The sequence below is a fragment of the Podarcis muralis genome, chromosome 6 (assembly GCF_964188315.1).
Source record: "Podarcis muralis chromosome 6, rPodMur119.hap1.1, whole genome shotgun sequence".
Classification (NCBI taxonomy): domain Eukaryota; kingdom Metazoa; phylum Chordata; class Lepidosauria; order Squamata; family Lacertidae; genus Podarcis; species Podarcis muralis.
In genome coordinates this window covers 33,947,655-34,236,012 of record NC_135660.1, presented here as the reverse complement: position 1 = coordinate 34,236,012, position 288,358 = coordinate 33,947,655, and the positions used below count along the sequence as shown (strand labels likewise).

Here is a 288,358-nt window from a genome sequence, read left to right as displayed (position 1 = left end):
CAAGTAAACATGGTGCTGAAGTAAGCAGAAAGGCTTGAACCTCTCCACCCAACCCAGCACCCAGATGAGGATTCACATTGCCCTCTCCATAGGCATCAGATCCATCATTTTGTAAGTAGGGAGGGGTAATCACTTCTCTTCAGCTAATGTGCACAGATCAGCTAAGGAGCATGAGTGTACTGTGGAGTGTGTACAAGTGTCTTGTATATGAGGTGGAGTGGGTGGGCTGACCTCACTAGCACTAGTCTGCAGCCCTCAGTAGGTTGGCCAAGAGTGAATGATGCCCTTGGTAGTGGATGCTGGTTTTTAGGGCAAATGGGGCACTGCCCCGCCAACCTCAGCCTGCCCTCAGCCTGTTCCACCTACCTGCCCACCTTGTTGATTACAATCAGTCATGGGGGGGGGGGTATGGGCTCTGGCTCCACCTACTGTTGGTCCTCCTGCCTTCTGCCCTACCATTCTCAAACATCAGCAGCCACCACTGGCCTTTGGGCCAAAAGCAAGATTAGCCACCCCTGATGTGGAGGCAAATCTTGTATACCAAGATATAATAGTGAGACATAACAGTGAACAAAAGACTGTGATCTTGTACCATCTGCTATTCCCTGTCATGTCAATTTCCTGCCAACGGGGGGGGGGGGGACCAGACTTTGAGGAGCAAAGACCTTTCAAATACATTACAATTCACCCAGTTGGCATTATCACAGCTAAACAGTCCCTAGTAAATATTGGCCTGGATGTTTGAACTCCAGCTGCTCTGAAATGGTGTTTGTTATCTGATCATTTTTTTAAAAAAATTATCCCAGCATACTCTTTCCATCACAATTGGCCCAAGAGAGACATTTGAACCGCAGATTAATTTAATAACTCTCATAATTTAAAGAAAAGCTTTATTTTCTGTTTTTTGTTTTTGGTTATAGAGCACAGAGGCCTTGCTACAACAGTTTTAAAGCTGTGAGCAATTATTAACTCAATTAGGCTGGCTTTCTCTGTCTGGCAGGCCAGAGTATAATTTGCAGCTGCCATTATTTGGAAGTAAGAGTAATTTGTGCCAAATTTTGTCTGAATGTATTTTTCAGCGCTTAGTCAAAGAGTCACAGAGAGCAATTATTGACTCTGCAGGACCAGAAGCACACTGGGGACTCCCCCACCCCACCCCCCACCTAAATACTTTTTCTTAAAAATGCTCCTCTGTTACAACACATAAATGCATACATCAGCATATATACTAATAGCAAACTCAGTCTCCAAAGGCATTTCCTCACATAGCCACAGCAACACGATTCACAAACAAGAGAGGCACATTGGCATGCTTGGGATTTGCTGAAGGACAACAAAATATTATGGGGGAAAAGATTTTAATGGATGGGGATGCCCCCCCCAAAGCCCAACAAAGACAATGTGTTGTCAGTGGATTTGGGAGAAAAACAGAAAATCACGGATTGGGGTGTTTGGGGAATGGGCACTGCTGGATGGCTAGAATCCTGAACAGGAACACTATGCACTGCAGCATTTCACAAACAAAGTATACATATGATTGTTAGAATTCCTGCTCCGTGATTGCAGTCATGGGATTGTTGTTTTTCACATGATGGTATATGTTTTGACTCCACAAAGTGGGAAGTGATGAAGACAGGATGTTTGTGTTACTGTGTTCCATGGAGTGGGACTATTGTCCTTTGTTTTTTTCTCTTTGCTGTCTGATGCTAGAGAAAGAGGGAGCCATGTTGCAGTGCTCCGTGTGTGTTTATATGTAAATAAAGTAGATTAGCCAAAATGCTGAGTTGATGGGGTTCTGTTACGCAAACTGTGAACACTCTGTGGATCCAAAAGTGTGCTGATGTCTGTTGGCATCGGTCGCTGTGATGTTCGGGCAGAAGAAAGATTTGAAGCTCCCGAACAATCAACCAGGAGGGAGGGAACATGCCAGTCAGGCATGTGTCTCTGCCAGGGTCCTACTCGAGTGTAGGATGAGCTTCTGACAACGATACTGTACATCAGAGAAAACCAGAAGGAAGGAGAGGAAACTGGAGGTCATGTGAGATAAGACAGCACATGAATCTTTCATCTCATGCCATCTTATCTGGCCCTGAAGAGAAGGGGAAAGCAAAACAGTTCCACAAATACCATACAAAACATGTCAGTAATGCTTGAGTCAGTGTGATGCAATGGGTTAGAGTGTTGTATTATGCCTTGGAAGACCAGAGTTCAAGTTTCCACTCAGCCAGGATGATCACTGAGTAACCTTGGGCCCATCACTGTCTCTCAGCCTACCCCACCTCACAGGGTTATTTCGAGGATAAAATGGGGAGGAGAGAACCATGCCCACCACTTTGAACTCCTTGGAGGAAAAGGTGGCATATAAATGTAATAAATAAATATACGGACATGAACACAACTTTTTTATCTCACCCTGACCAGTTTTAAACAGTTGAAGGCAAGTGCTTTCAAAAATATTGTTGTGCTCCGTTGTGGTTTTGTTGCTGAGTTCCCATGGAACAGCTTTGCCATCCACATTCCAAACTAGTCTGACATGCCTACAAACCGCACAGGTGAAAAACAAGCCCCATAGAACGTTCATATGAATCAGCCTTTACTCATGGTTACAATTTATTTATTTTTATTACGTTCATATCCCACTTTTCTTCCAAAAGAACTGCAGTTGGCACACGTGGTTCTTTCCGCACTTCTTCCCTATCTTATCCTCACAACAATCCTGTGAGGCAGGCCCAAAGTCAACTAATGACTGTGTGGGGACCTGAACCCGAGTCTATCAGGTCCTAATCTGACTCTCTTAACCACTACAACATATTGAAACTAGTGGGGCAGCTGTCTTAATCTCATTTTTAACAGAGGTGTATGAACTGGACGTTATACTGTCTACGTTGTAGACAGTAGGAAAACACGCTAGACACACAATCTTGCTTTTAATCTAAAGGTTGTTGGTAATCTGAAGGAGCAAATTCATTACTGAAACAAAAAAGCAATTTGACTTCACTTTTACCATTTTCGGAACAAAATTAAGGGAACGGTAAAATGTGAAAATCACTTTCTTCCTGAAGAATCAGTTAAAATGTTGTTGCCTTCAGGAAGGAAGTTATGGGAACATTCAAGCAAGTTTATAGGGTTTGTTTATTTTATCGCACCCATGTTCCTTGCAGAAGATTCCCTCAAAGCCCACTGGTGCTGGAATTCCCTGCTCCTCCCTCCTTCACAGGGCCATTTTGTGACCAGCTGCCCTGTGGGAAGGATCTTGACGACACTTTAAATGTAGATATTGATATTGTTTGCTGTGATGCCTTTTTTAAATGTAATTCTTTTTTACTTGTAAACAACCTTGTAAGGATTTATATCTGGCTATAAATAATTGTAATGAATAATTACTCCAACTATGCTTCCAAAGTAGTAAAAAAACCTGTTGTTTTCAGCTTTTTGAATAATTGAAGACTGCTAACAAATTCATTACATTTTCTAATGAAGCCATTACTTTCTAATGAAGCCAAAACTGGTTTGCTGCTGCAATGGCCCAAATGATTAGAGAAGTTTCTTGAAAAATTTGGCCCGTTGGCCACAAATTTAGGTAATATAATCAGTTTTAACAATGCTAAGAAGGTAGTGATTGTACTGCTTTCACATTAGTGCCAGGCAAACCAAATTTTTCCTTGCTTTTCAGCAAAGGGTAATTTGCAACTTCTTGTCCCCAAAAGGCACAGCCCTTAATTTCCTCCATTGGGGTTGCTGTCCATATACTGCTTCTTTCAAGGTGGTAACATATGCAATGGGAAGATACTGGTCGTCATACTCAAAGTGTATGACATTTAGATGCTAGAAAGCCACTGCAAAGTGGTTGGAGGGAGAAGAGGAGGGAATTATCAAGTAATACAACTGAAAGGAAATAAGGAATAAAAATAATATGGTGTTAATTATGTGATTCCTTCTGCTGAGGGGTGGGGTGGAGAATCTGTTGCATCACTTAAATGTTGCAGATAGAGCCCAGAGAAAAGAGAAACCTGATAATATTTTACTAAATAAAATAAAATAAGCAGTGTATAATTTGAGGAGAAAGGAATGAGAGACTTCGTCTTTCCTAATTCAGGACTTGTACATAGCATGGAGACATCCAGCCAACCATACAAAGGAAAATTTCCTCATAACTACACAACCAATCAGCGCAGGTGCTACCTCAGTAAAAATCATACCACTTTGCCTGGTTACTAAGCAACACCACCACCCAACACCGCCCCCCCCTTTGTTAGTTGACTTTAGCACTAACAGAATGAACCCCTAAAAAGGCTAAGTAAATAATCTCTGCTGTTGCACTTCCAACAACAATTTAGTACCACAAGGGGGCAAACCACAGTTTATCAGAAGTAATGTAGAAACAGGGATCCCTCTCCACTTTCCTTCCTAAGCTGCTCACTGCTTTGTTTAATTTAAGTCAAGGTTATATATAAACTATAGTGCAGTACAGGTGATGATCAGTTTATAGCTTGCAGGTGGTACACTGCACACCTGAAGAATCCACACACTGGATGCTTGAACTGCTAACTGTGCTTCAGAGAAGGAATGCCTAAACCACACTAAGAAGTATTAACTTGCCAGGGCACAAAAGATAGTATGTTATTTATTCTTCAGTTCAGTGCTATGTTCAGTACTGGGTGATAGTAAGCCACACAAACACTTCAGCCTTGATGACACATTAGTCAGATCTAATACAGCAAGCGGTCTTACTGCAGTAATAGCAGAGTAAATTACTATTGCCCATTGGGTCAGCTGTCTTGTTCTGGAGTTTTATCTGCTGTATGGTTAAAGGTCAGCCATACGCCCCGGGCAGCTTGACATTTAGGCAGACTTTATGTAGCTTTCCGATATGTGCTTCGGTAAAGCTTGTTTGTGACACGGAACTCTCAGTCACAACAGATTTCGAACCACTACCAACATGGTTTAAGGCAAAACCATTAATCCATAGCGGGTCCGCTGAGTGCATTTTCCCCCTCCCTGCCGCTCAGGTCTTACATAAGGTGCAACTTGTGAGAGAGGCAAAGAGAAAGAGATGATTCAGCCTTAGCATTTCGATAGCGCAGGTGTCAGTCAAAACCCCATATCCCTGCTTGCAGAAGGCAAAGCTAATTGGCATCAGTGGGAACAAGGACCAGAAATTGTATGAGGAACCAGCATTCCATGAAATTGCCATTTGCAAAGCATCACCAGTTTGATACACCCCAACGTGCAATTCTTAAGTACAGCTGCTATGCCCACCTTTACCACTAGAGAGACGGCACCACAAAGTAGGTAGGAAAAACGATTCATGATGTGAAGTTCCTTCAAGCAGTGTTGGATCTTTTAGGGTTGCCATATGTCCTCTTTTTCCAGGACACGTCCTCTTTTTCATGGGTATGTAAAATGAGAGTCATCATAGTGATCCAAAGTTAAAAGGAGAAGTTGGAAAATGTGTCCTCCTTTTTGCACTTCAAAATATGGCAACCCTAGATATTTTTCTGAGAACTCTGCCCCTACAAATTAGATCAGCTCCAAGGCTTTTACCTTTTACTTTACTTAATTTAGCCTGGTTATTGTATGTTTTACTGATGCATACATCCAATTTGTGTCCAGTTGCACACAGAACTGGTTCCTAATAGGAGTTGCCTAAGACCTGCCTCTTCTTCAAAATATACTTATCTAGCCTTCATTCTTTCTTCATACAACGTGACTGACTTTTGCTGCCAATGAGCAGAACTGTGCTACATGCCTATCAACTAAAAATGCTAACATATTTCTAAAGGACGGTGCTATATAACATGTTCTGCCTCATTTGATTAATCTGTTAAACCAAACCCCTATGACACCCATATCATACAACGGAGGTTCACATATAAAATAGGCCCTACTGTCTAGATGAACCTTAGGCTGCTGCCTACTTGCTTTCACGTAGGTTTGTTCTTGTCCTCCACTCCTCAGACACAGAACCGATGTCCCTTCTCACTTAATGCTGCTGTTGTACGCACTACAGGATTTTTCTCACATTACCTGGTGTTTGGTGCATTGAGCACAAGTTCAGTTTATCCATAGGTAGCTTTGCAGAACTCAAGTCACAAATTACTTTCCAAATTAAGTTCCCAAGTGGTCTTATCCAACACCTTGCTGTAATTTCCAGTGGAAACGTTTGAGCACTCCAGTGTGCTTTAATTTATTTTTTTTATATACTCAGCAAACACTTAACAGCACTATTAACCATGTTCTGAGAAGAGAGAAACAAGACAACAGGGAACACAAATTTAAGGTTGTGCGTAATTGTTTCTAATCCAGGGAGAGCCTAGATTCATTTGAAATGTTCTTTGTTGCCAGTCTATTCTTCTCTCTTCGCTGTTCATGTTAAAGAACCCACACACATAATGCCCCTTCCTGTTTTGTACTCAGCACAGTGTTTGCATTTGTTAAAATAACCTTCCCACAAAATTCTTAAAGCAAGGTTGCCGAAACCTTCCGGAACCCTCCTGTGTCACACTAGGCACAGAAAGTTGAATACAGGACCTTTTTCAACTAGTGGCTCACAAGAAAATCCTATTGAGTAAACTACATAAAACTTTCAAGAGATTTGGAGTGGTTTCTTTGAGCTCTTCAAGTATCTTCAAAAGCCACAAAAGTGGGAAACACATTGCAGAAAGGGAAACCAGGAATGATGCAGGGTTTTCTGTATGCAAGACAGATGCTCTGTCACTCATGTTAAGTTGTGGGTGAACATAGCAGACGACACAGTGATTCTTCAAACAGCTCTTGTTTATTCACAGGCCAGAACAGAACTGAACTGAATGTTATCATTTACCATTACCCTTTCACCTTTTAGTGCAAAGTCATGCTGAATGCCTCAGGCATCTATCAGAGCAAGGTTTTGAAATGTGCCCAAATGATTTGAAGTTACAGTTGCGTCTTGTAATTATGAGTGGGTTGGGTTCACTATTGCATTTAGTTTGGAGAAAGCAACTCTAGTCACAGCCACTCTTTCGTTTGACCCATATTTTGATCATATTGTGTACCGTTCAATTCCCCTGGGTCTGAGGGCTTGTCTCCTTGTCCCATCTTACCTGCTGAATTCAAACTTATCAGATGCATGAAAAATCTGAAGAGAGATTTTGCTTAACCGAGCTTCAGTTGAGCAGCTAAGATTGGATTTTTGCAAGCCACAGCCGGGGGACAACGAAGAAAGCTCTCAGTCTTGGGGGAATTAATTGGTACACAATACTATCAAAATGCAGGTCAAGTAAATGTGTGGGTGAACCCCCTGTGATTCAGACTCTGGCCATCAAATGCCTCATTATTTATAAGCAAGGTAGACTAGGGAAATATCACTTTCCAGCACTTTCAGCATAGTAAATTGCTGTTCCATTGGACAAATCCTCAAAAATAATCATTCTGCTTCTTTGCAGCTTTAACTTCAGAAATACCTTGCAGCTTCCCCCTAGGCTTAAGTCACCCAGGAAGGTGCTGAAGGTATAATATCCATTCTGTACTTTGTCAAAGGTAGAGTGTTTAGTCAGTTCTCTTGTTTTTTCCCCTCCTGAATCTGTTATGGCTCAGGTTTTATTTTTCTGTTTGTTAAGTTTCTGTCCTACCCTTCCTCCCAAAGGAGTCAAGAAGGGCAAACAACAAAGTACTAAAACAATACAATTAAAATAAAATAAAAAGATATTTAAAACATTGAGAACATATAAAAACTAATCACATTTAAAAGTCACATATGTGCACAGCTGAAGGTTGGTGCAGAAGTATCTTGCATCTATCAAATGACTGGATGCGCAAGTATGTTTTTAAGTCCCAAAGCATCACCTGACTGGGAAGAAAGGGAGTGTTAAGAAATGCCAGGAAGTAGCTTGTAAAGATTGCCTTTGTGAGATAGACAAAAACACTGGTGCCATCTCCAGGGGTCCCTGGCTGCCCGGGCACCCACAAACGTTTTGCTGTGGGTATCCGGCCTCAGCTCCCTGCAGCCTGCAGCTGCCTTACCTCTGGCGCTGCTGTGATGACTGGGCCAGGGCCCATGCCTCTGCCACAGGGTCTTTGTTGGAGTTCTGTGGCACAGGTGCAGGTCCCAGCCCAGTCGCCATGGTAGCGCAGTGAACGTGTTCTGGGCACCCACAGTCTGTGGCCCAAGTCATCACCACTGGACAGGAAAATGGCGGGTGTGTTCGAGCAGAGAGCACTGTCATTGCAAACATGTTGCTGAACTGCTGGCCTGGATTCATAATGTAATTTCAATTCTGAACATTAACTGTGAACAGATTAGGATTTGGTTTTGTTAATGGTGCTCATTAGAGAAGCTCCTAATTTTGGTGTTATCATCATCATATGTGTTTTCTTCTTCCAGCGAGCTAGATGCTTTTCAACCTCTCTGCTAACACTCGGTTCACACTCATTTTTAACCTGCTTTAAGGTAATGCAACCAAAGCCAGCAATTGTCAAATTTCTTCTCATTGTGCATCCTCATAATTGCACAATGTGATCATAATATAACTGGATGTCTGGCTGTGCAGCTCGGCTGGAAAGCAAAATGAGTCCTCAAACTCAAGGTAATGTTCTCCAGAAGATCTTTAATATACCTTTATTGGCTTAATTGCATTGACTGCATTCTTCAAGCTGTGATTACTATGGGTAAATTCAAAGTGAAGACTCTCTTCTTACTGCTGCAAGATACCTTTGAGTGAGGGGGCAACATGCAGCATGCAGTGGTGAGTGGGCAGTCAGGGGGCCCATGTTTAGTAAGTGTGGCTAGAACTGGAAGTGTGTGGGGCCTGGGATAGTGGTGGATGGGGCTATTCACACATACATTCACTCATTTATGCACCCACATGTACACACTCATGGGGAGATTAACCTACCAGTACAATACAAATTTTGTATTGTATGGAGAAATTGGATAGAGAGATGTTCTGCTTGCAATACTAAAACATGGGATCATCCAATAAAGCTGCATGTTGGGAGATTCAGGGCAGAGAAAAGGAAGTGCTCCTTCACAAAGCCCATATTCAAACTATAGAATTCACTACCACACAGTTTTAAAAGCTACTTAGGCAGATTCATGGAGGATAAGGCTATCAGTGATAGCAAGCCATGTTAGTCTGTTTACTACCTCCACTGTTGGAGGTGGGATGTTTCCAAATACCACAAATGGGGAGGGTGCTGCTGTGCTCAGGTGCTGCTGAAGGACTTCCCATAGCTATCTGAATTAGCAGAATGCTGAACTAGACAAGCCTTTGTTCTGATTCAGCAGGTTTCTTCTTATGTCCTCATATTGCCTAATTTGCTAAACTGTTCTAAAAGGGAAAAACAGCTGAGCTACTTCCTAATAAGCGCCTCCAACATTTTATGATACTGAAACATAAATGATGAATGTAAATTAATTCCAATGGGGTTTTAAAGCACTTGATTATTTTATGGCTTCATTATGACTGACCTTATTTACCTTAAAAATTTCAAGAGCCTTTCATGAATCTACAGACCCTGGGAAGAAAACAGAAGAAAGAGAATTCTAGCAACTCAGACTAACACAAAGTTTGACAAAGCATCCGCACAAAGTCTGGAAAGTAAGATTCACCCCTGGTAAATAGAGATAGCTGAATTATAAAAAGTAAAGGACCCCTGACAATTAAGTCCAGTTGCAGACGACTCTGGGGTTGCGGCGTTCATCTCGCTTTACAGGCCAAGGGAGTCGGTGTTTGTCCGCAGAAAGTTTTTCTGGGTCATGTGGCCAGCATGACTAAGCAGCTTCTGGCACAACGGAACACTGAAACCAGAGCAGCGCACGGAAACACCATTTACCTTCCCGCCAAAGCGGTACCTATTCATCTATTTGCACTTTGACGTGCTTTCGAACTGCTAGGTTGGAAGGAGCTGGGACCGAGCAACGGGAGCTCACCCCATCGCAGGGATTCGAACCGCCGACCTTCTGATCGGCAAGCCCAAGAGGCTCAGTGGTTTAGACCACAGCACCACCCACATCCTCCAGCTGAATTATAGACAACCCGAAAAGAAAGAAAGAAACCTCAGGAAGAAATGCCAACAAGCCTGCCATGTTTTGCAGGCTGTGCTACCAGGCTGGCTCGGGGCTGCTGAGGCTGCCGCTGCCGCGTTTCCCGGGGATTTGCAAATCTGGGGACATTCCGGGGGTAGAATTTGTCTGGGGACAGATTTGCAAATCCGGGGACTGTCCCTGGGAACCGGGGACATCTGGTAACCCTAAGCTATCAGCCAGTAAGTTAAAGGTAAAGGTACCCCTGCCCGTACGGGCCAGTCTTGACAGACTCTAGGGTTGTGCGCCCATCTCACTCAAGAGGCCGGGGGCCAGCACTGTCCAGAGACACATCCAGGTCACGTGGCCAGCGTGACAAGCTGCATCTGGCGAGCCAGCGCAGCACACGGAACGCCGTTTACCTTCCCGCTGGTAAGCGGTCCCTATTTATCTACTTGCACCCGGGGGTGCTTTCGAACTGCTAGTTTGGCAGGCGCTGGGACCGAACAACAGGAGCGCACCCCGCCGCGGGGATTCGAACCGCCGACCTTTCGATCGGCAAGCCCTAGGCGCTGAGGCTTTTACCCACAGCACCACCCGCACCCCTGCCATCAGCCAGGAGGACTACTTAAAGTTGGTCAACACTGCAGGCCAGGAGGGGGGGGGCTCTGATAGTGATCCATAGCATGGCAACTGCAGGTTGCCACAAGCAGGCCCCTTTTGCTATCTGTGAACCCTGGAGGATATGGGATTGTGTTTCCCATTTTCCTGTAAAGCAGCAGAACAATTTCGATTCTAACTAGTGCATGCAAGCTTAGTGTAGATTTTCTCCTGGAGACCTGGCATGTGCTACAGATTTATTGGCCAGCGTTCCAAAGAATCAATCTACTGAGCATTCCTGCGGTTATGCGCCTGCTGTTCCAAAGGCATTCTGGGCCAACATCAAGCAGTGCAGATGTTGGGGGTCTTCTCTAAAGCTCTTCTGAAACTGACTCTCTGCACCATAAACCTTCACATTGGCTACAAACAGTACCAAGAAACCTAGGGATTTTTAAAATGTGTTTCATGCAAACCTAAGCATAGGAAAACTGTAAATTAGTTTATTGTTTCGGTTTAAGAAAGATTGGGGGGACGAATTGGGGGGGTGTATGCACTGAATTGCTTGATATTAGTTAACTTTATACTTTTATTTGCATGAATTTATTGTAGGGTTTACACATGAAGATACTGTAGTTTTAAACTTTTTTTTTACTGGTTTCAAGCTGCTTTGAGCTTTCAAAATGATCAGCAATAAAGATAAAGAGGGGAGGGAGGTGAAGGGATTAACTGAAATTGTTAAAGATTGGTATAGGATTTAAGAGATTAAAATTTGTATAAAGATTCTATAAGGAAAGCGGAAAGCATCAAGAAATATCAAGTAAAAGTATCGGAGAGGAGATCAGTGTAAATGAAAACATGAGACTTATGGTTTTGTTACATATGATTTTATTTTAGAGTTGTTTGCTTATTTTGGAGTTGTTTGCTGTAAAGAATGTATATTGTGTGAATAAAATAATAAAGGATTTGAGAGACAAAAAAGAAAAAAGAAAAAAAGATCAGCAATATAATGTGATAAGACTTGTTCAGTGCCGAGGAAATAACAGCACATAGGTTGCTGTTTATGGAGCATTAATCTTGATTTGGTTGGAGTGAGATTAGATGACATTGGCTATTTAATTCTGATGATGTTGCATCAAAGCAAGTGTTATCCTACTCTTTCCACTGCACTTTCATATCACTTTCCTTACCACAAAAACTTAGATCTCTAGAGGAAGTGGCTTTGCTTTGCAAGAGCTCTGAATCATATTTCATAGCGCAACCCGAAATTGCCAGTACATGACTGGCTTCTATCTGAAAACAGTGACAGTTTAGAAGCACCTATAGATGGGTTTTATTAAATGTAGAAGCTGTTGAAATGGACAGTATTTTCAGTTACAGATAAAAGAGTGTCCATTATTGATTGGTATAAAATAATGACAAATGCTCCTTCTGGGTCTTTTCACTCTAAATTGTGCTGGGGTGTTTTTTTTTCTTTATCATTTTCTTTGATTTAAAATTGCCCAGTAGCCAATCTGGAACTTGTGGCAAAAAATACAGCCAGTTTCCCCACACACAATACAGAAGATGCACTTAATGCTCACTGTGGGAGCAAGAGAAGTAAGATGAAAATAATCCTTTGTCCTAAAACATTTATTACATTTCAGGCTTCCATAGATTCTGCCTGGCTATGCTGGTACACTCCCTGAGCAGTCCAGGCAATGTCTTAGATCCCCTGGAGAATTGGCAGCTTATTTGCGTGAAGCCCCACATCCACAATGTCACATCTGTCCTCACAATGTTCGTTGTGCCCAGGCAGACAACAACCTCCTGAATTAAATCCAGTCCAGTTGAGCTGATCTTCATGTCTATGCGCAGCGCCAGTGCTTCCCATTTTGCTCCACCCTGTTGCCACCACCACCATGCTGCCAACCCCGCTTCTTCTGCCACGTGTGAAGAAGCAGCACCAGCATCAGCGATTTTCAGCAAGATCCATGGAGGCGCTGACTTGGGAACTTCCACCACCAGAGGCGGCTGCTTCACTCTGCCTCTTGAGTGGGCCGGGCCTGTGTGTGTGTGTACATAAAGGTAAAGGTCCCTGACCATTAGGTCCAGTCGCGGACGACTCTGGGGTTGCCGCGCTCATCTCGCTTTACTGGCTGAGGGAGCCAGCGTACAGCTTCTGGGTCATGTGGCCAACATGACTAAGCTGCTTCTAGCGAACCAGAGCAGCGCTCAGAAACGTTGTTTACCTTCCCGCCGGAGCGGTACTTATATATACATACCACACTTTTAATTCAAGAAGGCAGCTTCAAAATGAAGCAGCATAAGAAAACATTTAAGATACTGTAAAATTGCTAAAATATACACTCAGTGGCCTCATTTACACATGCTGAACCATTATTTAGCATGATGCGTATGAGCAGAAATGCACTTTAGCGAGCCTCGGGCTCACCTGTTCCCCTCTCTCCTTTCACTGTCCCACAAGGCTGAGAGGAGTTCAAAAGTTCCTGCTTCCACCCTTAGTCAACCCCAGCTCCCCTTGTTATTTAAACAGGGAACTGCGGTTAAGAAACTTGTTTCAAACTTGCTGCACGTAATGGTTCCATTTGCACTACACGTTTAAGCCAGTATCATTCTATTTTAAACACCTTTGTTTCCCCCCAAAGAATCAAGTGAAATGTAGTTTGTTAAAGGTGTTGAGAGTTGTTAGGAGGCTCCTATTTCCCCCATACATTTCCCAGAGAACAGTAGTCTCTGTGAGGGGAACAGGGGTCTCCTAGCAACTCTTAGCATCCTTAACAGACTACCATACCAGGATTCCTTGAGGGAAGCTACGATTGTTTGAAGTGGCATGATACCTCTTTAAAAGAATAGTGCAGATGGGGCCAATGTTGACCACAGTTTGTTGCTCCTGGTGACATGGAGGGAAATGTTGGGTTGAGGGAGCAAAAAAGCTTTCAAATCCATCCCAGCCACACAGGAGCATGTGACTCTAAGACTTGCTGTGGATGTTCCATCATATGGAATGTAGGGATTCACTACTGAGGGGAACAGAAGCAGTGATCTGTGGGCCTGACAAGATGTCTCGGGAAGTGTGCTGTCTCCCCGGGGCTAAGATCCAAGATGTAACTGAACGACTGCAAGGAATCATAAAACCCACTGACAAATACCCCTTCCTCTTGGTTCATGTGGGAACCAATGACACTGCAAGCAATAGCCTCCAGAAGATCAAAAGAGATTACGAGGCTCTGGGCAGGAAATTGAAGCAATTAAATGCACAAATTGTCATCTCATCTGTCCTCCCAGTTGAACGACGTGGCCCAGGGAGAGAGGGAAAAATAGTGGAAGTGAACAACTGGCTTCGCAAATGGTGCAAACAGGAACGGTTTGGATTCTTAGATCACGGAATGCAGTTTCTTGAAGATGGACTTCTGGCAAGCGATGGGCTGCACCTCACAACGGTTGGGAGGAATGTTTTTGCAAAAAATCTCAGAAACCTCATCAGGAGGGCTTTAAACTGACTAATGTGGGGGAGGGAGACAGTGCTCCTGAAGGTAGGAGTCTATCAATTGATGAAGATGATCATCCAAATGTCATAGACCGAATGGAGCAAAGAGCATGCAGACCTAGTGGTGGGAGGAGAAAATCCTTAAATAAGAGACACGGGGGAATGATTAATGGACTTCAATGTCTGTACACTAATGCGCAAAGCATGGGAAATAAACAAGATGAGCTTGAGCTCCTGGTACAGCAAACTAAATATGACATAATAGGAATCACTGAAACCTGGTGGGATAAATCCCACGATTGGAATGTAATAATGGAGGGATACAATCTATTTCAAAGAAACAGACCAGACAAGAAAGGAGGAGGAGTGGCGTTATATGTCAGGGATGTGTATACCTGTGAAGAGATCCAAGATTTAGAACCTCAAAGCCAAAGTGAGAGCATTTGGGTCAAAATTAAGGGAGAGAAGAATAACAGTGACCTCATTGTGGGAGTTTACTATAGATCCCCAAGCCAAACGGAGGACATAGATGATGCCTTCCTGGAACAGATGGCCAAGCATGCAAAAGGAAGGGAGATAGTAGTAATGGGGGACTTCAATTACCCGGATATTTGTTGGATGTCAAACTCAGCCAAGAGCATAAGGTCAAACAGATTCCTCACTGCCCTTGCAGACAACTTCATTGTCCAGAAAGTGGGAGAAGCAACAAGAGGAACAGCCATTTTAGATCTGGTCCTAACCAATGTTGATGACCTGGTTAGTGGGGTAGAAGTGGAAGGATCATTAGGCGCGAGTGATCATGCTCTTCTGAAGTTTACTATACAGCGGAAAGGAGCAGCCAAGCATACTAGGACTCAATTTCTCGACTTTAAGAAAGCCGACTTCATAAAGCTTAGGGAAGTGCTGGGTGAGATCCCATGGACAGTAATACTAAAAGGAAAGGGAGTTCAAGATGGCTGGGAGTTTGTTAAGAGGGAGATAGTAAAAGCACAACTTCAGGCAATACCAATGAGACGGAAACATGGAAGGTGCCTAAAGAAGCCAGGGTGGCTATCTAAAGAACTTTTAACTGAGTTAAGATTAAAAAAGGATGTGTACAAAAAATGGAAAAGGGGGGAAACCACCAAAGAGGAATTCAAACAAATAGCCAGCACGTGTAGACACAAAGTCAGAAAAGCTAAAGCACAAAATGAACTCAGGCTTGCTAGAGAGGTTAAAAGCAACAAAAAAGGCTTTTATGGGTATGTTCGTAGCAAAAGGAAGAACAAAGAAACCGTGGGGTCACTCAGAGGAGAAGATGGTGAAATGCAAACAGGGGACACAGAAAGGGCTGAACTCCTCAATGCCTTCTTTGCCTCAGTCTTCTCCGATAAAGAAAACAATGCCCGACCTGAAGAATTTGGAGCAAATGATTCAGCAGAGGAAACACAGCCCAGAATAACTAAGGAGATAGTACAAGAATACTTGGCTAGTCTAGATGTATTCAAGTCTCCAGGGCCAGATGAACTGCATCCAAGAGTATTAAAAGAACTGGCAGATGTGATTTCAGAACCACTGGCAGTCATCTTTGAGAATTCCTGGAGAACAGGCGAAGTCCCGGCAGACTGGAGGAGGGCAAATGTTGTCCCTATTTTCAAAAAGGGGAAAAGAGAGGACCCAAATAATTACCGCCCAGTCAGTCTGACATCAATACCAGGGAAGATTCTGGAGCAGATCATTAAGCAAACAGTCTGTGAGCACCTAGAAAGGAATGCTGTGATCACCAATAGTCAGCATGGATTTCTGAAAAATAAGTCATGTCAGACTAACCTGATCTCGTTTTTTGACAGAATTACAAGCCTGGTAGATGAAGGGAACGCAGTGGATGTATTCTACCTTGATTTCAGCAAGGCATTTGACAAGGTGCCCCATGATATTCTTGTAAAGAAGCTGGTAAAATGCGGTCTTGACTATGCTACCACTCAGTGGATTTGTAACTGGCTGACTGACCGAACCCAAAGGGTGCTCATCAATGGTTCCTCTTCATCCTGGAGAAGAGTGACTAGTGGGGTGCCACAGGGTTCTGTCTTGGGCCCGGTCTTATTCAACATCTTTATCAACGACTTGGATGATGGACTCAAGGGCATCCTGATCAAATTTGCAGATGACACCAAACTGGGAGGGGTGGCTAACACCCCAGAGGACAGGATCACACTTCAAAATGACCTTGACAGATTAGAGAACTGGGCCAAAACAAACAAGATGAATTTTAACAGGGAGAAATGTAAAGTATTGCACTTGGGCAAAAAAAATGAGAGGCACAAATACAAGATGGGTGACACCTGGCTTGAGAGCAGTACATGTGAAAAGGATCTAGGAGTCTTGGTTGACCACAAACTTGACATGAGCCAACAGTGTGACGCGGCAGCTAAAAAAGCCAATGCAATTCTGGGCCTCATCAATAGGAGTATAGCATCTAGATCAAGGGAAGTAATAGTGCCACTGTATTCTGCTCTGGTCAGACCTCACCTGGAGTACTGTGTCCAGTTCTGGGCACCACAGTTCAAGAAGGACACTGACAAACTGGAATGTGTCCAGAGGAGGGCAACCAAAATGGTCAAAGGCCTGGAAATGATGCCTTATGAGGAACGGCTAAGGGAGCTGGGCATGTTTAGCCTGGAGAAGAGGAGGTTAAGGGGTGATATGATAGCCATGTTCAAATATATAAAAGGATGTCACATAGAGGAGGGAGAAAGGCTGTTTTCTGCTGCTCCAGAGAAGCGGACACGGAGCAATGGATCCAAACTACAAGAAAGAAGATTCCACCTAAACATTAGGAAGAACTTCCTGACAGTAAGAGCTGTTCGACAGTGGAATTTGCTGCCAAGGAGTGTGGTGGAGTCTCCTTCTTTGGAGGTCTTTAAGCAGAGGCTTGACAACCATATGTCAGGAGTGCTCTGATGGTGTTTCCTGCTTGGCAGGGGGTTGGACTCGATGGCCCTTGTGGTCTCTTCCAACTCTATGATTCTATGATTCTATGATATGCCCATTGTGCAGACACAGACAAAATGGCGTAGAATGCACTAAAAAACCCCACTCAGAAACAGCATGTCTATCAACAAAAAGCAGCAGTAAAATCAACCTTTCTGTTCTCTGAAAGCCTGGAATAAAATGGTTTTAGCCCAGTGTCCTTACAGAGCAACATCTCTCGCAGGAGTGTCCCAAATTAGGCCTCTGACACAGAGAAAGCTCATCCTCTAGCTGACACCTGCCTAGGGGAATAGCTAGAAAATGGCCCTTAAGGATATTAAGGACCGACCAAGCACTTTCATACAGGAGTAAGTGCTCTTTTAGATACTTGGTTCCCAAGCTGTAATCTTCCAAGTAAATTTTTCCATTACGATCATGGTGAATACTCGAGAGAGAGAGAAAACCCACTGCCATGCTGTTGCAATTCAATCACTTTTCCTCCCATTAGTAATCTGCAGCCACAAGTGCCTTTATAATGTAACATCAGTACAATTCCTCTTCTTCGTCCATATAATTAAGCAGCAGTAGCATTGAATATGTAGGAGAGAATACAGCCTATTATCTCTTCAGGGTTTCCATGCTAAAATCATCTTCCAATAATCCCAAAACCTTTAGATGTTCTCATCTATTATTTTAATAGATACCTTTCATTCTCCAACCTTTCCAACCCACTCTCCTTTGCTTATTTTGAGGCTTATTACTGTGGGTTTTGTCAATATCTATAAAATCAGAGGGATAATGTGTACATTTGTCGGGTTATAAAATGCAACCAGAGTGAGGTATTGTGATGGATGTTTTGAAACGGAAAAACGGAAAACTTAAATGGTATCATGTTTCAGGATCCTAGAACAGCAAACAGTCACACCAGCCTGCCGTAACCATGGGCCATTGTGTCTCTGGTGAGGGCTTGGCAACAGAGAATGTACTGATGATTAGTGAAAAAGCTAAAGTGCTACTGTCACACTTCAGAAGGGTTGTCTAGGTCCTGGAATGCCCTTGTTAGAGGTTGGTGAATGATTGCTTAGTACATTGAGACTACAGTGGACGCTCGGGCTGCGAACATGATCTGTACAGGAGGCACGTTCGCAACCCGCAGTGTCCGCAACCCACAGCGGCGCGCCTGTGCACACACGGGTTGCAATTTGGCGCATCTGCACATGCACAAACCACGATTTAGCGTCAAGTGATTCCAGGGACAAAGCAACAAACTCTACCAGAAGTGATCTGTAGAAAGTTGGTTCGTGCGGTTTTTGTTTTTAATGACAAAACAACTGGAAGGGTCCAGGTATATTTTGGCAGCATAATGCAGCACTTTGGACCACATTGCAAGGCACACTAGCACACCTAGAGATGGGAAGGCCTGGGGGGGCAGAGAAATTGGGGGGGCAGGGTTTTTTCCAAGTTTTTTCAAAGCTAGGTGGGTTTTTTTAATGAAAAAAAAGGTGTGTGGAATATTCAAACTATATCAAATTGGGTTTTTTATTGTTGTTGTTTTTATAAAAAAAACAACCTAAAAATGGCTTTGGGGGGAAATGGAAAAAAACCTGGGTTTTTCCCAAAATTTTCCGGGTTTTTTCTAGGCCTTCCCATCTCTATGTCTCCCTCTTTCTTTTTCTTCCTTGACACTAAAGTTTCTGCATCTTGTTCAAGCCAAGGTATTTGTAACCATCATTAAAGCTTATTATACTGCAAGGAAGCAGCACAGAAGTGTCAGGTAATAGTAAAGAATGATAAGCATGATTATAGGTTTTCATCTGTCTCACCTTCAGTCTGTTGTCAGAAAAAGATAAGCTTTCACCAGAAATTTCAGCTGCCTCTGACCTGTTTAATGGGGAATCAGGAAATGGGACCCACACTCCCAAAAGCATGCATTTGGGAACTCAATCCATGTCACTCTCACTCTTGCTTCTTGAAAGCATAGTGTTATATGAAAACATTCTCACAGCTTCTACTGAATCCCATCTACAGGTTCTGATGTTATCACTCCTCAGACTGGGATGGGACAGACAAGAGTTTAAGGGGCACCAAGCTGCAGCTACTATATTGGTCTGAATATAAGCCACAGGTTTTTTTCCAAATTCTGACTGTGAAAAGTAAAAGTGCAGCTTAAATTTAGGTAAAGGTAAAGGTACCCCTGCCCGTACGGGCCAGTCTTGACAGATTCTAGGGTTGTGCGCTCATCTCACTCTATAGGCCGGGAGCCAGCGCTGTCCGCAGACACTTCCGGGTCACGTGGCCAGCGTGACGAAGCTACTCTGGTGAGCCAGAGCCGCACACGGAAACGCCGTTTACCTTCCCGCTAGTAAGCGGTCCCTATTTATGTACTTGCACCCGGGGGTGCTTTCAAACTGCTAGGTTGGCAGGCGCTGGGACCGAGCAGCGGGAGCGCACCCCGCAGCAGGGATTCGAACCGCCGACCATGCGATCGGCAAGTCCGCTTAAATTTACAACCTTAAATTTACAACCTTTTAAAGGTGCGGCTTATATTCGGGTGCGGCTTATATTTAGGCCAAGACAGTAATAGCCCACTAACTAATTAGCTGTTCCTTAATTTTTATAATTTTTTATTGGAAATTTTATTTACAACATTCCATAACCCCCCCCATACAGAAATCTACCCTCATTAAACATGAACATAACATACAATGAGCATAACATACAACAATACAAACAACCAAATTAAAGACCAAGGAAGTCTTTATTTGGTCTAATTAGCTGTTCCTATCAAGTATCTTAATTTTGCATTGCGTTGCCGCAATGATATTTTTCAAGAGGGGTGAAAAAACAAAACCCTACATGTTGACTACAAGTCTGTCATAAACATAATTAGCTGTAACTCTTGCCCCCATTTCAAGATACTATGAGAAATTTATAATATGGGGTGAATAGTTCTGATTTGACAAGGGCACAAGGTCCCCTGTCCCAGTAGAAAGGCAGCATTTCTAATTAGTCTAGTGTACATTTGACTTTTTCAACTTTCAGTAAGTATAAGTTTGACGAAGCCTGAAAAAGGTTCGTTAGCCTGTAATTTAGGGTGTACTTCCCCTTCCAATAACTAACTTTGAATAACAAAACATTTCAAAGCAGCTGAGGAACAAACTAAACATGACAACGACAATTCTGCTTTTTTAAAAACAAAACAAAACTGGGCCAGCTGCAATCACTTCTAAAGCAGGAGGGTGAAAACAGTCTGCTTTTTAAAAAACCAAAAGTAGCACACAGGTAAAGTAAACTCAACTTTGGCTTTGCCCACCACCTCATGAGAAGAAAAGACTCCCTGGAAAAGACCCTGATGTTGGGAAAGATGGAGGGCACAAGGAGAAGGGGACAACAGAGGACGAGATCGTTGGACAGTGTTCTCGAAGCTACCAGCATGAGTTTGACCAAACTGCAAGAGGCAGTGGAAGACAGGAGTGCCTGGCATGCTCTGGTCCATGGGGTCACGAAGAGTCGGACACGACTAAACGACTAAACAACAACAACAACCATTTGGTAGCATGAGATACCTGCCACGGGCAGTGAATTTTGAGCGTTAGCAATTTGCTGCCCTTTCTGTTGTTTATTTATTATTACAGTATGTTAGTGCCAGGGAGGAGCATGTCTGGAATTTTCTGCCTCTGGGCCTATAATTATTTGGCTAGCTTTGAATACTAGCCAGGGAAACCCAGCCAGATGGATGGGGTATAAACAATAAAATTATTATTATTATTGCTGCTGCTGCTGCTGCTATCAGTGGTGGCTGGTGCCCATTGAGTGGAAGGCCAAGAGTAGGTTCAGCTAGAGCCATTGATAGGTGGAGCCAGGGCTAATAATGTGGCATCTGAATATAGACTGCATTTTTAATCAAGGTTTATATTGACTTATATTTTGATCAGGTTCAAAAAGTCTAAAAAGGGCTTGAATTCATAAAAGTTTCATGCCAGGCAGACCAGCTGCTTAAGAAAACACTGGCAATGTTTTCCTCCTAGACAAGGGGCCCCCTTGATTTATAGCAGAAAACAATTCTCAAAGTCGTAAAAGCTGAAATTACAGGCTGAAGACCAAGGTTACACAGACCCTACATAATTAAAAGTGGTAGGTAAACAGTAAAATAAAACCATGTGCCTTAAACTTGAGCCACAGGACAAAAGGTCAAGAGCACATGGAAGAGAAAACAACTAGCTGGAGTATGAACAGGGGAAGAGGCTTTTTATTTCCTATTTTATTTTGAGGCTGTAAACTGTTCCTTCCTTTTACTTTGAGGAGATTTATCCTTCTAAAAAGCTATATATGTTATGTATGAAATATGCTGGCTTAAATGTAATTATGCAAAGGATTTAAGAAATGCTAAATTCTTATTTCATATAGTTGTAAGAGTTGTATTTAAGTCAGCCCCCCTGCCAGAAATGAGACGCCATCCGAGCAGTTCTGATATATATGGTTGTCAGACATTTGTTTAGAAACCTTCATATGAAGTAGATCTTTCAATGTTGATGTGAAACTCAAGATCCTTGACATATGTTTAAGATAAAAATTTAAGATTAACCATTTGTTTTAGAAGGCAGTAGGGCAAGGAGGGCAGGAGGTGAGCTGGTAATTAAGATTCCTTGTTGAGACACATGTAAAGATATATTAATACTTGTTTGTCAATTATAAATGGAAGGAAATATAGCTCTTTGTCTCCCATAAAAGGCAATAGGAAATGGGTGTATCTTTTTGTGATTAGTTATAGCAATCAGCCAATAGGAAATCCAACCAGGCTGGTTGGACAGATGCAGCCACAGGAGGAGCATAGGGGGCTGGATTAAGGAAATATAAGTGCTGGCCATAATGGCAGGAGGCAGGCCAGAGCTTGGTAATCATATACCACTGTGCCTCACATTTATTTGTCTGACAAATAAATTATTATTTTAATTTCTCTATTGCTGCGTTGAATATTTCATTCCAGCTAAGCGTTAACCACAAGCAGGGTGCTACATTTTATGGTGCCTGCGACTCGGATAAGTGGTCTGCTGGAACGCAGCCCCTTCGCCCTATTGAGCAGGGTACAAGAGAGAGGATCTCTAAACTGCTTTTCCAGCGCGCACTGGATAAATTTTTCCAGGGGAACGCAGAAGTCTCGTCTGTCTGATACCCTGCTCACTGGCGGCGACGGACCGGGGGGAAACGGAACCAGCTAAGGGTAAGTGCACTAAAGGGTTTTGGCCCTCCAATTAATTGGGAGGAAGAGAAGTCCTGATCAAACTTCTGCGTCTCAGTAAAGGGGAACTGAGTACGCTAGGTGGCTGGGTACATCAGATGGTGATCTGGTGTAGGGCAAAAGGGAAGATTGGGAGGTAGAGTGTGGGTGAAGTATCTAGCGCATTGCATGTGTGAGAAAGTACAATGTGTAACTGACCTAAGTGTGGAGTGAGTACTACTTCGTTTCCCAGTAAGGTGTGTGTGTGAGTGACTGAGTGGATACTTCACAGGGCCATACAATGGGAGTTGGGGGTTCAAAGGGGGGAAATACACCTCTTGAATGTATGTTAAATAATTTTAAGAAAGCCTTCTCAGGGGCATATGGAGTCAAAATGACGCCAGAACGCTTGAGAACGTTATGTGAACTAGAATGGCCAAAACAAAATACTGAATGGCCATCTCAGGGAACCTTTGATATAAATTTAGTAAGCAAACTTTGGTCTAACATCACCAAAGAAACTGGAGGGTGCCCAGAACAATTTTCATATATAGATTCCTGGCTGAGCACATTAAATAAAAATCCTCCATGGATAAGGGAATGCAAAGTCCAACGATGCAAATTATTGGCTGTAAAAGCCGAAGCTAGGAAAGGAATCTTGCCAAATAAACTCAAACCCATTTTTGAGGGACCAGAGGAAGAGGTGTTTCCACCTCCACTCTATGCTCCACATCGAAGGGAGCCTAATTCAAACCCTCCACCAGTTGTAACCCCAAGGCAAGAAAGTGGAACGAATAATGGGGGTAGAGACACAGAACTTGACTCCTTGATAGATTATGATAAATATCTTCAGGAGGCATTGGAGTCCTATAATGAAGCCCAAGCAGAAGTGGTTATTCCATCTGTGAGTCCCAGTAGAACTCCATCTACAGTCTCTTTTAGTGGAACAACTGATTGCCTACCCCAAACCCCTGTACATCCAAGTCCTAGAGAATTATTACAGAAGTTACAGGGAGACCTTAATCGGTCAGCAAGCAATACAGCCAGGCGTATTAAGCTGCTAAAAGAACGCCTTGGGACAAATACCATCCCCTATGATTTGAGGCCCCTAGAGCAAAGTGAAGAAAAAGGTCACATAGTAGCCCCTCTCAGAAGAGTATTTGATGCACTTGAGGAGCCTGTGCTGGTTAATGGGCAACCTGGACCACGGCCACCTCGAACTTCGACCCTGCAATGTATTCCATTCACAACTACAGTCTGATGAATTGGAAAACGCCCCATCTTTCGCAGAAAAACCTCAGACTATGATGGACTTCGTGACCTCAATAGTAAATACTCATAGTCCTACTTGGACAGATTGTCGCCAGCTCCTGAATACTCTCTTCACCACTGAGGAAAGGAGAGACATAATTGAAAAGGCACAGATATATTTGCGTGAGCAGGCCAGAGTGGGAAATATTTATAATATTGACCGTCATCTCCAGGACAACTTTCCCTTGGAAGATCCTAATTGGGATCCAAACAATGCGATTCACCTGGCCAGGCTTACCACCTACCGCCAGACGCTTGTGCAAGGTATCTGCAGGGCATGCCAGAAGCCCACTAATATGTCTAAAGTCTCAGGAGGGTAGATGTGTTACCCACAAAAAGACTTAAGTTGTCACCTTTTGAGCTCCTGTATGGGAGGCCGCCCTCCTTTGTTCAGGATATTCCAACTGACCTCAAACAAATAGGAGACCATGTGACACAGGGACAAGTGCAATCTCTCTCCCGTGTTTTTGTCTCTCTCCCGTGTTTGTTTGTTTTTTTATCTTAACAGGTGGGCCCTCAAGCACACGCCGTGCAGCATTGCTGAGCAGATTCATCAGCTCCAGGCTGGCATAGCATATGGGTGAAAGAGTGGAAACGTGATCCACTTGCACCTAAGTGGCGTGGACCTTACACCGTCTTGCTTTCTACTCCAACAGCGGTGAAGGTAGCTGAGGTGACCCCCTGGATTCATCACTCCCGTTTGAAGAAGTCCGAAGGCAGTTGGACGTGCAAAGGTGACCCCTCTAATCCTTTAAAACTGACTCTCTCCAAAAACCCCTGTATCTAGCCCTACGGGGAACGGGCTAGGTCACGGGCAACATTAGACGACCGGCCTGCTGCAGCCACAATCTGGAAGCTGGCTGACCTGCGCACGCCTGAAGCTTGAGGAGCATCTGAACCAGCGATTGTGAAAGGGAAGATTCTCTTATACAATTGATTGACTGCCCCCTTGTGGAACAATTATCAGAGATATTACACATTGGGGATCCTTGGGATATATGTTTTGGTTTTGGTGGTTCCCCATTTCTGTCACTGGGGGAATTATATTGGGACTAATAGTTTTATGCTATCACAATAAGGTAATCTTTTGTGGAAGGAATGCATATGCTAGACATCAACATGATTTTATTATTAATCCTGATCCCTTGGGAAGGGGAAGGGTCCTTGAATCTGACCAAATTTGCTAAATATGGATTCAGCCATGACCACAATATGTGGGTAGGTTTAGCTGAAATGGTAGCCAATGTTGCAAATAGGACCAATTGCCTTGTTTGCTCTCTTGGGCCAGATGATTCAGAGGGAGGTATGCCCTTATTACTGATACCATTAAATGCCATTGGTATGGTAAGCGAAATGCCACACCAAAGAGAAATACAGAATTTCCCCGGATGGAACTCAACTAAACCATTACGAGTTATACCTGTACAAGGGGAATTCTGTGTACATAAATCATCAGATGCAGCTGATTCTACTATGATAGGCTCTTCTCATTGTCACTATACTTGGGATTATATTAAGAATAGTCATACCTGGGCACACGGTACTACCTATCGAACTCGGAATACCTTGCCCTGTGCACCTCCTTTTATTCATGCATGGAAAGTGGTATGGAACACAACTGTGACAGAAAAGGGCAATCTAACATACTGCACTGTGAACTCTCTGCCTCTTTTGATATTTTCGCCTTCTGTACTCCACGTACCAAAAACCTCAGACCCGATGGTTGTGGTGGATATGTGGAGAATGGGCATACAAGAAACTCCCTTCCAAATGGAGTGGGACTTGTTTCCTGGGATGGGTATTACCACCAATGTGGATATGCCCACTAGTTCAGCTAAGCGAACACGAAGGAATGCTGATATTTCTCGTATAGCAGGAGGAAGTACCCAAAGTTGGAGCGGTACTGATGATTGGCCGCCAGAGCGCATTATAGCCTATTATGATCCTGCCTCCTGGAATCCTGGTGAGCTCATACAAGGGGCACGGGATCCTATTTATAATCTAAACAGAATAATTCAATTACAAGCAGTAGTGGAACTTGTAACCAATGCAACGGCCCAGAGTTTGAGACTTATTGCACAACAGTTGGATGAAAGTAGAGCCCCATTTTGCAGCTGAAAATGGGAATGGATTATGTACTTGCCAAGCAGGGAGGTCTATGTGGAGTCTTGAACTTGACAGGGAATGCCTGTTGCTTTAACATTTCTGATAATGGTGAGGCAATCCGTGTGTTGGCCACAAGGAAGGATGGGATATGGGATGGCTCACCAATTGGTTACCTAATGTCACAGGACTCAAAGGGATACTATTGTCTTGCTTGTTTTTCTTGACGGTAGTAATAATGGTTTTATGTATGGTGCCATGTATCATCTCATGTTTTAAGATCAAGCTATCAAGGACCTTGGTGTGAAGCAAGGTCCTTGAGCTTGAAAGGGGGGAATGTGGCATCTGAATATAGACTGCATTTTTAATCAAGGTTTATATTGACTTATATTTTGATCAGGTTCAAAAAGTCTAAAAAGGGCTTGAATTCATAAAAGTTTCATGCCAGGCAGACCAGCTGCTTAAGAAAACACTGGCAATGTTTTCCTCCTAGACAAGGGGCCCCCTTGATTTATAGCAGAAAACAATTCTCAAAGTCGTAAAAGCTGAAATTACAGGCTGAAGACCAAGGTTACACAGACCCTACATAATTAAAAGTGGTAGGTAAACAGTAAAATAAAACCATGTGCCTTAAACTTGAGCCACAGGACAAAAGGTCAAGAGCACATGGAAGAGAAAACAACTAGCTGGAGTATGAACAGGGGAAGAGGCTTTTTATTTCCTATTTTATTTTGAGGCTGTAAACTGTTCCTTCCTTTTACTTTGAGGAGATTTATCCTTCTAAAAAGCTATATATGTTATGTATGAAATATGCTGGCTTAAATGTAATTATGCAAAGGATTTAAGAAATGCTAAATTCTTATTTCATATAGTTGTAAGAGTTGTATTTAAGTCAGCCCCCCTGCCAGAAATGAGACGCCATCCGAGCAGTTCTGATATATATGGTTGTCAGACATTTGTTTAGAAACCTTCATATGAAGTAGATCTTTCAATGTTGATGTGAAACTCAAGATCCTTGACATATGTTTAAGATAAAAATTTAAGATTAACCATTTGTTTTAGAAGGCAGTAGGGCAAGGAGGGCAGGAGGTGAGCTGGTAATTAAGATTCCTTGTTGAGACACATGTAAAGATATATTAATACTTGTTTGTCAATTATAAATGGAAGGAAATATAGCTCTTTGTCTCCCATAAAAGGCAATAGGAAATGGGTGTATCTTTTTGTGATTAGTTATAGCAATCAGCCAATAGGAAATCCAACCAGGCTGGTTGGACAGATGCAGCCACAGGAGGAGCATAGGGGGCTGGATTAAGGAAATATAAGTGCTGGCCATAATGGCAGGAGGCAGGCCAGAGCTTGGTAATCATATACCACTGTGCCTCACATTTATTTGTCTGACAAATAAATTATTATTTTAATTTCTCTATTGCTGCGTTGAATATTTCATTCCAGCTAAGCGTTAACCACAAGCAGGGTGCTACAATAGGATTAGCATGGGTGTTATAATAAAAGGAGAACTTTTGGTCTGTGTATAAATAATGTGCCCCAGCTAACGTATATAGGATAGGAATGGGAGAATGCGTTTTTGCTTCAGTGCTCAGCTTCTGATTAAGAATGTCTTGGTTAGGAGAACAGATCGAGAATTTCCCTGAGGGCTCCGAAGCATATGAAAGGAAGCAATTTCATAACATATGCAAAGAGTAAACAAATTCTGGTTCTGTTTTTTATTGCCTGAGTGGTATCATTTTTTTCATTTTTTTTAGTCCTTTAGCACGACAGATGTTAAAATTTGGGACTTGTTTCCAAATGATTAATTGTGGTAAATGTGTGTTTAACTGTGAACCCACATGCCAGATTGGTTATCTGAATTGGCCTCATGCCAGCTGGGTAGCTGTCATGAAATGACCACTGGGAGGAGTGCAGAGAGAAGAAATGGCATGGGGCATATGCACCTTCGAAACCAGATGCCTTCATTTGCCCCAGCTGCAATAAAACATGTCTCTACATTCTCGGTAGTGGCGCCCGCCCTGTGGAACGCCCTCCCATTAGATGTCAAAGTGATAAACAACTACCTGACATTCAGAAGACATCTGAAGGCAGCCCTGTTCAGGGAAGTTTTGAATATGTGACATTTTAGTTTATTTTTCATCTTTGTTGGAAGCCGCCCAGAGTGGCTGGGGAAACCCAGCCAGATGGGCGGGGTACAAATAATAAATAATAATTATTATTATTATTATTATTATTATTATTATTATTATTATTATTATTATTACTCTCCCATATTGGTCTATACAGCCACAGGAGACGCTGTAACTCGGCTGTAGTTTGACTTTACCCCTGATAGCACACTCTTCCATCGTCTCTCAAGACAGACAAATGCCAACAGCTGGGTAGACTTCAAGATGTCTGGAGAACAGGAGTCTTCTTCCAAAGATTTACTTAATGCAAAACCTTGTTTTATTAATAAAACACACAGACACACTATCAACTACTGTATCTTTAATCAAAAACCCATATTGAGTATCTAACTACTCTCCAAAGCCAAAAAGAAAAAGCAGTCAATGTTTTATAGCAAGTTGGATTTTGAAGTATGAAGATATTCTCCCAAGGCAACCCCATTAAGAAAAGAAGACAATATTTTCAGAGAAACTCTGGGACCTTCAATGGTTCATTTCTGCTCAAATATTCATTAGCTATCAAAGAGGCATTTCCAGTTACTGAACGTTTTAACACCCTGGTAGAATGTTTTCCTTATAAACTCCAGAATGTCAGTTCACATGTATCACTGTTATTAAATCTCAATCCTATTAGGTTCCTGACAAAGGGAGGTGTTATTAATGTCATAAAATAAAGCATATACCTCTTAGCTTTTTGTTGTTAGTACAAATGGGGGTTTAAATGGTTTAAAATAATAGGTATTGGATATAGACGGCAATAAAAACAGCTCTTTTTTAAAAAAAAACCAAAACCTTCACTACAAAGATGCTAAAGAGAATAAAGACTGGATCATACAGCAAGAAATTATTACACATTTAGTATACCATTCAAAACCACTAAAAAGATGTTTGCAAGGAAAATTCATTAAAACTGCTAATATAAGTGCGTTTGCATAGATATGCACTTCTTTCCAGATAGGATCCTATATTAGATATCCCTTCTCTTCGGTGTATTAACAAATAAAGCCATATGAATTCAAACATTTATCCTCCTATGATGGTTGAAATGAGCTTCCACTAAAATGGGCAGTTTAGGTGATAAGTGCTTTGATGGGCAATTATTTTTAGTGTCTGGTATGCTGGCATCCGGTAGTGACAGACTGTCAAAATAATATTGCCCATTTCAGCATACTGCCTTCTCACCAAGTGGAGCCATGAAGATTTTTCCAGGGGCCACCATGTGCTACATGTTTGCATGAATCTGGGTCTTTGTTTAAACAGGGAGCCTCCCACTTGAACAGTTAGTGTGCAGCTGTCTATAGAACAAGGATGAGGAAGCTGTGACCCTCCAGATGTTGTTAGACTCCAACAACCATCAGCCGCCGTCAGCATGGCTAGTGGTCGGTTTTAGTTCAACAACATCGGGCTGTAAGACATCAGTGAACTTAACATCCCTCTGCTGCTATGTGTTATGGGAGGGTGCTTGGTTCTCAGTTGAGAAGCCAATGTCATTACAAGCATACAATGCAGAATTTCACTCATTCTGAACCATTCATCCAAAATCCCATCTTAATGACCACCTTGGCTGTGAATCCTGGAAGACCTGCTCCTTGCCTTACATGCCTTTTTCCACCTGGCCTGGCAGGGCGGGGCGCTGACTGACTGACACCAGCTACAAAAGCTGAGGCTGCTGAATAGACTCTTGGGCTGGGGTATATTTTTATAGATGGTTGGACAGTGTTCTTGAAGCTACCAGCCTGAGTTTGACCAAACTGTGGGAGGCAGTGGAAGACAGAAGTGCCTGGTGTGCTCTGGTCCATGGGGTCACGAAGAGTCAGACACGACTAAACGACTAAACAACAACAACATATTTTTTATAGAAGTTTGTGGGGGGTGGGTGCTGCTGTTAATGATATTATTTTTGTATCTTTATTTTATAAATTACTATGATTTATGTGGAAATGATTGAATTACATTGTTTAAACCACTGCGCCGCTTGGACTTGCCAATCGGAAAGTCAATGGTTCAAGGCCCCGCGACGGGGTGAGCTCCCATTGTTCAGTCCCAGCTCCTGCCAACCTAGCAATTTGAAAGCACACAGTGCAAGTAAATAAACAGGTACCGCTCCGGCGGGAAGATAAACGGTGTTTCTGTGCACTGTTCTGGCTTTGCCAGAAGTGGCTTAGTCATGCTGGCCACATGACCCAGAAAAACTGTCTGCGGAAGCAGACAAACGCTGGCTCCCTCAGCCTGTAAAGCAAGATGAGCACCACAACCCCAGAGTCATTCATGACTGGACTTAACTGTCAGGGGTACCTTTACCTTTTTATGTATGTATGTATGTATGCATGTAACGTGTAGATTGTAAACCAGCCAGCCTTGTCATGTGAAGCTCTAGCTCCCAAGCTACCTAATTGAAAATACAATGGGGTGATATCGTGTGAGCAGAATCCCCTTTCCTCTCTTCCCCCTTCACAGCTCTAGAGGATCCCACAACCATCTGAAGCAAATTTGATGGGTGGGTGGCAGGCTGTAGGGAGGAATAGAGAAGGCCGAAGTCTGGCCATGCTGGCTGAGACTGATGAGAGTCTCAGAGCCACAGGTTCCCCATATCTGACTGAATTTGGCCATATGCATCTATTTCTTTAAAAAAATACCCCCTGTAGATTCTGAGGACAATGAGACTTGTTGAAAGTGTTTTCTGTCCAAGGATCTCATTTAGCCATATTGACTTTCCATCAGGGGGAAATGGCAATGCTAATGATTCAGCACTTCCCCTTCTTAACAAATCACCTTTTCTGTGTTTGTACTTATGCCCTACTTAACTCAAACATCAGATAGATGAGAGTTTCCCAAAATTGCCTCCGCCCTCAGAGCTGCTGTAAAAGCAGCACGAGGGCAAATAGTCATGCTTCAGAACTCTGAAACACAGAGCAGTAAAGGGACAATTTCACCACCAGGCGAACAGATGACAGTAAAATGATGAACTATTTTAATTACATTAATTGGGGGGAAAGATGCAATTTACTTTCAGGTGAAGAAATTTCACCTGTGGTGGTTGGAAACTCTATGACACCATGATCATGTTAACTAGTAGTGACATCTGGGAGGAATCAAGAAGTCCATGTTGTTCTGCAGCAATTTAATCAACCCCAAATCCACATTATTTCTCCCAGGCAGCCAACAGATGCACTAAGTAGCAACATGGAAAAAAGAAGCAGATGGTAATTAATCCAGAGCCCACCTGCTTGTGCGTGGAATTTCCATTTGCAGAGAGCTTGAGATACACAAAACAGATCCCCTGTAAGAGCATGTGTGCATGAAAGGGGGGGGGGCAACTCTGCAGTACTTTTCTCTAGTAAACTGTAATAAAGTTCATTTGGAAGGAGATGGTCCCATGGAGCATCTATCAATGAATTATAGTTGGAAGCAGGGGTGTGTTGTCCTTTCCACCCCATATTCCATTCTGTTGCTGTATGTCATGGCCTGGTTGGATGCTGGGGAACCCCCAAGGGCACCCCCAGGGGAAGAAGGCTTAGAGCCAGGGGACTGGTGGTGGAACGATGCTGAGTGGTCAGAGGGAGAAGAAGGAGCAGACTAGGGGGTGAGGTGTCAGAAGAGGAAGAGGCAACAGGGTTTAGTGAGCAGGAAGTGGCTGGGGCAGAGAGCAGTCGAGACTCAGAGACAGAAGAGGACAAGGCCAGGAGACAGAGATGAGACAGGCTGCTGAAGAATCCGGGGAGTCTCCCCCTCCTGCTGCGATCATCTTCCCTCCCTGCTGATCTCCCAGAATACACAGAGAAATGAAAAAGGCAGAGCAAAGAGACACGGCAAAGGAGTCTCTAGTTGCTGGGGAAGGAACTAGGGGAGGAGTCTTAGAGAGTGGTGGGAAGGCAGGGACCTTCAGTCCCCACAACTGCTTCACTGGGGCAAGACCTACTGAGAAGGGTTGTTGTGATCACTAGGCCTGCGCAAAAGAGTTAACTTCACTGACATCGGGTGCTTTATTGCAGACCTATCTTTGACTCAGCTCCTAAAAAGTACATCTTCCACCAAAATCTACATTATTCACCTTGCTGTCTGCAGTGGCAAAATTACATAAATGATTTCATAAGTTACATTGCCACCATGTTATTTAGCTCATGGTGCAGTGAAGATTTTTTATTTATTTTATTGCATTAATATGCTACCATTCATCTAAGGAGCTCATGGTGGCAAATGTGGTTTTCCCATTCCTCTTGTTATCCTCACAACTAGTCTGTGAGGTAGATGAGGCCCAAGGCTGCTCAGTGGGCTTTGAACCCTGGTCTCCCAGGTCCTAGTCCAACACTCTAACCACTACACTACGCCATACTGACTCCTTAAATGTCAATTGTTAATTGTTCCCACGCCTCTTTCTGCTGCCCCCAACACACACTCACTTGCTAAAGCAAATTGTTTTGTCAGAACACAATCAAAAGTAATCTCCCCAAAGAAGAAAATAATGTTTTCATTTAGAAATGACTGAATAAATGGGGGGGGGGGGAATAGGGTACTGATTTTTCTTCCAGGTGTTGTGTGTTGCAGCCAGTTGCTTATTGCGGTGCTGTTTGTAAAAGTTAACGCAGAAGAATCCTGCCGTTCTCAAATAATTAGGTATCTTAGACTGCCTTAAATTGCTTTTGTGTTCCACAATGCTAGCTCAAAATGTCAATAAATATCAAATTTGAAGAGCAGCGAAATGTTCTCAAGCACATCTCTTTAAAGAAAGATTTTAATGAACCTGTTGAATTTTAGATTTGAAATGAATCTATTATTAACCTGTGGTTTGAGACATCGCTGGCTCATGCACACAGTGTGACAGTGCACCTTTTATAGCATTAGTTAATAAGTTTAGACAACACTGATAACAGCAGCATTCCTCAGTGTGCTATGTGAATAAGATCAAGGCTACAAAGCACAGCTCTTTGTGTATGCAACCAATTATTATTAATAGCCATGTACTGAATGTGTTTTAAAAAAATGATCGGCTGGAAAAGCTAAAGCATCCAGTTACAAATGCAGTCTTGAATCATCTGTGCTGTCCTGTTCTGCCTGAATGATTGTCCGGTTATACCTTTTTGGAAATATGAATTTACATGATGAATAGTCTTTGGATTGTCATGGAATATTTGACCTTCAACAAGTGGGAACTGCAACAAAATGTGCTCCTGGTCAGGATGCCAACCAGTCAGCCATACCCTTTACCAAGATATTCCATTCCATCTCTACCCATCCCTCCATATTCTGTCCCCCACCCCAACAATTTGTCCACATCCATATTCACTGAGGATGCGAGATCCTTGTTGGTTTGTTTTGGTGTGACATTTCAAAAATAAAAATGCTATTTCTTCAAACGTGGTTTCCCCAAGCCTGCTGCTAAATCTCACGCAGCATGCAAACACCCTAGCCTATGTCTCCAAATTCCAACATGGTACAGGGGTTAGTAGGCTACTGCCACTATCTCAAGTCCACTCTGGCAGTTAAGACTTGTTGAAAAGACAGGGCCGTTCGTTGAAAAGACCACTTGAAGTTCCTTCCTGTACAGAATGCCTCTGTCAAATTGCTGCTGACAGCCTTTATCACCCACACAGCGCCACATTTGATCTAGAAACTTTTATTCTCTGACACCTTCTCCTTCCCTCCTCAGATCTGCGAAAGCAGGAAGACAATTCCATTATCTCCAAAAGGCCACATATGAAAGCTCCCCCCCCCCCCACCCTAAAACAGTGTAGCTGTACAGTGTGGCAACACTGCAGTTTTGCGAGTGGAAGTGGTGCTACAGTGGTATCTTCGTTCTTTAACTTAATTCATTCCAGGAGTCTGTTTGACTCCCAAAACCGTTTGAAAACCAAGGCACAACTTCCAATTGGCTGCAGGAGCTTCCTGCACTCAAGCAGAAGCCGTGTCAGACGTTCGGCTTCCAAAAAAAATTGAAAACCGGAATACTTACTTCCAGGTTTTCAGCATTCGGGACCCGATTTGTTCGGCAACTAAGCTGGCGCAAACCAAGGTATGACTGTATTCATTTTCAGAGATGGGGGGGGTGGGGTGGGGAGAAGCTTTGAGAGCTTTTGAGCCTGTATACCTTGATTACCTGAAGAATGGGATCAACCAGGCCTGGCCCTACCATTAGGCAGAATGTCACAACAGCCTCAGATGGCAAATGCTGGAGATGGTGCTACAGTGGCTTCCCCACCCCAGGGCAGTTATTCCTGAGCCCCTGGACCATTCCCTCCCCCCTCTGTTGGAGGATAGAGCTGTCTGTGCCACATGGTTTTAGGCCCCTAAACTAGCCTGATGCCTCAGGTGGAGAAGAAGATACTACCTTTCACCAGTGTTGGAATCAGATTCAGCTCCTGGTCCTATTGGCTTCTGTCTGTGAAATGGGGAAGAGATGTCACCTGGTGCTTTGCCTTAGGCATCAAGATGTCTTGGGATCAACTTTTAAATGAGTTGATTGGTTTCATGAAATATGAGGCTTTCAATGGAAAGGGCACCTAAACACATCATCCTGGAAGATGACCTCGCAATCCTAAAATCATTTCCTCCTTACTACTTTCTGCAACAATATTATATTTATTTGTGTGTGCTTAATAAGCGGCATCCCAGGAGCCATTTCCGTGTTAAAGGTTTATTAGCAATCAAGTTCCTAGGAGAAAGAGTGGCAATATTACTAGAATTCCCCTGGTTAATCTTTAGCAAGGATGCACTGACTATTTAAAAATGGAAATAAAATTAGATGAGCTAAAATGAGCTAAAATTGGGTGATTAATCTAGCTATTTCTGCTTGTTGGATTGAATTTATTCTATTCAGAGTATCGGAGAACAAATAGGCTTAATTTGTCATTTCATAAGCATCGTGTTAGAAAAAGATTCCCATTAAGTAAAATTTCCATTTATCTGCACATAGCATCCCTATTTACTTTTGAAATAATTCTCTAGATAGTCTATCACACCAGACAAAGGCTAAATTGCTTAGTTAAGAAAAATAGCACCTTGAACAGAACATTAATAAATGTTGGTATTTACAATGAAGCTGAGGAACATGCTGAGATTGGTCTTGTCGAAATATCACCCAACAAATTAAATCAAAAGGGGGAGGGCACCTTCTCAAGGAGATCTTCTTGGAGGAGCGCATTCTATTTTCTCAGACCTTGCCAGTCAGAAGCAACTTCTTCTTGAAGCATTTTTAGGGCCAAGCAATCAGCGATCCCACATAATATATATATATATATATATATATTCCCCCCCCCGAGGCAATTCATACCTATAAAAACATGTTTTTTATGACTCAATACCCTCTTCAGACATTAGCCACATTCCCACCATACATTTAAAGTGCTATGATACATTTTAAACAGTAGTGGCTTCTCCCAAAGAATTCTGGGAGCTGCAGTTAAAGGCGTTGAGAGTTGTTAGGAGGTCTGCTACTCCCCCCCCCCCCCAAGCTATAATTCTTAGAGTTCTGAACAAACGACAGCTCCCAAAATTATTTGGGGAAAGCCATGACTGTTCAAAGGCGTACCCTAGTGCTTTAAATGTATGGTGGGAATGTGACCATTACTTTCACAAAATATGTGAGGGGCCAGTGTGGGGAAGTGTGCTAGATTTGTGTGCATTGCACACACACACACACACCCCAGCTGTTGTTTCCATCACTCTCAGTTCATAGAGGATGACTGTGGACAGGGCTGTCTTTAGCATATGCACCGCCGGGGTGCAAATATCCACCCAGCAACCCCAAATTTAGTTGATTTCGCGTGCATGGCACCGTTGAGAATGACAAGCGCTGTTGTTGAGTCTGACAAGCACCGCCATTGTGAATGGCAAGCGTCGCCGCTGGCATGGCGCGTCTTTGGTAAATGAGTGTACAAAGTCAAAAGTCCTTTAGTGAAACAGTAGGCATACATTTTGGTAATACCTAGGTATATATGTATTTTGTTTTGCTAGCTTGATCAAAATTATTTATTATTTCATAACAGTTAGATAGTTAAGAGCTTAGGTGGCTTCAGTGGCGGGTGCCTGGCACCCCCAAGAATTTGACGCCCAGGTGCCCTGCACCCCATGCACCCCCGGGTAAAGACAACCCTGACTGTGGAGCAGATTCCAAAATGTGTAGGAAACCTCTGCAGATACAGGAAGATCTGCACTTCGCACATCATTTCCCATAAGCTGAGGGTGACAGAAACAATGACAGTAGAGGGCAGAGCTGAGGCACTGATCGCACACCACTCCCCCCCCCCCCCCAAAAAAATCCACATATTCTGTGAACAGTGTATTGTAATGCCTGAAGAGGAGTAAGGTTGCATAGACACATCCTCAAATTATTCCTGGGTCTGGTGTCCTGGATCAATGGTGAATTGTTCTCATCACCAACTGCCAGGTGCAGACGTGCCCAGGATGTGTGAATATTTGTGTGTAAACATTATATATGTTGAACGGTTTGCTTTTTCTTAGTATCCATTAGGCTACAATTTAGTAAGGCTCTGTTCTTGTAGGTGTAGTTTGAGGGCTCCTGTTTCCTTCCTGACAGCTGCACCATAGTGCGATAAATCAGTGGCGTAGCGTGGGTTGTCAGCACCCGGGGCAAGGCAAGTAATTTGCGCCCCCTAGAGTGAGTGAGCCAGGTAGGGGCAGAGAGCTGCGCGTACGAGCGCCCCCCCCCCAGATGTTGCGCCCGGTGCGGCCGGCCCCCCCTGCACCCCCACGCTATGCCACTGCTATAAATTGCCAGGTAGAAGTCATGTTGCTGCCTGTTCTTTGGGCTCCTAGGAATGATGCCACCAGATTAATGCCGAGCATCCTCTCATCCCACCTGGACCCATCCAGGTTGACCCAGGGTCCTTCATCACTGAATGCATTGTGTATGTCTGTCACTTCCCATCTATTAGCTGTAGTTTCATCCTTCCCTAGGTAGCAGATTAGTGAAATATTATAAGGTAAAAATAGAAAGGGATTTGAAGGCGTCGAACAGTATGCAGAAAGCAAAGAATGCAGGCGCTGGGTGCACCCTGCCAGTTTCACCTTTTCCTTCGCCACATCGGACACAATATACCAAGTCCTGCCTCCATTGACATAATGTGCTCCCTGCAGACTAAGTGTAATTACAGTCAGATGTCGTCTGCAATGGGGATTAAGGGAAACTGATTTTGTGGCTTTTTATAGAATGTGAGGTTATTCAACTTTAAAAGTATTTGAGTTAATATGATTGTTGAAAGGGGGGAAAACTGCCCAGTTTTAAAGTATGCATTTAAAGTCTACCAGCTCTATCTGGTACATCGGCTGAGACCCTACCAGCCCACACACTGTGGACTCAGCTACATTGGGAAAGAAAAGGCGCATTTAGTGTTGTTTATGCATTCTGTGTTGTTTATGCATTTATGCACACTGTGACACCAGATGGAGCTGTGGAGTTCCATTTTCGCTAACCCGATTTCTCATACAAATTTTGCAACGTGTTTAACTGAAACACTTCTTTGATGTGTCTAGATCCAGCCTGTCTCGCCAGAGTGGTGCATGCTCTGGTTATCTCCCGCTTGGATTACTGCAATGCGCCCTACATGGGGCTACCTTTAAAGGTGACTCAGAAACTACAACTAATCCAGAATGCAGCAGCTAGACTGGTGACTGGGAGTGACCACCAGAACCATATAACACTGGTCCTGAAAGACCTACATTGTCTCCCAGTATGTTTCCAAAGACAGTTCAAAGTGTTGGTTCTGACCTTTAAAGCCCTATATGGACTCGGCCCAGTATACCTCAAAGATTTTCTCCTCTCCACCCCACCCACTCCCATTGTTCAGCCTGAACACTGAGTTCCTCCTCTGAGGGCCTTCTGGCAGTTCCCTCACTGTGAGAAGTAAAGTTACAGGAAACCAGGCTGGGCGCCTTCTCAGTAGTGGCAGTCTCCCTGTGGAACGCCCTCCCAGAAGATGTCAAGGAGATGAGTAATTACATAACCTTTAAAAGATGTCTGAAGGCAGCCCTGTATAGGGAAGCTATTCAATGTTTAATGTTTTGTTATGTTTTTATATATGTTTGGAAGCTGCCCAAAGTGGATGGGGCAAGCCAGTAAGATTGATTGATTGATTGATTGATTGATTGATTTACATTCCAGCCTTTTCCTCAATGCAAAGCAAAAATCCAATGGACAGTTTAAAATATGAGCTTTTTATCTGAAAGTATATGAAACCAATTTACTTCTCTCTGAACATTTTAGAGAGTATATATTATAGCATGAATGTAATCTAGTCTGATCTAGTATTCCCAGGGAGTCGCTTGCAGGAAATTATTCTGCATCAGACCACTGGATGACAGAGTCCTAAAGTTTGCAACTAAAGTGAAATAAAGATAAAATGAGCTGTTTGCTTCTGAAAAAATAGACACAAGCTCTGTATTTATAAGCACCCAACAATCTTGTCAAGCAAGACAAATTGCTGCTTATAGATAAATCGTTCCAGTCTAGTATTGTGTCTTTTAAATCAGTCAATTAATGTTTCAGATGAGATTGGATGCAGAAAAGATATTGGAGTTTCAGATGGAGAGGAAGATTTGTTTCCTCTGAGTTTATGCTTTGAAAAGTGTGCAGCATAGTGGAGTCCTTGGTTTGGATCCCAACTTCCCATCAGTGGCAGAACAAAGTTCCATTCATGGAAAAGACATTTCCTGCTCCCCTTTTCCTCTGAGGGATGGGGGACACTTGGTAATGATTTGGGATAGGGTGCAGGAGGCAATGTTAATGGAGGGGACAGTTAGCAGAAAATGACCAGCTTTAAATTCAAGCCTCTATGTCAAAACCTTTGATAATGAAAAGTTAAATTCAGCTGAGGGAAAGCAAGAAAATTATGACCAAAACTCTGTGTCTTCAGTAGCAAACAAACTGAAAGTATTTGAGGCAGAGAAGGGACTTAAAAATATTAATGAAATTGAGAATAGCATGTTGCAGCTATTTACATTTAAAATTTTGAAAATGAACCATAAGCTGAACTCTATTTGGCTTTTGTGGGTGGGTGTTTCAATGCACACACCCAAAATTAATTAATTAATTAATTAATTAATTGTTTGTTTTTGTTTGTTTGTTTTAAAAAGCAATACTGAATGCAAGGGCCAACCCAAGACATTTCGGCACCTGAGACGAACCACAAAATGGCCGCCCTCTCCCCACCAAGGAAGAAGCAGGAAGTGAAATCAGGAACAAAGCAAGAATAAAGATCTACATTGGGATCTGCTGCCCTTATGGATCTTGCTACCTTAGGTGGTCGCCTCACCTTGCCTCATGGGCTGGCCCTGGCTGAATGTACATGCCATTGCAGCTGTCACTATAGAGGCCATGCCCATTGCTGCTTAGGGGCAGAGGTGTGAAAGCAGTCCCACTTTTTATGCCAAACCATATTTGTAAAGTGGTTACCACATGACTCCATTCATGTCAGCCATGTCACTTCAAGCTGCAAAAAGGCATTGCTGTTTGGGTGTAGCTGAAGTTATTCCAACTGCACAGAGAGCCATTTCTTGCCATTGGAGTACCAGGAAAAACTCCCCCCCCCCATATTGTTGTCTTTGGGGGAGCAACAACCCCTTTAAATATCCCAGAAGTATCTGAAGTGTCCAGTTTAAGAATGAAATTTAAATTCAATTCAAACTGGATGCTTGACAATACTTCTGGATTCAAGGAGTAAATCTCTGATAGTAAGAAAAACTCCACAGTTCCACGGGAGAGTATATGCCTGTGTGTTTATGCACAACATTCACCACATGCTATGCACATGCTCAATATAAGCGCCATAATACACTTCAAATATATCTCTAAAGATTCCGTGGCAACAATGGTCACTTCCAGACTGTCATTGTTTTGGAGGAAATGGATTCCGTTCGACTTCCAAAATACGACAGTACTTCTATTGAGGGGGGGGGGTGACAGCAGGCCCCACTGTTATGAGAGAGGAGGGAAAATGTATCCTTACCTGCTTTCTTCACGCCATGTGCGTCTCCATCTACTCACCTTTCTGCTGAACTAAAAAGCATCAGACTTTCCCCAAAGGGAGGGCGTTTCAGTCTCCTGACCATTTTGGTTGTCTTTTTCTGCACCCTTTCCAGTAACTATCTCTTCTATCTATCTCTCTCTTCCTCCCGCTCCCATATTATTATTATTATTATTATTATTACTATTATTATTATTTCAAATGTTTTGTTTTGATACTCAAGAACCAGGGAAGAAGAGGAAAAGGCAGCTGTGTGCACAGATGTCAGCACCTGATCCTGGGCAGCAAATAGCAAATGAGAGGTAAGTAGCTGGAGCACAATAGTTGCTGTCAGCTGCATAGGAAATTGCTGAAATTGCCCAGTGTAGCTCTTTCCTCTGTTCCCTTAATAGTAACTAGACTCTAATCCTTCCCACACATTTGGCAAGAGAAAAGCACTCTGACTCCAGGTTACAGGTGACTAATGTGTGATTCCCATAGGACTGTGGCCTTTGCCTCTAAGTAATAGGTCTTGCTCAGTGTAGCGGCACATGCAGAGGGAGAATGGCACTCAGAAATCCATAATTTCACAAACCAATGCTCTGTTAGTTGTCAGTAAAGTATTGTATTTTTTGCTCTATAAGACTCACTTTTTACCTCCTAAAAAGTAAGGGGAAATGTGTGTGTGTCTTATGGAGCGAATGCAGGCTGTGCAGCTATCCCAGAAGCCAGAACAGCAAGAGGGATCACTGCTTTCGCTGTGCAGCGATCCCTCTTGTTGTTCTGGCTTCTGAGATTCAGAATATTTTTTTTCTTGTTTTCCTCCTCCAAAAACTAGGTGTGTCTTATGGTCTGGTGTGTCTTATAGAGCAAAAAATACGGTAAATCTTTGAGTGCATCCTTAAGAAACTAGAAGCAGCCCTTAAAAAACAAAAAACAAAAATAATGGCTCTTCAGTTGCAGGGTATGAAGTTGGTGGGGCATTCTGGAGATTTGTGGTGTGGGTGTTGGAGGTGCAACAGCAGAGATCATTCAGTGTGTAACTTAAGGGATAATTCTGTTGTCAGTAAGTCAACGAGCCAAGAGGGTGGCGGTGTTGCATAGCAAGCAGGGACGGAAGATGGCTTGCTAGCGCATGCTCTGATAGGCTGTCTAGATGTGCGGGAGTTTTCTCACAGATGTTTAGTTGAATGTCTTCCTGCTCTGAGCAATGCCTGTCAAAAAAGCTTTAAAAACCCTCTATTTCTTTCTGCTTAAGTGACATACAGTTTTGTTCAGTTTGTCCAGTAAACACCAGGATTTTCTCTGTGTGTTACTGAAGTAACTCTGCTAACAATGGAGACATGGAAACTGAGGTGAAGTATCCATCCCCTTTACTGCTAGTGCTGCTCACGCTCCCAACTGCTATTTGGTCATGTTACTTCAATCATCATCTTATACACAAATAGCAAACTCAGTTCTTTGAGCATGGCACCATACACTCAAGAGAGAAGTACTGGCAAAATGGAATGAATCCCAAAGCTCGCAGAAGCTTAAACAACAACAACCTCAAACCCCTGGGCCTTGCAGAGACAATGTTGCCCTGCTGAAGGGAATAGAAAAAGCATGAATCTAGGCCCACCTAACGTATCATACCTTGTAGGTCTGCATTGTGCGAAGCAGCATCAGGAAGCCTCCATCCTCTGCCTGTATCCCTCCTTTTCTTTCCTTTCTTCACCTCAGAAAAGCAGCTGTGTCTTTTCAGGGCCTGGGGGATGGGCCCTGGCCCATTTAGGGTACAGCTCCCATCTACTGTTTCTCATATGTCACCATGTGAAATGAGCCACATAGCGACTTTTCAGCTTCATTTATCAAGGACAATCCCCTGAGCAGCTGAACCACTAAAACTCTCCATAAGGCAGAAATGTGTTTATTTTTAGGGCCTCAATTATAAAAAGAAAACTAGAACAAGAGCTTGTCAGCATGCTGATCACTTAACAAACAATTGATCTATTTTTATTTTTCATTTTCAAAACCGTGGTTCCCAAAGAGGGATTTTGTTAATTTGGAAGGCAATGAGGTAAACCTCTTTGCAATTTATGCATGAGAGGTTAATTGATTGATACAAGTATTTTCATTCCTGTAATTGCACAACTGTGTGAACAGGATTAACAATTAAGCAGCTTCTTTATTCTATCTGTTTTAATATTTTGTTAGCATTTGTCTTTTCCTTTGTTTTGTTTTTTGTTTCTTGCTAACAATCTGCAGAAACTCCTTTGGCCTACAGTCCTACATTCCTGGTATGTTTCATATCTGGACAGACTTTTCCAGAGGGTGATGCTTGGGGGTGTTTTTCGGCCCCCTAGAACCTTCAATGGTATGAACTCTACAATTCTATTTAGTTGCTAGTCTTTGGATTCCCCCCCCCTCCATAGTAAGCCATTGGGTGTTCCTTTAAAATGAACGTAACTCAAAAAATCTATAGCTGATGCACTTTAGTGCAGTCACACACACACACACACACAGTTTCCAACCCATGAAACTGAATCTTCTGCTTTCCATTATGTGTCTTGCAGCTTGCCTCCTCCACACTGCAAAAACCTATTTTTCATTCAGCAAATATGCAGAAAATTTTTCTGCTTTGCATTTGACTTTGCTCATGTGCCATTGCCAGACAGTCCCTGGGAGCACAGCATGCTTGCAGCTTCTTTTGTTGTAGTGTGGGTGGAGAGTAAAAGATGGTGTGTTTGTACGTGTGTTCCTTTTCGGCTCACATGCATACACTGATGTTTTTATACAAAATTAATAAACATCACCAAACCAATAATCAGACGGATGGATCACTGCTTTTCAGCTGCTTCCCCTGACAGAATGCTTGTGGGCTCCCTTTGACTGGAACCTCACATATACCAGGTAGGACAATCCTAAATATAAGAAGCTGTTGGAATGTCAGCTCGTTGACGTAAAAGTGCTGTAAGTTATACCTGTTCCAAGCTCTGTTCAACAGTGGGGCGACTGTTGTCTGAGCAGGTCCCAGCTGTTGAGATGCGACCTAGGAACGGGAGGCAATTGGCAGGCCCCCAACCCACCGGCTGGGAGCCGGGCGAACTCCGGTCTCCCTTGGAACAGCATCAAACAGTGGCACACAGCTTCAGAAGCCTTCAGAAACTTGAGCACGCTCTAATCAGCAGAGTGAATAACTCTTCACAACGGAAGTGGCGGACAGAGGCACATGTAAGCATATTTACAAACATTTATTCAGCAGCAGGACAAAGGAAAAACATGTCTGCTTCCCTTCGTGTCCAAGCAAAAAGCATAGGCAAAAGCTATATACAACGGAAGTTCCCAGCAGACTGTGCTGGAAGTAAACAGACATGTGACATACAACAACTCCACATGCCTGTTCTAAAGGTGGAATGGAACTATATTCTAACATCCTCCCCCTTTCTGTGTAACCTGTAGTACCTGTGGTTCAACCCAATTGCAAACGCTGTACATAAACCTTAAGTTGTTCTCTGTTAACAACCTTAGACAACAGATCTGCAGGAATTTCATTTCCTGGCATGTAGGACACTTGAATGAGTCCTTTCTGAATACACTCTCTTGCACGATGGTAACTTAATCTGCAAGTATTTGGTTCTTTGCTTGCAACTCTCTGAGTTTGGCAAAGCCAAACAGGATCTATTGTCTTGATACACCTGTATAGGACATATCACAGAAACCTTGATGTCCTGAAACAGTTGCATCAACCATTCACAATCCATGAGTGAAAATGACAGGGACCCAGTCTTTAAAATAGAGTTAGACTACACTTTTTACGTGGTTGGATAGTGTCTTCAAAGCTACCAGCATGAGTTTGACCAAACTGCGGGAGGCAGTGGAAGACAGAAGTGCCTGGCGTGCTCTGGTCCATGGGGTCACGGAGAGTCGGACACGACTAAACAACAACACACTTTTTACGAGCATAAATTCCACCATGTTCCTAAGTCTCTCCTTGCCCTGTCCCATGCCTGATGGTGTAAATTCCACGGGCTTCAGTTCCACAGGCTAAGCCATCACAGCTCCAACTCAGCCAGCTTGAGAGACTTATGCTAGCATATCTCTGGCTGAGCTGGGATGAGGAAGTTACAACCTATTCTAAACTTGCCCAACCTGTAGGCTCTTGGGTTTGGATTGTGCTGTCAAAGCTTATATTCTCCTGTACCCTATTCTACAGTCTTTAACCAAATCAAGCCAAATGGCCTTGTTATTGTGATTCTGCAGTACTACCAGCTCTTTTTGTTAAAAAGTATATGGGCCACACATCACATAAGTATTAAGAGCACCTCCATTTCTGTTGCCTTTTTCTGTGCGCTGAGCATTTTACCATTCTCTCTTTGACATTATAAAGTGGTTGTCATGAACAAATGCTGGATCCAAGCTACGAAAGAAGCTAAGTTCAGCACATAGAGGGATGGAGAATGCTAGTAGGCCAGAGCAGGTAGGATGAAATCAGGAGGTGATTTCGCCCGGCCCTCCCACCCCACTCCACAAGAATGTGGGAAAGGAAATTGGAATGGGAGGGCAGTATCCAATTAACATGTCCCTTCAGTGCAAGGGGGGGTATGGCAGAGCAAAGGTGGGGGAGCTCCATTGTGCAAACAGGAGCCGTTACTTGAAGAGTGCCCAGAATCTCTTCAGCAAAGTAGGATTTACACATGGATCTCAAAACAAATGAAGATGTGCTGTTGTTTATCTTTCCATGATGAGATTCCCCCACCTGCACTCATCCTTCCACCTCTGCAATAAGAATCTTGAATTCATTTCCACCACTTTCATAAGCAGCATCAAGAGCCATTGTAAGGGGTTAAGTTTTGTCAAACCACTTGTAACACCAGCAACCGTTACAAATGATTCAATATCTATGTGAGTGGGTGGCAACCTTGTGTAAACAATCCAGATCCATTGTATTTATATTTTATGGGGGAAATTACTCAGATATGAAATGGTAAAGTTAAAAGGAAGCAAAGATGCACATATACAAGTGGCAAATCGCGTCAGGAGATATGAAGGCTATTTATAAACTCATGTTGAAGGCTTCAGTGAAGTGTGTCATTTCACCAATTGAAAACAAACAAAATACCAAACTGGATCAAGTCAATTTCACTATGGTTACAACAGCAAAGTTAAGGTGGCTTGCTATGAAATAAGAGAAGGCATTTGCAAAAAGAAGTACTAAATGAAGGTAATTGAAAAGGCCATGAATTCTGATGAATTCAATGTCAATTTGCAATAAAATGGGGGTGGGGAATCGAAGTGGAAGTTGGTCAAACAGTCGAGGGCTGTTTAATGTAGAAAAAAATATGACTAGGGGTGAGGGAAGATTGTGGCTTCATTAGGACGGCTCTTCAGTCCATCTTCCCAGTGTTTCCTTTCCGGCTGATTTTCACATTTTGTGTGATCTTCCACACAATTTAAATGTTTCCACAGCATTACACCTATTCTTCTTGATGTTGCTCTATCCTTTATTCTAAATCATGACTTTTCCATGAAATTGGCAATAGGTTGCCTTTAAAATTTACTGACCTGTCCACAGTGGCTATTGTTTGTGGAATTATTGTTCGGGGGAGTGGGTTGGGGAGAGAATTGCTTTTTAATCAGGTTTACTTTATAGACTCTTAGTCTCAATACTGGTAAATGGACTAATAATAATAATAATTTATTATTTATACCCCGCCCATCTGGCTGGGTTTCCCCAGCCACTCTGGGCGGCTTCCAACAGAATATTAAAATACAATAACCTATTAAACATTAAAAGCTTCCCTAAACAAGGCTGCCTTCAGATGTCTTCTAAAAGTCTGGTAGTTGTTGTTCTCTTTGACATCTGGTGGGAGGGCGTTCCACAGGGCAGGCGCCACTACCGAGAAGGCCCTCTGCCTGGTTCCCTGTAACTTGGCTTCTCGCAGTGAGGGAAGCGCCAGAAGGCCCTCGGCGCTGGACCTCAGTGTCCGGGCAGAACGATGGGGGTGGAGATGCTCCTTCAGGTATTATTATTATGTTAACATATTTACTTGCTCCAACACTGACTCAATCTTATCTTTACATCTGCCCTTTTAGTGTTAAATTTTAGTTTGCTCACCGTATAAAGACTCTTATTTCAAATAAATCATTTGCTTTTGTGGTGCATCTTCAGCAAAAGGAAAATGTTCATATGACTTGGACTACTGGAAATGCCATTTCCTTTAAAGGGCAAAGAACTGCCACCACCTTTGACTCAGAGGATGAGTCCCCCGCAGTACCTCTTTCTCCCCAGCCTTACAGAAGTCAAATACTGTACTGTAAAATAAGATTAGGGTCCTTTAACCACCCAGCCATTACCTCCAGGGAGGTAGTCTACTGCACTCCAGCCTATTTTGATCTGACTTTGACTTGCATTTGCCAAATTTCACTAGGATCTAGTTCTCCACTTAGATAAGCATCTTTGGAGGGAAATGTTTCAGCCAGAGGAGCCCCTTTGGAGCTGTCCAAGGTCCTGGTTGTTTCTGCCATGTACACACAGGTCCGGCTAATTGCCTGCTCGTTTACAAAAATCCACAAATCAGTTTTTCCTTTGTCTCTCTTTTGCTGGTTGGCTGCAGTCATTTCAGGAAGAAACCATGGAGAGAGGGGATAGGGAGATAGGACAATTCCTATATGAGAAATGATCCTATAGAAATCAATGGAAACCGTGGACTCATGCAAATGCTCATCTAACGAATGAATTCCAGGGAAAGCATTGTGTTCAGTAAGTGGGACCTGCATGTACCTTGATCTGACTTTGACTTGCCATTGGATGCAACACAACACACTGACACTCTGTCAAAAAGATTGAAAAATCCACTCACCTGCTTTATGGCACACAGCAGCTTCCCATAGCAGTAAACAATAATGATAAAAGGAAGGACAAGGCAAAAGACGAAGAGGCAAATTATGTAAGATACATTGTTAGCATCCCGTGAATGCCAGTTAACTGAACATGTCGTGCCTGGTCCTTCTGGTCCATAGCTACTCCATCCAAAAAGTGGTGGCAAGGTCCAGAATAAAGAATACATCCAGGACACGAAGATTCCCAGCCATACTTTCTTGTAGTTTGTGGCATCAGCTTCAGTTGTACCCATCATGGTGCAATAGCGTTCATACGAAAGCACAGCCAGGGATATAAGTGACACCGTACCTGTAAGGTAACAGCAGATTACTTTGTTTTATTTCGGACAACTGTTTTCTAAGTGAACAAGTGCATCTTATAAACAAGGCTTTGAGGGCTATGAAGAAACACCTTGAGCCATGAGACCCATCCATTAGCAAATTATTTCCTAAATGACCTTGGCCTCATATCTACTGTTCCTTCTCTACTTGTGCGATCATATTACAGTGATACCTCGGGTTACATACGCTTCAGGTTACACACTCTGCTAACCCAGAAATAGTGCTTCAGGTTAAGAACTTTGCTTCAGGATGAGAACAGAAATCGTGCTCCAGCAGCGCAGCAACAGCAGGAGGCCCCATTAGCTAAAGTGGTGCTTCAGGTTAATAACAGTTTCAGGTTAAGAACGGACCTCCGGAACGAATTAAGTACTTAACCCGAGGTATCAATGTATTGTGAGCAGGGAGTTGAACTAGGTGACCTCCAAAGTTCTTTCCAAGTATGGTTTTATGTTTGAAATCTAGAGAAGAATAGGACTGCTGAAGTAGTCAAGCCAGTTGTCCAGGTCGAGCCTGGCATGATCTCTTGCTAGACAAATTGCAGGTACGTAATATGTTGTCATGGAAACTAAATAGCTGACTGTGAATCTCAATATCTGGCCTTCTGAAGGGCTAGCAAATATCCCCTTCCCAACCAAATGTAATCAAGGTGTCTGTGTGTGACATGAGGAATAGGCTTGCAATGTGAGGCAGACAGGAAACAGCCTGTTTAAGTTGAGTGTTTCCATCTGTGTTCATCCTGCATGTGTGTAAATAAATGCAAATAGTGGTAAAGCAATGGTTCAGAGATCATTTGCATTCAGAATTGGTCTTGTAGCTAGCTTGACCTTTTAAAAACTACATAGTAAATTCTTGTAAATTATTATTCATCTGTTGCATTAATATCTTGCCTTTCTTCCATGATGAAACTGAAGGTGCTATATATTACAACAGCATTTTTTGTCCAGGCACTTACCAGACCCAGGGCTGCAAGTTCCTGTATTACAGGGGTAAAGATTCTGTGCTGCTCCAAATGCTATTGGACTCCAACTCTCACAATCCCTGACCACTGGACATGCCAGCGGGGGCTGATAGAAGTTGTAGTCCATCACACTGTGGCCACCGGGTTCCCCATCTGTTTTAGATTATACATAAAATGGAGGCAAGAGAGTCTCTTTCTATCTCCTTATTCTTCCAAATAGTCTGCAGAAGAACAACTCTTCTCACGCACCAGCAGAGGTGTGCTTCCACATTTTCATGTCTAAAGATTGCAATGTAGTACAGTGGTACCTCAGGTTAAGTACTTAATTCATTCCGGAGGTCCGTACTTAACCTGAAACTGTTCTTAACCTGAAGCACCACTTTAGCTAATGGGGCCTCCTGCTGCTGCTGCGCCGCCAGAGCACGATTTCTGTTCTCATCCTGAAGCAAAGTTCTTAATCAGAAGCACTATTTCTGACTTACCGGAGTCAGTAACCTGAAGCGTATTGTCAGGGAACTGCCATCGGAAGGACAGGAGGTGGAAGGGCTCACAGAGGTTGGGAGAGACTTAGCAGCTGAAGAGGGAACCAGCAGGGGGAGAGAAGGAGCTCCGAGGGAAAGTGAGTCGGAGGGATGGCTCAGAGACACTTCCAGCGAAAACAGTGGGGAGGTGTCAGGACCTCCTATAGGGACACCCACTCCTCGCCGGAAACTGTCGCGCCGAGAGTCCAGAAGACGCGTTTCCGTTAAGGAGCTTTTATGCTGGAAGAGATTCCGTAAGCGCCCACTGTCGGATTCTGCTAGCGACTGACGGAGCCATGCTTAAGGGGCTCCGTTATGGACAGAGGTTTGTGGACTTAACCAAACTCTGAGGGACTAGGATTTTAAGCACAAGCAGCTCATCATCCCATCACACGTATGTAACCTGAAGCATATGTAACCTACAGTACCACTGTACTTAATTCGTCCCGGAGGTCCGTTCTTAACCTGAAACTGTTCTTAACCTGAAACACCACTTTAGCTAATGGGGCCTCCTGCTGCCACTGCGCCGCCACTGCACGATTTCTGTTCTCATCCTGTAGCAAAGTTCTTAACCCGAGGTACTATTTCTGGGTTAGCAGAGTCTGTAACCTGAAGAGTATGTAACCCGAGGTACCACTGTATCTATGCGCACTCAATATGCAAAACTATGCATTCAGAATACTAGCATATTGCAAGTTTTATGTATTTGGAAGTCTGCAGATCACCCAGGAGGCATTTTCTCACACCATTGAGACAGCAGGAAAAACTTGCTGAAGTCAGTGCACAATTACATATTTATGTTTCTTAAAAACCAAAAAATCAGACTCGAGAGGCTCATTATTTAACATCACATCATTCCTGCACATGCTAAATGGATGCCATACCTACTGCAATTATCACAGGCATCAGTTATCACAGGCATCATACATGGTATCATGGGCATCCCCTTCAAATGTGTATGTAAGTTGGCCAGCTTTATTCATAGGAAGTATCAGGATAAAGGTAAGAAGTTGTTTCCCATAATGCTGGTAAAATTGATGTGGATGTTTCCAAATCCTACTGAGGTAGGAGATGCAAAGAAAAATGAGTGTGCATGCCAATAACTTTCATTCAAATACAGATGAAAAACAATTCTTGCACTCACACCATCTATCAGTCTAGGGTTGCAAACAGTGATTGGTTCACCCATATTTTCCCTAGAAAATTTCCCTTCTCGGTAGTGGCGCCCGCCCTGTGGAAAGCCCTCCCATCAGATGTCAAGGAAATAAACAACTATCTGACATTTGGAAGACATCTGAAGGCAGCCCTGTTTAGGGAAGTTTTTAATGTTTGATGTTTTATTGAGTTTTTAATATTTTGTTGAAAGCCACCCAGAGTGGCTGGGGAAACCCAGCCAGATCGGCGGGTAGAAATAAATTGTTATTATTATTATTAGAGCCCAGAATAATGAGATTAAAACTGAGCCAACTCCAGACTGGGTCAGAGGCAGATTTGGCCCTGTTGGCCATTGAAGACATTCTATTCCTGGGACTAGCAGCCTCCATCCCTGTTTCAGCTTTCCTAGAAACCCTTCTCACCTTCATGTTGCTGGAACTGAGGTGCTGCTTGGAGCAAAATTTAAAAGTGCTGGGAACAAGGCTATTGATTAAATTTCCCATGGTTCTTAGCAATATATTCCTCTTATCCAAGACCACAGCTGTAGCCATGGCATTTGTCTGAGTCGTCCACACTGCTTCCCATGTACTAGTAAGCTGCAAAAAGAAAGTCATGAGGGCAATGGCTCCAGAGAACATTGGGACAATTTCAAAATTGGCCAGACTCCAGAGTGTGTAGTTCAATCCAAAATGGATCTGAGCAGGACTGGATACCTGAAATCTACTGACTAACCCCTTTCCCTTCCCCTAGATTTATTGGAGATTTACCATCAATATTTTTTAAATAGCCAGTTCAATATCAATAAAGTAAGTTGGAGGCAGAGACTGTTTACTAACTTAATTGAATTTTGTAGAAAGGCTTTGGCACACAAAGCAAGCTTATCACGGGAACTTCTTCGTCTTTTGTTTTTCAGGATGCCCAGAAGAAAGGCAGAAAAGGAGGAAGAAGGTTGTATACAGATAATGTCTCTAGATAAGAAATCTATGGATTTTTTTACAAGCTTTCCCAACATTACTTTATCAGCTAGGATGTTCTGTGTCAACAAAAAAGGAAACATCAAATGTCCCAGGGTCTAGGGAATGTCCCTTGACTGCACTTGCAGGCACAATAGCTCAAGGACCCCCTCTCCCCAGGTGAACCAACCCAAATCCTGCAATCATCAGCTGAGGCCCTTCTTCATGAACCTCCTCCATGAGAGGTCCGGGGGGGGCAACATTTGTACCTCAGGTATTTTTGCCTAGCTGGAATGTGTCCCTTGGACTTTGATAATGCATCTTGCTTATCTGCGTGGACAGAGGTGCCAATTTGAATAAAATGGGGGGGGGGGGCAGATAAGCCCTGCATAAGCGATCACATGACAAGGTGCGCACACAACATTTGAATTGCAAAGCATATCATTTTGGGGGGGGAGCGTAAATATTTGGGGGGGCAAGACCCCTCAGCCCCTAGGAGTTGGCTCCTATGTGCATGGAAAAGGGGGTCTGGAAATATGTATAGAAGCCAGGCTACTATGGAAAGGTAAAATTTAACAGCAGTTGCTCCACTTACTTTTGCCTCTCCCCCCCCCCCCAGCCCTTGGCTCTTGTAACATTTCCCAGAAAGGAAGGTGCCACTCATGCTGAAAAAGATTCCCCACTCCTTGATTACAGGGAATTTTGGAGTACTAGGTAAAGGTAAAGGGACCCCTGACCATTAGGTTCAGTCGCAGACGACTCTGGGGTTGCAGCACTCATCTCGCTTTATTGGCCGAGGGAGCAGCATACAGCTTCCAGGTCATGTGGCCAGCATGACTAAGCCGCTTCTGGCGAACCAGAGCAGTGCACAGAAATGCTGTTTACCTTCCCACCAGAGTGGTACCTATTTATCTACTTGCACTTTGATGTGCTTTCGAACTGCTAGGTGGGCAGGAGCAGGGACCAAGCAATGGGAGCTCACCCCGTCATGGGGATTTGAACCGCCGACCTTCTGATCAGCAAGCCCTAGGCTCAGTGGTTTAACCCACATAAATATGTATAACTATATATATCACTTTTGGAAAGGGTCATTTTGCTTTCACTTATGAAAAAGTGCAACATGTATGAAAACATGCACAGCTACTACAACAGAAAACTCACTCTAAAGACATTATTCTGCTAAATATGTTGCTAAATCTAACTAGGCAAGCTGTCAGTCTCTAAGAGTACACCATGCAACTAGACTGTCAATAATAATGGCTTATTTGATTGTCTGATTCAAATGCCACTTTTTTGAAGGGGGAGAAATAACTGTTTCACCTCCGTACTGAAATTCTGTGAGAGCTGCTGGCATTCACTAAACAAAATTGCTTTGTCTATATACTGTTTAGGCTGTAAAAAGACCTTTAAAGAAATTTTCTTTTTCTTTAAAAAAAAGGTTCTGTCTGTAAATGGCAGGTCATATGTTGCAAAGGGTGTAGATAAATGGTAATTAATAATTTTTAGAAATGGCAAACATAATTATTAATTTATTGTGGTCAGCAGACCCAAAAGAAAAAGAGGAAACACAATTTTCATAAACACTGTTCTATGCTGGCCTTGTCATCTATAACATGTTCATCTTGATTCTGAGAGGTTGTCTGGTATGACGCAGACATTACTGACAGGTCAAGATTCAAAGGCTTTGCTCTTTCAAGTTGCAATTTTGATAATGCAGTTCATTTAGGAGTATGTGTGCAAGAGACAGCTGCGATTCAAGGTTAAGGTGCAATGACTAACGCTCTTGTTCACTGGTGCAAAATAAGCCACAAAATATATAACAAAAGCTGCAATCCTTGCACTTTTTTGGGAGCAAGTCCCACTGAAATAAGATCAACAAAGTCCCACATCTTCTTTGAAGGACTCCAAGAGGAGCAAAAGGTCAGGAGGGGATGGATGCTAGAGCATTGTTCCACAGCTCCTAAGCATCATCATCCACCCAACAAATGGAGAAGCAAAAGTTTTGGCACACTGGGAGGACCAAGAGGACCAAGGGTATGTGATGATCACTGGATTTGTTGGATCATGGGAAGAGCTTGTCTCTAGCTGTCATGGCAGTTACCCTCAGGTCCTCACAGTGACTGGTCATAAGATCTAAGAACTGTAAGACATACATTTGTGCATCAGTTCCCTGTTTTGGAGCACCTCTGGATTCCTCCAATGTGACATTGCAAACAGTTTGTTTCTTTTTAATATCTATATATTGCTACTATGCTATATAAGTGCTAGAGGCAATGTGCAATGAAATGCACAAAATACATGACATGTTAGTCAAAATCTCCCTCCAAGTTGTCACCTGCTCTATTATTATTGTTTCCATGCTTGCAATGTGCTGTTAAAAAAAAAAGTTTCCCTCAATTATCCACATGTCTACAAAACACTTGCCATGCAACTTTTCCACATTAGGCAAGAGTTTGCCTCCCAGTTGCTTCTCATCGGTGTCTCTGTCAGGTGCAGAGGTTAACTTTCAGAACAGAAATGTTTCTGAGCAGCTTTGAGAAAACTGTTGTCTGCCAGGAGCTCAGATATCATGGTGAACATTCAGCTACATCTGTGTGCAAATGAAGCCGTACAGTGAGAGCCTATTCATGGCTGCTCAGAAGTAAGTCCCACTGAGTCCAAAAGTTGTTTCATAGGGCAGGGGTTCCCAAACTGTGCTCTGTGGACTATGAGCTTTATTCAGGTGGTCTGCAGCGTCTGCATTGAATATTCATACTGATTTTTAATTGTATTTGTATTGCTTATTTCATCCCTTGTATTTTATTGTATTACAATTTGAATTCTGTGGGATGCAAATTGTAATAATATAATATAAAATAATAATTTTATACACACACACACACCCCGCCCATCTGGCTGGGTTTCACCAACCACTCTGGGCAGCTTTCAACAAAATATTAAAAATTCAATAACACATCAAATGTTAAAAACTTCCCTAAACAGGGCTGCCTTCAGATGTCTTCTAAAAGTCAGGTAGTTATTTATTCCCTTGACATCTGATGGGAGGGCGTTCCACAGGGTGGGAGCCACTACTGAAAAGGTCTCTCTGTCTGGTTCCCTGTAATTTCACTTCTCTCAGTAAGGGAACCACCAGAAGGCCCTCAGAGCTAGACTTCAGAATGATGAGGGTTCAGCTTGATGGGTTCCAAGTCACACACAGGCATTCAAAATGGAGGGGATGATCCCTCAAACACTTCCTCAGAGTCACTGCAGTCAATGGAGCTTTGATTAGGTCATCCTTCCATAGCCTGATGCCCTCAAGATGTTTTGGTCATTGGCTGTGCCAGCTGGGACTGATGAGAATTGTAATTGAAAATATCTGAAGGGGACTGAGCTGGAGAAAGCAGCCAGATTTTGTCTCAGCTGCTGTTTCTGAGGCTGTGATCCCAAAAACATCCCTACAAGACAGCAAGTCCTACTGAATTTAGTGGGACCTGTTTAGTAGGCTTGATGATTGGAAGGTCAGCGGTTCGAATCCCCATGACAGGGTGAGCTCCCGTTGCTCGGTCCCAGCTCCTACCCACCTAGCAGTTCAAAAGCACATCAAAGTGCAAGTAGATAAAGAGGTACTGCTCTGGCGGGGAGGTAAACGGCGTTTCCATGCACTGCTCTGGTTTCGGTGTTCCGTTGCACCAGAAGCGGCTTAGTCATGCTGGCCACATGACCCAGAAAAACTGTCTGCGGTCAAACACCAGCTCCCTTGGTCAGTAAAGTGAGATGAGTGCCACAACCCTAGAGTCGTCCGTGACTGGACTTAACTGTCAGGGGTCCTTTACCTTTACCTTTTTACTCCACCTGAGTCAACATGCTTTGGATTGAACTATGAGCCACCATGATGGGCAGCCTAACTTTCTTCCACTCAACAAATTTTTATTATTTAGTCAGTTCATTTATATACCATCTTTTCATCTGAGAAGTGTATATGGTTCTCCCTCTCTTCATTTTCTCTTCACAGCAACCCTGCGAGGTAGGTAGGTTAGGCTGAGAGGCAGTAACTGGCCCAAGGCCACCTAGTGAGCTTCATGGTTGAGTGAGGATTTGAACCCTGTTCTATCAGGTCCTAGTCTGACACACTAACCACTACACCATGCTGGTGTATGCCAAGTGTTTTGCAGCTTTCCCTTACATTGAAAGTTATTTAATATGGATGGAGCATGAAAAGTTTGAAGAAGTCCACTCCAGCCACTGAAATGTGCTAGTATGAAAAACCTACACACGCTAACCATGGATAGCAGCGTTTTCTAAATTGCTTGGAAATATTCCAGCAGCAGTCAGGGACCTGCCTCTCACTTGCCTCTCATTAGCTCCTTTCTAAGGTATCAAGGTTAAATGTCAAATACTAAAATACAACCTGGATTCCTAACAAAGAAACTAATGAGAGGCAAGCAGGAAGCAGATCCTTGCCTGGTGCAGAAACTGTGCATAAAAGCCTTTTTGAAGGAGGTTGGTTTTGAAGTGTATTTTGAAAACAGAAACCAAATAAGAATGTGTACCTACTGAAAACATTTGATTAGGTCAGAAATCAGAGCACCCGGGAGGATAGGAGCATGCTCTGGTGAAGCCAGTCTGGATAGCGTCAGAAGCATGGAAAGGTGTTAGAAAGAGAACAGCAGTCTCTCTCCGCTGTGCTCTGCTGCTGATTTGATAAAAGGAAACATATTGTCACATCCTAAGGATGAGCTCCCAGAAACAGAGGGAATATTAATAAAATATATTGGTGAAGAGGAAATGATGCCTATTTTTAACATCTGAAAACAAGGTGGGTAGAAATCATGATTCACAGAAAGATCCCAATAAATAAAAGTCTGTCTGCACAGACAACAAGAAGAAAAAGAAAGAAAAAACACCACCCTGGTTGTAATTTACTTCCCAGTGCTTGGAGAGTTGGGATTGCAATGACCACCTCTACTTGTTCTCTGCTTCAAAAGAAGAAAATGGGGGAATCATCCTTGTTCATCTAGATCAGTGTTAAACTTTGACCTTATAGATGTGCAAAGATATTGCTTTTTTCTGGATAAAACTTGGAGGCACACCTCACTCTTCTTCGCAAAAGATGCTTATGCATTTTCTTAATCTGCTCCCAGGACTGCAGACAGACAACTGCCAGATAACCAGGGTGGGACCAGTGGGTGTTTAAGTTAGTACTGTGGGTGTGCTATCATCTGCCTGATCAAAATGCCTAGGGAGATATTGAGATGAAGGATGAAATGAAGGAAGCATTCAAAAGAGGGAATGTTGCAGTTACGAGTGACTTCAGCTATCCTCACAAAGATTGGCTTCTTAAGTGCTCCGGTAACAACAAAGAGATAAAATCTCTAGCTACCCAAATGACTGTGCCTTAGAAATTTCCTGATTAAGCTTAGCAGTCATGGAATAAGAGGAGGGGTACTCTCCTGGATCAGACATTGGTTAAACAGCAAGAAGCAGAAATTAGGAATAAACAGCAAATGCAATTCAATGTAAGAAAGTATAAAGTGCCTGCCTGACCAAAAAAGTATTAATTTCACATATACGCTCATTGGGACTGAACTGATAGCGACAGACCTTGGGGTCATAGTGGATAGCTCGATAAAGACATCAACCCAATTTGCAGCAGCTGTGAAAAAGGCAAAGGACATGCTAGGGATCATTAGGTAAGGCACTGAAAATAAAGCTGCTAATATCAAAATACTGTTATACGAATCTATGATGTGACTGTATTTGGAATACTGTGCAGACTTCTGGTCACCTCACCTGAAAAAGGATATTGTAAAGTAGGAAAAAGTTCAGAAAACAGCAATGCAAATGGTTAAGGGGATGTGTGAATGGATTTCCTCTATGAAGAAAGGTTGCAACGTCTGGGACTTTTAGTTTACAGGAAAAGTGAATAAGAGGCAGAATTGCAAAAGTTTATAAAAACTATGTATGGCATGGAGAAAGTGGGTTTAGTAAAAGTTTTCTCCTCTCATAAGACTAGAGCTCATGGGCATCCTGAGAAGCTGAATGTTGGAAGATTCAGCACCGACAAAAGAAAGCGTTTCAACATAATGAAACTATGGAACTCACTGCCACAGGAAGCAGTTATGCCCACCAACTTGGATAGAGTTAAAAAGAGGGAAAGAGGCATCATGGTTAGAGTGTTTCATTCAAATCCCCACATAGCCATGAAACTTATGGTATGATCTTGGGAGCAGACTCTCTCTCTTGCCTAACCTACCTCAGAAACTTGTTATGAGAACAAAGTATGTGTGAGATGGAGGAGCCATCTCTGCCATCTTGAGGTCCTTGAAGGAGGAGTGGGCTATAGACGCCATAGTGATAGAGATATTTATTGCCTCACTTGGAATAATGTTTACATTTTGGGTTGCCACATCTCAGAAAGGATATTGCAGAGTTGGAGAAAGCGGGGAAAACGACAATAACAAGGATCAAAGGATCTGAAGCAGTGCTTTTTTTTCTAGAAAAAGAGGTGCCAGAGCTCACCACGGACTTCTCCCTCGTTCTCTTCAAATGGCAATGGCACCCACCTGAGAGGTGCCAGAGCTGAGCTCTGGTGAGCTCCAGCTGGGGGGGGGGAGCCCTGATCTGAAATAACACTTAGGGTGGCCACATGCAAAAGAGGCAGAGCTCCTGTGCTTTTAATACTTGAGCAAAACAGAGAATTTTGATAGATGCTGCTTGAATAATGAGTAATGGGAGGACATTATAGAGGTGTCTGGGACCTATGGTCAACCAATGAAGCTGAATGAAAGACAAGCCAGAGGAGATATTTCTTCACACAGTGTGTAGTTAAATTATGGAATTTGCTCCACCAGCTAAAATGGCTTTGAAGGATGTTTCAACAAATGCATGGAGAATAACGCTACCAGTGGCTGCTATGATATTACATCCAGGATCAGAAATGAGGCAGCATATCTCTAAACTCCAGTTGCAGGGAACAATAGCAGGACAGGCTGTTGCCCTCATCTCCTGCTTGCTTGCAAGTTTCTGGCTGGTTACTATGGGAAACAAGATGCTGGACTAGATAGAAATTGGGGTCTGATCCATCAGGGCTCTTACACTTTCAACAGAAATCCAGCCAGAATGCATTGTTGATTGGCACAACTGAGACATAGTGCACAAAGCCACACTTAAAGGAGAACAGCAGCAAAACCTTCAGGGCCACCAACCAGACTCTTTACAAAGTACTGTAACTTGCAAAAGAAGCATAAGACCACATCTGAAATACGGGCAAGAAGGAGAGGTCGTCAAAAGCTTTCTCAATGATACCTGGGGAAAGTTTGAAATTTCTAGGCCAAGCAGTTTCTCCATGAAAACATGACATATGCAAAGGAGAAGAAGCCTCAGACGTCTTTTCAAAGTGTACATTTAGTGTTGTTGTTTCATAACCACCCTCACTCAGCAGCAGGGATCTCCTGTCTCTGACAGTGGCTTTGCTCTTGAAGCACAAACTGTATGTGTGAGAGAAAGCGTGCAATGTGGTTTTTAAGAGAGAGCAATAAGCTAAAGAACACCGCTTCAAAACCTATCTCTGTCCTGAACATACTGGCTAGTTTCATGAAGAAGAAGAAGAAGAAGAAGAAGAAGAAGAAGAAGAAGAAGAAGAAGAAGAAGAGTAGTTTGGATTTGATATCCTGCTTTATCACTACCCGAAGGAGTCTCAAAGCAGCTAACATTCTCCTTTCCCTTCCTCCCCCACAACAAACACCCTGTGAGGTGAGTGGGGCTGAGAGACTTCAGAGAAGTGTGACTAGCCCAAGGTCACCCAGCAGCTGCATGTGGAGGAGCGGAGACACAAACCTGGTTCACCAGATTACGAGTCTACCGCTCTTAACCACTACACCACACTACCTCTCATGAAATGAAAGCCATTTTCTTGCTGTCTCAACCACCACCACCACCACTATCCATTATAGGGATAATAATACTGAGCTGGGTGATACACTGTACAGAGCAATATAAATGTGACTATTAGCAGGTTTTTAATTTTTGTATTGGAGCTGGTTGGAAGCATCAAGTGATTCCATGCTGGAAGTTATGGGTATTAATTATGATGTGGAACCATGATCACTCCCTTGAGTATAACCAATGGAACTGAATTTTTGCATTGAGTTTTAGACATAAAATGAAGACAAGGAGATCAGTAGCATGACAAAATAGCAACAGAAGGGCGGGTAAAATGAACAAATATGGCAAAAGCGCAAACCAAAACACTACATTGCTCTTAAACACTTCACAGGGGACCCAAACTGAAGTTATTAAGGCTGCAATCCTACACCAAAATACATAACCATACAGTGGTACCTTGTGTTACGTACTTAATCCGTTCCGGAGGTCCGTTCATAACCGGAAACTGCTCATAACATGAGGCGCGCTTTTGCTAATGGCGCCTCCCGCTGCTGCCATGCCACCAGGGCGCGACTTCCGCTCACATCCCGGGGCAAAGTTCACAACAAGGGGCATCTACTTCTGGGTTAGCGGAGCACGTAACCCAAAGCATTTATAAGGGGGACGGTATATAACACGAGGTACCACTGTATTTGCATCCTTCAGCTCTTTAGACATATACTCGAGCCCCCAAATGCTAAACTTTGCTACAAAATAACTGAGATTCTATGCAATTCTATGCATGTCTACTCAGAAGCAAGTTAATAGGGGCAGACCATCAGAGAGTCATGCTGTCATTCCCCACCTACCATAATAGTCTAAAGCCCCCTTCATCCTCTATTTGCAATACTATAGCTAATCACAAATCCCAGGACTCCCTTACTGAAACAGAAGGACAGCTGCAGACTTGTCAATGCAGGAATACAGCTCCATTACCTTTTTACTGTTCCCTTTGTAGTCCCAGCTATTCAACCTAGTCCTGTTTTCACCTAGTTCCAAACCTAGTTCCAAAAACTTTCATTGCTTTATAGGTAGATAGATGATAGATAGATAGATAGATAGATAGAGATAGATGATAGATAGATAGATAGATAGATAGATAGATAGATAGATGATAGATAGATAGATAGATAGATAGATAGATAGATAGATAGATAGATAGATAGATAGATGATAGATAGATAGATGATAGATAGAGATAGATAGATGATAGATAGATAGATAGATAGATGATAGATAGATAGATAGATAGATGATAGATAGATGATAGATAGATGATAGATAGATAGATAGATAGATAGATAGATAGATAGATAGATGATAGATAGATGATAGATTAGATAGATAGATAGATGATAGATAGATAGATGATAGAGATAGATTAGATATAGATAGATAGATAGATAGATAGATAGATAGATGATAGATGATAGATATAGATAGATGATAGATAGATAGATAGATAGATAGATAGATTAGATAGATAGATAGATGATAGAGATAGATAGATTAGATATAGATAGATGATAGATAGATAGATAGATAGATAGATGATAGATGATAGATATAGATAGATGATAGATAGATAGATATAGATAGATATAGATAGATAGATAGATAGATAGATAGATAGATAGATAGATAGATAGATGATAGATAGATAGATATAGATAGATGATAGATAGATAGATGATAGATAGATGATAGATAGATAGATAGATAGATAGATAGATAGATAGATAGATGATAGATACATGATAGATACATGATAGATAGATAGATGATAGATAGAGGCGATCCTTGTTTTTGCTCTCAGCATATAATACTTTTGACTATGTTATTTACACTCCATCATCACCAGAGTCCTTTGCATGTTTAATCTAAAGCACTCTTGCCCATCCTAGTGCCTTCCCAAAGTTTTGGACTGCAACTCCCATCATTCCAGGCTATTGACTATGCTGGCTGGGACTGGTGGAAGTTGTAGTCCAAAACATCTGAAGGGTATCAGGTTGGGGTCTATAGGACTTCTGGTACTTCTATGCACCTGTGTGTGCACTCACTCACTCACACGTGCACACACGCACACGCACACACACATCACCTCTCATCCAAATAATGCACTTAACTTGTAAATAAAGGGAATAAGGTGTCCCTCAACTGTGTTCCTTCAAATTCAGAGTCCTCCACACTTACAGAACTTCATCTCCTCCAACCAGCCCCACCACAAGCCCTTTACCAACTCTGGTCTTTATGATCTAGTTTGTTGTTGGTACCTCAAAGAGGCTGTAAGGCAGCATCCAGAGACCTAAGCTGCACTGAACCTCCTTCTGAGATGATGCAAAGCTTTCTAAAGAAAATGCACACCGAGTTAGCAGGCAATAGATGGGATCTGCTCAGTAGGCAAGCCCCTGACTGGGTCCAAGCCACAGAGAAGAAGTGAAGGAAGCATGCTCCTAGACAGGTGCAGGACAACAAAGTGGTACTTACCAAACAAGGTGTTGGCAAAGCCATACCACACGCAGCCGGCTGGCCCTATGAGCCATCTTCCCTGAGTGCTGGCCGCAAAGCTGAAAGGGGTACCCACAATGCACACCATCAGGTCACTCACTGAAATGTTCATCAGCAGCAAGTTAATCGGAGACCGCAGCACTTTGTTTCGGCAGAAAAGTACCAGGACCAGGAGATTATTTAGGAAACCCAGAATCCCAATGATGCCAAGGCAGATGGCTGTGACTAGGTGGCCCGTGGGACTCAGATGATGCTCTTGGCCATATCTGTGGTTGTTGCTGCCGCCGCCGTTACTGCTGCACCAGACACTGTTAACACCACTGCAACTGGAGCTGATGCTCGGCACAGTCATCTCAGTAAGGCTCCTTCCAGATCTCCTTCAGCTGCCTGGCTAAGCATTGCAGGACCAGCAGAGGAAAATTCTCTTAAGCAGACACAGATATATACACACACACAAGACCCTTGAAAGAAGATAGAGAAGCCTTCACTGTGTTACATCTTTTTTCTTTCTTTTCTTTCTTTCTCGTAATGTTTTCAAATTCGGTGAACGGTAACATCAATGAGTTAAAATGTACCGGGATTTCTTTCAGCGATGCTCCACCATGTGGCCAAGCGGAGACCGCTTGTTTCTGCTTGCTTCACTCATTGTCTGAGGCACCGTACTGAATCCCCAACATTAACCGTTGCAACCTGAAAAATAAAATGTAGGTCAGGGAAACGTACATACAAGGGACTGGTTCTAATATCGGGGGATGAGCAATATATAATGACAAGGTGAAAGAATGGAGGAGGGGTCTATTTTAACCCCCCGGTGCTCAGTGGCATGTGTCTGATTGAGAGGCTGCCTTCTTTTCCCTTTCAGCACTTCTCAGGTTGTGACAGCTCCTCAGATCACTGAAGTTTCAAGCAAGGCTACAGAATTCTGTAAATGGTTCCATCTGGGGATGAGAAAGGTCTGGGTGCTTTAGGATTTATGTGTCAAATGAAATCTATAGGTCTCCCCACCCCCTCATAATTCTATAATGACACACACAAAAAGACAGGGAACTTGTGTTCTTATACTTTTGTTTTTAACTTTGGGAAATAGTTTACAATCCTATACAATCCTATACTCTAGGACACTTGATGCACTTCTAAATCAAATTATGCTCCCTGGTAGAAGCAGATAAATACAATGTCTCCAAACACACACACACACACACACACACACACACACACACACGAGCTTTTAGTTCTTGTTGGTACACTTTTAAATGAACCTCGGACACAATTCTGCTAGAATTAAACATTTCTATTACGTATACCTTGATTTTATTTGGGACTTAGCAGTGCTTTCTATGCCAGAACTGCACAACTTGCAGCTGCAAGAGTTGGCATTTTGTGGGGTTGCAAAAATAAGAAAAGATCATCCCTTCTCTTCTGAATATTTGTTGTTCCTTTTATCCCTCATTCTTCCACTCTGTTGGTGCTGCATTCTGCTTGTAAACACAACCGGGATGGTTCTGGGATGCACATCCAAACATGTGCTCCATTGATATTAATGCAGTTCAGAGGACGGACATCCACATTCACCCGTGTACCCAAATGCAGGTGTTGCTCCCCTAAGCAGGATTACTTTCTGTGGCATGCACAGTGGGATGCACAGTCTTTGCAACAAGGATGGATCCCCACCCCACCCTGCAAAATAATTGAAATACCTGTCCTTTTGCAAATTGCTTTGTACCTAATTTTTAAAATTAGTGAAATTTATTTTGTAATGAAATATATTATGATGGAATCAGTTAACTGGTATGGATAGCTTTTGAGTATGTTCCCAGCACTTTATCTGTATTTTCTTGAAGTTAATAACAGATCTACGAGGTGGACTGGCATTTTTTAATCCACCACATTCTAGATGGGAATGGAGCATTTGACACCCAAATCCATCCAGTGAATTTACAGAGGCAAGATTTAAATTGGAGGCTTCCTAATCCTGACAAAGAAGGTCTAATGGTTAACATGTTTGAAATTGGGTTGAGGAGACCTAGGTTCACATCCCCGGTCAGCAGTGACTGCAATCCAGTGCATAATTTCTGAGGAGTAAACTCCACTTAGTTCAGTGGTGCAATTCCACCATCTGCACAGCTTTTAAGAGGTGAAGGAGCCCTGTCCTCTTTTTCACCTACCCACTCTCACACTTTTGCCATTCCATTCCCACTCCTATGAGAGGCAGAAGGGAGCAGCCTCCACTTACTCACCCAGGCTATTTTAGCTGATGGGAACATGCAGAACTGTGTGTTTCCAGTTACATAAGTTGATGGTCACTTGTCAATTCTGTGCACTAGCACAAGCCTGGGGTCTTGATCAACCGAGCAATAAATCCCCATAGTTTGCCAAGACCAGGTCTGAATAAGATGAACATAAATCCCACCTTTTGCCTCTCTGGGGCCAAGCATCTTACACCACATAAATAAATCTGCAACAGCCAACGCAGCAACCAACAAACCAGAGCAAGAATCCCATGAAAGCCAGAAGACAACAGACGGTTAATCAGCGGAATAGTCTCAGCTTTTATGTAGCGAGTCAGCAAGAGCCGAGCAAGACAAGCTGTGGATCATCATTTCCAGTTAAAGAGAGGTTGCTAAGCATTCTTCTGTCTCCCAAAGAGTCCCCTTGCAGCCAGCTATCCCTTTCCCCTTCTCAAGGAAAAGGGTTGAGGGGGGCAGATCGGGAAAGGGGTGGTGAAATCTGCAGCAAAGTAGGGAAACTCTGTTTGGTATCCTCCACCATCAAGTTTTCCAAGAAAACTGTGAAAGTACCCAAAGGTGTTTCCCACACACACACAGCATTTCCCTGAAAGCTTAGTGGGTGGTGAGGGGAATGAATGAATTTCAAGTCAAGATTCAGCCCACATGACTAGAGAAGGCAGATCAGACAGAAAGCAGCTTAGGGAATTTAGTTACCCCAAAACCTGATTTTTCAGTGTTTTCGGGTGTCACCAAAAGCTATTCTGAAAAATAAACGTGCTGGATTACTCAGTGGGGTCCCTCTGCATTCTAGATTTAATAACATTCAGTGTTGTTCCTTATCTCCTTTAGATAACACATCATAGGGTAGACTTTTGAAAAACAGCACTATAAAAACAAGCCATGGGGTGCTCATTTCTATCTTGCTCATTTCCATATAGTTTGATCACTGTTCTTTAAAAAAAGATTAATCCAGACTGCCAGCCCTGGAAAATTCAGCCAATATGGGAGCAGTCTAAATAAATGCATGCATTGCTCAGTGTAACACTTTTCCCTGTGCAAAGAATACATGTGATAGCAGAGAAACAATAAGGCAAGGGGGCTGTAAAAGGGAATGAACTGTGAAGGCTACTAGCCATGATGGCTGTGCTCTGCACTCATGGTGCACAGAGCTTTTTTAAAGCCACAAAGGCCATCTATGGGCCAATAAATCATGGCATATGCCCCCTATGCTCGGCAGATGGTATCACACTTCTAAAAGATAAAGAAGCTATTGCACTGTGCTGGAAAGAGCATCTCCTTAACCACAACTCCCCCGTACCTGCTGAGGTCCGCTCACAAATTCCGCAAAAACAAGTTAGAGATGAGCTTTCAGTATCGATTGAAGTGCAGAGTGTTTGAGGACCGGGACATTCGCAAGGAAACCAAAATGCTTGTTTACAAAGCTATTGTACTACCAACCTTACTGTATGCTTGTGCAACATGGACCACTTATAAACGCCATCTCCAACTGCTTGAAAGATTCCATCAATGGTGTCTACGAAAAATTTTACACATCACTTGGGAAGACAGGTGAACTGGAAGAAGCAAAGATCACCAGTGTTGAAGCAATGATTCTTCAACATCAACTTCGTTGGACCGGTCATGTTGTGTGGATGCCTGATGATTGTCTTCCAAAGCAACTACTCTATTCCAAACTTAAAAATGGAAAGCATAATGCTGATGGTCAACAAAAGAGGTTTAAAGACTGTCTCAAGGCAAATCTTTAAAAAATGTAGTATAAACACTGACAACTGGGAAACACTGGCCTGCGAGTGCTCCAGTTGGAGAACAGCCTTTACCAAAGGTCTCATGGGCTTTGAAGACACTCAAACTCAGGATGCAAGGGAGAAATGTGCTAAGAGGAAGGCATGCATGGCAAATCCACACCGTGATCAACTCGTGTCCTGAAACCAATGTCCCCACTGTGGAAGGACGTGTGGATCCAGAATTGGCCTCCACAGTCACTTTTGGACTCATTGTTAAAACCGTGTTTATGAAAGACAATCTTACTCTGCTACGCGTGATCGCCAAAGAGAAAGAGAGCTTTGCAATGCTTGTGGATACAAGTTCCAGAAAACCACAAGGGGGAGTGCTGTTGTGCTCAAGTCATTCTTATGGGTTTCCTACAGGCATCTGGCTGGTCACAGTAAGAAAAGGATGCTGGACTAGATGGGCCATTGGTCTGATCCAGCAGGCTCTTCTGCTGTTCTTAAAACAGAAGGGGAGTCAGTATGGATTTGGCCGCATGGGTGGAGTCAAGAACATATACTAGGCCTGATAAAAAATATTAGACTTTGTTTGCTATAACCTTTTCTTTCATCCATCAAAAAGCAATTTGCATAAGCCTACCAAATGGAGTTTCTTGGAATGGTTAGCGTAGATTTATTATCTGTGTGATTATGGCAATTATCACATGATAGCCTCGTTTCATGAAGTGCTCGTCATAATTTGGTTCCTTTCATTTCATTGTATACTAGCAGCAAGGTGAACATCGTATAAAGCATGGGGTTGCTTTAATTCATGCTAAAGTGATCCTAGCTACATACCAGCCATCCAATAATGTTTTTGTCCCATGATTAGCAATTTTCCATGCCGTGAAAATAGCTTTGGAATTTGCTGTCACAATGCTAATTTAATAAAACTTAAATGGTGCATGGACTTCCTTACGTTTCTGGAAAAACAAAGTTAGACCATATCAAAATGGCAGGAATGTATAGCTGACAAACAAGGTCAAGGAGGTCCTGATAGTATGGTGTGGAACTTCAATAGCTCCCAGAGTAGATTTGGAAATAACAGCAGTGTCAAAATTGCTCTGTACCTCCACTTGAGCCATACTAGAGTTTGATTATATGCTGCCTTCACTTGCAGTTTCCACCAAACACATACAGAAAGCCAATAAGATATCTAATGATCCTTTGGGGTCTTTCAGTGAGTTCCTTGCCACATCTAGCAGAGATGCATTGTTTCGCTCTGTCTTTAGGAGAGATGGGAAACCTCAAGTATGAAAGTCAAATGCAGCTGTCCAGACATCTGGCCCTTGGGCTTCTCTCACCATATCCATCACTGGCCCTGCTCCAGCCCCTCCTTTCTGGCCACACACACCACTGATAGGTGGCCCTTAGACTGCAACCCTCACGCTGCAGAAAAGTTCACCTCTGACCTATATCTTTACACTAATCCCACAAATATATGTTAATGCTGTACCTAAGTGCCAAAAGCAGCTTAGTCATGTTGGCCACATGACCCAGAAAAACTGTCTGCGGAGCGGAAAAACACCGGCTCCCTCGGCCTGTAAAGCAAGGTGAGTGCTGCAACCCCAGAGTCGTTCACGACTGGACTTAACGGCCAGGGGTCCCTTTACCTTTAAAGGAAGAGAAGCAATCTTTTTCAACCAGTGCAAGAAGTTCATATATAGAAAAATCCATGTGGAGTAAGGAAATGAAATGTGCTGGAAATAATAGTGTAGTCCCCTACCATTGCAAAAGAAAAGCCTGTAGGCCAGGTTTTCTTTAAAAAAATCAGGACTAGGTTTAGAGTCATTGATTTGATAGCATCTCTGGGGAAAAGCCACCTCTCTTTCTTTTGGTTTATGGCGTGAGAGGGAAAGATGGGGGGGTGGACATCTATGAAAAGAGAAAGAGAGAGCATTCTTCAATGCATTCCACATAACCTGTGCATGTGTCATCAACAAATCAATAATAGAAGCAGGAAACATTTCCCACCGCTAGTAAATTTTTCACCAGTGTGAGAAGCTTCAGATCATAAACATTGTTCACAGATTTGGAAGGCTTCAAGAGTTTCCGCAGCGTACCTGAGCCTTTCCCAACCTGATGCCCTGCAGAGGTTGGTACTGATGAAAGCTGTAGTCCAAAAGCCTATGGAGAGTACCTGCTTATGGAAGGTTGTCATAGGGCAAACCAGGTGGCTAAATAATACTGTCTTAGTAGAGGAGGGAGGAAAGGCCAGGTGAGTTTGCTGCTTGTTTCTATCTTCTAATGTAACCTGCTCCCCCACACACTCACCAGCTCCTTCTCTGCTACTTATACAATGGGTTCTCAGTATACATATTCATATGGGCCACTGTGACTCTTGCCAAAGCTTGTGGGCATTAGTCTTCACTAAGCATGAGCGAATGATCAAAAAGCTGGTGTTGGATGGAAACTGAGAGGCCCAGATGTGCAATGCTGTTCAAATGCTTAAGGCAACATATTCATTCCGCATCAAGCTGTAAGTCCTTGTCAGTAGGTGAGGACAATTTTAGCCTCATTCCTATGGTACCCACCTACCTGTGTCGCACATAGGTGTAGTGCATATCCTATTTGCTCAGAAGACTAGTAAGTCTGACCCTGGAAGCTTTTATGAGGGTCAGGGAGAATAATGATGATGATGTCACTTTTCTCACAAATGTGACCCTTAAGAGACTGTAAAAATAATAATAATAGTACAAACACTAAAGCCTATTATAGCAAACTCAACAAATAAAAGCCAGGTCTTATAGATCTAGCCAGTGCAGTAGTGCCAGAATTGTTTTTCTACAGTATGTTTGGTCAACAATCAGATTGCTAAATTGCTGCCATTTTAGAACTCTTTTCAAAGGTTGCCCAGTGTATAACGCATTGGCCCTTTGGCCTATTAGCATTAGGAGCCTTCCCTGACTGGTATGGTTGCTTTTGCAGATGTTCTCTTCTTTGTCCAATGTCAAGATGGGCAAGAGGCCATAGGATGCATCTCTGCCTGACATCCTTCAGGACACCAGGTTAAGAATCCCTGTAAACTCAAGCCTTAAAGGTAAAGGTACCCCTGCCTGTACGGGCCAGTCTTGACAGACTCTAGGGTTGTGCGCCCATCTCACTCAAGAGGCCGGGGGCTAGCACTGTCCGGAGACACTTCTGGGTCACGTGGCCAGCGTGACATCGCTGCTCTGGCGAGCCAGAGCCGCACACGGAAACGCCGTTTACCTTCCTGCTAGTAAGCGGTCCCTATTTATCTACTTGCACCCAGGAGTGCTTTCGAACTGCTAGGTTGGCAGGCGCTGGGACCGAGCAACGGGAGCACACCCCGCCCCGGGGATTCGAACTGCCGACCTTTCGATCGGCAAGCCCTAGGCGCTGAGGCTTTTACCCACAGCGCCACCCACGTCCCAAAACTCAAGCCTTATTAGGCTGTAAATATTGAGCCTTGCTCTTTCGGAAGGAAATGAACAGCAAAGATTAATCCCAACAGGAAAACTAAGCAATAGTAGGTGTAGAGCTTATTCAAATAGAAAGAAACATGATGCTGGTCCTTCAGCATGATAGAACAGAGAAGCTGGGGAAGAAATATTTTACAAATCTAAATTTTGATGGCTAACAGTGTAAGACTTGTTAATCCCAGCATTCTGATTTGTGATCAGCTGTGAGGTTTCAACACACAATACAAGGCAAGAGTTTAATGCCTGGTTATATTTGCAAAAGCAGCATGTTATTCTCTAATGCTTCGCCACAAAGCAAGTGATAATATTTTAAATCTAGTTAGCAAGCTGCTGAGAACAGGTTTTGCACGGCTGGGTTCAAGTCAATGTATGAATTGTTTTGCTTTTAATGCTGCAAAAGCAATAAAACAGAGGGACAGGGCATTAGTTATTTGGATGCAATTTTTATTCTGCTGCTAATTAGGTTTATTGGAGCTAGTGTTAATAATCACATCTGAGCCAAGATGGGATCTCTGGAGTGCTTAGTTTAGAGAAAAGCACAGATATTGTGAGCATAACAGAAACCTGGTGGAATAGAGTGAACCAGGGGGTTACAGTTATCTCTATAAGAAGGACAGTTATCTCTATAAGAAGGACAGGAAAGGACATACTGGAGATAGTGTTGATCTGCACATCAAAGAGGACACCAAGTCCAGCAAGCTAGAAATCACCAATTCTCTTCCACAGAATTGTTGTGGGTGATGATACCTGGCCCCAAAAGCAATCTAGCATTGCAGACATAAGCTCATCTCCCTGACCAAAATGGCCAGGGTGATCTTATGATGGAGAATGAAATCATGGAAACATCCAAAGGAAGAAGTGCTATATAGTATTTCAATTACCCTTATATATAATGGGTACTTGTGTTGTTCAGTCACAAAAAAGAGGTACAATTTCCAGATCCCCTAAATGATTGAGTTCTAGCAGAGCTGGTCATGGAACTGAACAGAGGGGTGGAGATCTTGGACTTAATCTTAAATGACACCCAGGATTTTGTGTGAGATTAAAGTGCTCTTGAGCCAATCGGGAACAGAGACCACAGTGCTATGAAATGCAGCATATATGCAAGTTGACAGCGGCCACGAAATTGCAACATGGCTTCATTCGACTTTGGAAGAGGAAACTTCTCAAAAGTCCCCAAGTCTCAGTTCACTTGAAGTAATATAATACAATTTGTCCTGGAAGAATCTGTGACCTTAGCAGTCCCAATACAGTAATGAATGCAATTAGTGCCAGTCCTGAGCCACCTTTCAGATTTAATAATACCCATAACCATTTTGTTTTGTTTTTTGAAACATTGGCCGCTTCAGATGCAAGGCTTTTATCAGATTTATCAGGAATCGCCAAATGTACACTCTGAACTGTCTCACTCTCAGATAAAAGTCTTGAATATTATGCAGATTACAAAGGAGCTGTTTGCGGTGCTGGAACACGAATAAGGGCTTCAGAACTTTAGTTTTTCACCTCCTGCCCCACAACTGGTTGATAAACTTCTGTTTCTCCACCCTGGGCAAAATTCATCTCATTAGCACTGTTTATGATATATTAATTTAATAGCAGACTCCTGCTAGATGAGGCCAAAGGCCCCTCCAGTCCAACATTCTATTCTTATAGGGGCCAGCCGGATGCCTGTCAGAAGCCCACAAGCAGGTCCTGGGTGCAATTGCACTCTCCCCATTTGCCATTTCCAGCAAATGCCATTCAGAGACATATTGCCTCTCACTGTACTGTATAGCCTGGAACAAATTCCTGCATATAAAATATAACATCAGTTATGAAGTGCAACCTTGACAACTTTTTACCTTCACATATAATTAGCCTGGGCCAGTTCTTTGCCATGCAGCTGTGCACACCTATTTCAAGGGAAATCCAATGATTTCAGGCATATGAGTGCACTTCATGCACACATATTTTGTGTACCCTGGAGTACATTCTCAAATGCAAAACGTATCATGCAAAACACTTCTGTTATTCCGAACTACTAAAAAGGTAAAGGTAAAGGTACCCCTGCCCGTACGGGCCAGTCTTGCCAGACTCTGGGGGTTGTGCGCCCATCTCACTCAAGAGGCCGGGGGCCAGCGCTGTCCGCAGACACTTCCGGGTCACGTGGCCAGCGTGACATCGCTGCCCTGGCGAGCCAGAGCCGCACACGGAAACGCTGTTTACCTTCCCGCTAGTAAGCGGTCCCTATTTATCTACTTGCACCCGGGGGTGCTTTCGAGCTGCTAGGTTGGCAGGCGCTGGGACCGAGCAACGGGAGCGCACCCCGCCGCAGGGATTCGAACCACCGACCTTTCGATCGGCAAGCCCTAGGCGCTGAGGCTTTTACCCACAGTGCCACCCGCGTCCCGAACTACTAAATATCACTAAATAACAGGGACCAGGCAGCAGGATTATATTCAAAGCTGTTTTAAACTAACTTCACTGACCTTGTATTGAGTTCTCGGCTCAGTTCAAAGTGCTGGGACTGACCTTCAAAACCTTGCATGACTTAAGACCCAGGTCTTCTCTTGTCACCCACCATTGACAATTGTCCACCTTTGAGGCTTTTTTGAACTGCTGCTATCAGACATTCCATGGATAACAATCAAAGAGAAAGAGCCTTTATGATTATGATGCCTTACCTATGGAATGCCCACCTCAAGGAGGTTTACCTGAGGCCCACCTTGCTATCATTTCAACACAAAGTGAATGTCTATTTGCTAACCTGTACAGTTTATAATTCTTTTAAGCTGCTGTGGGTTTGTTTGTTTTTTACACTTTTATATTGCACTGTGCTTTTGATTGATTTAGATTTCTGCACTATCCATATCTATTTATTTTGCATTTTTGTAAGCTCACCTGGGCGTGCCATTTGACCTTTGAAGGTCTGGGTAAAAACTTCAGCAGTAAATGAATAAGGATATCGCCAAAAATTCTTGATTAATTGTTTCAAACTTTGAGCATGAACGTATGGTTTTAGATTTTTGAACTTTTCTTCTAAATACTCCTTTTATTTGTTTTAGCACTGGACAGATAAGCAATACAGAAATTGATTTCATCATGTTTGATACAACCCTGTTTTGAGCAATCTGGAAAGAGAATCATACGTTGTTCTGATAAATATAACAGTACTGGCAAAATTAGCTGGTTTTTCCAGTGCTAACTTTTCAGCATGAGGCCGCCATGTTCCCAAGGTGCTGACTTTCATTTTGGCATTAAACACCCTGATGGTGCAAATTCCATGCTTCACAAATTTGGAGAAGGTTAAAAAAAACTGTGCAAATCATTTTAGTGGCAAAGAACATTATTTGCTTGTACATAGTCAACGGTTCACTCCCCTGCATCTCCAGTGAAATAATATCAAATAGTAACCTCCTTCCTACAACCTTGGGGAGCCATGATTAGTAAGAGTATACAGAATTGGGCTAGATTAACCAGTGGCCTGACTCTGTTATATTAGGCTATTATTTTTGTTATGCCTGTTGAATCAAGGAGTTACTATCTGAAGAAAATGTAGTTTTTCATTCTTGCTTTCAAAAACCAAAATCCAAAAGAAATGAAACTTCTTGTCTATGTTCTTTGTGCATAAATAAGAAAAGACTACCCACCCCAAAGTAGCAAATAGTACTTCAGTAGCTCCAATAATCATAGCAATAATTTCGGCAGGTTCTTAACAATAAGGAGAGGGGATTGTATGGATGTATTTATCAATACGAACATGAAGTATTTGAGAAGGTGGGAGGAAAGTCTCCTATTCAGCAGGATAAGGGAAGCAATTTAAAACACACATATTGCATTTTTAATTAATGTTCAAGTACTCTTGAGAGCAAACACACAGAGAGAGATTTATTTCCTCACACAATTGTCAAAATATGCTGAAATGCAAAACACCAATGAGGAAACAAAAGAAGCCTGTGCAGATTTACCACACAGTGGAGCAAAACAATCTTTTCATCTTGATTGTAGTTCATTAAGCACCCCCGTTTTCCCCCTCTTGATACTGAATTGATGTTATCAAGGAGTTAACAAATGCACCAGATTTTGTTAGTGGCTTCCTCACAGTGGGAATATGCATGCTTTCTCACTTCAGCCTTCAGCTCTGGAGTTGATGGTCGAATGAGGGGATAGCTAGTAATAAGGGTTTCTTGGTGACATCAGCCCTTTCCGTGCATTAATACTCCCAATGTTACTCAACATTGGGGCAGAGACCAGAAGTGTGTTGAGTTGCTCCCCTCCCCAGGCCTTCGTGGAACAGCATGGCAGTCTGAGGGAGTCTTGATGGGGAAATCCTTCAGATGCATTCATTTGGTATAAGAATATATGGAACCTGGCAATTTCTGAGGGGAAATAACACATAATTTAAGAGCTATATAAGGCAAAGAACAGCCACAGGCTATTTATACAACTTGATAGCACTCTACTTATATTAACAGTGCACCTTGGCAACACCAGTTTTCAGCAGTATCTACAGAAAACTGGAGCTTTGATTGGGCTTTGATTTCAAATGCTAATTAGCATTTACAGATATCTTTGCTTCATTTCCTCCACCTCACATATACCGCTTCTTTTATTTTTGTATGGAATATGTCATATGAGATATAATATAATATGATCTCCCCAGGAATGCTGTTGCCATGACAATCCCATAATGAGGAGTTAAACCTTGGGTTCCTTCCAGATTTGTGACGCTGTAATGGACTGTAATCATCTCACTGGATGGCTTCGGGTCTCCCAGCTTCAGGTCTCCATCTATGAAATAGGAATGATAGTGGTTTGCCTTATGGGTAATTGTTTGGGGCAGTGAAAACAACTGCAGTGCGCCTTATAGGGCATTAATTTTGCAATTTACTTATCTTGGGCAGTCCATATGGTGTTTTTATGTCCTTTAAAATGTAATGTAATGAAGTCTATGGCACAAGACTTTTGGTCAAATTGCACCTCCTAACAAGAAGCTGGGGTCAAAGAATTTTTTAATTTTATTTTACCAAAAGCCGGCTCAAGAGCCTTCCCAGATGTTTCCAGTTCAACACCCCCCCCCCCGGGGGGGGGGGTTTGAGCATCATTTTTGGAAGGTACCTCTGGTGTGACCATTGTATCATGTTGCCTCAAGTTGATCAGTTCCTTTTTTAAAAAAGTCTATCCTGATTCCTCAAACTCCTATTTTTTTTCAATGGCTCTGGTCCCTTATAAGGTATCTTAGATTTATAGGTCTCTCAATGAAACTACTTATCATTAGAATGAGCAAATAAATAAATGAGAGTACAGAGAATGATGAGGAAAGGGGGGGAAGGTGTTCAAGTAGACTGATCTTAATGATTCATAAATTTAATTGTCCAAATCTTCTTATTAAGGTTTCATAACCATCTTATGAGGATGACACAGTCATAAACTAAGCATAGTGCTAAATGGAGGTTTCTCTGTGACTATATCACTTTTCAGTGCTAACATCATTTGCAATGGGTGTCAGAGTGGAGCTTGAGTTTGAAAAGGACAGTTGTGTCCAGTGCTTTCCCCCCCCCCAAAAAAAAAAAAATAATAATATTTAGGGGTACTCTCATTTTCCAACTCATATTGAAATACTGCCCCTCAATGAGGCCAAACTTGGATTCACAAAATGTTTAGGGGTATGCGTACCCCTGCGTACCCCCAGAAAAAAAGCTCCTGATTTTTCAGTTTTCAAGGCAGCTCTCATACTGTGTGAACTGGGTTTGGGTCTCCGCTCCTCCACATGCAACTGCTGGGTGACCTTGGGCTAGTCACGCTTCTCTGAAGTCTCTCAGCCCCACTCACCTCACAGAGTGTTTGTTGTGGGGGAGGAAGGGAAAGGAGAATGTTAGCCGCTTTGAGACTCCTTAGGGTAGTAATAAAGCGGGATATCAAATCCAAACTCTTCTTCTTTGAGGGCATCATTTGTGGCCCCTTTGAAAATGGGTGTGAGGTTGAGCTGACAGTTGTCTTTGAAACATAAACGGTTACCCCTAAACACCTCCCACCAACTTTCTTTCCCTTCTTTGTCACCAATGGAAAGAACAAGATGGACTGTATTTTGCACTGCCTCCTCACTTCTGAAGATAGGTATGGCATCGAGCTCATACTAAAATAGAAAAGCGTAGCATGTTATCCTACACATGCTTACTGAATTGAATTGTGACATTGCCGTGTTCAGCTGAGTCATGTGCATGCTTTTAGCGCTACTTTACCCACTAGTGGGATACATGGCAGACTGAAGGCATGGTGAGCAGAGACTTAGCTACCAAACTTGCTGATAACACAGGGCATTGCCACCAGGTACAGCTCAGTTGCAGACAGAATGTTAAGTCAAACTAAAGACCCCAGCTCACATTAAGGATGATGGTTTTGATAGGGCACATGCTCCCACCTGGCACAATGAAATGCTATTCACCATCCCCAGGCCACTATTTTTAAAAGAAAGCAAACTATTCTAAAGGGAAAGACAGTGTAGCTCCATAAGAGTTGTGGGTTTCAGCCTATTCTTCCTTCTAAAATCTGCATTAGAAATGCCATTAATGCTATAAAGTCCTATGCACACCCTTCTTTGCATTTGGCTCAGTAAATCCAAATGGACATATGATTGTGCCATTTGAGCCTGGAGAGGTGAGAGGCTAGTATATTAACCTTTCTACTGGTGTGAATAAAAACCAATATGGCTCCAAGCCGAATCCATTTAGTTTAACAGCTGGAGCCAGATTATCTCATCTCTCCCAGAGTACTTAACACCAGCAGGTCTATATGGGGGTGATGGGGAGCCAAATTCTTCCGCCTGCTTTCCAAAGAAACAAGATGTGAATGTGATTGAAACTGCTAATTGTTTAAATAGCTCTTTTTTAAAAAAAAGAATAGAAAAGGCCTTGCTTTCAGCTATTTCACATCATGGCCTGGTGCCTATTTTTATTGGAGAGCCACAAAATTAAAGTACATGGAGCATTTCCCTTAATGTAATACAGTGGGCGTCAAGTTGACTAGAGAGACCTTTCCTCCATAAAATGACAAATAAGAAGAGCCATTTACACCTTACAGCTGAACTCATAGCATGGCATTACTGCGACAGTCAGCAGGGGGCAGGGCCATCACAACAGTCATTTCCATTGTCTGACACACTCCCACCTACTTTTTGTGGGCATTTCAGTGTTACAACCAAGAGAAGTTAGGAGAAAGTGCTCCTAAGAGGGACACAGAGTGGTGTAAAATGTTAGACTTGAGAAAGAGCTTCATTTCCGATGCACACCTGCAAAGTTACTCTCTTCCTCAAAACCACTAGAATTAGTGGATGCTGCCCCCACATTGTCCTTAAGCTAGAGGCAGCAAAAGTTTCAATTTGGCAAAGTTGCTCGCAGCTAAAAAGAAAAATATCTGTCAGTTCATGGATTCATTAGCCGTGTAGTCACTTAATCACAATCCAGATCAGAAGATTTACTCATTCCTAATAAATCTCTTCATTCAGTTGGTTACATGGCCCCTTAATCACAGCTAGAATCCAATGAAAAATGTAGTTGTATTAATTTATTAGATCTTTAGGACCATAATTCATAACTTGAAATTCTATTTTCCATCTGTACAACCTACCCTTGAAATAATTATGAGAAAGGAAGAAGAAGAAGAGGAGGAGGAGGAGGAGGAGGAGGAGGAGGAGGAGGAGGAGGAGAAGGAGTTTGGATTTGATATCCCGCTTTATCACTACCCAAATGTGGATGTGAAGGAGCAGAGACGCGAACCCGGTTCCCCAGATTACGAGTCTACCCTTCTTAACCACTACACCACACTGGCACCAAATAGGAATGCCACCCAAATCAACCATCTGAAATAACCTGCCATTTCCTCTTGCTGGGGAGCGGGGTGGGGGACCCCCCATTTTCCTCCTGCTCTACCAAGTGTGATGCTGAGTGCATACTTTTCACTGGTAATAGTAGCAGCTTGCTTTTAAAGGGAGGCGACCTAGCCGGCATCCTCCCAGGTCTAGGGAATGATGATTGTGATCCTGCAGGTGGCCTTTAGCTGTAGGCATGTAGCTGACTGAAAATGACCTCTGACCACAATGTTTCTCCAGTCGCTTGGTTTATATATTATCACGTGTTCCCTTTTCTGCTTCAGAAAATGGGCAGGTTATAGACTGCAAAGTTGCGAAGTTTTGATTGAGTGGTCACAGCTGTGCATCTCAGAGATTTTTGTGGGCGAGTCCACTCTCCAGCTATGACAAAAAAGAGCTGCAAAGCGGGAACCAGGAAAAATGTTGGGTTCTTGATTCTTTTTTTAATGTCTGAGGTGCATTCTGCTTTGAAGGGTGGAATGGAGTAGTGTGATCTTTTATTTCTGCTTTATCTGGCTCCTGGTGTCAAAAAAAATTGTTGCTAGCTCTTCTTCACCTTCTGTTCTCGCTGAGGGTAGAATATAGTGAACTGATGTTTTGCTTGGAATGGTATCAAATCTCTGCATAGCTTTCTTGCGATTTTTGGCTCAGATGGATTTTATTGATCTTACTTATTTTATGGCTGCTACTTTTATGATGTTTCCATTGTCTTTATTTTGAGCTTTACTGTATATGCTTTATTGATTCTGAATTGTGCCCTGCTCTAGGAGTTTTATACAAAAGGTACAGCTGTACATTTACAAAAGGAATAACTGAGCTAGATGTTGCTCACAGGTGACTAATGAATTGACAAATTCATTCATTAACTTTCCCTCAGTGCGTACAATGGTGGCTGAAAGCATGTTTTTGATAGATTTAGCAAATTAACAGCATTCACTGCTTGATTTGTTGGTGAATGCAGTTAATCCACGCTAACCATGAAAATCAGGTGGAACTCTCTTTTACAATCTAAAATTGCATTCGTGTTAATGGCAACTGTGATTTGAGTAGGGTTAAGCATTTTATGTTCATCCCACTAAAGTTATGCAAAATTGATATAGTGGAAGGTTGAATGTTGGAATCCCAGCAAAGTTTTCAACTCAAGGTTGAAAAGAAATTGTAGCTGTCAGACATCCCTCAGGTAAGTGATAGAAAAGGTTGGAACAAGCTCTAGTTGGCCATGGGACCATGAGGTGAGACAAAGGGCAATCTCAAAACAGATTTATGTGACTGGACTACAGTGGTACCTCGGGTTACAGACGCTTCAGGTTACATACGCTTCAGGTTACTGACTCCGCTAACCCAGAAATAGTACCTCGGGTTAAGAACTTTGCTTCAGGATGAAAACAGAAATCGCGCGGCAGCAGCGGGAGGCCCCATTAGCTAAAGTGGTGCTTCAGGTTAAGAACAGTTTCAGGTTAAGAACAGACCTCTGGAAGTACATAACCAGAGGTACCACTGTACTTTTATAAGGGAGAATGCTCCCAGTATGCTTTCAGTCTGGAAGCCCTTTTAGAGATGACAAAAAATAGTTGCAAAAGTAGGTTTAACTGCTAAAGACTTTTTTTGGCTCACTGACTTCTATCTCCAGGGCTAAAATGTACAGATTGTATAACAGCTGAATGACTGGGATGTACCAGGGTGAGGGTGAAGAAAAGGTCATTGAATTTTGCTTTATGAGGTTGCCCACCATAATTAAATAGCTTACTTTATCAACCTTCAAAGAGGGCAGCCAAAAAGCTGAAATGCATATCACTTTCTAAAACCTCACAAAGGGGCAGCTTCTAATAATTATTTGCTTTCATGATGTTTATCAGTGACTAAATTCATGCAGGGAGAGAGAAGAATCTTACAGCTGGACCACTGTAAAATTGGCAGAGCAAAAATCTGCAATGTTCCAGTACACATTTTAATGCATGCCTCCTGATCTATATCAGGAAGGGGAAGAAAATAAGATAACCATTCTGAGTTGATTGGTTTAACCCAATGCAGAGTAGTGGGGGGGGGGTGGCAATCTTCATGCAGGCACATCGGGGGGGGGGGACGACGACACAAAATTATCAAGGAAGGGGCTGCTCCCCCTCAAAATTCCCCGGCATACTTCTTCATGCACCTTACAGTTGAGCTATGGAACTCATTCCCAGAGGAAGCAGTGATGGCCACTAAGCTGGATGGCTTTAAAAGAGGATTAGACAAATTCATGGAGGCTACTGGTCACAATGGATATGCTCTGTCTCCACAGTCAGATTCAGTAATGCTTCTAAATACCACTTTCTGGAAACTGCAGGAAGTGAGAGTGCTCTTATGCTTGGGTCCTGCGTGTGGCTTGCCAAAAAGCATCTGTTTGGCCACTGTGAGAAGAGGAGGCTGGACTAGAATGGGCCATTGGCCTGATCCCGCAGCTTCTCCTTGTGTTCATATGTTTGTACCTTGGTGAAACAAAAATCCCTGTCCTAATTTTTGTTGTTGTGGCAGTTGGTTTTGCCCATAGCGTCTTCTGACCAAAGGAGGACTCTGCTATTTACGTCTTGTGGTCTTTGTTACCAAGTTTTGCTTGCTATTGGAATTGCCATGCTACTGAATGCTTTAACCACAAAATATTCCAGTAGAACAGAAGTAGCCAATACGGTGCCAATATTGGACTACAACTCCCATCATCCCTGACCACTGACCATGCTGGATGGGGTTGATAAGAGCTATATGTAGTCCAACAACAGCCCAATGATTCTCCATCCCTGGAGCACTTTGAGGTTAGAAATCTCCCTCTCCCTTGCATTTTGTCTCAGCATTTGTTTTGGGGGTCATCTGAAAGTGTACCCTTACGTCACAGCTAACAGGTTACATAGCACAGTGCTATGTAAGATGAAACCTTTTTTCTTGGCACTCAGCAACAAAGGCATCTTTAGATGCCATAGTCATGGCTGAATTTTCATAAATGCATTCTCCATGCAACTACCTCAGACTTCTGCTCTCAATCAAATTAATCCAGAAACTTATGCTGTTTCTAAAATAAATAAAACTTTTCCAGGAATTTAATTAGTGAATATAAACTTTTTTAAAGAGATAAAAAAGAGGTTTGCCTTTGTGCAACAGATGACGCCTCTATTGACATTCCACTTACATTGTTCATTGACATAATTGAGAAAATCATTAACAATTCCCACCTAGAGCCCACAGAGAAATAATTGAGTGAATATGAAGCTGCTAAATTGCAGTTCTAGTCAATGGCACAAGAGCAAACAACTGTATGCAAAATTCAGAAGATTGATCCTTCCCAACCAAGTTCACCTTCCAGAAGACAATGTTCATAATGCAGCTAGATGGGAGAAATAAAGACTTGGTGAATTTGATTTCCGATAAATGCTTAATGAGAAAAGGTTTAATTTGGATTTAATGGCTCAGTATTTTCCCTCATTCTTTATATCGGCAGCATAGATTTCTCCAGGAGAGTATACAGTAAGGAGGAGGGCCCTTTGAGTCTCCAAGTGCTGTTGGACACCAATTCCCATCAATCCCAGCCAACATGACCAATTAATAGGGATGGTGGGAGTTGTAGTCCACAACATCTGGAGGGCCACAGGTTCCCCTCTGCACGCCTCCCCCTTCCTACCACAATGGGCAGGCTTGTCAGATGCTTCCCACTCCATACGGTATGTCATGTCATTTGCAGAGGCAAGGAGGAGAGCTCTGTCTGGATTTTTGGGAAATCCCTCCCCATGGAAGACCATGAATGTTCAGTACAGTTAAGTCTCTGAAAGAGTTCCTGGGGGAAAGGGGTTGATAGTTAAACCACTCTGAGAACGGTAGCTCTGTGGGGGAAACAGGGGTCTCCTAACAACTCTAAACTCCTGTAACAAGCTACAGTTTCCAAGATGCTTTGGGAGAAGCCCTTACTGTGTAAAGTGCTATTATGCTGCTTCAAATGTGTACTGCAGAGGGGCCTATTCTTAAACACTACTCTGGACAGCGACCAGCCACCATTAATGTACAGTCTCAAAGTGAAAAGTTGGAAGACCTCAAACACAAGCATTCCATGCCCCAAATGGGAGACTGGCTCCATCTGTCTTTGGGAAAAATGCAGTGCATTGCTTGGATCTGCTTGTTTAGACACTGGAACCACACACCCCTTCTCACAGCTCATATTACTAGCATTGATGTTGCCTCTTCCACATTTCAGCAGCAAATGTTCTTCTTAATCTTCGTGCCACTGCCATCTCTTGCGTGACAAGTCCTATATTCCTGATGCTTAAAAAAAAAAGGCAATTTGTGCTTACTTTGCAGAAGACAGTACTCACAAGTCACAAACAGATCACCCATGTGAAAATATTATCCCTGCAGTTCTGCCAAGGTCATTTAAGACCTATGGTAAAATGCTGAGTAAGTGAAGACTGCAGGAATAAGTTGAGGCCACTGTCACCCTGAAGTCTTTCTTGAGTCTCTCTGTTACTTGTCTTCTCCACCTGTTTTGACTTTGAGCATTTCTAGACAAGCAACCAAGTTATAAAATATGTATTTTTAAAAGGCTAACTTGAAAAATCTGTGTCACAGGACTTAAATGACTTTACCTTGAGTATTTTCCAATGTTCCCAAAAACCTATTTACAGTATTAAGTCCCCATCTGGAGCCACCCTTAGGATGAATGCATTTCTAACATGAGGTGCCTTTATTTTCATAGAAGTAATGTTGTATGTATATATTATGCAAACTATTCAGGCTGACCTTGCACGTTTTCCAGAGGCAGACAAGATTACAAGGGTTGGCTTTTCAGTAAAGGCCACACAACCTCTCCTATATTGCCTAATGATCAAAGTCCATCAAGACTCTTATAGACATTCTTTGGATCTTCTTTGTTGGACTCCTATGGACCTTGTTTGACCTAATGTCTTTACCAGCCAGCTCTTACCCAAAGTATAGGTAATTAGATACAGCACACAGAGTCTCTCTGCATATGGAAAAGGTTACAGGTCAGCTCCTTGGCTAGTGCTGCAAATCCTTTTATTTCAATAGAGCTATGCCAATTACACCAACTGCCAGTTCATCCCAGTGGTAATTTGAAGCCAATGCGATTGACAGTGATATTCGGCAGAGCCTGATGAACAAGAGGAACAATGTTCAGCAGTGGAGCACTGACTTGCTGATCAGTAGAAATATTTTCCTAGCTGAACATGCTCATTTTCTCACTGAACCGAGGACTTAAGTGGCTTGAATTACAACTGGGATAGAGTGACAGCTGGCAGAATTGGCAGGTCCCCATTGAAATGAAGGGATTTGTCGTAGCCAAGTTCCTGATCCCTCACCTTCCAACTGAAACGACTCTGTCTCATGCCAGGAATTGTTCTGCTGCTCTGAAAGGGCATTACTCCAGTCACGTTGCTGTCGTTCAGCTGCTGCACTTATTAAATAATGAAGTAACAAGAAACCTATTACATCTTTCTATTGCGGGCTTTGTGTCCTAGTTTGAGCAGGTCTGTGCTTTTCTGACCAGCCCCTTCAAACCTCCTAGTCACTTTGCCACTACCTTTTGCTCCCAAAGTGTCTTTCTTCGCTGTTCTGTAGGCTCCCTTCTCAATAACCTTTAGTTAAGATGGCAAGTGCTCACCCTCTTCGCCCTCAGAGGTGACTCCTAAAAAAACTAGCAAGGGGCACAACCAAGACCAACACTGGGGGACCAAGAATTTATCACACTGCTATACAGTGGTACCTCGGGTTACAGACGCTTCAGGTTACAGACGCCGCTAACCCAGAAATAGTACCTCAGGTTAAGAACTTTACCTCAGGATGAGAACAGAAATTGTGCGGTGGCAGCAGGAGGCCCCATTAGCTAAAGTGGTGCTTCAGGTTAAGAACAGTTTCAGGCAGCGGCGTAGCGTGGGTTGTCAGCACCCGGGGCAAGGCAAGTAATTTGCACCCCCTAACCCGTGGATTTGCGCCCCCTAACCTGTTGATTTGCGCCCAACCCGTGGATTTGCCCTAACCCCAGATGTTGCGCCCGGTGCGGCCAGCCCCCCCTGCACCCCCCACGCTACGCCACTGGTTTCAGGTTAAGAATGGACCTTCGGAATGAATTAAGTTCTTAACCTGAGGTACCACTGTATAGGGCTTTAATGTCCTGTTACTGCAAGTTAGAACAGTGAATGGAATGGTGAAAAATATCTGAAGGAAGCAGCCGCTCTCCCTTGAACAGAGGTTGCTACTGTGGTGCCCATTGGTACTAATGTGCCCGCCAGTATGTCCTATGATTCCTGTGAAAGTTGTCAGTAAGTATCCCACCCCCCCAAAAAAAAATCACAATGCATGAGAGACTCTTTGCACTTCCTGCTCAGTCACCCCTTGCATCGGCTCACCCTCATCTACAATGAGAGCAACTCCTTAAACATGACCACATTTCATTGGATGCCAGGATTGGACAGCTATTCTCCCATCTGTTCTGAACAGAAAAGTCAAAACACTTCTCTCTGTGAGTAACTGCAGTGGTAGCTGACATAGGTACTTTTTCCCTGACGGGAGGGAGGGAGGGGGAGAGAGAGAGGGAGGGAGGGAGAGAGAGAGAGAGAGAGAGAGAGAGAGCATGCTTGCACCATTTTGTGCCCCTGCCTCTCTCTGTGTGTGGTTTTTTGGGTTTTTTTAAGATGTAGCAGCCACTATATTATGGCAAGCCCCACTGCAGCCATTTTGTATTATAACACTCCTCCACGGCAGCCATTCTGTGACTGATATCCCATGACGCTTGCTCGAGAAATGTTCCCTAATTGCAAGTAACAATACCGGATTCTTGTACATAGACACATTCTTATATAAATTTCATACGTAAAAGCACTTCTAAGAGCTTTGCAGTAAACCTCTTAATCATATAGTCTCACAACAACTTTGTGAGGTGGTTGTTGATGCTTCTGCTTTGTGAACGGAGGAGACTGCTTTGCTCAGCCATGCAGAATGTTTATTGTATAGGAGGTATCTAAATTTGACTCTCCTTGATCCAGTTTTCAAAGTCTATATCCACTTCGCACAACAGAGCTAGTCACTGACAATACTAGATAGTCTTCATTCTCCAAAGAAGTCTGCAAAAGCAGACTCACAATTTGCATGCATAAAACATGCTGCCTAGGATAAAAACCGGGGGGGGGGGACATGGATATAAATCTGATACCCATTGTCATGGTCCAGTCTACGGGCGATCGAAGTCCCGGCTGAGGACGTCGGGACCGGGGGCAAGATGGCGGGGTGGGAGCAGGAACGAGAGTCCAGAAGCCAGGGGTTCAAGGGTCAGGAAGCACAGAGTCACAAAGCCAAGGGTCCAAGGATCAAGAAGCAGGGAGTCAGGAAGCCAAAGTCTGAGGATCAGGAAGCAAGAAGCCAAACGCAGCAAGGCAGGAAAGATGTTGCTGTGGCAAAGAGCCGAAGGGAAATGCTGACCTTATATCCCTTCCCGGCTCTTGCCACCAGGTGCAGTGAGTTACCAAGTGGCCTCACCTGTGCGGCCGCGCCTTGCCTCTCCAGAGCAAACTTATGAAGGCCCCAGTCCTGTGAAGCCCTACTGGTCACAGGCCTGGCTCCTGCACGCACTCCTGACACCCATGGCTACATGTTCAATCCACACACATCCCTTATGGATGAATAGTACGGTTGGTTTTGACAGTATCAGTCAAATTCTTGAAGGATGGAGGATCCAGTTTAGGCCTCACCTTCCACTCAGGATGGCCCCAGTCTTCACTTATGTAAATTTTCAAGTAGAGAAATTTTGAAGGTTCATGAGACAGCTGCCTTCCTATGCATCTCAACTTTTTTTGAAGGTGTTATCTGAAGTGGGTGGTGCCATGGGTCTTACGTGACCTCTCTCCAGCTGAATCCCAGGTTGGAGAAAGGGAGGGAAGCAGTGACAAGGTCAGCACAGTGCAAATGCACCAGTAGAGCCAATGGAATGCTTCTACCAGCACATTTGCACCACACTGACCTCGCTGTCGTATTGTCCCTTCCCTTCTCTATGCAGGCATACATCAGTGACTTGGGCAGAGGGAGGTCAGGTAAGCAGCGCAGAACCTACTGTGCTGTCTGCTACTGGTTGGAATGTAGCCTGTAGATGTCTATTGCTGCTTCCACGTTATTTCAGCATTCAAGTCATATGGTGAGTTGGCTCCTTACTGAAGCCAACAACCACACTGTCCACCAGTGTCAAAGGTAGAAAGACTGTGTCTCTTTCTGCTGCAAATTAATCTGCAGCAAGGAACTATTGCTTTCCTATAGGTTTAGTTATTCCCATTCTGTCCACTGACTCTATGTGGCACAGTTCTCCAATTTATCACAGGAAGCAAAAACAAAATAAAATTGACTAAAACAAAAACACGTTGTCAACAACAAACATGAAAGATTGAAGACAGTTGCAATAACTTGTTTATAGAGGATTTAGTATGTCAATAAATTTGGATTAAAAACAGACTTGAGAAAGGCAGACATTCTCGAGGGCACCGGTGTGCTTGTAACAGCAGCGTAAGATTAAAATCTTACCACTTTCTAGAGGTAACAGTTTATGTTATTTATAATTTTAAATGGATTTGATTCATTTGTCTGGTTTCCCTACACAATAACAGCAGGTCTTGTCTTATCAGGGTATATAGGCCTATAATAGTCTATTAAACTGAGACACATGGAGGTTATGTAAAATGAAGTACGTTCCCTCATATATTGTCTTGCAGAAGGTGCCGGCGTACTTTGGGTTTGAAGCTCTTGTATATTCATTTTTGCTTTGGGATTGTCAGTGTCAGAATTTTGCATAATGGAACTCCAGAGATCTGGTCGACCGTTTCTACAAAACATTGCCTCAGAATAGGCACTTTACCTGTCTCCTGTGAGAAAATTATAACCACCTATTCTTTCTTCCAGCCTTTGTTTTCTCTGAAGCCATTTACTTAAAATGCTAAGTTTATTCAATACTCGCTTTTAAAAGTCCTCAGCTACATAGATAAGACAGCATTTGGGGGAGAAAATTTACATTGAGTTGGATGCAGACCAAGTTCAGGTCCCACTGAAAACGCCAATTGTTCTGCAAGAAGATGGAGAAGGATGCTGCAAGCCTCCACAGCATCCCACTTCTAGCCTGAGTGCACTGTGGCTACATCAAAGGCAGCCACCACTATATAAGAGAGGGGCTGACACTGGAAGAGCCCAAACACAGTGACTCGGAACACTACAAGTTGATTACAAGTAAGGAGGGAGTCAGAGGACCAAAAAAAGCTAAGAGTCATACACCAGAGGGGGCAAAGGGCAAGAAGCAGAGGCAGGTAACACACAGACGAAGGAAGAGGAAGTGAGGAGGCTGCAGCAAGACAGCCTAATACAGTGGTGGTACCTTGGTTCTCAAACACTTTGGTGCTCAAACAACTTGGAACCCAAACACTGCAAACCCAGAAGTAAGTGTTCCGGATTGCAAACTTTTTTCAGAAGTTGAATGTGCTCCGTTTTGAGTGTTATGCTTCCAATTTGAGTGCCACACTTCCGTTTTGAGTGCCACACTTCTGTTTTGAGTGTTACGCTGAGGTCTGTCTGTTTTTGCTATTTATTTTGCGTTTTTGTTTTTGCAGCTCTTTTTTTGTTTTTGTGACTGTGTGGAACCTAGTTCAGCTATTGATTGATTGATTGATTGATTGATTGATTGATGGTGTGACTGCTGTACATTGTTTAAAATCGCAGCCATGTTGTTATGTACTGAAGTTCTCACCCTGGGCCAGCAGGGGGATACTGGAGATAGTCTTCACTCAGGTCCGCATATGCAAATAAGGAATTGAAAGTGACGTTCACTGATTGGATAGTTACAGAAAGTTGTTACTGTTGCTTTGTAGTTGAGCTCTATATAAGCAGGTTGGCTGAACCCTTCAGTACAGTTCTGTTCTGGCCTGTGAATAAACAAGAGCTGTCTGAAGAATCGCTGTGTCATCTGATATGTTCGCCTACAACTTAACACATGTGACCAAAGTAAGTGAGACTTCAGAGAAGGCAGTGGGGAGAGGACAGGGGACCTTACTGTTGTGCCTCAGGTAGAGAATCGGGATGGGCCAACCCTGAATCTTGGGCTCTGAGAGCTGTCCTGGAAGCAGGGCTTGACATATGACTAACTTAAGTCCCACCAAGGGGACCTCCTTTTTCTTTCCCCATCTTGCAGGTGTGATGTTTCATATTTATTGGTATGGTATATTATTTTTTAACAATCCAATTTCTCAAACATTCAGAAGGTTTGGAAACAATTCTAGTCAACGTGACTTCGGTGTCATTTTTTAATATACATATTTATGGGAAACTGGTGGCTGACAAACTGCTGGCTGACAGCCATCTGGGAGGCTGTACAATTTCATTATTCCCGCTGTATAGTTTCAGAAAGATGAATAAACCCGCAGTACTGAGGAAAAGCATTTATCATCGTTAGCCAGCATGTCAGCCCTCTTATTTGTGGGAAGTGTCCTAGTGCATTCGTATTTTTGCTACCTTCCTTCTGATACTCGCCTCGTACAACTAGCACAATCAGTAAGTCCAGTTCTGGATGAGACATTGATCTTCATTTGATTATAGACAACTGCTCACCATCTGTGTTTGCTATAATATTATGTCTCGTTAAAGACAAGTGATATATTGAAGTCATCACACCTTTGGTTTCCAGATGACAAAAGCCTTAAGCACACCCCGGTGTCTCAATAAATTACTTTTTGGCATATGTCCCATCTGATGCTCAGTGGCTTCTATAGTGCCTCTGTAAAATGCATTGTGTAAAAGTTTAGGGTCCTCATAATTTATACAGACATCTAGTAAAATATTTAAATCTGTCATGGCAAATAAGTCATCCCTAACTTAGATGTGTTCAGAAAGGCCAGGAAGGGACAATTCACACCAGACGCGGAAAGTGGAAGGGAGGGATTTTGCTGTTAAAAAACCCCCAAACAAACAGAAATACTTGTTTAACATCTTTAAAAATGCATGGCACACTGCTGTGAGAGAGGAATGCCCCTTGGATTTGCTGGTGATTTTCCTAGTTTTTATCTTTAGCGAGACTTACAAATTTTAAAATCTGTTTTCTTCTGTTCTCATTGCATGACTCAGTGACATGAACTAATACGCTTGCTCCCCCAGCTGCTGTGAACAGTTGTGGACTGCAAGCTTCAAGTGGTTTAATGCATAACCTACTGGAGTTTGGGCTGATGTGTTGGCAGAGGATAATCAAGGACTTTGGAATGCCTATCAGGGGCACAAAATCAACGGGAACAAAACTGAAGCCATCCAAGTTGGGAACTCTCAAGGCTTCAAGTACATAATCTTGTCTCACTGGAAGAGGCCGTATTACTGCAATATGCTGCATGCGGGGCTGTCCTTGGACCTCATCCAGAAGCTGCAGCCGGTGCAGAATGTGGCCACCAGCCTGCTGATGTCACCATTGTTAAAACAGCTACACTGGCTGCCCATCTGGTACATGGGAGGGGGGATGAAATTATACCCTCCAAGATTTCTCAGATAAAAACAGGGACATTCTATTCTACACCAGGAAGCTTCTCCCATATTTGATCTCCCTCACACATATATGAAATATACTCATATACATCTGTCGTCTTGAGCCAATTACAACCTCTCAGCCCAACCTACCTCACAGGATTGTTGTAAAGAAAAAATGTGTGAGGGAAGGGTTCATGCACAACACCTTCAACAGATAAATGGAATGAAATAAAAATTTAGCTGTTAGCTGCCTTACATCCCTGTCAGAAAAAAGGATGAATAATAATAATAATAATAATAATAATAATAATAATAATAATAGAAATTGTGAGAATGATCAGGAACATGCCAGAGAGTAAATTCTATTGAACTCAGTGGCTCTTACTTCTGAGTAGACATGTAAAGGCTTGCCGCGTAAGGCTCAATTTACAGTGAAGGAATAAGTACTTCACAGGTTTCTGAAAAACTGCTGGTTGCTGAAGTGCTACAATTAAAGTGGATTGGTTATATTGTTCTTCAAAATTATAGGAAGGGCTTTGTATGTCAGCTTCACCATTTCCTTCATCTGGTGCAGGTATTTTATTTTCTGTTTTATTTCCATTTTTGCACCTGCACACACACACACACACACACACACACACACACACACACACAAGCAAGGGCTCCTGTTTCCAAAAAGGACAGGAGGGAGTCCTGATCTCTCCACCACTTTTAATTGTTCTCCAAGATGTGGAGGGGAATAAAAAGGAAAACAGAGACATTCCGGGATCATACAGAAACCGAGATGGCTTCTTTAATTCCAAGACAGACCGTGGAAAATAGGGACACTTGGCGGGCATGTGAAGTGAATGGCAGGAAATGTTTTGTATATTATAGATAAATATAACCAAAAACAACCCTGTGACAAATAACTTGCAATAATAAGCAAAAGCTGTCTGACATTTCCTTCAATGATATATGAAAAAGGCACTTATCTTGGAGTTCTGCTGATATTCACGATAAAATAATCAATTTATACAGTGAGTAATCTGGGAATACTTGATGCTGTCTATGTGACAACCCTTTAGACAGATATACACCCCAGTCTTCTCTGCGTTTACTATTTTATCTTTTAGTGTAGCATTTCTACGCAAAGGTATCAAAGAATTAATTGCCAGTGTCTCCCTTTGCCCACTCCGTCCCCATATAAACATTTTCCTCCTCCCCCTTTCCTTCTAAATAGAAAATGTGTCCAATAGGTCAGAACATATAGTGAGAGAAGGCATGCATGAACAGATGGCAGACGCATCCTTGGATAACCTCTTTTATCCTTACAATCGCTCTGAGCTTCTGCACATGTAAAAAATAAAATGTGGGGGTTTTCCGCATAACTCGGTGTAATGAATGTTATTAAAATAGAAGGAATATAAGGGAGGGAATGAAAGAAATAGCAGATTTGGCAATTAAAAAGCTGATGTTGAGCAGCTGAAAATTACTAGGGGGAAATTTATAAGAGGTTTGCACTGCAAGAGGGGAAAGCAGAATTCAAGCCTTGCACATTTTCACACCATGACTAGGAAAACAGAATATTCAGAAAGAGGCCACATAGCAGCCAAAGCAGGGTGCTTTTGAGTTCCATTAATTTTAGTCAGAATGTGCACTTAAGGCTGTAATCCTATGCATATACAGTGGTACCTCAGGTTAAGTACTTAATTCGTTCCGGAGGTCCGTTCTTAACCTGAAACTGTTCCTAACCTAACCTGAAGCACCACTTTAGCTAATGGGGCCTCCCGCTGCTGCTGCGCCGCCGGTGCCTGATTTTTGTTCTTATCCTGAAGCAAAGTTCTTAACCTGAAACACTATTTCTGGGTTAGCAGAGTGTGTAACCTGAAGCGTCTGTAACCCGAGGTACCACTTTACTCACTGAGAGAGTGTGTGCTATTGAACTCAGAAGGTCTTACCTCTGAATAAATGTGCTTAGGATTGTGCTGGACATGTTTCCTACTGAAATAAAATTGAACTTTTAGCTTTGGCCGAACAATGCCCCATTGATCTCCCTCTTTAATCTGGGGGGGTTCATTATTTAAAGAGAGCTACACAGAATCTGCAGTAAGTTCGCCATCTTTCACTTGTTTCTCATGAACCACATGTTATAGCTATAAAAAAGAGAGATTTACACACACACACACATATACTATGGCTATTAATAATGTAAGCACTCCAAGCTGCCATTTAATTTTTAATGTCAGGCTTGAATTCATGCTATGAATTATTATGCTGTCAACCAGCGCGATAAAACGTAGAATGGGGAAAGTAGCTGAGCTGCACGGCGCCTAAAATAGGATTCGAATCTACAAAGTTACCAACAATGAACGTTTTAAAAGCTCAGGCCTGAATATACTGTATCTTCACCTGTTTCCAGTAGGAAAACATTTCAGTGGAGAGGATGTTTAGAGCAGGGGTCAGCAAAAAAATTTAGCAGCGGGCCAGTCCACTGTCCCTCAGACCTTGTGGTGGGCCGGAGAAGCGGCACTGGGGGGGGAGAGAGCTGGAGGAAGAGGCAAGGGGGGCAAGTAGTCCTCCTTCCCCCCGCCAGCCCCAGCCGCAGCACTTACCTCCTCTGGAGCTGCCGCCACCACTGCTGCTTCTCTGGCCCACAAGAGCACTAGGGTGGCGGCAGTGGAGGGAAGATGAGAGGCACAAAAGGGCTGGCTCCAGAGAGGGGCTGCTTAAAATGGCACTCAGCCAGCTCAGCCCAGCCCCCTTCCTCCTCTAGGCAGGGTGGGGAGAAGACAGGAGGAGGGAGGGAGGAGGTGCCGCTGCGGTGTGTGTGAGGGAGGGGGGGGATGAAATAGCATGGGGGAGAATGGTGCAGCCCGAATGAACAGAATCCCCACGCCGATCCACGGACAGTCCTGAAGGCCATTGGGCCTGATCCGGCCCGCAGACCTTAGTTTGCTGACCCCTGGTTTAGAGCCCATGACTTTCCCCAAAGAATCCTGGGAACTGGAGTTTACTCCCCCACCCCACAAGCTACAATTTGCAGCACCCTTAACAAAGTAATGTTCTCGTGAATCTTTGGGGAAAGTAATGTGTGGTGTAGTGGTTAAGAGCGGTAGTCTTGTAATCTGGTGAACCGGGTTCGCGTCTCCACTCCTCCACATGCAGCTGCTGGGTGACCTTGGGCTAGACACATTTCTGTGAAGTCTCTCAGCCTCACTCACCTCACAGAGTGTTTGCTGTGGGGGAGGAAAGGAAAGGAGAATGTTAGCCGCTTTGAGACTCCTTCGGGTAGTGATAAAGCGGGATATCAAATCCAAACTCTTCTTCTAAACGCATGGTGACTAAGTAGCAACCTGTGAGTTGGAAGCTGGACTCATGAAACAGCTGCATTCACCTAATGCCACATGGAAGGAACCAGTTGGATTGGGTCCATTTTGTTTAATAGCACCTGTTGCCGTTTCAGCAGGTAAAGCCATAATAATTTCAAGGAGTGTTTGACATGGGTCGGGGAACATAAAATGTCCTCAGTGGCTCAGTGGTACACCACATGTACTGCATGTGAATTGTCGCAGATTCAATGCCCAGAATCTCTAGATAGGGCTGGGTGAGGCCTTGTGTCTGAAACTTGCTGCCAGTTTGCGGCTACAGCACAGAGTGAGTACTCTGCGTAAGGCAGCTTCCCATGTTCCTGTCGATTCAATATTGAGAGTCTCATAATACAAGGCTCTAGGTAGCTACTAAAATTATACAGGTTGAAACCTTTTGTTTGGGAACGTCTCCTTGATTTGTTTCTGTTCCGCTCGCCCTTGTTTGAATGTCCCCTAAAGGCCAGGAATGTAACTTCTGGGTCCGCATTTCCAACTGGGCATTTATTAAAACTATTCATTTAGCTGATGAGAAGTGCTTTGGCTTGACCTTCATGCGCCTTTGTGCCATTTTTGTTTGATTACAGTGAAGGTGTGCATGCCTCGAAAGTGCAGAAAGGTCTTGGAATCATCTAAGGGCAGAGTGGAAGGAATACTTTGGAAGACGGCCAAATAACCCTGAGATGAGTCGTTTGGAGAGAAGAGGCTTGGAGGATGAAAACTCTCTGTGGTACAATGGATGAAAACAAGCTGTACCATATACAGAGTATCGCAATTCAAATCATAAACAGAGGAAGGGAGCTCTCCGAGCAATGGAGCTTTTCTCAGAAAACATCCAGACTCTTACTGTCAGGAGTTCAGCCTACACTCGACTGGAATGTTCTCTTCCTCCTGGTCGATCGTTCGGGAGCTTCATAAGCTTTCTTCTGCCCGAACATCACAGCGACCGATGCCAACTGACACCGGCACACTTAGGGATCCACAGAGTTTGCGCATCATGCGTAACAGACCTCAGCAACTCAGCATTTTGGCTAATCTACTTTATTTACATATAAACACACAAGGAGCACTGCAACATGGCTCCCTCTCTCTAGCATCAGACAGCAAAGAGAAAAAGGACAAAGGACAAATAGTCCCACTTCACAGAACACAGTAACACAAACATCCTGTCTTCGTCACTTCCCACTCTGTGGAGTCAAAACATATACCATCATGTGAAAGACAAAAACCCCATGTCTGCAATCATGGAGCAGGAATTCTAACACTTACAACACTGGAAAATGTCTTTTGAGCCCATTATTTTCAAACTTTGATGCCAACACTGCTTAGGATTAAATTCTGGAAAGCAAGAAAATGCAAAATAAAGTAACTTCCATTCTCCAGCATGGTAGTTTTAATTGTTTCCTGTGAGAAATTATTAAACTTTTAGGAACAGAGGCTATTATATAATTACAACTGCTTCTTCAGATGTAAGCAGAAGCAAAGGATGTTCAAGTCAGAAGATTCGTGTCCCAGTATGTGCAAAGTCAAACCAGTCATTTGTTTCTTGCCTGCAAAGCTTTTTAAATAATGTGAGTGTTGCCACCTAGTGGATTTATTTACTTCACAATGAATACCACACAAAATGAATGCAAATCACATATGACTCATATCTAATCATTAGATTAGAGTCTAATGTTAACATTCATTTATTTTTTTTAGAAATAGAAAAAAACAGTAAATAAATACAGTCAGTGGAAAAGTTATTTCACAATGCAAAAATAAACCAAAGAACACTGAATTCACCATTGCCAAGATAAGATGCTACAGAGAAGTACAGGGAAGCCATGCATTGAGGGAACAGCTGTTTGCTTGGACATCTTGAACACCACTTCTAGTTGTTTGTTCATTTAATAATAGAATCAAGCAATTTTAGAACTGGGGGGAATCTTAGGGCTCATCTAGGCCAGTTGTTCTCAACTTGTATGAATACAGGTGTTCTTTGTTACCTAAAAAAAAACTCCAGGGGCTGTTGGTGGCCACATGCTAATCATTGTAATGTTAGGCTTCATTAACTGAGAAAACATAATGACAAAAACTATTATGAACTTAGGAAACCCTTTTAGCTTGTGTTGATCTCAAAAACCTTCAGTGCCTTTTTTTTTAGTTGGATAGGCAATTAACAGGCTTGTTTCACAAATAAGGGAGAAGGAGCGTTGCTGGCTTGGTTTGGTTTGCCTTTGTTCTAGTTTTTAGCATGTGCTTAGTACCGTAGTTTCAGGCTGTGAGCCGCCCTGATATCCATGGGTGGAGGGCAGTAGTAGTAGTAGTAGTAATGGTGATTATATTTTTTGCAGGGCTTGGAGTGAGTGGGTGATGGTCAGCTGCTAGTATGAATGGGGTCAGTGCTAAATGGTCTGGCGTGCTTTACAACCACTAGGGACCTTGTTGGTGGGGCCGGAAAGGAGCCCACCCCCGAGGAAGAAGAAGAGCGAAGGGAGGAGGCTTCCCTTCCTGAGATAGAGTTGCCCGTAACATTAAACACAGGGCACGATTCCAGGGAGAGAGAGAAACCAGGGCAGCAGCTGCTGTTACCTACGGCTCGGGCTAGATGTAGCTGAACAGGACGGGCAAGGAGGGCTACAAACCCAGTGAGGAGGCTCCGCAGCTGACTAGAGGAGGAAGAAAGGGGGCAAGTCGGGGGGCACCTCTCTTCTTCTTCTTCTTCTTCTTCTTCTTCTTCTTCTTCTTCTTCTTCTTCTTCTTCTCCTTCCTTCCTTCCTTTCTTCCTTCCTTCTCCTCATGCTCCACTTCCTCCTTACCATCGCCCGCCTCCCTCTTCCCACAGGGCAGGCAGACGAGAGAGAGAGAGAGAGAGAGAGAGAGAGAGAGAGAGAGCGCGTTGCGCGCCAGGGCAGCCATATAGTTGGCGGGGCACAGCTTCCATCCTAAGCCTCTGCAGGGATCACTCTCCTCCTTGGGAAGGAAGCTGCAAGCCCACCAGCCATATGGTTGGCAAGGCGCAGCTGGCAGGCATGCAGGGAAAGGGCAGGCCACCAGCAAAGCCACGCAGATCCCCCACTCACTGGGGCACCCCTGAGAGGCCATCGCCCTGGAGCAATGAACCACTAAGCCCTATGGGAAAGACGCCTCTGCTTACTGTTCATCAGCTGGCTGCAGTAGAAGTCAGTACAGGTTACAGACTCCACTAACCCAGAAATAGTACCTCAGGTTAAGAACTTTGCTTCAGGATGAGAACAGAAATTGTGCAGCAGCGGCTTGGCAGCAGCAGGAGGCCCCATTAGCTAAAGTGGTGCTTCAGGTTAAGAAGAGTTTCAGGTTAAGAACAGACCTCCAGAGCAAATTAAGTTCTTAACCCGAGGTACCATTGTAAAGAAAGGAACTGGCTAGTCAATTTTTCTCTGCCACACCAGGGATTACCTTGCCCACCTGTCCAACACTGTTCACTGCTTCAACGGTTCATAGAAATCAGGCCGGTAAAGCAAAATTTCACGAGTTGAGAGTAAACCACCCAGAGTGGTGAATCAAGCCTGGTTAATGCCAGGGCAACTGGAGTGTTCCCTCTGGGTACAAGTGCTATCTGGAAAGAAATCCGCACACCCAGGATATTTAGCAATGTATCATCTTCAGCTCCTGGTTCAGGAAGCTCTTTATGACAAGGGCCTGCCAATATGTAACAGCCACTTGTTCTCTAAGCATGGCAACAGAGAGACTTAAAAGACGGCACTCTTCATTAAGTGTTTTCCACAAGATGAGCATGCACATTTTCTGTCACTGAAAACTCACTTCTATACTTGCTTCCCCTCTCATAAGCAGTGGCGGAGCATAGGCCCATGCTGCCCAGGGCGGGCGCACTCCCAAGGGGGGCGTGGTGCAGAGGGTGCCCTCCCAGGCTCAGGATAGCCGCTTGGGTGCCCCAGAGCAGCACGCACATGCGCTGCAGCCAGGGGCGGAGCGAGCCAATCACGGGGCCAGAGTGAGCCACCATGGCAGACATTTGGCACACTGCCCACCCGCAGCTCCCAAGCCTCCCCCAAGCTGTCAAAATGAAGGGGGAAGGGAGGAATGCCACCAGCAAAGCATCGCAGCTCCCTGCCCTTACCCCGCCCCCACTGCTTCCTATGCCCCTGCTCATACGTACAATTAAAATTATTGGGTTTGTGAAGGAGAGGGAGCATTCAGCAGAGCCTCTCACACCCCCTTCTTTACCCAACTTTGCACAACAGCCCTGCAGTGCTGTTATCCGGGTCTCACTGTCCAGTAGTTGCTGCCACCACCATCCTTTTTTGTCAGAGAGCCAGTGTGGTGTAGTGGTTAAGAGTGGTAGACTCGTAATCTGGTGAACCGGGTTCGCGTCTCCACTCCTCCACATGCAGCTGCTGGGTGACCTTGGGCCAGTCACACTTCTCTGAAGTCTTTCAGCCCCACTCACCTCACAGAGTGTTTGTTCTGGGGGAGGAAGGGAAAAGAGAATGTTAGCCGCTTTGAATCTCCTTCGGGTATTGATAAGGCGGGATATCAAATCCAAACTCTGCCTCTTCTTCCTCTACAGCACCAGAAACAAAGAGGGGAGCTGGGGATGCACCAAAGCCATCGGTTTTTCAAAAGGCCCTGAGCCAGTGGACCCTGCACTCTGTGGCAAGAGATGCTTGGCATACTGGCTTAGAGAAATGAGAGTGGGCAGATCAGGGTCTTTCTTCCCAGAGTTTCTTCTAAGTAGACATATTAGGATTGCACTGCACTTAAAAAGGCCAGAGAGAGAGAAAAGATCTCTGGAAAGGACAACTTACTATTGACTTTCTGTCTCCTTTTGTAGAGTCCCTTTCTCACACAGGAAAAAGTTCTGAAGAATGGAAGGCAAAAGGTGAAAAGGTGAAAATGTTCGTTAAAGCTGGAAATACCTGACAAGTGTTATAGCATCACAAAAGAGTCTTCAAGTGTTCCAGCATTCGGAGGGGGTGGGGCAGAGAAAGGGAATAAGAGCAGGCTTTTAAAAATCCAAGGACAAAAAAAAGAACAAACTCACTAATGGGAAGAAGAGAGAATGGAGTATAAAAGCAGATGCACAAAAACCTGTGCATTTAAGTGTTTTGAATTATGGAAGCCTTTTTAAAGAGAACCTAACTTGTATTATGAATTCTGACAATACAGCTTTGGGATTGTTGTTGTTTTATTTTTTTAAAAAAACTATTCTTGCAATCAAAGTTGGTGGTACACTGCAGCGGTTTGGTGAGAATTTCTACTTTTTTACAAATAAATTAAAAGCTTTAGAGATACAGCTGGAGTGAATGGTGAGGCAGAAAGATCGCTAAGCAGCAAATCCCTTTGGAAGTAGCACCTTCAGGCTAACCTGTTATTCTCAATCTCCACAAAAGTGTGTCCGAGCAGTGAAGAGGGTGAACAAGCTGCTACAGCTGCTGCTGCCAGGGCCCTGCACCTTCGCATTTTCCCAACTCCACATGCCCACAAGAAGTGTCCGGTCTGCCTGAGATGGGGCAGGGCTACATCACAGCCCCCGCAGGAACAGGGAGACTGTCTTAAGGTGCTCTTTGAAGAAGCCTCCTCCCTCCTTTAAATGAAGGGGTGGGGTAACATTTTGTGCCCCCTGCGATAACCCCGTATCATCTGTCTCCCCTCCTGGTTGGGAACCACTGATCTAGACCAATCACCTACTACTCAGTGTGGGGTTTACCACAGAGCTGAGGGACCGGTAACCGTTTGATCTGTTCATGACTAAGCCACTCCCATTTCTGTTTCACTGACACTCAAACATAGGTCTGTCCCATTTGGTGTGGATTTTTTATTTAAAAAATCAAGCTTCACGTTTAAATTGCATGTAAGCATGTAAATGAATGTTTCGATTTATATCCTACCCTTCCTCCCAAACACCCTTTTTGCCGCTTTTGCTTATGCCAGTAGACTTATATTCACAAAAATTAACAACCTTCTAAGATATTTTTCTAAAAAGGTGCTTCTGACTCCCATCTTACCAGTCCATGCATTAACCCAGTTTCCTTTTTCTGGTACTTACCCCTTTCAGTTGCTGTCTTTATCTCTATTCCTAAAGAGAAAATTCAGTGCAATTCCTTTAAAGGTTCAGTAGCTTTGCCTGGAAACAGCCATAGTCACTTTGACAGGAGTAAATATTCACACCTCTGGTTATGTGAAAGTATTTTCATGTAAACAACTAACTTGTAGTGGGAATGCTATAAATGGATATACTTCAGAAAAGACCAGCCAATGTTCCATTTGGTGCAGTCTCCTGAGTCGGAGAGTTCCCTCAGTTGTGCTCTATTAAAACAATTTAAGTTCAAGTCCTTTTAAAGGGCAAGAACAGCATCATTTTGAAAACATGAATTCACCCCAGAGATGAAGTTTACTTTTATCTCCTTGTCATATTTTTCAGCATCATCCTAATAACAACTTCAATGGTCCCATGAAAACCACATTGGTATCAAAAAGGGCCCCCAATGAACAAACCAGAAGTTTTTGCACACCCAGGGGAGCACACACCCCCCAAAAAAGTGGTGAAATCCAAATCAAAGGTGGTTCGATAGCCAAGGCAACACAGATAGCTTCCCTCTTCTCTCCTAAGAAAACACTTTTGTACCTTCTGAAGCCCCTACCCTCCAAATTAAAAAAATAGAATAAAACATGAAGACTGCAAAAACTGAGTTCCATTCAGTACTAGGTAAGTTATCTGTTATTTTTAAAGGGATTCAGTCAAAGATGAGAGTGGGCAATGCTAAATGAGGGTGCTTAAGGCATCAGGGGTAGTAAGTAGGATGAGGGAGATCTGGGTTCAAAAAGCCTCAGTTGGCCATGAAGCTCACTGCATGGCTTTGGTTCACTCATTCTGCCTCACGGGATTGTCCTGATGATAAAATGGAGGTGTGGAGCCCAGAATGCTGCTTTGAGCTACGTGAAGGAAAGGTGAGATAGACATGTAGCGCAATAAGCATGCATTACCTGGAAACAGATGACAGCATCACCATAAAGTTTTGAAGCATCCATAGAAGCAACATTTGGCTATTTGGGAAAGTTCTCTAGATGTCCTACAGCTGCATTCTGTGGCAGCGCTGTTGGCTGTGTAAGCAGGAAAAATAACCTCTTCCAGGTTCTGTATAACTTCTCCTCAAATGATCTTGACATCTGAAAGCAAATTTCCTTTAGCAAAATTCCATCTCTCTGTATGTGTGAGATCAGTATCCTAGCCATCAATTGCTCAGGAATGCCAGATCTTTCTAGAGAAATCGTTTGCTATGACTGCGCATGGCACTTATCCTGCTTAAGATCTTGCCATACTCAAATTGGCCCAAATGGCAATTACTATCTCTATCTGTGATAACGACTCCTCTTCTACTTTCTCTCCAAAATCATGTCATTTCATTGAAGCTCTTTAATACAAGGAACTTTTTCTTAATCAAGGATATTAGTATAGTAATAGTATCTATCAATCTATAACATTTAGTGCCTAAATTACCATATTTTTTGCTCCAAAAGACACACCTAGTTTTTAGAGGAGAAAAACAACAACAAAAAATATTCTGAATGGGCAGGCCGGGTCTTCCTGTTATATACCTGCTGGGATTGACAAGGTATATGGCCCTCATCTGAATCTCATTTAACTCTTTGGTGGGGGGGGATTAGCATCAGACGTCATGTGCATGGAAGTTGCCAAATCAATTAACCAACTAGGGTTACTGTTAATAGCGCCAGTTTTCCTATAACTTGATATTGCTGGATAGTTCCGATAAACTGCAAAAGCATTTTCAGTTTGCTTTCTGTTGCCACCCTGGAACTTTGCTTTATTAGTGCCACTTTGTTTTGTACGATTCCTTGCAAATGAAGGAAAACAACTTTTCTCCTTGTATATGTTGATAATATGTTTTTGTTTACTGAGAACAAGAGTAACTTGCATTCTGGGCAACCTAGGGACGCCGGGTGGATCTTTGTACCCCAGCACCACATATGCTTAAGACGGCCCTGTGAATGAGCTCAGTAGAAGGCAGTTCTCTCCTCCTATTCTGCTTAGAGTGTCTCCTTCTTTCCTCTTTACAGACTGTAGTTTCAAGGATGGGGATGGGGCAATGACAAGAAGATTGTCACTTTCACTTGGGTTGACTGTGTGCTATAAGACTGGTCTCATACTGCAGGGTCTTCCATTTTACAGCGTGTTCATTCAAGAAGGGGAGGGGAGGGAAAGTGCCCTGCTGCAGGAATTCCTTTCCTCTTCTTAGATGGCATTTTTGAGGGATGGGCAAGAACAGTGCCATCCTGTTTCGTCACCCGAAATGAAATGGGAGGGTGCTGCCCCAACTCACCACCACCCAAGCCTCAATTTTTACATATATAATAATTTTTTATTTGATTTTACAAATAAAAGTACTTAATTCATTCTGGAGGTCCGTACTTAACCTGAAACTGTTCTTAACCTGAAGCACCACTTTAGCTAATGGGGCCTCCCGCTGCCATCAGAGCATGATTTCTGTTCTCATCCTGAAGCAAAGTTCTTAACCCGAGGTAATATTTCTGGGTTAGTGGAGTCTGTAACCTGAAGCGTATGTAACCTGAAGTGTATGTAACCCAAGGTACCACTGTATAACAATCCAAATTACATAACCCTATTTAGAGATTTCTCCAAATCTCTGGACTTCCCACCTTCCCCTCCATGGATGCTATTGTCCACCTTCTCAACTGCATATTATTTCATAGTCCATATTTTATATCTTTCCATATTATCCATAATATTTGCTACATTACAAGTGTTATTAAAATCCTGCTAAGTTTTTTGGCATAGTCCAACAGCTTGGTTTACCATTCCTCTCTGGTAGGGACTTTGTCTTCTTTACATCTCTGGGCTAGTAGCATCCGCATTGCTGTTGTCACATACATGAAAAGTCTTTTCTGTTCCTTTGGAATGTTGGTACCTACAATTCCTAATAAAAGGCTTCTGGGTTTGTTTGTTTGTTTGTTTGTTTGTTTGTTTGTTTGTTTTTACAAAACTTATTTTAAACATTTTTTTCAATTTTTTTCAATTTTTCAATTCATTATACCGTAATCAGAAAGCCTATTAGCTTTACATAACTGCGTCTCCTAGGGCACTGATGACAGCCAGTTTCTTCCATTGATTCTTTCACTAAAACTGAGGGGTCAAACCACATGTGATGTGGGAATTCTGCAAGTGCAACATCCAACATTATTTTAATTTATCAACAGGGTGGGCCTAATTGGATTGGAAGCATGGCATGTGGAGGGGTCTAACTCTTTGCTTGCACAGTCTGACTCCATTCCAAATTCCCAGAAAGCTATTATTGGCCACAGAAGAAGAAAAAATACTGGTGTAACTCCATTTTGATTTCCATAGATTATAGTAGTAAGGTAAAGGTAAAGGACCCCTGGATGGTTAAGCCCAGTCAAAGGCGACTATGGGGTGTGGTGCTCATCTGGTTCCAGGCCAAGGGAGCTGGTGTTTGTCCACAGACAGCTTTCCAGGTAATGTGGCCAGCATGACTAAACCGCTTCTGGAGCAACAGAACACTGTGATGGAAACTAGAGTGCACAGAAACACCATTTACCTTCCCGCCACAGCAGCATCTATTTATCTACTTGCACTGGTGTGCTTTCGAACTGCTAGGTTGGCAGGAGCTGGAACAGAGCAATGGGAGCTCACCCCATCGCGGGGATTCGAACCACCAACCTTCCAATTGGCAAGTCCAAGAGGCTCAGTGGTTTAGAGCACAGTGCTTAAATTGTGAGTGCAGCATAAGGAGAAAATTGGAGCCCAGGTCTCTTCTTCCACACCCTGCTGCAGTTTGATCCTGATCCCAATAAAGCCCAACTTCTTGCAAAATAAACAAGCACCTGGAGTGCAAATGACATTTTTATACCATGTGCAATTTGACACTGAGAAACAGACTTGTTTTTATTCATATGCCCATGTATATAGATTAGGGCAAACTGTTTAAGTAAATTATCCAAATCCAAATCTCTTTATTTCAGTGGGTCTAACCTGAGTTTAACGAACATCTGTTATCACCCGTTATTTAAGATGTTTGTGCTCAGATTTCAGCCATAACTAAACAATCCTTCAACGATATTAAAGCAACAAATGTTTTGCCACCTTTGACAAACTTTTTCAAGCCATCTCAATCCCTTGAGTGTTTTAAATGAGATAAACATAAACTGTGGTAAAGCTTCCAAGAACCACTTGTCTGAAAATTAGTCCATAATCTGAAGATAGAAAATGTCATCTTCCTTGTATAGAAACAATAATGGAATTTGACGGAACTATTGTTTACTGTCTGACACTCCAAGCTGTCTGCTAGGGATGTATTGACATAATTGTACCAAGACTAAAATTATGTGGAGATTGCTTCCTGAATTGTTCTGTTAATAGGTGTAATTTTCTCAGCCAGTATGAAACAAAATATCTGTCTTAGCCTGTTGTTTTTGTTTTCTAAATGACAATATTAATTACTGTTAGTGTACTATAATTTTCACAATACAGGAGTGAAAATACTGCTTTTGGAAACGTTTTAGAAGCCTCACAGTGATTGGCCTTTTGCCAAACTTTCAAGGTAATAGCTCAGTTGTTAGATTGTTAGAATAGTCTATCAGTCTAATAAAGGGGGGTATGCTGTCTAGAAGATAGATAGATAGATGATAGATAGATAGATAGATAGATAGATGATAGATAGATAGATGATAGATAGATAGATAGATAGATAGATAGATAGATAGATGATAGATAGATAGATAGATAGATAGATAGGAAGGAGAGAACCTAGTTCCACCTACAGGGACTTAAATGTAGGATTATAAAGAAGTTTTGTGTCACCTAATGACATAAAGCATTAAATGGTAACACTTGGAGAAACTAAAATTCATTGAGAATTCTTGTGGTTAGTGTAAAGGCCATACCATTCCAATAAATTAGTCCAGGGATGGGAATTCTTAGTAGATGTTTCCTGGTACCTAGCTTGTTGGTTGGTTTTAATCTTGAATGCTTTTAGCTTCCCAGTTCCACTGACTCCATTTGCATCATCACTGTCTTTTCAGAGAGAGGTGATGACTTAAACAGGTGTTAGAATCAAAAGCATATATGTAACTGGGGCGAGCCCATTTACTTTAATGGCAGCATTGTTTATGACTCCAGTTTTACCATACCCATTGAGTCAATCACCCATCTCCCACTACCCTTCTGAGAAAAGCCCCACCCCACCCTCCCACTATATATAAGGGTCTGGAGACTTCTGTGTGCATGCACACAAAAGCGTATACCCAGAACAAACTTAGTTGGTCTCTAAGGTGCTACTGGACAATTTTTATTTATTTATTTCGACTGCATCAGACCAACACAGCTACCTACCTGAATCTAGAAGCATTGTTTATGTTAATCACGGATGTCCTCTTGTCACAGCTGTCACTCAACTCTTCCAGCTACTGTCCAGGACTGCTGCAGTTCTGTTTGGTCAGTCGCTATCGCAGCCCAACATTTGGATCCCTGTTTGGCAAATAGGCTTTGTAACTGCAACTGAAAACAAACTCCCTAGAAAATAAATGCAAACATTCGCAGAAGATTAGATTACATATCTTGGTGACGAAGCTGACAAGGATAAGCCTTCAGAAAGAGAAACATGAAGTAGGATTTCTAAAAGAAAGCAGCTACGATCATAGACTCATGGTTGGCATCTGCCTGTCTTGGGAAATAATGGAAGAATGCACCTTTGGTGATGAAGTCAAACCATTGGAGACTTACGGCACCTGCTGTGGCTGTAGAGACTGATACGGATGTATTAAAAAAAGGACTAGCTAGCTTTGGAGATGTCGCAAGGACAATGCTTCCCTGAAACATAGGTTTGTACAGTGTTCTATAAGTTTTGGAAGAAAGTACTGGACTGTATAACTATGACTGTGCAGGAAAAAAGTTAAATCTTTCAGCAGAGAATATTCTTTTGAACTGTATACCTATTGTATAAAAATTAACAACAGGACAACGAAAATGGATTGTATGTGCCCTAATGGTGGCCAAGAGACTGATACCGATGAACTGGATGAATAACAATATGATACCCTTTAATGTAGCAGGGTAATAATATGTACATATATATTAGGATAATAACACAATATCAATTTCTATCGGAATTATGGGATTATATTGCAGTGTGTGTGTGTGTGTGTGTGTGTGTGTGTGTGTGTGTGTGTGTTTTATACATACCTTTGTTCTTTCTTCCCTCACTTCCCTCCTTTTTCTCTGTATCACTTTTTTAAAAATAAAAAAGGTTTCAAAGAAGAATATGCAACTTTAATAGAGAAAGAAGCAAGTTTGTCAGAAACTTAGGAAGAAAGGAGGAAAGGCAGGTAGAGTGATTTATTCAGACTCAAGGACTAGAGACCACTAGATGTTGCTGGCATACAGCTCCCATCATTCCTGGCAAGTGGCCGCTATGGCTAACGGCTTATGGGACTTGGAGTCCACCAACATCTGGAAAGTCATGGCTTTCCCATCCTCCTTTGTGCTCTTATAGGAAGCTTAACTCCTGATAATACCCTGATAAAGAGGAAACATTAACAGTCATTTGGATCACTTAAACGGTGACCCTTTCAGAAGCCCTCTGCTAGTATTTTTCCCTTTAATAACCATATACTTTGAAGGAGAAAGCTAAAATGCAGCAAGAAGACAAAAGGACACTTTTTGTATAATACTTGGGGGGGAAATAAGGGGGGGGGAGTGCATTGAAAAGTGCACAAGAGAAATCATTCCCTTAAGAGCATTACTCTTCGACCCAAAATTTCCTTGAACCTCAGGAAGAAAGTGATCTACGGAAGAATGTGTTTGAGATTTATGGGGAACATAATGCCTTTTTCAAGAAGGAAAATGCAATCCATCTCCAACTGCTTTTCTGCAGCTTTAGAAGCAGAGAGTCTTTTACCCTCTCTACTCATCCAACATCTGACAAGGCCTTGAGGGAGCCTCTGCTTGGCTTCCATAATTCTGGTCCAAATGGCAGGTGAAAGAGCTGGGGAGGTGAGGAACCAACCAAGTGCTTGGAAGAGAATGGGGTGAGGGCGGGGACCATATGCAATGCATGATGGGGAATCTGCTGGGGACCCACACCTACAGGGGGAAAAATCCCCCATCTTGCTTCTTTACCTGCCTCTCACTCTGGCCCAGATTATGGTGGTGAAAGCAATATTTATTTGTTTATTCAGGAAATTTATAAGCCACTTTTTTATTTAAAAAAAGGAAATCGAGTGGTATACAGGTTTTTTTTTAAAAAAAAACACACACACAAACCGATCCATCATTTAAAAGCAAGATAAAAATCAACAAAAGATTTGAAAACAAATGTAACTAACTCATGTGGCTAGAAAGGCAAGCTGAAACATAAAAAGTTTTCAGCAGACTGTCTAAAACACTGTATGGGACTTTGGACAATGGGGAGAGTGGTTATATTTCTGTTTTGTGCTGTGGTTAGAAAGAAGCACCCTTCCCAAGAAAACAAGTTGCCACCCCAAGATTGTGCAAAAACTAACAGAGAGCTTGAGGGGGCTGGTCTTTGACTGTCATCTGCTGCCACCTATTGGCAATAAACCAGATGAAAGCAACTCACTCCTGTTTATGCCTTGTTTATATGCCACTTATTCAGAAATAATGTAATGACCCAATGCCCACTGCAACGTTGTTTACAGTGTTGTGTGCTACATTTTATCACCCCATTTATTTATCCATCTCTTAATTAGCACGACAATGTTTTTTCTAGCTGTGTTTGTTAATTAAAATATTAGCAAACCACCTTTCATTTTTTTAATGGTGAAAAATAAACCTTTCTGGGCACTGAGAATCAGGTTCTGAATTCATTTGACCATGCAAACATCTGGATAGTGACAAAAGAGGCAGAACCACGCCAAAAAGAAGGTTAAATGGAAATTCGTTTTTAAAATAACTGACAAATGGGAGGGGGGAATGCAAATATTCGTTTACAAAATAATCAGTAAATGTCATAGAAATGATAAAACAGTAAATGATATGAAAATTATTGTATGAATGGAAGAATTACAATGAGTCTACCACAAGCACTAAACATTACATGGAGCAGCCCAGACTTCCCATGGACAAATATTTTAATGCTAAAAATACACCAATGGACCTCGAAGGTTAATTAGGAGTCGTCTGTTAAGTTTTGCATCTTGTTCCCCATTGCAGTCATGAACTTAAGCTGAATGCAGACTGCTTGTATTTTTCCAGTGTTTATCGCTTTCTTCTCTTCTGCTATTTTTCTACTGCAATATATTATTCACAGGGTACTTTTTGTGACTGCTTTGCTTTCCCCCGATAACATTCCACTTACAGTGGCAGATGCGCATGTCTTCATTCTCTCTAGGGGCTCATATAAGCACTGCAAATAAGAAGCACACTTGGCCTAAGTTGAAAAACTCTGCCTCCGGGGACTGTCTCTTAAAACGTACTTAGTTTCTCAGACAAAACGAATCCTACCAAATGCCTAGTTCGGAGACGCAGGGAAAAGTAATGTAGCAGGATAAAACTCCTTCGGGTGACATTTCCCTGGAGCCTTCTCTAGAAAAAGCGGCAATATTCCTGGGATGATGAGGCTGCTGCCTTGCTCTCCTGAATCATTGGTATAGTTTTACACTTAACACTAATATGGACTGAAAGATAGGAGACAAAGTTTAAGAGTGTGCTGTTTTAGAAGATTCCCCTGCCCTCCCACCCCGAGTAAGGTACATTAAATGTGTGCACATATTTAACAGGGGTGTGCACCAACCATGTTCAAACCTCAATCTGGCACTTTGGAAAACACCAGTGAAGCCATGGTTCCGATGCCGATGTGGAGGGTGATGGATGGAACACAGTGCTCTAGCCAGAACGGTCAGCTCTGAATTGGTTCTGTTCAGTGATTTCGCTCGGTGTTTCAGCTCAGTGATTCACCTCAGCTCAGAGGGTGGCCGCATCTGGCTGTGCTCTGATGTCCATCAATCCCATCCTCGTCACCAGTGTTAAGTTGTGGGTGAACATATCAGACGACACAGTGATTCTTCAAACAGCTCTTGTTTATTCACAGGCCAGAACAGAACTGAACTGAAGGGTTCAGCCAGCCTGCTTATATAGAGCTCCACTACAACACAACTGTAACACTTTCTGTAACTATCCAATCACTGAACGTCACTTTCAATCCCTTATTTGCATATGTGGACCTGAGTGAAAACTATGTACAGTTTCCCCCTGCTGGCCCAGGGTGAGAACTTCAGTACAAAACATCAGGTACCCAATTGCAGTTTTGTGCCTGACCATCTGAGACAGAGTCCTCTGGGAAGGTGGCTATAATTCCCCCCCCCCATGTGCCATTGCTAATAAGGGCTGTAACATTTTGACAGAAGTGAGTGCAATTATGGAACATAATAGCCCCTTCAGAGTGGATTCAGCCTGCCAGGTTATAGGCAAATAGCTTCAAGTGGAGGGGGGGTTGCTGGACATTTATACATTATACAGTCGTACCTTGGAAGCCTAACGGAATCCATTCCAGAAGTCTGTTTGACTTCCAAAACGTTCGAAAACCAAAGTGCGGCTCCTGCAGCCAATCAGAAGCCGCGGAAGCCCTGTCAGATGTTCGGCTTCCAAAAATAGTTCGCAAACTGGAACACTCACTTCCGGGTCTGCAGCGTTCGGGAGCCAAAATGTTCGAGAACTAAGTTGTTCGAAAACCGAGGTACGACTGTATATGTATGTCTTGACATTGTCTGACACGAAATTGAAGTAAAGCCAAACAAACAGGCACAAATCTAAATGACTGGTACACCCTTAGCATCTGGACTTGTTGAAGTTGACTAGACCCAGCAAGGAAGCCTTCCAAAAGATTGGTGTCCTCTGGATTTTGTTGGACTCAGCACAGCCAATGGTCATAACCAATGAGAGCTGGTGTCCAACAACATATGGAAGACACCAGGCTGGAGAAGCCTGCAGCAAGGTCAGGTTCTTTGGATCTTATCTTGCATGGCAACCATCATCAGAGATCAATTTATAGTCAATGCTGTCAAGGCAATGAGAACAGGAACGAAAATTTCACCCTGCCACTGTGTTGCACAGAGCAACCCTCATCTTGCTTACATCTCATGCAAACATTCATATTCATAACAAAACCCAGTGAAGATTGGCAATAAAGCCTGGCCTCTTCCTTAATCAAGCCAGATAGCATAAACTGTTGCTGGCTTTGTGGCACAAGTTCCCAAACTGTAGGTCCATGAGCTTTCTTCAGGTGGTTTTCAGTTTGTCTGTAAAAATGCAGTTAACAATCATACAGCACCTACCTAGCAAGTGAACATTACAATTGCTACAAGATGCAGAAAAATGATTACGTGATCTTCAAAGACCCTCAGCAATTTCCAAGTGGTCTATGGGATCCATTGGTTTCATGGAGGATAAGGCTATCAGTGGCTGAGAAGTCCATTGATGGCTCTGCCTCTACGGTTGGAGATATAAATGCTTCTGAATGCCAGCTGCAGGAAACCACAGGAGAGCGCTCTTGCTTAAGGGCTCCCCATGGGCATCTGGTTGGCCACTGTGAGAATAGGATGCTGGACTAGATTAGCCATTGGCCTGATCCAATAGGCTCCTCTTATGTTCTTAAAAAGTTTTGGAACAGTGCTTCATGGACTTCCTTGGTAACTGACCAGAATGCTTAGTTCTTAACAAGCTATGGCCAACTGATTACAGGCATCACTACCATTTGCAGCATTTTGATAAATGTCAAATTATGTATCATTTCTCTACAGTCATCTAGAGACTGACTTGATTGCTGCAATTTATTTCTATTTATTTTTTGAGTTAAAAAGCATTTTGTGCATGATCAGGAAAGTCTCCAAAGGCGAGCCAGTGTACCAGATAAAAGATCAGTCAGCATCCCTGTAGACAGTATAATATTTCTCATCAAATGAGCATGTTTCTTTCTCTTTGTGCTGGTCCCGGGGGGAAGGTTACCGTTGACGTAGTCGAAGTCCGGTCCTGGGTCAATAGCCTGGAAACAGTTCGCAAGGAGCGGGGCAAGGTCCGAAACAGGAAGCCGAGCGGGGACAGGAACACTGGAGGGTCAGGTCTGGGTCCGGACAGGAGCAGGTACTCAGCAACGACGTTGCTCCCGCAACCTGGGACTGGGCTGACTGGCCTTTATCTTCTCTGAAGCCAGGGGCGGTCCCGGCCCCCAGGAGCCCCGCCTCTCCTGGCCTTAAGGCGAGCACTCCTCCTGGGAGAAACCAGTTCCCTTCGCCTCTCTGCCCTGAGCCTCTGCAGTTCAGGAGAGGCTGAAGGGTTACTGGGCCCAGGGGGAGACTCACCTGTAGGCACTGAGTCCTCAACCACCTCTGGAGCCAGAATGGATTCACCTGGTGCCTGCTCCTGAGGATCCGGCACAGGTACAGGCTCCTCAGAATCAAGGCCCTGCCCCAGTTCAGCCGGCCCTGGAGGCAGGGACTCCTGTGCAGGCTGGGATTCCTCCGGTTCACTCTCTGAATCGGATTCCCAGGCCATCACACTCTTGCAAAAATCACCGTATTTTAGACTAAGAGCACATTTCCAAGAATTGTAAGTTTAATTTCTTTGTGATGTGTTCGGCGCTTTTAGAGTCAACTTCATAGAAGTATAGAGTAGGAGTGGACACCAAGGGTTATCAAGTTCAACCCATTTCATCAAGTATTATCCAGAGCAAGCGTTATTGGGGGTCGTCATAAGCTATCTTCAGATCATGCATATCACTTTATTTGCCACATCACAATTGCACTAAGCTTGATTCAACGAACATGTATCTGACATTGCCAAACCCTTTCTTCAAAATCTTGTTATGCACATTCAGTCCTCCGGTTTTATCCATAAATAATTTTAGCCAAAAAAAACAACAACACACTTCCGTTGCTTAAAAAAAAACCCTTTGCTTGAAAGCTGCTGGAATCCATCTGAAAGCTCTACAAAAAAAAAAAGCAGAGTCGACATACACACTCTGTGGCACAACAGACACCCTGGTACTGAGATGTCAGGTTAGTGACAGGAGTGAGTGAAGCTTGGAGAAAATCTGACAGCAACCTTTCCCCCTTTCTTCTGCATTCCCTTTCAAGTCAACCCTGAGTATAAAAGGTTTCAGAGGCACTGCAAACATAGCTATGTCAATGGGGACACTCATTATCTTTCAGTCACGACATTTTGACTGTAGCACTGCATAGCTGATAAATATGTGCTACTAGGATGAGCCAGTCTGTTCAGATTCCATGAAAGGATATTGATGGATCTCGAGCAAAAACAAGCGAGCTACAAAAATACACTCTGATGCACTCAACAAGAAGGTTCTGAACAGTTTCAATGGAGGTAGAGAACTCACATCACAGTTGCACTCAGAGAGCTGCTTTTACTGATGGAGATATTTCATTCCATTTCATTTTTAATAAAAGGATTCACCTTTTCTGCTCCTACTATGGTAAATGTGATTAACTCTTTTGTCGCTTGGGAGATAGCGCCTTTATAAAATGGCGGAAAGACATTGTAGGCCTTTTTATACCACCTTTCGCATCATATTCCTAGGACTGTTTGCAAGTAATCATAAAACAAGTAACGGGGGGATACGAACACAGCACCATGAGCTAAAAGTGGACAAAAGCAGCTCAAAACAGCCAGCAAGGATAAAATAGCATCTAAAGGGTTTGGGGAAGCAGAAAGGCATCAGGCAAACCTCATTGCATTCCACAATGGGGTGCCACCTCCAAGAATAACCTCTCTCTGTCTCTGTCTCACTCTTGTCACCATCTCAGATGCTGGGGGCAGATATAAGAAGCCTTCCACTGAAGAGCACAGTGGGTGGGTAGGACGACACAGGTGGTCCTTCAAGTGCCTTGGTCAGTGCTTTTGATCTAAAAAAAATGTTTAGGGGTACTGTCATTTTCCTACTCATATTGAAATACTGCCCCTGAGTGAGGCCAAACTTAGATTCACAAAATGTTTTGGGGTATGTGTACCCCTGTGTCCCCCCCCCCCCAGAAAAGAAGCACTGGCCTTGGTACTAAACTCATGTATTGCTCCTTTTATCATGAGACACATAAGATTTTTATTGAACCCTTTTTTACAGAAAACCCCCAGAGGATCAGATTCATTTTGTGTTTTACTCCTTTCAGATCAGAACGTGTCCACCTCTGGCGGGGTAGCTCGATATGAAGCTGCTGCATGTAAAACTCATTTTTAGCGAAGTTATGATTTTATTCTCTATGCCTGGCAGTCTACAGTACAATACACTTACTAGGAATTTTATTGTCGTGGTTCTCTTATTTTGCTTTCTTTCTTAATATTTTATCTATTTCTTTAATCTTTCTTTTTTGAATACCGGTCATTGACCGTAATAAAGAGAGCAATTGAGAGCAATAAAAACTAGAAGAGAGCAATTGAGAGCAATAAAAACAAAAGAGAGCAATAAAAACTAAGGAGTTTTTATCTTTTAAAACTCTTTAGTCAATCAGTTGATCTCTTTATTATGGTCAATGACCGGCACTCAAAAAATAAACTAACTAGATAGACAGATAGATAGAAAAGAGTTATATTTATATATAGTAATATATAAAATATTAAGAACTAACAATTCTAACAAATTAACAATTCTGTCAGAAGGTAAACCAGCCAAACCACAACAACAAAAATTAAAATTTCCAATTCAACCAAATGTCTACGTAAAAACAAACACAAAACATTCAAACAGATTAAGCAACCAGATTAGCCACAGTTCCCAGCCTGTTTTTCATTTATGGTGACCTACTCTCTCCCCCTGTCTCACACCCAAAGGGAACCTGGTTCTGAGCCAACAGCCTCTCACTCTGTGGTTTCTGAGTAGCTGAACACCCTGGGTAACTTACTTTCCTCCAATCTATTAGGCTCTCGCCCTGAGTGGCATGAATCATTGCCCACAAGCACCCACAGTGAGAAACGCCCACCTCAGCAACAAAGCAAAAGAAGAAGAAAACACATGAGAGAAAGGGGATGTCAGTAAACCACATTGGGTGTTTCTCTGCCCTTCTCAGTTCTGAGTAAATGCATGGGTTGCAAGGTCAGTAGGAAGCTGCTGGGAAGAGACATGCAGATGGATTTGTTAGCCTCTCCCCTCTCTCTTCTCCTTACCCGCTGGCACAAACTGTGTTCAATGTCCTCCAGGGTCTTGGGGGAAGCATTTGCGGCTTCACCCCTTGTCTTGCATGAAACACTGCCCAATTTCAATGAAAATGCCCTTGCCCAATTTCTTCTGACGACAGAATTGGGAGCGCACTCTTTGAACACCTGCACAGGTGCAAGTCCAACAGATCAGCTTTCCTCAACCTGGGCATCCTACAAATGTGGTTGGACTCCAGCTTCCATCAGCCCCATCCCAGGGAAGATGGGCGTCGTAGTTGAAAACATCTTAAAGGCACCAAGTTTGTCAAAGATGGTGACAAAGGAATGACCACCATGAGAATTCTTATCCTCGATCTGATTTCACTGAAATGCTGGCAATCTTCCATAACAAGTGTCATTATTTCAAGGCCTGTTGCAGGCTGTTACACTCTGGAAATCAATAGCACACAACAATTTGTAGTTACGCTGAATTCCATGTTGTTTTCCTAAACTGTTCAAGGAATCTAAATTGTATTAAAAAATTGAACTTTTCATCCATGTCTAATATTACTTGCGGGCTCACCTTACCCATACATGACAACTCAACTGCTTTAATCTGTCAGACTGGCAGATGCCACCTAGTACTCATTCCACACTTGCAAGAAGCCAATCTTTTAGTGTGGCAGCTCCTAAATGTTGTAGCTCCCTGCCTAGTGACATCAGACAGCCTCACTTTTTGACACCTGCTTAAAACATTATTCTTTAGGCAGGCCTATCCAGTCATGGAGAAGTTGAGATAAAAACACATGTCTTTTAAGCCCATTTTTCATTTTAATTATCTTTTTAAATACCTGTTTTTGAGTCTTTTGTTGATAATGCTACTGTTTTATTTTTATTTTCCATAGACCACTTAGAGGTTTGACTCTTCTTTTTTTTTACAATCAATCAGTACACTGTACAATGTTTTAAAAAATCAATAAATCTCATAGCATAGGAGTAAACCCCTGCTGATTACCTTTGCTGTGGTTGAATGAATGTTCCTAGACTGATCCACTTGCAAGATTATTAAACTCATCCTAGCAGGAAACTCTGCTTCAAAAGGCAGGTTGACCTCTAAGCATTTTGTTAAAATCTGATGTTACTAATGTACAATGCAACCTTATGCATACAGTGGTACTTCTGGTTACATACTTAATTCATTCCGGAGGTCCGTTCTTAACCTGAAACTGTTCTTAACTTGAGGTACCACTTTAGCTAATGGGGCCTCCCACTGCCGCCATGCCGCTGCTGCACGATTTCTGTTCTCATCCTGAAGCAAAGTTCTTAACCCGCGGTACTATTTCTGGGTTAGCGGAGTCTGTAACCCAAAGCGTATGTAACCTGAAGTGTATGTAATCCGAGGTACCACTGTATCTACTTTAAAGTAAATCCCTTTGAGCAGAGAGGTGATGATACCCATCATGCAGACGTACACAAGTCTTTATCATGTATTCAGAATAATCCTTTGTACAGAAATTAAACTATACTTATTGGCCACAGTAGGAAATAGTTGCTCACATTTCCCCCCTATTCAGTTTTGAATGTCTGTCTCCAATTTTCTTTCAAACAGATGAAGAAAGACGGAGTGACACAAATGAGTGGCTTGCTGATATTAAGCTCCTTCTGTGATGAAGAATCTAATGATGTGATGAAGATTCATTAATGCTGTCATTCGCTTGAGAAATATGGCTAATTGAGACAGTCTTCCACTCTGCCTTTAATCCACAGTAATAAGGTATGTAAACAGGATGAAAAGCAGTGCAACATAGGACTAGAAGTCTGCAACCCCAAAAATAGGCTAGTTAACCCAAACCAGTCCAATTAGAGTTGCCATGCCGTGGTTCCAGAATTAAGGTAGCAGGAGGTGTTGGGCAGAGGGAAGATACGGTGGGCTGCCTTACCAGATAGTGAAATGAAGAAATACACATTAATATCTAAGGATGGGAGGCATTTTGGTCCAAGCTACAAAACTGCCCTAAATGTCAGGTCACAATGCTGTGTTGATGTTGGAAAACTTAAGTTTCAGAATATCACTACTACCGGGGTCCTAATTTGGCTCGCAAGTCCATTTTCTCCAAGCCATGTTGGGTACGAGCAGGTAAAGTTATGACTACAAGCCAAAAGAGGGGTTATTGTTTTGTTTGTTGTTGTGTGCTTTTATACTGCAGCCCACCTGTGATCCTCGGATGAAGGGCGGTATATAAATTTAATAAATAATAATGATAACAATAATTTGCAAGCACTACCAATCAGCTGAACCTTGGTGCCTGCAAAACCCCGTGCCTTGCCTGCAGTTTGATTGCAACACGTACAAATGAAGAAAACAGGGGTTACAGGCACCACCAATCAGCTGCCTCCATTGGTCGGATTTCAGATTTGTCTGAAGCCATCAGTGCTTTAAAAGAAGCAGCAGCCTTTGGTTGCCCTATATCTATGATGCATCCTGATAGAAGCGACAGAGGGGTATGTTGCTGTTGTTTTCTAAAGGAAATTGTGGTGAGCAAAAGGCATAAGACCAAAACAAAACAAAAGCCCTAGCAAACACCACCTCAATAAACTGAGAAATTGTTTCTGCAGCCATGACTTCAGGTAGAGAAGGGATGCATGGAACTCTGGGAAATATTGCATAAAGACATGTGAGAGTCTATGGCATTATAAATCTGATATAGCTATATTATAGCCACTACTATTTATTCTACTTAATAAAGATTGTTCTCTATATGATCTGCAGTGCAATTGTGTGCGCACTTACACGAAAGTAAGTCCCACTGAATACAACAGAAGTTGCTTCTGAGTAAACATGCATTTGATTGGGGACGTCCTTGATCCTGTAAAATCTACACTGTAGATAATCATTACCATGCTCCCACAATAATTCAAGCTGAAGAAAGAATGCCTTTATTTTTCCTGTTGATTTTGCATTGCTGAAGATACAGCATTTCCTTGTTTGCTCAACAGCCAGCAAGCTCCCAGCTGAAACAAACCAAATACAGCAATGTAAAAATGGTGATGAAATATATGTCTTATCTCAGTGCTTCTCAAACATTCTGGAGTTGGATTTACTTGTAAGTTTACAGAGGTCCCGCTCCACACATCCTTTTTACTGTGCATTCATTATGATTTGCACTCATGTTGCTATTGAGGAGGTCACACATGATCTTGATTTCAATACTGCTTGAACCTGCAAACATTTTGGGGTGGACCTACTACTTAATTTGCAGCCAATGCATTTGCCATAACTACTTGCTGAGAACCAATAGCTTTTTATACCACCAATATTCTGGTTTATTTTTGCTCCCGCTTTTGTTGCGCTATAGCCCCTCCCAACAGCAGTAACATGGTGGCATCAGGATAACATCACAGAACAAACGAGAGCAGAGAAATCCACCATGAATGCACTCAAATTGTGCCAAGAACACGTTGCAGAACACAGCTGAAATAAAGCACCAGTCAAGAGGGGTCTTCAGTCTTTCAAGATCTACTTTTCCCTCAGCAACAGAAAGCACAGGGCTGGCACACTTCCGGGTTAGCGCCATCGGCGAATGGCGGAGTTCCTCCGATCGGAGGAACGGGCTCCGTGGAAATTGGGTCTTCCCGCCGCGGCGAAGGCGGGGGCCCACTAGAAATCCCAGGCGGAGGAAGCCTGGGAACGTGGGGTTCAGCACAGCACCAAGCGCACCTCCCCTACTCACGAGGAAACCCATTTCTGGGGCTCTGGAGTGAAGTGGGGTGAGCAGCGCGGTGCATCGAACCGATTGCTATTTCCATGGAGGGAAGCCAGCCAAATTAGGACCCCGGTAGTAGTGATATTATGAAACTTAAGTTTTCCAAAATCAGCATAGCATTGTGACCTGGCATTTAGGGCAGTTTTGTAGCTTGAACCCTGATTGGATTTTCTACATTGCATTTCAGCATTGATATAAGTCTGTGTCAACAGCAAGTGTTTGAATAGGATTTAAAAATGACATGTAGGAAGGGAGAGAGGGAGTTTGTCTTGCCTAAGGGGCCTCACAACAGTAACAGTATGTTGTGGCCCAGTGTTAGAAAATAAACCCCGGAGATAAGAGCATATGAATTCTACTCAGAAACTTATGTATTGCCCCCCAAAAGAGGCTAAAGGTTTACATTAAAGTTACACTTGCTCACCTATATGAATAAACACAAACTAAGAAATAATTATCTCACAATAGTGGAGAAGACGGTGACCAATTGACTAGTGTGCTCGGTGCTGACTGCAGGTGGACTCCTCCAGCTCACTTTTCTTATGGTTCTTTGTCTTTAATTAGGAAGACTTGGATAGAAAAGCCCTTTCAGAAAACCATCCTCTGTAAAGTTAGTTAGTTAGTTAGGTTAGTTGGCCACAACGCAAAGGCATCCCAAAGCGATGTACAAGAAAAACCAAATTGCAAATTACATAATAAAATACCCATAAAACTATACAAATATTCTCAAAGCACGCATCCGGTAACAAGATGGGCACATGGGCACAATGCCTTAACATAAATTCATATTAGGGCAAACACATTTGAAAGGGCAAAGTCCTTGGCCGGTTATCAAACCTCCTCCACCTTGATTGAATGAACTTTGCATCCATATGCTGTAATGTAGAAACCAGCATGGACTCATTGATGCTTCTGTTCACAGTGCAAATACCTGAACTGGCGCTCCACTTTCCTTTTTATGTCTCTGCTTTTCATTTTATTTTGATTTCAATTCACACTAGAGAATTTCCCTAGATAACCTTCCCACCCCACCCCACACAAATCACACCTGGATTCCTCCACAGAGGGCAAATGATTAGTGACTCCATACAGCAACCCTCCTGAGCCAGCAAACCTCATTAGCTTTCATGCCGAATGCCTGTGGGCTCCAGTTTCAGAGGCCATAACTTTCCATCATGGTCCTTAAAAATTATATGTCTGTTTTTGTCACACATATACTTCTGTTCACCCTTGGGTGCAATTTTGCTTTTATTACCCTGTACTGCTATTGCCTGTGAATTTTTACCAAGTTCTGTGGGGAGGGGACTGGGTCTCAGTGGCAGAGCCTGCGTTCCACATGCTGAAGGTCCCATACTCAGTGCCTGGTGCCTCCAATTAAAACGGTCAGGTAGCAGTTGGTGCGAATGTTGTCTGCCTGAGACCCTGGGAAGCTGCTGGAGACAATAAGGGACTAGATGGAGACAAAGGAAACTGTCCACTGGAGGCAGATCCTTTAGATCAGGCACGTCCAACAGGTAGATCGCGATTTACCGGTAGATCACAGGGCATCTGTGGTAGATCACTGGTAGATCACTGGCTCCCCCCAAAAAAGCTCAACAGCTTTGGATCCCCTAAAAAAAGTTCAACATTTTTGCCCTGCACCCCCCAAAAAATGGGGCTTTCCTCCTGCCTAAGAAAATCTCAACAACTTTGACCTGAACCCCCCAAAAGGTGGTAGCTCACTGCCAGTTTTTAACTCTGTGAGTAGATCACAGTCTCTTGGGAGTTGTACACCTCTGCTTTAGATCATATTGGACATTGCCCTACACATTTTGATCTGCTTGCCTCCTTACTTACATCCAGTCCCGCGACTGGCGTGCTAAGATGAAGCTTTTTACACAGTTGTGTGATTCTTCTTTGGCTTCATTCGTCAAATCTCTTCTATGAAGAATATTCACATTGGCCAAGCTCCAGCTATTACTGACGGCTACTGTAGAGGGCAGGGGGAAGAAAGCTTCTATTCAGCCATAAGTTGGATAATATCTATTTTAGTCCATTCGTGGGAGTTGAGAAGTTGAGTCATTTTATTGTCCTATCATGGAGGACATTCATAATAGATATCTGACTCACTTTTTACCAGGAAAAGCCAACTGATCGGTATCTAAGAATCTTCTTTTCTTCTTATTTTTGGCTAAGAGCTCGGTTACTGCAAAGTGGCAACTTTTACATAAGCATTTAATGCTTGTGAAGAAACGTACCCTTCTATTACTAATAACTCGTATTAATTTCCCGTTAGAAAATGGAATCGGTTTGTCGGCGCTGCTTAAACTATTTTACCACCCAATCCTTTAAATGTCTAGTGAAACGTAATTCCCATTGAGCTCAGTGGGGCTTCCTCTCAGGTACCTGACTCTGCAAGATTGCAGCCTTCATGGATATTACCTGCATAATGAAATGTTTAATGATTTCATTCAGTCTGTAACTGGAGTCATTTTATTAAATTTATGTAAATTGTTTTATAGAGCCACTATAATAATTTCATGTTCTGACAACCTATAACCATAAAATACATTATGCTATGGGAAGGGGGAAAGCATGTGCAGCTACTCCCCAGCACACCAACATTGGCACTGCACATGCAGAGACAAAACATCTGGATGCCACCTAAAGATTCCTGCATCAAAGTGCTAAAAGCAAAGTGCCCAAAACTCATCATAGTTGAACAATAACTTTATTAGGACCATCTAAAACAGACATAGGCAAACTCGGCCCTCCAGATGTTTTGGGACTACAACTCCCATGATCCCAAGCTAACAGGACCAGTGGTCAGAGATGATGGGAATTGTAGTCCCAAAACATCTGGAGGGCCGAGTTTGCCTGTGCCTGATCTAAAAAGTAGGCTTTGAGTTCTCCAGTACTCATTGCATTGGGTGTTATGTAAATCAGGAGTTCAATGACGCAATGTTGTAATCACAAAATAGATCTTTTCCCAGTCTTCAGAAGGACTGTAGAGGGAGATTACACACTTAGGTCACAAAGGTCATCATGTCTACTCAGAAGCTGCATTGAATTTAATGCAGCCTCAATTGAAACAGGCTCTACTAAGAGCTCTGCATGCCATACCCTCCAACATTTCTCTGATGTAAATAGGGACATCCCATGCCCTCCAATGTTTCTCCAATGAAAACAGGGACGTCCTAAGGGAAACTGGGACATTCCAGGATCAAATCAGAAACCAGGATGACTTCTGTAAATCCAGGACTGTCCCTGGAAAATAGGGACACTTGGAGGGTTTGGCCTGTTGCTGGGACAAAGAAAAACACCATGGCCGAATCCCCATTTTTGACAATGTTAATCTCAGTAGTTCCCTGGCTCTGTCCCCAGCCTTCAGTGAAATGCACAGGTTCCTTGTTAGGCAGATCGGGGAAATCAAAATAGAAAATCAGCCCATGATTGCCCCCTATGTCAGCCAAGCTGTGCATACATCACAGGCCCATGTGGGGGTGCCCGAAACGATGATTCAGCCGGTGGGAAGGGAGGAGTTATGGATTCTGCTCTCTGTTACATTTTTTATTTTATTGTTTTGGTCCAATATGTCCCTAGTCAAACCTAGTAAATCACAAGGTTGATCCCAAACTCACAAGCCTATAGTCTGTCCTGCACTTATTTAGTGAGTATTGTAAAATGTACATTAAAAGACATCAGCAAACCCATCAGGATTTTTCAGTTGGTGTGGACCTGCTGATAAATCCTGCATTAGGGCTGCAAACCTACATGCATTTACCTGGGAGTAAGTCCCATCGTACTCCATGGGACTAAATGCAAGGAAACATGTTTTAGAGATTGCACTGTAAATGATAACATATACAGTACAGAAAGAAGCAAGGACTTTACTGCAGTTGCCCCATTTTGCCAGCAGGGGGGTCACACCTGCAAACTGCTGCAATCACCAAAGTTCCCCCAACCTTCCTTCCACCTCATCCGAGCGCCTCTGCCGTGGCTCCTTCGTGTGCCACTTCTAATCTATGCCATAAATTATTGTAAGAGCTCCAGGAAATTGAAGTATAGTTAGACAGAGCTGTTCCCCCTGGCCTTTGGTTTGGACTCAATCTGACCCTTATGTCTTCCCTCCCCTTACTGTTTTGATCTATGGGCTACTTTTAAAACGAGGCTGCATTTTACATTGCATTTTAACCTGTATTTTAAATTGGGGTGGTTTTTTTTTCTCTTTTCCCCCTATTATGTTTCTATTGTAATTTTACTGGTGTTAGCCGCCCTGAGCCTGGCTCTGGCCGGAGAGGGCGGGGTATAAATAAAATTATTATTATATAAAACAAAAAATTGTCCAGTAGCACCTTAAAGGTAAAGGTACCTCTGACCGTTAGGTCCAGTGGTGGACGACTCTGGGGTTGCGCGCTCATCTTGCTTTATCGGCCGGGGGAGCCAGCGTACAGCTTCCGGGTCAGCATGACTAAGCAACTTTTGGCGAACCAGAGCAGCGCACAGAAATGCCGTTTATCTTCCCGCCGGAACAGTACCTATTTATCTACTTGCACTTGACATGCTTTTGAACTACTAGGTGGGCAGCAGGGACCGAGCAACGGGAGCTCACCCCGGGCAGGGATTCGAACCGCCGACCTTCCAATCTGCAAGCCCTAGGCTCTGTGGTTTAGACCACAGTGCTTATACCCAGAACAAACTTAGTTGGTCTCTAAGGCGCTACTGGACAATTTTTTATTTCTTTGTTTATTTCAACTGCATCAGACCAACACGGCTACCTACCTGACTCAAGGAGGATGTGAGGCAGGGACAGTAGGAGGTGTGGCTGAGGAGAGGGGGCAGCCTGGCAGAGAGCCCTGAGGACCAGAGAGAGAGGTGTGAAGGGCTGCATTTGGATAGCTCAGTTGGTTAGAGTGTGGTGCTGATAATGCCAAGGTTGCAGGTTGTATGGGACAGCTGCATATTCTTGCATTTCAGGGGGCTGGACTAGATGATCCTCAGGGTCCCTTCTAGCTCTACAATTCTATGATTCTATGTGTAGAATCAATAAAGTGCTTTATTTGATAGTATTAGGGATGTCATTTCCATTCCTACCACTACGCAATACATCTTGCTTTCCACTATTTAATGTACTGTACCCAATTCTTTATCTATGTTACAAATTTGAGGTAATTAATGATGCCATTATTTCCATACCAGTCAATTTAGAGGAAATGTCAAAACAATGCACAAGAAAACTGTCGTTATTTATGCATTGCAGTCATCCCCAAACTTCCCCCATCCACCATGGACCGCTTTGAACATTATTGAGGATATTGGGAGACCGCTTAAAGATTTTTCTTCCTTTTAAAAAGGTAAAGGTACCCGTGCCCGTACGGGCCAGTCTTGCCAGACTCTAGGGTTGTGCGCCCATCTCACTCAAGAGGCCGGGGGCCAGCGCTGTCCGGAGACACTTCCGGGTCACGTGGCCAGCGTGACAAAGCTGCTCTGGCAAGCCAGAGCCGCACACGGAAACGCTGTTTACCTTCCCGCTAGTAAGCGGTCCCTATTTATCTACTTGCACCCGGGGGTGCTTTCAAACTGCTAGGTTGGCAGGCGCTGGGACCGAGCAACAGGAGCGCACTCCGCTACGGGGATTCGAACCGCCGACCTTTCGATCGGTAAGCCCTAGGCGCTGAGGCTTTTACCCACAGCGCCACCCCCGTCCCTTTTACAGCTATTTTAATGTGCTGTCCCAGTTATGTTATATTTTTATTGCTACTTTTATTCCTTATATATAGTATTCCAATTTGAATTCCACAGAATTCAAAACGTAATGCAATAAAATTGAATACAATATAACAAAGGAAGTAATAAAAATAAATTCAATATCAATATGAATATTTAATGTGATAGATGGGCCATCTTCAGCCACAAATCCAGAGACTTGCTGAAGCCCAAGATAGGGAAAGGGGTAGTACATTAAATGAATTAAAATCTTCGGAACCTGATGAGATGGACCCAAGGGTACTAAGGGAGCTGTAATCTCAGAGCCTTTGCCTATAATCTTTGAGAATTATTGGAGAACAGGTGAGGTCCCTGTGGACTGGAGACCACAAGTTTAACCTGAGAAATCAATGTCATGCAACAGCAAAAAAAGCTACTGCTATTCTAGGCTGCATCAACAGTCGTATAGTATCCAAATATAGTAATAATAGCAATAGTCCCACAATATTAATAATAGAAGTAGCAATAGTAAGTCTCACTCTATTCTGTCTTAATCAGACCACACCTGGAGTTCTGGGCACCTCAATTTAAGAAGGATGTTGACAAGCTGGAATGTGTGCAAAGGAGGGGGATCAAGATGATCAAGGAAAACCAAGCCTTATGAGGAGCGCTTGAAGGAGCCGGGCATGTTTAGCCTAGAAAAGAGGAGACTGAGAGGAGATAGGATAAAGGTAAAAGGTAAAAGGACCCTTGACCGTTAGGTCCAGTCGCAAATGACTCTGGGGCTGCGCGCTCATCTCACTTCATTGGCCAAGGGAGCCAGCGTACAGCTTCCAGGTCATGTGGCCAGCATGACTAAGCCGCTTCTGGCAAACCAGAGCAGCACACGGAAACACTGTTTACCTTCCAGCCGGAGTGGTATCTATTTATCTACTTGCACCCGGGAGTGCTTTCAAACTGCTAGGTTTGCAGGAGCTGGGACCGAGCAACGGGAGCTCACCCTGTCGCGGGGATTCAAACCGCCAACCTTCCAATCGGCAAGCCCTAGGCTCTGTGGTTTAGACCACAGCGCCACCCAGCCATCTTCAAATACCTTAAGAGCTGTCACAAGGAGGAGGCAGGAAGCTTGTTTTCTCCTGCTCTGGAGGGTAGGACCCAAACCCATGGATTCAAGTTACAAAAAAAGGAAATTCTGACTAAGTATTAGGAACAACTTTCTGACAGTAAGAGTTGTTTGAGAGTGGAACAGGCTCCTTCGGGAGGTGGTGGGCTTTCCTTCCTTGGAGGTTTTTAAGCAGAGGTTGGATGGCCATCTGTCAGGGATGCTTTAGCTGAGATTCCTGCATTTCAGCGGGTTGGACTAGATGACCCTGAGGGTCCCTTCCAACTCTATGATTCTTCCAATTCTATGATTCTACCACCGGAATGAAGCTTGTGAACCACAAGGACCACAGTATGTAATCCTCTGATTTATTGACTGTGGGCTATTTAAACAATAAAAACAAAGAGCATGATGAGCAAACACTGATCATATTTGCTGGACTGACATTGATTATATTCTCTGGCTTTACAGTATTCCCATTCTGGATCCAGGACAAAAAAGCAAGCAGCAGCAATTTCCACTTCCGACAGATTTCCGTGGCCGTTGTATAATTTCTCATTTGGCAGGCCACCTCAACAAAGGCTGAGTGTTGATAGTAGCACAAAGTTTCGGGCAGATGTAATGTTTTTGATTAGGGATTCTAAGAACTTTATGTTTTAGGAAACAAAATAAAAAAATTCCGTCCAGCAGCACCTTAGAGACCAACTAAGTTTGTTATTGGTATGAGCTTTTGTGTGCATGCACACTTTTTGAGATACACGAAGAAGTGTGCATGCACACGAAAGCTCATACCAAAAATAAACTTAGTTGGTCTCTAAGGTGCTGCTGGACGGAATTTTTTTATTTTGTTTCGACTACGGCAGACCAACATGGCTACCTACCTGTAACTAGATTTATGTTTTATGGTTATGGAAAGTTAAATTGCAAAGAGAACAGCTTGTTATCTTGTATCTACAGATAGCAGACCCATCACATCGTAAAAGTGCATTTGACTGTGGGAGCTGCTGGTGTTTCTTTGCATCTCTCTAGTTTTGAACCATCTTCGGAGCCACTTGTATGTGTGTTTCACAGACAAGAAAAGAGGCAGGTGTCCCTAGTGAAAGGGGATGAGACGTTGGCCCTCTGGCTTTGCTAAATCTGGTGGGGCTCCTCCCGTCCACTATTCTCAAGAGAAGGAAACCTCCCTTTGATGCCAAGCAAAAACAGATATCCAATTCAGCTCCAGACCACAACACAGACAAAGAGTTAAGCTCTCCTCTCTTTATAGGACTTATTCACACTTACCTTCTGCTCCGCTCTTTCCAGGCACAAGTCTGCGCTTAAAGCTTCATGTCTAAACACTCTTTTTATTTTCTTTTTTTGCCCTAGAGCTGGATTGCAACAAACAGCCATTCAGGTTTCCCACAGATTGCCGTTTGCTCTGATTCAGCTTTTTATAGTGCAGGTTTTTGCAGGGAAAGATCCAGAGCAAAAGAAAAATGAAATAATTCTTTTAGAACTTGGATATGGAGCTTTAAAATGCAGGCCGTGCCTGGAAAGCGTGGAGGAAAGGCGAGTGTGGATAAACAAATAATCCCAATCCATCTCACGTTTCCTTGCAGCAACCAATTTTTGGAGGTGGAGGGAGTTACTCAAGAGCTAATGACAGGAAACCGTCACATTTAGTTTGGCCTTGAAACTCACTTCAGTGTCAAAGGCAGTTTGCCAGCTTCATGAGGCACTGCTATTTTTTTAAAAAAAATAAGCCAATGTACCATTAGGTCCACAGCACTGGATTAATGGTTGTTTGTTTGTTAGCTAGCTCTGATATTTCATATTGGTTCCTAGATATGGGCTTTTATTTCATTTATTTAGAGCATTTGTACCCCAACCTTCAGCAAAGGCTCCCAGACTGGTTTACTTAGGATTATAAATCAATATGATTATAACTTTATTTTAAAATGTGAAGTTGCTGGGGGTTTTTTGGGGGGGGCATTCCAATTTTCTGTGGATTAACATCCTTTGAAAAATATCCCATGGATTCAAATAGACAGACTGTCTGCTTCTGCAGCAATTTGTTCCATGACTTTAGAGGCATATAGCCCATCTTTCTTTTCTACAGATTAATAACTGCTTCCCATTTTAGAGCAAAAAAAGGAAGTATCCCACAGTGACTGAAATTGCCAGACTTCTGCGTATTTCCACTTAAAAGAATCAATGGCCACATTCTTTTTACCTACATGTTTTCGGGAATTTATCACCAGTCTCCATTTGCGGCAACTAGCTGTGTGACACACACGTCCAACAAAAAGTCTCTTTTCATTATAATTAGTTAAAGCAAGGCTTCTGCTAAAAGACTTCAGACTTCTCCAGCTAAATAATCAGTCTGCTGTGTTCTGAATTCAATGAAGCCATAATAAGTTTAATATGAAAGGCACTTCTTGCAATAAAGTTCTTACTTTTTTGTGAAAAGAACCATGTACACAAAACGGTGCATTTATAGGGAGCCCATTATGCAGATGACTTCCTTTATTCTGGAATAATTCCACTACCAATGCCTGTATAATTATAAATTTGTACAAGTGCCCAACGAGGAGAAAAGCAATGAGACTGCAGAGTTAGCACAGGAATGAGCAAGGACTGGTGGCAGTTTAATCAATGGGAATCAATTCCAAACTGACAGGTTCAAAGAGACTATAAATATGAGGTTGAACGTATTAAATGGAAAGGCATCTTCCTGGGAAACAGCTGTGGAATTTTATTGCTTCAACATACTTTGATAGTAAAGTATTGACCAAAAAGGAGGAGGTAAAAGCTGCAGAATATCTAAGAGAGAACCATCAGAAAAAAGATTGTGAATGTCTGGGATAACTCAGTTGGTAGATGTTATGTACTAACCTTGGATCCTAGAACAATAGGCAAGTAGGATCCTAGAATGCAACTGATTGGCTTGCAGGAGGAAGTTACTCAGCCTATTGGGCTGGTAGGATCGTAGAATGCAACAATTGATTGGCCTGCAAGAAAAGACCAATCAGGCTCCAGGAGGGAAGCAGAATCAGCCAATCAGACGGGACTCATTGTGATGTATATAAAAGCCTGAGGTTTTGAGGCATCTGATCAAGATCTGTATTATGAGGCATCTGATCAAGATCTGTATTTTAAATTGAGCTTTAAAAATATATTTGCAGATGCTTGTTTCATGCCAGGCATAAAGTAACTGGCTAAGTACATTGGCAGATGTTTATCTTCCTAAACAGGGCCCCTCTGATTTATAGCATTAGCAGGAGACGAGTACCTCAGGGTTGTAAAAGGATATTACAGGCTGGGAGCAAAAGGTCATATTGACCATACAAATTATAGAATACAATCAAGCTGCAAAAACACAATTAAGAGTTGGTAAATAGTAAAATTTATTGTTTAACAGAAAATAATCCCATGTGCCTCCCATTAGATTTGAGCCACATCTTCCTAAGGTTAAAGGGCAAAGAGCTAATAGAAACAGCAGCTGGCTGGAATGGGGTTTGTAAACCGAAGAAGCTTCTCTCTGAAGAAAGTGTTTTTATTAAGTTCCTTCTTACTTTGAAAAGGCCTTTCCTTCTAAAAATCTATCTATGTTATGTATGAAATATATTGGCTTAAATGTAAGTATGCAAAGGATTTAGAAAGTAAGAAATGTTAGATTCTTATGTTAGATTCTTATTTCATAGATGGTGTGTGAGAAGGTGAACCCAAGATCTCTTTAAGATAAAAATTAAAAACCATGCACCATCTGTTTTGCAGTGAATAGGGCAACAGGGGCCAAAGGTTATCTGGTAATTAAGGTGCCTGGTCGAGGCAAATGTAAGATATATGGCTACTTGTTTGCCATTTATAGATAGAAGGAAATATAGCTCTTTGTCTCCCATAAAAGGTAATAGGAAATGGGTGTATCTTTTATGATTGGTTCTAGCAAACAGCCAATAAGAATTTCAACCAGGCTGATTGGAGAGGCAGCCAAAGGAGGAGCAAGGGGGCTGGGCTGAGGAAATATAAGTGCTGGCCATCAGGCCTAGAGGGGGCATAGCTTTGGTAACCATATACCACTGTGCCTATCATTTATTTGTCTGACAAATAAATTATTATTTTAATTTCTCTATTGCTGCGTTGAATATTTCATTCCAGCTAAGCGTTAACCACAAGCAGGGTGCTACATTTTAGGGGGCAATTCAGTCACTGTTTTACAAGCTGCAATAAAGAGCATGAAATCACTATGGGACTCCGAGTATACTCAGTAGAGCATAAGATTCTTAATCTTAGGGTCATGGGTTTAAGCCGCAGATTGGGCAAAAAAATATTGCATTGCAAGGGGTTGGACTAGATGATTCTTGTGGTTCCTTCCAACTAAACAGTTCTATGATTCTATTAATGCTGGCCAAGACATGTCAATTACATCCTCCATTGAAAAATTACTCGGGCTCTGTTAGTGGTGGTTAGTGGTTTGTCCATGGGAGCCAATTGTCAGGAGATATACCCAGATCAAGAAGAATGACAAGAAAAACTGGTGGACTGTGCAGAAATGGTGAAATTAACAGGGAAAAATAGAGACAAAGACAATAGAGACTTTTAAAAAGACTGGGAACCATTTATGTTGTACTTACAGAATATTGCAAAGAAGTGGACTCACTAGCAGGGTTTGACTAAACTCTTACAACTAATATAACAAGAAACTCGAAAACAATTACAATATAAAAATGACAAGATCAGAATAATATTCAAACTTAAGAAAGCTTTATTGAGAGAGAATAAAACAGGCAAGAGGAATTAATATGTAATGAATCAGAAGAGGGAGTTGAGGGAAGTTGTGGGGAGGGGGAGGGGGGATTTTGGAATTGTATTTTGCTTTTTTGTGGAGACAAAGTTATTGTGATGAACAAAAAATGTTTACAATTTAATTAAAATTATGTTTATTTATTTTTTAGAAAAAGGAGATGTACCCAGATCATTCCTGAAGGGAAGATGACATCTTCCAGCCCCTCCAAGAGTAGATCTTAAAGTTTTTATGTGAAAGAAACTGCAGTTTTTGTAAAGAGAGAGGAGGAGGGAGAGAGAAAGAGAAAGAGAACTGAGAGCTAACAGTGATCTACTCTGAAAGCTCCTTCACGTACATGCATCTCTCTGCGTAGACTTGATGTGAGGGCTCATCCACACTGGGTCCCCCGTCCCCCGTCCCCCCCGTCCCACCGCTTTCCCTAAAAAAAACCCCTGCTCTTTAACTCTAAATCCAAACAAACAGCAATTGGGGTTTTCTGTGTGTTATGTACTGAGTTGAATAGGATGCAAAATGCAGCAGTCTGATTGGTCCTAGAACAATAGGATCCAAAATGCAGCAGTCTGATTGGTCCTAGAACAATGCAGCAGTATGATTGGCCTGCAGGAGCCACCCAATCCAGCTCCAGGTGGAAGTGAATCCGCAACCTGATTGGCCTACAGGAGAATCTCAGAATTAGCCAATCATATGCAGCCCATTGTGTAAATAATGTATATAAAGTAGATATTTTGGGGAAACTTTCATTCCTCCTCACCACTATGAGCTGAATAAAGAGAATGAAATCCACTCTCGACTCCGAGTATATTTCACTGTGGATTGCAGTTTACTCCAAATTAGCAGTAAATAGTGGGTTTTCATGGGGAAAGTGCTGTGACAAAAATTAAAGCGCTCGGACCCACAGGTTTAAAGAGTACCTAGAAATGTGGCACAAAAGGAAGTCTGAATATGCCCTGAAATAACAGGCCTGCGGCTTCCTAGGAGTATTTGTGCTACTTGCTTCCACCGGTGCTATGCTCTACTTGTGTATTTTTTAATAAATCAAATATTGCAAAGACACCAAAAGTCTTCATTGTTCAGGAAGTCAGACCCAGATAGCTCTGCTTCTGAAACGTTGCCCTGCTCAGGAGACCGGGAACTGTAAATGGATAAAATATAGGCATGCCCATATACGCAAATATTCGCTAGCAATTTTGCAATTTCGTTGGCTGGTTTTGTTAAAAAGTCTTCAGCGACCGTGTACTTTTCCCTGCGTGCAATAAAAGCACTTGTGCAAAACACTGAAATGGAGCCAGGCCACCCCTGATTCACCTCCCCACACACTGGCATTTCCGAAAGTGAAGCTTTACTGGGAAAAAATATATATTTGCTAGCTGGCTGGTTGCATTTCCCACACTGAGAAAGCAGTACTATTTTTAAAAGAGGAAGAAAGAATTAAAAGAAAAGATGTGACCAGTTCTTTCATGGGGGTGTGACATTTCAGATAGATTAGGCAGAGTGAGGCAGACATCATATGCGACAATCGCTGCAGGGTGGATGGGAAAGATGTTGGAGGGCAGAACTACAATATGTGGTGTGCCCTACATCTCCTGCTGCTGTCAGGTGCAGGGGAGAACATTGTCCCATCTGCACTGTTGAAGCCTTTGGAAAGGTTCCTGCCATTCCGAAAAGCAGACAACAATAGCAGGATATTAAATATCTTCTTGGATCCCCAGTTACTTTGGCTGCTTTCTCACAGCTAGCACAGGATCAGAGTTTGCCTGGGCTAATTTTGCAATACATACATGATGTAATAATAATAATAATTTATTTATACCCCGCCCATCTGGCTGAATTTCCCCAGCCACTCTGGGTGGCTTCCAACAAAAGATTAAAAATACATTAAAACATCAGTCATTAAAAACTTCCCTAAACAGGGCTGCCTTCAGATGTCTTCTAAAACATCAGATAGTTGTTTATTTCTTTGACATCTGATGGGAGGGCGTTCCAAAGGGCGGGCGCCACTACCGAGAAGGCCCTCTGCCTGGTTCCCTGGCACTTCGCTTCTCGCAATGAGGGAACTGCCAGAGGCCCTCAGCGCTGGACCTCAGTTGAATGAAGGGGGTGGAGATGCTCCTTCAGGTATACTGGGCCGAGGCCATTTAGGGCTTTAAAGGTCAGCACCAACACTTGAACTGTTCTCGGAAATGTACTGGGAGCCAATGTAGGTCTTTCAAGACCAGTGTTATGTGGTCTCGGTGGCCCCTCCCAGTCACCAGTCTGGCTGCCGCATTCTGGATTAGTTGTAGTTTCCGGGTCACCTTCAAAGGTAGCCCCACGTAGAGCACGTTGCAGTAGTCCAAGAGGGAGATAACTAGAGCATGCACCACTCTGGCGAGACAGTCTGCGGGCAGGTAGAGTCTCAGCCTGCGTACCAGATGGAGCTGCTAAACAGCTGCCCTGGACACAGAATTGACCTGCACCTCCATGGACAGCTGTGAGTTCAAAATGACTCCCAGGCTGTGCACCTGGTCCTTTAGTGGTACAATTACCCCATTCAGAACCATGGAATTCCCCCACCCCTTCCCACTGCCTGTCCCAGAAAAACAGTACTTCTGTCTTGTCAGGATTCAACCTCAATCCGTTAGCCGCCATCCATCCTCCAACCGCCTCCAGCAAACAACAGCACCATGGAATTGAAGAAGGAGAAGCTGTTCAGTAAAGGCAAACCTTTACTGGTACCAGGTTGGGCACTGGCCAAGGACCACGGGGGTTCAGAAGGGCCCCTCATGGGCCACACCCAGCTGTGCAGCCACTCTCTCCACCCCGGGCTCTCATATGGCCATTTTAGTGGAAGGCACTGCTGCACAAAAAACCCATAATGCAAAGCCCCAGACTACACATCTTTCCTACTTCACAATTACATAGATGTAAAACATGCACCCAAAATGGCATTTTTCATGTTTACTCAACCCTGAAAATAGCTATGAGTCTCCCACCCACATTCTGAAACTTTCAAGAAATTGGCTCCAAAACTGGCTTGGAATATTTCGAAGCAATTAAATATCTAGTGAAACATGTTTTTTAAATGTATATAATGGAATGTTAGACAAAAGCTGTTAACAGAACGGACATGCCTCATGGAATTAAAATTAATTTATGCTCATTCCAATAGACTCGAGTTTACTGTCTGCAGATTAGGCTTTTCATAAGGATGTTTTAACAGGGAGGATAATTGCATCCGTTTATAACAGAGGTGTGGGATGAAAGAACGAAAAAATGTTAGACAGAAGAAGGAGTGCAGATCATGCAGAGTGTCTTAGAAAAATACAAGCCCACAATGTTATGACTTTCCAAAGCTGAAATTCATCAGCTATGCTGTAATAATAAACCGTTATAACACTTTTTTAGCGTGCACAAAACACTTGGCACGAGTTACACAGTAATTCTTTGCAAGGCCAGCCATGGTTATTATAGCCAAGGGGTCAGCAAACGTTTTCAGCAGGGGGCTGGTCCACTGTCCCTCAGACCTTGTGGGGGGCCGGACTATATTTTTGGGGGGGAAATGAACGAATTCCTATGCCCCACAAATAACCCAGAGATGCATTTTAAATAAAAAGACACATTCTACTCATGTAAAAACAAGCTGACTCCCGGACCATCCGCAGGCCGGATTTAGAAGGCGATTGGACCGGATCTGGCCCCCGGGCCTTAGCTTGCCTACCCATGTTATAGCCTGTGTTACAGAAGGGAGGAAGGAGAAGGGCAGAGATGAGAAGGTTTCCAAGGACATGCCCAAAGTAGGGAGTTCATAGCAGAGGTGAGATTCGAACAGAGAACTTTCTGATTCATGATTCTTAGGGCCAAGCTACAGGTGAGTTAGGGAATCTGTGATCCCAGATGCACTTTTCTCTTCCTAAAAGCAACTGCAAGAGGGATACATGTCAGGAGTCAGCAGGGAGGGTTAGACCTCCCCCCTCCCCGCCCAAGCATGGCAGCCCTATTCCAAATCATCCCAACCCCACACATGACTGCTTTTAGGAAAAGAGGGCATCCAATCCCATTGTCTCCATCACGTTTGGTTTGGTGCTTAGGCACACCAGCACACCTGCTTTAGAATAAAGAGCTTGAAGCCCTTGCAAGGTCAAAGTTGGTCCTTTCTGCTTCCCCATCTATCAAATGAAGGCACATTCACCAGCAAGCGATGGGCAGCCTACTGAAGGTGCATAAGTATATGAAGTGGTCCTCGCCTGACTTATTTCAAGGGAGATATATTCTTCTTTAGCACCTATCAAGGTCATGATCTGATATACAGATAGTCAACATGGTGCCCTCGATTTCACCTTTCACCAGCCCGGCTAGCATGCCCAGTGTTCAGGAATGATGGGAGTAGAAGTTCAATAGCTAGTGGACACCTAGCTCTGTTACCTCAGCTGAAGGGATACGAACTGGTCATACGACTCTAAAACTGCCTCTGTTCATGAGTTCATGGAAGCCTTCCAGAACTATGGGTATATGATCATTCTTATCTTCATATAGAATCATAACAGATCTAGCTGGTGCTTTTTTTCTTTAAAAAAATGTTCAGGGGTAATTTCATTTCCCTACACATATTGAAATACTGCCCCTCAATGAGGCCAAACGTAGATTCACAGAATGTTTAGGGGTATGCGTACCCATCCCCCCAGAAAAAAACACTGCATCTAGCACAAACAGAACAAAACACTGATCTGTACAAAATTTTATTTTGATTTGACAGTTCTCATTTGCCCAGTGTAGTGTGCTCTCTAGGTGCATTTAACGGTGTCCTCAAACAAACAGGTAAGTTAACAAATACCATCTAAGTGTGTTGCGTTACACATGTTAGCTCAGCAGTAAATGTCATTACTTTTCAAGGGGTCTTACTCTCCAGTAACGGGCAACAGGGATGCAGCAGAAAGTAAATGACAGAAAGAATGTTTTATGCCTGACGCAAGAGTGAAATGAAAAAACATTTCCGTCATGACTTAGAGAAGAGAAACTCTACTAGTGTCATACCCATTGCTTCTAAGAAAGCCACAAACCAGCCTGTTAGCACGCAAGACTCTGTACGCGTTAATACCACATATCCAACCACTCAGAGACTTTGGCGGTGAGAAAACGGTTTTACATCATAGAGACGAAGAGGCTATGCAAATAAGACAGCTAGTTTTTAAAAGGCACTGACAATGATGTTTGTCCTTTCCTGATGCAAGCTCTCCATTCAACTATCGAACAAGTTGTTTCCAACTTGTATACAAGGTTAGTGTATGTTATAATTAATTGAGTTCTATAGGACTATACAGAAATAGCAGGAATTAGTTTTATCCATATTTCTGCAGAAATATTTTCTGTGGAGTAGCTTCCTGGTATAGTAACTCGCATAATTTCATGTATTTTGAGATTATGCTTCCAGTGCCGACAAAGCTCAGCGGGGTAGCTCAGGCCTTGCATGTAAATAGTTCCAGGGTCAAGCCCTGGCATCTTCAATTTGGGTAGGAGGTGAGGAGAAAGATGTTTCTGTCTGAGTCCCTGGGAGCTGCTGCCAGTCAGAACAGACAATATTGGGATAGATGGACAAATAGTCTGACCTGGTTTAAGGCAGCTTCCCATGTGAATCCAACTTGTCATTTACACACTGTGATTAAAACAACAAGTAGTCTTGGGGCACCTGAAAGGCTAACACATTTATTATGGCATAAACTTTCGTGGACTATAAACATCAGGTGCATTTAGTGTTTTCCTGATACATAACTATCTTCTTCACCCTGTGCCAGTGATAGGCAATGTGGTGCCCTCCTGATATCATTGAACTCCAGTGCCCATCAGCATTAGCGGCCATGGCCAATGGTCAGGGATGATGGGATTTGTAGTCAAACAGCATCAGGAGGGCATCTTCTTGGTGGCTGCTCCCAGATTTTCAATAGATGTTATATATAGTATAGTTTTAATTCTATCAATGCTTCCTTGTGTTTTAATTATTGCTTTTTTCTGTATTTTTAGCAGTTCTTTTTTTTTTTATCTGTAAGCTGGTTTTAGTCCCATCAGGGGAAAAGGTGGGGTATAAATATAGTTATAATGTTGGCTACCCCTGCCCTACCTCTTGACATTTCCATGCTGAAAATCCTATATACTTTCCACGGAAAATTAGAGTGGGAAGCTAGTTAAATCTTCCACTGGAAGTACCAACGAATAAGGGCTGTGACAGAAGGAGTCTGACCTTTTTCTATCTCTATGTTGTATAGTCAAGGTTTTTCACAATGTAGCCAAGTGTTGTCTAGTTTAGTGACAGTGGCTTTTTAGAATCTCGGACAGAGACTTTCCCCATTACCTGCCACCTGATCAGAGACCCTGGTCTTTTGTGTACCTTTTCTTGGTATTTAAAATAAATCCTAAACCCTGGTCATCACAGCACTCACTATTCAAAATGAGGCACTCACTATAGTCCAACAGTCAATCCAGCAATTTGGATTAAGAACACTTAAATTGACTTTGAAACTTCCTATTGTTATTTACATGATGTGTCTGGTTGTTGTAAATGAGGGCAAGAAAGCAGAGTCATAGAAACGTAAAGCTGGAAGGGACCTCAAGGGTCATCTAGTCCAACCCCCTGCAATGCAGGAATCACAGCTAAATCATCCATGACAGTTGGCCATCCAACCTCTGCTTAAAAACCTCCAAGGAAGGAGAGATGTATCTGTGACATGAGTCAGCATTCTGACCAATGCAGGACTGCATTCACCCAGAGGCAGATTTTGGGAACGGTGACCGGTTCAGTCGCACTGGGTGCAGAGCCTTGGCGACAATTATGATTTAGAATGGAGCGTGAGAGGCAGAGCACCAAATTTCGGTGTCACAAAGAGTGCCGCTGAAATTTGAGACCCGGAGATCTGCCACTTCATTCACATCGCAGTCTGGTTGAACTGATCCATTTTAAGCTCCATGTGTGACAGTGGTTCAACTCTAGCAAAGTCCTAATGCTTGAGGCCAGAATGTTAGCACCCACAGAACCGTTTAGATTCTTCTTTCTGTGGAAAAATATGGCGAGAAATTACATTGATCAATGTGATGATTCAATATACAGTCATACCTCTTATTACGTTTGCTTCAGGTTACATCTTTTCAGGTTGCGTCCTGTGGTGACCCGCAGAAAGGGTTACTTCTGGGTTTCGCCGCTTGCGCATGCACAGACGCGCAAAATGACGTCATGCGCAGACGCTAGTTGAGTTCCTTTCAGGTTGCGAACGGGGCTCCGGAATGGATCCCGTTCGCAACCAGAGGTACCACTGTATATTAAATACTGAGGGAGAGAAATGGGGGTAGATACAACAACAAAACTATCACAAGGGAGTAATGTGACATAAAAAGGGCAAAAGGAATCAGAGGAGAATCTGGCAAGGTATGTTTAAGTTTCTGAAGCTTATCACTTTGTGATAAAGAGTGGGTTTCCCCAGAACCCCCAGGTGGTTGTCACCAATGGAAGCAAAAGAGGTGAAAAAATTGAATATGGGTTCTAATTGGCCCAAATATTGTGAAATTATAGAACAAGATGGTGAAAATGTAAAATTGCAGAGTTTTGAGAAACTGAAGTTTAAGGTGAGAGATTGGCTACATTATCGACAGATAAATGAAGTATTTAAACAGGACAGAAAGAAAGGCTTCCAAGTGGAGAAGTCAAAATTAGAAACAGAACTGTTAGAACCCAATACAAAAAACTTGTCAAGAATGTACAACTTGCTGTTGAAGTGGAATACTCAAGATGAAATGGTGAAATCTAATATGATTAAATGGGCACAGGATATTGGGCATGACATTGAACTTGCTGACTGGGAGCAGTTATGGACCACTGGTGTAAAATTTACGGCATGTAATGCCTTAAAAGAAAACATTATGAAAATGATCTACAGGTGGTACATGACTCCTGCTAAGTTAGCAAAGATCTATCATTTGCCCAACAACAAGTGTTGGAAGTGCAGTGAAACGGAGGGAACCTTCTATCACCTTTGGTGGACCTGCCCGAAGATTAAGGCTTTCTGGGAAATGATCTATAATGAAATAAAAAAAGTTCTGAAGAGAACGTTTGTTAAAAAACCAGAGGCCTTTCTCTTGGGTATGGTGGGCCAAATGGTGCCAAAGAAGGATAGGACATTTTTTATGTATGCCACTACAGCAGCAAGAATTCTTCTAGCAAAGTATTGGAAGACGCAAGATTTACCCACGTTGGAAGAATGGCAGACGAAGGTGATCGACTATATGGGACTGGCAGAGATGACTGGCAGAATTCGAGACCGGGGGAAAGAGGCGGTGGATGAAGATTGGAACAAATTTAAAGTTTATCTTAAAAACTGTTGTAATTTGGAAAATTAGGGGCTCAGAGTTATAAGAGATAAAGAACTACAGTTGTATTAATAACTAACTGAAGTTAAATACATGAAATATATTTAAGTTATGTTCAGAGGGTTGCTGAAAAATCTTGAAACAAGAATGCAGAAAAGGGGTGGTATGGGGAAGTCGTGTTTTTGTTTGTTTATGTTTATGTTTTTGTTTTGTCTCTTCTTTATTCATGGAAAACTAATAAAAATTTATTATAAAAAAAAAAAAAGAGTGGGTTTCCCCTCTCCAGGAACGATGCAAAATTTTACCTCAGATAGTACTAATGCTATGACATTTGCCTGCAGAGCTCCTGCTGAACTAGCATTCTGAAAAGTTGGAAGCATCAGATAGAACTGCCATCAGCTATCAGATTAAATGTTTCCTATGGCATCCAGATAATCAAGGTTATGTTAGACTGAACATTTCCTTGTGGGCAACTGCAATCAGATAAGGTAGGTAAACATGCGTTCTTCTTTTACATTTTGCTCCACTGAAGGCTGAGCAAAAATACAAACTACATTTCACACTTAATAATAATAATTATTTTATTAATTGCACCTGCCCATCTGACTAGGGGCTGAATCCACACACAGGAAAAACACTATAAATAAGTTACAAATTAAATCATAACGAAAGGGGAAAAAACTTTATGTAAAATTGCATAGACAATGTTTTTAGCTCTACAGCGTCATCTGGTGTCACATGTTTATGACACAGTTTTTGCATTGTAAGACGAGTAATGTAGCTGAGTCCTGGGTTGCCCCAGCCATTCATAGCAGAATGGTGCTGAAAAGCTTCCCCTTCATAAGCAGTTTAATAAAAAGGCTTCTGAATCAGATCAGACCATATATTTTTCATAACCTATTTTGCTTGGTTCTTGTTTTACTCCTACTTGCATGGTAGTGTATACATCTATGTACTGTGCAACTTTCATTAATACTAACATGTCCTGCTTTAGGAACTTCCCATACTTGAGGGTCAAACTAGACAATACCTAAGACATGCATAAACTACAATCAAACCTCAGTCGCCGAACATAATCTATTCTGGAAGTCTGTTCAGCTTCCGAAATGTTCGAAAACTGAGGTGCGGCTTCCAATTGGTTGCAGGAGCTTCCTGCACTCAAACGGAAGCCGCGTCGAACGTTCAGCTTCAGAAAAGCGTTCAAAAAGCGGAGCGTTTACTTCCGGGTTTTCGACATTCAGGAGCCGAAACATTCCAAAATGGAGGCGGTCGGGATCCGAGGTTTGATTGTATCTCTCTACTCTTATAAACACACAAAAACACACACATACCAGCACCCACGACATACATTTAAAGCACTATAATAACACTCTAATACCGTGGTTTGCTACGGGTGCTGAGAGTGGTTAGGATACTGCTATTCATCCTCACAGAGCTACAATTAGAGTTCCCGTGGAAAACTGGAAACCATCCAGGGAATTGCAGGTGTGTGAGGGGAATAAGGTTCTCCTAACACAGTGTTTCTTCACTGTTGTTGGACTACAACTCCCATCATTCCTGACCACTGGTCCTGCTAGCTAGGGATGACAGCAGCTGTAGTCCAACAACAGCTAGAGAGCTGAGCTGGAAAAATACTGTCCTAACAACTCTCAATACCCCTTACAAACTACATCTCCCATTATTATTCGGGGGAAGCCACGCCTGTAAAAAGTGGTATCATAGCACTTTAAATGTATGGTGCGGATGTGACAGAGCCGAAGTCAGGCAACATCAGAGCAAGACTGGTGGAAACTGGAGGAAGGGACTGCCCAGAGGCTGAATGTCATTGCCACATTCAAAATCACTCTCACCAGCTGCTTTTTCTCGCCCACGGGGGGGATATGCAAAGTCACTGTATTTTTTTCTCTGTTCTGTGAGAAGAAAATTTACTTGGAAAGCAGATAAATGATATGAGGGGGGAAGGAGTCAAGCAGTCAATCCTCTGCTAAAACGGGCAGCCCCTTTCAGTAAAAAGACAAATCAAAACACAAAACAGTTCACATATCCCACAAGTATTATTTAGTCTGCTACAGGTGGAATTTTGGGACCACGGCACCTCACCCCAAAACGCCTTAGTTCAATTGCCAGGCCCAGACACAGATCATGAACCGCCCTGAGATCTACAGGTATACAGTGGTATACAAATCTGACTAATAATAATAGGAATGGATCTAAATAATCCAGGTGCTGTTGTTAGAACAAATAATCAAGCTTTAATTATCTCTGCATTCCATTTTTGCTACTTATTTTTAAAATATCTCTTTACAGAAAACTGTCATAATGGCGAACTGCAGTGGCAGGATTGAGCAGGGCATACTTACTTTTGAAATTATTCTTTACAGCCTACTCACCTTTTTCGGAGTCATATTTAATACAGTTGCCTTGTGGGTTTTCTGCTTCAAACTGGGCAAATGGACAGAGACCAGAGTTTACATGATCAATTTAGCCCTGGCAGACTACACGCTGGTCCTTATCCTACCATTCATCATGTACTTTCACTACAACAACTGGCCTGTGGATGACTTTTGCTCTGTCATATTCGGAATCAGTAGCATGAACATGCCAATGAGCATAGGCATCATCATGCTAATAGCGGTTGATCGGTACCTTGCCATCAAACATCCCCTGAAAGCCAAAGTAATCAGGTCTCCGTGGAAGGCAGCTCTTTTCTGCTTATTTGTTTGGCTCTGTTGCTTGCTTTATACAATCCCATTCAGTCTCTCGTTGAAAGGAGAGTTTTGTTTTCATATACTTTCTAAGGAGAACACAGCTCTTACCCTGGTCAGATTAATCGTTTTCTTTTTCATACCACTGGTTATATTGTTGTTTTGTTCCATACAAGTCATCCGATGCCTCAGGAAGAAACATAATGCTGGTCCTCATGAAGAAAAGTTAACCCAGAAAGCCATCTGGGTGGTCTCAGTCAACTTGGCCACCTTCATTATATGCTTCCTGCCTTTCCACTTGAGTTTACTGTTTAGCTACGTAGCAAAATCATTTGGAGGAGCTGACTGCGAGGTGTGGCAAGCCATCGCCAATACCATACACGCAACTGCACTAATGACCAAGCTAAATTGCTGCGTGGATGCCGTGTGCTATTACATGGTTGCTAAGGAATTCCAGGAAGCTGCAGCACTCTTGCCTCCCTTCAACGTAATGCAATCCAGGTCCAATTTAACTCAAGATTCACAGCTGCAAAGCAAAACACCCGAAAATTCACAACTGCAAAGTTTAAACAACTGAAATCACAACGTCATTTTAAGATGCATCTAGTCTCACCTTTGGAGCACTATGTCCAATCAATTGAAACATCGCCTTTCGAACGCTATGTCGAACGAAGCCACACAAACTATTCAAGACCAGTAAACAAATTGGATATCACGTTAATTTTAGTTGATACGTTTTAAACCGATGCTGCTCCCTTGAATTATCGCCGACGGAGATCAGTGTGCTGGTTTAACATCTCTTGCTGAAACGGCAGATTATGTTCTGGATCCATACTTCTTGCGGAAAGATACATATCCCTGTATCTAAGATGGTATTTTTCATGTTGAAATCCTGTCTTTATACTCAGGCCTTCCTCAGCTGAATTAGTGCTTGTAGTTTGATACAGCTTACAATGATGGATTTGTATTATGCATTGTAAGTTTGTTTTATGATTGATATACATTTGGTTGCAGAGTGCATATACTATATTAAGAGCTTTACCTTTTTTAAAAAATAAATGCTGGTTTTTGCATGATGTGCAATATAGTATTTATATAGAAGCATTACGCAGTGGTTAGACTCTACTGTGAAGCTAACTTTCAGCCACTCACTGTCTCTCAGGCCCCCACCTGCTCTATACATTTAAAGCAGCATCATACCCCTTTAAATATATATGACTTTGCCCAAAGAATCCTTGGAAGTGTAGTTTGTTAAAGGAGACCCCTATTCCCCCCATGGAACTACAATTCCCAAAATTCCCTGGGAAGAGGTATTGTTAAACCACTCTGAGAATTGTAACTGTGTGAGGTGAATAGGGGTCTCTCAAGTGGCGCTGTGGTCTAAACCACTGAGCCTGGGGCTTGCCGATTGGAAGGTCGGTGGTTTGAATCCCCGTGACGGGGTGAGCTCCCGTTGCTCGGACCCTGCTCCTGCCAACCTAGCAGTTTGAAAGCACGTCAAAGTGCAAGTAGATAAATAGGTACCACTCAGGCGGGAAGGTAAACGGCATTTCTGTGCACTGCTCTGGTTTCACCAGAAGCGGCTTAGTCATGCTGGCCACATGACCTGGAAAAACTGTCTGCGCACAAACGTCGGCTCCCTCGGCCAGTAAAGCAAGATGAGCGCCGCAACCCCAGAGTCATTCGCGACTGGACTTAACTGTCAGGGATCCTTTACCTTTGCCTTTTAATAATTCTCAACACCCTTAACAAACTACACTGCCCAGGATACTTTGGGGGGAAACCATGGCTGTTTAAACTGGCATTATGATACTGCTTCAAATGTATAGTGCAAATGAGGCCTCAGTCTAACCTACCTCACAGGGATGTTGTGCAGATAAAATTGGGAAAGGCAAAAGTTTGATTGCAAAATTGAGCTCTTTGGGGTCAAGGTGAGATATAAATGTAACACATAAATACATTTCTTTTTTCCTTGCTGTACTATATTGTATTGTTTTAATTAGTGTTTTTGTGGAGCAGTCAAGTAATTTCATTGTCCCCGAGAGGGGGTAATGACAATAAAGATATTATTATTATTATTATTATTATTATTATTATTATTATTATTATTTTATTTATACACAAAAAGGAATTGTCTGTCAGTTAAAGGGTCAATTCATTACACACACACACACACACACACACACACACACACACACACACACATTTTGACTCAAGAAAATCACCATTTAATCAGGACAAATAAACACAGTAAATGGACAAAAGTAAAAAGATTCACAAAATGTTTAGTGGTATGTGTACTCCCAGAAAAAAGCAGTGTGTGTGTGTGTGTGTGTGTGTGTGTGTGTGTGTTAACATACAAATAATGATGTGCTTATTCTAGAAGGTTATTTAGAAATCCACATATTATTTGCATAACATACATGGTTATTTTCCTGCTAATGTTAAGTCTTGAAGCACAGTTCCTGTCGGCCAGGCTGCAGGATAACCACAAGCCTGGCAGACTGAGCTATGTGGTTTAAGGGTGCTATCATGCTGCCAAGTTGGCTTGCACCTTGATAGCTATTCTCAGAAACAGAAGTAGAACCTTCCATATGCAGTGAACACAGGAAGCTGCTCTGCACCGAGTCAGACCATTGCTCCACCCAGCTCCATATTGTCTACACTGACTAGAAGTGGCTCTCTCAGGGTTCAGACAGAGGGTTTCTCCCAGTCCTACCTGCCAGGGATTCTACCTGGGACCTTTGCATGCAAAGCAGATGTTCTACTACTGAGCTGCAGCTCAGATGCTCTTGTTCAGGGTTCTTGCTAGCCAGCCATGCCCTTTTCAGCAGACTGCATCTAGTTCCTTCCCTCTCCCCTGGTTTCCATCTCCCCTCCCACCTTCTAGCAGTCAGTCCGCATTCTGTGACCAGGAAGCATGAACACAGGCCTGATTGGGCTGTTTAGGGGGTTTCTTCCACCTGAGGAATTTTTTCCCCTAAAGTAGGGGGGGTTAGTAGGTGTACCTCTGCAACCCTTAGGGTCCCCCCAAGCCTCTTGATAGCAATACCACCCTCTTGTGTGCGGACGATGCCATTCTGGCTGCATAACTTAGAAAAGGAGTTCATCAGTAATATGTAGGACAACTGGTACCTGCTGCAACAAAATGTTGCAGTTGGCAAGTGCTCCTGTTCAGGTTTCCAGCCACTCCCCATCATTCCATTCCTCCTCCTCCTTGTCCCCCCAGCAGAGGCACCAACTTGCAAGGGGGGCTTCAATGGCTGGAGTAGGAGGGGAAGGAGACAGCCACTGGAGCTGTCCTGCAATCAGCTCCATGCTTTTTGAACATTGGGGGACCCAGCTCTTACTCCAAAAATATGGGGGGGGCAAAAGGGCTCAACCCCCAGGAACTGGCGCTCCTGCCCCCCCCCCCCCCGGCATTTCATTTTCCCCTCCAGCAGTCAATCAATGTCATCTACCCACTGAACATACTGTACCTTTCTGTGTTTAAGATGAGGTTTTTTTATTAAGAAAGTAAAATTAGGGGGTCGTCTTATACACGGATAGTGCATAGGGGGGACGTGGGATTGGTTCCTTTCGTGAGCCGGATATTATCAGCGGCTATTGTGCGTGTTATTGGTGGGACAGACAATCGGTGGCTTTTGCAATGTGTGTGAGTGTCACCATCAGTTAGGCAGGTGAGCGATTTTTGGCAATCCCTCCCCCCACACACACACAAAAATGCTCAACAACTCTGCCCCTCCCCAAAAAAGCTCAACAACTATGGGCAATCTCCCCCCATTTTCTTAATTTGGAGTCCCCAAAAATAGGGGGCGTCTTATACATGGAAAAATACGGTGCTCAGTCTTTACCGAGCTGCTTGTTTTTGTTTTTAAAAGCACCCTTTGGGGGTTCCAACCCCCCGATAAAAAAATATTTTTGTACTTCTGCAAAGAGATGGCAGGCATGACATTTCTCTGTGGAACCCATATCCAAAAAAGATGAGCACCTTATTGTGAATGAAAACAGGTCGCTCTGTTCCTATCTGTATTCCCCATTCTACACCTCTTCTCTTATAGATGTTTACTTTTCCTTGAAATATATTTCAATACTTAATTGAGGTCATGTGAACAATGAAGTATTTGCTGTGATGGATTTTTTTATTGGATTCAGCCGAGTCATAGTACTCAATGGGGGGGGGGCCTCTGAGAAATGTGCCGTTGGAAACAAAGCCTTGGTTTAAAAGATGGGAGATCTCCGACATGTCTTGTCAGCGTTGCAGAGTTTCATTGCAAGCACACTGCTTCAGCCACAGATTGCCATGGGGGAAAGTGAAGGGCACCAAGTGAAACCACATTTCCAATTGCATCCAGCTAATCAGGCCTGCTGCTGTACTGAATCACAGTTCAATTTACTAACTATATTAAGGACAACAAGCAAATAACAAAGTGATGTGTCTCCATAAATAGTTCCTTAAGAGAAGGGGTGGTTCTGGTCCCATTGAAAGAGGTTATTAGATCCCCTCCCTAGACCCAGGTGGTTGTAGAAACTGTCAGCCATTTGCCACCATCCCTTTTTATTTGTTTGTTTCAAAGGATGACAAAGGGGTGCATTTTCCTTCAAGAATCAGGCATTTCGTCCTCCTGACTGAGTTTACTGTTGGTTTTTGAGCTTCAGTTGTTTTTTATTTTACTGCGGCTGGTTTTATTGCTGTTTTGTAACATGGTGTTTTCGAAAGCTTTACATTTAAAACAAAACAAAAAAACCCACTTTGGGCGTATGTGCCTTGAAACAACTGATCATGAACATGTGTTGAAACGTATTAAATAAACAATTTATTATACACTTTGACTCTCTTCTATCCTGTTTACCACCTCTGAAGACGGAAAAGAATGATAAATGGGATGTGTATATTCAACTGCTTGCCGGTCACTTTTGCTTGCTGGTGTGACCTACCTCAGGGATAAAATGAAGGCAAGGGGAAGACCATGTAACATGACACTGAGCTCCTTGGAAGGACAGTACAAAAATGCAATACATCTGCACTGTATACACAAGTAATACAAGAGCAATTTAAATACAGTGGTGCCTCGCAAGACGAAATTAATTCATTCCGCGAGTTTTGTCGTCTTGCGATTTTTTTCGTCTTGCGAAGCACAGTGTCGGGAAAGTTTTGGAAAAGCTTCAAAAATCACCAAAGTCTTTAAAAACCTCAAAAAAGGCTACCACACGTTCTATGAGTTGCTCCTCGAAGTCAAGTCGCAACTGTATTAACAGTGTTAAGAAAAAGGAAACAAACTTGCAATTTTTTTACAATTAAGCAGTATATAATTTTTTATGAAATTAATTAAATGATTAAGTATAGAAATACATGGGGTTACATCATACACTTGAGTTTATTATGCCAAGCTTAGACTTCTTCTTTGATGCAACAGGAAATGCAGTTGAAGCTAAGCTATAACCCAACAGAGACTCAGCTCCAAGGCATGAGTCCATAGTTAGCAAGAAGTCAGCCAACCACACTTCAGAGAAGAATGCTGTTGAGCACTAGAAGCCTGCAGCTTGCTAACTCCCACTTTGGGATCCTGATTCCTGGTCAGCATTAAATTGAAGATGCCTTTTGGATGCTGGAAAAAAGATTTTCTTTCGAGGATTTATTCTTTCAAGGATTTATTGTCGCCTTTGTTTACCTCTCTACTTTTCCTCCAGCTTCGTTATTGCTAGTTCACCACAAAGAATAATAGAATTGTAGAGTTGGGAACACCAGGGTCATTTAGTCCAGCCCCCTGCAATGCAGGAAAATTTCGGCCAATGTGGGACTCGAACCCTGACCCTCAGATTAAGAATCTCATGCTCTTCTGACTGAGCTATCCGTGAGCCTGTTGGTGTTAGTGGCTACAGAAAAAGGAGTAATCACACAGGTGACTGACCTTGGACCACTAGCAGCCAAGCCTTATTTCAAGATTGGGTAAGGGAAAAAGAGAATCTGGAAGAACTTTTCTATTATTATTTATAAAATAATAATAATGCCTGGAACAGGAAGCACCCTTTACAGTTCACCATTCCTTTTGTGTGGTTGAGACATCATAGGCTGTTGTCATCCACACAAAAATGTGTGAACAAATTCTTTTTAAAATACAGTACATGGGTCTGCATTCAACTAGCAGGTCCCACTAGCCACACGAGGCCTTCTGCTAGCACAATGGGGCTTCCCACCTTGTCCTCCCCATGTGTACACACACACACACACACACACATACACCATTTCCTCTGGGAGGATTGTTCCACTATGTATGCAGTCTCAAAGCTACAGTGGTACCTCAGGTAAGAACTTAATTCGTTCTGGAGGTCCGTTCTTAACCTGAAACTGTTCTTAACCTGAGGTGCCACTTTAGCTAATGGGGCCTCCCGCTGCCGCCGCACGATTTCTGTTCTCATCCTGAAGCAAAGTTCTTAACCCGAGGTACTATTTCTGGGTTAGCGGAGTCTGTAACCTGAAGCGTCTGTAACCCGAGGTACCACTGTACATTGAATGCCTCCCATGATTAGCTAGTTCATAGCATCATAGAATTATAGAGCTGAAAGGGACCAAGAGGATCATTAGTCTAACACCTCATGCAATGCGGGAATCTTTTGCCCAGTGTGGGTCTCAAACCCACAACCGTGGGATTAAGAATCTCATGCTCCTAGTTACTATTTATATTTATTAGTCGCTTTATAAAATACATATGTTAGCTAACCTACAATAAGGTGCATTTTATCAATGCCACAAAAGATTCAGATGACCAGTTTTGTCCTAGCAAGTGATGGCTCGCTGTCGCCATTTCATCTAGTTAAGACAGAAATAATGAATCGGCTGCCTGCTCACCTGCCAATCCCATCCAAAGCTGTCGGATTACTTGTGCTGATGCTACATCAATATCAAAATGGCCGCTCAGGTGAAATTGTGCTCCTCCCTCCCATCCATCCACCAGCTGTGTCATACCCAGGGCGGCCCAAGACACTCTGCTGCCTGAGGTGAACAAAAAAAAATAGTGTGCACCACTGGGAACTGTAGTTTGATAAGGGTGCTGGGTCAGGGCATGGATAGGGAATATCAAGCCTCTCTGCTGGGGCCCAGACCTACCCTCCTTATGGTGGTAGTGGAAGAGCATTCCTCTTTCTCCCTTCCCTCTCCCCCTGCCCCCCCAAAAACATGCCTCCTCTTTCGATTCTGCAGACTGACGTATCTCTTGCATTTGCGCCATAGCTTACTGGCTGCAGACTGAAGCTGTTCTCTTGCAAAGCTGGGAACCCGCCTGTTAAGTTGTGGGTGAACATATCAGACGACACAGCGATTATTCAAACAGCTCTTGTTTATTCACAGGCCAGAACAGAACTGAACTGAAGGGTTCAGCCAGCCTGCTTATATAGAGCTCCACTAGAATGCAACAGTAACCATTTTCTGTAAATATCCAATCACTGAACGTCACTTTCGATCCCTTATTTGCATATGTGGACCTGAACTATCTACAGTATCCCCCTGCGGGCCCAGGGTAAGAACTTCAGTATATAACACTGCCCATCAGGAGAAAACTGCACACATAGGTAGAATGGAACTTGCTCAGAGCCAGGGGTGCCAGGTTCAATAAAATATTGGAGTGGCCCCCTCCCGCATAATCAATCACATGACATGGTGCGCACACACCATTTGAATGGCAGTGCCCATCAACTTTTAGAGAAACACCCCAAAAATATTTTATTGGGGGGAGGTCCAAAGTCCCCTTGGCCCCTAGGAGTTGGCTCCTTTGACTGGGACTCTGTGGGTTAGTGGAAGGGAAAGGAAGGGAAATGAATATGGCATGAAATGGGAAGGAGAAATGCCATGGTGAAGCAAGGGGCACTAAATGGAGAAGGAAAATTGGGGGGTCGGGCAGGAGGAGAGGGAAAGCAGGGAAGTCAAAAAGCAAGGAGTATGAACTGGAGGGAATGTAGGGAAACCAGGAAGCAAGGAGAATATTTTTTATTTATTTCCTTACTTACTTCTTATCTGCCCTTCACCCTAAGGTCCCAGTGCAGCTTTGCAGCATTAAAAACAATATTAAGACAGTTTGGACTAGATGGGCTATTGCTCGTGGGTAGGCAAACTTAGGGGGCTGGATCTGGCCCAATCGCCTTCTAAATCCGGCCCGCGGACGGTCCGGGAATCAGTGTGTTTTTACATGAGTAGAATGTGTCCTTTTATTTAAAATGCACCTCTGGGTTATTTGTGGGGCATAGGAATTCGTTCATTTCCCCCAAAAAAATATCGTCCGGCCCCCCACAAGGTCTGAGGGACAGTGGACCGGCCCCCTGCTGAGAAAGTTTGCTGACCCCTGGGCTATTGGCTTGATCCAGTTGACTGTTCTTATGTTCTTAGTGAGATACTGCGCTGTATTTTGCAACAGACCACACGACTTCGAATGCATTTCCTTGACTAAGCATTATTTAACAACAGAAAAACAGCAGATGACTTATTAGTCATGAAAGAAATTGTCTTTGCAGAAAAGGCTAGATAAACGTAAACAGATAAAGATCTGACAAAGATACAGTCTTAAAACTTCCCCACTGTGCCTACGAATTCTGAGAAAACTAACTTCAAAATTAAAATACTAAACTTTTCAAGACATGACTTCAAGACAACTTTTCAAGAGCGGAACAACCGGTTCACAGGAAAAGCAGGCTGTGATAACAAGATTTTCAAAAGAGGAGGCTGAGTAGCCAGACTTACCACACTGAGTTGAAAAGAAAACAAACCCACGGCAAGGATACTCCAGGCTCAACCAAAAGATCCCAGACCTGTTCATAGTGGTAAGTTCTGCTGTGTGGAGACATTGTCTTTGTGCGTATAGTCTGATAGTATCTCTCTGCTGCAGCTGATCACCACTCAGATTTGCAAAGTCTTTGCTTCCAGTGTTCACATCTGCCTATTTCTTTAACAGCTGCCAGATCAGAAGCAAAGACTGAGTTTACACAGCAGTGGATTGCAGCCTGCCCAAAAGGTTTTCCTCAGGCTTTTCAGCAGGCTAGAATCCACTACTGTCTGTAAACTCAGGCTTTTCTTTCTAATCTAGCAACTGTTAAAAATATGCAGTTGGGAAGCAAACAGTGTGAAAATTAAAAATATGGGTGGCTTGTTTATCTCCCCCTTTTTGATCTCATGATGGGACAACTTTCTTCATTTGTGAGATGGTGAAGTCCTTAAATAAGACTCTGCAAGGTCAACCTTACACATTATTTGTTATGTACATAATTTATATGCTATCTTGTTATTCTAATTTAATTGCTAGATAAGGACAATCACTTTGCGTAGTGGGAATAGAACAGAATATTCTAATAGATGCTCATTCATTGGTTTCCAAACTGGCAAGCAATGGTTGGCTGCAGTGTTATAGACTAGCTGTAGTTTCCAAACTGTCTGCAGAGTAGCCGAAGTTTGAAGTTACCAGGGCATGGATCAGTGTGACTAGTCTCCCTCTGTCTACAGTCAGCACATCAGCCTCAGCGGATAGAAAGTCCTTTGTGACACCAAATCTAGTTGAGTTTCAAGAGATTGTCATACAGGACTCCTTGACTACATTATAATGGCAACATGACTATAACTGTAAACTGTGTTGGCACTAACTCCATGCAGTTAGCTCCAAGTATGATTGCAGACACTTCTGGTTCAGGCTGGTTATCATAGGTGCCAACTCCCTGGGGCCCTTGGTGCCAGAGCACTCACAAAAATCCCTATAAAGGGGCCGGGCACTCACAAATTTCAGTGCCAGGGCCATGCACGCTGTATGGCACCCACAGTCCCGGGCACCTATGGTTGCGGAGCCAAGCTGGCACTCCTACTAGTTATAACCATGCCAGTTGAAAAAAGAGATCTCCAGTTATATTTATAATTGATCAGGACTACATGGGTATCTACTGCTATATGAGGATAAATAATACTGATATACTTTTACAGGGCTGCTGTCATAATTTATATGACAGTGCTGCTTACATATTTAAATAAGTGTACATATTTAAATAAGCAAAATATTTGGAATGCAAAACTCTGTAGAAGTATGAAAGATTATTATTAACAGGTTGAATGCTGGCATTACAGAAATATTATTGTTAATGTTATTTAGAAAATTTGTACACTTCCTTTCATCTGTAGATCCCAGGGTGGATCACAGCGTTAAAATACAAGATAAAAACACAAAACACACAATAAAAACGGTAACAACCCAATAACCCCACTCCCCATACCCGCTCCCACTAACACATCCCAAAGTGCACAGGATGTTAAACAGCCAAAGGCCCTGTGGAAGAGGAACGTTTTTGCCTGGCCAATAAAGGTATATAATAACTATAGCATGTTTCTTTTACAGCACCGGTGTGGAAATGACCGAAGAAGTGCATCAGGAATTGAACTGCAACACCACTAGCAGTCAAGAGATATTTCTCACTCAAGCACTTGTTTATATCCCCATTTTCTGCTTTGGAGTCATCCTGAATGCCTTGGCCTTGAAGATATTCTGTTGCACTCTGAGCAAGTGGACTGAAACGAGAGTATACATGACCAACTTAGCCATTGCAGATTTTTTGTTGCTTTTTACTTTGCCTTTCAAGATGGCTTATAAGACAATCAATGTGACTACACTGTGTTTGGTCTTTGAGTCTGCATACTTCATTAACAGGTATATGAGCATCTTCCTTATCACCATCACAGCAGTTGATCGATACATTGCCATCAAATATCCCCTCAAAGCAAGGCATATACGGTCCCCTCTGAAGTCAGCTGTTATCTCTGGGTTTCTCTGGGCCTTGATGATCAGCATTGGATATGTAACTAAAAAATTTGAGAAACGAGCTTCATCAGGGACTTGCTTTAGAAGGATTTCCAGAGAACCATCAATGTATGTCTTTGCATCTGTCATTTGGGGATTTTTTATACCATTAACTATTTTTAGTTTCTGTTCCATTCAAATCACAAAGAAACTCGTGAAGAAGAAGAAAACAAACCCATATGAAGAAAAGCGCATCCAGAAAGCAATCAATATCATTTTTGCAAATATGAGCGTATTTGTCATATGCTTCTTACCTATTCATCTTGCATACTTAATTCGGTCCATAGCTGACTTCGCTGAGGCCAGCTGCACTAAGATAGAAAAAATTGACAACTTTACAAACCTTGCAGGAATTATTGCCAACACCAACTGCTGTTTGGATGCCATTTGCTATTACTTTGTGAACAAGGAATTCCAGGAAGCTTCCATGAAACTAAAAACCAAATATCTAACACAACAGAAACAAGGCACTGAAGATCAAGACCTAAAGACTGCATGCCCAGATATACGTAATGGTGACAAGTGCACTATCACTCAAAATGCTGTTTTTTCTGTCCCCCAAAGTGCTCCAACAAATAATGTGCCATTATTACTGCTTCAATGCAGCTCTTCTCAATTACTTCTCAATACAGTGGTACCTCGCTCCCACCCAGGTGGGTCAGAGCAAGGAAGTTGCGCCGCAGACTTGTGCCACTGCCCTTGGCTACATGGTGCATGCAGGGCTGCCGGCTGCCACCGCCATGCCGATGAAGAGCCGGTTCCCCATCCGCAGGACGCTGCAGTACCTGAGCCAGGGCAACATCATCTTCAAGGACGCCATGAAGGTGATGACGGTGAACTACAACACGAGGGGGCCTCTCAGCAAAGGAGCCAGAAAATTTGTGTTTTTCAACATACCTCAGATTCAGTACAAAAACCCTTGGCTTCAGATTGTGATGTTTAAGAACATGACACCATCACCATTCTTAAAATTCTATTTAGATACTGGAGAGCAAGTCCTGGTTGATGTGGAAGAAAAGACTAACAAAGAGATCGCAGAACATGTTAAGAAATTTCTTGGTAAAAGCGAGGAGACACCGCAGGGAGAAGCACAAGAGAAAATGAAGCTACGGCATCCCACAACATTTGGCCCCAAAAAGTACCACTTGCGGGAATGTATGTGTGAAATTGGAGGCCAAATTCCCTGCCCTGGTAAAGTGCCATTACCAAAGGAGATGACTGGGAAATATAAAACTGCCATGAAAGAGAGTGCCGCTTCCTAAGCCAACTTTCTACAGCAGGGAGTAAAGCATTCAGACTGACAAGAAAGTTGGCATCTTCACACTGATGACAACACATTGGTCTTTTTACAAACCACCATTTAAGTAACAGAAAAATATCTGGACTTACTTAAAACAAGTAAGGATGAATCTTTTAAATAAATTCTGGAATAAAAAATAAAAAATACAGTGGTACCTCTAGTTAAGAACTTAATTTGTTCCGGTGGTCTGTTCTTAACCCGAAACTGTTCTTAACCTGAGGTACCACTTTAGCTAATGGGGCCTCCCGCTGCTGCCGTGCTGCCGCCGCGTGATTTCTGTTCTCATCCTGAAGCAAAGTTCTTAACCCGAGGTACTATTTCTGGGTTAGTGGAGTCTATAACCTGAAGCGTCTGTAACCTGAAGCATCTGTTACCTGAGGTACCACTGTACTGATAAAGTTGTGTTACCTCCACCAGCAGGGAATTTATGCGTGGGGTGCAATGTCTCTATACACAGAACACACCGTGCATCTTCCCAGAAGTCCCTCAGATATGCCATTATCCCTCCATAAAAACTCGGTCCATCTTAATGGCCAGTGTGTTTGTAAGTAGGCTAGTGGGTCACGAGCTATCTCAAGCAAACACAAGGCACTTTGTCTCCAAAGGGTGCCGGCTTGGTTGCAATGCAAGCTGACTGACTCAATCAGCAGGGTCCTGGCTTGGCACTATCAGCAAACATCCTCACTGCCAACCTGGTTCCAAAAAACCTTATAAAATTCAGGTGTCAAGACTGTGGCCTTCATTCTAAGCAACTTGTCTCATGGGAAAAGACTTTGTATCTGCCCTATATTATTTTACTAGCTCTTCTGAAAGGAACCACCACCCTCTTCTAGAACTGGACCTCTTGTCCCTTGCATTACCAGCAGCAACTGTTCTTTTACTCTATCCAAATGCCGTGACCAAAGCAATAAGTGAAGGATAAAAAAGGTAAAGGACCCCTGACAGTTAAGTCCAGTCGCAAACGACTCTGGGGTTGCGGCGCTCATCTCGCCGACCTTCCAATCGGCAAGCCCTAGGCTCAGTGGTTTAGAGCACAGTGCCACCCGCGTCCCTAAGTGAAGGATAGCAGATGTTTATTTTAGCTTGATTACGGACTCAATAAGCAATGATTTCATCCCTCAGAACAACAATTGACAGGCTCCTATAGCATTTCCAAGCCCCTTTTATATGTTGCAAACATTAACATTCCCAGAGACTAGACTGCAGTGCCGCTTTAAAAAATGGCTACCTTGAAGCCCTACCCAAATCCGCCCGTGTCTAAAAAATGAGCCACCTTTTCAACAGGTGCCCGAACACTAGCTAAGTTTTTTTTTTCTTATTCGTTGCATTTGTATACTGTCTTTATGCCAAGGCACCCAAGGTTGTTTACAGTTTAAAAGGACTGAAAAAAATATGATAGAACAGGCGAGGGAGAAGTCCAAATGGAGAATGTCTTTGCCTGTGTCCCTCAGTCTCCACTTCCTCCCACAGGGCAGAGGCTGTCCATCTAACTATGTAGAGATTAATTAGTAGAGTAAGACAGTACTTTCGCCAAAGGTTGTAGCAAATAACCCTAGCTTATGTAGTGGGATGAAGAACCAGCAGTCTGTAGGCTGAAAGTGGCCTATGGAGCCTCCTCAACCATCATACAACAGGCCCACCTTAGACTGAAAAAGGCCCTCCTGGAGTCAATAGGAAGCCATTTTCAAGTTGAATTATGGCACTAGGGAACATTTACAGGGGATTGCAACTGAGGAGGTTGACCACAGTGGTTCAGTTAGACATGAAAATAGCAGACCCTCCAAGTGTCTCAGATTTTCCAGGGTCAGGCCTGGATTTACAGAAGCCGTCCTGGTTTCTGATTTGATTCCAGAATGTCCGGCTTTTCCTTACCATGATCCTATTTTCATCAGAGAAATGTTGGAAGGTATGGAATTATGTGACTGCCGAACCAACGAGATAAGTAACTATACAATCTTTAGAAGACATCTGAAGGCAGCCGTGTATGGGGAACTTTTTAAATGTTTAATGTTTTTATATATGTTGGAAGCCGCCCAGAGTGGCTGGGGCAACCCAGTCAGATGGGTGGAGTATAAATAATAAAATTATTATTATTATTATTATTATTATTATTATTATTATTATTATGAACTAAGACGTCCCTATTTTCACTGGAGAAATGTTGGAGGGTTTGAAATAGTCGTGTTTGTGTGTGTGTGTGTGTGTGTGTGTGTGTGAACTACACTTCAGTTCCTAAATGTCCGTGCCACACTATATTTGTCAGTTTTTAAGTTGCCACATACCTCCTCGTTTAGTTGTCATTGAGTGTTTGTGGGAAATTCCACTTTTATTTTTAGCATCACTTGGTTTCAGTTGTACCCACACATTTAACTTTTTGTTCTCTTCAACACTTTGCTTTCAAGAGAAAAATATCACGTTAATAAGGGGATGGAAAACCGATGGCTCACTGAATGTTGTTGGAATACAACTCCGACCACCCCAGACTATAAGCCATGCTAGCTGGGGATGATGGAAGTTGGAGTCAAATAGCATCCAGAGGACTATAGGTCCTACAACCCATTTTAATGTTTATTTGTTAGTTACAGTGGTACCTCAGGTTACAAACTTAATTCGCTCCGGAGTTCCGTTCTTAACCCGAAACCGTTCTTAACCTGAGGCGCGCTTTCGCTAATGGGGCCTCCCGCTGCTGCCACACCACCGCCACGCAATTTCTGTTCTCATTCTGGGGCAAAGTTCTCAACCCGAGGTACTACTTCCGGGTTAGCGGAGTTTGTAACCTGAAGCGTTTGTAACCCGAGGTACCACTGTACCTGTCTATCTCCCATACTGCTATTAGCTTGCAACCAAAAAGGGCAAGTTATCTAAGCATTATCAATGCATAACTACAGCTAGGGATTTCTCGTGTACTGTAGCCTCTCTCTTTCATGTTTTAGTTTAAATGTTATTACAAACAATAAACATAAACCTAGCAATAAATATATATTTTTCTGCTGTTGTAAATCACTTATTTATTTTTTTAAAAACACAAGTTTTTCTGAGAAGTAGAGCATCACTGTCAGCAGCTAACTACTTGGTGTAAAGTTTTTTGTTTTGTTTTGCACTGGTTTTTTGTTTTGCACTTTGGGGGCACTGTTTACTGAGTAGTTGTGCGACCAGAAATTTGGAAAAGAGGAAACCAGTGGTTCTTTTTACTTTTTCATTTACCCAGGGTAAGGGAGGAAGGAGATTGGTAGCTTGCCTGTAACTAGTATAGTTTCTGAATAATTCTGACTGCAACCAGGAAAAACAACATTAAAGTTGCTCTACTGTGAAATTTCCACAGAGCATAGCTACAACACCAAAGATATGCATCTCTCTGACAGCATTTACCGTATTTTTCGCCCCATAGTGCGCACCGCCCCATAGGACGCACCTAGATTTTTGGGGGGGGAAATAAAGGAAAAAAATTATTTCCCCCCCAGGCGCGGGGCTGGCGCAGGGGAAGCCCGAGCTTCCCCCGACCCCAGCCCCCAGAACAGCCTGCTATCTGCAAGCCTAGGGAGCCCGGCGGAAAGTCGTGCCGGTCTCCCCAGGCTCGCGGAGAGCTGCGCGAAGCCCGGGCACGCTCTTCAGCGCGCCCCAGGCTTTGGAATGCAGGCAGCTCTGCACAACCCTTGGGAGACCGGCACAACTTTGCCCCGGGCTCCCAAGGGTTGCGCAGAGCTGTGTGAAGCCTGGGACTGCAGGCAGGTATGCGCAGCCCTCGGGAGCCCGGCACAACTTCGCCCCGGGCTCCCTAGGGTTGCGCAGAGCTGCACGAAGCCCGGGACTGCAGGCAGCTCTGCGCAGCCCTCGGGAGCCCGGCGCGAAGTCGCGCCGGTCTCCCGAGGGTTGCGCAGAGCTTCCTGAAGCCTGGAGAGCGAGAGGGGTCAGTGCGCACTGACCCCTCTCGCTCTCCAGGCTTCAGCGAAAGCCTGCATTTGCCCCATAGGACGTACACACATTTCCCCTTCATTTTTGGAGGGGAAAAAGTGTGTCCTATAGGGCGAAAAATACGGCACATATCTTCCCCTTCTTCCCACAACTAAGTACCTGGTAGTGATGGTGGGAAAGTGTACTTTATATTTTGCCACCACTACAACACCACTTTGAATTCACCATAACTCCAAAAGGGTGACATTTTAAAAAACACACAAACAGGAACTCTGGTCTCTTTGCTTCCCTCTAAAAAGAGGAAATAAAATATGTGGTGAAGAAGTTTACGGTTTGCATGCCAGTTGTTTTTCAACTTGGGTTTTCCTCAGCAGTGAATCATGAATATGGCACTTGGCTTGTGGGAAGGGTCAAATAATGAACCCAACGACCCTATGGGAACCCTTATCTCATTTGCATTCCATTCTATTCAGGGAATTCTAAAAGTCTGATTTTAAAAGAACATGTACTAAAAAAGATTCTATATAATTATTAGAACCTTCTTTCTATGATTTGTTCTTAGTCATCCGTTTGAGCACAAACTGCTTGATGTGCACAGGTTTGTATAACACTGTAGATCCTGGTCCAACGGTTATTCTAAAAATGCTAAGCAATGTGGTGAAAGGGTTGTTTTCCAATGATGGATATTTAAGACTGATTTGCTTGCAGATTAGATACCAGTTAAAATGCAGTTTGGCACATTTGTTTACTCACAAGGAGGGTTCTTAGACACATTTATTTCTCTAGATTTAACTGCCATAAGGCACTAGGGGCTCAAAACCCTGTGGTGCTTGACTTAAATGCAAAGCTTCAACCACAGGAACTGCCTGCCCATTCCACCCTGCTCTTCCTCCTCTGGAGTTCTCATGGAACATGCCAAGTGGGTGTGTTCTGCCCATGAGCTCCTCATTGGCCTCATCCGGGGTCATTGTTAGGAAGGGTCAAGCTCTCTGGCTCCATGTGGGCAGCATACTGATGCTCTACCACCCCACCCACTCCTTCTCTCCTTGCAGGCTCCCTGGTGCTTCATGGCCCTGCTGCAGTTTGTGCAATTTATGCAGAATTTGCCACCAGACTGGCAGTTGTGGGGACTCAGTGTGCCACGGCAGGCAGCCCCTCTCCTTCTGGAATATTAGAATTGTAGAGTTGGAAGAGACCCCGAGGTTCACACAAACACACACACACACACCGCAAGGCCAGAATCTCAGCTAAAGATGGCCATTCAACCTCTGTTTAAAAACCTCCAATGAAGGCAAATCAACCATCCTCGGAGGTAGTCTGTTCCACTGTCAAACAGATATTACCATCTGAAATGTTTAGTGGGAATTGCCTTGTAATTTGAATCCATTGGTTCGAGCCCTACCCTACAGAGCAGCAGAAACAAGCTTGCTCCATCTTCCATGTGACAACCCTTTAGATATTGGAAGATGGCTATCATATCTCCTCTCAGTCTCCTCTTTTCCAGGCTAAACATACCCAGCTCCCTCAACCATTCCTCATAAGGCTTGGCTTCCAGACCCTTTATCACCTTGGTCGCCCTCCTCTACACGTGTTCCAGCTTGTCGCTATCCCCCTTAAAATGTGGTGCCCAGAACTGGAAACAGTATTCCAGGTGAGGTCTGACCAAAGCAGAACAGAGTGATTTAGAAATACTCCTCTGTGTACATCAACAGCTGGCAGCAAGGTTGGATACACCAACATTCTGTATTTTGTGTATTTGCCTTGTAAATACCTGCTCAGCTTGGTACTTTCACCTCCTCTTGGGCCAGCCTCAATTGGGCCAGCATGCTTTGTGCCAGCTCCTTGAGCATTGGATTACCCTGCTATTATACTGTAAAGGCTGGAAGCTTTTGTATTCAGACAGTAATTGTTATCATGTTTTTGCCATCTTAGGACTTTATCTGTCGGCCTGCCAGTATTCAGAGGGCACAGCTGGTACAAAACACAGTAATATGCCCCCTGCTCAATGTGAGCTGCCAAGAAGCACATTACACCATAACACAATATTTAACCTTCCTGAGACGGTGTGATGAATTTGCCTGTAGCCAAGAGTATGCAAGAGATCTGTCTGTTAGATCCTTCATGAGGTCAGAATTCTGAATATTTTCACCAATAAAGTACTCAGAAATCTTTTTGCCAGTGATCCAGGAAAACAGAAAGCCGGTGTATTGTCCTCAGCTTTCTCAATCTTTATTCTCACTTCTTCCCCACTGGTAAAGCAGATTGTACCCACATCCTCTTTCTTTGTCTGGGCACCTGTAATGTTGCTAATCCTAGTTCCCTAATCACGAGAGACATCTTCTAAACTTTCTTTTGAGATGGTCATATATGTCACTAGCATCAATCTCCCTTTTCTTTCTTTCCCTTTCCCCTTGTCTAATATGCCCCTCTTACCTCATTATCATTTCTGCCCAGGAAATTAACTTTCTGCCTAGTTTGCGCATTAAGCTACAAGTAAGACAAATGATTGTTTAATGCGAGCAAACAATGCACTCACTGCTGCACACTGCTCATGTCTGCGCTTCACTCTACCCCCAGTCCTGCTGCTTCTGCACCAGAAAGGACACAGTGTAAAACCAGACTACTGGTTTGTTTCTCTCCAAGCAAACCACAAGTGGAACCTAAGGTTTGTTTTTGGTTTACTGATCGTGGTTTGTTTGTGGGACACAAACCATGAGCCCATACCTGCACGTAACCTATCTGGCTTGCTTCTCCCCCAGGAAGGCAACAGGCAGGTGCGGGGAAGGAGTGAAGCACAAACTTCTGAACAGTGTGTGTGAGCACACTGTTCATTCTTTAAATTAACTGTGGTTGAAGGTGGCATGCAAACTGGGCCATTGTCTAAATATGCACAATTCTGCCACATGGTGGTGTAAGTGTGCTGCTGCTGCTGCACTGTATCCAGTCATGCTTTAGCATGCAGCCACTGGGGCTAATAGCAAATGGGCTATTGATATGAATGTTGTTTCCAGTATATAATGGGAAATGATCACTGAAAGTCTGTAAGTAATGATGGCAGAAAATAAAAACACAGATGATAAACCTGGGAAGGCAAATGTGTGTGTTGTCAGCCAGGTATACAACTTCCTTATTATATACAATATTGCCACCTCTGTAGGGACGCGGGTGGCGCTGTGGGTAAAACCTCAGTGCCTAGGACTTGCCGATTGCATGGTCGGCGGTTCGAATCCCCGCGGCGGGGTGCGCTCCCGTCGTTCGGTCCCAGCGCCTGCCAACCTAGCAGTTCGAAAGCACCCCCGGGTGCAAGTAGATAAATAGGGACCGCTTACCAGCGGGAAGGTAAACGGCGTTCCGTGTGCTGCGCTGGCTCGCCAGATGCAGCTTGTCACGCTGGCCACGTGACCCGGAAGTGTCTGCGGACAGCGCTGGCTCCCGGCCTATAGAGTGAGATGAGCACACAACCCTAGAGTCTGTCAAGACTGGCCCGTACGGGCAGGGGTACCTTTACCTTTTACCTTGCCACCTCTGAAATCACAGGCAGGGCCTCATCATGATTTATGACTTAAAACTCAGTCCTCTAACAGTGCTCTAACAGCTCTAACAGCCACTTAACAAGTAACAGCAAAATTATTTGAAATAACAGCGAAATCCTACTTATTTTTATCTTTGCTATTTATAACATGGTTTCAACGATCTATTTTGACTGCTAATTTCCTTTAAAAAAAAACCCGCTTGTTCCGTTTGCTTTTCTACATTTTTAAGATAAGGCACTTTTTAAATGTTAGAATTCTGACACATCTTTTCAACGTATATCAATCATACCTCAGCACATCAGTCATTACATTGTCTTCTTTAAACAGGTCCTTGTCTAGAACTATTTTCAAAGTAAGTGCAGGAAGTTTGGCAGCTGGCCTCTTCTCTGAAGTAATGTAAATTACTGTAGTGTGCGTACATCAAAATTTCATTTCTGTCTGTCTTTCCAATGTATTTAATATTCTAAAAAAGAAGAAGAGGAGGAGGAGGAAGATGAGTTTGGATTTGATATCCCGCTTTATCACTACCCAAAGGAGTCTCAAAGCGGCTAACATTTTCCTTTCCCTTCCTACCCCACAACAAACACTCTGTGAGGTGAGTGGGGCTGAGAGACTTCAGAGAAGTGTGACTAACCCAAGGTCACCCAGCAGCTGCATGTGGAGGAGCGGAGACACGAACCCGGTTCCCCAGATTACGAATCTACCGCTCTTAACCACTACACCACACTGGCTCTCAGTGTACAGTGTCCCCCCCCCTCCCCAAATATATACCAGCAGAAAAGTTTGTGTGGTGTTGTATTATTTTGGAAAGAGTGGAAGGAAGAATGAGAAATATCCAGTCTAATTGCAATTTAGAACAGTGATTCTTCTCTGCAGCACCCGTACAGAGCTGTGTGGTTACAGAATATAGGACAGTGTGGCACAAGAACTAGGATTATAAAGAGTAAAATCAGTCATCTTCCTCACCTTTCCCCGCACATTTAATCTAAGCTTAAAGATGAATGCTAATGATAATAGGGGAAATTGTCATAAAATCAAATGTCTCCATTTAAATATGTAAGGGGAAAGATATGTTGTAAAATGCAGCAATCATTGAAATATTTTTGCTGGCAATAGCATGCTTCCAGGGGTGAAGTCAAACCGCTGCGTTAGCAGCACCAAATGACCTCCCCAGGGAACAAACCTGGGCAGTGTGTACGGAGGTCCTGTGCTGCCCAGATGATAAGACCCGACTCTCAGCCTCGCTGATGTAGTCCAAAGGAAAGCAGAGCCATATGTTTGGCACCAGCTTGGCTGCAGGAGTTCCAGAAGGAACAACACACCATCCAACCATCTTAAGGACTCCACTCCGAATTTGTGTAGGGTTTACTCTTTAGTCTTTTCTTCTCCCAAAGATATCCCACAAGGCAGTTGGAGGTTTAGGTTCAGAGTTTTCCTTCCCATGTGCTCCTCACATACAGGTACCTCTCAGCATGACACATTCCCTGAACACAAGGACATGAAGCACATGAAGGCACGTCCTGGGACAGGGGATGTAACCTTGGGAGAATCCCAGCACCAAAGTTACAATCAGAGCTCAATCTCTGCTCTGAAGGATCCCTCAACTCTCCACAGCAGATTTAGGTTGTGTACCTGCAGTTATAGAAGGGGGGGAAAGGAAGAGTAAGTCCTATTTACATAAATTTTCACCATTATTGAATATCACCCAAACAGATTAAAAAACCTGGGATAACAGAAATGTATTTGCCTATGATGCAAGGACCTATGGATATTATATAACAAATCTGCACTCAATTTGTGATATGGAAACCCTACTGCAGCCCACCATCCATGTATTGTGGGGGACTATTGGACCTTTTTTCTTCTTCTTTGCAATCCCAGACAGGCAGAAAAAACATAAGGTCTATTAATCTCTTGTTTGCCTGCCAAACATAGCGGATGAAGTGGGAGGCAAGGAGTTGGTGGATCACAGGTTTTGCAGACCTGTTTTAAACTCCTTTATTGAATGTTCATCTGCTATTTAACAAGGAATGACCCTAGTGTTTGAACTTCCAGGGATATAAAAAAGCATTAAGCCAATTATGCTACCCAATTGTTATTGAGAGGGAGCATAGCTCAGCGGTAGAGAATATGCTTTATATGCAGAAGGTGCCAGGTTCAATTCTTCACCTCTCCAGTGGATTAGGTAACAGGTGAGCAGACAATACTGGACTAAAGGAATAATCAGGCCTGATAGACAGCAGCATTGTATGCTCCTATTGGTTAACAATTAAGAAGCTTTTTTTCTGGCTTAAAATGCTCTAACCAATGAGTGCAAACACTATGGAATAAATGGCAAACAACTGGCACTTCAAGTATTAAAAGAAAACTTTATTAAAGTTATGAAATAACAGCCATAATTTAAATTATTATTTGCTGCTTGTATTTAGGGTTTAGCTCTTTTACCAAATACTCCCTTCCCTTTCCCTGGAAATCCTGCCCACTGCAAATTTTCTGGTAATAGCCTAAGCCAAGGGCTGGTTATGCAACTGATTTGCAGTATTCAACCAACATATACTTGTTGAAATTGACTGTTTGTATTAAACTTTATTGCATCTAGGCAAACTGCATAAGGCAACCAAGGCAGTTTCTGTGCCAAAACCAGACGGAAACCATGATAGAAATGGATCTAGAAAATCAGTCTTCTCCCACAGTGTCTGGATCTGGTTAGTGACCACCCACTCATAATAATATTTTACTTAGAATAAAATCCAGTTTGATTTGAAAACTGCCTCCAATTCAATTAATCTGTGTTAAGCAGAACCTAACAGCTAGCACATAAAGGCATTCTTGCAATTCAGTGATTTTTGAAGATTTTTGAAGATTTGAAGAGAATATTAAATTACAGCCCTTCTACTCTTTTTGTATCGCTCATTACAAATGCTGAAAACTTATTTACCTTTACTTTCTTAAACCATTCTTTAAATGATATGCAGCTTTTCTAAATGTGGGTTCTGCTTCCTCCTTGTGGCAAGTACAGAAACTGTTTAAGACAGCTAAGAAACACAGGATTTCAAATGACAGATACATTTCCCACACGATGGCACTGTTGGGTGGTTTTCTTTCTGAATAATGTTGCTCATTAGCTAAAACATATACATTTCATTGTGCATTTTGGAAGCTTCTGTATTAATTTTAAATGAGAATGGTGATATTTCACAACGCAATTGTACTGCGGTACATTATGTTTTTGGGATAGTGGTCGTTTTGTAGTGGGGAGTGAACTTAGCTTTCTATCCCTCCTAGAGGCGGATTGATAAATGGTGGCTCCCAGGAGACAGCTCAAGGAGAGGAGGCCTGATAGACCTAGTCTTTTGTTGGTTTTTCTGTATACTTGTTTTTTACTGTTTTCTAAGTGGTTCATTTCTGAGTTTCTCAGTTGCTTTGAGCCATATTTTTGCGAAAAGCAATATACTGTAATGTACATGTTCACTGCTTTGTTCAGTTGAATTTACTCCCTAGTAAGTGCATATAGGGGACGCAGGTGGCGCTGTGGGTTAAACCACAGAGCCTAGGACTTGCTGATCAGAAGGTCGGCTGTTCGAATCCCCGCAACAGGGTGAGTTCCCATTACTCAGTCCCTGCTACTGCCAACCTAGCAGTTTGAAAGCACGTCAAAGTGCAAGTAGATAAATAGGTACCGCTCCAGCGGGAAGGTAAATGGCGTTTCCGTGCACTGCTCTGGTTCGCCAGAAGCAGCTTAGTCATGCTGGCCTATAGAGCGAGATGACCGCTGCAACCCCAGAGTCGTCCACAACTGGACCTAACGGTCAGGGGTACCTTTACCTTTTTAAGTGCATATAAGGCTGCAGCCTTCAAAGATAAAGTTATAAAGGGCAGTTGGTTAATTCAAAGTTTGGAGAGGGTAAATGTCTGTTTTCAATGCGCTTCGCAATCCACAATCATGGGCTACTTCACACATTTCAATTATGTGTGAAAAGCATGCAGTTTTCACACTTGACAGTGAGTGACAAAAGTGCAAACCCCCCCCCCCCATATTGTAGAAGGGTGCTTTTGTTGACAAGGGGTTCCGACGATCCATTTAGCTACCCACCCCTCCTCCCAGGAGCGAAAATGTTTCCCGCCTAAAGCGTCACGCTCCCCTCCGCCCCACAACCACCCCATCATATCAGGCCACAACCACCCCGAGTTGGAGAAGGACCCGTTCAACCAATCAGCGTGCAAAAGCGGAGCAGCCTCCGCCAATAGGGCACCAGTAGGGCGTCCGAAAGGGGCGCGAGAGAGGCCGTTGCCCCCAACGGCTGAACAATCGACGTTAGTCTCAGACTGGAAAGGGCGCAGAACGCTCCACTGGTGTCCGTGAAACTCGTCATCTCCGCGAGGCGCCATGGTAGGGAGCAGGGGTTTCTGTGGTGGGGCTTTGGGAGGGAGGGAGGGACGGCATGGCGGGTGTTGAACCCCGTCGGCTGAGGGTGTTCTGACGGGCGCCGTGAGTCCGGGGTAAGTGGGTGGTAAGCAGGGCCCTATGGCGAGCGGGGAGACGGAAACCCGAGGTCTCCCGCATCGTGCGCGGCGAAGGCCGGCCGACTCGTGGCGCGCGAGCACGAGGGAACGAGCGGCGGTTCCGGCAGCCAATGGAGAGCGGCCGCGTGACCCCCGAAAGGCGCGAATCTTGCCGAGGGAGTCGGTTGGCTTCGCGCCGTTGGCGGTCTTTCCTCAGGGCCGAGAGCGCGAGGGCTGACCGTCGCTTCGCCTCAGATTCGCCATGGTGGGGAGCGGTGGAATATTGTGGTTTTGCTATTAAAGGGTGGCAAGGAGGAGGCGTGAAAGCGGTCGCTTTGCTTTGAATCAGGCCCGCAGTGGGATAAGTCGGTGTTGAAATGTAAAACAGGTTATCCCGGCATGAAATCGTGGAGAAGGGCGAAAGGAGACCGTGGTCGGGAGGGAATGCACTAATTATTAACCGTTTGGGAAGTGCGTAGTGGCCAGATTATGGCAAAATGCTGTGAAAGATGACAGGTAATGAGTGCATAAGTAAAACTTAATTGGATCATATGGGAGGTAAGAGAAATACATTCCTCTTTGAAAGTGTTAGTTAAACAGGCCTCGGATATTCCATTAAATAGATTATCTAGGCTGAGATAGTGGTGTGTTTGAAAAGAGCCACTTTTAAAAAATAGTCTTTGGTGTCTGTGATGGTACAATTATTATTTTTTAATTCTCAAGTCATTTACAAAAGAGCAAACTAATTTTCACTCTTCTATGTGTCTTTGTTCTGTGTTTTTTTTAACAGCGTGAGTGTATATCTATCCATGTTGGACAGGCTGGTGTTCAGATTGGTAATGCTTGCTGGGAGCTGTATTGTCTTGAACATGGAATCCAACCTGATGGTCAGATGCCAAGTGACAAGACCATAGGAGGTGGTGATGATTCTTTCAACACTTTTTTTAGCGAAACTGGAGCTGGCAAGCATGTGCCTAGAGCTGTCTTTGTGGACCTTGAGCCAACTGTGGTTGGTAGGTATATTGCCGCTTTCCGATGTATTAAATTGCTAGTGTTAAATAGACTATATTGCAGCCTTGAGCAGTATATTCATTATAGATTAATATTAACTTTAGCAATACAAATTTTACAGAACAGTTTTGTGGCAGGCTATCTGTTTTTACCATTTCATGCACAATGTTTTAAGGCTAAATGCATCAGGCAAAGGGGAAATAGGAATGGTTTACAAGATTCTTTATAATTTTTTATAGATGAAGTACGTACAGGCACTTATAGGCAGTTGTTTCATCCTGAGCAACTTATTACTGGAAAAGAAGATGCTGCCAACAATTATGCCCGAGGCCACTATACCATAGGAAAAGAGATTGTTGATTTAGTGCTGGATCGCATTCGCAAACTGGTAAGTTTTAGTAGGAAACTAAGAACAGACACCAACCTATTTCACTACCTTTCAAACTAGTCAGAAAAAAATATTATATTATGAAAATAGGAGAGTACATTTAAATGGAAAGTATCAGTAACAGGCCATAAATCCAAAGGGCTAATCACACCCTCCTTACCACCTCCCATCTTTATACAAACTTAACTTACAATGCTAAATAGAACTTACTAGTGCAGAATGCAGTACTTAACTACTGCTTAGCTTTATCAAACAACATATGCTTCTTAACAAAACATCAAAACAGCGTATTTCATGAAATAATCACAACATTAAATAAGTCTAGGATCATTAGATTTTAAGACGTTACGAAAAATGGAAGGAAATTTTTAATTAGCCAAATATTTTAAATGCACACAGAGAAAACAAGTGATTTCTAGGAATGATTTGTACATTAAGTACACACTATTGGAATACTGTAATATTTTTCTTGCTGTCTTTTTCTTCTAGGCTGATTTGTGCACAGGTCTTCAGGGTTTCCTTATTTTTCATAGTTTCGGAGGAGGCACTGGCTCTGGATTTGCATCTTTACTCATGGAAAGACTGTCAGTTGATTATGGCAAAAAGTCCAAATTGGAGTTTGCAATTTACCCAGCTCCACAGGTATCTACTGCTGTAGTAGAGCCTTATAATTCTATCCTTACTACACACACAACATTGGAGCATTCTGACTGTGCCTTCATGGTAGATAATGAAGCTATTTATGATATATGTCGACGCAATCTTGACATTGAACGTCCCACTTACACCAACCTGAATCGTCTCATTGGCCAAATTGTTTCATCTATCACAGCTTCACTCCGTTTTGATGGTGCTCTGAATGTAGATCTGACAGAATTTCAGACAAATCTTGTCCCATACCCACGAATCCATTTTCCTTTGGCAACATACGCACCTGTCATCTCAGCTGAAAAGGCATACCATGAGCAGTTGTCTGTCGCTGAAATTACTAATGCATGTTTTGAGCCAGCCAACCAGATGGTAAAGTGTGACCCTCGCCATGGCAAATATATGGCCTGCTGCATGTTATACAGAGGTGATGTTGTCCCAAAAGATGTCAATGCAGCTATTGCAACTATCAAGACAAAGCGTACCATTCAGTTTGTGGATTGGTGTCCAACTGGATTCAAGGTATTTTAAAGCATTTTAAGTGAATTTACAGAACCTTTCAGCCATTTCTTTATAGGTGGTTTTCATGGTGCACAAGCTGTCCATAAGTTCATTTTTAATCTGTTATACATTAACAACTAATAGGTAGTTGTTTTCACAGTTGCCATTTTAACAGTTCAATCCGTAATTTTGAAAGTGAAATTAGTCAAATTAGTTCATAGAAAATGCTGAACTAATCAAATACAGTTTTAAAAGCTTCTTGAAGATGCAGGCCTCAGTCTGAAGTGACAGGGTACATTTGTTCATTCATGAGGCTCCTTTCATTCTTTCAGAGCAGATCCTTGTCACATAGTTGTATTGAGTTCCAAAGCTTTCCATATACTTTTTAGAGGCAGGCCCATGTACCGTGCTTCCTAATCCAAATGGGAGAGTGTGCAGTATTCAGTGCACTTAAAAAACACTACGTATGATATGCAAGTGCATTTTAGATATCCAAATAATATTAAATTCATGTAAATTACATTTCTTATTTGTCACTAAGAGGCACAAGATATCCAGTAGTTTGAAAAGTACACGGCCGTACTACTTTCTTACTAATTTGTGGCAGTTAGCATTTCCTATCATCATTAAGCTCTCAAAGTAGAATATTAAAGGGTAAGATTTTTCCTTTAAAAATCTTCTAGCTAAGGACTATTATTAATGTTTCTATTTTTATTTTCCCTTTTACCCAGAGTGCTCAGAGCACTATACAGTGGTACCTTGGGTTACAGACGCTTCAGGTTACAGACTCCACTAACCCAGAAATAAGAACTTTGCTTCAGGATGAGAACAGAAATTGCATGGCGGCAGCGGGAGGCCCCATTAGCTAAAGTGGTACCTCAGGTTAAGAACGGACCTCCAGAACGAATTAAGTTCTTAACCCGAGGTACCACTGTATATAGCGGCATCACATTTTATTCTCACAGCCTTATAAAGTAGTGTAGGCAGAGAGATTGTGACTACCGTGAAATAAACTTCATAGCATAGTTTGGGATTTGAGTACAAGTCTCCTTGATAAAGAACAACTGTTTGCTACACCACATCAACTAACCTATTAAAAGTAAAATAAAAAAGTATGTAACAGAAATCACCCCTTAACCAGATAGCTCATATAGAAATGGGCTGCAGATTTTTCCTCTGCGGAACAAAGACTTTTGGGCAAGGAAGGAGGTCCAGTTTTCTCCATTCCCTCAAATAGGTGACCAGATGGAACAGTGCCTGTCATTGCTTTTATTGATTTTCAGAATTGGAATAATGTAGGTTTTAAGAAGTAGGGTTTGCCTATCATTTTTAAAAGTATTTGTTTAGCATTTTGGGGGGGAACTTAACTAGATAGAGAGACTTTTAAATAGTTTGCCCTTTCCTGGTAGATTTTGTGATCTTTGTGTATGCTAAAGAATGCGATCCTAAGATATTAATAAGTTAACCATATATTTAACAGTATTATTACTATTACTATTTGAATTTATATACCACCCTATACCTTGAGGGCTTTCTTGTCTGAAATATAACTTAAAGATGACTGCATTCTGAATGTTAATCCTGTGTAGTTTTATTGATACACACAACCCCCAGGTCAAAAGTACAGTCTGCTCACAGTGGGATCCTCATGATTGCCTACAAACCCATTTGTCCTTCCCTCCCAATGGTGTAGAAGCAGAACCTCAGGACATAGTGGAGAATAGATACATACATTTTTAATATTCTCAACTACCTGATTGTCTTGTTCAAGTTGCTTAAGGTTCAGTTCACCTCTAATTTTCTTTCTGTAATGTCCTTGCCTCCTGTAATGGGAAGAAGGGAGAAGCAAAACTTGTAAACCCTGCAATGATTCCCTTGAATGTGGGTGGTGGAGCATTGTGCTGTAGGGAAACATAATTAAACTTTCATTTTTCTTCTAGGTGGGCATTAACTACCAGCCTCCTACTGTTGTGCCAGGAGGGGATCTGGCCAAGGTGCAACGTGCTGTGTGTATGTTAAGTAATACAACTGCCATTGCAGAAGCTTGGGCTCGTCTTGACCATAAATTTGACCTGATGTATGCTAAGCGAGCCTTTGTGCATTGGTATGTTGGAGAAGGTATGGAGGAAGGAGAATTTTCTGAAGCTCGTGAAGATCTAGCTGCTCTTGAGAAAGATTATGAAGAAGTGGGTGTTGATTCTGTGGAAGCTGAGGCTGAAGAAGGAGAAGAGTATTAGGAAAAAAGTAATGTCGGATGATTATTTGAAAATATTTTCATACTTCAGTTCACTTGTTCTGTTTCAAATAAACATTTAAGCGTTCTAGCAGTTTGGTTTAATCATTTTAAATAGCTTAAAAAACTTTCTTAGAATAGTTATAAATATATTCTGAGAAAAGTATAAAATAAAGTTTCTGTCAGAAATGCTATATACTGCCTCGTAGATTTGAATATCTACTCTCCCTTCCCCCTTGCACTCCTTTTGCAACAATCTTGAAAACCTGAAAAATTGATATTGAAAAGAATCATACTAATACGTTACAGGATCCTAAATCTTAGCAGACATGTCTTTATAATGAAAATCACATGGGGATATCATTGTGCACATTGAGCTTTGTTAAATAAAGAAACATGAATGAATATTTGTATATCTTCTGTTATTATTTCTTTTTTTAAAAGTTTCTGTTTCCTATCCTATGGTTTAATAGAACCTGATAATGGTGTCATGTTCACCCTTATACAGGACTTTTCCAGAACCAACTGGAAAGAATACCTCATGAAAGTATCCTTAAAGATTAGGTAGAAAAACTATGTAATCTGTCCATGTAAATTTTAAAATAAAGACAAATTGTAAGCAATACATTGCGAAAGGGAATATAAACCCATCTTTTCAGGCAGTCCTTTACAAAGGTTTGGAGTCGTACCAAAGAATAGTATTTGTGTCTTAAGAAACTGGATCATAGCATGAAGTAGCTTGCAGTTCATGTGCAATGCCATTCTGTATTAGAAGCAAAATTCACTGTTTTACTCTGAGGTAAGTACATACTACAATGTTAAGCAGCAATAGCATACAGGCATTAACTTTTTTGTTAGTCATTAAACATGGATGCCTATTATAGCTCCTGACTGTAGATCTCGTGTCCCTGCTATGCAAAACCTGCAACCGAAACATTTTGACTGGTTGCAGGGGTAATTGTGATAAGTAACAATGGCAGCCTGTGTGTTTGTCTTTATTGTTGGGAATCCAAAGACTTTTATTAAGATTCATTATAATAGAAAATGCTGTTAAATTTGAAGAATGGGTGCTATTTTATATTTGCACGTTCATTCAAAATTGCAATGCTCTCAATGTTAAGTTTATAATTAAACGGGTTGCATTTTTTACAACATTTGAATACTTTTCTAGCCTCCAGTTAATATGAATAGGGCTTGCTTGTATTTATCCCTTGTCCTGTAAAAATGAGCTTTGCAATTTTTTGAACGTTTGCAATTATTTGAACAATGGGTAGGAATGAATGAGCCTGCGGCCATGGAATACTTCACGGCCTTGAACCATAAAACAGTTTTAGGGTTGGATGCTATGAGGTGTGGGTATATGATAAAGGATGGCCAAAGGTTTGTGGAATGCATATGCCAGCACCTTATTTCTGTATACATTAGCTATTGCTGAGATAGTGTCAGGGTTGACCTGTGAGTGGGTAATTTTCTGTTGGATTGAGAAATAGCCTCTTCCATTCTCAGGGCTAGGAAGGTCTCACCAGCCATCTGGGATCTTGGAAGACATTGAAGGAGGGCCCTTCTATTTCAGCAGCTGAATTCTAGAGATTTTGATCACTTGGGCCCTGGAATGACCCTGCGGGGGCAGGTAAAAGTAAAGGGACCCCTGACCATTAGGTCCAGTCGTGACCCGACTGGGTTGCGGCGCTCATCTCGCTTTATTGGCCAAGGGAGCCAGCGTACAGCTTCCGGGTCATGTGGCCAGCATGACTGAAGCCGCTTCTGGTGAACCAGAGCAGTGCACAGAAACTCCCTTTACCTTCCCGCCGGAGCGGTACCTATTTATCTACTTGCACTTTGACATGCTTTCGAACTGCTAGGTTGGCAGGAGCAGGGACCGAGCAACAGGAGCTCACCCCGCCACGGGGATTCGAACCGCCAACCTGATGGGCAAGTCCTAGGGTCTGGTTTAACCCACAGCACCACCCGTGTCCCAGGGGGCGGGGTACTAACCGTCAATGTTGTTAAGATCATACATCCTATTTTGCAGACAAACCTCCAGATTTGGGGCTATTCAGCCCACATAAACTTGATTAGATAACAATAATGACTTCATTCCTTGTATCAATAAGAGTGCAGCATCAGAACAACTACAAGAGCTTAACGTTTCTATGAGTACTATGTGGCAAAGGTACTGTGAAGAGCCCAGTTTGAGTTTTCAAAGGTGTGTTGTCAAATGGGAGTGGTCTAATTTCAAAGTATTAACTTGCCTCCTTTTAGCCATAAAGCAAATAAATTGGAAATGAGGGGAAATGCTAATAAAAGGATATACAGTGGTACCTCGGGATGCGAACAGAATCCGTGTACTCATTGTTCCAAAAGAGACAGCAGTTGAAAATTTAAAATCAGTATGTTAGAAGAGGAAAATGAATAAAGTAAAAGAAATGATAGTCAACCAGCATAGTGGGAATTGATTTCAGCATAATTATGGGAAAGGCCAATTGAACTTAATTGTTAAGGAAATAGTAGGTCTACAAAAGAGAGAAGCAATTCCAACACTAAAGCCAAGTTAACCTGTGCATGACCATTGCTTTCTCATTTCTTGATCATTCCGATTATGAATGAGCTGCCTCTGCAAACGAAAATTCTATCCCGTATTTGCTCTGTGAAAGCTCATTGTAATAAAATGATGAAAGTGGTTTTCTGAGGTTACCTGCAGCTAAGGATTGTTGAAATATGGCTAATAAAGCAATTGAAAACCAGGAGATAACTGAGTATGTAGAACAGCTATCGAGAATATCTTGAAAGTATCCACATGAAAACAAACAGCTGAAATAAATTTAGTATACAATGAGTTTTAATTAAAGGCTATAAACTTCAGAAGGCAGTGTCCCTAGTATTTAGTAGAAGCAACTACTGTGTTGAGCAGAAAATCCTGCCCCCTAATAAGATAGGACTAACAGGATTTTCACAAACAATTTACAAGTTGACACTAATTATACATCTTGATGGGTCTAGTAAAGTTAAATGAACTTAATTTTGAGTTCGGATTTTCAAAGGTGATCAGGAAGAAATAATATCACTGGTGCTGTTTTTGCTATAGGCATATGCGCAGCCTGTTTGTCCATCAATTCATATTTTAAAATTTATTAAGTGACATACATTAAGATGTTAAATTCTTACTATTTTCAATTCTGACATTGCCTTATGATGAATATTCAATCCACATATGTACTGGATGATTCTGTCATAGTCTGCCCTCTTGTACTATACAGCGTGGGGAAAACAGCAGATGACTCATAACGTGCAAGTTTCCTGGAACTGAAGGTCATGTTTTATAAATGACTTTAATGATTGCTCAAAGTAAATTAGAAACTTTCTTACTCGGAAGTAAAACTCACAACTATATTTTGATTTCATCTTCAACGAAACTGTTGTAGAATGAGCAGACTAGTCTGTCATTCGCACCAATTACACTGACATCTCATTCTGTAAATGTGGCAGTAAGCTGGGGAAGGTTATAAAAACATGGTCATGCATATCATTCACTTTTTCTTAATATCAAATATAGCCCTTCTTTGGGAGCTCTAAAATAGTTATCCCAGTTGTGGGCTGGTTTTCAAAAGAAGTATGCAAACAATGCACTACAGATCTAGCCCTATTCATTCCATAGGGTGCCAAGAATCAGTTTTGAGCCACCTCTGTTAACCTGCAAGGGTAAAAGAGTAGCACTCTATACTGCATGCTTTCTTCTTTTCCAGCAGTTCATTAGCTAATTATTTACAACAATAGGTTAAGTGGCAATGCCGTTGTTTCAGTTCAGTGCAATATAAAAATCAATGTCAAAGCCTGGGTTATGCTGCAGTATATGCTACAGTACAGTGTCTCTCAAGTGGTTTCAAATAAACATAATCCTATCCCCTAATCATGGCCAAATTGAGAAGCTTGTCACGCATGTTGCTAAATAAAGCGAGTTATGACTTCTAAATACCATTTCCTCTGCTACAGGTTTACCACATAGTAAAAAGTGGAGCGTCGTATGCAAATACCTTTAAAAACTACGTCAGAAGGCTGAGGAGTTCAACTAATGAGAGTTGAGAATGTTAGCTGGAGTTGACAGAATAGGGCTGCAGCTTTTCGCAAATGATGGCACCAGCTAATTAAGTAGTGTGCAGGTACATGTTTGTTTTAAGAACATCGATAAGAGGAAGCTAGTATTTGCATTTGGGATCTGGTGTTTATTCTGCTCCAGGAAAGGCTTTGTAAAGAAGGACCTACTGTTGATTCACTGAAGTAACATCCAGTGTTCTGGCTGGTTTTATGGAGAGTGAGTTTGGGGGTAAGTTCTATGAGCTTTAAGTACGGATACCATTGATCACATCTAGGATTTTAAATTTGCAATGCTTTATCTCCAGTTGGCTAATAATCTGTCTAGATCCAGCAAGCCATCTCATGTAGTCCTCAATACTGGATATGGCAGACCCTGGAAAATACTTGTACAACTAAGGGACGCGGGTGGTGCTGTGGTCTAAACCACTGAGCCTCTTGGGCTTGCCAATTGGAAGGTCGGCGGTTCAAATCTGTACGACAGGGTGAGCTCCTGTTGCTCTGTCCATGCTTCTGCCAACTTAGCAGTTCAAAAGCGTGCCAGTGCAAGCAAATAAATAGGTACCACTGTGGCGGGAAGTTAAACAGCGTTTCCGTGCACTCTGGCACTCGTCACGGTGTCCCATTGCTCCAGAAGCGGTTCAGTCATGCTGGCCACATGACCCGGAAAGCTGTCTGTGGACAAATGCTGGCTCCCTCAGCCTGAAGCAAGATGAGTGCCGCACCCCATGGTCCCCTTTGACTGGACTTAGCCGCCCAGGGGTCCTTTAACTATCATACTCGTGCAACTCATCTGTGTGTTTGTGTGCATGTGCATAGCATAGCATACTTGAAGGAGCATTTCTTCCTCGGCCTGAGTACAAAATGTGCTTCGTGTGTGTATCGGAAGCTGCATGTACAGCCGTAATCAGACGGCTGACACTATCAGCTTTGAGAGTGATGGCCATCTGTTTGTAAGGTGGGGAGTGAGGCAGTGCACACACCATTTAAAGCACATAGCTTCCCTCAAAGGATCTGGGGAACTGTAGTTTGTTTAAGCCTGATGGGAGCTGTAGCTCTGTGAGGGTTAAATACTGTTCTCAGGATTCTTTGTGGGAAGACATGTGTTTTAAATGTATGGTGTGTGAGCAGCCTGAACCTAGCCATCCCATTCCACCATCCTGAATACTGACTGACTTGAGCTGGTGGAACTAACAAAGATGATCTCAGTTGTAGTAGGCATTGGCATTTAGACCATGGTTACTGGTGGTCGCCTGTGCCTAGTTAAAAAGGTAAAGGTAAAGGGACCCCTGACCATTCGGTCCAGTCACGGACAACTCTGGGGTTGCGGTGCTCATCTCGCTTTATTGGCCGAGGGAGGTGGCATACAGCTTCTGGGTCATGTGGCCAGCATGACTAAGCTGCTTCTGGCGAACCAGAGCAGCGCACGGAAACGCCGTTTACCTTCCCGCCAGAGGAGTACCTATTTATCTACTTGCACTTTGAGGTGCTTTCGAACTGCTAGGTTGGCAGGAGCAGGGACCGAGCAACGGGAGCTCACCCCGTCACGGGGATTCGAACCGCTGACCTTCTGATCAGCAAGCCCTAGGCTCTGTGGTTTAACCCACAGCGCCACCCACATCCCTTTCCTGTGCCTAAGTTACTCCTGCATAAATCCTCTTCAAGGAAATGACACCCGCCCATTACCAGAAAGAGCAGTGTTTTGTACTTTCCTTTTTATGTCTTGACTGATAAATGTTTTCCTGTCTTGTTTTGGGGTGCATTATGGAATCACAGAGCTGTAGAATTGGAAGGAACCACAAGAATAATCTAGTCCAACCCCCTGCAATGCAGGATTCTTTTGCCCAACGTGGGAATGAAACCCACGAACCTGAGATTAAGAGTCTCATACTCTACCAAGTGAGCCATGTTAGCTGGTTGTTATGTAGTCTCGTCTCGGCAGCAAAGAATACATTCAAGTTATACCTTTTCTATTGTATAGCTTTTAGGACTTCATAGCGTGTTCACTTAATACCATGATTTTATTTACTTTTATTACATAAGACGGTTGAATGGCGCCTTGTATGCCTCCTTCCAGCAACTCCTGCAGCCAAGCTGGTGCCAAACATATGGCTCTGCTTCCCTTTGGACCACATCAGCAAGGCTGAGATGGAGGTCTTGTCATCTGGGCAGCCTAGGACCTCCATACACCCTGCCCAGGCTTGCACCCCGAGGAGGTCACTTTGGTGCTGCTAATGCAGCAGTTTGACTTCACCCCTGGAGGTGCACTCACTGAGACAGACAGATGCAAATAACACTTTACTTTTGCGCTTAATATTAAGCACCTTGAATGTTGTAGAAAGTATAAAAACATAAAAGTCTATTCAAACAACCTGTATAAGAACATGAAGAGAGCCCTGCTGGATTAGACTAAGGATCCATCAGACCCATACGAACTCTGATTCATCCCTGCTAGTAATCCATGCCTGCCCTGTCCTCCATAAATTTGTCTCATGCCTGTTTATATCCATCTAAGTTAGTTGCTGGCACCGTGTTTCGTGGAAACAAGTCCAAAATAGACCAATTTTATAAGAATTAGATAGGAATAATTATTTTATGTAATTTAATGCACATTCCACTTTCCCCTGCCTCCGAGCAGCAAATGTAAAAGCAACAGATTTTCAAACCAAGAACAACAGCAGAAAGCAAAAAATGCGAAGAGCAACGCCAATAATTAATACACTGGCACCCTTAGGGAGCAACGGCAGGCTAGAAATTTATTTAATTATTTAATTAAATAAGGAAACAGCAACAGAATCAACTGAATAATTTCAGTTGCCAGAAGAACACCATTGGAGGCAAGAGTTTTCCATAGATTTGTGGGGGGCCACAACAACAACAAAAACCCTGTTATATCTGTCACAAATCTTGCCTCAGAAGGCGATAGACACACAAGAAGGATGCAATAGCAAATCTTAAAGGATGAGCAGATTTACATATGAGGAGACAGTCCTTCAAGTAGTTTTGCATTGAACTGTATAGGGTTTTAGAGGTACTTATTATGTAAGTCAGCCTTTGCCAGCAGAATCATTGGCTCAGGCTGACCAGAGTTGGAATTCACCTGGGGGGCACCAGTTTGGTGAAGGAAGTCAAATATTAATGGAATATTATTGGAATATTAATGGCCTTTCTCCATCATGAAAGTCAAGGCAGCTTACAGGGGATTCTCAATGAGTCTCGCAACAAGGCACTAGTTAAAGAGTCTGCCACAGCTTCTTTTGAAGAAAACAACAATACTTAGCTAAAGCTAAAGTGGTTTTGAAACACAGCTCAAGGTCACATCCTTGTTCAGCAGGAAATTTAAAAAAAAAACCCCACCAAGTGCCGTATTCCACAACACACTTCAAGGTCACATTTCAGCTCCTAAACCATAACAAAAATAGAATAAAATTCTAGCAGCCAGGTTCCAAGGGAACATAACACACGCAGAGCACCCTCGTACAACGATGAGCTTAAAATGTGAAATGGCGAATGCTGAGAATACTGACAAAAATGCCACAACCTTCCCGGCACCTATAGCTGAGAGTGGAATAGTTTGCTTCTTTTTTCATGAATCAGATGCTCATGAGCTAAGATGACGTCGGGGAACATAAGCACTAACCCCTCCCCCACAGAAACAGAAATGTTTTACATGGTTATATTGCAAACAAAAAATAAGAGAAGAATAGCCCAGTTCTTGCCTGTTTTGGTTATAGATCTCATAGATCTCATTTCTTTCCTGTTTTGGTTATAGATCTCAAACTTACAGCTGGTAGTTTCAATGAGACGTCAGGCAGGAAGTCATCTCTGTGTTGCTTTTGCTGATGTTGTGTCTTCCTTTTTTTGCAGCTGTCTTTTTCCATCTTGTTTTAATTCCCTTTCTATTCATTTGCTGCCAGTTTCCTTCTTCGACTTCTGTCTTCCTCTCCACTGCCTACTTCTCTCAGTTGTTTGTCTTCATCTGGTTGCAGTTCCCGTTGAGTTAATTATTACTATTTTATTTTAGCTTCCAGTTGTATGGAGGAGGCAGCTTTAGCTACTCCTTCATAATTTATTCGGAGTTTGAATGGGTAAAACCATTGGTACCTTCTGCCTGCTTCACTGAGTGCTGTGGCATAAAATTTACGTTCACATCTGCGTCGCAGCAGCATTTCAATGGGAGAATGAAGAACATATACTAATTGACTCAGGTTGATTAGAGAAGTCCTTAACTATGTTATGATTTAGTTGATTTTGCAGTAGGACCAATATGAATGCTAAGACTCAAAGCTTTACTGTGGTGCTATCAAACACATTGGTGTCCTATTGCAGGGCCACGCCCAGCCTACATGAGTGGAAGTGGCAAAGGTGGGATTTGACCCTGCTAATGGCTCAGAGAAACCAGGTTGGCCTCCTCCACTACTCCTAAGTGTTCAATCCTTACAGCAACTCTAATATTGTAGGTGAGTATTGTTACCTCCAGGGACGCAGGTGGCGCTGTGGGTTAAACCACAGAGCCTAGGACTTGCCAATCAGAAGGTTGGCGGTTCAAATCCCCGTGACGGGGTGAGCTCCCGTTGCTCGGTCCCTGCTCCTGCCATCTTAGCGGTTCGGAGGCACATCAAAGTACAAGTAGATAAACAGGTACCGCTCCAGTGGGAAGGTAAACGGCGTTTCCGTGCGCTGCTCTGGTTTGCCGGAAGCATCTTAGTCATGCATGCCACATGACCCAGAAGCCGTACGCCGGCTCCCTCGGCCAATAAAGCAAGATGAGTGCCGCAACCCCAGAGTCGGTCACAACTGGACCTAATGGTCAGGGGTCCCTTTACCTTTACCTTATTGTTACCTCCATATTACACATGGGAGGTTGAAAGAAAATGGATTCCCTGATGCTATCTAGTGAGCTCATGGTTCAGATGGGTTTTGAATGGGGGTGGGGGGGCACTGACCAATTGACTCATTCTTTAAACTATCATCCAGTAGCCGACACCTCAATAGCTTCATTGTCTCTTTTTTGAAGGAAACTGAACTGATGGAGACAAGCAGCCTTCAAGCCAACTGTTCTAGTCAAGGGAACACAAGCCTCCCCATTCCACCTTATGTGGAACGCTTCCAACTTGCTATATACATTCCCACATTCATCCTGGGATTGCTGTTCAACGGAATGGCGATGTGGTTTGCCTGCCGCAAGATCAGGCAATGGACAGAACCCATTATCTACATGGCATCACTGATGGTTTTTGATACCTTGATGCTCTTTGCTCTTCCCTTTAAGATAATTTCCTATCACAAAAGCGAGTGGGTTCTCGGGGGTGCCTTTTGTTCCTTCCTGGAAAGCTTGTATTTTGTGAACATGTATGGAAGCATCTTAACCTCCACATGCATATGTGTGGATAGATACATTGCTATATTGCACCCATTTGCCGCCATGACCCTAAGATCTCCCAAGAAAGCAGCCACAACTTGTCTTGTCATCTCAGCTGGGGTGTGGGCAGGAACTGCATATACGTATCAACTTCACCAACATGGAGGCCCCTGCTTCTATGGCTTTTCCGGAAGTATTTGGAGAAACACCATCTTGTTTATCACCCTGGAAACAGCTTTTCTTGTTTGCATGACAGCTATGATCTTCTGTACAATCCGGATCATTGTACGCCTGCGAAGGAACCAAACGCCTGGTGAGCCCCTCACAAACAGGAGCAAATCTATCAATATAATCACAGCAAACCTGACTACGTTTCTCGTCTGCTTCACCCCTTTGCATGTGGCCCTGGTGTTATATTATCTTGTGAAGAACCAAATACTGGATGATTGCCGGCAGATTATTCGCTCATTTGTTCAGATCAGCCTGTGCTGGGCTAATCTCAACTGCTTCCTGGATGGTTTCTGCTACTATTTCGTCTTAAAGGAGTTTATGAAATTTGCCTCAATCGAGAAGAATACACAAGCAAGTACCATCGACTAAAGTATTCGGTGAGCAGCCATTTTGGATGTGCTGTTGTGAAGCGGAAATTTTCCCCCTTTGCTGAAGTGTGCTTAAATTCATGTCGTATGCTGTTAATTATAAGCTACCTTGAGAAAACTGTGTTTTGAAAAGTGGCATTTCAGTTCCTAAATAAATAAAACAAACTGCGTGAGAGGGACATCCAGACTTGTGTGTGACAGTTAAATCACATTATGTTCAGAATTTCCTGGAAATCAAACCAGGGCCCACAATGAGGACTGTGGTAAGGTAGCAGTTGTCCCCAAACCCATACAGTATTTGAGTTTACAGGCAACTGATTTCTCTATTATTGTACTGGTTTTTGTCATTTAATAGTGATATAAATCCATTGGCTGTAATGATGTTACTCCAGTGTTTTTACCAGTAAAACGAATAGCACAGCCAATTCAGGAGCAGTTTTCTGCATTTCATCAAGCTTTCTCTTACAGTGCAAAATTGTAATTCTTTGGACAGGAAGATGCATGGTGATCTTTACGCTTGCAGAACATTTACTTTACTCGGAAATATGATTCAGCAGCTTCCATTCTCTTTTGGTTTATGAGCTTTGGTTTCATAATTACAAGACGGAAAGACTGATGTTAAGGCCTCTTGGGGAACTCAAAAGTCTGCTCACTGCTTTGTGACATTTTAGTTAGTGCAGGTGGCGCTGTGGGTTAAACCACAGAGTCTAGGACTTGCCGATCAGATGGTCGGCGGTTCAAATCCCCACAACGGGGTGAGCTCCCATTGCTCGGTTCTTGCTCCTGCCAACCTAGCAGTTCGAAAGCACATCAAAGTGCAAGTAGATAAATAGGTACCGCTCTGGTGGGAAGGTAAACGGCGTTTCTGTGCACTGCTCTGGTTCACCAGAAGCAGCTTAGTCAAGCTGGCCACATGACCTGGAAGCTGTCTGCGGACAAACGGCGGCTCCCTCGGCCTATAGAGCAAGATGAGCGCCGCAACCCCAGAGTTGGTCACGACTGGACCTAATTGTCAGGGGTCCCCTTTGAGATTTCACCCCTCCTGTATCCAAGAATCTGCTGATGTTCTCTGCTGATTCTCCAGAGAGGAGGGGGCGGTTTCTGCTCTCTACTTATTTCGCTCCAGCCTCGCATCAAAGAGAGAGAGACTGAGTGTTAGAGAGAGAGAGTGTTATCTCTGTATAGATAAGGTTGCTGCTAAGAGCAGCTGCAGACACTCAGTGCAGTTCAGCATTTTTCGTTTAGACCTCATTTAGCTCTGTACATAGTTGTGTATTATAGTTGTAGATAGAATAAAGAAGATATTCTACAGAGCTGCTCTCCGAGTCGTTTATGCTCTGCTATACTCTGCTGTGCGACGACTGTCTTCTTGTTGGAGTGAATCTGGCGCTCACAACTCTAAGCTGTGAGTCCACAGCACTTTGACCAGTTCCTGTGCAGAAGGTGGTCTCTGGAAGTGCTACCCAGCTCGCCTAGCCCAGTCGGGGCTGAAGTGTGTGAGTCCAGTTGGTGGCACTGGCTCAAGGGCAATGCTGACACCCTTTACCCCCTTTTTTAATAAAGGTATTGCCCTACTGTTGCTTTACAAGCGGTAGGAACTGTACATCCAGATGGCCATGACATTCAGTGCTGTCTAACTAGGGGGTTCTCAGCTGATGGAATTGCATGAAATTAAGCACTTGTGTTGCAATGCATTCATTCATTGCAACTACCACTTTCGCCCCTCTAAGCTCAAAGCTCCAAAAAAACCCTTTCAGACCATCTCCCTCCACGGTTGGAAGGCAATGAAAATAGTGGTGGCATGGGAGCTGGTGCACTCATCCTGTCGCCTCCATGTGCTTAATTAATCCTCTTTGCAAGGCCTGAAGACATGTATAATCAGGGCTCTATTTCAGCCGCAACTCACCAGAACTCAGTTCTGGCACATCTCAAGTGGCTACCATTGTCACTGTAAGAGAAGTTCTGGCACCTCTTTTTCTAGGAAAGTAGCACTGGGAGAATCCTTTAGGAATACATACACAGAAATAAGAGACAACTGCAACCAGAAGTAAAATATTTTATTATCTCATTCATTTCTCCTAAAAGGTAAGATTTCTTTCAGACAAAATATATAAAGCATTTAATGGTCTTTCTTTTGTTCCACCCACCCTCCCCCCATGTCGTCACCTGATAACTGATGTTCTGTTCTTTGAATCATCTTTAGCTCCAGCAAAGAACTAAGGCCTTGTCCATGTGTTTCAGGTTTTGCACAAAGTTACCAAGGTTAAAGACTGGCTTAAAACATGCACAACCAAACACAAAAAGGTTGGATTTCCAACTTGAGTAGCGCAGAAGAAAATGCAAGCCTGGTTTTTATTACTGTGCCACGATGCTCACTAAAGAAACTGTTATGATGCTCCTTTCCCTTCAGGATCTGTACCATTCAGATGAAATTGCAATGAAAATCAATAGGAATTTGAACATTACTCCTAACCAAGCAGAGTGCATACCTCAAAAGGAGCTGAAAATTCTGTTTGCATGGGCAGGTAAAAGTTAAAATAAAATCCAAGGATGGTTATAAGTAATATGCCTCTATGTTGTGACTGCTTTAATTGGAATCACACTGAGTCCACCTCCACATGGCAAAATGTGTGCATTGTTTTGAGTTTTTCTCTATTTTGCAGCAGCCAGACATTAGGCATTTTGTTATTATTAACACTGGCTAAACCGCTCAATTTGCCCTACAGAGAAGGTGTCATCATGCCCTATATTTGGCTGGGCAGGTTTCTGACAGCACAGTGGCAGATCACTCCAGGCCACTACTTCATCGCAGGGAGCAAATGCCATAGGGACACTTGAAGCACATATTGTACTGCAATTTGTGCATGCATAGCTACCCTAAACCTTGTTCAGAAGCACCAAGAGTTCAATTCGAGATGCAAGCACATTCCTGAAATATAGATGTGTTGACAACTCAGACCTTCTGTAACCTGGGAGCTGTTCAATGAGACCCACAGTTCTCTCCCACTACATGCTATGGGAGACAACCTTGCTGCAGATCTTCTCTTCCTGTGTCCACCTGCTCCATCTCCCAGCTCCACACAAGCATCCTATGCCCTACACAACACCTGGACCAACGTTCTCCCAGGGACTAATCCATTAATGCCCTCAATGGTCAAGACACATGATGAAGATGCTTCAGATTGTGCAATTTGCATTTCCAGTATATTAAACGCAACCACAGCTTTTAGTTCTGTTATCTTCTGGGAGAATTTTACTGTGTAGGAAGTGTTTAGCAAAGTTCTGCTACATGAATGTTGGTCTCTTTTCTGTGCATCCCTCTCCCTCCTCATATTCCCTGAACTCTACTTGTCTAGGGGTGTTCTCAACCACATTTTTCCATCTGCCACAAAAAAGAAAACTGTAACTGCAGTCCAACTGCATTTGATTTTTCTTGTTTAACCAATCTTTTACAAGAGCAGACGTCTAGGGACCTGGATCATAATCTACTGTTCAACTTCTGATGTTTAGAAACCTAATGGGTAGTATATAGTGTGCAAGGAAATGGGGAGCCAATCTTTCCTCCAGTGTGCAATGCTACTAATCCCTTTCTTTTTATTATTATTGTGGAGGGTGAATCACAGCCCTACTACCTATTTGCATGGAGGTCCTCATCATTATTTCAACCAATCCATTCCTACAAAGCAAGAGCTCAATCTGACTGTTGTATCTACAAAACCTCCGTTATAAACATCTGGCAAAAATGAATTGCTAAGTGATATTCTGAAACATTTTTTTAAGACCCCAAAGATAAGTCAATCAAGATAAACATTTGGCCCAAGTTCAGTTGTCATCTCTCCAATGGTAAAAAGACTAGTGGGCCCTGTTTCACTTGGAGATGGTGAGACAATCTGGACACTGGGAGAGCCAGCTGTATTGACCTCTTCACCAGCAACATCTCCCAGAATGGTTTATTCTTGCTGGTCTACAAACTCAGGATTTTAAGAGTTTGCTTTTCCTTCTCCTGAAGATTCAGGAGAACACAACCAATCTTGCATGCAGATCAGTGGTACACGCATCCCTTGCATTGTGGGGTTGTGCCTCTTACAGAGAAATGAGGAAAAAATGGCAGGCAAGCTTGCACAGAAAGGCAACGAATGCTGCTATGTAAAGCCTAGAACAGAGCTTTCCAAACTGTGTTGACACGTCAGTGTGCTGACTGCAGGCAAATGTTCCCTGCGCTGCTCCTCAAGGCTGAAAAGAAGTTAGTTTCGCCTCTGGTTTGCTAGTAAAACTGAACTGCTGTGTTGCGAAATGATGCATGTCTAAAAAGTGTGTCACCAATGTGAAAAGTTTGGAAAGCTCTGACCTAGAATGACAAGTCCATGAATTTCGATGTTGAGCTGCAAGGATACTGATACAGCTTCCTTGCCCTTTTAGGGAATTAATTTCACTGCAGATTTTCTGTTAATTGATTCATACAAATGGTTCTTTGTGCTGAGAAGGAAGTGGCACTCTAGTGAAAAAGGCCAACTCTTCTTTTTTATTATTACGTTTATAATCCACCTTCCAAGGAGCTCCTAACCAACAAATCAACCCCATTCATCCTCACAACAGTATTGTGAAGTTGGTAATGCTGAGAGTGAGTGGTTGGTTCACCGTCACTCAGATAACTTTGTGGTTGGGTACAGATTTGAAGTAGGGCCCCCCTCCTTCTCAAGCTTCTCATGCTCTTTCAGAAGAGATTGTTGTGCTAGCTTTCTCAAGAGAAACCCAATACTCACATTTTGGGGTTGCTGTCTAAATTTAAGCCCAGTGATGTGTGAATGTTGAATGTAAATGCAGAACAAAGACACCCAAGGCCCAGTGTTGCCCACATGTGACCTGAGAAGTTAGTAATGCGCAAGCAATGAGAGCAAGAAGTAAATTAAGACACATTCTCTCAAGGACAGAGCAAGAACGCCTGCGCGGATGAGTAGAGGAGAAGCCCAAGAGGGTTACATTGGGAGTGCAGCTCTCACAACTTCTGGCAAATGGCTGTGTCAACCACAAAAGTGTTTTCAAAATGGCGGATGTGATGACATGTCTCAGCAGCACGTCGGTGGATATCTGGAAGAGAGTAGAAAGAAATGTCAGATTAAGGCATGGTGTGGCGAGGAAAGCAGATGAGTGTTGAAATAGAACCGGTTCAAGAATCAAGGATGTTGAAGCAAGAGCACAAAAATAACCCCATAACCATTTTTTAAATATTGGCCTCCATCAAGGCATTTATTCTATTAAAGAAATAAACTTCTTTTTAAAGCACATAGCTTCAGTAATAAAAACTATCATAATGATACCCCTTACAAAAAGCATACAGTTACTCCTACTGTAAATCAGCTAGATGAATTAACAGCCTTCCAAGGGGTTTTATGCATATTGTGTTGAGTTTAATGTTTTTACTGATTTTATTGTTCTAATATATCATTAGCGTATATTTTACTGTTTCCGACATTTACTGTAAACCAACCAGTGGCCATGGTTGATGGGCAGTTAATAAATGTCTGAATAAAATAGTTATCCTCTGTGGAATTGCAAAGATAAATGCTGTTCTGTCTTGAAAGCCCAGCTGAGCAGTGTAACTCCAGAAGCAACAGCAACAGCAACAGCACAAACTTACGTCTTCTCGCAGTCCTGCGCTTCAGCCTGTATATCTCTTTGTCCCTGCACAGGGCATAAATGTAGAAGCCAAGCTGGTCCACGTCAGTGACATGTTCTGTCACTATCATCTCCTCCTGGATCATGTAGGTTTGTGGCAGGTATGCCCCTTTCTGAAACCACAGAATTAAATTCACAAAATCTTAACTATTACTGAGATTATTTGATGAGGATTAAATTTCAGGGGGGAACTATGCCTGACAGCCATGATCTTTGCTCTTCAGAAATGATTTTATCAGGGCTTCAATATTTTGATCCAAGCAACATTCATTCATCTTCATCAGCAAAGGATTTAATTGGCATTTTGAAAACCAGCCGGGAGCAGCAGCACACTTCTGACAGGAACATCATTATTTTGTAAGCTTTCTGAAGACAATCAATACAAACAGGTATCAGGTGGAATTTTCTCGTGGCTTAATTGGTTTTTATAAATCCAAAGGCCAAAAATGAACACATAGACCCTCTAGGGGGCCTCCACCTTTGTCCCCTGTTCTCAACCAGAGCCAGGGCCTTTTCAACACTGGCTCCGGCCTGGTGAAACGCTTTGCCTCATGAGACCAGGGCCCTGCAGGATCTGATTTCTTTCTGCAGGGCCTGTAAGACAGAGTTTTTCTTGGCTTGGAATCAAGCTAGTTGGCCCTGGAGTGCATGGAGGAAAAGAACAAATACAGAGAGAGAGAGAGAGAGAGAGAGAGAGAGAGCACTGAAGACGTTTAGAGAGGTGGTGGTTGTTTTTCTGAAGCAAATCACCTAGCGGAATTGGAAAACTGCAGTTCCATTTAGAGCCAGACCACCTTCCCAGTGTCGCTTTGTTTCTCAATGGTCTAAATGTAGCCACAGGACGCTAGAATTATAATTAAGAAGCACTAAATAGGGAATCAGAAATGATATTGCAAAGTCACAGGTGTACAATATGGTTCTGAATGTGTCGGTGGAAGAAAACAGAACTAGTTTAATAAGCAGGGGTTAATCTTCTTCAACCCACAGGCTTCCAACAAACACTATTAGGACAGAATAATAAAATATAGCTGGTTTTGAGCCTGCTAAGTGCAGGACTCTGTCGTCATTCATCTTTGGGTATACAAGTATCCTCATACTCAATCTGATCTGAATGACCAAATAGGTCAGATTGTGCCAATTCAATCCTTGCTCCTTAGAAACAAAGAGACCATGATTTCTTTCTGGATTAGGTTGCCTTGTACTGAGAAATGAGGGCAGTGCTTTGCAGTAGTTCTGCTTCAACTTGCCAAATTATTTTAGAAAATAGTTTGTGATTGGAAGAGAGTTCACTTCATTTCTGGGTGCTTGTGCTCCAGGGCCCCACAAGAGTCTTGCTCTGTTGCCTACGTGCTCTGAAACGTTTACATGAAACCACGGAGTGAGGTCATCTGGAAGCTTTTCAGCGAAGTCAGTTTGTGGTTGACTCCCAATTTCTCATTTTCATCGACTCAGGCGAGGAGGAAGAGGTGTTAAATCAATACCTGGACATATTAATAGACTGCATGATGCTCAGTACATTGAAATTCAACCCAAGCAAGATAGCGAAGCGAGTTGTGTTCTGGAGAGGGTTGAACAATCAGGTTTGCAGTCTGGGGGGTGCTTCTTGAACCATATTTGACACAGGAGGTGTAGCCCTTTAGCACCTTTGCTGGGTGCTGACTGTGACCCTACCTGGACAGGAATAGCCCAACTTCAGTTATCCATGCCCTGGGCAACCTCCCAGTGTGTACCATGCACAGGACCAATGATGGTCTGTAAACTTCAGAGCTCAAAACTGAGCTGCAACACTGCTGAACTGAGATTAGGAAACAGGACGGTGTGTTGCCAGATTCACTGGTTCCCAGACCATTTATGGGCACAAATAGAAGCAATGGTTTTTGACTCTTAAAACCTTAAATGGCATGAGATTGAGGTGGTCCTTGATTATATAATGCCCTATCAAGAGAGGCTCACCTGGCAACTACCTAGATAACATTTTGGTGCCAGGTAGAGACCTTTTCATTTTGTTAAGCCCTTTCCTTCTATTTTAAGTTTCTGGTATCTGAGCTGTTTTTAGTCCTGCTTTATGTTTTATTAACCAATCCTCACTCCCACCCCAAATTTTAAATCTGTTAGCCTCCCTAAAATTACACAATTATAGGGCAACATAAAAAAATGAAATAATTTTTTTTTATAAAGCAGACACTTGCCCCAACACAAGACCATCTACTAAGTGAACAAGCTTACCACCAGCAAACTGACCTACACATTCCAAAACCGCAGAGGAGGCAAGCAGAGAGATCCCACAGTGATACCATCAGAATGGCATCAGCTGAATAGGCAGTTCCCCTGGCAAGCATCCCAAGCCACAGATGCCCTCCCACCCCACTTCCTGACCCAGTGATTGATTATCTCCTGGGAGATTAAGAAAACTCAATGGGAGCAGGGCATCTTAACACATTGCTATGCTGTTGTGCTGCCACATCAAGCTAAATCAATAGCCTGTTGTAAAATATTGCTGTCTCATTCAATTAAGGAGAGTTCTCCAATGCCAGCAGAGCTGTTCTGTAAAAGTCAAGCTATCTGTTTATCTGCATCACGGAAGGAGACTGACAAAGAAGATAGCATGTGTGCAAGGCTGACTACGCATTTCCTGGCAATAAGGTAAAGGTAAAGGTACCCCTGCCCGTACGGGCCAGTCTTGACAGACTCTAGGGTTGTGCGCCCATCTCACTTAAGAGGCCGGGGGCCAGCGCTGTCCGGAGACACTTCTGGGTCATGTGGCCAGCGTGACAAAGCTGCATCTGGCGAGCCAGCGCAGCACACGGAAACGCCGTTTACCTTCCCGCCAGTAAGCGGTCCCTATTTATCTACTTGCACCCGGGGGTGCTTTCGAACTGCTAGGTTGGCAGGCGCTGGGACTGAGCAACGGGAGCGCACCCCGCCGCAGGGATTCAAACCGCCGACCTTTCGATCGGCAAGCCCTAGGCACTGAGGCTTTTACCCACAGCGCCACCCGCGTCCCTTTCCTGGCAATACATATTTGTTAAATCCAAGGTTGGATGACCGACTATATCTATTTATTTTTATTTAAATATTGATAATCAACAGTTCTATAAAGTATATCAAGGCAGTTTACAACATACAGGCAACCCCCTCATTCAATTTGTGATGTCCCCACACAGGGCACACTATTCAGGGGGTTCTCCCATCCCTCTCCCCCTCGACTAAGGGGCTGTTCCAGGAAAGTAAGTGAGGGGGAAAGTCCCAACTGCACAAGCAAAAGCCCTGGTGTTCGTAAGGTGAATCCTGCCCTGTGTTTCAGACCGTGCTCAATTATTTTTATCTATTCTATTTCACGTGTCCGCTCCATTTTATCTTCAAAGCACCCCTGTGAGAATAAGGAACATTTCCCCCCTACCTTTACGTTAACCAACAGCTCCCAGAAACTCTGAGGTGGCATGACAGTGGTGGTGTTCAGCTCAATGACATAGCATTTATCCAAGCTGATGTCAAGGTAGGCAGTCAGACCCTGAAAGGAAAAACAGGCAGAATGAGCTCAAACAAGGGAGGCTATGTTGGTCTTGTTGAGAGAGCAGCAGAGGTTTCCTCCAACAACCCAGGATCCCTCAGCTTAAGCAACCTTAGTACCTCTCATGTAACATCAAAGATTAACCATTAGTGCATCCTCTTCTTGAAAGATCCTTCTAGTACAAGCTCTGCTTACAGGAGATACCTGTGACGTAATGTTAGGAAAAGGAACTGGTACACCTAACTGAGCAGGAACCTCTTTTGAAAGCTGTACTAAAAACATGGTCAGGAAAACTGCATCTCACGTGGGCTTCCTGTCCTGTCACTCTTGCAAGTCTCTGAAGCTGCTACAAGCATATTCAAGAGACGCCAAGGTGCAGCCCTTCCTCAGAAGCTGTCATAATATCTGTAGCATGTTGCTTGTTTCTTACCCTCTGAAAGTCATGGATAATATCTGCAGGGTCGCTTTCACCAAAGTGGGGCATTGGGATGCTGATCTGCTCATAATTCTCGCCGAGGTAAATCCTCACGTTCTCATGCAGTTCCAGCTGCTCCCTCAATTCGTCTACGTAGAAAAGCTGGCAGAGCATCTCCTGCTCCTGATCTTCCAGGCCATACTGTGGAAATAAAAAGGGTGGTCGTAAATGCAGGGGCTCTTTGACCTTTGTTGCAAGAGTCACAGAAAAAGCTTTCACACAGGAACAGCGGACGGTGCCTTATGCTGTCTTGGACCACCAAATTCTGCATTAGCTGTGAAGGCTCTACCACGAGCTTGCCATAGTTTTAGACATGTGTTTCCCACCCACCTCTGGAGAGACCAGGGGCTGAACCTTGGGCTTTCTGCATCCGACACACTGAGCTAAGGCCCTTAAGATGAGGCAAATACAACAAACAACCTCAACATGGCTGCCTTCTGAAGCCGCTTTTCTTTTAAAACAAGTGACAGTTGGAGCTTTGTTGCACACATTTGCATATGATGTGCAGCTGGCTCTCAAGTGTGACTCTAAGTAAGTGCTGCCTCTCTGCCCAAAGCTTCTATGTAACTCAAAAGCAAGCACATGATGAGTCTTCAACAACAACAACCTTTCCCATTTTTCCTATCTCCTGTTCTCTGGGACCAGCTGTACATATCACAAGTCTCAGCTTCCCACCTGCGTTGCTTAAATATCACCTCACAGAACACATTTTACACAAACCTCCACCGTAGTGTACGTACAGAGCAAACTCTCCAGTGAGTAAAAAGAGAGCCAGGAATGTACTCAAAAAAGAGAAATGCCAATGACAAAGGACTTGGAAATGAAAATTGCAGATTAATATTAAAGATGGGAAATTTATTTTGCCAAAAAAGAAAAAAGGAAAAAGGAAAAGTGTGCTTAATAAGCAAGTGCTGTGGTCCACCTCTCTCTACACCAGTGTGGTGTAGTGGTTAAGAGCGGTAGTCTCGTAATCTGGGGAACTGGGTTCGCGTCTCCGCTCCTCCACATGCAGCTGCTGGGTTACCTTGGGCCAGTCACACTTCTCTGAAGTCTCTCAGCCCCACTCACCTCACAGAGTGTTTGTTGTGGGGGAGGAAGGGAAAGGAGAATGTTAGCCGCTTTGAGACTCCTTAAAGAGAGTGAAAGGCGGGATATCAAATCCAAACTCTTCTTCTTCTTCTCTCAGACTCCACCCTGGAGTTCTCAAAAAAATTATCTGTCGGTACCATGGAAAAGGGATGGGAACATTAAGGTCAGAAGACTAAGTTGTTTAATTAATTCTTAGGTATCTAACAGTTTTATTGTTTTGCTGATCTGAATTTGCCTTTGACTTGTTTTATATTTTGACCTATGCTGCATTTTGTTATATACAGCAGAGATTCTGGCTTTTTGTTTTTGTCTGCTGTTTGGGGATCTGGGCTTCCCTAGGAAGCAAAAGTGAGGTATGAATGATAAATGAACCTGGGGCGGGGGAGAGATGAAGGAATCAAATGACTAATGGGGAAAAGGCAATAGGTTAAGTCAACATGAACTTTGAGAATCCTGGGGGGACGAGGTAGAGACCCTTCACACTGCCCCATACATACCTGATTTGGGAACGTATAGGAGAAGTATCTGTAGACATACATTGATGTCAAAATCAGGCCGAGGAGCAACAACAGCATCATCATCGTCCAGTAGAAGATGCGACTAAGAGGCTTCCTGGTCTCCACTGGAAAAGGCAAGGGCTGCTCCTCCTGTTTAAAAGGAGGAGACAAGGTAACAGAAACATTGGTATGGGCAATGCAAGACATGCTTAAACACTGGTCAGGATTTCTCAGTGCTGCATGGAATGTTTTCAGAAGATAAGAGGAGTCAAGAGGGCAATACAGAGTAAAACATTTCAGAAAGTTTGCTTCCCATGATGAACAGCAGACCTTTTTCAGTTTTGATTATTATTGTTTCCAAATTGTGCCAAGCAAACAAAGCAAAGCCTGAAAACAGGTAGTCTGCAAACAGGTATGCTACTGCTGGTGTGTGATTTGTATTCTGTACTATATTTTGTGATGACTAGTCAAGAGCAGTTAAGACAGTGCGCTCTGAACCAGGAAGGCCTCGACTCAAATACTGCCCCCTCACTAGGTAGATTTAAGCAAGTCATTCTCCTTCAGCCTCAGCATCCCTGTCAACAATATGGACACTGTACTTACTTACTATGGAATCCCTATACAGATATGATGTTTCTACAGACCCACCAAGTGTCCCTATTTTCCAGGGATGTCCCTGATTTAGAGAAGCCATCCTGGTTTCTGATTTGATCCCGGAATGTCCCGCTTTTCCTTAGGATGTCCCTATTTTCACTGGAGAAATGTTGGAAGGTATGGAGTTATACACACACACACACACACACACACACACACACACACACACCGAGCCATCTGAAGGTAATCCTGTATAGGGAAATTTTTTTAATGTTTAATGTTTTATTAGGTTTTTATATTTGTTGGAAGCTGCCCAGAGTGCTGGGGCAACCCAATAAGATGTGTGGGGTATAAATAGTAAAATTATCATTATGGAATGGGATGTCCCTTTTTTCAATGGCTAAATGTTGGAAGGTATGTTTCTGCAGACCAAGTGGCTCATATTTTATTTGAATACTGCCATTAATATTTTTGTCCCTGTTGAGTCTCTTGGACACACTACGGAAAACAATTAATAGTAATTACACAAACATCATGTTTTGTAATATTCAAAAACCATGTCACAAAAAATCAGAAAAGAATACATAACTTTTGATTTAAAAAAATATCCAGAATTTGTCCTTCTTAATTCATAGTCGTTTTGATCTTTGGCACTACTGCATAATCCTGTAACTTGTTTTATTTTCCCCAATATTTAGCATACAATAATTTTGTTGCTTCGTTTATATAATCAAGACTCAAAAGTAACAGTGAACCATTTTTGTTTAGTTTATTTAGTTACAAAGAAGGTGCAAAGAGCCTTGGGTGCTTTGCCCTCCCATCTCTTCCCCGCCTTGTTCACATGCAAAGGCTGTAGGTTGCAAACTCACATACAGTTCTGAATAAACCACAATTTCCTGTTATGTCCATAACTTGGGGAAACTGTGGTTTCTTCCGTCTGTACTTCACAAAACGGCACGAAACTGGTTTCAGGTCCTGTTTTGCTAACTAACCTTTTCTAATTTAAGCTTTGCACACTGCCTTGGACACATCTGAGGGGCAAAGATAAATGAATTTCAAACGGGCAACTGGAATCCGGCGTGTGGCATTACATCACTGTTCCAGCGCTCATGAGATCAGCTTGCACAATGATAATGCTAATTCAACACAGTAACATCAGGCACACAGTCTAGGAAAACAATGAAGGGTCACTGCTGAGAGCAAGCCTGTGGCTGCAAATCCTTAAAACAAGGTACGGCTCAGGATGCACTGCACGAAAACATTAAATGAGCTCATTTGCAGCAGCCCCTGTATGCAACAGACATATGCAATTCGGCAGAAGCGAGAAGCGAGCATTCCACCGGGGCGGCAAGGAAGAAAAATAATAAACTTATCAACAAGGCAGGTTGTGTAGCTTGGCTGAGCTCCACGAACACCACAGATACTCCACAGTTCAGTTGGGAGTGGGTGGGGTGGGCATAGTCGGAGCTGGGAGGGCCTTGAAGTAAGGGGGTGAGAAAAGTCTCCCTGACTGACTTGCAGGAAGCATGCTCTGGCATTTTAAGTCCGTCCCAGCTGGCAGGCAGGATATATAGGAGTGTATGATCCAATAAAGGAAGGACTGGATCAGCTTGGTGCACAGTCTGCTGCAGAAAACCAAGCAGAGCAACGAGCGGCAGGCACAGAATGGCAAAAAACAAACAAGCTATGAAAAGGCAGGCTTTCCCAAACTTGTTATAAAACAAAAGGACCATGAAAAACATCTGGTCCGTTTTAGGGCAGGTTAATAAATTAACACACACCAGGATTGACTGAGTTATTCTGAGACATTTTCTTCTTCTTTTTCTTCTTCCCTTGGAAACAAAGCTAGATTGGTTGAGGGAGAAAACACGGATATCAATATATTCCTTATTAATAGGAAATCCGTCTAGAGCCATGTTTTTCCAGCTGTGGGTCAGGGACTACTAGGGAGCCTCAACCCACTTTCAGGCAGGAAGGCCTCTGCGCTATAACCCACCCAGCCCTGGCTATGTGATACTTTGGGTTGGGCAGGTGCTAGCAGAAGCATCTCCAAAAGCGAGAGTAATAAACTGGGGATAAGAGAAGAAGGGGATAAAACATGGAAGCTGTTAGGAGGAAGGAGTGAATGTAAATGGCCCAGGTAGGAAGGATGAAAGAAACTGTCAGATTGGGGGTAGGCACAGAGTACAAGTGTGAAAGGAGATGGAAAGAAGAAGCTACAGGAGGCTACTCAAAATACTTGCGAGGAGCTTCTGCGTCATCACATTTTGCCTAAAACAAAAAGAATTTCAGGAGAACCCAATGTATGCACTAAGCTTGAGTAAAGCTGACCTGTGGAACTCCCTGCTGCAGGGAACTCACAGTGGCAAACAATCCATTTTTAAAAGAGGGGTTAGAAAGCAATAGAAAATGTTGCCAACAACTGCCATTTATTTTATTATGTCTGCCTCCACCTCCGTTTTGAAACTGGCTATAACCTTGACATGGCTATTTTGTGATAGCTGGAGCCTCAGTATTTGTAGCCCTTTCAATTGGGCTCTGAGGGTGGAAAGTTTGAGAGCCTCTGGCCTAGAGCAAGTATCTCCCGCTCTTCCTTTCATGCCTCCTCTTCTTGCAGTACAGCAAACCTGACCCAAAATCATGGGAGGGCAAGAGGAAAATAACTCAAAATAAACCAGAGCCGATTAAGGGGGAAATGCAGCACTCGCAGGTGAAATAAGGATGTTTGTGAAGGCAGGGTACAAAAGACACCTGGACCTCCTAAACAGGGTGGGTTGTATGCCTGTGTATTATATATAATTTACGTGTGTGTGTCAACAGGGATGTGGGTGGCGCTGTGGGTTAAACCACTGTGCCGCTTGGGTTTGCTGATCGTAAGGTCGGGAGTTTGAATCCACGTGACGGGGTGAGCTCCCGTTGCTCGGTCCCTGCTCCTGCCAACCTAGCAGTTCGAAAGCACGTCAAAGTGCAAGGAGATAAATAGGTACCGCTCCGGTGGAAAGGTAAACGGCGTTTCCGTGCGCTGCTCTGGTTTCGCCAGAAGCAGCTTAGTCATGCTGGCCACATGACGCGGGGGGGGGGGGGGACACTGTCTGCGGAAGTGGACAAATGCCAGGTCTCTCGGCCTTTAAAGCAAGATGAGTGCCGCAACCCCAGAGTCGTTTGCAACCTTTTCATCAGCAGGAAATCAGTTGCCATTGATAAAAGTTCAAGGTTAGATGTAATAAGCGACAGCCAAGCTTACAGTTGCTTGTATCTGGGCAGGTTTGATCAATGAGATTTCCGCTGATGTAAACAAGAGGAAGGAAACTAAAGCAAGTTTACCCAAGTTCAGTGCCGTCAGAAAGACGTCCCTTCATCTCCCCTGCCCACTTAGCTTTCCAAAGCTGTTTCATCTGTTTCATTTTTCAGCTGTTGCCATCCTAGACCATTTCCCCCAAATAAGGTGCAAAGGACACTCAGCCCTTCAACTCTTATCACATTTTGGTCCTCTGTTGTTGTTTTTCAGGGATGGGAACATTCAATTACACAGAGGGAACGGCATCATTATTTATGACTTGCCCTGAAATCTTCCCGTTTCTATTCTGCTGGGACCTCGATATTCTTTCCCCATTTATTTATTTCTTCCACTACAGTCTGCAGCTCCCAAAGGGCTTATATATTGTACTAAGATTGCAATATGAAAATGACCTCAGCTAAAATGTGCTCACAGAGAATGTGTGCATTTTGTGAGTTTGGCAGATTATTTCTGTTCTGCATTGAGAGCTTTGCAGGCAATGCTGGTTCAGAGCCCCCTGCCTAGAAAAAACACATGGGTTTGGAGAACAGGCACACAGTTTCCTGAGCGGCATAACAATGAATTCTTGAAGTGGTGGGCATGTCCACCAGCATCTCAGTGCCGCTATATGTCCTTAGCAAATGTTGCTAAGCGCTCTTCCAGACAACCCCATTACTCACCGTTCATCCTAATCTGTTTGCACAACATTTACAGAGGTCACACCACACTGCAGTTCATTCATTCCAATTTGCCTGCATGGAGGTTATACAATAACCTTCCAGCACCTTTTCCTGCTTTTCTTAACAAAAAAATTCCATGTTTCTATCATGGCTTTGTTGCACAAGAGCACCAGATCCACTCATTGCAGCTCAGCAGCAGAGCCTCTGCTTTGCAGTATTAGAAAGTTCCATGTGCCAGACGCATTTTGCAACTTGTGCAGATCCAACTGCAACCACATGGAGATCTCTGCATGAGAGGTTGGTTCAGACATCTCCATCTGGCTGCCCCATCCCCAGCTTTCTTAAGCAACTAAGCAGAAGAGCTTATTAATTACCTTTTTCTGCGAGGAGTACATGGTTCACCCCCTTCTCAGTTAATCCCTACAATAACCCTGTGAGGTTTAGAAGCTGTGACTGACTCCAAGGTAACCCATTGAGCTTCATGGCTGAGTGGGGATTTGAATCTTGATCTCCCAAGTCCTAGTCGAGCACTCTAACCACTACACTGCTCTGGCTTCCTACAGTACTTTTGCTATGGGGCAGCCATATAAATTCTGTAGGCAAATAAATAGGGGAAAGCAAAATGTCATTTAGAGAAGGATCTGATATATTTTCCTTGAATTTGTTTTATTCTGGATTGTTTTAATGTGTTTGTAACTGCTTTGAAATTTTTTGTTCTTTGAAATATAAAACAGTGTAGAAATGAAATAATTTCATTGGCCCCTAGACATTCCATTGTGGCGAACGTAACGTTAAGGCGCCATTTGGCAATTAGTTGCAGATCGTGTAGCTGATGCTCCAATACTTTGGCCACCTCATGAGAAGAGAAGACTCCCTGGAAAAGACCTTGATGTTGGGAAAGATGGAGGGAACAAGAGAAGGGGACGATAGAGGACAAGATGGTTGGACAGTGTTCTCGAATCTACAAACATGAGTTTGACCAAACTGTGGGAGGCAGTGGAAGACAAGAGTGCCTGGCAGGCTCTGGTCCATGGGGTCATGAAGAGTTGGACACGACTAAACAACAACAAAATATATCTGAGTTTCTATCACTGCTTGCTTTGCCCAGGTTCAAACCCCCGGACCTCCAGGTAGGGCCAGAAATGTCCCATTTTTGAAAAGCTGGAGTGTCGCTATTGGTCAGTGTATGCCATTTGTCTTCACCCAGTGGGTCGTGTGACCCACTACTGGGCACAGCCTGATTTAATATGGGTTGCAACAGCAACACTATGGCCATACTAATGTATTGGTGGAGAAAAACTAAGAAGTGGGTCTCTAAAGGCATGTGTGAATTGAGGGCAGGTTCCAGGTCGGAAAAGTTATAGATTACTGGAGTTGACATCCTGAGCTAGGTGGAGGGGGGGGACTATTCTTGCTGCACATGTAAACTGCCTATAACCTCTCACCTTGTCCTCTCTAGCACCCAAGAACTCTTGCTGGCACCTGGCTTTGAGCTAGATCCTCATGACCCCAGGAAGTCAAGAGCACAGCCTTAACACTATGGCTCTTGTTTCCTCACATCAACAGAAACCAGGACGCAATTATGCATACAGACTGTTTCAAAAGCTTTGCTTTAGAATGGAAAAGGTACTACATGCAGTCTTCACGGCAAGCAGTTTTTCAGCAGAGAGCATATGAAATGTGGTACTCGTGCAAAGCCACAGAGAGTCACAGCCACTTGGGATCTCAAATGAAGACACTTGAAGAGAACAATCACAATGATGTGTCTGATTGCATCCTTGACACCAGCCATGTGTTTTGAGAAACAATGCTCACCCACCTGCCCTAAGCAGAGGCTACAGGCAGCAAGCCATGCACAAAATCCCCAATAAGGCTGCTTTTCTAATTAATGCATAGCTTTGTCACTGCACGAATGAAAGAGGTGGCAGGGTGCTGATTCGTGTGGGTGTGCAATCAGAACAAGGGAATTCAATAAAACCCTGGCTGCTTAACCCTTTTTCCTCTATCAGAGAAGTACAGGATTATCAGCCCATAGTGGAAGACAAATGTACACCGTCATGTGGAAAGGGGAGTGGGTTGAGAGGGAGGCCAACACATGCAAATTCCCAACAGCCCCCTCAGGGTGACTCTAAAACTAGGAGGCAGAAACGGAGTCCCTTCATGTTGTTGGACTCTAACTCCCACCAACCCTTCTCAGCATGCCCAATGCCAAGAGCTTATGGTCTGACAGCAGCTGGAGCCACCCAGATTTCCTTGTCCTGGAACCACTTTCCATAGCGGGAGGGAAGAAATTGCACAGGTGTTCAAGGCTTGTACCTTAAGTGACATTCAGTGGTGCAAGCCTGCTTGTGCAACATGACTTCTCCATCCTCCTCTGCCTCATCTCCCCCCCACCTGGGTTTGCAGAGTTCCCCAACCTTCTGAAGCAGATTTTTGGGAGCAAAAAGGGGTTTCAGGTGGGAGGAGAGGAAGAGGAGCTTGTGCCTGCAGTTGTGCATGCAAAAGATTCGAGGTCCAATCCCCCAGCATCTCCAGGTAGGGCTAGGAATGTCCCCCACCTAAAATCCCAGAAAGCTGCTGTCAGTCAGTGTGGGCAACATGGAGCTAAATGGACCGATAGTGTGACTCTGCATAATGGAGCTTCCTATTCCCCTGTACAAAGCAGAAATGGGGGGAAGGTCGGATGAAATATGCTAGTAGATCTCTGAGTGACTTGAAGTAGATTAGCAAGGATTCTGACTCTGAATTCTATGGGAGGAGCCTCAGACAAAAGCTGTAGCCCAGCTTGCTCAATATCAGTCATCTAAACATCCTAGTAGTTGAGATACGACGCACTCAACTTGAAGTAAGAAAGTAAAATGATTGCATAATATTCATGTTGCTGCTCCTTTCAAATGCAAGCTGCATAGCTTGGAGAAGATACAGATTTGTGTTCGCTCAGTTTTATAATATTCATAAAATAAATTCTAGAGTAGTTTAAGTTTTTTTAAAGTTTTTTTATTGTAATAGTTTTTTAAGAAAAGGAAAAATAAAAACAACTTTTACAAGTCTCTCTTCACCTTGGATTTGGAAAAGGGCTGCAAGATGACTGCAAGGGAACACTAATCCTAGTACAGTAGTAACTCAGCTTACAAATGCTTTGGGTTACAAATGCTTCAGGCTACAGACTCCGCTAACCCGGAAGTAGTACCTCAAGTTAAGAACTTTGCTTCAGGATGAGAACAGAAATTGTGTGGCGGTGGCAGTGGGAGGCCCCATTAGCTAAAGTGGTGCTTCAGGTTAAGAACAGTTTCAGGTTAAGAATGGACCTCCAGAACGAATTAAGTTCTTAACCCGAGGTACCACTGTAATGCATTCAATGGTGTTAGAAACTGTGTTATCTTTTTCTTCATTTTAACTGGAAAAAAACATGTCAGGAATCCCTGCCAGCATCTTCCTCATGGGACAGTGATGTCACCACTGACCGTTGCCATGGAAAGTCAGTTTAGCACTATAAATTTACAAGTAGGCAAAACTGTGCCAGGAGCCTTCTCCAACATGAATATGGTGATAATTCTGGTTATTCCACACAAGTGCAAAGAGGAGGGAAACCATGGGAAATACTATTCTGAAGGCACAGCCACAAGGTCTGATTTTTAAAAGTTTCTAGCCTTTGGGATTCTAAATGAGTTCAAAGTCCTGCATAGCTCCTTGAATTTTCCCATAATAGCAAAGGCAAATGAAGCAAAAGATTTGAAATTGCGGAGTATATTACGAAAATTGTATCAATTTGCAAACTGTGTTGTGATTGCGGAATTCAGCTTTCCTAGGATCAGAATCTGGGTTAACTTGGTGCAGAATTGTTCTTTATCTGGGTAGAGAACTCCAAGCTACAAATCCAATGAGAACAAGTGCAGATCAGGTATGGGGGCTATAGCTTATTGGTAGAAGTGTGGTGCTCTGCATGCTGCACAAAGATGTTTCCAGGTTCGATCTTGGCATCTCCAGGGCTGGGAACCTCTGGCCCTCCAAACTTGCTGAACTGCAGTCCGTATCAGCAAACACAGCCAATGGCTGGGATGATGGAAGTTGTAGTTCAGCAACACTTGGTGGGCCAAATCTTTCCCACACCTGCATTAAAAGGGTCAGGTAGCACATGGTGGGGAAGACAGAGAACAGCCACTACCAGCCCGACTGGGCTATGTAGCCCAATGGTCCGTATAAAGCAGCTTCTTCTGCACACCCAGTTCTGGCAACAGTGGGAGAGACCTTAATTTGTTCACTTCCTGAACCACTCAACAAGAACACATCTACAGGAACAAAACGGTAGGCAGCTGTCATTGCAACACACGCCCCACCCCTGCCAATAATTTAAGATAAATGGCGCATATATAAATGGAGGAATGGAAAAGTACTTCCCCTGGGCTCCTTTGGGAAGGAGGATGCTATAACAGAACAAATGAACAAAAGGTGTGTGCTCTGCACAAAACTTTAAACTCAAATGTAGAAGAATCCTGGTCATCCAAACCTCCATTTTACAACGCTTCTCGTTTCTCAGTTTTCTGCGCATTCCTCGTGTCAGTGAAAGCCTATGGAAATGCTCAGCAATCTGGCTGAATGAGAACATTATCTAAGCATGCTGGATGTCCTGCAGGCTATTCATGGGGGCGGAGCGGGACAGCGAGTTAGAAAGAGAAATTGTGTGGAGTAAACAGAGGCGGTGCAATGCAATTTGCGGGAGTCAAGCGGAGATTCCTGGTGTGATGAAAACAGGGGCAGATATTATGCAGCACACACAAACGACAAAGGATGAAGTCAGGCTCCCATTATTTTAGAAGAGATCATGGAGGCAGCTCAGCACCTCCCCACCCACCCACTGGATAGGAACTGATATAGAGAGAAACACTAGCAAGAGCCCCCTGTGGTAAGGGACACAGCCACTATAGCCCAGAAACCTTTTGGCTGCTTCCCTCAGCTTTGTAACTGGATATTTTGAAATCTCGCCAAAGAATGCCAACCACTGATTCTATTCAAGGGGGCAGGAGAGGGGAAGAATCAACAGCAAACCCCAAACTCAGCAGGTCACAGTCAGCAGGGCAAACCCCAGGGGTGGAGGGAATCTAAACAGAGACCCAAAGCACCACTCACTGTGGAGATGCTGGTTTCTCAACTAGGTCCCTGAAGCATAGCTGAAACAGCCCCTTTTCTAGGCCACAGTTTGGACCCTGGGTTCAAAAAAACCAACAAGCCCCACATAATTTTTTTTTTAAAAAAAATCTTCAACATGGGAGGCAACAAAAGTCTAGCATGCCTGCTAGCTTATCTCCATAGCTGTCAACGTTTTCCCTTTTTTAAGGGAAATTCCCTTATTCCGAATAGGATTCCTCGCAAGAAAAGGGGAAAGTTGACAGCTATGCTTATCTCCCTCTTGCCTTGGCCCAGAAGCCCTTCCCTGATCAGCAGGCCCTGGTCAGGAGAGAACAGTGTGGCCTAGTGGTTTGCGTGTCTGATTAGAAACAAGGAGATCCAGATTCAAATCCCCACTTGGCAAGAGAACAATGGATCACCTCAGAGCAGTTTCTTGCTCAGCCTCAATCTACTTTTCAGGGTTGTTGTTTTGCGAAGACCAAAAACGGAGGGAGGGAATAATTGCACTTCCTCGAGACTCTTGGTGGGATATAAATGTTGAGAAACAAACGCTCTGCGGGGAAAATAGCTGCACAAGATCAGGAGTTCAAAGACGTATTTTACAGTTTCCTATAGTTGGGTTTATCAAATGATGGTGCCCGAATGGGACGGGGGTGGGGTGGGGGAAGAACTCATGGTCAAAGCGCACTTTTTTTCCGGTCATTCCTGAAAAATAAATAAATAACCCGAGACTTCAGGGATGGGCAAAAGTTGCCTCCGCCTGCGGGGAGCTACGAGCTGCCTCTACGGCTGGGGCTGCTGGACTGTTGCTGCAACTCGGCGCCAGGCCTCTTCCTGCTGTAACTTTCCGACTCCTCTCTCGCGTCCTACGGATGCAGGAGCCCAAGGCGGGCGCCTCCAAGTGCCTCCCCGGCCCCGGCGGGCACCCTCAGGAGCCCCGGACCCTGCGGCGGAAGGGGAAACGCCGCGGGACAAGGCTCGCCAGCGAACGGGAAGGGCTGCGCGCCACGACGCGCCCTCTCGCCATCATACGCCCCCCCCCCCAACCCGCGATCTTGCCCCACTTTTCTACCACCGCACAGCCTCCCTTTGCAGAAAACGCGTCCATTTTCTGCCCTCCCTCGGGGGCGAGAGGGAAGCAGGCGACTTTCTTTCTTCCGCTCCGCTCGCCCGTCTGGCCGGTCGGCGCTTGAAAGGGAAAAACCGGCAGGCAACCCCGTCCCGCCCCGGCCGGGCTCTGCAGCGGATCGCGCTGTGCATTCCAGGGGGCTCCGTCCCAAGCAACTCTCCGGGGCTGATTTTATTTCTTTTCAAGTGCCCCTAATGGAACCCATCCCTTGAGATCGAAACGCTTTTCCTTTATTTAATGTGTTGTTATTATTATTCTCCTTTGAGCTAAAAGGCGCTCCCCAGCCGCCGCCGCCACTCACCAAGTCGTGGGGCAAGAGGACCTCGGCTTTGGCTCCATAGTTGGCTCCTGTTGCCGCCGCCGCCGCCTCTTTCTCGGGCTTGAGCCCCGCCGCCGGCTGCTGGAAGCTGATTTTCACCATGGCTGAGCAGGAGCAGCAGCAGCAGCGTCCGAAGCGAAACCCGACGCCTCGTCTGCGCTCGACGCGGCTCTCTGGACCATCCACCGAGCCCACCCCGCCGCCGGGAGGAAGCGCCGGAAGTGCAGCCTTGGCTCTCCGCCCCCCCTCCCGCTTCTCCACCCCACCCCACCCCGCCTTCGCGGGAGAAGCCAAGAGTTAACGAGGCTCCGCGGACGCGCGTCTTGCGCTGGCGAGCGAGCAGGTGGCCGCGAGATTCCGCGCTCAGGATGCACTCCAAAGAGGCTCAGGGAAAGCGAGAGAGCGAAGGCTCCTAGCTTCGGAGCTCTACGGTCTCTCTCCGCGGTTGGAGGCAGGGATGCTTGTGAATGATGGTTGCTGGTGGGGCTCAAGTGGGGTGAGTCCTGCTTGTGGGCATCACTGGTTGGCCACTGTGGAAGAACAGGTCGCTGGACTAGACAGGCCTTTTGGCCTCATCTAGCAACAAGTACTGGTGCTGGAGGAGACTCTTGAGAGTCCCATGGACTGCAAGAAGATCAAACCTATCCATTCTGAAGGAAATCAGCCCTGAGTGCTCACTGGAAGGACAGATGTTGGGAAAGGTTGAGGGCACAAGGAGAAGGGGACGAAGTGCCTGGTGTGCTCTGGTCCATGGGGTCACAAAGAGTCGGACACGACTAAACAACAACAAAGCAGCAAGTACAGTATTTGTTGTTTAGTCGTTTAGTCATGTCCGACTCTTTGTGACCCCATGGACCAGAGCACGCCAGGCACTCCTGTCTTCCACTGTCTCCCGCAGTTTGGTCAAACTCATGCTGGTAGCTTTGAGAACACTGTCCAACCATCTCATCCTCTGTCGTCCCCTTCTCCTTGTGCCCTCCATCTTTCCCAACATCAGGGTCTTTTCCAGGGAGTCGTCTCTTCTCATGAGGTGGCCAAAGTATTAGAGCCTCAGCTTCAGGATCTGTCCTTCCAGTGAGCACTCAGGGGTGATTTCCTTAGGAATGGATGGGTTTGATCTTGCAGTCCCTGGGACTCTCAAGAGTCTCCTCCAGCACCATAATTCAAAAGCATCAATTCTTCGGCGATCGGCCTTCTTTATGGTCCAGCTCTCACTTCCATACATCACTACTGGGAAAACCATAGCTTTAACTATACAGACCTTTGTTGGCAAGGTGATGTCTCTGCTTTTTAAGATGCTATCTAGGTTTGTCATTGCTTTTCTCCCAAGAAGCAGGCATCTTTTAATTTCGTGACTGCATATGATCAAGTAAAACAATGGAAATAAGATCAAGTAAAACAATAGACATACTTCACTAACAGACCAATCACGTCGGTTCTGTCCCGTCCCGTTTCCACAACAAAAGTCCAGGCTTCTTCTTTATCGTACCCGAGTAAGATTGTCTTCCATAAAAACAGTTTTAAAAATGAGTCCATAAGTGACTGTGGAGGCTAATTCTGGATCCACATGTCCTTCCACAGTGGGGACATAGCTTTCCGGGTTGGAGTTGATCATGGTGAGGGTTTGCCAAGTGTGCCTTCCTCTTAGCACATTTCTCCCTTTTGTCCTGAGTTTGAGTGTCTTCAAAGCCCATGACACCGTTGGTAAAGGCTGTTCTCCAATTGGAGCGCTCACAGGCCAGTGTTTTCCAGTTGTCTGTGTTTATACTACATTTTTTAAGATTTGCCTTGAGAGAGTCTTTAGACCTCTTTTGTTGACCCACCAACATTACACTTTCCATTTTTAAGTTCGGAATAGAGTTGCTGCATGTCTAGCAGGGTTAGTCTTGTGTCCTTATGATGGTCACTTTCAGCTAGGAAAGCACATCCACTTATATTCTCTTTTCTGGAAGCACTTTTCCTAAATTTTAATCTGTGATTTAAAAAAATCATGCTGGAAATTCATCACTTTAGTGCAAATTTATTATAATAGACACATTTTTGTATGAGGTTTTGACTAATGTGCAAATTTCTGCAAGCAGCTTTCTCTTATATAATAATCCCTTTTGTGTGGTGTTTTCACTAATAACTTCATTTTAATGCACACTTCCCCCAATTTAGGCATTTTTGGAAACATTGGTTGGAATCATAGAGTTGGAAGGGACCCTGAGGATTATCTAGTCCAACCTGAATATGCAACTGTCCCATTGATAGGGCAATTTTAATTAATCTATGCATGTGAACTCCGGCAGCCACAGAGCAATTCCCATCCAGTTGTCCTCTGTAAAAGTAATGAAATCATGTACTGTGATAGACCAACTGATAAGAGAATGGACCAATTTTCTTTCAAAGTGAAGGAAGCATGCAGGACAGGAATCCAACAAAGTTGCATTCCAGGTAATGCATACATTGAGCTATTTTAAACATGTGCACTTCACTTAACTCCATTATCATGCAATCAAAACCAAAGAGCAGATCAAGAAGGTGGTGGATGTGTTCTTGCTCAAGGTCTTGATAAACCAGGGCTACTAGCAACATGGGAAGGTTCACCTTACCTGGATTTTGCTCATAACTTTTACAGATTCCTTTGCTGGGATAAACGTTTCTGCAACCTCCAACATTATAATGAAATTGGTGTTTTAGCCTCTAGGTGGGTGCTTCTAAGCAGTTGTGTTTCAGCCACCTGGGTCTCGGGATCCAATATAATTTATTTTGATGCATCTGTTCAAGTCTCTTTGTGTTAAATTTGGAGATGTGCAATGCCATTCACACTTGTAACTTCTGTATAAGGAGGGCAAATCATATAGGACATGATCTAGCCCAGTGTTTCCCAACCTTTTTTGGGCAAAGGCACACTTGTTTCATGAAAAAAATCTCGAGGCACACCACCATTACAGCCCCGTGACGTCAGCGCGCAGCGTCACGCCGGGAGGGACGCACGAAAGTGTAAGATTCAATTTTTTCCCCTCCCCCTTGCCTTCCTTCTGTGCCAACCGCCAAAAAGCCAAGAATCGCGGGACCGCCGGCGGAGGGGGGGAGGGCGAGCGGAGGCAGCGGCGAGCCCCGTTCCTCCCCATCCACCCCATTCCGTGCAAGGAGCGCGAACAGGTGTGAGAAGGGGGTCAAACCTGCGGGTCAGCGCCGGGGAACCTCCAAGCTTTGGGGGTGGGGGGGAGGAGGCAGCAAAGCGAGGCAGGAAGGAGAGTGCGGCTTGGCGAAGTACTCGGCGGTGAAGGCCAGCAGGTCCGGCGGCCGGTGCCGCAGCACCTCCACCGTGTAGCCCTGCAGCAGCTCAGTCAGACCCGGCGGGATCTCGATGCTCATCTTGTAGCCGAGGCGCGCGGGAGACTCAACGGACGGGCCCGGGAGAGAGAGAGAGAGAGACACGACGGAAAGAGAGCGGGAGTCCCTGCTCGCCGTCGCCACCGCTACAACTACTGTGGCGGTTGGTCGTGGTCGTCGCCGCCGCCCACCTCTATCTATCTCTCCCCCTCAGCTTTCTACGCGGGCCTCGAGCCGGAGGTGGGGGGTGGCCGCCGCTGCTTTCTCCGCCTCCACGTCCTGCCTCCTCCTCCTCGAGCCCTCCGTCAGCCCTGAGGGAACCGCCGTGCTTGCGCCGCCGCTCTCTGACACGCGAGAAAGAGAAAGGAACGGAGCGGCGGGGTAGTCGGGGGAAGGAGGGGCCGGAATGGAAGCGCGAGGCGAGCTGCGCATGCCCAGCAGGAAGCGGCGGAGAGCGCCACAGAGAGAGAGAGAGAAGCAAGGGAGGGCGGGGAGTGGGCGGGAACACGCTCCATGCGTCACAATAACGGACAAGAGGCGCTCGAGGGATAGATTAGGACCTAATTTGACTTTTACCAAAAAAAAAAAAAAAATCTTTCGAATTTTCCCCACGGCACACCAGGCAACATCTTGCGGCACACTAGTGTGCCGCGGAACAGTGGTTGGGAAACACTGATCTAGCCTGTTAAGTAGTTGAAGTACCATTCATTTCAGCAGCAGGTGGGTTGTCATGCTATGTCTATTTGCATGTCTGCTCAGAAGTAAGTCCCATTTAGTCCTATAGCGCTTTTTTCCAGAGAAGTAGGCACGGGATTGCAAGCCCTATGGAACTCAATGGAACTCCTGAGTAAACATTGGTTAGTTTTTTCTTCCTTGTTGCTAATACGAGTTGTTTCTCAGCGATAGGAAGGGAAAAGCCATTGTTTTGTTTTCAATACACTATGGGAGTACCATTACTTTGAAAACCTGCTATCACAAGGGTTGCCATATTTCAAAAGGTGAAAACGCAGACACAAAAGTTGTTGAGCAATTTTTGGCAAAGTAGTTGAGCTTTTTTTAAAGTAAATTCGCCAAAATCTACACGTCCGACATGGGTTGTCATACGTCCGGATTTTCCCAGATATTTACTGGTAAGCGATTTCTGCCCAGGCGCTGTTTCCGATGGCCAAATCCCAGATACGGTATATCCGGGAAATTCCAGACATATGGCAGCCCTATACTATCAGAGCTTTTTATCTTTTTCTCATCTGCGCTGAAAGTTTGGATTAAAACTAAAATCCAAATCCCATGTGTCAAATCTAATAAAAAAGAAATTTCAGTTTATACCTAAACCTAGATCTTTTGCATTTCTTTTTTCCCCAAAGATCTTTATTGAAACTTAACATATATACATAATAACCAAAATTCCCAATGATTCCCTCACACAAAATATAATATCTAAATTACAACAGCTGCATAATCTTTTGCATTTCATGGTAAAACCAGAGTTGTTTTCTTTCTAGCAATAAGGACCAGAGGTAACTGAAGAGTGTCCAGTCCAAAGCAAGAGGTGGCATATAGAATCATAGAATTGCAGAGTTGGAAGGGACCCCAGGGGTCATCTAGTCTAACCCTCTGCAATGCAGGAATATCAGCTAAAGCATCCATGACAGGTGGCCATCCAACCTCTGCTTAAAAACCTCCAAGGAAGGAGAGTCTGCAACCTCCCGAGGAAGACTTTTCCACTGTTGAACAGCCCTTATTGTCACAACATTATTTCTGATGTTGAGACGGATATCTTTTGCACTTGGATTTTTCACAATACAAGGTTCAAGGTGCCCTCAAACCTTGTCAGTGTGTGTCGCAGTTAGGTCATTATGACACCATCGTACTTAAAAACTCATCTACGCTTATTAATCCAGAAGCAAATAGTAATCTACAGGTAAAACTCTAGTTAATAAATTTGCAAACGTAAGTATATTTGAGAGTGCAGCACTGAATTCAGGGATTTTTTTGGCATAGGGGTTCATCTTTGTGCACCCGTAACTGTATCACCTATCCTGAAACCACAGGAAAGGATGGGCCACAAATCTAAATGAACAGACTTAACCCATATGAAGTTGATTTCATCCTGCCATAAGATAACAGTTATTTTAAATACCTCCTGCGAAAAGGCAGCCATCTGCTTTCTGAAAAAGCAGCTGATGAGTAATCCAGCCTTGAGGTTTCTATGGCAGCCAGTTTCATTGCCTAGGTGATGGAGCATTTGTGTCAAGACTGAACCACAAACCTTGAAACTATGAATACAGTATAGGCCAATTGAAATTTCTTAAGAAAAGGCAATGTTTGCTTGTGGACTTGACAGATCTGCTTTTGCCTTTGCACTCAACCCACGTAATCACTCAACCTCAGATGTTTTCAGCTTAATAATAATAATAATAATAATAATAATTTTATTATTTATACTCTGCCCATCTGGCTAGGTTTTCCCAGACACTCTGTGCGGCTTACACAACATATATAATAAGGCTTAAAGCCTTGGATCTCTTTGCATAACTAAGGGCATCAGTAATGTCAGCACCAGTGTCCTAAAGGAAGTGGGACAATGGGGGAAATATGGTTCCAGCACATCCGAATCCTAATTTGAACATTCCGGCAGCCGTATTAAAATCTGCCACACCAAAGGGGAATTTGCCAAATTTCTGTATGCTCAGTCCAGAGGAGTTCAGATCAGTGGCTGGCGGACCTACCTTTGGGGGCCCCTGAAGCTTGAATTACCATGGGGGCCCCTTCGCAACCAGCAGTGAGGTCTGGGTAACCACTCTTAGCTTCTTCAATGGAATTGTTCCTGGACACATCACCACACCTTCACAACATCTGTGTGCTCCTTCATGTGCTCTTAATGTGCGAGGGAAGGTCTTCTAATCTCCATCCCCTGATGTAACTAGAGAGGGATGAATTTCAGTTTCTCATTTTTTCCGTCTCAAGATCAGTTCACAGTTCTGCCTCAATCTGCAATGTTAGTTTATTTTAAAGAAATAATCCTTATGAAAATTTGCCAGCATTTAGTCCTAATTTCTCCTAATATATGCATTTTTGCAAACAATTTCCCCCAATATAATGCATTTTATATGTTGTGCTCACTAATACATGCTTTTTAAAGCACACTTTCCCGTAACATACACATTTTCCTGCAAATTACAGTATTTGGTTGAAAAACTGCATCAGAAAATTCTGAGAGGTGCAAATTTTGAAGGATAGCTGTATTTTGGATCACATATTGTTTTGGAAAGTATGGATTCGTTAAGTTCTCATTTACATTCAAACCAAACTTCTCCCCCATCTTTACATGCAACTGAACAGATATTCTTCCTTTGTTAGTCTCATTTTTTGTTGTCCAACTGCAAAGCACCAAGCATATTGATGGTGCTATAAATAGCAAAAAATAATGATGAAGAAGCCTTTTCATTATTGCCTTGCCTCTATCGACAAGCATTATGTTTCTCCTGCCCACAAGAATCAGGTTGGAGGCTGGATGCTTAACTCTTCAAACCTTTTTAACAGAAGTGGTTTTGTATTGGATGTGCTGAGTCCAAACTTGTTTTTAAAAATCCCAAATGGCTGTACAGTATGTTTAATGGCCAGTGCCGGATTTACATATAAGCTAAACAAGCTATAGCTTAGGGCCCCACTCTCTTGCACCCCCCCAACATACTTCTTCTTAATTGTATTTCACTATTAATATACTTCTTCTTAATTGTATTTCAGTTCAACAATTACTTTGATAAAATACATATTTTGTTATGTGCAAATGGCTTTAGATACCGATTAGGTCCATAAATTACCATATAGCATATATTCAACACAAAAAACAGTGACAATTTGTTGTTGACAAAGGACAGCTGGACATATAATGGGCCCCCTTACCTTCAGTAGCTTAGGGCCTCATCAGACCTAAATCCAGCCCTGTACGCAGCTACCATACTGGATTCAACATGGTCAATAATTTCAGTTTTGCTCCTGTTTTCAGGGATTGGGCAACTTCAAGGTTTTGTGGCTTAGGGGAAATGAATTTGGAGTTGCTGCCTGATCTCATAATGATCTCGAAATGCAATAATTTTTATGCAGAATAGCCCCACATACAGTGAAAAAGTAACAGTTATACACTAAGGTGTTTTAACTGATGAGAAAACAGACTTGCATGAAAACAGCAGTGAGGTCCTTTAATAGATAGGAGAACCTAACCATACTGAGGAATGGCTGAACAAACAGAGCTAGTCAAAATTCGTGACTAAGCAGGTGGAGTTTGTACCAAAAAAGAGAGGCTGTTTGTGGCCTAATTCTACAGATTTGTAGATCTATAGATTCTTCCTACAGATTTTTATATACCACCCATTCTCACTCCACCCCAAAAGCAATCCATCCATTCCATCCAGCTGAATGGTGTGTCAGAGATACAGGCAGAATATAAGGCAATGACACTTCGTCCACTCAAACGTAGCAGGAAACAAATGATGAATAAATGCTACCCCACTTCTTTTTTGTCAGATGTGCAGCACTGAGATCCCCGCAGGGATGGCGCCTACATGAAAAGAGGTGAGAAGGCATTCTGCTTTGCTTACTATGACCTCTTCTCAAGTTACCTAAAGTGCCTGATTGTTAAAGCAGTAATTTGAGCAATAGTGTCTCTTGCAAAAAAACAACAACCCTAACCTGAGTACAAAATGCAGAGTCACCTGTCTGTTCCACACACCAAATAAAGCCTATTAAAAATTCTGAACCAGAAATGAATGAGGTTTGTTGTTTTTTTTACCAGAGAGTTCTGCAGGGTTATTGCTAGCATAAAGACAAATGGATATGGTTATGAGGGAATTCGTATCATTTTGAGGGGGAGAGAATCTCACCAAGTGACTGATGATGCCTTTTAATTATGCCTGTTCTGAAGATCTTCTGAGGAGAAGGATTGTTCCAGGTCTCTTGGAATCCAACAACAAATTATGCTGTGGTGACTGTTGTCAAAGGTGACATAACCACTATCTGCTGTGGGCAATAGAACCATCAGTGCTTCATTTTCAAATAATATCTGTTCACCCAGAAAACTCATCTTCAACATGTCGAATGTTGTTATTCTCTTTAGAGGGCCATTACAAGCCCATGGCTCAAGGACATTGGCTATGTGCTGCAAACCATGCACTTAAAGAAGAAATCCTGGAAACTTGATTTTGCAGTTCCTGGGATTCTTTGGGAGGCAAATGCACTTTAAATGTCTGGTTTGTATGCAGCCTCAAAAATCTAGCATTCAATGTGGATGCAGAGCTAGTCCTAGCAGAGAAAGGGAGAGAGATGGAGGCAGGGTTAAACAAGAAGAATCTGCATTTATTTCATGTACAGTAAGGCACAGAGAACAGAGGCTTCACAAAATAGGTGGGTTTTAAAGAGGAATTTGAAGCGATAAAGGTCACATCACACAGGCATTCTGGTAGGGCCTTCAAGACAGAGCTGTTCCACCAGGCCTTTGGCCAGGCCACAGCCTGACTCCCTCCTTTGGCAATCCTCACAGAACTTCTAGCCCAATGGTTGCCATTAATTTGATTGGAATTCATTTTATAATGAAATGATTTTAGAATGTTTTATCTTTTACTGTTGTTAGCCGCTCTGAGCCCGGCTTCGGCTGGGGAGGCCGGGGTATAAATAAGTATTATTATTATTATTATTATTATTATTATTATTATTATTATATGCTTCCAGGCATCAGGGGCAGCAAGGGAGAAAGTGCGGAGTAATTTAAGCGGGGAGAAGATCTTTGGACAGGTGATGAGGCAGAGCTATGGCAGGAATGTAGCAGGATAGCTGAGCCACATAGGGCTTTGAAGGCAAGGATGAGGAACAGTGGAGGGCTGGTGCCCATTGAAACTGGTAGGGGCAGAAGACAGGAAGGTCAACAGTAGGTGGGGCCAGAGCCAATGAGGGCAGAGCCAATTCATTCTCATTTCATTGCCATCTTCCTCCCTGCTGTGTTCTACAAGACAGGGATGTAATTTTTAAGAAATGAATGATTTTTTAAAAAAAGCTTGTGATAATAGGGTTGCAGCTTCCACTGGGTCTTCCTGGCTCTCCAGACTTTCCCTCCCACTTCCCCATCCTCGGGTCCTGGAAGCAGTGTGGAGACTGAAGGAAGTGTGTAATAACTGAATAATGTGGGTAGCAATATTTTGGAAAGGGAAGAATCATAGAACTGCAAAGTTCGAAGGGACCCTGAGGGTCATCTATTTCAACTCCTGCAATGCAGGAATCCTGCCCACAGCTGTTCCTGGTTGGCTCGAACCACCAACCTTCTGGTTAACAGCCAGATACACTGACCCCTTGCGCCACAGGCTGAGATATTTTCAGTCAACAGTAAACCCCATACAGTAGCTCTCAAGTACAGTGGTACCTCAGGTTAAGTACTTAATTCATTCCGGAGGTCCGTTCTTAACCTGAAACTGTTCTTAACCTGAAGCACCACTTTAGCTAATGGGGCCTCCTGCTGCCGCTGCGCCACTGCCATGTGATTTCTGTTCTCATCCTGAAGCAAAGTTCTTAACCTGAGGTAATATTTCTTGGTTAGCAGAGTCTGTAAGCTGAAGCATATGTAACCTGAAGCGTATGTAACCTGAGGTACCACTGTACTTGGATATATATATATATATATCCAAAATATATATATATATATATATATTTGCTTTCGTAGATTTTCACGGGTACAGGAATGCAGGTTTTGGTGTCTTCGGGTGTCTTCCTGTGTAAAAGTTGGGGTGTCTAGGCGACGTTTCGACGAGGTCTCACTCGTCATCTTCAGGCTGGTGCTTTCGGCTTCTTGTTACTGGAACAGAGCAGGATCTCAGTGTTTGAGTTCCTATAAATACTGTTGAGGAGGTGTGGTGTATAGCCTCCAATGTTCTGGGCAGAGAGGAAGTTCCCAGGCTAGTGTGCCTTTTCTTCTTTTGTTCCTTAATTGCTTGAGGGATATCTTGAGTGATTTCTTGAGTGATATCCTGAGTACCACTTAGGTGGGTCATTAGGTGTGGATTAGTTGCTAAAGCCTTTGTGTCTTGACCTCTTGAACTTTGTGAAGAGTTTTTCTGAGAAGATGGCTGTACTGCATTTAGTTGTGCTCTGGCTTGGCTTCGTGTATAGGGGCGAGCTGTGGTTTTGTGGCCTGTGCCAGCCAGATCTGTGTAGGGATTGCAGGGGGGTGCAGCATCCGGAGGTGCCACCATGGTTTGGCTACTGGATGGTGTCTGTAATTTATCTGTGGAGAGGGTCTGGGTTTGGGTCTGGTGTGGTTGATTGGTGATGGCGTTCTGTGTGCCTCTGGATCTGGTGTCAGTTTTTGTGGGGAGGGCTAATTTCCAGATGTCTGGCAAGAGGGATGTGTCGTCACGCTTGTTCATGTTGTGAGGGTGTTTCTCTATCTCGATGGCTTCCATGATTATTCTCTTGTGGTGATGTTCTATGTTAGAGAGCAATTTGGAATCTGCAAAATTAATTTCGTGTCCTGTTTCTTTCATGTGTTGGAAAAGAGAGGAAGTTTTTTCTTCTTTTTTGACGGCATTCTTGTGTTCTGCGATACGTGCATTTATTCGTCTGTTTGTTTGTCCAATGTACGTGGCTGGGCAGACTTTGCAGGGTATTTCATAGACCCCTTGGTTTTCCAACTGGATTTTATCCTTGGGGTTTCTGAGGATATTGGCTATCTTTTGGTTGGCGCAAAAGGCTGTTTTGATATTGTGTTTATGGAGGATTTTGCTAATTTTATCTGTAGTGCCCTTGATATAAGGAAGGAGGGCCATGCCATTGTTTTCTTCTGTGTCTTGGTTTTTTGGGGGTGTTTCTTTTTGGATTAGCTTCGTAACCCTGTTTTGCTGGTATCCATTGGCAATTAACACATTTGAGAGATTCTGTAACTCAGTTGTCAAGTGGTCTTTGTCAGCTAGGCGTTTGGTTCTGGAGATGAGAGTCTTGGCTACGGAGTTTATTTGTGCAGGGTGGTGGTGTGATTGTGCATGTAAGTAGCGGTTGGTGTGTGTTTTTTTCCGGTAGATAGTGTGTCCTAGGGAGCCATCAGGTTTTTTGTAGATTAGGACGTCAAGGAAGGGAAGTTGGTTGTTGGCTTCTATTTCCATAGTGAATTGTATTTTGGGGTGTAGGCTGTTGAGATGTGTGAGGAAGCTGTCCAGTTTTTCCTTCCCGTGTGGCCAAATTACAAAGGTGTCGTCAACATATCTGAGCCAAAGTTTGGGTTTGTGTTCTGACTTGTCTAAAGCATTGGTTTCAAAGTGTTCCATGTACAGGTTTGCGATGACCGGTGAGAGGGGTGATCCCATAGGTGCTCCTTCTATCTGTTTGTATCTTTGTCCATTGTGGATGAAGTACGTGTTGGTTAGGCAGTGGTTGGTCAGGTCCAAGATGTATTCGGGGGGATTGTATTTGTTTTGAATGGCTGTCAAGGCTTCATTAATGGGCACTTGTGTGAAGAGAGATACAACATCGAAGCTCACAAGTAGGTCATTGGGATGTAGGTTTTGCTTCTTTATTGTTTCTATGAACTGGAAGGAGTTTGGAACGTGTGAAGAGATGGATTCTGCATAGGGCTGAAGTTGCTTGGCGAGAAATTTAGCGAGATTTTGTAGAGGTGAGCCTATGGAGCTGACTATTGGTCTGAGTGGTGTTCCCTCTTTGTGTATCTTGGGGAGGCCGTAGAGTTTGGGGCATCTGGATGATTTTTCTCTGGGGATGATTCTTAGCTGGATTTCTTCACTGATAGGAGAGGCTTTTATTTTGGATTTGGTGGTTTTTTCCAGATAGGTGGTGGGATCTGTTTTTATAGGTTGGTAGGTAGGGTCTTGGAGTAGATTTGATAGTTTTGCTTGGTAGTCCGATGTGTTCATCACAACAGTGGCATTACCTTTGTCTGCTGGGAGAATGATTATGTTGTTGTCTTTCCTCAGGTTGGTGAGTGCTTTCTGTTCTTCTTTGTGTAAATTGCTTCTGGGTGGTTTGCTGGAGCAGAGGATGTTGGTGACTTCAAGTCTGATTTTATTGGCTTCATCTGGGTTGATTTTGGTTAGGCTAGCTTCGACTCCGCATATGATGTTTTCCGTGGGGATGCGTCTCGGGGCGACTGCAAAGTTGAAACCTTTGGAGAGTACTTTGGTTTCAGTTGAGGTGAGGATCCTGTCTGATATGTTATGTACTGTTTGTTTCATGGGTTGTTGTGGAGGGTGGCTGGGCTTCTGGCGTTTCTCTAGTTTGTGGAGTTTGTTGGTGTGTGTGTCTGTCTTATGTGAGGTCTCCGTTTCAGCTCTCCAGACGGCTAGTTGTTTGCATTTGTCCCAGAGTGCAGGGTGGATTTTGTTACAGAGTTTGAGGTGAAGAGTGAGCAGATCTTTGTTGGTTTGGTTTAGTAGGTATCTTTTCTTGTGTAGTTCGTTTCTGATTAGGGATAGTTCAGTTCGTTTCAGGATCCTTTCGGTAGCTGGGGTTTTAGAGTGGAATTTAAGTTGGAAGCATGTGGGAATTAAGTTGTTGTCTCGGCAGTTGCGTAGGAACAAGAGATCACATAAGATGGTGGCTCTTCGGATTTCTAGTTTCTCGTAGGTTCTTGTCAGCTGGAAGGTTTCCTCCCCGTAGAGGTGAGATATTTGCTTTCGTAGATTTTCACGGGTATAGGAATGCAGGTTTTGGTGTCCTCGGGTGTCTTCCCGTGTAAAAGTTGGGGTGTCTAGGCGACGTTTCGACGAGGTCTCACTCGTCATCTTCAGGCTGGTGCTTTCGGCTTCTTGTTACTGGAACAGAGCAGGATCTCAGTGTTTGAGTTCCTATAAATACTGTGAGGAGGTGTGGTGTATAGCCTCCAATGTTCTGGGCCGAGAGGAAGTTCCCAGGCTAGTGTGTCTTTTCTTCTTTTGTTCCTTAATTGCTTGAGGGATATCTTGAGTGATTTCTTGAGTGATATCCTGAGTACCACTTAGGTGGGTCATTAGGTGTGGATTAGTTGCTAAAGCCTTTGTGTCTTGACCTCTTGAACTTTGTGAAGAGCTTAGTTGTGCTCTGGCTTGGCTTCGTGTATAGGGGCGAGCTGTGGTTTTGTGGCCTGTGCCAGCCAGATCTGTGTAGGGATTGCAGGGAAAAAACCACCAAATCCAAAATAAAAGCCTCTCCTATCAGTGAAGAAATCCAGCTAAGAATCATCCCCAGAGAAAAATCATCCAGATGCCCCAAACTCTACGGCCTCCCCAAGATACACAAAGAGGGAACACCACTCAGACCAATAGTCAGCTCCATAGGCTCACCTCTACAAAATCTCGCTAAATTTCTCGCCAAGCAACTTCAGCCCTATGCAGAATCCATCTCTTCACACGTTCCAAACTCCTTCCAGTTCATAGAAACAATAAAGAAGCAAAACCTACATCCCAATGACCTACTTGTGAGCTTCGATGTTGTATCTCTCTTCACACAAGTGCCCATTAATGAAGCCTTGACAGCCATTCAAAACAAATACAATCCCCCCGAATACATCTTGGACCTGACCAACCACTGCCTAACCAACACGTACTTCATCCACAATGGACAAAGATACAAACAGATAGAAGGAGCACCTATGGGATCACCCCTCTCACCGGTCATCGCAAACCTGTACATGGAACACTTTGAAACCAATGCTTTAGACAAGTCAGAACACAAACCCAAACTTTGGCTCAGATATGTTGACGACACCTTTGTAATTTGGCCACACGGGAAGGAAAAACTGGACAGCTTCCTCACACATCTCAACAGCCTACACCCCAAAATACAATTCACTATGGAAATAGAAGCCAACAACCAACTTCCCTTCCTTGACGTCCTAATCTACAAAAAACCTGATGGCTCCCTAGGACACACTATCTACCGGAAAAAAACACACACCAACCGCTACTTACATGCACAATCACACCACCACCCTGCACAAATAAACTCCGTAGCCAAGACTCTCATCTCCAGAACCAAACGCCTAGCTGACAAAGACCACTTGACAACTGAGTTACAGAATCTCTCAAATGTGTTAATTGCCAATGGATACCAGCAAAACAGGGTTACGAAGCTAATCCAAAAAGAAACACCCCCAAAAAACCAAGACACAGAAGAAAACAATGGCATGGCCCTCCTTCCTTATATCAAGGGCACTACAGATAAAATTAGCAAAATCCTCCATAAACACAATATCAAAACAGCCTTTTGCGCCAACCAAAAGATAGCCAATATCCTCAGAAACCCCAAGGATAAAATCCAGTTGGAAAACCAAGGGGTCTATGAAATACCCTGCAAAGTCTGCCCAGCCACGTACATTGGACAAACAAACAGACGAATAAATGCACGTATCGCAGAACACAAGAATGCCGTCAAAAAAGAAGAAAAAACTTCCTCTCTTTTCCAACACATGAAAGAAACAGGACACGAAATTAATTTTGCAGATTCCAAATTGCTCTCTAACATAGAACATCACCACAAGAGAATAATCATGGAAGCCATCGAGATAGAGAAACACCCTCACAACATGAACAAGCGTGACGACACATCCCGCTTGCCAGACATCTGGAAATTAGCCCTCCCCACAAAAACTGACACCAGATCCAGAGGCACACAGAACGCCATCACCAATCAACCACACCAGACCCAAACCCAGACCCTCTCCACAGATAAATTACAGACACCATCCAGTAGCCAAACCATGGTGGCACCTCCGGATGCTGCACCCCCCTGCAATCCCTACACAGATCTGGCTGGCACAGGCCACAAAACCACAGCTCGCCCCTATACACGAAGCCAAGCCAGAGCACAACTAAGCTCTTCACAAAGTTCAAGAGGTCAAGACACAAAGGCTTTAGCAACTAATCCACACCTAATGACCCACCTAAGTGGTACTCAGGATATCACTCAAGAAATCACTCAAGATATCCCTCAAGCAATTAAGGAACAAAAGAAGAAAAGACACACTAGCCTGGGAACTTCCTCTCGGCCCAGAACATTGGAGGCTATACACCACACCTCCTCACAGTATTTATAGGAACTCAAACACTGAGATCCTGCTCTGTTCCAGTAACAAGAAGCCGAAAGCACCAGCCTGAAGATGACGAGTGAGACCTCGTCGAAACGTCGCCTAGACACCCCAACTTTTACACGGGAAGACACCCGAGGACACCAAAACCTGCATTCCTATACCCGTGAAAATCTACGAAAGCATATATATATATATATATATATTTATTTATTTATAAATGAAAAGTAGACAGTTATTGTGTGAAATTGTTCTGTTGTAAACATGTAGTTACCATAAATGCCTTGCTAAGTATTTGCATTGCTGCATGTGAGCCTCTATTTGGACCTGCCCTGTTTTTTGTTTCTTAAAAAGCAAATGATCAATTCAAATTTATCGGATAATCTACATCAAGAGGAGCTGGAGACATTCGACTTTCTAATTTGGACCCTTCCCGCTTTCTGCAGTACTGATGCAACGGTAAGTCATATTCCCAGCGGGCTTCTTAAGCCAGGAGATTTTCATAGTCAAGGTCAGTGTGTTTCCCTCCGCTTCAGACTTCCTTTAATGAATATAACTGAATTTTAAACAGCAAATGCAATTAAAATCTGTCACTTTGTTAGGTGAAGCAGTCAATAAGGGAAGCATCGGGCAACGCTGACTGTCCTTGATCCAAGAACATCAAAAGAAGATGCTTGACTCTTTCATGAAACATGCAGACACATTAATTGTTTTGGCCCTCTGTGGAAGGCGAAGAAGACTCCCCGCCTCCCAACATTTTCACTTCACAGCCATCATTTACACGTTTAATAGAGCTTGCTCCTTCCTGACCTTGAGAGAAATTTTGCCCATTTTGCCCTCAAAAATGGTTTACTGTCAGCCTGCGTTGGCCTTCTCACTGCAGCCAGAATCCATGATAAAATTTGGTGTAATTTGCATCAGATATGTTGTCACTAATAAGCTTCCTGACCTCATATGACTATTAGCATTACAGTAACACTGATAATTACTGCCCCTACCCACATCTCAGTGGAGAAAGGAATAGCGTGTCTCTAGGGAGAAATAGTTGTGTTGCAACAGTGGGGTGCCTGCTGGGCCCAATTCCCCACCCACATTTGAAAAGAATTCAGGTGAGGAAATGGTAGACTCATAATGCAACAATGTGATGCAGTAGTTGGAGAGCTGGAGTGTGATCTGGAAGAGCAGGGTTCAGATCCCTCCTCCCAGCCATGATGTGGGTGGCGCTGTGGTCTAAACCACTGAGCCTCTTGGGTTTGGCAATCAGAAAGCCGGTGGTTCGAATCCCCGGGATAGGATGAGATCCCATTGCTCTGGCCCAGCTCCTGCCAACCTATCAGTTCAAAAGCATGCCAGTGCAAGTACATAAATAGGTACCGCTATGGCGGGAGGGTAAATGGTGTTTCCTTGCACTCTGGTTCCTGTCACGGTGTCCTGTTGCGCCAGAAGTGGTTTAGTCATGCTGATCACGACCCAGAAAGCTGTCTGTAGACAAATGTCGGCTCCTTTGGCCTGAAAGCGAGATGAGCACAGCAACCCCATTGTCGCCTTTGACTGGACTAAACCGTCCAGGGGTCCTTTACCTTTTACCTAGCCATGAAGCTCGCTTAGTGACCTGGGGCCAATCACTATCTCTCAGCTGAGTGCAGGTGCAGCCGACATGGTAACCTCTGGTTTTGTTGAACTACAATTTCCATGATCCCAGACCGCTGCTGCCCATGCTGGTTGGGGCTGATGGGAGTTGTAGTTCAACAGCATACGCAGGTCACCATGTTGGCTACTTCAGCCTAGTGTACCTGACAGGGTTGCTGTAAGTATACCCTGGTGAGCAAAGCAGAGAACGCTGTAGATTGCCTTGAGCTCTTTGGGAGGATGGATGGATGTAAATAAATATTAAAGGTAAAGGGACCCCTGACCATTAGGTCCAGTCGTGACCGACTCTGGGGTTGCGACGCTCATCTCGCTTTATTGGCCGAGGGAGCCAGCGTACAGCTTCCGGGTCATGTGGCCAGCATGGCTAAGCCGCTTCTGGTGAACCAGAGCAGCTCACGGAAATGCCGTTTACCTTCCCGCTGGAGGTATTTATCTATTTATCTACTTGCACTTTGAGGTGCTTTCGAACTGCTAGTTGGCAGGAGCAGGAGCAGGGACTGAGTAATGGGAGCTCACCCGGTCGCGGGGATTCGAACCGCCGACCTTCTGATCGGCAAGTCCTAGGCTCTGTGGTTTAACCCACAGTGCCACCCGCGTCCCTAAATGGATATTACACTATTTCAAATAGTGTAATACACTAATAAGTGACTTAGTAAGCATAATAATAAAGAGCAACAATGCTCACCCGTTTTTCTCTCTCACCCCATTTCCAATCTCTTTTAAATGCTACATCCTGCTTCTGCTGGAATGCTTCAGCTGAAAGCTCTCAAAAATTACCTTAAGGCATATTAAAATGTGATCGCAAAATGACACAGGAAGACTACCACTGGTCACCACTGATTTCATAAGTGCTAACCAATACGTGCCCCATGACACTTGTCACACCACATTCCAGTCAACCACAGGTTTTGCCAGACAGTGAAATTGTATTTTTCCAGCGACAAAGTATTGTCATTTGAGAGCTGCACCATGCCCCAGGGGGTGCCCTCAAGAGTTGGGTCCCAGATATGGGAGACATGAGCCTGCACCAAAATACTCGCCTATGAAGGGAGGGTTGCAGATGCGGCAGTTTTAACAATTGTAAATGGGGCCGCAATCCCTTCCTGATAGTTGTTCATTGGTATTTGGGAAAGCTAGTTGTGAAGAATGCAGCCACTCTGTTGATGTGAGATCAGCACAAGGAGACTGTGACCGATTAAGTCCCTTTGTATTTTCTTATGCTATTAATTATTATCATCATTGCATCACAGGCTGAACTTGCTGGCCCTGTGGGTTCTGCCTTCTTTGGTGTGTGGTTTGTGTGTATAATAAGCTGGTCGATACTGTGGCTTGCAGTTTTGAACTCTTGAGGGGGGCTGCGTGGATATGGGGACTGTTAGGATGAGCTCCTGCACTTCAAAGTTTACCACTACATCACTGCAAACACAGTACCAGTCCTCCTTCATAGTCTGTTAAGTGTTCTGCATCTACCCATACTGCTTAGCATTTTGTTGTCCACCTCCCACCCTATTTTATTTTCAAATATAGATAGCATAGTTGATGTACATTCATATGCTAAATTAATATCCACCAGTGTTTAAAAAAAGCAGGGGGTACTTCGGGAGACACTGGGTTAAAACCAAAACCAACTCTCAAGGGTCATGCTTATTCTAACGCCACAGAGGTCTAAAATTGTTGCCTCATTTCCTAGCGATTTTCTTGGCACCAAAGTGCAAAGAAGAAACATTTGAAGGTTAGAGCTTTGAACTTAGAAGGAAACACATCTCAACTGCACAGCAGACACCCAGCAACTGCGAACACCTCCAGCGTGTGTACACAGTAGGATTGTAAGAGATATGGCTCCTTGGATCGGAGGTGCTAGCAACTGAAATTATTGCCTCTGCTAGGTAGGCAGCTAGATTTGCAGTTTAGTGGTAGAGCAGCAGCAGCTAGGCCAGGTAACACCACAGACCAGGCTTCCTCAACCTCGGCCCTCCAAATGTTTTGAGACTACAATTCCCATCATCCCTGACCACTGGTCCTGCTAGCTAGGGATCATGGGAGTTGTAGGCCAAAAACACCTGGAGGGCCAAGGTTGAGGAAGCCTGCCATAGACTGTATGTTTTACACAGTTGCCCATTTCCCTGGATTTTGGTCAGACATACATTTTCTTCTCTGGGCCAGTAATTGGGTAACAATTCACAAGGTCTTGAAGGAAGACAAGGAGCCAGCTTTGGTTCTCCTCCAGATCTCCTTTTTATTGTGCATTCATGATTATTTGCACTCATGATGCTATTGGTTGTGCGCGATCCTGCTTTCAACACCGTCCGTGCCTCCAAATGTTTGGCAGTGATGCATGGAAATGATGTGTTAGCATTGGGGGAGCATTTCAGAACTAATAAAACAGAATTAACTCCATCACTAACGCACTATGAGTGTCAAGCACTTTGCAGAATACATGTCTGGATGTTTTGGAGTTGTTATGTTGGAAAATTTGTGCAAAAATCAATAAAAATTATATTAAAAAACAAACAAACATGTCTGGATGTTTTAACAAAACATGTCTGAGGAGGCCGTTGGATAAGACTCAAACATGGCTGAGAGCACCTGCCAGATTGCTGAGCTTTTCGAAAAGAATAATGCTGCAAGACCCCAAAGATTCAGGAGATGGGCAGACTAACGATGAATTTATGTCGCGAAGAAGAGGAGTGGCTAAAAAGGGAGAAATTTTATACACCCTGTCCATTCTCCTTCAAAGGACACTTGACACAGGAATTTGTTTCTGTATAGCTTGCCAGGTATGAACTAGGCAATCATGGATGAAACAAGAAACAATTCTCATGTTCAAAGCTATTGGGCAAAATGTCACCATGATCAAGGGAACTGCTGCCAAACTGTACCCGAAGGTTATTCAGTTGTTATCCAAGCAGGTGCAATGCCACAGCTAGTGAGGCTGTTTGTAATTGAAAATGACTAGTGTGAAACAGGACCAAAGTGCTATTGGGGACGTCACCAGTGCAGTGCCTACAGGCTCTGTAACACCCACAAACAAATGTGATGGTGCCTGCGCAGACCAAGCAGTGAGTCAAGTATAGTTTGGTTCCAGCACTTTTTCTTGCCTCAGGATTTTCTCATCAGTTCTTCTTTGCACCCTTGAGTGGTTTGGCTTGACCAGATTGTGTCACTGAACTGCGATAATGCCTCATGCTTCCCTAGATATGAGATGGGAGGTGTAGGGGTGCGTCTGTGTGTAAAAACCTCTGACTTTGTGTGGGTGGGATGTGTTCTACCATACAATTAAAGCTAAGAGCTGCCCACCATTGCCTTGTCCACCACTGCCATGTTATGATGGCCCCAGCCCTCTAAGATTACCCACAAAGTCCTTGGGTTCTGTACTGGAAGAAAGGCAGGATATAAATAAATAAAGGGTGAGAAGCAGGGAAAGGAGTTGTACAGTGGTACCTCGCAAGACGAATGCCTCGCAAGACGGAAAACGCGCAATCTGAAAAAACCGTTTTTTGAGTTGCTTCGCAAGACGATTTTCCCTATGGGCTTGCTTCGCAAGACGGAAACGTCTTGCAAGTTTGTTTCCTTTTCTTAAAACCGTTAATACAGTTGCGACTTGACTTCGAGGAGCAACTCATAGCACGCGGTGTGGTAGCCTTTTTTGAGGTTTTTGAAGACTTTGGTGATTTTTGAAGCTTTTCCAAAACTTTTCCGACACCGTGCTTCGCAAGACGAAAAACTCGCAAGACGAAAAAACTCGCGGAACGAATTAATTTCATCTTGCGAGGCACCACTGTATATGCAGAGATTGGGAACTGAGAGATGACGACTTAGTACCCCAAGTAAGATCTATTCCTACCAAAACGGAGTGGCAAGGTGTTAAAATAATTCACTAAATGAAGGCACCTGCTGATTCACAGGGTATTTTAGGTTAGGATTAGGAGTAAAGCTGGGGAAACCAGATATCCATATATGACTTCTAATGATACCCCCTACCCACTCCTAGGTTAAGAAGTTAAGAACACTCAGAAAGATCCTAATTTAAAGCAATTTAAATGTTCCCTCCTAGTGTAGCCCAATTTGGTTTACCGCTAAGAAGATTTAAATATAATTTGCACCTTTGTACAGAGGTGAGGATCAACTTAACACCTGACTTATCTTGCTTTGCAGCTAAGCCCAAAGGACACCCTGCTATTTTGGCAGTCTGCTTGATTCTGGTGGGAGCAGCGGTAAAAGAGACAAGGGGATGTCAAGAATCTTGCAGAAATTATGAGAACTGTACTTCAACAAATATGTTATTTAAAGGTGCATTAAGTTTTACATTCCAATCTTTGAGTCAGGCTTCAAGATACACAATTTAAGTGTATAACAAGGAAGAGGAAGACCATAGCTAGTTTTAATATGATATACATAAAGAGACTGGAAAAAACTGCTCTTTACTGCTCTTTTTTAAGGTTGTAAAGGAACCTCTGATTAATGGGGAGGGGGACCCCCAAAGTTAGGTGTGTGAAGCTCCCTTAGATTGGAAATAGCCAAGGCAACCTAGGATGCAATATAGTATCTTATTCATAATACTCTGGGCTCTTCCTTTGCCTGCATGGTATGATTGCATCAGATGTCATGGTGATTGACAGGTGGGCAAACTCATCCACCTCTCCAAGTGGCTTGTGGGAATTGGGGAACAAATCCATATTAAAATGGGCTTAAGTCATTCCCTCTCTCGTGGAGCTGCAGTTGAGTGTCTTAACTGAATTCTCAGCACCTTCACCCAAATATCCATGTTCACCAAATGATAAATTTCCATGGAACTTTGAAGAAAGACAGGGTAGTTAAGTTTGTGATTTAGATCAGTCCAGGAGATGTTACCTATATGTGGGAAAAAGAGAGTTTCTATTAGCAAAATTTAAATTCTGCGTAAGATAGAAATAAACCTAACATGCAAAGGTTGGAGAAGTATTATATGCTGTTGCAAGTGTAGATGGCTATTTATATATACTGTGTATATATTGCATTAAGGTTTCAACTGCATTCACAAGAAGTGCAGAATATATACCTCTTAAAAGAAATAATCCGATTCAGGTGGGTTCTTCCCCCCTCTATAAATATTATAAAACACACAATTGTGTTTCTTCAAAATTTTATTTCTATTTAAATTATGGGGCCAGCCAGATCTTCTAAGAAATGCATTCATCTGAAGAAATGAAATGCTTTTGTGGAAGTAGAATTACAATTGTATACATCTTTTTTGTTTAAAAACACTTCTCACATTAAATAACTTTTAGTAATATCTTTAAGCCTTCACACAGATAAGAAACCACTTCCAGTACAATAGTTTTTTTTTAATATGAATAGCACATCAAATGGTCTTAAATACAACTTTTTTGAATGCCAACACTCCAAGGATTAATGTTTGAAAAAAGTTAGAGCCACTTTCTCCCATGCCAAATAGTAGAGAAGCAAAACCAATATCCAAATCCATCTTTGAACTTCTTTATATATACACATACATAACTTTTTAGCATTTCTACATTTCCCCCCTAAAGTGGAAGCCTTATGCATAATGGAGAATAACTTGCCAAGTAATATTTTCCTTTTCTTAACTACGATTAACCAAAATATAAAAAAGGACAGAGTACTGAACTATAATATCATCTCATGGCCAGTTTTGCCTGTCTATATAAATGATTTAATAAAGGCTTAATGATTACTTTTTCTTCTTTCAGTAGACATTATGAATCACTTTGCAAAGGACAGGTTATGACCACTAAAGGAAGCATGACAATGCAGAGATGGCCAATATTACTAGAATCCTATTTGCTGGATTTACTTTCCTACTTCCTTCATGAAAGCTGTAAAAATTAGCTAAGGTGTCAATCAGGAGATTACTTTAATCATTAGTGAAATAATTTAACCAGAAAGAAGCTAGAAAGCAATAAATAATTTTAGAGCATTCTCATTCAGGTTCAATCATGCAGAATTTGAACTTCCATACTCCTAATCCATAAAGTTGGCTGGCTGGTTGTGATCTCAGTACTACTATTAAGATGAATAGATAGTATTTTGATAACATAGTTGAGATATATTTAGCAGATTTTTTTTTTGTTATGATCACAGTAACAAAAAGTGGTGCAACATCAGTCTTTCTTAAAAAATAAATACTGATAGTTTGCAGCATTAACAAACAAGATATTGACACTAGGACAGTTATGAAATTATGGTTTTTGAAGTAAAGGGGAATTATTTAGTTATTTACCATCACAACTACCATACCGAATGTTAACGATATGAAAGGAATAGATTCTCTATGTACCCACAAGGAAAAACAAATTGATATTAATTTAGCATAATCTTTATAATTTTGCAATTGGCTGAACACAGCACTAATATAGATGGATAAGGCCGACATTGAAGGATATAGGTTAGTGGGTTCCAGAACTATATTTTAGTCTACCCTAACTGATGGCACCCCATTAAACCAGTGAATACAGAGAAATTGGATTTTCTTCTTTTTAATGCTGCTGTATTTAAGAAATGTGAAATGAGCATTTCCATGTGATCCTAAGTATTCATTACAGATGAGCTTTCATTTTGCAAATCTCAGTATCAGGTAAAAGATACAGACTAATACATTAACATTCCTCTGCTGTACAAATTAAATCCTTTTTAAAGAAATGAGCAGCCTAGGAGTTATATACAAAAGAAACCAACAAGCATTGTTGAAATGAAATGCAAAGTGTCACTGCTAAGCTCTACTGTCTGAAATACCTTCAAAGTAAAATTAACAAAAACCCTTAGAATGTATTTCCAAGTCTACAACTCAATTTTCAACAAAATCACACACACTCTCTCTCTCAAAAAACAAAAACAAAAAACCTACAAAGCAGTGAAAGGCATATATACATTTTCCTTATGAACTCTGAGATTTCACTCTTTAGAAGTTGCTATGTTTCAGTATCAATTTTATTTGCAAGACAACTGTTCATCCCAGTAAGCTCACATTTCCCCTTTGATTACACATAAAGCACTGCACATTTTTTTTTAAAATCAAGGCATACAATCTTATACTATGGTGCCAAGTATGCACAGATAACATTGTGCTCGCATCTCATACAAGGTTAAGTGCAAACGTACGGATTGAATCAGATTTGCAAGCATGCACCCCGTCACTTAAACTACTCTAATACCTTCTTTTCCTATCCCAAACTATCTTCTATATGTTTGCTTTCATGAACCAACAATCTCCCCCCGCCCCCCAAACTTCTAAAAACAAGCAGTGTGCTTGAATTCAGACACAAATACCAAGAAAGTCCACATTGTGCAAGAAAGCAGCAGCTAGGTTTGTCAACTTGGACTAAAAAAAAAGAGAGAAAAACAAACACTGTTCACTGAACAGCAGATTAGCAGTAATGTTCCTCATGAATTGATAAGAGTGCCTGATGCTGAATATCTAACAGCAAATGCTGAATTTGGATTTAATATTTTAGGGGTTTATAGGAGATTAAGCTTCTTGCTGTGCTGGTCTTTTCAAATCCCTGATCTGTTTAACTAAATAGGTCTTCTCATCATTAAATTGTTCATCCTCGGTCCTGTCGTTCTGAAACTTGCTGAGGAACTCAATAAGTTTGGTCTGGTTCTTTAGGAGGATATCTAATATAGGCTGCGTCTTGTTAGGGTTGGCTACGAACACCTGCAATGAAAGAAGATGGTCAGTATAGGAAAAGTTCAGTTAATATATCAGAAAATATTAACTCTCAGAGGAATATTTACATTTATGTAAAGTATGAGCCAAGTCTACAAGGTGCTAAAAGCCCACAGGCAATGTTTGTGCAATTATTAGTGACAAGGACCAAGCATCACTTAAAACAACAGAATGGATTATTCCCTCCTGGAATTCATTAGTTTAACCTATTAATGGAACCAATGTTCCTAGATACTATTTTCAAAATGATTTAGTGCATTTGAATATGCATATTCGCAATCCAAGTAGCACCAAGCAAAACTGCTTACAAAGGGTTGTGTTGAGAAATACTCATTAGTGCAATTAATGAAATAATTCATGCAGAAACTTTTGTTTGTCACAGGATATTAAAAACAAATATTACATGCAATATTAAGGGGCTTCTTTTCAGAAAAATGTAGGGGATCTGTTTGCTTTCAAAATAGCTGCATGTGATATACCGTATTTTTCGTCCCATAGGACGCTCCGTCCCATAGGACGCACCTAGTTTTTTTGGAGGGAAATAAAGGAAATTTTTTTTTGCTTTATTCCCCCCCCCCCAAAGCAGGTCGGGGAAACCGAACCAGGTCGAGGAACAGCGGGATGGCGGCGCTGCGCCTCCCTGCTGTCCCCCGAGCTTGTGGGGCTGGCCGATGTCTGCCCGGCGCGAGGCTGCTATCCGCAGCGTGGGAAGCCCTGCGGGGAAGTCCCGCAGGGCTGCCTAGGCTGCAGAGGTGTTCCCGGAGCGCCGGGCGCTCTGCTTTCAGGGCGCCCGACGCTCCGGGAAGCAGGCTGCTATCCGCAGCCTTGACAGCCCTGCGGGACCTCTCGCAGGGCTGCCTAGGCTGCAGATGTGTTCCCGAAGCGCTGGGAGCTCTGCTTTCAGCGCGCCCGGCGCTCCGGGAAGCAAGCTACTATCCACAGCCTAGACAGCCCTGCGGGACCTCTCGCAGGGCTGCCTAGGCTGCGGATGTCTTCCCGACCCCTCTCGCTCTCCAAGCTTCAGCGAAAGCCTGCATTCGCACCATAGGACGCACCCAGATTTCCCCTTCATTTTTGGAGAGGAAGAAGTGCATCCTATAGGGCGAAAAATATGGTATTTATTTGAATGTTTTAGGAAAAATGATAAGCCTGTCTCAGAGAAGGATTCAGTTAAAAAATAAATTTGACTTTGAAACAGAATTTGCTTTGTACAACATACCCCACCCACGCTTTCCAATACTTATCCAATACTTCTCATTCAGTTACGTCAAGCCACTCTGGTGTAGTATTAGATCAATGTAAGATTAGATACCTTCTGTTTACAGGAAGTCTTGAATACCATTATCAACAACATTTAAAAGCTGTTTCTACCTTAAAGACATGAAAGGCTTCAAACTGAATGTTGCGACTCTTGTCTCTTAGAAGGTTCATCATAAGTTTGAGATTTTCAGGTTTACTGATGTATTTTGTCATAATTGTGAAGTTGTGCCTATCCAACAGTAGTTCACCAAGCAGCTAAAAAACAAGAGGGGGGGGGGAGGGAACTGGTGAAGTTTTCCATAAGGGCTATAAAACTCAGTCAACCTTTTTGTTCTTTAGCCACAATGATTTTTTTCAAGAGCCAGAATTTCTGGTATTATAGTCTATTACAACTCTATTCTAGTGCTACCTAAACTAGCATTACCGAGTCTGCATAATCAGGATGACTTCAGGAAAAATTGGATGCGATCCATTGATATTTGTTGTATGTTGCAGGTAACACGGGAGAATATGTACAAGCAATCTTGTGCCAAATTAAACCAGAGTTTAAAGGATACTGTGGCCAACAAAATCCTGAAAAGTCTTCTGACTTACAGCACAAGGAGAAAACACACTACGGCCATCTTTAAGATTTTGAGGACCTCAATGGGCTAGTCAAGTTCAGCATTGGTTATTATGGCAAAGCATGAGGTGTATGAGGGGCATAAAGACTTGATCCTTGGGGTGGACATAGAAATTTTTGCAGTTTGAACTTCATGAGTGCAGAATGCTAGATCATGCTGTTTGTTTTTACAGTGAAACTGTTGATATGAATCAAGGTTTGGGGGAAAAGGTTGTGTATGTGTCCATGTGTATATTAACATATTGATATACTGATGAGGCAACTTAGGAAACAAAAACTTTCCAGGTTTTTACTCAACATTTGCAAAATGTTTGAGTCTTGCAGCTATAGAACCTGTACTAACCATTAAATGTTAGAATATTGGTTTCCTAAAGTATAAAACCTCATGCTTCAAAACTTTCTTAACTGATCAGGAGACAACGTAGAATGAATAGCTAGCTTGGTCCTACCTGCTGAAATTAAGTTCTTCATAATATTTTCTAATGTCAAAATAATTAAAGTCAGTAAGGTCTCTCTACCTTAAGCGACTGTCGTTTTGTCACGTAGTTTTCTGAATGGAGTAACTTCTCGTATTCACTGAAGAACTGAATGGAGAAAGAAAGAAAAATCTAGGTATCACAAGCACTCTGGTTCCAAATGATTACAATGAACTGGAAGCAGAAATATAAAACACAGAAATAATGTAAAGATTTAAACATTTCAAGTATTTTGCTCCAATTTCTGTATGACCAAGTGGAAAGGCTGAAGGAAATTTTCAGGCAATTCTTTAGGCAACAACTTGACAGGGAACACAAGCAGATTTACATTTTCATTATCAGATGTGACCAGCAGATGGAGCACGGTTGTCACACATGCCTTGTGATTATCCTGGCACACCAAGGAAACAGGTTTCTTAATATACAATTTCATTCCCAGCGTTTTTAGAACTGTACAGTTGCAAGATTTTGCTGTCAAACATTGAACTTGCATTGATATGGAAATAAGAATACTAAAAACTGAACAGATAGCAGTTGGGCAACATTGTGAAGGGATAGCTTGAAACTTCTTTTAGGATATAATTAGCATTATTAAATAACAACATAATTAAAAATAAAAATGAAATAAAAGTACATACCCTATCATAATGCTGTTCCAAGAACTCTGCACTGAGCAGCTTGTGCCTTGTTAGTAAGTCCTGAAAACAAGAGATTACACGGTTATTTAAATAGCATTTCACTCTCTTTGGGCAATTCCTCTTCTAAATGGCAGCCAAGATGGACCTTAGTCATGTCAATTTAAATGGATCTATTTTCAGTAGGACTAACATTGATTACAATTCTCTATCTTTCAATGACAGAGGCCCTCACACTTTGATTCAATGTGGTACAATTAATTCACTTTGGCTTGCTTTTGGGCAGTACCCAATGTTCTGCCATTTTGTTTCAGGTCAGAAGTAGTGTTTCTGGCTCTGGGAAAATGCTTTCCTTAAAAATCCTGTAGTCTTGAAAATATTCACCTTTTCCGTTCTGTTTGGTGCTAATTACTTTATCATAACCATACTATGTAATCTTCCTCAATTATTTACAGTCATACCTCGGGTTATGAACGCTGCGGGTTGCGTGTTCTCGGGTTGCAGACCACGCCGAACCTGGAAGTACTGTAACGGTTACTTCCGGGTTTCGGCGCTCGCACATGCGCAAAACCACAAAATGACATCACGCGCATGCGCTGAATCACGTCACGCGCGTGCACAGACGCGGCGCTGCAGGTTGTGAACATGCCCCCTGCATGGATCATATTCGCAACCCGAGGTATGACTGTATATGGGTTACTACAGTCAATTATAGATCACATAATGGAAGGAATTTTGTCTGTATGCTACATAGCCAGCTAAGTTTGACATGACTAAGGTCCATTAATTTTGATGGGTCTACTCTAAGTAGCAGGTACAACCTACCACCTCTGCAGATATTTTGAAGTCACACAATTAATGTGAAGAATGCAACAGTTTATATTTGCCTTCAGGAAGTTATGCAAGGCTCGCCTGCTCCTGCAGCAGTTAAAAAAAATTAAAGGGTATTTTTACTGCTGAAATTGTTGTGATTTCGTTAATGCTGCTCTATGGCTGCTAGCTGCTGATATTAGATTGTTGTAATGAGATTTTATATACTTGTTATCTGTTGTATGTTTATCTGAAATTTCATGGGGAAGGTGTGAGATAGATAGATAGATATGAAGTAGCTGTCAAAATTCAGAATGTGTTACCTTGAAAGTTGCAAAAGCGTCTGAAGCGATGTCAAATGTTGACATTTCCACATATCTGAAGAAGTCGTAAAACTGCTCTGACCACAAGATTATTTTTGCCAGTGGCTCATGTCTGATGCACTCTCTTAACATGATTCCACAATTCAGAGCAATTTCTGGGGATTCGTAACTGCAAAATGAGACATCAACGTAATTCACTCAAAAAGAGAAATATGATCACAGGAAACTTTTTACCTCCTTAAAGTTTCAGCAACTACTGTATATAATATTTATTAGTAAAATAAATTCTACAATTTCAGTGAAACTATTTTAACATTTTCTGTGCCACTCTTCAATGGCAACACTCACTAGGGTGGCACTGATGCTCTCTAATCTTGATAAGTAATATAGGAATAGACATCTGCACTTTCAAAACACTTTCACAGTTCACCTATCTACAACTACACTGATCAATGTCCTATTAATTTTATATTCAATATTGTGCACCAGTTCAATTTTTTCAAATTGCCTGGCTGTCAGGAAGATCTACCACAAATAGCTGAATTGCCATTTAATATATGGTTGCCAGGATACATCCAAAAGGTGTGGAGATCCCCTGGAGCAATGTGAAGAGATACAACAGCAACTGAACACTGCCAATCTCCTTCCTCCTTTTGCATGCACAGATTGGCTTTCCACTTGCACACAGTGATGCGAGTTAGATCTTGGCCTATGGAAATAGCAAATTCTAGATTCTAGATTAGAATTTTGCTCTTTCAATGGCTTACACTCTAATACCTTTGAAGGGATTGATGTAGCAACATTCACTAATACAAATATTGAACCTCCTCACCATCTATGTTTATAGATTATATTGGCAAATATTTTTTAAAGATACTACGTTGCGGTGGTGGCAGCAGCAACAGCAAATTATGAAATAGCCAAGAAAGGGTGCTGTGTGAATCTAGTCTGGGAGGTAGTTCAAAAGGATACGTCTGCATTCCAGAGAAGGCCTCTGTCACTCCTTGTTTACCTTCTGATGCTAGAGGCATTTGAAGCAAGGCCTCTGCAGACAATCATAACATATATGCCCATTGGTATGAGAGAAGATTGATTCTTCAGATAATTTGGCTCTGGAACAACTACTTTCCCCTCTCTATGACAGTCAGGTTCATAACCTCATATGCTGCTAATCTACAAAGGCTTAGGTTGCAACAGAGGTCAGGAATACTTATTACAAACTTCATATGATTAGAAAGCTGTGTCCCTTTAGTCTTTCAGACTTAATGACCCTCATTCACGCCTTTAAAATGCACTGAACACAAAGCTGAATTTAATTGTTTGGAAGCTCCAAATAAATTAGAAAGGGGTTTCAAAGCTTCCTCATGGAGATGGAATGTCAGGAGCATTTACACTGGTACTCCACTATCTGCAAAGGCTTCTTACCATATTTGTGTTGGTTTGACTGAAAAAGCTCTCAGTAGTTTGAACTTAAATTTACCTAGATTGCACCTTAGCTATTAAAGTAATCTTAACATTTAGTGGCGATTAATGCACTGTTACCTACACTTGAATGGGCAAAATTTGAATAAGTAAGTATAGTTTAATGTGTTCAGAACACATTGCTTGTTTGGGATTTCCTGCTGCATTCGGTGATGTACAGAGTGGATTGGTCTGGAAATGTGGGGTGAATGTGGCCTCCCTAATATTTTAAGATTATCTATCTTCCTAGTTAAGGAACACAGCATCTCATTCTGAGAACATCAAGCTATTTATGCATGCAAAACTAAGCACCTAAAAAATATGCTATACTGCTTTCCCCCAAGAACTAGCTGGTGTGAGAAAGGAAAACAGAAGCTACCCTAAACATTTGGCCAAATGCAACTGAGATCATCATCATTAGGAGAAAAAATAGTAAAGAAAAATAACTGGGTTCTGTTGTGTGAAAAGCTTCCAAAGTGTTTTAAGGTTGGCAAGCTCTCAATTAACCGTTTTCATAGGTTGTTTGTTTTTGTTTTGTTTTTTTAAAGGAAGAGATGTCATTTCCTTAAGTACGGAAGAAAACAATCTCAAATACCCCTCTGTTTCAAACAGTACCAACACTTACATTATGCATTAATTTGGTGTAAAGTGTCACATTTGTTTCATTGTTAGAATGTTAAAAAACCCAAGCATGATGCTTCAATGAAACAATGCAATTAATATAAGAAGCGGAAACAGCAATATGGCAGGGAGTGAACATAATGAATTAGCCTTTGTCTGGGCAAGCCTGAGCCAACGGTGTATCATAACTACAAGGATATGGATTGTGTATCACAAGCCACAGGGTGAATTGTGGCGCATGACTTCAGTTTGAAGTTCTGCTCTGTGAACAATAGGCACAGGGTCAAATGTCTTGGCCCAGTTTGCAGAGTCAGATAATTCTATGTGCAAAACCGCTGCCAAACTGCCATCCTATAGGGAAACTTTAAGGTGAACATTTCTAAGCAAAAAGGCTGTTATCGCATAGCACCAAGGCAAACTATGGCTTAGTATGAAGGCATGATAGGGAGATTGTGACTGCATCATTCCTCCTGTGGTCTTGCTACTATTTAAAAATATAATGACTGAAAACTCCTGTAGGTTCCTTGTTGTGATGCCAAAGTATGTCCTTTTAAAAGGTTAGTCACCTCTATGCTAAGCCAAACCATGCCTTAAGTCACAGCAGTGGGGACCAGAAGAGTAGAAAAAATGGCTGCAATCTCCTTTTCAGTAGCCTACACATTTGTGATAAACCATGGTATGGCTTAGCATTAAGTGTGAACCAGGCCAAATACAACTTAGGAAAGAAGGGAAGGCACCAAATGCAAGAACAAAAGGGGAGAGGACCTCAAAGGAACATAGGAGGTGATTTGCTGTCCAATGTGTTTTAAGTATTAGTTACTCCCTTGGAAGAGTAAGGATTCAGTTTATTCAAAGAGAAACAAAACATGTAATTCACATCATTTATGAATGTGTGAGCTTCAAACATAGTGTCTCCATTGCCCTTTAAGGTCTCTTCCACATACAGTCAGTAGTCACTTTCATAATTTTGGTTTAATTTTTCTAGCAAAGACCTATGACCATGCAAGCAACTTCAGCCATCTGTTTTTCACAGCTCAGTTTGACTTCCAATCACCGATAGCGTACCTCACTGAAGAGAGCAGGAGAAAGGGGGTGTGTGTGTGACCTAGTCTTAAGCTGGAAGTACAGCAGTTTATGTTTGTTTATACAACATATTATACGCACCCTTTTAACAGCATGAACAGTATATTTTGCTGAGTGCAGATGTATTCGACTGTGGGGGTTCTTGTACCAATTTGCCTTCTCAGAATGTTGTTGAATATCTGAGCCACATCCTTTTTGCCCTGCAAAAAACACAAGCCATACAGCATATAGAATCAGTGGTGAATATAAAAAGGGATAACATGAAGAGACCATAACTTTATGCCTTTAAAGCTGCAAACTGAATTGTCCAAGACTTGCACTTACTATTGCCTAAGAATTCCCAAAGCATTTGCTATTGTGATGCCAATTTTAATATATAAAGCACAGAGCACAGTTTAACCAATGACACAAGTTTAGGAGTTATGGTTTTATTTAGTCCTAGAATAAAATTTATCACAGTTATATATATCACTGGTTGCTGCTAGGAATCCCCCTTATCCAGTCATGATTTGTGTACTTTAAGAATGAAACCAAACTACCATACCTGAAGTTTCCATCCCATGTGGAAGACTTCCACAGACTTAATCTGTGACACACTCTTAGCAGGTAAACTTCATGTTCTGAATTGACTATTAGGCATTTGAAAATGGAACAGTATCTTGTTTCATGTACCTCAACATGAGTTACACTTGTGTTCATGACTACTCCTTTCTTTATATCAACTTCCTCAGAACAGTTTATTCATTTGCTTGTAGCTAGTAGATATTATTACAAGCAGCAGGAAAAAGGCCACAGGCAATGCCTTAAAACATTTATCTAGGAAGATCATGTTGTTGACAGGGTTTCTTTGCTAGTTCAAGGTGGTTTAAACCAGGGGTAACCAACATACTGTCTTCCAGATGTTGTTGAACTACAATTCCCATTAGCATCAGCCAACATGGCCAATGGTGAGGGATGATGGAAGCTTTTACAGCAGGGGGCCAGTCTACTTTCCCTCAGACCTTGTGGGGGGCTTGACTATATTTTGGGAAAAAATATGAACAAATTCCTATGCCCCACAAATAACCCAGAGATGCATTTGAAATAAAAGCACACATTCTACCCATGTAAAAACATGCTGATTCCCAGACAGTCTGTGGGCCAGATTGAGAAGGTGATTGGGCTGGATCCGGCCCCCGGGCCTTAGTTTGCCTACCCATGCAGTAGTTCAACAACACCTGGAGGCAGTGTGTTGGCTACCTTCGCTTTCAATGTTACTCTCAGTATATGAGAGCCATTTTACTATGAGCAGCTCCCATGCAGCTGAGGTAACAGACAAGAGTCTCAAACAATATGGGTGAGAACAATCACATGGGCTCAAACTGGAGAAATGGCATCCAGCCAAGGAAGAAGTGCTGTTATCATGGAAAGAGACCCATGCCACCAGTAGCTGTCTATAAACATTATCCACACCAAATGGAAGCTGCAAAGGGGGTGGTGGTGCTTGAAGTTTTCTACACACCCACCTGCACAAATAGTTGGATGTTGAGCTGCTGAATATAAATGCTAAGTATTTAAAAGACAAATGATTTTCTAAATTCCAATTCCATTGTAAGCTGGCCCAAAGCAGCACCAGAGCTCTTTGTTCCGGCAATGAGTAGGACAGTGTTTCTGGAAGCGGCCTCACCCAAACCCCACGTATCACAACAGTCAAGCGTCATTCACCAGCTCAGCCAATTTTGCCTAGGGTCTCATTATTCTTTCCGGACTTGCCATTAGTAACAGTATTTCCTTGTTAGCCGCATAATGAACTTGGTGATGGTTCACAATAATACACAATTACATCATTGTTTGAACTATTTACCACTTCCAATGATGTAACTTTGTCACTATGATGATAAACACACGTCCTTCATGGGCAGAGGTGAAGACTAAAAGCTACTAGTACTGACCCAAGCAGAAGAAGGCATTTAACGAACAGTTTTCAGAAGAAACCAAGAAAAAAAATCACTCCAGTAGTTGAAGTAACTCCCTGGGGGCAATTGTTTTAATAGATATGAAAGATATTTTGTGGTCCACACACAACACCCTGAAGATCTGTCTGCCCACAAACCACTGGACATCTATTGAAGAAGAGTAAATGCACACCTCAAACCTAGAACACCTAATATCCCTTCCATAAGCAAACAATACCTCTGGAAAGTAATTATGTTTATTATTAGTGGACTGGATGAGAGCCAACAAGCTGAAGCTTATTGTAGGTAAGATTGAGGCACTGTTAGTGGATGGATGGGAGGTGGTCTGCTCTTGATGCGGTTACACTGCCTCTGAAGGACCAAGTATGCAGCTTAGGGGTACTTCTGGATCCATTCGTATCACAGGAGGTTTAGACCACCTTGGTGGTGCAAAGTGCTTTCCAACAGTTTGGCTGGTGGCCCAGCTGCACACCTATCTGGACAGGGATAGCCTAACTTCTATTGTCTATGCTCTGCTAACCTCTAGGTTAAATGACTGCAATGCGTTATACATGGCACTGCCTGTGAACAGTTCAGAAACTTCAGAGGGTGCAGCAAGATGGTCTGAGCATGTAATGCCAATTCTGGCCTGACAGCATTGGCCTCCAGTTGGTTTCAAGGTCCAATTCTAAGTGATGGTTTTGACCTATAAAGCCTTAAACGGCTCAGGACTGCAATACTTCAAGACAACATCTCCCCATATGAACAGACCCTGACCCTGTGATCATCATCTGAGGCCCTTATTTGTGTGCCTCTTCCATGAGATGTCTGGGGAGTAGGAAAACAAGAATAGGCCTTTTCTGCAGTAAGTCCCCGTTTGTGAACACACTCTCTCCCCAGGCAGACATGCCAGGCAAAATCATTCCTCTTTGACCATGCCTTGGGATGATTAAACAATCTATGGCCTTAAAATGTTGTTGATGTTGTTGTTGTTGTGCTTTTATGTTGTGAATTTTGTGTTTTTGTATTGTAAACTGCCCTTTGGAATATAAATTTAATAAACAAAAACAATTTATATCCCACCTTTTCCTCAGAACCTGGACTCACGGGGGGACTTACAAAAATTAAAATGAAACAACAAACAAACAAAAACTCTTGCTATGCTATACCTGGGTTTCTCAGTAAGCATATATGGAAAAGGCAACCTCAAAGGAGACAGTACAGAAATAACTGGTTAACAGAATGAATGTAGTTTAAGAAAGTCATTTGTTTAAAGAGAAATAAGGTTTTTTAGCATATGAGTGTTTTCTAGCTCTTTAAACAATGTAATTTCGACTTTAAAATTTCCCTTAACAGATCACAAGGATCTAGTTTTATAAGACATCACAGTGGCTTTGTGGACTTCCTGATTAATCTATTCTGGAATGCACCTCCAAGGGGAAAATATCATTCATAACAGTGTCAGGTATGACAATAAGCAGAAGAGACCAGAGAGAGTTGACATTCCAAAGTATACTAGGATCCATTGAAAGGACAAACAACTCTGTTTCACAAGAGAATTAAAAGGAAAATTCTTGGAATAGCAGAAGCCTTTATCCAATTTACATTCATGCACTATTCAGATAATCAAAATGACAAAAGAGTTGTCACCTCAGTACCAATAAGCATAGCTAACGTGCCTTGAGCAAGTTCACCAAAATCTAGCAATCCTTTGCAGCCACAAAGGTTCCAAATGCACACATGCAGATACACCGCCTGCAGGGCTTCTGTTGCAATGCCATTAAAAAAGGAGCCATTTTGCTCAAGTGAAACATTACAATGCACACACAGCTTCTCCTTTCACAGAAATTACTGCTGAAATTTCACTCTCCCCAGATCACCAGGCTCAATATTACCTCTCCGCAAAAGTCTGCAGGCATGTGATGAGCTGGGTGTCCCCCTCCCTCTGCAAAGTTTGTCTCATTTAGAATTATGAATTTCAGGCTTTGCATAGACATCTGGCTGGACACTGTGAAAACAGTATCCTGAACTAGATAAGTAAGGCTCTTCTGATGTTCTTCTGAATCCTACCAATCACATAGCATATTTTCCCATCCCTGGTCTAGGGCAGCAGCAAAAATTAGTAGGAGTGGATCCACAAAACTGTGGCCCCAGGATCATGACCCTGGATGCCTTGAGCGGTTTTACTTCCCTTTGAACATGAGGGATCCTGTGTGCTTTACCTTTCCAGGACTAGGAGTCAAACTGCAGTAATAGGTTGGGTATAAAATGTGCTATGACAATATAGTTCTTTTGATGTTACAGTCAAACAACTGTCTAAGTATTAAATGTTCCTTAATAATTAATAAATCCAGAAATTTTATGTGTGAGCATATATTCTCCATCACTTTCCAAACTACAGATTAGGAAGATCTCTTTGGGGAACATGGTTTTCTAAAGCAACATGAATTTGAAACTAAAGCTGCAATGAGACTGTGTAACATTTTCTTACCTCAAAATCAATGAGTTGTAGGTCAGCTACTAGGGTGCTAAGAAGACCACTGTTGTATAGCTCCTGAGCAAGCTGAGCAACAGCTTCTGTCTGAGGCTCCTTTTCATTTGTGCCATACAAGATTTCTTTCATGGCAACTAAATTTTTGGAAACTTCTTCAGTAGCCTGAGCAAGGAAAAACATAAAAGCTGTAATTGTTTCAAAAGCCAAAATCAAGCTACTCATTAGTATGTGCTTGAGCACCAAAACATGCAACAGATATCAAAATGAACAATGAACATCAACACATATTTCACTGATAAAATTACAGCCCCAACTTCTGTCCACCTATGCATACCTACCTCCTGGTTATACACTGAAAGAATAAAATTATTCCTAATTGGTTAAGTGGTGTTTGTTATGTGCTGAAAACACAGAGAGCTTCAGATGGCTAAATGCAATAGATTTTTTAAATACACAATTTCACTGGTGTAGTTCAGCCAGATCACAAAATCCTGGGGTGGTGATGAGAGTTCGGTGTGCCACATTCCCACAACCAGGGGAGAGTGACTAAGCTACAGAATAACTGGTAATCCCATGACACTCTACAATGGGGGGGAATGGAGACGATTTAGTTGGGGTGGGGGAAGCTAGCTGTCATCTGAACATATTCCACAAAAGGACCAAGAATGCCATACTTTAGCTGAAAGTCAAGGATGTTACACACTGAATAAAGGTTAGAGAGAGAAGGGGGGCGGGGGAGTCAGAATGCTAGCAAGGTCTGTTCTATGACTAAGTAAATATTTACTGCACCAAGAGCAATTATATATGCCACAAACCAGCACAGTGGCAGTTTAAAAATAAAGCTGAGGTAAACCAAGAAGCTGGAAATAGATCAACATACACAAAATTGTCCAGAGATAGCCTAACACAAAGTGACATGCTGAAGAACAAAAAAAAACCCTAATATTATTTCCTCACTCCTACATTATTGGAAGTAAAATCCACACCATGCAGGGGAGACATCTAAAACCTAAGGATGTTGATTGTTTTTCCAACCTCACCCAATAAACCACCATTGCCAAATTTACCTGCAATCAATATCACAAGAAAATGCCACCCTAAATGAATAGGTGAAACATGCCGCCTTCCAAGGCCATCTGTTTGAGGAGAGCAGAGATGTGGCAGTAGGGGCAGCTCGCAAGTGAGAGAAAGGGCTTTCCAACCTCTCACTATTTGTAATGGCATCATTTCATCAAGAAACATGGAATTTGAGGTGTTCTCTGTTCCTAGAACTCAGTCAGGAAGCAGGACTTTTTTTCAGCTAGAACTTGCCAGAACTCGGTTCTGGCACCTCTCAGGTGGATGACATTGCCATCATAAGAGAAAAAGGGAGGTGTTCATGGTGAGTTCTGGCACCTCTTTTTCTATAATAATAGTTCTAGGTAGAGAAAACGATTCATTCCATGCTCCCTAGGAGGAAGTGATATTCCTGAGGATATTTAGGAGAATCATTTCCTTCATGCTGATTAATCACCCTCTCTTCTAAAAAACAACAACACACACAAAAACAAAAAACAAGGCTTGTTTGCTTTGGAAGGGGGAAGTTGTGGAAGAAATGTCATCCTGAGCTCAAAAATAGGAAGAGTTCAATACTGAACTGTTCCAAAATTCAAATACCCTCAGTATTTTTAAGCCATGAGATCATCAGCCTTTCCAGAAACTCAAAACAGGAGTTGATCTGGTCAAAAGGATTTCTGATACAGCAGGGAGGCTGCCAATGAGTAGGAAATTGCAACTCACGTTTGAAAAGATTTAGTGCACACTTACATATGCTGTCAGCATCAAATTGGTTAAGAGGATGTAGGATTAATGATCTGGCATTTCCTATTGTTTCAACAGGTTCTTTGGCATAACATGAAAAACAGCTGTTAAAGACCATAAGCAGTGCTATATTAAGCAGGAAAAACAGGTATTTAAGAAACCGTCAAATCCCTCTTGCCTGCTCTGTTACAAATAGCAATCAGTTCTACAGGCTGCACATTCTTGCTTTCCAGCCCCAATTGGGACCATGGCTGTTTAATGCACAGGGGTTATAAATGGGAACTTTGTGAGCACTGCAGGGTGGAGAGCATTTGGTCTCTATTCAATCAAAAATGCTTAGCTTACAGAAGGGTTGTTCAACCTCTTGCCAGGTAAATAGTAGTTTTGAGATCACTGCAAATCTGAAGTAGTTCCATTGCATATGTGCACGTCAATGTGCAGGCTTGCACACTGCACAGAAGATATGCACATATATAGAGAATCCTAAACTGAGCAATTCGTGTGAGTTTCAGTGCTACAAACTTCTGCAATACACATTCACTGAGGTCAGTGGGGAGGCAACAATATGCTACTGTGGACTCTGGTGAGAAGAAGAATGGGGTAACACCAGAAACAGCTGCTCATTTGTTATTTTGAGTAATTATTGTACCCCTTGAGTAAAAAAACTGGAAGCTGTGTGTATCAACCATATAGGAAAGAGAGAACTTTTAAAAATTTGAAGCCACAATCTCTACCACATGTTACTTTCCAGTGACATTTTTCTTGTGACACCTAAGTTAATAAATAATTCTTATGGAAAATGCTAATAATAATAATAATAATATACTGCACTACACCTGCAGGTCTCGGGGTGGTTCACAGGATAAAATCACAATATAAAAACACAAAATATATAATCAAAATAAAAACAGAAACCACCGAATAACACCCCCCAAAAAAACCCACGCATTTTAAAAGGGCACTGGATGACAATAAACCAAAGGTCTGGTTAAAGAGAAACGTTTTTGCCTTGCACCTAATGATGTATAATGAAGACGCCAGGTGAACCTCCCTGGGGAGAGCATTCCACAAGTGGGGAGCCACTGAAAAAAGTCCTGTTCTTGTGTTGCCAGCCTCCAGACCTCTCATGGAGGAAGCACACGAAGAAGGGCCTCAGAAGATGATCAGAAGATTGTACATGAAATCTTTAAGTGCATTTGTGTACCACATTTCACATATTAAGGCGTATCTAAAATGTGAAACAGAATGCCCTTCTTTATAAAAGAAATGAAAGGAAGCTTAAGAGGCAGCATATCAGGTAGTGCGGTAGACGGTACCATTTATAAAACACGACACAATCATGAAGATTGGTTTAACAGGATTGTTTCCTTAACATGATCCTCCATAAAATGTATGATTTACCTCTGCTTCAAAACTCTAAACATGGTATCCATCTTCTCAATAGCATAGCTTATTTCTAAGAGTAGTACTTTAGATACACTGAAGATTAGATCATATTTTGCCAATTGAGAAGAGAGGAAAAATTGTAGTGAGAAGAGTTATAGCTTCGTTAGAAATAGAAGGAACTGTGTAGTTAGCTCAATTCTTTTCCACAGCAGCTTCTGCCACCCAGACAAATAAGTCCATATTGTCTTTTGGATTCCCAAGGCAGCAGCTAGAAAGATCAAGCTCCTTGCAGCCAGAAAGGAACGGCACAACACTCTTCCCACCATTACTAATTAAAATTCCAGGTGGAACAATAGTTATCCTATTGTGAAGAGCATAAACAACCAATGGACTAAACCCTTGCCTGAATCTGAATGCCTAATTCCCACAGTGATTTTAGTTCTGGTTCCAGAAGCAAGTGACATCAGCTTCAAGATAATTTAATTTGCTCCAACCACCCAAGAGATAAAACAATTAGCCGCCGCTAGGGTAGTAACTTTCATCCAACGGCTTCACAGGGTAAACTCCAAGAAGTTAAGAGCACTAGGGAATATGCACATTATAAAGGGAAATGCCATTCATGTTTATACTTGCATGGCTATATTAACACCAGTCTTTTAATTTCTTGCAGTCTGTGCATCCCCAACCCCCAATACTACTTATAAGAGGCATATTATTTTGTAGGGTGTTACAATTTCTTTTTGCAGGCACAACCTGCAGTGCTATGTGGGCAACAAAGTTCCACACATTCTGTTGTGCAAACCAGAGCCACATTTCCCTGTAGATTTGGAAGTATAGAACACCACAACAAGGTGTAGAAAAGTGGAATTTTAGGCTTATAAACTGTACTGGTTGACTGAGAGAAAACTAACCTGTGCGTGAACATTGCTGTGTAAATATTTTCCTACAACATCCCAGAAAACAGCTATTTAACCAACTGGGCCACATTTAAAAGCCTTCTCAAGCAAACAAATTAAAATAAAACTAACAGTTCAGCCCATAATTATGTGACAGGACTGCAGATTGGGCTGTGATTGCTAAAAGGCTGGTCTCTGATGTGCCTTTTTAATTCTGCATTTTAAAAATAGCTTTTCCAACCCATCCTCAACGATTGACCACAAATTATTTAAAGTTTGCTTTGATTTACTATCAGCCTTCCCCAACATGGTGCCCTCCAGATGTTTTGGACTACAATTCCCAACACCCTTACCACTAGTATGCCAGCTGGGACTAATGGAGTTGGAAGTCTAACATCTGGTTGGAGAAGGCTAATTTACAGGAATATAAGAAACGTATGCTGGGAGCCCTGAACCCTTAGGAGCAGATTTTTTGAGGGAGGTGAGTTCCATTGGTGCAAGCATAAGTCCATTGTACAAATGGGTGTGCATGTGTCATATCCATGTGTACTCTCTCACACAAAAGCACACAAGAAATTGTTTTGAAGATGAAATGACAAAATAAGTAAAGGGGTGAAACAAAGGGCCAAAAAAAGACCCCAACTTTGCCATATTTTTCAAATCATAGATTCCTCAAGGGTCCTGTCAGGTGATCAGTGGGTGATCATTTCAACACCTGTGGAACTTGGTCAAAACTTGTTTGAAACATGCCTGCCATAGAAAAATAGATGCAAATTAAGCAATAAACTTGGGTTTTCAAAAGTGACTCTGGAGGCAGCTTAGCTTGCATTTCAATTATAACAACCTTTAGTATAACTGAGACCTCCTTTTCCATTTAATGCCATTTTGGTTTTTCCAGCTTTTACAAATGTGCCTTTCCCCCAAAATTAATTTCTGTCTTCATGAAATTATGTTCCCTTTTAAGTATATTAAAACATCATCATCATCATTATTTCTGCCATCCCCCCATATCCCCTCAACAAAAAAGCAGTGCTTCATTTGATATACCGTACTTCCATAGCTGCTACATTTTCTGTGCCACTCCTTCCAGAACAGTTACTTAAGTTCCTGCATGCATCCACCATTGGCACCCCAGTTCTCTACAGTTGCCTGAATATATACTACTTCCTCTCCCCTGGTGTAACTGGGCTCCAAGCTGTCCAGATCTTGACTCCTTTGACTTTGAGAGATGTTAAATGTGGCTCTTTATTCTTATTACCAAAGAGACTTTTGGTCCTCCCATGTTCCTAGCTGGTGTCCCCAAGTTGGTCTTCAAAATGTTGTGCCATACAGCTAATTTCAAAGTAATGTTTCCTCTGATTCAGTCATCCGGCATGGGAGTATTTCTGGCTCAAGCACCTGTTTCAAAACTATTTGTACATCTCTCCAAGGGAGACACAATGAATTTATTATTATTTATTATTTTTGCAGTGGAGGTGGAAAAGACACTACTTATATTTGAAGTTAACTGAAAATGTTTTGGAGAGAAACCTTACATCCCTTCACTATGCTATAACTAGTTTCTCCTCTGCATCAGTGAGACTATGGGTATTTTTCAGCAACTGAATATACATATTTACAAACCGGGTTGTGAAGATCCATGTTTCAGCCATTCCTTTAACTGTTGCACAGACTAATGACTTCTAAGTTTTTCAAGTACTGCATTCAACATAAGGGAGAAACTTCAGACTAACACTTGCACTAAGGAATTTCAAGAACATTTATGCTGAGATGTCCTATAGTCTGGTGGCTTGAGAAGATGACTACACCCATCAAAGTTGTTAATAGACTTACATCTCATACTGGTGGGCAATCTCAAGCGACTGATTGCTGAGTAGTGGGTCTGAGATAGGAAAGAATCAGGTGAGAATGCAGGCAAGGCTCAGGAAAGAGTAGGTTTGAGATGGCATGATGGTAGTAGTGACAGAAAATAAACTAGTGTAAGTTGGAAACAGCATCAGCACTGGGGAGTTGTCCATGTCCACATAGGCTGCTTACAAAGATTTGAAGCATTTGGGTGCCAGCATCAACAAAGAGGAACAGTAATGGGTTCATGGAAGCATTACTTTAGAAAAGGGAGAGGAGACACAAGCTCTCTACAAAACTAATACATAGCCAGTACATTATTCTCCTGCATGAAGAGCACATATTTGTATTAAAACGGATCCCCAAAGAAGCAAATGCAAAAACATACCTTTTCTACTTTCTTGTCAGAAATATCTTGCTTTTCTAGCACTGCCATACTCTCCTTCAGATTCTTCACTATGTCTGCAGGAGACTTGTGTGATTTGCCAAAAGGAAATGGCATGGTTGCAACCTAAACACGCCTCTTCTTCTACAATTCCTTCACCTGTAAAAAAGTTTAAAAGAGAGAGCCTGTAGTTAGGAGCAATAAAACAAAGCTTAGGACTGCTTAGCCTAAGCAAGCAGGCACCACAATTGAACAAGATTTTACAGTGCTTTCTACTATCCTACTTCCTACTATCATCTTACTTTTTTTTAGCAAGAAACTTTGCAACTTGTATTCAGAGTCAAAATCCTGTTCTTGAGCCCCTCATGTCTGCCTACGACACTGCTGTGAGGAGGTCAGAAGTATCTGCTTCCATTTTAGACAAAGTGCAGGTTGCTGTGATGTATAAACCCAAGACAAACTGTAATTAGTGGAAGCAAGCCAAGTTCATATCATAGTTTATGAAAATGGCTAATTTTTGCTAACAATAGTGAAAATTAGTGAGTTTTTGGTCTGCGGCTAATAAAAAATGGAGCCACTTTGAAACTTTTCATTGCCATTGGGCCACAGGAGAGGCAGAATGTAGCCTTGTTGAAGCTTGTCCTGGTAAAACTAAACTGCCGTGTGTTACAATTACAAATGATAAAAAGGGACCAAACATGCAGAGGAAACATTCTCTTATCTTTTGGCCCCCACACTGAAGTTAACAGTACTCATATGGGATCTCAGTGCACAACTGAACTCCACAGAGATTAGGATCAGTTTATTTTTACATTGTAATTTTCCAGTAGTTCTATGATGAATACTCTATGGTTTCAAAAAGGATCCAACTCTCATTAGTAGTATGGTCAACAACCTCTGATACAAGTAACACAAGCCACCTGTAGGTAAAGTGCTTGAAGTACAGACCTGAAGGTATTTAAAATATGAGTAGCATTCTGTAACTCAGTAAACCTTTTCAAGCAATATTTACAGTTTACTTATTCGAGTACAAAACGGGTAACAATAAATGCTTTAGCAGCCTAGCCATCAAATATGCATGTGCTAATTAATAAATGTTTCCTTAAATTACTTCATGACTGGACTTCCAGCGTTCTCGATAGGATACAACAGAAAAGCCTGTGCTTAAAAAATGCTGATGGGTTGGTTACTCCTGCCGCAAACAAAAGGACAGTTGAAGCTGACAGAGCAGAGGTCACAATGTCATGACAAAGAATGCCTGTCCCCACCTGACACAAATGAAAATAGCCCACAGTCTGGGTCAGGAAGCAAATCGCTACTGCTCAGTTTACAACAAATGTAAATAAAAACCTTCATTGGAACAATGTGGGGATGGACAGTGAAACTTGGCACAATTCTATGGGCTCACAATTTCAAGCCTGAATATTTCCATCAGTCAGGCCATTCATAGATTTCAGCTGTTCTAACGCCATTATCTGCAAATTAGAGCCAGCAGTGGCTTTAATCTGCAAATAATGCAAATATATAACTGGAAACAAGTTAGGCAGTAGAAGCTACAGGTTAAAAAAAAAATAGGGCCTGAGAATTGCCACAAACTATACTCAGTTAGGGGGCGGCTCGTGTGCCGGTCAAACGACCTCCGCGGGCTGCTTCCAGCCCATGGGCCTTAGGTTGGTGACCTCTGCTTTAGACATTACAGCACAGTGTGCAAGGAGGCAAGGCTTACTTATGCCTCTATTCTTGCTGCATGTTGTAGCATGGGAAAATTGCACACCTGTGGGAAGCAATGCACATAAACACACACATTTGGAATTTGCACAGTCTGTCACAGCAGAGATGTGCATGTTGTCCTTTCAGATGTTACACCAATAATACAAGAAGTGTGCCTGCTTTTTGTGAATATGGACTGAAAGGAGAACAAATTAATCTATACAACGAAATATCTGGGTTTTTTTGAAGTTTTTATTTACCCCATGAAACTCTGGCCAGGATTCTAAAAGCTACATAGACAAATGGAGGGGGCCTGCACCCAGCTCATTTCCCCCCTTTTACTTGGAGCAGCAGACTACTATGCCATATCATAAATTTAAAACCCCCAGAAATACATAAACCGTTTACAATGGCAGAGGGCTTCTGTTCAAGAAAAGCAAGTGCAAGTCACTCTTGATTTGGGCTCATGGAACAATGTTATCTTTGGATCTGGGCCATAGCCTACAAATAAACATAGGGTTGTAGCCAATATTAGTCATATCAAGATAACACCCCTTGAAATTATTGGAACCATGTTAGTCATGTTCATTAATTTCAAAGGGCCTACTCCAAGAATGACTTATGTTAGATACAATCCACAAGTTTTGGGTTGCAATTCACAATAATATCACCACTAGTCCTATCAGTCTGATACATGAAAAACCTGGAGGATATATTTATGCTCAGAATCTTAGAGAAGATGTTAGAATGGCTAATTCTCTACTTAGAGCTGCATGATTTCATTATTTCTACATCTGATGGCTCAAGGTGTTAGTGATGGCGCTTTTGACATTTTATCACTAAAATGAATGCGCGCACACACACCACCACAACAAAACTGAGTAAAAAACCAAAATAATTTACATAATGATAAAGGGTATGGAAACTAAGAGTTGAGGGAGTTGAGAATGTTTATCCGGGAAAAGAGTCTGAGAGGAGATATGATAGAGATTTTCAAGAATCTTAAGGGCTGTCACATGGAAACTGAAGTAAGTTTGTTTTCTCCTGCTCCAGAAGGCGGAACCTGAACCAATGGATTCAATTTACAATAAAGGAGATTCCGACTAAACATCAGGAATAACTTTTGACAGTAAGAGCTTTTAGACAATGGAACAGACTCCCTCAGGAGGTGGTGGGCTCTCCTTTCTTTGAGGTTTTTAAGCAGTCACTTCCAACTCTATAATTCTATGAACACTGAGATAATCAATATGCTTCAGCCATCAACTGGACTATATTAATCCGTCTGTTACAAACAGAATAGCAGAATAAAATAAAATAAAAGTATAGATCCACTATTCCCATGTACTACAGTACTTATCTGCCTACAATGCACAGTAAAAATTTCGGTTGTATCCAAAACTGTCCATGCACAAGTGGAACAGACTTCTACTCATGCAACAGGGGATCACCTTCCTCTCTTTCTGTCACCCACAATTCCACAAGAACATTTCTGTAGGGTTGATGGACCCCGCAAAGCACATTTTAGGTGCATACAGATGGCTGCAGGGGAGAAGAGGGAGGTGTCTCAATGCATGAGCCGGTATGCTTGCACAATGTTGGCTTCCACCCTGTCATTAAGGCAATTTAGGCCACCTATAGAAACTAGTTTATAGTACAAATAAGTATAGCAGCAGGAAGAAAATTTATAAAAATAAGGTGAAGGACTGTCCCTGTTCTCCTTCTCTCAGAATAGTAAGCAGTTTAGTGTTTTAATTAAAATGCCATTTTTTCTAGAGCTGGAGAAATACTTCTATTCCAAGCCAGCTGCCATTATGAATTTCTCAGATATGCATGCTAGGTAACTCCACATGCACTAAACTGGGATGTTTGCAAACGTTTTTCATCTGATGAAGCAGCTGAAAAGATTTCAACTTCAAAAGACTGCTTAGTTCTCTGTAGCTGGAATTGTGAATGACAGGGTGTGTGGGGGGGGGAATAGGGGGAAATACCTATTTAGCAGATTGCTACTACCTTTGCTGCAGGTGGAAAATGCCAAATCATGATCTACGAAGAGATAATGACAAGCAACCCACATCAAGTGATGTCTTATTAGAGACAGGAAACTGTTCACTCAGGTCCTTAAAACTAAACACTGTAAGGACAGTGTGTGTGTGTGTGTGTAGGCAACACGACCATTTTTAGGAACGTGCTAGTCTATCAAAATGCTTCGGTCTCCATCAAATATCTTCCACAGGTGTTGAACTAAATGGTTAAGCTACCCTTTATATTCTAATGATAGTCCACAGGGTTCTAATAAGGTTAGTCATCCTATGAGCTTTGAAAAAGCATAGTTTTTGTCAGGGTGTTTAGTCTTAATGGTGGCAGTCTATTGTAACTATCTTTGGGTAAACTCCTGCTAAGGTGGTGCCTGACAGATGCCCTCCCTGATCCAAAATCACCTTGCAATTTAAAAAATGTAGGGAAGGAACATTCCCTACCATTCCTTTTGTTAAAAAATTATACAGAATGAAACTTCAATTTTTCATCCAATCATATCAAGATGAAAATTCCTCAGCTGCACCACAGGGGAATGGAATACTGCCTGGAACAAGGCCCTTGTTTATCCTCTTAATCCCTGGTTTAGTAAACCAACCTTCAACCACTTCCTGTCTCTTTTCTTATGTCAATATTCCCTTTCACATTATCTTACTTCTGCCCCAGGGCCTGTTCACATAAAACCAAGGCTCTTATCCAGGAAAAGTACATACTTCTGGAACAATTTAGCATACAGGTCATGAACCCACTAAAAGAGGATTAAAATCATATTATATGAACATCAAATCTTCGACCATGTACTAAATTCCCCAAAAAACAACAACTGGAAAACAGGTCTGTCCTTCATCCATGGCCCATGTTCTAGCATTTTTTATTTAACAAGTAGTAAATTGTTTGCACAGAACAATGTTTGGGGTGTGATTATATGGAATGCAAGTCAGCACTGACTGATCATCTTGAAAACTAAGAGAAGTTGTGGGGTTTTTAAATAAAAAAGTATTAACCCCTTGTATCTGAAGTGGTGACAGCAGCCACGAAATTAAAAAACGCCTGCTTCTTGGGAGAAGGGCAATGACAGGCCTAGACAGCATCTTGAGAAGTAGAGACGTCACCTTGCCAACAAAGGTCCGTATAGTTAAAGCCATGGTTTTCCCAGTAGTGATGTATGGAAGTGAGAGCTGGACCATAAAGAAGGCTGATCGCCGAAGAATTGATGCTTTTGAATTATGGTGCTGGAGGAGACTCTTGAGAGTCCTATGGACTGCAAGAAGATCAAACGCATCCATTCTTAAGGAAATCAGCCCTGAGTGCTCACTGGAAGGACAGATCGTGAAGCTGAGGCTCCAGTACTTTGGCCACCTCATGAGAAGAGAAGACTCCCTGGAGAAGACACTGATGCTGGGAAAGATGGAGGGCACAAGGAGAAGGGGGTGACAGAGGACGAGATGGTTGGATAGTGTTTTCGAGGTTACCAGCATGAGTTTGACCAAACTGCGGGAGGTAGTGGAGGACAGAGGTGCCTGGCGTGCTCTGGTCCATGGGGTCACGAAGAGTCGGACACGACTAAACAACAACAACATTTGAAGTGGCTTTATCATTCATCATTTAGTACATTTATATCATGCCAGGTGATCTGTCATCTATCTGGTCACTAACTATGGGGTAAAATCCTTTAAAAAGCTCAGCAATTTCAATCCTAAAAAAAGCTCAATAACTTTGGCTGGCCCTGACACATGTTCACCTCATCAAATCTGGCCCTCTTTGAAAAAAGTTTGGGCAACCCTGATCTAGGTTAACTTATCTTGGGATCCAAGCCAGTATTTAAAAGTACTGTAGTACTTATGTGAAATGCCAACCTACCTGCAGTATTACACTGTCTTTTCTAACAACTCCATGAATAAAAATGAAACGGGTTGAGAGAAAGAATGTTACATAAAAATCACATAATATAAAAACAGTCATACCAGACAGAAGCCTTGGGATTCCACAATGCTTGATACACTAAGGATAACAAAGTTCAATTAAACATTTGACATGGGTAAATATTTTCTACTAACCCATAAAAAGCCAAGTCACTGGTTCATGTGACCAAATCCTTGGTCCATGTTTATCACAACACTGGTCTCCACCTGATTTGTTTGTTTTAAAAACTTTGATATGCCTTTTTAAGATTATCTGGTGTAGATAGGCAATTTTAAAATTTTAAAATTCCATTACATTTAAACAATAAATTGACTTTCCAAAGCACTGTTTGTATTTTGGCATTCTTATTACAAACTAGTTCAACACACATATTGTATCATTACATCTTATTGGCCCTATTGTTGACGTAAATCAAATTACAAAAAGTAAATTGGTTGCCAATGCAAGAACACTATGTCTATTGTCTATCTTCTTGTTGCAAAGCACTCTGAAAACTCCATTACAAGGTGACCTGTAAACCAATCAATAAAATATTTTAAATTTATTTTTAACCTCTGAAATAGTGATTTATCCAATATCTTAAGATTATTGAACATAAATTTGTGGTTGACCTGCAAACCCAAAGTAAAAAGAAAAGAACAGAACTGATATTCAATCCTCAGACGAATAATTAGCACATTCAGTCGGGGGGGGGGGGGGAGTGGTAGCACTGATATAGCTAAAATAGAGTCAATATGACTGACTGCACAGGCTCTCAAAGCTATCCTATCACTAATGGGGCTCTATCTTTTATTCCCCATTTAAGTAGTAACTTTTTCACAATGTCAGCAGAGACAAATGAGAAGGTAAACAAGTGCTGAGACACTGAAAACTAAAAATGTTCAACAGCTAACTTTAATGCTTAACATAGATTAGCCAGACACAGGGCTTATGCAGCTGTTTCTCTTGTGCTGCTGGAATTTTACACACTGGTATATTTTTATCTACTGACCCATTTTCATCAACCATGTCAGACATGGTTGTCCTACAATGGTTGTTTATAATGTGGCAGGCTATAGGTACCCAAAGGCAGCTGCACAGAAATGAAATGACATACCCATCTGTAAGGTGGTATTGAGTTTTACAAACTTAATGGCAATCTCATGGGCAAAATATCAAAACTAAAACTTCTCCTGGGACCATCACCTAGTAGATCACTGTGGCAAGGGACAAGTGTTGGAAAAGTGTTTGTCTGCAAAGATTTCCAAAATTAAACACACAAAAAGGTTTGCCTTAGCTCACAACAGAGCATAAGAACACTGAAAGTTGGGAGTGCCCTCCTAAATGGGTTTCAAAACTGGTTTCATCAAGCATGAAAACAATGTACTTTTCCCTACTTGCATCCAGATGTTAAATTAGGAAAGAGCAACAGTATGTTAGAGCAACTGAAAAATGTCAACAATCCTGGCCCAGAGACCTTGAAATGTTGAGCACCAAAAGCTTCAGCCACGGATCCAAACAGTATTTTGGACTTAAAAGCAGAACTTCTCAACTACATTTTCCATCCCTCCATTGCCCCTGCCTGGTTTTGTTAGAAAAGGGTAAAGCTAGCAGATAGTCATAAAGTCACATAAAGCCATAAATCTGCATAAAGCCACAGAGAGTTCATGTTCAAGCCAATACAGTACTTGAATCAGACACCCTTATTCACATTTCAACATTTTGAAGGACAATACTATCCAAACCCTGAATTCATGACTGATCAACTCCAACGGGTAAGTTCTCAAATGAGCAGGGGCTCACAGATTCATGGCTCATTGCTGCAACTGTCCTTTAAGTGTAATCCTGTTGGGGAAGGGGATAATTCCTGAGCTCATGCTGACTTTTCTCAGGCAACTCAGTGTGACATCAGCAAACACTCCCCTACCTTATTGTGAGACATGCAGTGTCCTAACTACCAAATATTTTGTCTAAAAAGGCCATTCAAATATTTGTGGATAACTATGAAAGAGCACACAGAAATTTCTTGATAAGATCCTGGATTTTAAACAATTGTTATAGTTGTACCCAAGGACTTCCACAGTGGAATTGCTACTTGTCCTCTTGGAACAGGAGACCCTACAGTCACCTTCATGCATTATACCTTCCCTGTGTGGAAGTGACAATGTCAGAGAGGAGCCACATCACAGAGTGAGCCTACATATGCAGAGCAGGCTCTATGTACCTCGGGTTACATACGCTTCAGGTTACAGACTCCACTAACCCAGAAATAGTGCTTCAGGTTAAGAACTTTGCTTCAGGATAAGAACAGAAATCGTGCTCCGGCGGCGCGGCGGCAGCAGGAGGCCCCATTAGCTAAAGTGGTCTTCAGGTTAGGAACAGTTTCAGGTTAAGAACGGACCTACGGAATGAATTAAGTACTTAACCCGAGTTACCACTGTACAAACATTACCTCAATATGTGGTACGGTGGCAGGTGTGATCCTGCTTCTTAATTGTGTGAAGGTGATAGATTTATGTCCCCAACCCAGTCCGAGATTGCTTTTCAAACTCTCCATTTTAAGGCAGCCTGTCATGTTACATGAGGACTGCTACATGAGAAATAGAAACCCAAAGAACATTTGACTATGCATAACTACTTGTGCATGTCTTTGAATGCTGGTTACGATTTTTAAAGTTCTGTCACTAGGAGGGCCCCTTTCATCCTTTAAAAAATAGGGATGTGGCCCTTGGTCTTCCAAGTGTGCAAACTACAACTCCCATCATCCCTTACCATTAGCTGTGCTGGCTGGGGCTGATGCATACTGGAGTCATAACAATATCTGGAGGGCCACAGGCTCTCCATCCCTGCTTAAACATGCTAACATGACAGCAATATATTCAAGATTGCCAGCAACAGCCTTGGTTGGATTCAGTACTTTTTTCAGGAATGACTCACCCAGTAATTGAAGTCAGAGGAGCTAGTGTGATCACAGTGAAACATGTGATTTAAGCCTTTGCAGGATCATGGCTTTACTGCAGTACATGATAAAGCAACTCAGTTATACTGAAACCCGTTATGGCAAGTAATGCCTTTTACTCCCATACGGCACTATTTAAATTAGCTCCCAATGAAATATTAGCTCAGAATATTTTTTTTAATGCAATGGACAATGGCATACTGGAAAAAAGTACTGTTAATCTCAGGAATTGTTGGTGATTGTATTCACAAGACTATGGCATTTGACTGCATAAACCCTACTTTGCAACCCATATTCTAGGTAACAATGAAACAGAAAACTAACTCCCATTCAGCATTGCTAGTTCTAACATTTTTCATTTCTAAACATTTTTACACCTGAAGTGTAAGTACACTGAGTGTGAGTAATTCTTAGTGCTGGGCTAAATTTTAAATAATCTGTCTCCAACTGCTTTATTTTTAGTTCTAAGAATGACATTGTGGGAAGCAACTCCACATTACATTCCATCTAAACAAAATAATACAGTTAAATCTAAACCTAGAATCCTTTCTTCAAGCCCAGTAGAATGGTTAAAAGAAGATTCAAGTAATTATTATAAAATGAAACACGGCATACAAATAAAGTACCAACAAATAATAGAATGGAAAATGGAAACTCGGCATACAAATAAAGTACCATCCATGGGAAACTTTAACATAACAATTACTTCCACTTGAGAGCTTCTATTTTCTATAGCATTATTCTTGTAATAGTATGTACACAGGATTGTGAACTCTGTCACATGCTGACAGCCTTTAGGAGCCACAGGTGAGAGCTCAGTGCAGGGTGGGGACCAAAGGTGAAAAACTTTCCCAGAAGGAACACAACGTGGCCCCTAACACCCCATATACTGGCTAAACCAAGGCGAAGGTTGCAGATGGGTCTCAAACCCTTGGTGAGTTAGGAACTTCCCCTGAATGTGAAGATATAGTGGGTACAATGGTCAAGGATGCAGTTACAGCATGTGCTCTAGAGGGAAATGAGGGGCAGATGGGGCTCGTCAACCTGGAAAGGTAGTCCATCTAGGAGAAGAAAAACTCTGATCCTAAACCTCCGCTGCCTTGCAGGATATCTTCAGGAGAAGAAAAAGCTAAGGAGCAAACGCAACACAAATCTAAGTGGAGTCCCTAAGACAGTTGGATGGTGCCTTGTGCACCTCCTTCTGGAACTCCTGCAGCCAATCTGGTGCCAAACGATTGCTCTGCTTTCCCTTGGACCACAGTGAGGCCGGGGGGGGGGGGAGGGTCTTGTCATCCATACACACTGCCATGGCTTGTGTCCCAAGGAGGTCACTTTGGTGCTACTAACACAGTGGTTTGACTTCACCCTGGAGACGTTCTCTACTGTCTCTCGAAACAGACTTAGTATAAATAAGAGAGTACCAGTCCCCATTACACTCCCATCTGCAAGATCCTGACAAATAAGATGCTTTCCCCTTGCTGTATGATTTTACAAGAAGCAAGTTCAGGTGCCAAAATTGTTTGATCAGCTTTGTTGCCAAAATGAACCAATCTGTGTATCTGAAGAAGTGTGCATGCACACAAAAGCTTATACCAAGAACAAACTTAGTTGGTCTCTAAGGTGCTACTGGACAATTTTTTATATATATTTCGTGCCACAAAAGTGTTAAACTGCAGCTGTGATATGCAATTCCTTCACATAATCAATAGTATATATTCAGGGGACTACAAATGGGCTTGCCACTGGGGAACAGTTTTACTTCTGGCGAGTTTCATCTCACACTTATCCAGCCTGGAAAACAGCAAAGACCTCACACTAACTTTATAATGAATCTCAGAACTTGCTGGTTTTCCACCTATCAGCTTAGGACGGGGGCAGAAGGCAGCACTTGCCTCACGGCTGCACTGAGCTGCAGAGGCACTTCAAGCATCCTCCAAACTCACAACTGAGACCCATCATTCCCCTTGGGAGCCACACAAAATTTGTGGACCTTTGTACGTATTTACAGTAAAGTGACCAGATGAGGAAATGTGGATTGGCAGCACTCGCACTGTTGCCAACACGTAATGACTGATCGCCGAAGTGGTGATCAAAGTTAAAACAAAGTGGCACTGCTGAAGAAAAATGCATGCACAACACCACTGAACAAGTACAGCAGCTACTCATCCAGCTTCAAATGTTAAGCTGGCAGATGGTGATGCTGACACAATGATGGTATTCAGTGCCTTTGAGATTGCTGGTCATGGTTATCATGTGGCCATTGTTGGCGAGGATACAGACCCACTTGCATTGTTTTGCATGCAGTTAACACATGCAGGTCCAAAACAAGGAACTTTCCTATTGAAGCCTGAAAGAAACAAAATGCCAGACTGCCATATGTAGCTTTTAATCACAAAAAAATAGGAATAGGGAGAAAGTGTTCCCATTCACAGAGTGTGATACAACATCAGGTATGTTCAAATAGGCTAAGAAGGCATCTGAATTATAGAAGACTCAAAGCCATGTGATAAAATTTCTTTACTCACTGATCGCCCCCACCCCCATGCCATATAAGATGTCGCAGTAGCTGCAAGAGTCCTTTATGTTTCATCTGTGCAAAGAAGGTGGAAACCTATGAACCACCAGATGGTGTTGGACTTCAGCTCCCATCAGTCCCAGTCAGCATGGCCAAGGGTCAGGGATGAAGGGAGCTGAAATACAGAAACACCTGGAAGGCCACAGGCTCCCTGTCCCTACTCTATGCAGTGCACAGTGCAGAGTGCTTGAATAAATTCAGAAACTGCCTAACAAGCGACTTCCAATATGTGAAGTTTGAACATAAGAAGAGTCTGCTGGATCAGGCCTAGTGGCCCATTTAGTCTAGCATCCTGTTCTCACAGTGGTCGATGCAATGCCTACGGAAAGCCTACAAGCAGGACTTGTGTGCAAAAGAACTCTCCCCTCAGTGATTTCAACAACTGGTGTTCAGAAGCATGCTGCCTCCCAACAGTAAACAAGAAATATCCATGTTTGACATGAGAATCCTACCACAACTTCTGATAACTGCACAGCACATATTCGGGGTTCGTCTTCAAGTGCAGCTGTAATCTGTGGTGACTCTGCAACCAAGCTAGTGGAAATGCAAGTTAACGCTACTCCTGCCAACACATAAACCAGATGCTTTCAAGAAGTTCTGCTCTCAAATTCGGTAGCTCTGGGTATACTTCCCACATGTACCATAGCCTGTGGTTGTCACAAAGCATACCTACCTGATATTCTCATCAGGAAGTGTGAACTGATGTGGCACCTGTCATGCAGGAATGCAAATAATGCAAAGACTGGTGACTAACAACCATAGCTGCATTGAGCCAACTAATCTAGACTATGACAAGATCACTTTGACCTTGCTAGAAGTTACGGAGCCATAATTTTCTACATCAAATGATAGCCTAACCCTCATTTGATGGCATCAAATTTATGTGCTGGGCACAGAACAAAATTGGCCATTTGAACAGTGGAAAGATAACCATATATCAAAAATTATATTGTTTAGGACATAGTTATTTATGTAATAAAATCTGCCATTTGTGAATTACCATCTTTTGCATTGAATCTGTTTTGGCTTTTATAGCATTTGAAGTTAGAGCAGCTTCTAGTCTACTTTTACTTGACCAGTGAATATGATATTTCGGAACAGAAAAAAAATGTATGAACTAAGGATATAACAAATACTTGACACAAATGTAATATCATGGGCGTAATGGTGGAAGCACCATTTAGTTTCAATGGGATTTTAGTATGATAAAAACATTTTGTGACATATATGTTAAGTCATCAGCTGTATAAAAATTACGTGCATAATCTGACCCAAAGGTTGAATAGGTCTATTGTACTATTATGACTCAATATATTATCACAACTTCTCCCATATGTTTTTCAATCTTCACAAAATGGTATACACATTCATATGATCTTATCAAATTCTTCACACAACTAATTAAAAGCAGACTGCCAACTACAAGTTTCAAACTCAATATCTTAATTGGCTCAAAATGTAAACTGAATGAAACTGTAGAAAATAATATTTTAAAGTAATCCAATAACTAATACTTAAAGGACAACTAAATTGAAATACATAATATACTGATAATATTGGACTTGGGATGACCAAAAAAATCTCTTCAAAAGACATTACTAGATGGTAGCTTGAGAGCTGTAGACCTACTTCAAAATGTGAAGTTGAAAACTATGAACAAATCAAAAATATGGATTATTAACTTTTAATGCCTCAAACTTGTCTGAACTATGAAGATCTTGCAGAGGTACATTAAGAGGCTGCCCATAAGATGGTGGTTCTCTGGAATTCTTTCCCTAAGGAACTATACCATGTCAATCTCTCCTCGGGTTCTGAATGCAAGTAAAAATAATTTCTCAGGTTTAAACACTAATTCACAGTGCAAGTCTACTCAGAATTAAGCACCATTAAGTTCACTATGACTTACTCCTAGGTAAGCGTACATAGTGCAGTGAACTAGATGATCACATTCTAATCTAGAGCAAATGGGGGTGTTAAACTTCTTAATTATACATGTGTATTTCATTAGGTTGTGTTTAGTACTTCAATCACTAGAGAGTAAAAAAATAGCTTTGAGAGGCAGACTATAAAAAAAATTTGATGTTTATTTTTTACTTAAGAACTAAGGAATCAGACATGAAGGCTCTAGCACAAATTGCAACCAAACCATTACTGCTAGAACCAGTTGTGGAATAATCATTAATCATTTAACCAGGCCATTGGCAAATCTGAGTTTGTTTCTACTGAAAGAAGTTAACTGATAGATACCGGTCCTTTCTTTGGTTGAAGAGTAGTCCCAATGACAGATATAGCCCATTCTATGTGTAAGGAGAGTTCAGATCGGCCTCTGGGTACCTTGCTACCTCGTGCCCAGGTCCAGAACTCATTTTACCAGCTAAAAAGACCAACCAGCAGAAATATTCACAAATATTCCTTTGCACTGGACATGGACTAGGAAACATTTACCGAAATCTTACATGCTTTTCGGTTTTGTTTTTTGGTGATGGAATTGCAAGCAGGTGCAATTCACTGATAACTTGCAAGTTCTTCCAGTTACACAACGTTTCTAACTAATCTGAGAGACTGACCTTGCTTAGGTAGGAGCAAAATGGGGATTGGTGCCAATAAAAAAAGGAGAATCTGAAATTCAGGGGGAAATGGGTACTCAAGCATGGAACAAATCTTAGAACTGTTAGGATCACTTCACAGCCTTATTTTTATGCTTTTTGTTCCCCCCACTTCCCTTATCATCTAAAATATTTTTTTACATTTCTCTTCCTGCCCCGCCTCTGTTCCCACATGACACGTAAGCTGTCCTCACTTGGGAAACCTGTATATCTCACAACAGGGAGTGATGCAAAAGTTCTATTTTGGATGATACAGTCAAGCATCAGGAACAGAAAGCATGAGACACTAGTCCAAAGGAACTCAGAAATATAGGACTGCAAGATCACAGAACTGGAATGCGCCACAAGGTGAACTGTAACTTAAGGCATAGAGTCCTTTTTTATCTTTCCCCAAGGGCAAAAGGGACTGTACCACTTCTGCATAAAGCGGAAGCTGAGAAAAGAACGCTCCTGGCACATGCACCTAAGCTTGTGCATCTTGATTTATTTATATCAAAACAACAAAAACACATAGTAAAATGGCAGAATTAATCTTAAAAGCAGAACTAGTGACATGATGCGATAAAAACTTATGTTGCCTATAACAATTTATATTTGCATTCTCATCCAGCAAACATCAGCAGCAAAATGTGCGCCCCTGTGTGTGTCTTTAAAAAAGGCTTCTTTCTAACAAAATAAATAACACCTGCATTTACTAATATTGTATAGCGTGTTGCAGCTTTGTTTTTGCCACTGCTACTGTTGCAGAAGCCTTGGCATTTGGAATCCATATTTACAAATACAGTGGTAATTCAGTTTAAGAACAGCCCTGTTTACGAACGGTTCGGGTTACAAACTTCCGCAAAACCGGAGGCTTACCTCAGTCTACAAACTTTACCTCGGTCTAAGAACAGAAACCTAACGGTGGAAGGGCACTGGCAGTGGGAGGCCTCATTAGGGAAAGCGCACCTGAACGGTTTCGGTTTAAGAATGGACTTCTAGAACAGAGTAAGATCATAAACCGAGGTACCACTGTAAAGCAATATCCTCTATGCTTTCAACTCACCTATCCTTCAAAATCTTCCAAATCTCCAGTAGCAGGTGGTGTGCTAAGCAAAGTATTATAAGGTAGAAGCACAGAATACCAGCTTTGGAAGGTTATTTTTTGATCTAGAAAAAAATGTATGCATAAGACATGTACGTAAATGAGACTACTATACTTTACAGAGTCCTTAGCAAACAACAAGCAACAATTTGGATCCTGAACAAGCAAGAGACTACTTTCATTTTGTTTGATATATCAGATTTACAGTCTGGGAAAGGGATTAGACCTGGCACAGCCAATTAATGCTCATGTGGCAGCTACGGTCACGACTTATTCTATCAGTTTCATCTGATAAGAAGGGATGTGGCCAGTTTACCAACCACCAACCAGTTTACCAACCATACATGTGTAACCTTAGAAGCTGAGTGTATTCTATGCGGGGCTGTCATCCTGTTCAGAAGCTTCAACATGCCCAAGGTAAGGACAAATCAACACATTCAGCTCCAGCCTGTAAAAGCCATTCACTTTCTTTGTCTGTGGCATGCAAGAATCAACGCTAGGCAACTCAGGAAGCTTTTGTAAATTAAGTTTCTCTCCCCCTACCCACCCCACCACTGATATGATACAGACAAGCAGCACAAGCATATATTGGCAGACAAGGAAGTAATCTGTGGGATAATGACATTTGCAGTACAGCATTCAACTTACGGAAATTACATGTGCCAATTTGGTTCCCAGCACTATCAAGGAACTAGCTCTGATCTTTCAAATGCTGCATAGCATAGGTCTCACTCAGTAAGATCAGAAGCAAGGGGGATCTAGAAGATCGAGTCAGGTGAACTCAAGGTGTGTTACGCAGTGTGTGGTAATTTCTGAATGAAAAATTCTTCAGCCTTTTTGTGAATCATCATGAGGCACATTCTTATAAATATACATATTTTATCTCTGCCATCCTACACTTGCAATTTGGGTTAGCAGCACCCATTACACAGCTGGAAGAGGTGTGCAGAGGCTGCAGAAAGAACTGTGCGCTGAGGGAGCCCTTTTGGACATTCGTCCTCCTGGGAAACACTTTAAGGCCAATGTAGCCTGGAACTGGGTGTTTGAAATGAAGCTGGTTTGACTGCTGAACGAGACATGGCAGTGGGCAGTCTAAGGAAGCTTCTTCAGGTATCTGCCCATAAAAGTAAGTCCTGCCATGGGTGACACATCACCACCTCCAAGGAGTCATCCCTTGGAGGAGTAATGCGGGCAGGGGTGCCAACCCCTCTCAATTTCTAACTACCATGATGAGGCTCAACCCTAGGGTGAGAGACGACGACTACTACTACTACTACTGCTATTATTATTTAATTTATTGCCCACCATTTACACCAAGGTCCAAGGGCAGGTAAAACATTAAAGCACAACATTAAAAACAGTTTAAAACAACTTATAATTACAGAGGATCCTAAAAACATACACTTTAAGTGTCAAAAGCCAGGGCAAAAAGGTGCATCTTCAGCATTCACCAGAAGCTGCATAATGAAGGTGCCAGATGCCTTGGCCAACACAAATTAACACCTAACAGTTGTTCACTTGGAAGAAAAAGCAAAGATGCACTTGGCCAATGAAGGTTAAGCATTCACATTAATCAACTGTAGAAAGTGCACATTAAAAAAAATCATTCCAGCTTTGAAATGGGATTCTTCTATAACATGACTACTCAAGTTATCCCATTCACAGGAAAAAGCATTCCAGAGTCCCCAAATAGTAGAATTAATGGTCTAACACTTACTGTCTTCAATTCCCAAAATCCCTTTTAGAATATATTAGTAAAACTGCCTCAATAAAATTAGAAATCGAACTCCCCTGGGGCAGAAAAAATGGAAAGTTATCTAGAAATTGAAATACTTTGCAAGTTCCTAAAACATTCTTCCAACCCTATTAACTACAGAGAAGAGGCAGTTTCCCACTGACATGCCTGATATCAGAAATATTGTGGAAAGGAAGTACAAGATGTAGTTTCATAATAATTTGAATTCTCCCAAGTGGTTATTGTGTAACGGCAAAGGAAACAGAACTTAAAACAAACAAGAAAAATGAGTTAGTTTTTTGGTTTGTTTTCTTTCAGATTATGGATGTGCCATGAAGATCTAATGGAGCTACATGTCAGGGTTGGGGAGGGATGCAAGAAGAAAAGTTTCCTTGTAACTGCTGAGGTCAGAGTCCAACTAAATAGGTAAATGCAAATTGATCTTTCTCTGCGTTCAGGGAGCAAAAGGACAACTTGGGAGTCTTTGGTGCCAAAGAAGATGCCACAAATTCCACATTGTTTCAAGTATTTGTTATTTTTAAAAGTCTATGTGCCAGAATTAGACAGGTTGCTTCAAAAGTACCCCCTGTCGTTGAGTTACACAGTGCATCTTTCAAGTTTGGGACATGAGGCAGAATTTCTCAGCTTCCTTAGACATCCTGGAGCCAGATGTCTAAACTGCAAACACTGCTCATTTCAAAGCAAAGAAATACACACTGCCATCCCAACAACACATCACTGCTTTAGTTATGTCACACTGCCTTATAATTCAGCATTTTTCTCACTACCTATGGCAAACAATTGACTCTAGGCTACAGATGTATCTACACTGATATCACAATTACTGACACCATAAATTAAGCCATTGCCATGTGTGTTACAGAAGTGCTGACATCCCCACTGTGGCTCCACTGCCACCCCATGCTTGACAGGCACCTTGAACAGCCCCTCAGGAGGGGAGTAGGTAAAAACATTGTTGTTGGCATCTGTCTGTCTTGAACGTAACAGCAGAAGAATAGATACAGGCGAGCAGAGCAATTGGTGGACAATAGCTCCAAGTCTGTTGCCAAGCTGAATACTATAGTCATTAGTTTTCAGTATTCAGAACTACTATATTATCAATATCCAGGCCAACCAACACATTAGAGAAGTTGCTCAAACGGCTCATAACACAATGATATGGTACAACTCAGGCTCACTCAGACATGTAACCAACTACAGGGCAGTTTCCAAATGAGTATTTTGACTGGGCAAACTGGCATTCCACTACACTGGCCATATAGGCTTTCAGTGGCACTGTACTGTATACAGAAATACTAGTGCAAAATGTAAAAATGGATCAAAACACAATATCCACTGGGGGGGGGGGGGTTCTTTAAAAATATTACATTCTGAAGCAAAATATGTGGCCCTCCAGACTACAGCTTCCATCAGCTCCAGGTAGCAAGGCCAATGGCTGGAGATGATGGGTCCAAAGGTTCTCCATTTCTGTTAAGATTTATGTACAGTGGACGCTCAGGTTGTAAACGTGATCTGTGCAGGAGGCACGTTCGAAACCCCCAGCGCCGTGTCTGCGCACACTCGGGTTGCAATTTGGCGCTTCTGCGCATAGTGCAATTTAGCGCTTCTCCGCATGCACGAGCATTGAAACCCAGAAGTAACCCATTCCAGCACTTCCGGGTTCGGCGCGGTGCGCAACCTGAAACGCCTGTAACCTGAGGTATGACTGTATTTCAGAGGACAATCCCTGTCAGCCCAGAAAGTAAGTCCTATTGAACTTATTATTGGGGTCAGATTGCAGCCTGAATCTCTTCACTCATCCCAGTCTCTCTCTTCACTACAGATAATCTACCTCATTTCTTAAAACACCTGTACAGCATCAAAGACACACAAGAGAGATTCTTTATTATGGTATGATACAGTGCTCTAACAGCAGGAAAATAATGTGGATGTATGTCATATGACACAAAGAATGAATGACCAACCTGCAGGACAAGTAGCACAGGCAAGACCAAGTTTGTGACACTCAGAGATAAGGAGGGCCCTTGGGCTTGGCTATGTTGTGCTGCTGCCGTTCCACAGTCTAATAATCTACAGAGAAAAAGTCACTTGTGACTAGAGACGGTATCAACCATGTAATTACCAGGTTCAAATTATGAATTTTCCCAGGTTCAGGTGCAAGATAAATTGAATGCTGTTTTGCTAAGAAATTTTTCTGCAGTTCAGAATGGAAGGTTCTGCACATGTGCAGAGTGCTTCTTGAGACTTTTTTTTTTTAAAAAAAGGTGTAGCAGCCTTAAGAATCAGTTAAGAACTCTTGGGGAAAGGAATCCCCTCTACTCCTCTCCCAGTAGTTCTAAAACATACCTGCATTAGTGATGCTGCAATGCTTAATAGATTAATTTGTAAGATTAGTCAAAGGTCTTTCAATAGACTAAAAAAGTACTTCTGATTAACAAGGCTGAATATCAGATGATGCCTCCTACAACTCCATTATTTCTGACCTCAGATATGTTTTACTCTTGTGCAAGTTTAATCAATGAATAGGCTGAAACCCATAAGATTAAGTCATTAAATTTCTTTAATTGGGGCACAGCCCAAATCTATACATTTGTTTTCAACATCAATTACTTTACCTCCTGGAAAGAGTAAGTTAAATTTTGCTTTTCATGGTGCAATATATACTTTTCTGTTACAACTTTTTAGAGGTGTCTAAAGACTGAAAAGGTCCTTTTTATGCAGAGTATTCCTGTGCATATTAGCTCAGAAGTAAATCACAGTGGAGTTTACTCCTTAGAAACTATGCTTAGTATTGCAGTCTTAGCTAGCTTATATAGAGCCCAAGTACTTTTAATGTTACATATGTTTTTGTTAAAATTATGCAGTAGGTTACAAAGCTTAATCTGCTTCCTCACATTTTAAAGCTGAAGTAGGGTATGACTGGTATGAGAGAAAATTACATCTTGATGCCTCAAAAATAGATCACATATGTTTGAGAAACTGCTGTAGTTATTTCTGTATGAACTAGTTGGCTGCTCCCCTTTGGGCTTAATTCTGAATCTGTTCATTTATACAACATTGGGGGACTGATTTAAGCTAGCAATATAAATCAAGATTTAAATCACCAAGTGGAAAACCTCAGCTTAAAATGTTGATGTTGGTCCAGCATTCTATTTATACTTCAGTAATGATAATAAAGAACATTGATTTACAAGTTAAATAGGACCTCTGCACTATATTTTGTTCATATTTGCTAACTAGGAGGGCACACCAACTATATACACATTTGTGAAATATTTCATTTATCGTGCATTTTAGCTTTTTAATAACTGATGCATAGCACCAAAGCCCTAGATTATTATGTCTTGGTGTGTGTGCCTCTGCATGGCCCCATAGTTAAGGGATCTAGAATGGGCCACTAGATCACATGCTCCTTTCCCCCGTTCCTCCTCCAGAAAGGAAAAGAAAAACATTTCCATGCCCTTACAGCAACATTAACTTTGGTTAATTCTATCCAGATTCCCTCTTAAATGATCAGGATTTGCTTACCAGCTTCAATCTTTGGTTTCAGATCTAGTCAGTATTAACCTAATCCAGAGAAGTATCGGTTGGCTAGTGAGGGTAAAAGAGGAAACCTATTCCCAATAACTGTCAATAACAGCCAGTCCAATAAAAAAAAAAACAATTAAGATTTATGGGGCTGCATAATTTTAGTCTAGACATGACACTGAGTAGTTGAGAGATTCTTCTGACAAAACTTAAATGTAGAGAATAGTATTTTCTTTGCCTGATAATGCTCATGAGATGCAACATATTTCAATGAACTGATACACAGGCAAATGTGGCAATGCGCACATGTGCAGTCACACATTCTTTGAAGGTGTGAACAATGGGAGTTGCTTGTACTAAAATTATATTCATATCACAATGCATAATACTAGCTTTAAAATAATGTACTACAAGTCATGGAACAAAAATTTAAATATAAGGATTTAAAAGAGAAAGTAAATATATATATTTGTATTGTACAGTGGTACCTCGGGTTAAGTACTTAATTAGTTCCAGAAGTCCGTTCTTAACCTGAAACTGTTCTTAACCTGAAGCACCACTTTAGCTAATGGAGCCTCCTGCTGCTGCTGCTGAGCACGATTTCTGTTCTCATCCTGAAGCAAAGTTCTTAACCTGAAGCACTATTTCTGGGTTAGCAGAGTCTGTAACCTGAAGCGTATGTAACCTGAAGTGTATGTAACCCGAGGTACCACTGTACAATGATTCAATTCACGTGTCCCCTGTAACACACTATTAATTACTGAATGGCAATGTGCTGAAATTCAGAGCACCTGAGCCAGCCTTTGTCACCCACAGAATGTGTTATGTGCCTCTGTGACAGCAAAAACATAGCTTACTCCTGATATATTTATAATAGCATCCTATGCAAATGGGAATCTATCCTGCATTGCTCTGTCCCATTTTAATAGTTCACAAAGGGCTGGACTCACATAGTTGGCTGTAATTTGAATTGTTTCCAGTCTTAACCAACAGCACCTATATTAGTTTTTATGGATATTGCTGGAACTGTGGCAAAGTCCCATCCTTTTGCTCTTCTTACACAGGGCACATCTGTTAGCTACTACAACATAGCACTACTAGTCCCAAACTTACATTACTGCAGTGACTCCGAGGTTCAGATTGTAAAACAGCCCTAAATGTGCTTGCTCAAACATTTCAATAAGCACATCCAGGACCGAAATGCCAAAATTCAGTAATATCCTAAGGGTTGATTGCATAAAAGAGCAACAATTTTGTTAGCACTTAATGAATGGTGGTTTCAAACTTCCAGATATACCCCCTCCATATATTTAATACCATCCCTTGGCTCTTACAGAGTGGCTTTCCAGAAGATGCAGGTGAGCAATTCTTAGGCTCCAACCTATGAATTTTAAAAAATTAAATAACTTGCCATTTCCAACTCAACTTCCTATATTCTTTTTCACATTCCGCTTTTATTGTGGTATAAATGCCAGCCTCTTTCCCACTCAAGGGAAATTTCTTTTTATTAATAAATTTAAGCATGCTGCACGTGCAGCACATTAATCTACCCACACCCTCATCCATTCTGGTGCAACAACAAGATTATACAAGGTCAAACACTGAGTTTGAAATCTAATTAGAGAGGAACTTTTCAAAACTGTTCTGTTTGAGGACATGCCCCAAGGAATTCAGAGGCAATTTTAAACTTTGCATGCACATCTGCGTTTTACAGTTATAAACCAGAGAGCAACAATAGTATGGCACACCTTGCATCAGCCAGCTCTATGCAATCAAGTAAGATATTCTACTGCCAAGCTTAAAATCTCCTTCTAGGAGATAGGGAGTCACAATGGATGTTTTAAACGAAATTACTAAAAGGAGTGAGTGGTGCTATTCATAGTAAGACTGTCTTAAAATTATTTAAGGATGGTTAGGGAAACTGGCAACTATATCCTAAACATTTGCACTGGTGTGTCTGCCTGTAACTTCATACTCTGCGGCCTAGTGCTAGGGCTGCACTTGCCATATTGTATTCAACACGCTTATTTATAGATGCAGCAAATGTTGCCCGATTCTAAGAAGGAGCAGCTTAAGTATCTTAAGTAGTTGTGAAAAATAGCAATGAGTGAATTCATTACTAACTACTTAAGACAGCTTTATTTATTCTGCAATTATTTCCTGAACAAAAGATGTGTGCTGTTTTTAAAACAAGTTCTAAATGTTGCTATCTTTGATTTTCTTTTTAAAGCTCCCCCCCCCCTTAAAAGACAAATCAAAGAATTACTGCACAGCAGCAGGTTATTTCTGGCTCTTCTACAATTATTAATCTTGTTACAACACTAACAAGTGGGAACATAAGCAAAGAAGAAAACACACACACATACAACTCAGGACAGCTATTTTCTGGAAAAAAATCCTGAGAGGTATCAGTGTTCAGCTACGGGAGCAAAAACAGCCTTGTGACACTGCATCATATGTCATCTGATCCGATGCCACAATGAATCTGTTAGGGTAGGACAGGCATAGGCAAACTCAGCCCTCCAGATGTTTTGAGACTACAATTCCCATCATCCCCGACCACTGGTCCTGTTAGCTAGGGATGGTGGGAGCTGTAGTCCCAAAACATCTGGAGGGCAGAGTTTGCTTATGCCTGGGGTGGGACATGGCCATCCAGGTATGTTTTGAACTACAACTCCCATCAGTCTTAGCCAGCAGAACCATACTGGATGGGGCTAGTAAAAGTTGCAGTTCAAAACATCTGCAAGGCACCAAGTTCTTCAATACTGTTTTAGAGTGACAGCCAACGTTCAATAAGCAAACAAGTGCTCATGAAACAAAATTCCCTCTTTGCTTCCGAGACCCTCCCCATATCTGCTCCAGTGAGTCCCCTAAGAGTAGATGGGGGGGGGGGAGAGAGACTACAGGGAAGTCCTGCACCAGCAGAAGTCCATTTTGGTTGTGGGCAGCTAACATAGGATGTGACTATTAGTCTTTAAAGTGCCACAATCCTCAGTGGTGATGTTCTCTGCATCAGTGCTAGAAATGAGCCAGGATAATTTTGCACCTGGCTTACTGACCACTTGTGACCAAATGAAGATGCCTGAGCGCCAGGATGGCACCTGACACCACCACCTGGATATGCATGCCTGGGGATCATTGGACCTTGACTGTTTTCACACACTAATATCACATCCTATAGAATTCTATCAGTTATAGTTTTATCTGCACAATCAGAATGAATTTCAGGAACCAAAAAGTCATATTGAAAAATACAACTTTAGAGCTGCCTTGCCCCCAAATGGCAACTAGACATTCCATTTTGGCAAATGTAGCCTTTATTTAAGGAGCCTTTTAGTGCCTAGCTTATATACAGTACCTGAGTTTATAACACTGCTTTGGTTGAAGGAAAGTTGATCATACAATCTTAACCATACTGGTATCTCTCTCTGTTGAAAAATGTGATTTGTGTTTCCCTACCATGCCACAAAACCTAAAGTAATGAACCATCATTACTAATACCTGCAGCAGTAGCATGTACTCTCAACATCAATGAGATCTAGTTTCAATGTGACTTGAAATTAGAATTGATTTGTCACAGGACTTGAATCTTCCAGAGCCCTTGAGCAAGTTTATAATGTCATACAAAATCAAACCTTGCTACTCCTTTTAATCAGTAGTAATGTTTGAATCATGAATAAGCTTGTGAGGATGCTACTGGGATTCTTAAAGAACTAAAACAGAAATTATTATACAGTTTAAAGGTAAAGCAATAGTTTTATTAGCACAATTTAATAGGGACCCAACATTAAAAATGTAAGCCATTTTATAATGTGAAAAATAGCTGCCTTTCCACTTTCAATGAAACACATTAGGAATCTAGACATTTCAGAGGTGGGGCATTCTTGACATAACTTCACAGAAGGTGTAGCCCTGGGTTTGAAAGTGATAATAAGAAAAACACTCTTAAGAAACCATATTTTCATGTAACACAGGAATAACCAATGAACATATAGGTTAAACTTCTTTTGAACAAAGCACAACATTTAACTGTTGTTCACTTTATAATTTGTGTATATTGGAAAACAGACATGTACAGAAACAGAACAAATAATGGTTGAGATCCTAAGGCTATCCCCTTCTAGTGGCAGCCATTCATATCCCCTGAAATGTTGCACCAAAAGGTCATCACATTATCCAGAACAGCTTTCCATGAGGCTAGAGGGGTGTACACATAGGGATCTACAGATCCCAGCCAATGTTAAAGGAACATAATGTTGGATGTTTTTTATTTCCACTTAGCAAATTTGAGAACTTACTGAACGCGTCAGACAGACATCACTTTAACATTTCAGGATCTGTACTCAAATACCACAATTACATTATTATTATTATTATTATCACTATTGGGAAACATTACAACTAGAGATGCAAAAAACTATGCCAATTGACTGATTTATAATATAATCACTTTGTGCCATAGGAGAAACACCTACTTGTTCTGCCAGACAAACACTACAAAAAAATCAATGACAAAATTCATCTTCAATAATAACAAGCAACTGTTATGTGGTTCTATAATTCACAAAGTTACTATCCTACGGATTCGCCTGAATCTTGCTGAAGAGTCAAAGAAATTTAAGCACCTAACTCTGTGCAGAAATGGAACCCATAAATGTAACACTAGGAGCCTATATTCCAAAGCTACAATATTACATTGTGTTCTTCCCAAAGACTGACAACATGAACCTCAACCAAGTATAAAAGATGTTCCTGATAAAATTATTTCAGCAGAGTCAAATTTAAGGCTACTATTCTCAGCAGCTGCTATGGACAACTTAATAGGACTGTGTTAAAAAAACAGGTGGTTTCAAATATACCTGTTTATAACAACTGATCTGTCTGTGCAGAAACTGTTCTCTTCTGTTAAAATTCCACAGATTAAAGAAATTAGTAATTTAGGTTTTTTTTAAAAGAGCCAAAAGCAACAATTTCCTCAACAATTCAGTTAAATTTTCTCCAGAGCATGAATCCCATCATTAACTGGATTATAAAAAAAACATTATTCTACTATAAATATAAACCAGTATATAAGCTTGATTGATAAAAATGTATGAGAGCCCAGTGTTGGAAATGCTTTTGTCCACTCCCCAAGTAATTATAATGCACATTCAACAAGCTAAATTGCTTGCAACCACATAATTCCACTCCTCATTCACCTTCGTCTTGCACTGGAGGCCCTTGTTATCAGTCCCTCATTACTACTAGGTGCAATTATTTGTCATGCTGGACCCTCAGCCAGTATCAAAAAAATGTCCCCAACTCCTGGGCCTTATGGTCACTTTTGAGGGTCTGCAGCACTGGTCTTCAACTGGTGGGTCAGGACCCACCAGTGGACTGGGACCTAATCCAATGTGGGTCACAACAGGAGCACTGCTACCATGCAAATATATGGTAAAAGATTAATAGGTCCCCAAATGCATGCATATGTTAAAAGCAGACCCTGGAACTGAAAAGGTTGATGATACCTGGGCTAGAGAGTTTGAGTCATGTTTATACTCTTAAGTTGATTCATGCACTTTAAAACGAAAGAGGAAACATATTCCAAAGCCACAGGTGACCTAATGGGGAGGCATCTGATGTTTCACACTTTTCCACAAGAGCATTTTACGTCTTTAAAATTTTATAGTACAACCCAATCCAGAGCACTCTTCTATAAAATGGAATCGGTTGACCCAAGTACTTTAAACCAATTTGGCTGTAGACCAGATTATGAACATGCCAACCTAAAATACTACTTCTGTCCATCATATTGGTTCATTTCTCTTATTACCATTTGGAACAGAAATGTTGTCTAAAGTAGCTGCATTTTCTCCAGAAACAAATCTTATATGGGACTTTAGACCCAATGTTACTTAGCAGTATATTTTCAGAAACTCCAGGTTTACAAACAGCAAAACAGATAAAAAATATCACTCTGTGCAAAACTAAAAAAAAAAAAGATCTTTAAAAAGAAACACCCTGTATGTACAGGATACATATAGGTACATATTTTTTGCAGAGCAGCTAGCACCTTTTGTCCGAGTTTTCAAGAGGGATGCATTAGACCTGGGCAAATCAGTTTACCAGAGGAAGGATAATTGCTGTATACAAAGAACCTTGTGATTCACCCTCAATCTCATTATTTACTACTGCGATATTCCGGCTTTAAAAAAATAGGCACAGGCCTACTCATCTACGCTATTTATTAAAACAACCTAGCAACCAAGAAGCGCTAGATTGATTTATGTAGTAGCTGCATGAACGCAAACCGGGGCCCTTTGCGTACAGGGCAATTTTGCAAGAGAAAAGCAAATACGCTTTCATTCCTGCACCACCAAGAAACCGGCTTAACTAACCTGACGACTGGCTCTGGCCGCTCAAAGCCCCAAAAGGCTGCCTTTAAAAAAATAAGAAAGAAAGAGAACGAACTAGCAGCAGTTCCGGATTCGAGGAGGTCCCTCCTTTCCTCCCTCTCCCAACGCCGACGGAAGATCCCCAAGGCGAAGGAAAGTTTTCCTGGAGCCCCACAAGGACAACAATGCCGCCCCCCCGAGCAGGAGCTGCCAAGGCGCCTCGCAGGGACCCCTTCGCTTCCCACCCCCGACCTCCCTCCCCTAACCGACTCCCGGCTCCGCGGCTACAGTCACAAAGGTCGGCTGTAGCCGCGCACTTCAGCCGCGGGCGCGGAAGGTATAATAAAGGAGAGAGGAAGAAGGCGGGGCGGAGAGGGGAAGAAATCCGCCTCCATCCAGCAGGGCACGTCAGGGGCCGCCGAACCCGTGTCGAGGCATCCCGAGGACACACCCTGAGGGTCAAGCGGCCGCAGCCACCCAGCGGGGCCCGAGGAGGCCTCAAGGGCCCCGGGGCCCGAGCTCCACAGGCAGAGGACCCCCCCACCTCCTCCTCCTGGCCGCCAACGCCTCCCGCGCCCGGGAAGCCGAAGCGCCAAGGCTCCCTCGGAAAGGCCTCCTCAGGCGCCGCAACACGGAAAGGCCTCCTCAAGGCCCCGGCAGTACCTTCGCTCCGAGGCGGGCCGGGTGGCTGGCAGGCAGGCAGGCGGCGGCGGCGGCTACCCCCACCCAGTCGGCGTCGTGGTGGTGCTGCGGCGGCGGCTCTCGGTGTGGGCCTCGGCCGGCGCTCCTCTCCCCGGCTGGGTTCGCCTACGGCCTTCGGCTCGCTCGGTGTCGGCCTGGCTGGCCCCTCCCCCGCCCCGCGGTCCTGGCTGCGCAGCGGCCCCTGCTCTTCCTTTCCCTGCTCTCTCGCTCTCGCTCTCCTCTTCCCTTCCCAGCCCGGCGGCGGATACTACTGACCCGACGAGCAGCTGCGGCGGAGCAGGAGAAAGCCCCGCGCCCAGCTCGGCAGGCGACTCGCGGCTGCCCCCTGCGGCCTGGCGGGATCCGCGCAGCCGACGCAGCAGCCCTCGGGCCTGCCAGGCGCCCTTCAACGCCGGCCAATGTTCTCGGAACGCGAAGGAGATCGGGGACAATGGGCGAAAGGAATGCCTCTGAGCATGGGCAGACGCCGGGGGAGGGGCGCGCGGCCTTTCCATCGTAGGGCGTGGTTAAGCTATGTGAAAGCCTTTCCAGGCTCTTGACCTAATAATTATAATAATATCCCCAAAGATACATGTTGTATGCGAGATTAAAATCTGCACATGCTCTAGGGTCACCGTGAGATCGCTGAACAGTTTACGATGCTCTACCTGGTGCTTGCTAGCGCTCTTTGCAAAGAATGCTGGATTAGGTGGGATTTCGTCAGATTTCAAAATTCTTAGCGTTTACGTAGTCGAAAGAACTCTCCCTCACCGAACACGGCTTTATTGAACAGTTTCTGTACGGGCTTAACACCTTAGTCTCTAATCAGCGATTAGCAATGCTTTAACTGTTAAATCGTATCTGCAATAAAAATTCAGAAAGCAGCAGCAGACCCTGGAAATTCAGCAGCAATTTTTAGTGACACATCTCAACCCGTCATCCTGTTTGGAAATAAATAGCAGGGCCTCTGAGCATATATAAAGAGCATTTCCCCCGGTGTGTACAGTCTGCTCCAATGCGAAAGTAAACCCTACTGCGTTCGAAGTGTCTTACTCCCAGGTCAAATGTGCATTCAGTTGCAGGAAAGAGTAGATACACTTTGTGACTTGGGAGAGGTTTTCCTTCAATCCAAGACTGAAAGGACGAGGCTGGTGAGTTTCCAGATACTTAAAGTAGAATGATAGCCCTATGTTCACCAATGGTACGCCCGTATTTCTATCCATCTATGGTCTCTGGACAAATCTGTTTTACAGGTTTAGTAATGCTGCAGAAACCTGTTCGGTCAGAAGTTTTAAGTTGTGTGCCTGAGGCAGTGACGGTTCTAACATAATGCCTTCCAGTCTCTGAAAAGCTATCCAGCACACAGAATGTAAGAACAGGTGTGGTACAATCGAAAGAGGCTTGGGGGAAATGAACAGGGGCTTAAAAACCTGCTGAAGCTCACATAAGGGAATGTTTATTGGTCTAGGAGACCCCTCTTTCTTTTATTTTAACAGCCTACACCTATAGCTATTCTCCCCTACCCACCCAGATTTGTAAGCAATTTAATGTGCAGCAGGGAAGGACAACATAAACTGTTTGGGGATGGTTGTTTATTAGCAAACCAGTCATGGTTCACAACAAATTCTATGCCCACACACTGTACGTTTAAGACATATTTGCCATGTCCCCAAAGAATCCTGGGAACTGTAGTTTAACCCTCACAGAGTTAAATTCTGCTTGATTGTAAAAAACAAAACCCAAAGCAGTTAATAAACTTCACTTCCCAGCACCCTTAACCAACGATAGTTCCCAGGATTCTTGGGTGTGTGTACTTTATGGTGTGTATGCAGACTGTGATATCTATAAGGAACTAGAGTTGTCTTTGTAAGGAAGGATTAGTCTTTGCAGCACATGGCTACTGTGGAACTCCTTATGAAAGCACATGAAAGGAGATGTTTTTTTAATTCTGTCTGTGTTCCCCTGCTGAGAGCTAGCAGAACTCAAAGCACATCAGGGCCAAACTAGATACATGTTTTCAAAGAGATTGCATTTCCTGCATCTGCTCAAACTGCTTTGTGCTAAATTTGGATTTGTGGGTTGTTATCGTTCTCACTGTTGGCTTCTGAACACAAGGGCAAATCCCAGAGGGCATGTTCCAGCCTCTTAAATCCCACTGGTTTCAACAGGAAGGTGAACAGTGCAGTGCTATACATGCCTACTTGAAAGTAAGTCCCATAGGGTTCAATGGAGCTTACTCCCAGCTAAGTGGGTATAGGGTTGCAGCAGAGCCCTATATCCAGTTCCTGGGGGAAAGTCTTGCTGAACTTCCAATTAGACATAGGATTGCATTGCTAAGCACCTGCTGTAACCTCCCCATTGAAATCAATGAGACTTTAAAAGGCTTGACACACGGAAAGCTGCCTTATACCTAGTCAGACCATTGGTCCATCTGGCTCATTATTGTCTACACTGACTGTCAGAGGCTCATCAGGGGACATTCCCAGCCCTACCTGGAAATGGCAGGACTTGAACCTGGGGTCATCTACATGCACAGCAGGCAGTCTACAATGAGCTATGGCTTCATGTTGCTTGGATCATGCCCATATATATATGTATATATTTAATATGTATATATGTATATACAGTTAGAACTGGATATGGAACAACTGATTGGTTCAAAATTAGGAAAGGAGTACGGCAAGGCTGTATATTGTCCCCCTGCTTATTTAACTTATATGCAGAATTCATCATGCGAAAGGCTGGGCTGGATGAATCCCAAGCCGGAATTAAGATTGCCGGAAGAAATATCAACAACCTCAGATATGCAGATGACACAACCTTGATGGCAGAAAGTGAGGAGGAATTAAAGAACCTTTTAATGAGGGTGAAGGAGGAGAGCGCAAAATATGGTCTGAAGCTCAACATCAAAAAAACGAAGATCATGGTCACTGGGCCCATCACCTCCTGGCAACTAGAAGGGGAAGAAATGGAGGCAGTGAGAGATTTTACTTTCTTGGGCTCCATGATCACTGCAGATGGTGACAGCAGTCACGAAATTAAAAGACACCTGCTCCTTGGGAGAAAGGCGATGGCAAACCTAGACAACATCTTAAAAAGCAGAGACATCACCTTGCCAACAAAGGTCCGTATAGTAAAAGCCATGGTTTCCCCAGTAGTGATGTATGGAAGTGAGAGCTGGACCATAAAGAAGGTTGATCACCGAAGAATTGATGCTTTTGAATTATGGTGCTGGAGGAGACTCTTGAGAGTCCCATGGACTGCAAGAAGATCAAACCTCTCCATTCTGAAGGAAATCAGCCCTGAGTGCTCACTGGAAGGACAGATCCTGAAGCTGAGGCTCCAATACTTTGGCCACCTCATGAGAAGAGAAGACTCCCTGGAAAAGACCCTCATGTTGGGAAAGATGGAGGGCACAAGGAGAAGGGGACGACAGAGGATGAGATGGTTGGATGGTGTTCTTGAAGCTACCAGCATGAGTTTGATCAAACTGCGGGAGGCAGTGGAGGACAGAAGTGCCTGGCGTGCTCTGGTCCATGGGGTCATGAAGAGTCGGACACGACTAAACGACTAAACAACAACAATATATGTATATAATATGTATATATTTCCTTGCTGAAAGAAAAGGCAGCTAGGGAGTTCACTTTCAATGGCCCCCCACATAAAGTGAAAAATATGTTTTAGCCTCTAGGAGGACATTACTAACCAGGTGTGTTTAAGCTATATGGGGCTCAGACTGTTGTTTTTAACCTACCACTTTATTCGCTGTATTTGGGAGAGAGTGGCAAATGCTTTCAAAGGCAACGTTGCAAAGGGTGTGGATGCATGATTGAAAACTACACTAGCTTGTAATTATGTTAAAACTTTCAAGTTTAAACAGATAATTTACTTGGAATTTAATGGGTGAAGCACGTACTAGAGTCAAAGAGAAACAGGGGTGATTCATTTTCAGAGTCTTAACTTTCAGACATTCAGCTGTCATCGCCCTCTCCCAATGTTTATTAAAAAGAATTAAAAATGCGTTAGAACAGTAGGAAGGATCCTAAGGGTTATCTGATCCAACCTCCTGCAATGCGGGAATCTCAGCTAGATCATACATGACAAACGATCACCCAACATCTGCTTAAAAACCGTTTAGAAATCAGTGCCTGAGCTTTGATTTCATCCCTGTCCCTTTTCCCTCACGTGTTGCAATTTTTAAGATTGCAAGCCTGTGGGTAGGGACTGTCCTGTTTAGATTGTTCATAAACCACTGTGGAATGAATGGATGGATGAAGAAATGAATAAGAAAGGCTTAAGAGGAATGACCAGCCACTCTGGGAGGCTTCTTGGCTGAAGAGCGGGGTAACGAAGGCTCTAAATAAATAATTTAATGCCTGGGAAAATGGGGATGTTTTTAAATTTATCCCAAAAGTTGAGAGAGACCGATGCACATCACAAGGGAGGAGTACTGCTACTGCTGCTGCTGCTGCTGCTGCTGCTGCTGCTGCTGCTGCTGCTGCTACAGCTACAGATCAAGCCATTTTAATGGCAGGGCATTAAACCTCTGGCAAGGGTGGTGAGTGTGACTGTGGACCTCCAGGTCTCCCAATCTGGCCTCTGGGACTCTTCTCAGACCAGACCCATCAGCAGGTTACACTGCACAACAGCTCTGCTCTCTCTGGATGCAGAATAGAGAGGGGTGTGTGACTATATGGAAAACCCTCTGTTTGCATAAGTGGAATATAGCCTTCTGTGCAAATATGTACGAGTCACACCTGCTGTTCCACCCACTTCTGCATCTGGCTTCATACACACCTGGCATGCTGCCTGCAGAAGGTTGCCCACTAGGAAATGTGGCCCATGGGCTCAAAATGTTTCCCTGCTTCTGCTTTAATACTTAGGTGGAATCTTTATGTGCTCTCCGTACTAGGTTTTGGGGGAAAGCTACAGATTGAAATGGTGTCAGCTAGGACCAGAATGGAATGACTGATCTCTGGAAACACTGAATCAGAAGGCTCCCCCCCCCCCTTCATGTGCTTTTTTCTTGCCAAGATGACATTTTTGCTGCTTTGCCATCCCACAGCATCAGTTGGGGAATTGTTCTTCGAGACACTCCCTCTGTCACATGCTGGTTTTAATTAAATAATATCCCCAGAGCAATACAATGTGTAAATTACAGTGATTTTTTTGGTTCAGCCGAAGCAGTTGCTTTGTGAAATTGCATTAATGAAGTGCCATGTAAAATCAGGTTTGCAGCCTAGACAAAGTCACACTGAAATATGACTAGCAGCAGGTGACGCCTGCCTTGGAAGAACAAGTGAAAAGTCCTCTGAAAGATACATGCCAGTACACCTCAATTTACCACACAGCAATGGCCATTTTGCACAGCTTTTTTTCTGTTTAAGCAAAAGTAGAATAGCTGAGGCAGTTATTTTAAATTATGCACACATAAATATCTTACACAAAAACGTTAAAGAAATAACCAGAGAAAAAGCGTTAACAGACTGTTTTCATTTGAAAACACATGTAAGCAAAACTCCAGTTTGTGCAGTACTGGTGGGGAAGAAGATGCAAAGGACCGCATTGTTCATATCAAACGACTCTGTAGGAAAGCACTCCTACAGAGCTTCATTAACGCGTGACCCTGAGAATCCTAACCGTGTCTGCTCAGAAGTCCTACTAAATTCAGTGGTGCATACAGCATACTCTGCTTCTCGGCTATCATTATTTTCAGATGGAATTTGAATGCTCGGTAAATAGGTACTCTGGAAAAGCCATTTGACTGACTGGTTGAGCTTGTTCAGCTTCCTAGTTTTTAGTGTAAATATAACCTACAAAGCAGAAGGAAAGTCAGACTTGTTGCCTTGAACGATGTGACTGATCTTTCATATGGCAGCAAAGCAAAAAAGCATTCATCGTACCAGTGTGTACATAAACCTTTAGAGAACTTTCGCAGAACCCTGAGATTTCATTCATTTGAAAGTAAATTTCATTAAACTATGACAAAGCAAATATTTAAAATAAACAGCCAATTGCTTACCAAGAAATGTCCATTATAAAGAAAGAGAAGGCTAGATTTTGGTTTAACTTGGCTGTGCTGCTTATTCCCCAGTGAGAGGATACTCCATGGAGACCAGCATTAAACACCCCAAGGGGGCCTTGTTTCTCCCATAACCACAGCCTCGGATTCAAACAGAAATCAATCCTCATGCTTTGACCCCCTCTCCAGCTTGCTGCCTTTACCTTCCTGCAACCTTTCCCCCCTCCACAACCAACTCTAAAACTCTGCTTTGAACTTTGGCTTTGTCTTCTATCAGTTATTTGCCATCTTGCAACACAACCGCCTCTCCTTGGCTTTCTTAATGGGCCATTACCTTTAATGGCTGACCTCTCTGGCAGATTACCTCATGAGGAAGCTAGCCTGGCTTATATTTTAAAACTTTAGAAAGGTCTGGCACCTAGTTTATCACGTCAGTCCTTGATGAAATTCGAACATTTTACTGGATCCAGGAATTTAGGGGAGTCTGGCCCCCATAGACTCATATTCTGAATATGCACACCAATTTTTATCGTCTTCAAGGGGGATTGCATTGCATTGTGTGTTGTGTGCTTCTAGTCCCTGAGGGAAATGGGTGCTGGCTTGTTCTCTGAATGCACAATGCTGTCCTGAACTTGCACGATCCCAATCTGACAATCTCACATTTTCCAAAGGAGAGATTACATTCATTTCACTCCTCCATTTGAGAGCAGGCACAGGGATCAAGTTGGCATTTGAATTTGCAATCTAGACTTGTGCCTTGCATGAGTATACCAAATTTCATTCTGATGTTTTGATGCTCAAGGAGCGATCACATTACGAGAAAGGAAAAGAAGAAAGAGTTCTTTAGAAGAGTAACTCATTCCTTGGGTGACTATTTGATGCCCCCCCCCCAACCACCACCTCAGGGATGCACCTCCAATTTCTGCAGTAGTCAGTTGGCGTATCATTACACAAGGAAACTGATGGGCATGAGATTCAAGGCAGATGAAAGAAAACATTCCTTCACACAACTCGTAATTTATTCACAAAATTCACCACTGCAAGACGTAGAGATAGTCGCTAACTTCTATGATGTCAGGGCCTGGCCCAAGTGTTAAGCAGAGTGAGGTTACTGGTTCAGGCAGCAGATATTGAGTGGGGTGGCAGTAACCCCCTATTCCTCCTGATTCTTCTAAGCTAGCCTGTTGCCTTCACATGCAGTGGAGGGCCCTGTCCCATTGCCAGTAAGATTCAATTGTATGTGGAACAGAAACACCAGCCTACCCTTCACTTCAGGCAGAGACATTTCTTGGCCTTGGGTGGCTGGAAAGGATATGTTTATCACTCGCTATTAGTCATTGCGGCTTGGATCTAGAGAAATGCAGAAGGGCTTCTTGCATTTGTGGATGGGCTGGTGATCCAGTGAAGACTTCTGCCCACAAAAAGGGCAGAGAGGATGTTATTTTCACTGATTCTCACTTTCCACTCTGGCCTCCTGTCCCACTTCCTATGCTGTTCCAGGGGCTTTCCAATCTCCTCCAGCAGATTTGCTGAAAGGGGAAAGAGAAACAGGAGAACATGGTTTGCCTCATCGCATAACCAAGAGGTTCCATGAATGGAATTTCACTCCAGCCCAGTGGATATATGCAGCAACTATGTTCAGAGACAATTCACCACTAAGTTGCAGGTGAGCAGTAGCAGGAGAGGGCTATTGTCCTCTTGCCCGATTTGTGTGGACTTCCCAGAGGCATCTGATTGGTTACTTTGGGAAACGGGATGGACCAGTTTGTCTCATCTAGCAGGGCTTTTCCGATGCAAACAAGTGGAAGGCCAAACTGATGAGTTAAATGGAGGAACTCGCTCTGCTTGGCTATAAGTAGAATAGATCCATACGTATTTCTTAGGAAAGCTATGATAAAGCTGCACTACACAGCCACCATGTTTATGCTGCAGTCATGGAGAATATTATGGGATAACTGTGACACCCCCCAAAGCATCCAGCCTCAAGAGGAAAACATGTGCAATGTCCATTAGCGTTCCAAGATAATATCCACTTCTGGTGTGCCATTTAAACCTCATCTATGTATGTAGCTACATGATTTGCTGCAGACCTCGGATTCATTGTTCTGGCTGTTGTTTATGGGTGAGTTTATTGCAGCTGTGCTTAGCAACCAGCTGAAGTACTGCAGAACTATTGTACTCACCACTCCAGGGAAATGAGGAATAAGACAATCGGAACCCCACTCTAGATGGGAAGGAGAGGCACAAAAAGGCAGATCAACAAGAATAATGCAATGCAAATGTATGCTAATTCCTCAGCGGTTTTGAGGAAGGATGGAAAGAAGGAAGGGGGGCTTTGTGGGATTTCTTTTTATAGGTTTCATAGAAATCAGCCAGGAATGGGGGGGGGGGGCTGGGAAATAATTTTTAAGAGTAACAGCAAAGATGAGAAGATACCTTGCACAAAGTCGAACTGTGCCGTGTGGGTTTTTGTGCTTCTTAGGGGGGGAAATAGCACCAAACCCTCATATTTCAGCTTACAACCATGCACATACAATATTTTAAAGGGGCGGGGGAATAAAAATAGATGAACAGCAACAGAAACAAAATCGAAAGACTTGTTGCGGAGAAAGGCTTGAATCAGGACTGCAGGGTTGAAGCTCATCAAAACTCTGTGCACGTTCTCGATTTGCATTTATTTCAAAAAAAAAAATTGCTTTTCCGGGCTTGGGTGCAGGGGAGTAACCAGGATCTGCAGGCTTCCCCACATCTCTCATGTTGCTCTATTGTTTTTAATAGAGTGATGTCTGAGTGGGTAGCACAAGATGCATCATATATCCCAAGGGGAAGCTTGAGCTTTCAAGTAGCTTCTCTGCCCACTCCCCCCACATGCAAGGGAAGAATTTTCACCCACCATATTCCGGCTGACACTTAAAATTAATGGGGCAGGATTATGTTATGTATATATTTATTATTTATCTTATTTATTTACACCGTTTCTATACTGATACGTGTGTGTGTGTGTGTGTGTGTGTGTGTGTGTGTGTGTGGTGTACAGAAAACTAAAACAAGAGACTACTTAAACAACATACCCTCCAATATTTCTCTGATGAAAATAGAGACATCCTAAGGAAAAGCAGGACATTCCACAATCAAATCAGAAACCAGAACGGCTTCTGTAAATCCAGGACTGTCCCTGGAAAAGAGGGACACTTGGAGGGTCTGCAACAAATGTTTAAAAAATACAGAGTTAACTACTACAGTAGTACCTCAGTTTTCGAACGTAATCTGTTCTGGAAGCCTGTTGGAGTTCTAAAAACATTCAAAAACTCAAAACAGAAACCTCAATGTGGAAAGCTCAAAACAGAAGCCGTGTTTCCGGTTCAACTTCTGAGGCGGTTCAAAAACCAAGGCACTTACTTCCGGTTTATGGCGTTTGAAAACCGAAACATTTGACAACAGAGACTTTTGAAAACAGGTACCACTGTACTACTACTACTTATTATTAAGGTACCCCCCTGCCCGTACGGGCCAGTCTTGCCAGACTCTAGGGTTGTGCGCTCATCTCACTCTATAGGCCGGGAGCCAGCGCTGTCCGCAGACACTTCCGGGTCACGTGGCCAGCGTGACAAGCTGCATCTGGCGAGCCAGCGCAGCACACGGAAACGCCGTTTACCTTCCCGCTGGTAAGCGGTCCCTATTTATCTACTTGCACCCGGGGGTGCTTTCGAACTGCTAGGTTGGCAGGCGCTGGGACCGAACGACTGGAGCGCACCCCGCCACGGGGATTCGAACCGCCGACCTTTCGATCGGCAAGTCCTAGGCGCTGAGGCTTTAACCCACAGCGCCACCCGTGTCCCCTACTTATTATTATTAATATTAAATTTGTATACCACCCATCATCTGAAGATCTCAGGATGGTTCACCGCATAAAATTACAGAATAAAAATGTTATATTAAGATAAAATTACTAATAAATATAAACAAGTTATCAATTCTTTCACCTTTGGACACACCCTCCCTCTCAGCTTCCTGGCTCTCACCCAGGACTCAAACAAACTCAGGTCACCTGCAAAAGTCTCACAAAGGAACTGTTGCTGCTGACATCACCCTAGTCTCTTACGCTATGTTTGCTTTTTTATGGGAAGGTGGGTGGAGTTGCCTCAGGCTGCCAACAGCTGTGTCCCATTAAGCTGTCAGCTGCACTCTCCAAATCCAGTTCCAGTACAATAGGTTTGGTGAGTTTGGCAGGGGGGTCCAAAGGATGGGACACGGTGCCACTTACAGTTCTTTCTCCAACCTCTGCTCCCTTTCCCTCCAGATGTTCTAAGGAATGGAGCAGTCCATGGGGTAATGGGAAATCAGTGTACAGTAGCCTCCATTGCAGCTGTGTGCAAGTCGGAGGTTTCTGCGCAGACACTGAATTCAGGGAAGCAACAGGCATTATTTTATTTATTTGTTGAATTTATATACTGCCCTTCATCCAGGGTGGTTTACAGCATAAAACACAAAAGTGCATAACCACAATAACAAACAAAACAATAACCCCCACCCCATACAGAGTTTAAAAGACCATCAGTTGTTAAATTAACCAAAGGCCTGGGTGAAGAGGAAGGTTTTTGCCTAGTACCTAAAGATATGCAATGAAGGCACCAGGTGAGTCTCTCTGGGGAGTGCATTCCACAAGTGGGGAGCCACTGCAGAAAAGACCTGCTCTTGTCTTGCCACCTCCCGGACCTCTTGTGGAGGGAGCACACGAAGAAGGGCCTCAGAAGATGATTGCAGGGTCTGGGCTGGTTCCTATGGTCCTTGAGGGATTGCAGTCCTGAGCCGTTTAAGGCTTTATAGCTCAAAAGCAGCTCTTTGAAGCGGGCCTGGAAACTGACTGGTCAGTCCAGGATTGGTCTTATATGCTCAAACTGCCCTGCCCCATTATCACAGTTCAAGGACATATTTCCTCCATGCAAAAGCACTTGAGGGGATGTAGAGCAGGGTTCTTGAGGGGTGTGGCCTCAGAAGGAACACAGGAAGCTGAGTCAGACCATTGGTCCATCTGATTCAGTACTGGAGGAGGGCAGAGTTCAATCCAGCTGGGTGATGCTTCACCAGGGTGTTCCCTGTGGGGGAGGTGCTGGTGAAGTAGGCACCTTCCCCATGTATCAACTTTGGATGGGACCACCCATTTATCGTTCTGTCACCTGACAACATCATGACACCTGATGATTGACAGCTGGGTTGGCCTGTGGGGCAGGGGACATAAAGATTTTGCCTGTGGGGCCGAAAGGGTTCTCTGAACTTGAGCTACACATCAATGGAGCAATTTGATGAATTCTTAGAAACGTTAAGTATGTTTATTTTCTTCATCAATCTACCATTGTTAGAACCATTCGAGAGAAAGGGCAAGCTCAAAATAAGCTCATTCATAAGCACATTGCTTTGCTAATCCTTTTGTTGCTGCTGCTGAGTAACACAGAGAGAGCTCAAGGTATTCGTGCAAACATGCCACCCTTTCTTGCAAAGCAAGAAAACCAGAAGCCATGACAAAGGAAGAGAACATGCTAAGTGATGCATGGCGCTCAGCTTTAGAGATCAGGATGTGGTATTGGCACATGCATTACTGGACTGTGCTCAAGCCAAGAAGGTGGAGGAAGTTGCACCATGGCCACAGCAGAGATGTATCTTGTCTCAGCCGCTGAAGCATTTACACAACATCTTACTCATCCAATAGATAGTTCATACTTTGTTATCAAAACCGGTTTTCCAGGAACTTAAGAAACCTGGAGGAAAGCATCAGCCTTTAGAAGTTCCAGCTACACATGCCATGAGAATGTCTCCAGGACAGTTTCTTGCACTCCTCGGTCAGTGCTCTAGTGCTCAGAGAGGAGGATGGGAAGTATTTATACAAAAATGCAGGTATCTTCTCTCCCCACTCCCCTTCTAGGATACCCCAGTGCCCAAAGCAGAAGGCCAACCATGCAGATTACACAGCCCATGCCAGGCTTTGAATGGAATAGAAGAGCCACTCAGCTGATGTGTTGTTTGGGAAAGGGTTGTAGCTCTGTGGGGAGCACATGCCTTTTTTGCATGCAAAAGGTCCGAGGTTCAATCCTCAGCATCTCTAGGAAGGGCTAGGAAAGACTCCCGGCTGAAACCCTGGAAAGCTGCAGCCAGTCAATCTATGAGTGCTATTCACTTATGTTGCAGACCTACTGCAATTAATGAACCTAACTGAGTCATAGCCAGTCATTGCAATGGGTGTGCTCTAAGTAAAACTTAGCTGAATACCACCTAATGCATTGAGTTAGGGGGCTGCATCAATCACCTGATTTTTCTCTGTTGGTTTATGGATGCAGAGATCTCCCTCGCTCCCAGTGTGAGGCTTTGCAAAGGCAACCTGCCCCTACCCTCTACTGACCCAAACCAGCTGCATCTTGTTGAGGGAACTGTGCAAGGAGGAAGGTGAAGAAAGCTCCCATTCTGTGGTGGTGGTGGTGACTGGCTGTTTATTTAGCAGTATTTTGCAGTGGCTGACATCAGGCAAGCTCCTTGAATGTGTGTGCATGTCTGTCTGCACGCCCTCCTCTGCTGAGTGTGTCTGTCTCCCTGCCTCCCTGCCTGTATATTCCCCTGCTAAGGGTATGCCTGCCTGCCTGCATGTTAGTACAGTGGTACCTTGGGTTAAGAACTTAATTCGTTCTGAAGGTCCGTTCATAACCTGAAACTGTTCTTAACTTGAGGTACCACTTTAGCTAATGGGGCCTCCCGCTGCCACCGCGCGATTTCTGTTCTCATCCTGAAGCAAAGTTCTTAACCCAAGGTACTATTTCTGGGTTAGCGGAGTCTGTAACCTGAAGCGTCTGTATCCTGAAGCGTCTGTAACCCGAGGTACCACTGTACATAGATAGGAGAAGGGCCAGAGCTGAGTGGCAGAGCATCTGCTCGTATTATTCAGAAGGTCCCAGGTTCAGTTCCTGGCATCTCCAGGTAAGGAGAGGAATGTCCCGCTTCTGAAACCCTGGAGCGCTGAAGTCACCATAGACAATACTGAACTAGACGGGGCAATGGTCTGACTCAGTCTTAAGTCAGCTTCCAATGTCTGGGTCTGTCTGCTTGCCCCTCCCATTCTGCTAAGTGGGTACGTGTCTGTCTGCATGGGGAGTGTATGTGAGTGGCCTGCATAGCAGACCCTCCAAGTTTCCCTTTTTCCCAGGGACAGTCCCGGATTTACAGAAGCAGTCCCAGTTTCTGATTTGATCCCAGAATTCCCCGCTTTTCCTTAGGACATCCCCAGTACTTTTTTTGTGGGGGGGGGACACAGGGGTACGCATACCCCATAAACATTTTGTGAATCTAAGTTTGGCCTCATTGAGGGGCAGTATTTCAATATGAATAGGGAAATAAGAGTACCCCTAAACATTTTTTTTAAGAAAAAAAGCACCGGACGTCCCTATTTTCATCAGATAAGTGTTGGAGGGTACAGAGTTATGCAACCCCTGAGCCATGGAGATAAGGAACCATACAAACTTTAGAAGACATATGAAGGCAGCCCTGCATAGGGACACTTTTGAATGTTTAATGTTTTGTTATGATTTTATATACAGTATGTTGGGAGCCGCCTAGAGTGGCTGGAGGTACCCAGTCAAATGGGCAGGGTATAAATAATAAAATTATGATTACTATTGACTAGGACGTCCCTATTTTCATCAGCAAAATGTTGGAGGGTGTGGTATGGGAGGGGGTGTGCACATGCCTGAGTGTGTTTTGGCAACCTTTGGAGGGGTGAGCTTGGCTATCAATTCAGCCTGGAAGTGGTTAGCCAACCCTGACATAGACAAACCTAAGCTAGGTGGACTAGTGGTTTGATTCAGTATAAGGCAGCTTTTCATGTCCTACATCAGAGATAGGAATTCTCAGGCCCTGGGGGCCAAACAAAGTCTTCCACGCCTCTCTATCTGGCCCTAAGGACTCTCCCCAGTCTCTCTCCCCTCAGCAGCCCTATGGAGTATAGTGGTACCTCGGGTTAAGTACTTAATTCGTTCCGGAGGTCCGTACTTAACCTGAAACTGTTCTTAACCTGAAGCACCACTTTAGCTAATGGGGCCTCCTGCTGCCACCGTGCTGCCAGAGCACGATTTCTGTTCTCATCCTGAAGCAAAGTTCTTAACCTGAAGCACTATTTCTGGGTTAGCGGAGTCTGTAACCTGAAGCGTATGTAACCTGAAGTGTATGTAACCCGAGGTACCACAGTATCTTCTACCAATATGTTTGCCTGGCTGGTGTAGGTCACTGAACAGACCCTCTGGTTTGCTTTGATGGAAGATAGGCTCCCGTACAAAGGTCATATTTACATTTGTTGCCCCTCCCACTTTTGTTCAGGAACTGGAAGATCGGAGAATTCTGATGAAAACCGAAAAGGAAGTGGAAACTGCTGCAGTCTGTGGATTCATCTGCCACCAGAAATGGAAATCAGTTAAGCATGGGTATCCGTTCTCATTGCCTTCGTTGGGGTTTTCCAAGTCCCACAGATGATGCATCATTGATGGCTTTTAAAAAGCATGTTTTAACGTTTTCTTTGCATCGAAATGAGTGTATGTGATGTCAGCTACCGAAATGAAGGAAAGCAAGAGGAATAATGTAGTATTTTGTGGAGGCTGAACTGCAGCGGAACAGAAATAGCATGAATTGGGATAAACAAAGTTGGAACAGAAATCGCTCCCTTCTGACGTCCCTAACCTCAAGAGTGAGGGAGGCAGAAGCAGACAACCTCAGGGCCTGCTCCAGTCAGTCTGTCCACACCCACCCACCCAATTTTGTGTGTTATATAATGCGATAAAACATCAACCATTAAATTTTTTCCTAAAAATGGCTTCCTTCAGATGTTTTCTAAAAGTCAGATAGTTGTTTATTTGCTTGGCATCTGATGGGAGGGCGTTCCACAGGGCTGGCGCCACTACCGAGAAGGCCCTCTGCCTGATTCCCTGTAGCTTCACTTGCAGTGAGGGAACCGCCCTCGGAGCTAACTCTAGCTCGACGACCAAAGTAGATCAAGCAAGCACTCCCTTGCACTCCCTTGTTTTGGATGGGGTTCCAAAACTTCCAAATGGCATCAGGTGAAGGCTGCTACAGTGTTACTACAGAGCAGCTACATTGCCTTGGCTAAGTTCATTGGAGTAATAAAGTAAGCAGAGTCCTTCTTTGCCCCCTTTGCGGTTGTTTTGGCATTAGGATTTCATCCAGATTCCACACCCTAATGGCTAATTCTTGGACAGCTTGTCTCTTTAGCTGTGTGTGTGTGTGTACTTTAAAATCTATAGATATTGTGCAATGGCACATTTCAGGTATTAATCATGCATGGCTGTTCCCAGGCATATGATTACATGTGTAGCATATTACTTTAAACGTGCTTTGCAGTCTTTAAGGTCTTCATTGCGGTAGCAACCCTGCAAGGTAGAGTGCAGGGCCGGCCTGCCCATGAGGTGGTCTGAGGCAACTACCTCAGGTGGCAGAACTGCAAGAGGTGGCTCCCCCTTATGCACTTCAGTGTCTCCGCTTCACCATAATAAGGTGAAACTAAATAAGATGGAACCTGTAAGTTTGCTGCTTGTTTTAAAGGAGAGGGAGGGCTTTTAAACAGTTCTCTTACAAAGCTCAGTCTTCACATTGTGGTGGTGAAAGTGATGTATATGACCCTGTATGGCATTTGCAAAATCTTCACCCACACAGTGCATACCCTCCAACATTTCTCCAGTGAAAATAGGGACGTCCCATTCCATCAAGATAATTTTACTATTTATACCCCACACATCTTACTGGGTTGCCTCAGCCACTCTGGGTCACTTCCAACATATATAAAACATAATAAAACAATAAAACTTCCCTATACAGAATTGCCTTCAAATGGCTCAGGGGTCAGATAACTCCATACCCTCCAACATTTCTTGAATGAAAATAGGGACATCCTAAGGAAAAGTGGGGACGCGGGTGGCGCTGTGGGTAAAACCTCAGCGCCTAGGGCTTGCCGATCGAAAGGTCGGCGGTTTGAATCCCCGCGGCGGGGTGCGCTCCCGCTGCTCGGTCCCAGCGCCTGCCAACCTAGCAGTTCGAAAGCACCTCCGGGTGCAAGTAGATAAATAGGGACCGCTTACCAGCGGGAAGGTAAACGGCGTTCCGTGTGCTGCGCTGGCTCGCCAGATGCAGCTTGTCACGCTAGCCACGTGACCCGGAAGTGTCTGCGGACAGCGCTGGCTCCTGGCCTATAGAGTGAGATGAGCGCACAACCCTAGAGTCTGGCAAGACTGGCCCGTACGGGCAGGGGTATCTTTACCTTTACCTTAAGGGAAAGTGGGACATTCTGGGATCAAATCAGAAACTGGGACGGCTTCTCTAAATCAGGGATGTCCCTAGAAAATAGGGAAACTCGGAGGGTCTGATAATGGAATTTTATTTACAGCATAGAAACCCAAAACATGAAGAAATGTTGGTCTTCTACTTGAAACAGGTTATGATACTAGTAAACAGACTAAAAGAACACACACACAAAACCTTTGAGCTTTTTAGTAATGTGTTTGTGTGTAGATAGATAGGAACTGAATATCCAGCATTTTGAATTTCATCTGCCTTTGTGCAGCAAAGAAACTGATTGACCTAACACCAATTAAAATGAACAAATAAAGCAGGAAATTAGCATGGGTAAACCACCACACCACCCTGGTTTCTATTTCCTGACTAGCTCCGCACCTCGTAAATTAGATGCTACCTAGGGTAGAGTATCTGCAACAGGCATCTAGGTTAACTGTGGAATTTTCCAAACGTAACAAGCTTTCAGAATTATTCCTAGAGTTTGTTCCCATTGGTGAACAAATTGACAGGTATATCACAATTATGGTTGTAGATTAGAAGTTTATCCCACCCACCACCGATTTTTCTGGGGTTTATTTATCGGTGACATTATACAGGGCAGTAGAGTCACTGAAATATAAAACAATTGTAGGTACTACTACGCTGAATTAGATGCTTAGCTAGAAAGCTATCTGCTACAAACAGCTGTATGGATAAGGAGGTGACAAAGAACAGAATTATGCCCGTTGAGTCCTTGACCACAGGGTTTGGCTCTAGGTTAGGACAGGAGTGATAGGTTTTAGAATTAAAATTGGCTGGCTTAAACTTCATATATATTTAACAGAGTTAAAAAAGCGCTTGGAAGCTGGAGCTTGTCTATCGCATTCATACATCACTAGCATTGCTAAATAAATACACTGGAGTTGCGTTGCTAAAGAAAAATGGTTCTTTACTTATAGTTACTTCATGTTCACGAAGATGGCTTTGGATTCTAAATCTAAATTGTGAAGAGGCTTTCATGGCTGTGTGGTGCAGGAGAAGAGGGAAGAGAGAGAAAGAGAACAGTAGCCAGTGGCGAAGCTTAGGTTGTCTAGTGACGAACCACTACTGAGTGTATTTTCCCTGACTACAGTATCTGTTAGTCTCAACCCTGCCCTCTACTGACTGGAGACGTGCAAGGTTGCTTGTACCCAACAAGGAGAACCAAACGGAAATCACTGCTGCTTTTCTAGGTGCCTTGTGCTAGGAGTTTAGCTGCAAAAGAGGACAGTGTTCTTGCACCTTCAATAGATGTGCATGGCAAGTTACACCTGCTGAATTTTCCATTTCTACACTAATGTTAAAGGTGCGGGAGTCCTGGCCTTGCTTGCCTTGTGAGGATACTCTGCATCTTATTTGCAGTATCCTCTTGTCAACTTTTCCTGGGCTTGGGGCCAGCCGTGGCACTGGAACACAGTATCCACAAGCAGTTGTCAGGGCCCCAGTGATCTAGTAAGGCTCACCACCAGCCTCAGGTCCTCTAAACAAAAAAAAATGTCTAGTACCCTGATGCATGGCAGGGCGCTGGGGGCAATTGCAACTGCCATTTTAATTTCCAGCAATGCTTTTGAATGGCAGTGTGATGGGCACATTGCAGGAAGCTGACACAGCAGAGCTTTCCAGGCCCAGACACCTGGTGCTCAGAGTGCTGCAGCTGCCTACCAATTACTACTACTACTACTACTACTACTACTACTACTACTACTACTACTATCATTATTTCAATTCAAGGATCCAAGGGCAGCAAACATATCAATAAAATGGAAGAGTGGAAAGGGAGCTGGGCATGTTTAGCCTGGAGAAGAGGAGGTTAAGGGGTGATATGATAGCCATGTTCAAATATATAAAAGGATGTCATATAGAGGAGGGAGAAAGGTTGTTTTCTGCTGCTCCAGAGAAGCGGACACGGAGCAATGGATCCAAACTACAAGAAAGAAGATTCCACCTAAACATTAGGAAGAACTTCCTGACAGTAAGAGCTGTTCGACAGTGGAATTTGCTGCCAAGGAGTGTGGTGGAGTCTCCTTCTTTGGAGGTCTTTAAGCAGAGGCTTGACAACCATATGTCAGGAGTGCTCTGATGGTGTTTCCTGCTTGGCAGGGGCTTGGACTCGATGGCCCTTGTGGTCTCTTCCAACTCTATGATTCTGTGATTCTATGATTCCCAAGGGCATGCTCTACAGGGCTTCCAGCACCAGGCCCGTTGGCCAACTCTGCATTACAAAAATGTCTGCAAATGTGTCCTGAATCCCCAGCCTACCTGGTGACAGTTCCCACTGGCGTATACAGTATGTCAAGTCCAAAGTTCAGCTGCCAGGATACACAGTCCAGGAGTGAATCCATGTAAGCAAAGTCCAAGAAAAACAGTCCAGGGTCAATCAAAGCAAGCCAAGTCCAAAGTCTAGCAGTCAGGAACACAATCCGGAGTCAAGCCTGAACCACAGTCCCATAGAAGCCCTGGAGCATCCAAGCTGAGCAGACCCGGCACCTCAGCTCTGCTGCCCTTTTATACTTTTATATTCCCAGTACGTTTCCGAGCACAATTCAAAATGTTGGTGCTGACCTTTAAAGCCCTAAACAGTCTTGGTCCAGTATATCTGAAGGAGCGTCTCCACCCCCATCTTTCTACCTGGACACTGAGGTCCAGTGCCGAGGGCCTTCTGGTGGTTCCCTCACTGCGAGAAGCCAAGTTACAGGGAACCAGGCAGAGGGCCTTCTCAGTAGTGGCACCCGCCCTATGGAACGCCCTCCCACCAGACTTTTAGAAGATATCTGAAGGCAGCCCAGTTTAGGGACGCTTTTAATGTTTGATGCATTACTATATTTTAATATTTTGTTGGAAGCCGCACAGAGTGGCAGGGGAAGCCCAGCCAGATGGGCGGGGTATAATTATTATTATTATTATTATTAGTATTAGTATTAGTATTATTATACTTTGCATGTTGATTGCAGCTTCTGGGCTCAACGAGGCACGTGACCCTCACCTGCCCCAAGCCTACTCCGTCCCCATCCCCATCCCCTCACATATTTTCTGCAACCCCAACCTCTTCTTTCACATCTCCAGTTTGCCCTGGTGGGTCGCAG

At 42.9% G+C, this 288,358-nt stretch overlaps 6 protein-coding genes and 1 pseudogene across 9 annotated transcripts; 4 read left to right on the top strand and 3 right to left on the bottom strand.

Moving 5' to 3' along the window:
* Window positions 1-44,407: 44,407 nt before the first annotated feature.
* Window positions 44,408-61,744, bottom strand: LOC114598137 (opsin-3-like). The gene is made up of 2 exons (XM_028731845.2): window positions 60,988-61,744; window positions 44,408-46,976 (listed from the first exon to the last, which is right to left on the bottom strand). The coding sequence occupies exons 1-2, from the start codon at window positions 61,358-61,360 to the stop codon at window positions 46,513-46,515; spliced, it is 837 nt and encodes a 278-aa protein (XP_028587678.2). The 5' UTR covers window positions 61,361-61,744; the 3' UTR covers window positions 44,408-46,512.
* Window positions 61,745-131,697: 69,953 nt separating this feature from the next.
* Window positions 131,698-138,321, top strand: LOC114597764 (G-protein coupled receptor 35-like). The gene is made up of 3 exons (XM_028731003.2): window positions 131,698-131,891; window positions 135,308-135,454; window positions 137,274-138,321. Exon 3 carries the CDS (start codon window positions 137,286-137,288, stop codon window positions 138,246-138,248), a length of 963 nt encoding a protein of 320 aa, XP_028586836.2. The 5' UTR covers window positions 131,698-131,891; window positions 135,308-135,454; window positions 137,274-137,285; the 3' UTR covers window positions 138,249-138,321.
* A 10,913-nt stretch (window positions 138,322-149,234) lies between these two features.
* LOC114597765 (small ribosomal subunit protein mS25 pseudogene) lies at window positions 149,235-151,893 on the top strand (annotated as a pseudogene).
* A 9,607-nt stretch (window positions 151,894-161,500) lies between these two features.
* LOC114597763 (tubulin alpha-3 chain) lies at window positions 161,501-166,928 on the top strand. 2 transcript variants are annotated; one of them, XM_028731000.2, is made up of 5 exons: window positions 161,501-161,629; window positions 162,533-162,755; window positions 162,993-163,141; window positions 163,631-164,311; window positions 166,231-166,928. In XM_028731000.2, the coding sequence occupies exons 1-5, from the start codon at window positions 161,627-161,629 to the stop codon at window positions 166,525-166,527; spliced, it is 1,353 nt and encodes a 450-aa protein (XP_028586833.1). In that variant the 5' UTR covers window positions 161,501-161,626; the 3' UTR covers window positions 166,528-166,928. The 2 variants fall into 2 exon arrangements, with proteins under 2 accessions (XP_028586833.1, XP_028586834.1); XM_028731001.2 differs by lacking the exon at window positions 161,501-161,629 and adding an exon at window positions 161,886-162,007.
* Window positions 166,929-170,616: 3,688 nt separating this feature from the next.
* On the top strand, window positions 170,617-177,728 carry GPR55 (G protein-coupled receptor 55). 2 transcript variants are annotated; one of them, XM_077929953.1, is made up of 2 exons: window positions 170,617-170,844; window positions 175,630-177,728. In XM_077929953.1, the coding sequence occupies exon 2, from the start codon at window positions 175,642-175,644 to the stop codon at window positions 176,572-176,574; it is 933 nt and encodes a 310-aa protein (XP_077786079.1). In that variant the 5' UTR covers window positions 170,617-170,844; window positions 175,630-175,641; the 3' UTR covers window positions 176,575-177,728. The 2 variants fall into 2 exon arrangements, with proteins under 2 accessions (XP_077786079.1, XP_028584310.2); XM_028728477.2 differs by lacking the exon at window positions 170,617-170,844 and adding an exon at window positions 174,946-175,072.
* An 887-nt stretch (window positions 177,729-178,615) lies between these two features.
* ITM2C (integral membrane protein 2C) lies at window positions 178,616-199,169 on the bottom strand. The gene is made up of 6 exons (XM_028731005.2): window positions 198,930-199,169; window positions 187,822-187,971; window positions 186,191-186,376; window positions 185,650-185,760; window positions 182,212-182,362; window positions 178,616-181,661 (listed from the first exon to the last, which is right to left on the bottom strand). Exons 1-6 carry the CDS (start codon window positions 199,047-199,049, stop codon window positions 181,570-181,572), a joined length of 810 nt encoding a protein of 269 aa, XP_028586838.2. The 5' UTR covers window positions 199,050-199,169; the 3' UTR covers window positions 178,616-181,569.
* A 22,107-nt stretch (window positions 199,170-221,276) lies between these two features.
* Window positions 221,277-269,161, bottom strand: CAB39 (calcium binding protein 39). Of its 2 annotated transcripts, none has more exons than XM_028731006.2 (9): window positions 268,880-269,161; window positions 241,692-241,847; window positions 235,374-235,538; window positions 231,030-231,148; window positions 227,784-227,952; window positions 226,654-226,713; window positions 226,058-226,123; window positions 225,029-225,172; window positions 221,277-223,645 (listed from the first exon to the last, which is right to left on the bottom strand). In XM_028731006.2, the coding sequence occupies exons 2-9, from the start codon at window positions 241,803-241,805 to the stop codon at window positions 223,457-223,459; spliced, it is 1,026 nt and encodes a 341-aa protein (XP_028586839.1). In that variant the 5' UTR covers window positions 241,806-241,847; window positions 268,880-269,161; the 3' UTR covers window positions 221,277-223,456. The 2 variants fall into 2 exon arrangements, with proteins under 2 accessions (XP_028586839.1, XP_028586840.1); XM_028731007.2 differs by lacking the exon at window positions 268,880-269,161 and adding an exon at window positions 268,220-268,354.
* Between the last annotated feature and the right edge of the window lie 19,197 nt (window positions 269,162-288,358).

Coding starts and splice junctions, on each gene's coding strand:
- ITM2C (XM_028731005.2), bottom strand. CDS start 199,049: ATGGTGAAAATCAGCTTCCAGCAGCCGGCGGCGGGGCTCAAGCCCGAG. Junction 186,377..187,821: donor CCTATACGTTCCCAAATCAG/GTATGTATGGGG, acceptor TTATTTCCACAG/TATGGCCTGGAAGATCAGGA. Junction 185,761..186,190: donor TTATCCATGACTTTCAGAGG/GTAAGAAACAAG, acceptor TTTTCCTTTCAG/GGTCTGACTGCCTACCTTGA.
- LOC114597763 (XM_028731000.2), top strand. Junction 162,756..162,992: donor CCTTGAGCCAACTGTGGTTG/GTAGGTATATTG, acceptor AATTTTTTATAG/ATGAAGTACGTACAGGCACT. Junction 163,142..163,630: donor TGGATCGCATTCGCAAACTG/GTAAGTTTTAGT, acceptor TTTTTCTTCTAG/GCTGATTTGTGCACAGGTCT.
- GPR55 (XM_077929953.1), top strand. CDS start 175,642: ATGGAGACAAGCAGCCTTCAAGCCAACTGTTCTAGTCAAGGGAACACA.
- LOC114598137 (XM_028731845.2), bottom strand. CDS start 61,360: ATGACTGTGCCGAGCATCAGCTCCAGTTGCAGTGGTGTTAACAGTGTC. Junction 46,977..60,987: donor CTTTGCCAACACCTTGTTTG/GTAAGTACCACT, acceptor GTTACCTTACAG/GTACGGTGTCACTTATATCC.
- CAB39 (XM_028731006.2), bottom strand. CDS start 241,805: ATGCCATTTCCTTTTGGCAAATCACACAAGTCTCCTGCAGACATAGTG. Junction 231,149..235,373: donor TACAACTCATTGATTTTGAG/GTAAGAAAATGT, acceptor TGTTTTTTGCAG/GGCAAAAAGGATGTGGCTCA. Junction 226,714..227,783: donor ACGCTTTTGCAACTTTCAAG/GTAACACATTCT, acceptor TCTTGTTTTCAG/GACTTACTAACAAGGCACAA.
- LOC114597764 (XM_028731003.2), top strand. CDS start 137,286: ATGGCGAACTGCAGTGGCAGGATTGAGCAGGGCATACTTACTTTTGAA.